The sequence below is a fragment of the Macrosteles quadrilineatus genome, unplaced genomic scaffold, assembly GCF_028750875.1.
Source record: "Macrosteles quadrilineatus isolate MER2022 unplaced genomic scaffold, UCM_ALF_1.0 Scaffold_9__3_contigs__length_116548681, whole genome shotgun sequence".
In the NCBI taxonomy this organism is placed as follows: domain Eukaryota; kingdom Metazoa; phylum Arthropoda; class Insecta; order Hemiptera; family Cicadellidae; genus Macrosteles; species Macrosteles quadrilineatus.
Genome location: NW_026542602.1, coordinates 109982265 through 110225450, shown reverse-complemented (window position 1 = coordinate 110225450; position 243186 = coordinate 109982265). Strand labels below are relative to the sequence as shown.

The 243186-nt window shown below is 34.8% G+C and overlaps 10 protein-coding genes across 15 annotated transcripts; 5 read left to right on the top strand and 5 right to left on the bottom strand.

Annotated features, from left to right (window-relative positions):
* The first annotated feature begins 16141 nt into the window (after nucleotides 1–16141).
* Nucleotides 16142–20393, top strand: LOC129003727 (uncharacterized). Its single transcript, XM_054432022.1, has 3 exons — nucleotides 16142–16598; nucleotides 17635–18926; nucleotides 19098–20393. Exons 1-3 carry the CDS (start codon nucleotides 16142–16144, stop codon nucleotides 20391–20393), a joined length of 3045 nt encoding a protein of 1014 aa, XP_054287997.1.
* An 8987-nt stretch (nucleotides 20394–29380) lies between these two features.
* On the bottom strand, nucleotides 29381–68618 carry LOC129002399 (protein chiffon-like). 4 transcript variants are annotated; one of them, XM_054430176.1, is made up of 8 exons: nucleotides 67939–68618; nucleotides 66137–66249; nucleotides 54426–54599; nucleotides 52168–52281; nucleotides 50902–51116; nucleotides 45130–45333; nucleotides 38583–38742; nucleotides 29381–35869 (listed from the first exon to the last, which is right to left on the bottom strand). In XM_054430176.1, the coding sequence occupies exons 1-8, from the start codon at nucleotides 68015–68017 to the stop codon at nucleotides 33032–33034; spliced, it is 3897 nt and encodes a 1298-aa protein (XP_054286151.1). In that variant the 5' UTR covers nucleotides 68018–68618; the 3' UTR covers nucleotides 29381–33031. The 4 variants fall into 4 exon arrangements, with proteins under 4 accessions (XP_054286151.1, XP_054286153.1, XP_054286152.1 ...); XM_054430178.1 differs by lacking the exons at nucleotides 66137–66249; nucleotides 67939–68618 and adding an exon at nucleotides 57241–57334; XM_054430177.1 differs by lacking the exons at nucleotides 66137–66249; nucleotides 67939–68618 and adding an exon at nucleotides 57245–57334.
* Nucleotides 68619–78329: 9711 nt separating this feature from the next.
* On the bottom strand, nucleotides 78330–82706 carry LOC129002265 (uncharacterized). The gene is made up of 2 exons (XM_054429943.1): nucleotides 82592–82706; nucleotides 78330–78692 (listed from the first exon to the last, which is right to left on the bottom strand). Exons 1-2 carry the CDS (start codon nucleotides 82640–82642, stop codon nucleotides 78372–78374), a joined length of 372 nt encoding a protein of 123 aa, XP_054285918.1. The 5' UTR covers nucleotides 82643–82706; the 3' UTR covers nucleotides 78330–78371.
* A 2642-nt stretch (nucleotides 82707–85348) lies between these two features.
* On the bottom strand, nucleotides 85349–87396 carry LOC129002264 (uncharacterized). The gene is made up of 3 exons (XM_054429942.1): nucleotides 87304–87396; nucleotides 86187–86210; nucleotides 85349–85718 (listed from the first exon to the last, which is right to left on the bottom strand). Exons 1-3 carry the CDS (start codon nucleotides 87352–87354, stop codon nucleotides 85398–85400), a joined length of 396 nt encoding a protein of 131 aa, XP_054285917.1. The 5' UTR covers nucleotides 87355–87396; the 3' UTR covers nucleotides 85349–85397.
* Nucleotides 87397–90539: 3143 nt separating this feature from the next.
* On the top strand, nucleotides 90540–91901 carry LOC129002263 (uncharacterized). The gene is made up of 3 exons (XM_054429941.1): nucleotides 90540–90643; nucleotides 91153–91176; nucleotides 91542–91901. Exons 1-3 carry the CDS (start codon nucleotides 90593–90595, stop codon nucleotides 91860–91862), a joined length of 396 nt encoding a protein of 131 aa, XP_054285916.1. The 5' UTR covers nucleotides 90540–90592; the 3' UTR covers nucleotides 91863–91901.
* Nucleotides 91902–104893: 12992 nt separating this feature from the next.
* Nucleotides 104894–106694, top strand: LOC129002266 (uncharacterized). The gene is made up of 2 exons (XM_054429944.1): nucleotides 104894–105008; nucleotides 106332–106694. The coding sequence occupies exons 1-2, from the start codon at nucleotides 104958–104960 to the stop codon at nucleotides 106650–106652; spliced, it is 372 nt and encodes a 123-aa protein (XP_054285919.1). The 5' UTR covers nucleotides 104894–104957; the 3' UTR covers nucleotides 106653–106694.
* A 5437-nt stretch (nucleotides 106695–112131) lies between these two features.
* Nucleotides 112132–113549, top strand: LOC129003796 (uncharacterized). The gene is made up of 2 exons (XM_054432098.1): nucleotides 112132–112223; nucleotides 113189–113549. The coding sequence occupies exons 1-2, from the start codon at nucleotides 112173–112175 to the stop codon at nucleotides 113507–113509; spliced, it is 372 nt and encodes a 123-aa protein (XP_054288073.1). The 5' UTR covers nucleotides 112132–112172; the 3' UTR covers nucleotides 113510–113549.
* A 1417-nt stretch (nucleotides 113550–114966) lies between these two features.
* On the bottom strand, nucleotides 114967–136361 carry LOC129002968 (succinate-semialdehyde dehydrogenase, mitochondrial-like). 3 transcript variants are annotated; one of them, XM_054431118.1, is made up of 10 exons: nucleotides 136278–136361; nucleotides 127487–127704; nucleotides 127133–127303; nucleotides 125597–125677; nucleotides 123651–123783; nucleotides 122604–122711; nucleotides 122267–122430; nucleotides 121028–121186; nucleotides 120254–120426; nucleotides 114967–115309 (listed from the first exon to the last, which is right to left on the bottom strand). In XM_054431118.1, exons 2-10 carry the CDS (start codon nucleotides 127694–127696, stop codon nucleotides 115045–115047), a joined length of 1464 nt encoding a protein of 487 aa, XP_054287093.1. In that variant the 5' UTR covers nucleotides 127697–127704; nucleotides 136278–136361; the 3' UTR covers nucleotides 114967–115044. The 3 variants fall into 3 exon arrangements, with proteins under 3 accessions (XP_054287093.1, XP_054287095.1, XP_054287092.1); XM_054431120.1 differs by lacking the exon at nucleotides 136278–136361 and adding an exon at nucleotides 128408–128426; XM_054431117.1 differs by lacking the exon at nucleotides 136278–136361 and adding an exon at nucleotides 128022–128098.
* Nucleotides 136362–144218: 7857 nt separating this feature from the next.
* Nucleotides 144219–230419, bottom strand: LOC129002126 (endothelin-converting enzyme 2-like). The gene is made up of 16 exons (XM_054429716.1): nucleotides 229615–230419; nucleotides 177356–177494; nucleotides 176689–176847; nucleotides 175924–176072; nucleotides 171498–171560; nucleotides 170527–170727; nucleotides 169777–169904; nucleotides 169488–169591; nucleotides 168294–168415; nucleotides 167706–167804; nucleotides 167124–167311; nucleotides 164041–164157; nucleotides 162851–163115; nucleotides 148380–148475; nucleotides 147714–147790; nucleotides 144219–147192 (listed from the first exon to the last, which is right to left on the bottom strand). Exons 1-16 carry the CDS (start codon nucleotides 230059–230061, stop codon nucleotides 147090–147092), a joined length of 2457 nt encoding a protein of 818 aa, XP_054285691.1. The 5' UTR covers nucleotides 230062–230419; the 3' UTR covers nucleotides 144219–147089.
* A 3131-nt stretch (nucleotides 230420–233550) lies between these two features.
* LOC129004395 (partner of Y14 and mago-like) lies at nucleotides 233551–240553 on the top strand. The gene is made up of 3 exons (XM_054432964.1): nucleotides 233551–233725; nucleotides 236071–236316; nucleotides 238000–240553. The coding sequence occupies exons 1-3, from the start codon at nucleotides 233689–233691 to the stop codon at nucleotides 238359–238361; spliced, it is 645 nt and encodes a 214-aa protein (XP_054288939.1). The 5' UTR covers nucleotides 233551–233688; the 3' UTR covers nucleotides 238362–240553.
* Nucleotides 240554–243186: the final 2633 nt, after the last annotated feature.

Here is a 243186-nt window from a genome sequence, read left to right as displayed (position 1 = left end):
TTAATCTCGGGTTATGATACTAGAGGACGAGTAACATGTATCGTTCGCTCTATTTTACAAAACTAGTTTGAATATGGTCAAACGAATTGTTAAAGAACAAGCTTAAAACATAATTTTATCACATCAGACGAAAGTCTATACAGAGTGTGACGAAAATCCACATGCAGAACCGGATTATACATACAAAACTAAGATGAAAATCAAGAATAAATTGTTTCCCAAAATCGCTTCGTTAACCAGATATTCGCTATTTTATATTTTTCTCATAAACATGTTTATCTGTGAATTTTTCAACAGATCTTTATGAAACTTTGTATGTAGGTTACGGTACAGTAGACCCATTTTTTTAAATGATCTTTTTACATTATCTATTTGATCCAATAAAAAAATGTTATGGTGGCATTTTTATTTTTTTAAATTAAAATTACTGAAGAATGGCTGATTTTATAAAAAATAAAATTACCGCCATTTTGAAATTTTGTATCAGATAATTATATTTTTTTCTCACATGGGTCTGTTCTACCTTAACTTACATACAAAGTTTCATAAAGATATGTTGGAAAAATCCAAAATGGTGGATATCTGGTTAACAAAGTGATTTAGAGAAAAATGATTTTCTTGAATTTCATCTTATTTTTGTACTAGCAGAGTAGTCGTCCTTCACACGGGGTTGGCGTATAAGTATAAAATGATTCCGGTTCTGCATGGCCCGCTACGGATTTTTGTGACACCCTGTATATTTATTTAATTCCGTTAAGCAAATCGGTCCCCACGAAATATCTGGAGATAGGAAAAAGGGAGCATGGCTGTTGTGAAGGTTCATTTTAAAGCTTAATGTCCAATGGTGGTGGGGAATATTTCAGAAGTTTCAAAAAACAGTGGTGCTCTGCCCCACAGGCCGTTAAAGATGCAGTCAGTTTCTAACAGAAGTACTGCTACAGTGCTTCTATAAGCTGTTCTAAATATACCAGCTAGCTGATGTATGGTTCTATTTTTTGTTTAGTATGGTAATACAGTGTTGAAATGTATCGTGTTAGTAAAATATGTGTGTCAATGCCGATGAAATGGGATTTGGTTATTCGCTTCTAACTAGGAAACGGTACCCTAACCAATGTCAAAGTATTTAGAAATAAATCTATTAGTTTTTAACAGTATGTAACAGTCATTTCCGATCTTTATGTAACAGTATTTTAACGTTAAACAGTAATCACAAACAATTACATTTGTTGCCTTTAGCAGATCTAAAAATCCAAAAGGAATCAAATCTAAAATTAACAACAGAAACCAAGGTAAACAAAGAGATGGCTTTCATTCAAAGGATATGGTATACAGGGATATATATAATGAAACATAGATAAATCCAATTTTAGTTTGTTTTTATATGACAATAATGTGTTTAACATTTAAGATTTTTAGGGACTTCGGCACTGCAAGCTACTAGTAATATTACAATTGCATTATGCTGGTCTGTAAGGGTGATGCAGAACATGGAGTATGCTTACCGATGATAACTGGATTGATAAAAATGATTAATATATATATTTTTTTTATTCGCATACTCATACTGTGTGGGATGTTGACTTTCTTGTTTCTTCACACACACAGTATCCCTAGAGGCCACTGAAACTAACCCTTGCAGTAGCCCTTGTCCGTAAATCAAGATTACCCAATTCGATTTTATGTCTTTCCGAATTCTTTTCAAGAATTTTGTTTCTTCACAAGAATGTTAAAAATCAAGTTGAATGCAAGGAATCGTTTTAAATGTTATTAAAATCAAAACTAAATTATGAGACAATCATGCAATAACTTAAAAACTAATTGCTAACCATATATAAATGTGGTCATCCAGCTTTCCGTTGTATTCTAGTAGACATTCTATTCCGTGTTACAAATTTTCGCCATTCTTTTATTTGTATTAACGTACGTTGTTTAAGTTAGCCACAGACACAATGCTCTGACTAATGTCAATTACCAATTTATATCACCTATGCAGACTTTTAACCAATTCAAACTTAAAGAATGTTTATTGTAAGCTATAGCACAATAACTTCCACTACGTCAAATCAACTATCTCAGTAACACAAATAGCGTAGAAAATAGAATTTTAGAAACTAGCTCAATCTGTGACAGGCTCAGTCAACTACTTGCTTTATTAATAAAACATTGGCCACATCTGGTCCATATATAACAGATGTCCACTTCAGTATACAAAAGTCAATGGTCCCAATCTTGGAAACCTATATTTTCAAATTATTTATTGTGAGGAGTCGTCATCATGAAAACCCCTTAAGCATACATGTAAATTCTTCATTTTAAGATTATCATCTGAAAACTATAATAAACAATTTTGGGTTGGACTAAACATTGAAATCTTCAGGATTCCTAAAGGCCTACCATTGACACTGTTTTGAAAAATCACAGTATTCTTACGGTATTGACCTATTAAACATTTAGATATTCTCCTAATGCTATTCTATATCAAGATGAAAATCCGTTCCTTTCAAGTGAAGAATATAAGGCAATCGCTAGATGTATCAGAGTTGACTGTACATTAGTATGAAAGATTCTACAAGCCGATCTGATCCTGAAAATGACATCCATCCATTCAAAGTCACTCCCTGGATTTGCTATGAAAGTCATAAGTAGAGCGGAGCTAAAAGGTATTTACTGTATCTGTGTGTGACATGTATTATTTAGAGTGACAAATTGTATATCTAATGAATTGGATAGTGTTTATTTTTTAGGTGTTATTTTAATTTATTAAACTTTGTGGATCAAATATTTCAACACAAAGATGTCGTTCAAAAGCAAAAACAACTGTAGAAGCTTTAAATGTTAAAATACAACACGTATTTATGACGAATTATGTGTGAATGCAATTTACAGGGTAATCCTCTAGTTAGTTATTTAAAGTCAATGTGTAGATATAAAGTCGATGGTTATTACTAATAGTTCAGTACAACTTATTACATGCAGATTCAAAATACTTTGGAACTATTAGAACCACTTGAAAGATTACTAATTGTTTTAACGGATTTGTAATTCCGAACTTATTTAGGTTAAATATAATTTTTATATCGAATTACAGAATGTTATTTTAGATTTTTAAGGAAAACCATAATACAAAAAGACCGAATACAAAAAACAATATGCTGTAAAATGTCAAAACAAATTGGTTTGCTAACAAAATAAGTCATAAGAAGGACAAATACTCTTATAATGGAATTATATATTTTATCATTTAAAATTGATACAGTAAGAGTAACAGTGCGTGGTGAATGCAGACATGAGTAAATACGAGAAGTAAAACCATCTGAATAAAATAATGTCATAACTACTAGTACACTACTGAAGATTTATAATTAGTACATTATTCTGAATCCAAACAATTAATTCTTGTGGTATGAATTTATTATAAATAAACCAATAAACCAATAAAAATAACTTTAGGGGAAATAAGATATGACACTTAACTATATTGGTAGTTCCTGTAAATAATGCCGTTTGGGGTAAATACATAGATGTAAAAGGAGAGCAAATAGCAGAGACTTTTCTATTACAGATAGGAAGGGTTCAAATATGACGAATACACAAAAGGAGCTTTTGAATAAGAGGTTACACGGCAAAAGGGTTTTTTAGCTACAGTAATACCATGTTGCCGGGATTTAAAATGTCTACATTCAATATCCTCAAAATCGTGTATACTAATGTTTAATAAATAAAATATTAAAGAAAATGTTAATAATGTACAGAGCCACTATTTTGTATTTTTCAAACATTGCTTTTTTCGATAAGCATGATACTTAAGAAATTTGAAAATAAACCTTATTCCGTTTTCAATTAACATTTCGGAATTGTATTTTCAAATATGCATGGATTACAAACATGTTACATATGCTTGTGTAAATTTAGGTTTCAAAATACTTATTACTGCAGGGTGTTTGTACTAGGCCATAAAGCAATGTTATGAGGATATGAGAGTAATATCATCTCTATAAGCTTGCTCGTCAATGAAACTTACTTAGCCGTTAATAGGCCTCATGATTCAAGCCATTACGAACTTGAATTGCAGTTAGGGCTTCACTGAGTGTGATATGCCAATTACATTTGTTACAAAGATGACTATAATATATTCTTAATTAAATGTTTGAGTATTACACGAAGAATTAGAAAGATATTTATGACGTTTTGTAAAAGGATATCTCCATTACAGATTGAGTAATATATTGACACCATTGACCTATTTTTATACTTGAAAATAAGTTAGCACTTTGATTCTTAACAAGTAACTAATAAATAATTTAGTTGTATGCCTTCTACGTCGCTTTTATACGCCTTCCAACCAATATTGACCGGAATAACTACATAACGTTTATAACTGTTGTTTTTATTAACTCCACTATGTGAAAAAAGATTTTATACTGTGGACAGATTGAAGAAGGAGAAATCGAAATAATCTTTTCAAACATTTCTCAAGGTTTTGTTAATACCGCTATGACTTTTCTATTGGTCTCCTCGTATTTGTATTTGTATTTGTATAACCAACAGTAATAATTAATATGCAGCCCTCTTACTAGTTAACTACTAATTCTTTATTTCAAAGTTACAACGTATTACAAAGTTCAAAACAATATTTTTATATGTTTGAAAACAAAACGAAATGGGGTAAAACTTATACTGTGGTCTTAAAATTGTCCTTGGTCAAAACCTACAGTCCCAAAACTTAACTCAGGTTTAATAGACTGATAAAATAAAATAAAATTAAAACTATAATACAGGCAATAGCACTCTACGGATCTGAAACCTGGACATTGACGAAGAACAACGAAAAGAATTATTGTTTTGAAAACAAAATAATAAGAACTATCTACGGTCCCATCAACGAAAATTGGGTGTGGAGGATCAGAACAAACAAAGAATTAAGGGAAATCCATACAGACCCAGACAAGTCATGTGAAGAGAAGAGAAGAAGATTCTACGCTAAGAATGGTGTCTGAAAATCTCCCTCGAGGAAGACGACCACTAGGACGACCTCAGCTAAGATGGTAGGACCAGGTGCGAAGAGACATAGGGAAGCTAAGAGCAGAGACTAAATGGATGGAAGACAGAGAGAGGTAGCGACTTGTTGTTGGGTGAGGCCAAAAACCTACTGATGTTTGAGTGGCCACATAAGGAAGTAAGTAAATAAATAAAATAAAATAGAGGGTATTCCTCGAATGGAAAAGGGAAGGTAAATCGAAACAATGCAGTTATTGAATAAATAGAATTAGATATAACAATTATTAATACTTAGTTATGTTAACGGTAATTTATTAGTGTCGACATATAGAAGTAATTATGTTTTGAAGTTCAATGTGTTGAATATTCTGAGAATCTAAAATTGAATTACTTTTTTAAATCAAAATTAATCTTTAACACTAACTAAACTTACTGTTTTCTAATCATCTGTTAGGAAACAATTATTAATATTAAACACAGAATGTGAGAAACATTATTAGAGATAGTACTAATACAATGCGCTTCAACGTTACATTAAAATTTCAGAAAAAACGTTAAATGATTTTTTTTACTAATGACGTGAGATGAGTAGTTATGCTACTTTATGTTTTTGTGCAATATGCTGCAACGCTAGTTAAAAATGCTACAACAACTTGTACGGTTTTTAAAAAGTTATTGGCTAGAGATGAATGGCTTCATAACGAAGCGTTATTTATTACTCAGACACAGTTATGACATAGTAAACCATTGGTTTACAACTCTGCAGATTGCGTTTCTGCTACAATATCCAAAGAACTTTTAACTAACACATCTTACAAATAATGTTCTACTAATACTCTTTACCCATTATGTAGTCTATAATGATATTCCTTCATTAAATTGGGTGATGATAAAATTATAAGAATTATAAATATTATAAATGGATTTTTTGTTAACTTTCACAAATAAATGTGATGTTATTGATACTTTCAAAATACGTTATGTAAATTTTAACCTTAAAATTATTGTTGACACATTCACAGGAAGTACAATCATTATTGTTGATCTCCATAAAATACCATTAAATTTTGTATAAATATTTTGTTTCCAGTTAACATAATTGCTCTCTCCTGTGTACTGTGAAATGGATTAAAATATAATGATATAAAACCTTATGAATTATTAACATTAGCGGAATTTTTTGCCAAGATAATTAATTAACGTATTTTTTGTTAATGTACGAATTAATTATATTACTATACAATAGGAATGTTTTAATCGTTAGCATTTTTTTTTCGAATTGATGAGATAAGGGAAGGAACAATTCCGTTCTGGGTAGATGATATATCGAGCACAATCGGGGGATATGACCACTGGCCGTGCGATTGGTCTGATAAGATCACTTCCATGACCGTTCACTTGGCTGCACTTTTTAATTGGTTCTACTCAAAGTTGTATTGTATGATTGATATAGATATAGATATTGAAGTCTGTATACCGTAGGATGGTACACAGACCCACCAGGTACCTGAGTCGGTCCTTTCATCATCTCCCTTCGGCATTCGCAGCCGTTTTCTTGAATCGAAACACATCGTGTTTTATCAATCCTCTTAGAATGTTTAGTACTTTACGTATATTATGTTTATACGGAGGTATTGTGAGAAGGAAAGAGAAATCAGTAATTGTATTGGAAGTGCTAGTTGGCTACTGTTGCGGATCAGTTGCTGAAGGTCTAATTCCCGGAAGGTCTAATTAGACCTTCAACACACATTTTGCAGTTTGTACTTGTTGCTGAGGGTCTAATCTGGCAGTATGTCGAAGGTCTAAGTCCCGGAAGGTCTAAGAGTACAGACAATACAAAAAAACTCATCCACTGATAATATTTTAGACCTTGCGGGATTAGACCTTCAGCAACACTCCCACTGTGGCTACTTGTCTGTGCACCGCCCTACGTATACATACTGTTGGGGGGGCGGGGGTATTCTATGACCCTTACTAAAGCAAACCATATCGTTTTAATAATTACACAATAACGATAGGCATTTCCAGTAAATGTACATAGGTTTCCTTCATTATTAATTGTTTTAACAAAATTGTTTCATAGCAAAAAAAGATTGTTAAATGATATTTTTGGTAATAGAATGAATGTTCTAAGGAACTGTTTAGAGATGATATAAAGTCTTTAGTTAGAATACAAAAATAAGTGTTGAATATATTGTTTTGGATAAATATTAGGATGTAAGATTTCAATCTTGATTAACTAGATGGCACTGGTGAATACAGAACAACAATCTACTGAAGAGCTTTCGTCTCATGTTTCATTGATGACAAAGTTCTTATCTTCTCTCAACGCAGTGCAATATTTAATCTGTTGAACATCGTTGATAACTCAGTAGGTTCAGATTTTGACTGAATATTATATTAATGTATAAGGATTAATAAACATGATAAAGTGCATTACCGAGCAAGATCAATAATAATAAATACAAGATAATTTGAAGAGGTTATTAAAAGTATGTTTACTTTAAAAAATCAAAATTCCCAATTTTTATTACAGCTATCGTATAGAGATTAAAAACAAACATGAAAAAAATATAAGTGTTATTGTAAAATTACAGCTTAAGGAGAAAATTTCTAAAACTGTACATTTAATATTCTCATATTATTCTTCGGGAGGAAAAGTAAACTGTTGCAGTTTGCTTGTTTATTGATATACCTGAGCCTCAGCATTTGTTTAATATTATTAACTGGATCACAACCCTAATTGCTTGTAAAAAAAAACTCTAAAACAAACAGTTTAGTTTAAAATGTGATTATTTTTCAAACAAATTGTGTGACTAAGGCAATATCTAGATACGGAAAATGTTCGTTTTAATCCAAAAGCTATTGGACCCTCCATACACAAAGGTCTATTGTATGAGCTAATAGGATGGTCGTTCTTGTATATAAATCAGCCATTGTATGTTAGACCTGCAAGCGAAAGGTTGTATTAGCCAGGCTTGTTTGTGAGGAACTAAAATTATATCACTGTATAGTCCGGCAAATTTCTGGATCATAAAATGAAATTTATTTATTGCTTGTTAATATGAAAATACCTGCATAGCAATCGTCAAATAAAATAAAGTTACTTATGTCATACAAAGCAAACTATGCATAAACTATTCACCAACATAAAATTATTACTATTATCATTGAGTATTGGATCTGTAATGTAAACATAGAAAACAATCTTTGCGTAGTATTGATAATCCTGTTGTAATGTTCAACCATTTATATTTATTTATAATTAGTTTTTAGATTAACTATGTAATGATATATTCGAAAACATTGGTCATACAAACTCAGTTCTGAAAGGAAACATAACAATTAATTAGGACACGGTTAACATTCTATGGGTGTTGAACCTTTTACTAAGGAGTATAAAATAATACTACAGTACCATAGTACGGTAATTAAAGTTAACCTTTATGTTTTTCCCAGCAGATGGTCAGGCTGGTGTTTACCCTTTGCCACACCAATGTTTTAGCTGTAAGCCCGGGGCTTGGTGAAACACCATTATGCAGAACAGAGCCTCTATTTACAGGTCAATATTGATATTGTGTTGTGGCTCTATTGTCCACACAACATTCTGCTCATGTTATCACTTATTACTCTCTTTCATCTTGCTTTCATTGGATGCAAAATACCAATAGAAATACACCGTTAGTATTTATGTTCCAGTAATCCTACACACAACACGACAGGATGTGTACACAAAATAGGTTCTTTAATACTGGAATAGGATTAAGTTACTGAAATTATTTGTTGCAGTTCTTATATAAGCCTAAACCGTACAAGGATGAAGGAGTCTAAAACTTTGTTGATTTTGGAGACATGATATTTATTGATCTGAGAGACACATGGGCAAAGCCAAACTTATATTAAAAGAAAAATCATTATGGTCTTGAATTACCATACAGCTAAAACATAAAATAGATTCCATTAAAACCTTCTTCTACGCTTTACGTATTTTCTTGACGTATAAAATGTTTAAAAATTTTAAAAACTAAAGTTAGCAAGTTTATTGTTTACTGATATATTTTACATTATTCTTTTTTTAAGAGTAATCTATTTACTTCTTCCTAACTTCAAACAGATGAAGTTTACTCAAATTCAAATGAAAGTCTGAAAATATTGTTATACCAAAATGCTCTTCTAGGTGTGTAGACTTGCAAACTATACATTTTTCAAAAAGTCCCTTGGGCTCTGCCCCATTGGCTTTGAAAGTTCCCATGTTATCCTTATAAAGAACATATCTGTTTACATTATGATCAGCTGGATAACTTAATTGCTGTTTAGTTGCAATTTAAGGAAACGTGTGCTACAAACATTTACTGACTTCGTTGAAATGAAATATTTACTATTTGAATTTAGGTTGGCGTTAATATTACAATGGAAAAAAGCTAGAAAGCCCGGACAATTTTATATACTAAAAAACCTGAATTAATACTGTGCTGCATTTCTTGAGCAACCATTGAAAGAGCCGATTTGCAAACTATGGAAACATAGGAAAGTCATAGAACACCACCAATTAGAAGAAATAGAAATACTGTTTTTTTTATTATTTATAATCGTTATTATGGACAGCCTAATGCGGTTATGAGTGGGAAACATATGTCGAAAACACTAAAAAAACAAGATCAGCTTTTGAAAAATGACAAGATATTTACAAGAAATGTTGATTATATCGAACTGTTATGTACATCGTGAGTATTTCCATAATCTTTGAGTCGACTCTTTTAAAGTCATCGGAAAATATGACTGTTAATTGTGTTAATTGTTTTAAAATAACTCCTGTAATACTTCGCAATTCCTTGAATTCGAGCAACAGGTACTCTAGTAAGGATTTATTTTAACAACTGTAATTACAAAATTGGCAAGATATTTATACTATAATTTACATTCACCTAGGTATTCACTGAAGGTCTTGAGCACCTGAGTAGTGATATCAACTTTACAGGAAACATCATGCATCTATGTTTAAGTCATCTGTCATCACGAATATTGTGAAAGCAATTTTAGGTAAATTTGTCTTATTTCTACAGGTGCTTGAAAGCTTTTTATTCAGATAGGTTGATAATTGGTATGATGTCTTAATGATTAGGATACTGTATGGTCGTCAAAATTTGCATCAACCTTTTGGGTTAAGAAATATATTAAAATGTAAAGAAACGTGAGGATCCTGATGTTTATAGGATGGCAAGTATTGCTCAAATTTCCATTCTATTCATGAATTATATTGCCAACCCGTACTACTCGGTGAATTTGGAATATAAAGAATGAGTCACAAGTTCACAAAAGACTTGTTCCATCGTTGACGACGGTGTACTTTTGTGTGTTTGGCGAGATGGTCGGATCTGGCAAAGCGTTTGCCACACAGGGCGCAGGGGTACGGCTTGTCGCCGCTGTGAGAGCGTCGGTGTCGCGCCAACTCGTCAGATCGTGAGAAGCGCCAGGGACAGTCGCCCCAGCAGCACCTATAGGGCTTCTCACCAGTGTGCCGGCGCAGGTGGGCCTTCAGGTGGGACGACTTGGCGTACACCTTACCACATCCGGGCCACTCACAGACAAAACCCTGGAACAATGCCACACTACCACTACTAAACAGTAATTGAACTACAGTGTAGATACAAGTCTTGACTTTTCATACCTGTTGGAGAGTAATTGTATTTGTTTCATCTATTGTGTATCTTTAAATGTTTAAATTTATGTTGTTAGAAGATAGTTACGTTATCCAAATTTCCAAATAACCACCCATTCATTCAGCTAGGGCAATTAGTCGGCTTCTTAACAGAGCAGTTGAGACCGTCCTTCTGCGTAAGGAATGAATACGGTCATAAATTAACCCATCTCTTCTGTCTTTAAAATTGTTATCTAGGACCCTGAGTAAGGGTGGTCTGTGGGATCGATCGGGACTAATTGTTGTGTCGGTCGATTTACAGTCTTTCGCATAGCATTCACTTTATAGGACGTATGAGGCAGACCCCTCCTTGCTCCTCGTATTTCATTAGTTTTAGTTCACATAGTCAGTTTCGGTTTGGCAAGCAATTCATTCACAGTTCAATCATTAATTGTGCACTATACAGTCCACTCGTAACAAATTCATTCCAGTGTAAATAAACAGTTCTTATTTAAAATACATAAAAGTGTTGTTTTTATTATGCCATAACATTGGTGTACCATTATACGCCGCGACAATACCATTAGACCATTAGACACAACCTCTACAGAATGCACCGGACGGAACTAACAGTAAAATTGTCTTCAGCTGATCCATAAGTATAAGAAATCTACTAAGGAAGTATGTTTTATCTATGGTTGTGTACTATACAAAATTTTTTTCTTGGCACAACTACCAGTTCAAGTTTCAACTTTGTTGGGATTTGCATTACAGTAACGTTATTAGAACAATTTCTCTGGTCCCTCTTTCTCTGTCGTTTTGTTGTTAAGTAAAACAATGTAATTTTCTACAGTATATTGTTTAAAGATCACGAGTCATGAGTTTATATTATTTAAGATATTATTGTTGACCTTATATATTACGGTTAGTAAGAAATCAAGTTTCCACTATGATTTACTAGGAATCTGATCTGTGATCTTTGAAAAAATGTTGTATTTTACTAATGTTGTAATAGAAATCTCTTAGATAATAATAACACTTAATTTTTCAGTTAACCCACATCCAAGGGATTCTCTTGTCTGTGATTAAACTGAGAAATTAAACGAAGCTTGATTGCATTGTTTTTCAAACATATGCTTACTAACTTTTTCTTCTCCGTAGTGATCAATTTGTAGGTGCACAGCTGGATGTTGTAAAGAAGAGTGACAAAAGCTCTCTACGTCAAGCACTGGTAGTGGTGGCTGGTACTGCAGACGTTCTGAACTTTCTTGCAAGACTCTATAACAAAATATTATGGTTAAGAACTTAATTATAGAGTCAAACGCTAAATACCCCAGTAAAACCCCCATTTGACTTAGTGTTATGAAAAGAAATGTTAAATGGTTTTATTCAACTTAAAAATCTGCTACATTTTAGATGAAAAATTGAACAACTTTCATAAGTTCCATATAACCCAAAAGGTGTAAAATAATTTTTTCTTAAGTCGCTGATATCACGTTTGGTCCAAAACTTCTCCTTTGATTAATAATCTAAATCATGATAATTTCCAATATTATTCACTAATTATCACACTTACTTCAACTGAAATTTGTTTGTGTATTGTAGAAAGTGATCTTACACGTAAGATGAGTTAAAATAACACAAACATAAGAGTATGGTATAGTAATTAAGGTTCAACACTAAACTATTACAGTAGAACCCCAGTTAACCCAAATAAAGGGGGGAGGGAGCCATTTCGAATAACCAATTTTTCGGTTAACCCATCATATGCTAAAAATAACCAACGTATTCCCACAGTGTGTAGAAAAGATTAATTTAAGACAATGTCTATATAATTCAGTGTTTTATTTCAGCTACAAAAATGTAACAACTTACAATGGGCTAAAAAATTATTTAAACTAAACGACTTAAGTTAATAAAGCATTTTACAGCCCTGTATGCTATGGAACCATTTTGGTCAACCCTTTGTTTCGTTTAACCTGAATTCGGTTAACAGGGGTTCTACTGTAAAATTGAAAATACAAATTCAATGTCTGAAAAATGCGCACAAAAAATCATTATTAATATAAAATTCTTATTTTTTAGTTTGTTGGAAAATGATTATATTTTCGTAAAACATAAAAGTTGTTTGTGTATTTTTTTTTACTAATAGGAATCATTGTGTTTTTTCCTTCCACCATGAATAGGAATAGTTTTAATCTACTTAGAGCTGGTATAATCTTGCGGATGCTCAAACTACCTGTGGCAGTGGTCTGTACAGAAGGGTGTAACCTCAGGAAGGCATTGACAGTCGAGTGTAAGCGAGCTCATTGTCTGCTCCACACTCTGAGTCAGCAGCTCCTCAAGCTCCTCGTCGAGCTTTCCGCAGCTCGGTAGCGAGAGAGTGAGCTCAGGACCAAGCGAGAGTTCTTCTATTAGTTGCATCTTTTAAAGATATAAAACATATTAAGATAATAGATAATTAAGAGTGTGTTAAGGCGAAGATATTAGATAGGCCTAACCAGTGCCGGATTTACCACTAGGCCGTTGTCTAGGACCGCAAGCAAAATGAGGCCGCAGCGTTTTGTACAAAAACATTTTTTTTATTTTTTTTTTTTTTTAGAACAAAATGGAATGGAATTTTTCAAAATCAATAACTTGCCACGATTGCAGCCGCAATGGGGAATGATGATGTAACCATGATATTAGGAGATGTTAACGATTTCACCACGATAGCGGGAAGTACTAACTTAGGGGCGAGTGCTGCTCATGTTAAATTTGGCCGATTTAACTAATTTAAGTTGTTATAAGGTTGAATGACCAATCAATTATAAACTTACATCACGTCTATTTTATTTCTGTCTTCTCATCGTTTTACAACTTTTATCACTTAAAAGTTTTAAAATAGGTACCGGTACTGTACCTTTAATTTTACAGAATAATTCAAGGTTCATACCTAATTATTTATTACTCTTTCACTACCTGTGGCTGCTTATAAAACATTTAAATTTTTTTTTTATATTCATTCTTCTTTGTTTAAGTGTGTTTTATAAATCATTCATAAAAAGAATTTCTGTATTAAATTATAAATCCTGACAAGAAGAGGATAGAGTTAGTTGGTAACATTATTTGTAAAAAAACACAAACAATAAATTGTTCTCTGGGTCAGAAAACTTTGTATTTTGGAGGAGGAATAATTTAATAAATAATATTTTAAATTGAAATGGTATAAGAAAGTTTGTTCATTATAGTTGCAAATCAACTTTTTTTCCTGTGACAATTCAGAAGCTGGTCTTATTGCATAATGCATTGCTTTCATAAATACTAATCAGGATTAGCCCTCTCTGCAGTGTCGTGGGATTATTAAAGTATAACACAGTTTGTTACGAACCAAGACACATCGCAACTTACATTATTCATCAGTTTCCTAAAACTTACCAAAACAGATTTACTTTAGCCTCTCCACGCACCTTATCATGAGAAAGATTGCTTCCGCTTCCCTTATTGGTATTCCAATCTAAATTGGATTCCCAAACATTTTTCACTTCTGACCTTTGCTGATGGGGAAATCTGATCCAATCAGAGTTTTTTTTATTAAATCTAGACAGGATACAATAAGGATCTAGGCAGGACTGTACAAGTTAAAGTACCGGTAGTTTAAATGTCTCTGATTTAAAACGTTTATAATGTCCACCTACAAGAATTGTATGTGATTTTTAAAGATTTTATACAAATATAGTTTTGTTCGCTCAGTTTATTCAAGGGGCACATGTGCATTATTGGAACTAATGACCCTAGACAATTAAATTGAAGCTATGCTGTAGGTTGTGAGTAAAGGTAGGTGTTAGAAAATGTCCCTTTAAAGTTGTTTCATAAAGTTAGTTATTCATAAGTTGTTTTGTAAAGTTGGTACATTTAAACAAGTTACATTGTTCCGTATTCAAGCGCTACCTAGATATTTCCAGACGTTTCATATCATACAATAACCTTTGTCCTGTCACATGATGTCTGGAAACCCCAATCTCGCCCCAGTTCTCTTGCATTCATGCAACTACTAACATGTCCCCGGCACAATTAACTCCCAATTGCTGCTCTCATCTCTTAACCCCAAAGTATATTTAATTATTATTAGTGACACATATTAAAAGTGAACGATTGAACATTATTTGTGAAGTGAAACTACTACTGCCGGTCCGGGTCTGTGTACGAGCAATACGCAATAGCTGGCCAGCAGAAGAAACTCGTGTACGTCTACCGGCTTCGTCTTCTCAACACTTCAGTTAAAAGGAAGGTACCTCATCAATCTCATTACAGTATTATCTGTTAAATAATTAGTGACAAGTTTTTAATATTGCTCTTTCAACATACAGTCCATTTGAACATTTTTAGGCAAGTTTACCCCCCATCCGCTGGTCCTTCGAGCCGGATGAAAATCATATCATTAATAATATATTGTGCTTTTATTAGCCTAGCTACTGTAACTGTTAAAATTGTACAACAAAACTCTCAAAAGTGTCACTTCTCTAAATAATTAGAGCAGTATTTGTATTCCCCATTACTATTTTTGGTGAATAAATAATATTTTATTCCATTCCCCTGTGCCATCTCAGACGTGAATATTTCATGTTAGTTTCATGTTCATGTCCTCCCACTGCTACATGAATCACGTCATATTTCCTTTCAAATAGTTATTTGAAATCAGGAATTAGTTAGGATATTTAATATTTTCTCTAAGTTTCTCAATCAATTCACCATATCAATTATTGTCATTAACAATAATTTTTGTCTGCACTTTGTTTCGTCCTTAATTTTCTAACATATTTTCACTTATCAGAAAGTCAGCCATTTTATATTTTCTGTCCTTGCGATGCACCTTGGTAGCGAACTTCTCCACTAGAGCGCTCTGCCTACAGTCTGCACGTCGCAAGAACCAACGAGCGTCGAGATTCGTAAAACAAAATAAATCGCCCAATGATATTGCTTCTTCAAATTGATCATATGTAAAACTCAGTTTCAAGCACAGGAAATCAGCTGACTGAATATAAAACACACTCCAGCTACATACAGCTGTGTGAATTGAATCAAAATATAAACGTAACCTTCAAGTTTATTTATTTACATCTTGGAAAATATTGTTTTGTGTGAATATTAAACGAAATATTAGTGGTTGAATCGATTCTTGTCTACATTAAGGATATTGCTCATAATAAATACTTCCCTACTCAATATATTCTGCGAAAATACTGATTCAAATTAAATGACTTGTATTAAATAGACTTTACTTTTATTTACTATAGCTATCCTGGGTCTGATGGTTAAGTGAAATATAATTTTACATTCATTATTTCTTATAGAGTGAATGTAAATGAATTGATTTATTCTGAGCTATTAATTTGCATTATTGTTAGGTCTAAGACTTGGAGTTATTTTGATATTTAGGTGTTGGTGAATATTTACATAGGCCTAAACTTATGATAAACTTAGGCCTATAGCTTACTCTGTTGATTACATAAATGGTCTGTTAAAATGAGATTCTCTACACTAGAGAAAAAGGCAAAACTTGTCAAAAATAGGCTTCAGAAAATAAGCAAGTTTGTGTCAGCCCAAATTACTCTCTCAGAAACTCAATCATTAAATGTTGTTTCCATTCAGCGCTTACACAACTATGATGATGAAGTTAGAGGTTTATTCTCTGATTTTAAAGCTTTATTCGATAAAGTGGTTTATGATGATCCTGGTTCTGATTATGACGAAACTGAAGCATGCTCTATGCAAGATGAAATTTCGGACTTGTACATTTCTCTGATCAGTGACTTGAAAATAGTGTTACCTGCTAAAACTAAAGAAGTAACACCTCCCACCCAACCATCTCTGCTGCCCAAATTTGAGTTGCCCAAATTCAGCGGTAACTACGAAGAATGGGTTAGCTACTACAATATTTTTGAGGCTTCTATTAATAGGAATGAAACTTTGGCCCCTGTGAGTAAGTTCCAATATCTGCTTAGTTCTTTAAGTGGTGAACCCTTAGATTTAGTAAAGAGCTTAAGCATAACTGCAGAAAACTTTGATGTTGCACTTAGGCTGCTTAAGGATCGCTATGATAACAAAAGGCGTGTTGTAACTCAGCTTGTTACAAAAATCATTGATTTGCCATGCATAAGTAGTGGTTCTCTCAAAAGTCTCCAACATTTCCTCACAGTTTATAAAGAGAACACTCAAGTTTTGAAAAATCTCAACCATGACATAACAGCTGAAAATACTCTGCTTGTCCTAACGCTTTTGAAAAAGTTACCTACTGATTTAAGAAAATCTTTTGAGGATTCTCGCATCACAAACAATGACATACCTGCAGTAAATGATTTAATTCAATTCCTTGAAAGAGAATTTAAACGATTAGAAGGAGCTAGTATCGGTCTTGGTCCCTCAGCTAACGCAAGATACCCTTCAGTGCAAAAGACTCAATCTAATAGTTATAGGCCTAAACCTCTTCGAGATAGTAAACCTTACTCCTCTCAAGCTAAAACAGCTTTCGTCACAGTGACTAACACTTGTAAGTTTTGTCAAGCATCCGATCACAATATATACAAGTGTCAAGCCTTTCAGGCTAAAAGTAGAGGTGATAGAGTTGAATTCACTTGTAAAAATAATCTATGCGCCAACTGCCTAGGCCATCTACATGATACTAATAACTGTCCTTCTCATAGAGTGTGTCGAATTTGTTCAAAGCGACATCACACTCTCTTACATGACTCAACTCCCACACAACAGCAGCCAAGTTACCCAACCAAGGTTTTTGAAAAAAAATATGGTAAGCCACCTACAAATAACGCACCCCAAAGCCATGTCACCGCACCAGTGAATAAAAGTGCTCTTGTAGGATTGTCTAGCCAGTTAAACCCAACTAAAACAACAATTTTACTTGGAACATGTTTAGTTCAGGTGTTTTCCAAAGATGGTCAGCAAACTGTACTCCGTGCTGTGCTCGACTCTGCATCTCAACTTACATTGATATCTGAAAGAGCTGTTCAGCTCATCAGTGCCTCCCGTGCTCGAGCACATGATGAAATCCCTTCAAGTCTTAAAGCTAAATACCGTCACCTACGGTCTCAACTGTTCCCCCTTCATTGCGATCAGAACATTACAACAATTGGTCAAAGATGAGGGTCACTCATACCCCAAGGCGTCTGAGATTCTAACTAAATCAATATTTTATGACGACATCATCGCTGGAGCAGAAAGTCTTGATGAAGCTTTGTCTGCACAGAATGAACTCAAGAACTTGCTCTCTAGAGGAGGTTTTGAACTCCGAAAATGGATTAGCAACGCACCCCAACTATTGGACCAAGTCCCAATTGAACACAAAGAGACTCCAGTGGAGTTAACTGAAAATAGTGAAGCCTTCTTCAGTGTCCTAGGTCTAAAATGGACTCCAGAGTCCGACATGCTTTCTTACAAGGTTAAGGATGTTGAAATAAGTGCTATACTTACAAAGAGAAGAATATTATCTACAATCGCTAAACTGTACGATTTACCAGGATTTCTTACACCCGTAATTTTCTGGGCAAAAACACTTATTCAGTATCTCTGGACAACAGGGCTAACTTGGGATGAACCTGTTCAAAATGATGTTAGAACCAAGTGGCATTCATTCTTAGAAGAACTCCCAATAATTCAAGAATTAAGAATTCCACGCTACATTTCTACTTCTCTGCATACGGCTGTGCAACTCCACGGCTTCAGCGATGCTTCAGAGAAAGGCTACGCTGCTGTTGTCTACCTTCGTGTCACTGACTCTCAAGAGAATACAAGGCTCTATCTCATCGTCTCTAAATCAAAAGTCGCTCCTTTGAAAAGAATTTCTCTGCCACGGCTTGAACTTTGTGGCGCTCACTTACTGGGAAAACTTCTTCAATATTCTTCAAACATACTCTCTGCTCATATGAAGATTGAATCAATCTATGCTTGGTGTGACTCCACAATTGTCCTAACCTGGATACGTACTCTTCCATACCGCTTGAAAGTCTTCATTGCCAATCGTATTTCAGAACTCCAAGAATTGGTCTCTCCTCACTCATGGAATTATGTCAAATCTCAAGTCAACCCGGCAGATTGCGCCACTCGTGGTCTTTCACCCTCTCAACTTGTGACTCATCATTTATGGTGGAATGGACCGGAATGGTTACAGTCATCGTCAGATTCTTGGCCTAAGCCAAAATTCACACCTGTTATTGATGATGACACTCTTGAAATAAGGCCAAATCCTCTAAACGTTCTAGCAACCACAGAGAAGATTAAACTCACTGATTTTGATGTACTGGAAAAATATTCATGTTTCAGGAAACTTGTAAATGGCATGGCATATATATTGTGATTCATTCATAATCTACAAGCCAATGATTCCCGCATCGGACGACTTACTTGCCAAGAAACTTCGTCTGCGAAATTAAGAATTTTCAAACTCATACAAAATACATCATTTAAGGATGACATCTCTGCTCTCAAAAAGGGATCTCAATGCAGCTTAAAACTTGCTCGTTTATCCCCATATATTGATGATAGTGGAATAGTGCGAGTAGGCGGCAGGTTGAAACATTCCAACCTTACACAAGATGCGAAACATCCAGTTTTGTTACCTAAATCTCACTGTACTGTCAAACTGTTGATTATGCATTATCACCTAAAGCATCTACACGCAGGCCCTCAATTGCTGCAGTCTATTCTGTCTCAAGAGGTTTGGATATTATCAGCCCGCAGCGTGATAAGATCTGTGATTTTCAAGTGTCAAAGATGTTTCAGACTTAAGCCTGTAAACAAACCTCCACTGATGGGAGATCTTCCTGAAACTCGATTAAAACCTGTAAGGCCATTCTATCACACTGGTATGGACTATAGTGGACATTTTGACATTAAAGTTCATTCAACTAGGAACGCTCAACGGTTAAAATCATACCTCTGCCTCTTTGTATGTTTTGCTACAAAAGCTGTGCACATAGAAATTGTAACAGACCTATCTGTAGACTCCTTCATAGCTGCACTAAAACGTTTTGTTTCTCGTCGTGGATTGTGTGCCCACTTATACTCAGATTGCGGAACTAACTATGTTGGAGCCTCAAAGCAACTCATGAAAACTTTTCAGAATTTCATCAAGGAATCAAACACTAAAGATGCTCTTAACAACTTCGCGTTAGATCACTCAATAAATTTTCACTTTCAACCACCAGCCGCTCCCCACCAAGGAGGCCTATGGGAGAGTGCTATAAAAAGTTCTAAATATCATCTGAAAAGAGTCATAGGCGATAGAGTTCTAACACTAATGGAATTAATAACACTCGCCACACAGGTGGAGGCTGTACTAAACTCGAGACCCTTAACAGCGTTATCCGCTGATCCATCTGACATCTCAGCCCTTACTCCGGGTCATTTTCTTATCGGCACTTCTCTTGTGGCAGTACCGGAACCAAATCTTGAAGAGGTTCCCGAAAATCGTCTCAACCATTGGCAAACTGTACAAGCCCTACATCAACGCTTCTGGCGACGTTGGCATCAAGAATATTTACATCAGCTACAACAAAGAAAGAAATGGGAAAAGCCCAACAAGAATCTAGAAGTGGGTGATCTCGTTATAATTCAGGACCCTAGAACACCACCACTACTCTGGCCTCTTGGACGCATAGTGAAGACTTCGCCTGGATCGGACGGCATCGTCCGAGTTGTCACCATCAAGACTCAGCGGGGAACCTTCTGTCGTCCTGCTACCAAGGTGTACCCGCTCCCCTGATCTCATTATCAGACCAAACAAAATGTTTATTCTATTTTCAAACATATTTCTATTTCAATGTTATGTATATATATTAATTCTATGTTTCTTATATTTCAATGTCAATCTTTATGCATTATGTGTCACTTTGTAACTTTCTCAATGTTTTGAACCATGTATGGTTCAAGGCGGGCGGCATGTTCCGTATTCAAGCGCTACCTAGATATTTCCAGACGTTTCATATCATACAATAACCTTTGTCCTGTCACATGATGTCTGGAAACCCCAATCTCGCCCCAGTTCTCTTGCATTCATGCAACTACTAACATGTCCCCGGCACAATTAACTCCCAATTGCTGCTCTCATCTCTTAACCCCAAAGTATATTTAATTATTATTAGTGACACATATTAAAAGTGAACGATTGAACATTATTTGTGAAGTGAAACTACTACTGCCGGTCCGGGTCTGTGTACGAGCAATACGCAATAGCTGGCCAGCAGAAGAAACTCGTGTACGTCTACCGGCTTCGTCTTCTCAACACTTCAGTTAAAAGGAAGGTACCTCATCAATCTCATTACAGTATTATCTGTTAAATAATTAGTGACAAGTTTTTAATATTGCTCTTTCAACATACAGTCCATTTGAACATTTTTACGCAAGTTTACCCCCCACACATGTTAAAATGCATATCTTTATTTTGATATTTATTTATTTTGAGTTTTGATTTAATTAAGAAAATAAAAAGCTTGTGTTACTTTAAAAGTGGGTTTAATATTTATTTGAGCTATTTAGGGTATGTATACAATAAAACCACCGGGTACCCTTTTGGTACCCTTGGGCAATAGCCGCCATCTTGGAAAATGGTGGAAAACGTAATTTACAGTGTAAGCTTTTACTTAAAACTATCTTATGAAAATACCATGCTACCTACAGCAGTGCAAACGCTTCTAAAATACCGGTACTTACAGTGAAATTCCATACAAGAAAATATCATATTTTAAATATATTTTGTGTGTTTTAAGGCCAGTATTTCGTTTTAAAGTTAGATAAAAATATTAAGGTTAATAATTTAGGAAAAAATATGTTCTACACTATAAAGTTGTAGACATTGAAATTTTGCATCCAATACACCTATCTTAGTTGGATCGAGGATAACGTCACAACAAAGCGTAAAAACACTTTTATTATTTTTTCTATCATAAAGAGGGTTATCTAATAAATGAAAATACTTTATACTAGGTGAATCCGGTGAATCCCGTCGAAATCGACGGTTACTCTTGCGGTTTTACGTAAATTCAGATAACTGTGATGGAAAGAGTGAAGTTATTAAAATCGATAAGCCAACGGCTTTCATTTACGCTAATTAATTCAAATCTTAGGATGTTTAAGCTAGTTATGGGGCCCCCAAAAAAGTCTAATTAAAGCCCCGTATCTTTAGTGATATATATGTTATGTTTTATGTATTGATAAGAAAACAGTCGGTGACGTACTGGCTTTCTTGGAACATAATATTGATTATTGTATTTATTTGTATAGATCATCAATCAATAACAAATTTTTTTTTGTAATAGTTTATTTGTAAATTTTGAATTTTGAATTCATTAGGATATTACGAAATTACGTGTGTATGGAGGTACAACCAAAAAAAACTTTTGTGAAATTTTAATTAGTCAAAAAAGAGCTATAAGAGCCATGTTAAATCTCGAGTTTGATGAATCCGTAAAGGAGCATTTTATTAACCAAAATATATTAACCGTCTTTAGTTTGTTTATCCTTGAGTGTATTATGTATGTCAGAGAATATCAAGCTAATTTTACAACACATGAAGATATACATAACTACAACACCAGAAATATAAAAAATAATCTTACCGTTTCACAATTCTGAGCTATTTAAAAAGAAACCATCCTATTTCTGTATTTGCCAGTTCTGTATTTTTTAAACATATTCCAAAATAAATATTGAATTTAAAAAATCTGAACAAGTTCAAAAGTGAACTCAAATTTTTTTTAAATCAGAAATGCATTTTAGCCTACTCTTTTGAAGAGCTGTACGATTTAACTTACGTGAATGCTGATGCTACGTAACTGTCAATTTCATAACTGAACAATTGAATGCAATGTACTGAGGTAGATTAAGGAACTGTGACGCTATTTTATTGTATTGCTTTACATGAAACAAATGAAGTTTTGAATTTTAATTAAATTTTAATGTTAAACGAGGTGTTAGCCCGTCCTACGTACGGGAATTCAGTAGTCAGTTAAAACCGTGTACAATTCAGACCAGCTAGTTTACACATATAAAGACAACGTTTCTTGCAGTTTCAATGTGAAAAATCATCTTGTAAACAAATGTTGTGTGACCAAATATGTTTTTATTCCATCATAGGCCTATACGATATGCATTTTAAATCCGATAATTTTACAATAAAACAGCAATTCTGCAATTTTTACGATGTGAAAAGCGTTGAAGTGAGATTTGCAGCCGATTCGCACAGACGCACACTGATTATAAGTAGCCTACAGTAGAGAGAGTAATAGTCAATTGAGATTGAGAAGTGTATAGACTACCTGCCTCAATACAACTACTATACACAATTTCCAGTAGGTCTGAATAAAAACGACCTAAAATAAAACGATAATATCCAATAAAATTCACAGTACACATAAATCGTCACACCTATCCTTTATATCAATTTCACTGCATTAATTGCTAAATAAATAAGTGTAAACAAAGAAAAGTAAAAACAATAACAGTTTGTTTTGAAACAGATGTTTGGTTCAAATAACATTCATTTGAAAAAAAAGAACTCACGATTACTAAAAGAACTGGTCACATGTAGCAGGAATATAAAAAGTAAACACGCTAGTAAAGCTAATCACGTAATTGTCAATGTTTATTATCTATACCGTTATCAGTTCTATCCTTAATAATTACCCACCCTCATTGAATAAGTGTACATCGTAATTTCCCATATTAGTTAATTTAAACTACAATATATTCATAGTTGAAATAAAAGTGATATTTTCACGTTTGGGGCGCTGATAGGCACCCCCAAACGTAACCACACTGAACACGATTTCATAAAAGGATGGTTTGTCTAATTGCAGTATCCTAGGTCAATGTTGACGTTGTGTTCAATCTTTGTATAACACTCGGCTGAGGTTGGGGTGGTAATTTAAAATCGTGATTCCTGATTATTCTTGATCTTCTTTTTATGACATCAATATTTCCGGGCCTAATCCAAACAAAGTTAAAGCAGACAAACATTAATTGTAAACAAAAAGCTACCATGAAGAATTAAAACATGTAAACATTGTTATTTTTCTATTCTTTCCTCGAAAAAATAGTAAAATCATTTGCATTTATCCTTTTTCATCAAGACTCGTGTACACCTCGATTTGTACTGTGGTTTAATTAATTTTGGTCTAAACTATTTTAAACTGTGGTCTAATTATCTCTACTAATCTTACTTATTTCCTATAATCAATGACAAAATAAGAGTAAATAAAATAACCTCATAGTTCCATAGTTTATATTTAACCAGCTGTTGGTTAAAACAAATTATATTGCTCTAAAACAAATCGAAGATTAGAAAGATTGCTTTAAAAAATAATTTGAACATTCTAGTATTTTACTATGTATAATTAATCTAATCTGTCGTCCTCTTACAGAAGAATTGAACGCATCAATGATTTGCATTACACATAGTATAAATAAGTCAACTCTAATTATGTCCATGGTGGAAGGAAAAAACATGTTTTTTCCTTCCACCATGAATTATGTCTTTACATTTTTATCCAAATGCTGAATTTGTGACACAAAAGCTGAATGTTTACAGCTGTTATGTTAAGCAAATTATTTTATGCCAAAAGCTAGTTTAGAATCTTAGCGTCGGCTGCTAGACTTTTTAAAAATTAAAACTTAATTTCTAAAAAACTGGGACCCTAAACTAAATTTATGGATTCGACATTCCCTAGTTCTCAAAATTATCTTTCTTTCAACACAAAAATCATGAAAATCCGTCGAGTGGTTGATTCAGAATCGTGAAATAAAAAACACTGTTTTGTTTTAATATTATATACAGAGTGTCACAAAAAAGTGTGATGGGCTATACAGGACCTAATTCTACATGCAAAAATAAGTCAAAAATGAAGAATATTTTTTTTTTATTTCGGCTTAGTTTAGCCGTAATCCGCCATTTTGTTTTTTGGGGGAAATATTTATTATTTCAAAATCCCTTTGAGATATTTTTACGAAACTTGGCAAAATTGTTTACACTATAGTAAGTAACATTTATAAAAAAAAATATTATTTTAACTTTCCAAATTTCAAAATGGCGGCCGTTTGAATTTTTTAATGCCAAATTGCATGAAAACCGGTACCTAAATCAAAATTTTGTAAGACACAAAAGTTTTAGTATTTATCATGACAAATCCAACAAAACAAAAATGAATAAAATCGGTTCATAAATAAAGAAGCTGTGTTTATTTTAGTAATTTAGACTGAAATTATTAATATTAAAATCTATATCTAATATATAAAATTCTCGTGTCACAGTGTTTGTCTGCAAACTCCTCCGGAACGACTTCACCGATCGTTATGAAATTTGGTGTGTAAATTCTGTAGGTATGCGAATCGGACGTAAACTATTTCCCGTTTCGAAATTCTTAAAAGGGCTCCGCCCCAGTGGCTCTGGAGTTTCCCATGTTAACCTTATGAGAAATGGAATTAATGAATCTTAACAGCTGTTTCAATTAAACAAGTTGGTTCTGTTCTATGATGTTCAATAGCATTAAAGTTACAAGGATTACCAACAGGGTGCAGCACTATTATTTCTTTTACATTTATGACAACAGCTAATTTGCAACCAAAAGGTGAGTGAGCGTAGCGAACGAACTTCAACCTGGAGGCGAGTTAGCGTAGCGAACGAGCTAACCTGAAGTCAAGTGAGCGCAGCGAACGAGCTCCAACCTAAAGGTGAGTGAGCGTAGCGAACGAGCTCCAACCCAAAGGTGAGAGAGCGTAGCGAACGAACTTCAACCTGGAGGCGAGTTAGCGTAGCGAACGAGCTAACCTGAAGGCAAGTGAGCGCAGCGAACGAGCTCCAACCTAAAGGTGAGTGAGCGTAGCGAACGAGCTCCAACCCAAAGGTGAGTGAGCGTAGCGAACGAACTTCAACCAGGACGTGATTGAGCGATGCGAACGAGATCATCTTGAAAATTAAACGTAACGGTACTTTCTTTCCATCGGTCTGTCTTAGGGGAAACCTATAACTTAGGCGATACGAAGTTCGCCGGGTCAGCTAGTATATATATAAAATCCAATGTATGTTTGTATGTTTGTATATTTGTATGTTTGTCCTTTATGGACTCGAAAACCGCTCGACAGATTGTAATGAAACTTTCAGGCATTATTAAGCATTATTCAAGGATGGTTTGTGTGAAGTTTGGTGCAGACCCGTCAATAGGGCTCCGCCCCAGTGGCTCTGGAGTTTCCCATGTTAACCTTATGAGTACTCATATTTAAATGGAATTAACGAATCTTAACAGCTGGTGCAACTAAACAATTTGATTCTGTGATGTTCAATAGCATTAAAAAGTTAATAGGTTTACCAACAGGGTGCAGCACTATTATTTTTTTAAATTTATGACAACAGCTAATTTGCAACCAAAAGGTGAGTGAGCGTAGCGAACGAACTTCAACCTCGAGGCGAGTTAGCGTAGCGAACGAGCTAACCTGAAGGCAAGTGAGCGCAGCGAACGAGCTCCAACCTAAAGGTGAGTGAGCGTAGCGAACGAACTTCAACCAGGACGTGATTGAACCATGCGAACGAGCTCATCTTGAATATGAAAATGAACGAGCATGTGACATAAAACCACAATAGGACAGGACGACGTCTGTCGGGCCAGCTAGTGTATTAAATAAATGTAATGTAATAGTTTATGTAACGTATTAAGTAATTTCAGTCTAAATTACTAAAATAAACACAGCTTCTTATTCAAATATTACTTACTATAGTGTAAACAATTTTGCCAAGTTTCGTAAAAATATCTCAAAGGGATTTTGAAATAATAAATATTTTCCACAAAAACAAAATGGCGGATTACGGCTAAACTAAGCCGAAATCCAAAAAATTTTATTCTTCATTTTTGACTTATTTTTGCATGTAGAATCAGGTCCTGTATAGCCCATCACACTTTTTTGTGACACCCTGTAGATGATTTCTAAACCATTACTACCTTATCATTAGAATGGAAAGAATTTATATGTGTACTTAGGGAATAAGTTTTCTCAATTAAAGGACTACAATAACTTCAGGAGGACTTCAAAAACCTAATAGAATCTACTTCATAGGAATACTTTATATAGGTACCTATTCTTCTAGAGGTACTTGCCAAAAAGTTTAGTTAGTTGTCACAAAACACCCCGAAATCAAAATGTCAGGTCCCTTTGTAAACTTTCAATGTCAACTACCTACCTACTAGTGTTAGTTTGCTGCTACTCACCATGTTGCTGTCTGATGGACTCTGACCCGTGCCATCCAGGGTCTAGGTTCCCTAGGGACTCTGGGGCAATGTGGGACTCCTGGTTTCTGCTATCTACTAATTACACTTAACAGATAATATTATAGCTGATCCAAACCAACCTTCTCCATGCCCCAAGGGATCACAAGTGATAAATGCTGAACAGACATCAGGTCTTGGTCTGTTGTGATACTGGCATTTCATTATAGCTTTTTTTGCCAATGCCTTACGAGTATGTATGTTAGATATAAGTGTTCTCCACAAAATATGAACATTTCCAATGGTAAAATACGCCCGCCGCAGCAAACCTGCGGACTATATTCCATTTACCTGGCTGGATTTCTACTAAAATATTCCCTTAAAATTGTCAATTTATTTCCATTTAAAATAACATTGATTTTAAATGAGTACTTAGGTTTGCTGCTACATAGAAGGTATTGAGGTGTGTTTTTTATTAAAATGTTGATAGCTTATTATAAAATAAACAAAATTTCCAAATTTGATTAAAATATATCCATAAATAAGCGAACTACAACCGTTTATTTTTTCTCCATACAAATAACATGGGAATTTTTAATTTGCAATAGAAAATTATCTAATTTTTGATGAAATTTAATGAAAACGTATAAACCTACATTCATCCAAAAGAGTTAGCGAACCAGCATGAATCTAGCAAAAATGAATAAATAGGTTGGATAGGGATTTTCATGAAATTTTGTAGAAATATGTAAACCTAAGTTTATTCGAGTTTACACGAACCAGCATAATTGGATTGTGGGAACTGGGGTTTATGGAGGTTTCATAGGGTAAAAATGGGGTTTTTACCATTTTTTATTCTAAAAAAATATAAAATTTCACAATTTCTTTCCAAACTATTATTTTTGTAGAGCAACCCTTTGAGGTCGAATTTTTTTCCCATTTTACACCGAGTATAGTTTGTCATTTGAGCAGTCGGGGAAAATGACACCCAGCAACTTATACTCGCCATTCAACTGCAAAATTAACTTTTTTAATTTTAGATTTTTTTTTTTTGTGTTGGTTGTTATTTTTGAGCAGTCGGGAAAATGGTGGGCGGCGACCAATACTCGCCACTCGACCGCAAAGGGTAAAAATAACGTTTTGTATATTGAAGCATTGTTGTATGCCTAAGAGTTTCAGTGATAACTCCAAAAATTGTAAATTTAAAATTCTTATTCTTATGGAGAAAATATAAACGGTTGTAGTTTGCTTGCTATCAATATAATTTAATCGAATTTGTAAATTTTGTTTATTTCATACTAGGCTATCAACATTTCAATAAAAAATGTTTGCAATAAACCTTCAAAAACATTAATTCACCATCACCAACAATGAACTTCAAACAAAGGACAGAAGGATTGGACGACATTGGAAAAAACGCACAAGACAAAAAAAGCCCTCAGAAACTTGATAACCAAGGTTCACCTTTTTCAATGTTAAGCTACAGTGAATCTATTTAGTTCTTGTTGGCCCCAAATACCCTAATGCTAATACTGTATAATTGACATTGAACCATTTGAAACAGTTGGTTCAAAGAGAAGAAGACTTCTCTGTGGTTAGTTGGAAGTCTATATTCTCGATTTCAAACCATAGTTGATCTCTAAAAGAAGCTGCAGAAGTTGATTTTATCTGGATATATTTGTTTAAGGTGCCCTACACTTCCCGTGCGGTACCACAGCATAAATAGGATCATAGGATTTCAATTGGTTGACCAAATTTATAATTTGAAATTATGCCAAATCAAAAAATGTGTCCGATTACCCAGTTGAAAATATGAACAAGTAAATTTTGCAAATAAACAAAATTCTGTATGACAACTTACACTAAATAATCCATTCACTATAGTCTGTATGATGGAACCTGGCTCATAACCCTCTGACTACCTGAGACTGGCTCAGTCCTAAAACCATTGGCCAGTCCACGTAGACGGAGGGTCAGGAGACACGTTCCGTCATGCGTAAGTGTTAGCAATGAGGGATAAGTTGTGTGTTCAGGGCAGATAGGAAGAGTTTAATATCAACTGGGCACATTTTCAACAGTCAGTACAGCTCGTGACATCTAAGCTGGCACTTGGCCGATCGCTACTAGTACCTATTTCAAAAACATTATAGTCCGTCATGCGGGTTGCATCAACTGTCCTCGCGACCCATATGAAGGCGCTCAAGTACATAATACAAGGGGAGTCTACCCCGTGAGGCAGCGGAAATGTTTGCAGTCCGGTCTTTTCCCTACCTCCACCCTCCTCCCGCCTACACTGCCCGCGCTAGGCCAAGTGCCAGCTTAGGTGTCACGAGCTGTACTGACTTAAACAGCATGTTGGGCTAATAGGGCTATATCTGTAACGAATATGTATGTGATAAAAACATTGCTTTTATCCTTTCAAAACCAATGACAACACAGAAACCATTTTTTTTAACACAACACCAAAAGGAATTAAGTAACAAAAATATAATTCCGTAGAAATAATTTTTATTTACAATATCTTAACTAAAAGAATGCACAAGACAGACTCTTTGGTTGTAAAAAATTTGCTATTCTATTTATATACTCTACTGTACAATATTATCTATACATTACTCTTTCAAATACTCTATGTCGCATCTATTATAGACACCATTTTATGATAAATGCTACTGTATAAAATGTATGTACAAATAAAAAATATTCCCATAAAACGTGCTGACAAGCCATGGATACTTTGTAACCTAAAAACCTATAAATCACAAAAATGTCCATAGCAAAATTTAAATTAAAATAAAATTTCATAATGCAACAAGTTCAAAATTAATCAAAATCTTCTTTATAAAGAGGGATAAATCGTAAACAATGCATGTGCGCCCTGTGAACATTTATTAATACTGCACTTTGTGTGTAGATGGTTGAAAAAACATGAGGGATTTTATACACCTCAACCTTAAACTTTGGCACGGTAATGTAGTTTTAATATTAAAGATCAAAATACTGTACCCAATTCAATTTTTGTGTAGGTAGTTTCCGTGTGCTTGATTTTATAGCAATGCATTATTAAGAAGTAACAAAGTGAATTTGATAAGGATTATGCTAAACACAAAATCATAAGGATGGCACGGCTACATATAAGAGTTACTTCATCACACTGTATTTGATAATCTAACAATGAATTAAAATAAATAATACTTCAGTCATTTCTTAAACTAAATAATATATTGTGGTAGTAATTTATTTACATTAGTTGTCTTAAGTTAAACAAAACCTTTAAAAAAACTTATAGGCTAACTACATTCTGGTATAATTCATTTCAGTTGCTAAAAATAGTTTTAATTAATTTATGCAATTTTTAAATAATGATAAATTTATTGAAAATACATTTCAGGTAGAGCGTCAGTTAAGAAAAACTTGCTCACTAGGAATTTTTAGTGGTTGATAAATGCAGACTAAAATTTTGTATACAGTGAAAATGTGTTTTGTAGCATCTATCAAGTGTCAGTGATTAATTTAATTTTTAACATGTTATTACCAAAGTTATAAGGGGAGTGAGCTGGGACTGGTGGTGGAGTCCAGGACTTTGGTCCTAAAGGTCCCAGGTTCAAATTACGACAATCACCAATGGATTTATAATAGGTCATAATGCTACAATCTCTAGGCCTAGCTAGAACAAAAAAATCCCAGGCTAGAGCCTAGTTTAAATTCATTACGTGCATAAAAAACTCAATTGAAATCAATTTATCAAAAAACCAACAAAAATTTTATTTAATTTTTCCGGATGTCCAATTAGTCAAAATTGTTTAGCACATCTTTTACTATCAAGAGATACAATCCGATTATTCAAATTATCCCCTTATTCTGAGGATTTTCTAAAGAAAAATTCAACGATCTTTCATTACTTCTTACTTCACACACTTTTGCTGTATAAAACATCACTGGGAATATTACAATCATAATCGTTTTAAATTTCATCACAAAAATGATGCCAAACACCTCTTTTAGCTAGGCTAGAATATTGTTTGGCAATATGGCTTTTAGTTTAAACAAATATAGTTGTGCAAAACCTAACAGATGATAAAAAAAAGTCTTTGAAGCAGCAAGTGCCAAAACAGAATGGTTCCCAAGTTTTGCGTGAATGGAAAAAAATTTCCACTTTACTTCTTTTGATTTTAATGAACACAAACATTTTTTAACCAACGCACAAACACACACGGGTTAACTAGAAAGTAACAGAAAGGTTTAACCAGTAGAAACTTATTTACGTAGACAGTAGAAGACTAATTTAAATACTATAGCAATATTGCAAAATGGAAATTAAATTCTTAGTGACTTAACATAATTTGTTCACTTGTATCGACATGAAAACACTTAATTACACATTGGTTACAATACAATACATATTAACAATAGAGCAATTCAATTTTCTATAGGAACTTTTTAATATTCTACAATCACAAGGCTTATTTTTTAGTCCTGATAATATTAAAGCCAATTGTTACTAGAAAAGTAAATTCAATTGTAGTATACATCAAAGGCAAATATGATAACTTGATTAGCTTGAAATTAGGGATGGATGAACCCCAAAATTTCAAGGAAAAAATATTCCCGATTTTCGGGATTGGATTACATTTGATTCGGGAATTTTTCAGGATGGGATTTGATCCGATCTTTGGCAATTTTGCTGCAACGTGAGTGACGATAACGCCGCTATCGCGAGAGATGTTCATGATAGTTCCGTGAACGCAGTAGCCTAAGTGACCACGAGTCATTTCGGCGATCGCGCCGTGACCGCGGAGTCAATTTGCAACTGCGCCATGACCGCAGAGTCATACTAACGATCACGCTGTGACCATGGAGTCATTTCGACCACTGTCCCATGACTGCGAGTAATTTCGACCATTGCGCTCTGACTGCCAGTCATTTCGAAGATCACGCCGTGATTGCGAGTCATTTCGACGCCGTGACTGCAGAGTCATACCAATGCTAAACACAAGTTTCTATCCTTGTAATTGTTTACCTTGTTTTTTTTTTTTTTTTTTATATAAATCACTGCCACAAACGGTAAAATTTGACTTTGTTTGTCATTTTTAACTGCAATACTCAAGACTTTAAAAACAAACCCTTTTTATGCACAGGAAAAAATCCCGTCCCGCCCCGAAAATCTGGAAGGAAATTAAAATTCCGTGCCGAACTAAAAATTCAATCCCGTCCATCCCTACTTCAAATGTACTAATCTTTTCTAAAGATATTAAAATGGTGCAATATAAAATGAAGACATGTTTATCTTCTTTGCTCCATTTGGTCGGTCTTTTAACGTTCTTATTATCCAATACAATACTAATAAAATCTAGTGAACATGAATTTCCTATAATTTTATGAGTTAGAAACACACAGTTGGAAACATTGAAAACAAATATTTGTAAAATAAAACTTCTATCCACCAGCGAAATGGTTTATGAAGAAAAAAGTGCAATGGCCTTATACAATTATTATTTTTTTTAAGCGATTTAAACATTTCATGTAAAGGATATAACAGGATAAATTGGTGGACACAGGTTAATTTAACTTTTTTATAATTTTTACCTTATTATGTCGTTATTTTACCATACAGCACCTTTTTTGTAGTACATTCAGTTATTTTCTCATTACTGCAAAATCATAAATTTTTCATAGGTTTTCCATTAGATTGAAGAATTATCTATCCATTTTTTAATCTACAAAAATTAGAAACTTTGAAGATTGTTTAGTCCTTTATTTCAAATTTAAGGAATTAGTTCTCAACAGAATGGCAAATCAACTTGTTTAATGTTAGGTCAAATACTATAAACTTGTTCCTTTTTACAAGTATTTAATTTTAAATGTTTCCAAGACATACGTCAAAATATATAACAAAATCGACAATTCAATTTGTATGCAAGGAGCAGATTAGATTCTGAAATAATCACATTACCTTTTTCCAACTATACTTTTGTAACTTTTATCAAATTAAATAAAATGTTTTTGTTATGCTGAAAAAATAAAATAGACAGCTAAAAATAAATTTTGTAAAAAAATAAATTTTTGGCTAGTTTGATATGACAGCTTTGTTTTATTTTGATTTTCTTATATTACTTTCTTTTAATATCTACACTTATTTACAATTCAGATCTCATCTACACCTTCTTAACGATTCTCTACCCAAAATTTTAGCTTGCCTTGAGGACCCTCTTCTAGAGGAGGAGTTAGGACTAGAATCTGAACTTCTTAAATGTCTTGAAAATGACTCAACACAGTTATCTGTCATTTTCTTAACTCTAACACAACAGGACTGTACATCAAAACTCTTGGTTGAAGATGAGTCAATGCTGGGTGTCCTAGAAATACTACTACACGGTTTTGAATCCAATTTCATATCACTTTCTTCATTCGTCTGATCCCTAGTCACACTAAGTTCACAAGGTTCTTTCTTCACATCGTCCTCAGTCTCGTCAGCAACGTCACTCTGGCTATCTTTTGAAGGTTCCACCTGGGAAAATTTGCCTCTTGCTTTGCAGTTTCTTCTCAACACTACTGTGCTCAACTCTTCACCTTTCTTGGGAAATTTCTTCTTAGCTGGCCATCCTGTCATATTTCGCTTTTTTCGTTTTCTCTTCTTGCAGACTCTTCCATCTTCTCCTAAAAAGCTATAATCACAACAAGCGGAGGAGCCCCCGCAGTCAGAACTGTTACAAGATTCAGCTATTAACACTCTTAATGCATCCACAGCGTGAGGATTTAAATGTTCGTAGTCAGCACGCTCCATGCTGGAACATCCTCGGTAAGTGTCAATGAGATTGAGTACATCAACAATTGGGCCTTCTGATAAATTGCTTTCGGGCACGACTTCGTCAAAAACTTCAGGATCAACTGGTAAGCAGGTAGTAACATCAGGAAACTCTTCAGGTTTGTCACGCTTAGAAACAGACTTGTTTTTCCCCTTACCTTTTTTTGGACTGTCTTTAGTAGGGGATGAATCAACTTCTTTCTTTATGGAATAAATTAAATGAGATAAAACATCTTCCTCGTTCTCCATGCACATTTCACTAAACAAGTTATCAATGTCTTCTTCGGCCTTTTTAATTTCTTCTTCGATTTTCTTTTGCTGAGTGGAATAATCAGGCTTTGTGTCTATTCTTATCTCTGGTATTAGAACTGTTTGTCCCGATGACATTTGTGTATCCGAGGGAGCGACAGACGGTGGTTCAATGATTGTACTGCATCTTGACTCTTCGTCTTGGACTATCATCTCACAAGGTGGAAGGGAAATTTCACTCACGGGATCAGATTTTTTCTCAGGGGAGTCTCGTGGTCTTCGCCTCTTCAGGCTTGACATGATTGCCAGTGTCGAAGCGTGACACCTCGGTGACTTTCTCGGTTTATCATCTATTATGAGCTGTTGTAACTTAGCTTCTTTTCTCTTTTTCCTTTTTCCGACCTTTTCTTTAAGAGCATCTACCTTGAACTGTCTTAGAACTGAACTCGGATACTCGTAGGGTAGAAGAATTTTAGGATACTGACTATATCTAGGGTAGTAAATTTCATTACACTCATCTTGTCTTTTGAACACCTGATACCATGATTCATGGGTGGGAACACTTTCGAAAGAGAATTCTAAATCTTCATAACTGGGTTTAGGACCTATATTTTCTTGAGATTTTCCTGTACTAACTGTGCTCTCCGGACCAAAATTACTCTCATCTAGTTTGACTTTTAAAGAACTACCAGGCTTTGTTTCGCTTGTTGGCTCTGTTTTAATACTGATTGGAGTAGATGGGAATAATGCACTCTGAAGCCTCAATCTGGAGCTTGATGACTCTAGTTTGTAGTAATCAATATTATCTTGAATGATACTTTCATCAGCGTTCTTCCTTTTTCTTCTTGAGGAAGTTGAACTACTTGTAATGCTACAACTACCTATGGAACTCTCATCTAAAACTTCTCGTTTTATTTTTGTAACAATCCTATCTTGTTCGTCTGGTTCCATCTTAAGGGAGACTTCATCATCGTCTTCCTCAGAGGAAACGGTAGAAACTGAACTTTCTCTTCTCGAAGGTTCTCCAAACATAAAACTTTCAGCTTCATCACTCAACAATGTTAGTTCAGTTTTCCTAACTTTCTTAAATCTGACAACAACAGGTTCCTTTTCTTCAGATTTTACTTCACTTTTAACGGGCTCTGCACAGTTCTGTATGACACACCCCTCGTTTCCGTTTGCTTTACTCATTTCAAGCTCTCTTTGGCTCTGAGATATATAATACCCTGTAGAACGTAGTTTTGAGTTTAACACTTCCACTTTGTAGTAAGTTCTGTTATCTTCTATTAGCTTTTCTTCAACTGACAGCCTTTTCCTTTGAATCTTTTTCCTTTTATCATTATGATTCAAACTGGCCAGTTCTTGAGGGATTTTCTTTTTAAACTTCTTTTTGGAATTCACCTTTTTTAACTTCATGTTTTCATTATTCTTTGTCTTCTTTTCACTAATATCTTCCTCTTCAGAAGATTCTTGTTGTGATCCTTTACCAACATCATTGTTAAGCATAGGTGATGACTTTGAATGGCTTGTGTCATTTTCTTCTTTAGCTTTGCTTTTCTTCTCACTAGCTTCCTCGGGGGGTAACGATGGTGACTTCATACTCTTTACTGATGTTGGACTTTTCAATGCTTCTGCGACCGGATATTCCCTGTTGGGCCTCAGTCTCGAGTTGTTGAGAGCGTCCTCTGCTGTAGTTCCTAAGAGACTTGTTGGAAGCCAGATTTGTTTCCTAGATCGCAAGTGATGAGTGCTGTCACTTCCAGTAGGAGACAACTGGGAGTATTCTGTATTCGTGGCTGGACAAGACGCAGAGATTGTTCTGGTACGTCGAGAGATCCCCTCCAACTCCAGTCCAAGCTCTCTCCCCAACACACTGTCACTTTTAACAGCAGATCTTGTTAGATGATTATGGTTCACAATGCCATTGCAATGCACCTGTAACAAAAACAAAGATGTCTTATGTCTTTAAAAGTTTTAGGGGAGCTAGTAAAAACATTTCATGAACAAAATATCAAAATTGGTTTTCTTGTGAACCATACCCTAACTGTGGTTTTGATCTACTTGGAAATGCATTGTTTGCAAGTTTTTCAATATTTGTCGCAATACAGGATGCCCAAAAATGTCCTTCATAATTATCATGCAAGTTCCTGCGTACTTCACACATGTTAACAGAAAATTTAATCAAACTGTCTGACTTGCAGCAGTTCAACTCTTGGTGATGAAAAGTGTCCACACACAATTATGTAGAGGCAATTATGTAGCTATAACTGCCATATCAAATAGTTAATGCACAATAAGCTTATTAAAAATAGGAGTCAGTTAAGGTTGGGTTTAAGAATGTGGAATTTTCTATTGGTTTAATCCTTTTGTTTCGATCTTGATCACCTCTGGCAATAAAGGAAATGTCATGATTTACTCTCGTTGACCATTGAGATCATAGAAGTCTTTTGGATCACGGCTATATTGTAACTGTGCCAACATATTGATTTATTCCCATGAAATTAGTGATTTCTTAAACAATCCTTCATTGTGACTGTCTCTACAGATTCATATGGGTGAGTTTTAAATGAGTTCCCCCCCTACTTTTTTCTACATTTCTTAAGATATCAACTCCGGACCACGTCAGATCATTGTAGAGTAGCAAGTAATTCATTTTGACTGGATATAAATTTTCGGCCGCCATCTTGGATCCGCCATATTGGATACAAAGTTTTTTTTTTTTAATGTAAAGGTAGGGTTGTGACCCATTATTTCAAACAAAAAATTTACGCTGATTACAATGCCGCAATTAGTTTTCAAAAATCTTGATCCGTTCTAATGTTATTAGGACTTTTTATAACTTTATTTTTAGCCCATTTTAACATTGGGCATTTACTAACTAAGACCATAATCTCAAAATAGTGCTAGATAAAGATAAGTATACACCACCATTCATTATCGACCTATTTTCACTTGGTTATGACGGATGTATTTTTTTCGGCCGCCATCTTGGATCCGTCATTTTGAAATGTGACAAATTAATTTAAATATGAAGGTGGTGTTGTGACCCATCATTTTCAACTACTCTTTTATGCTGAACCCAATGCCGCAATCCGTTTTTGGTTATCAAGCTTTCTTGATGAACTATTAAAATTATCTTATTTAAGATTTCAATAATTCAAAAACCAAACATGCAAATGAAATACTGATTGCGGCATTGAGTTCAGCATAAAAAAGTACTTCAAAATGATGGGTCACAACACCACCTTCATATTTAGATTTATTTGTCAAATTTCAAAATGGCGGATCCAAGATGGCGACCAAAAAAATACATCCGTCATTACCAAGTGAAAATAGGTCGACAAAGAATAGTGGTGTATACTTATCTTTATCTAGCACTATTTTGAGATTATGGTCTTAGTTTGTAAATGCACAATGTTAAAATGGGCTAAAAATAAAGTTATAAAAAGTCCTAATAACATTAGAACGGATCAAGATTTTTGAAAACTAATTGCGGCATTGTAATAAGCGTAAATTTTTTGTTTGAAATAATGGGTCACAACCCTACCTTTACATTTAAAAAAAAAACTTTGTATCCAATATGGCGGATCCAAGATGGCGGCCGAAAATTTATATCCAGTCAAAATGAATTACTTGCTACTCTACAATGATCTGACGTGGTCCGGAGTTGATATCTTAAGAAATGTAGAAAAAAGTAGGGGGGGAACTCATTTAAAACTCACCCTGTATATACTTTGCTGTCACAGCTTTGTAGCAATATACAAACATTTAAGTGATAATGCAAGCTACGCAGATTTCTTCCACAATCGCAATGATATTAGAATTTTCCTAACATAAAAAATCCCTTTGTTGAATCTTGTCTGAGTGCGGAAATAAAATCTTCAGAATTCTCAGGTTTGGAATACATATCTTCAACAAATTAAAAATGTTTAGATATACATCAGTAGCAGACAAATGGAACGTAATGCACTAAGAGCAAATCCAAGTTTGTTACACTTGTCTTAACATAAAAATAACCAAATAAATCTGATTTACAATTTCAGCCAAATAGTTGAGAGAAAATAAAAATTAGGGGTATTTTAAGCCAGGAGTAGTTAAAATTTAGCTACTTATTAAAAATTACCGGAACGTTGAGATGAGTAAAATTTGAACTTGAAGAAATTAAAGAGCAATAGGGTTAACAAAATATTTTTTTTAAGTTTCAACAAAATTACAGATAAATCGTGTGATAATGAATAAATTTAATTATGAAAAGCAAATAAACATAATCAGTGCAAATTTCAATTGTAAAATTGGGCGAATAAAAGTCGGAAATTTTGTAAGATTATGTAATTACACAAAATATAGATTTCAGATTTATGAGGGACCCAACTGAATTATTGGCGACTTTTCAAGAGATTGAGGATATTCGGGAGTTGTAGACAGCCTGGGGGAAGGATGTCATTGCCTATGTGAAGCCAGTCATAGCTTAAGTGTATTGCTAGCATATTGCTAAGCCTAACCTTAGGTGCGAGTGCGACAGGTCAATCCCCACCATAACCCAAATATTACAGGAATTTAAACTGCTTGATTAAGTGTTTGTGATTCTTCCACACAAAATGTAGGTAGCGTAGACAGTAAAGAAATATATCAAATGATGTAAACAAACCTCAAGAGGCTTCTTGGTGTAAGAGTCATCCAACGAACGTGTGGTGGCTCGGGTGCGAGGCAACAGCTGTCCGTTGGATTGGGAAAGGCTGCTGTTCCGAGAACCCATCACCTTCTCAACGGAGCCCCCGCGTAAACACCTGCGGCCCCCTATACTGGCACTGCAACACACTGTCCATTACTCAGCTGGACAATTAGCGCTCTGGCGACATGTCAATCTACAGAACTTTGTTTTTACCCAAGTGAGAATGGGCCAATTCAGGTTATTGTTTACTCAGGTACCTGTTATTTCTATAGCCGATTACTCGCATAAAAATTAGCATCAGCCCACATTTCAAACAGTTTGATAAATGTATTATATATCTGCTTGAGGGAAAAAAATCAAAACTAAATGTCAGCGATTCCGACACTCAACTTCACAAAACCTTTGATAGAATCTCAATACTTTGTGAATTGATTGTGTAGATTTTATATTTATTTCAGGATTCTCTGTAGTTGCAACAAAATCAATAGGCCTAAATACCGTGATTTTCATTGATCGTCAAATCCAGGAATCTCATATTCAAATCAAAACAGTTGAGTCCTGAAAAGGCAAGAACAGTCGTATTGTTACCAACTCAATATACAACTTAGAAGTTAGAATCTACTTTCCAAATACTGGCTATTATTTAGGCTACTATATGACAGATCAATAATAGTTATTCAAATGTTTCAAGATTGTTTACACCAGAACTGTAGTGTCATGACCATCACCTGCAACCGCAGTGATATCATGACACTTTCCCACAATCCCAGAAACATCGTAATCATTTCTTGCAATCATGGTGGCATCAAGATCATTTCCTGTGATAGCAATTTTCTAAATCGGAAGACTTAGAGGGAACCACCTCTAACTTCATTAATGACCATGATACTCCGACATAGACAACTAGCAATTGTTCAAATATTTAAATTACCAGTACTATACAACATTTCACAATTCACAAATCAATCTCTGGGCATCAAGATTTACATTAAAAGTGTGAACATTTTGTATGGCCTAATAATATATTTTATTTTTATGATTGTCTGATTTTACTTTTTATATTTGGTTTAACGGATATTATATTCAAATAAAATATTTTTTACGGTTCCACCAACATAGGTCTTTGTCGGAGCTATAGAATATAGGGGCTGGCTCACGTCCTTGATGTAGCACTTGCCGACATGGTCCCGCTCCCCTACCTCCTGTGACGTCACCGGGCGGTCAGTCGGGCCTGCTTCCATATCGCGCCAGCAAAAATCTCTCTTTTACACGCTCCCCTACCATTATACGAACATATTTCTCATATGAAACTTATATCGTTTTATTCTGCATTAACTGTAGAATCCAAATATCCAAACAGTTTTTAGTTTTCAACAAGTAAATTGGTTTTATAACAACAAACGTAGAGAAACTACAATAATAAAACTTGAAAAAGTCACTAAGCTAGGAAATATTTTTATTTTCGAGTTAGGCACAAACTCTCAGCGAGAAAACTACAGTCAATCAGTTCTTCCACAGTAATTACTATACAATTCTTAAATACTTTTAACAGTTCATAAATCGTTCTACTTATCTTACCTAGGCAAACATAATGATTAGAACATGAAATTAAAATATATCTTTTAACACCTCTGTAAAATATTTAAATGATTAGATACTTGTATACTTATAGCTGTTAAATTACTACTAAAGTAAACATTTTCCAGGCCTAACAACGCCGTCTGACAAGTGGAAGCTACTTATTCATATGTTTGACAGAAAATTCCACATTCTTCACGGTTACTTCCTTGATAGACAAATTAATGTTTTCAAACGTTTTTAAAACATTTTAAAACAAAAATTCCCCAGTGTGTGTCCACAATCTATTAGGCTCTTTTCAAAACTAAGAACAATCATCCGAATTCGGCATTTGAACAGAACAATCAAAGAAGATAGATGAAAAAATGATCAGAAGATGAGTAAGTGGCTTAAATCAGCAAAAAAGGACCGATACTATTAGAATAAAATTGGAATTAAAACGCTCTTTTACTTATTTTGTATGAATAAACACTTTGTTCTACAAACAATATAAAATTACCTAAACCATTACACATTCCTACCCAACCAAGTGTATTAGAAGTTATGACAAGGAGTACCGGAATATCAAACAAGGTAAATAACATTCTAAGCCTTAAGTCTACACAATTTTTAAAATACAGTTTTATAGCACTAATTACTTGTTTCACTAATACAAACAGTGCAATTGTTTTATCAAGATCATAACGTTTTTAATATCTAAATATATGAAAGGCAAAGCCCTCACTGACTCACTCACTCACTCACTCATCACTAATTCTCCCACTTCCCATTTACCTAGGAGGCTGAAATTCGTTACACCGATTCTTTGGGCATTAAATAGGAAAACTAAGTAGTTTTTATTCTGATCGGGCTTTCGGGCTCCGTCCCGGTGGCTCTGGAGTTTCCCATGTTAACCTTATGATTTTTCATATTTAAAAGGAATTTCTTAACAGCTGTTTCATTTAAACAAGTTGGTTCTGTTCTATGATGTTCAATAGCATTAAAGTTACAAGGATTACGAACAGGGTGCAGCACAATTATTTTTTTTAAATTATGACTACAGCCAATTTGCAACCAAAAGGTGAGTGAGCGTAGCGAACGAACTTCAACCTGGAAGCAAGTTAGCGTAGCGAACGAGCTAACCTGAAGGCAAGTGAGCGGAGCGAACGAGCTCCAACCTAAAGGTGAGTGAGCGTAGCGAACGAACTTCAACCAGGACGTGATTGAGCCATGCGAACGAGCTCATCTTGAAAATTAAGAAGTTAAACGGGGCAAAGCCCGCTGGTACAGCTAGTAATGTTGTTTAATAATAATAATTATTATTATTATTATTATTATTATTATTAATAATTATTTATTATTATAATTATTATTATTATTGTTTAGTATTTAGAAGGAAAAAGGAACTATTAACTTTATATTAATTCAAAAGAAGAATATTTATTTTATTTTAAAAACAAATGGTAATGCCAAACACCAAAGCCACAGAACCCAAGTCCATATTATCTTCAGACAACAATCTTATCGCTCTATTCATGTCATTGTCCTCCTTATCACTTGTCATTCGCCTCAGACAGGTAACCTGGTCATTCTCTCTCTATCCACAGCCCTATGAATATGGTTTAGTACCGGCCACCTCTTTCAACCTCATTGCCATTAACATTAACTAATCAAGTTTGTTTTTAGTTTTCATTTTTATTGTAATTGACATTGTCCAATCTTATTCTGAAGCTATTTTTGTTGTTTTATTGACAAGTAGTATTTTTATTTGTGTTTTATTAACTCACGAATCATGCACCATCAAGTAATCAGTGTCCTGTGCGGTGTCGCGACTTCTGCGTAATTAAAGAGGCCACGAACAATAAAAGACTTAGCGTTACATGCGAACATCAAGCTTTCAAGCAGAAAGAAGAGAGCGAAAATCGTCTCATCCAACATCCAACTACCAAGGGTTCGTCACGGCGCCGACACTAATCTGAAGTTCAAATACGCCATCTTTCCCACTTCCCCCTACGTCTGCACTGGAGTTTGTAAAGGTACATGTTTTCAATGGTCCTTCGTAATTTACCAACAACAAATAATACACTCATGCGTAACAAATGTCATAAACAGTGTGATGCAGACATGTGCAGAACGATGGAATGTGATCACCAAGTTTATGAGGCCTTACTTCCTTAGTTCACAAGTCCTGATAAGCAATAAACAACCCGTTGGTTTTATCAAGAATTTTCAGACTAATTATTGAAATAGAACTATTAATGAATATTTTTCTTACTCAAAGTTTGTTCCTATCCCAAAAATAAAAAAAATCCCCGCTTAGTGATTTTTGAAGTTCACAAGTTTGTAATCCTTATAATTTCCTCCTTTAAACAAATTTTATTGATCATAACTAAAATATTTTTGGACCATCAGATTCGGTAGTTAATGCATATTCAACGATTTAAGTTTCATAAGGACAATTGAACTGTGTAAATTTAGGGAAGCGTTTAAATGAGCGGTTTGTATATGTGCCGCGTGCTAGCTCCATCCGTGGAGTCAGCCCGGTGACGTCACAGCCACACGGCAGTGGGACCACTTTGCTAGTCGATGTGAGCCAGCCCCTTTATTCTATAGCCCTGGGTCTTTTTAGTCTTATAGAAGCAAACTGTTGATATTGTTGCTGTTGTTGTTGTTGTTAGTCTATGATAGCACATGCAGTAATCAACCATTCTTGCTATTTTTTTTTCTTCAGTAAACCACTATAATACGAGGGCTATCCAGAAAGTAGATTACGTTTTTGTCTGTATTCGCTAGGGCGGGGCTAGCGCGACCATCTTGGTGTTAGTTCGTTATGCAGCTCAGTCAGCATCTAGCCGTGCAAGTAAGAAGTTTCTGCTTTACTCTGTCGAGTTACTGTGACAGTTTAAAATGTCTGTGTTAATTAAAAATACCGCGAACTGTAAAGTGCATGCAGTTATAAGGTTTATGACTGCAAAAAACTGTAAACAGATAGAAATCTATCGGCAACTTTGTGAAGTTTGTGAGGAAAATAATGTTACTGAAGGTGGAGTTCGTCAGTGGGAATCAAATTTAAAGATGGCCGAACTTACGTTCACGACAAAGAGGGAAGTAGAAGACCAAGCATTGTGACTGCCGAACTTGTCAAAAAAGTCAATGCCGATATCCGTAAAACTCAAAAGTTCACAATAAAAGAACTCTCTATGGGTTTTCCACAAATTTTGCGAAGTTTGTTGCAGGAGATCATAACCTGAAAAGCTTGGTTACCAAACTGTAACCAAAAATAGTCAATTAATTTTTTTTTTTTTTTTTTTTGCACACACTTCACAGTTTGCGGCATTTTCAATTAACACAGACATTTTAAACTGTCACTGTAACTCAACGGAGTACAGCAGGAACCTCTTAATAGCACGGCTAGATGCCGACTGACCTGCATAACGAACTAACATCAAGATGGTTGCGTTAGCCCCGCCCCTAGCGGACACAGACAAAATGTAATCTACTTTCTGGATAGCCCTCGTACATATGTCAGCATGAATGCAAAATATATGCTTCTTATCGGAAATTTTTTCTTACATATTTTGAATGCACAATATCAATATTTTTGTACAAATTTATCATTGATTTTTTTGAAAATTTTTTCAAAATTTATACTGTAGCCTATGTATGTATAGAGCCTTCGCCTTTTTCTCTTTACTATTTTGAATTTTGTAATTAAGTACCCATTAACTTAATTAACCCGTTAATTTCAATTATCTATGGTTTACATCCAAACTCTCCTCTTCTTGCCTCAAATAATCAAAGATAAATGTACTACTACATTATGATCTTCTCATAGCACAACATTAATAGGTTTAAAGTAGTCTAAGTAAACATTTATGTATGAAATATTTTAATCTACTTAAATATCAGAAATGAAAAGTGCAAATCTGTTTCTTTTCTATCTTTTAATAAAGAAATAATACACAGTACATAGTTTGTATCATCAAGTCTTGAAACATTTTAAACATAAATTGTTTGCAAAATATAAAATATCCTTAGGCTACCTTTAGGTAAGTATTTACAAAATGCATGATTACTGCATTTACAAAAACTGATTCAACAAAAAACTATCTACTTGGTTGGTTAAAAGACAAAATAAATTCAAACAATATCACTGCTGCGCTAGGCACACATACACTGAGCATGTAAGTAAAGCATCTGTAACAGATAAAGTAAAGGGCTTATTTTGGTAAACTACTGTAAGCGAGGTTAGCTATTATCTAACTGACAGTAAAACTATTTAATTTATATTTTTTAATCTTAGAATATGATACCTTTTTACCGATATATGATTTTAAGAAGGAAATGTTGTTTGATAAGTTGAGATAGTTGTTGGTAAGGGAGTTCACGTAGCGAGGCTATCAAGTTTGCACACACTGAATGCCTTTGACAATCATTACACAAGGATGAAATACCAGTGTTGTTATCTTTAAGTTTTTTTTAAGACAAGGAGATTTTTTCATACAATTTAGTAACTTACTAGAGAAAATAAATTGATTGTAGTGACTTATGAACACAAGAGAATGTTAAATGACATAACAATGATTTTTTAACCTAGGTACAAGGACAAAACGTTTATCCTATTTTATGGAACCTTGTGCAGCTATAAGCCCTAGAACTCTTTAATTTCTTGGATAAGCTTGCTAAACTCCGTTCCTTTCCTAAATTATACTTCACATTAAATGGAAATCCTTTTCCCTTGAAATTAATTGCAAAGGCAAAGCATTTAAAAGCAGAATTTCACCCAAACACAAAAAGTTGCATGCTCCATAGTCATTCATAAACAATACTATTACACAAAATACTAAAAGATAACCAAATTCTTGTATGCAACTTTTTATGAAAACCTTTCAACTAACAGTCATAAAAAACCAGCACCAAACTTTATTTGGCAACAAACAAGAAAATAAAAGGATTTCTAAATTACCACATCTGCGAGGTAAGGAAGGAGTCAATTGTCTTGCACTTGATGAGATTGTCGAGCTCGGCATAGTTCTCTGTGTCGTTAACAAACTTGAGATGTCGAGGAGTCAATACGTGAGTCTTGATGTCTGGGTATTCGACGCAGCACATCTCGCAAAAGCCATGGGCCAAACGCTCCGTTCCATCCTTGGTCGCTTTCCGAGTCATTCTGGACAAGAGAACGGTAATATTAAAAAATTTGTAAGGGGAAAAATTTACAACGCCCAACTCACCCTTAACGCACTTCTTGAAGTGTGAAAATGTGTAAAAAGTGATGTGATAGAATGATGTTCTAGAGAATAATAAAACAATTGACCAGACAAAAAAACTAATATAACCATAGTTTCTCCTGAACCTCAATATACACCACAATAAACAACCAAACTACTGAAACTAACAAAGAGAAGCTGCTAGACAAAGAAATCACAAAACAAAAACCACAAGAATCACACGCAATCACCTACAATATCCCTCTGTTTCTGCTGCAATGTCATGATTATGATACCAAAGTAGGGATGGACGGGTCCCGAAATTTAGGGAATTTTTCGGGAAAAAAATATTCCCGATTATCGGGACGGGATTACATTTTACTCGGGAATTTTTCGGGACGGGATTTGGTCCGATCGTCGGTGATTTTTCCGCTTTGCGAGTGCCGATAACGCCGTTATTGCGAGCGATAGGTCCGCGAACGCAGGAGACGAAGTCATTTCGACGATTACGCCGTGACCGCGGAGTCATAACGACGATCACGACGTGACCGCGGAGTCCTACCGACGATCGCGCCGTGACCACGAGTCATACCGACGATCGCGCCGTGACCGCGGAGTCCTACCGACGATCGCGCCGTGACCGCGGAGTCATACTGACGATCATGCCGTGATGGCGGAGTCATGCTGACGATCGAGCCGTGATCGCGAGTCATACCGACGATCGCGCCGTGACCGCAAGTCATACCGACGATCGTGCCGTGACCGCGAGTCATACCGATGATCGCGCCGTGACCGTGGAGTCATACCGACGATAACCCAGTGACCGCAGAGTCATACCGACGATCGCGCCGTGACCGTGAGTCATACAGACGATCACCCCGTGACCCGCGAGTCACAAGTTTCTATAGGTACCTGTAAATTGTTACCCATTTTTTGGTTTTTATAGATCAGTGCCACAAATGGTAAAAATTGATTTCGTATGTCTTTTTTGGTAACTGCAATACAGTACTTTCTTTTTATGCACAGAAAAAAATCCCGTCCCGTCCCGTCCCAAAAATCGGGAAGGAAATAAAAATCCCGCCCCGTCCCGTCCCGAACTAAAAATTCAATCCCGTCCATCCCTATACCAAAGTATTGCGCCATTTGTGTCTCTTCGGTACCGTACAACATTTAGCGGAATAAACACACTGATTAAAAAATAAAACTGTTCTTAACTAACGCAACATGCTGTAAAAGTTGTAAAATGAGTGAAACAATCCTAAACCAACCAAACTCGCTGTATATTTAAAAATCGGTTCTATATTAGTAAAGGCAAGTTGTAATGGGTATATGCGGATTCGTGACTGCATTAAGGTAGGTTACATTAGGTAAGGTTTAGGTTATACGTAACGGTTGTTAAAGGTTGTCAACAATTTTTCCGCAGCCGGGGGTGACAAAAACAATGCTCCCGTGATGGCATATTTTCAAAATTTGGCCGCAATCGCTGATGATTTTTGGCCAAGGGGAGGGGCGCAACCTGCGCTCCCTGGCTGGATCCGCCACTGAAACCAGATGTCATTTGAGCCCCTGAAATCCATAGAGGTACAAGTCACACTTAGCTAATTTTGAGAAACAAAAGTGTTTAGTATATATCTTACCATAAATCATACAATTAATTACAGATTTATAATAAGTATTCATAAATGTATTACTTAATAGTGTATACAGCTTTTTATTTCAGATTTTTTGTATGGGGTGGTCCTGTAGTGGTTAAAATTACATATAGGCTACCACTCTGTCTTGACATTTTCTTGCAAATGCTAGGTAAATTAGTAAAATATGTATAAATTAATACAAAATTTAACTTTTATTGACTTAAAACATAATTAAGTTACATCAACTGTAGGCCTTAAACTTATTAATCTTTGTCCTTTTCATTATCTTCTAAGCCAGATATGGGACGAGCTCCTCTGTTGCAGACTGTGTATCAACAATGTTGTTGTAGAACGCAGTTTGACGGGGGTATGTAGGGCTGAAAATCTAACATATCTTGTTTGTTTTTTTTCTCTGTACTGCCAGAGACTAGCATACAAAGGCTGAAGTGAAATTGTCTTAAAATTTCCTGTAGGCCTATTTCACATTTTCTTTTTACTGATGACAATTTCACAAAATTCCATTTCTTAATTTAGGCATTCTTTATGTAGAATTTTAAGGGGGTTACTCTCACATACCGCAGCCATTGAATCTTGAAATCGTTCTCTTAAATCTCACTGACTGAAGTAAAGTTGTTTGCAGCAATAGTCTTAAAAGTCTGAATTGAACCACTATGGTTACCTAGGATACCAGCTGATTGTTTGGGAGCAAAACAAAAATTCCCTCTGATACCTCTGATGATTGCAATTGACTTATACCACTTTGCCCACAAATATAACCAGCCACAAATAGAACCAGAATATAGTTATCCATTGGTACCAAATACTTGAGTTAACAAAACAAAATGACTTATACAGTAGAGTCCCGCAAACTTGGCATAATGTGGGCTGGAAGGGTGCCGAGTTTGTGAAATGCCGGGTTATCAGGAACTAGGGTTAAAAATAAGAACAATACAATTTTTAAGCTTTTTAACCGCCTTTTTTATTTATGTTTATAGTACAAGTCAGTATTAAGTCATCAGATATAGTACATCAAATCCTTGGTATGAGTTGCGAATGATTTGGCTTGAGTCCATTTTTAACTCGGACTCTAAAAATTACTAATTTTCTGAGCCAAGTGATGGCCGAGTTATCCAGACTGCCGGGTTATCGAGAGCCGAGTTTGCGGGACTCTACTGTACCACTATGGACACAAGGGCTCATTTGTCATTGGGCTATTAATGAACAATGCTATTACCAAAATGGTTGATTTTTTAGAAACAAGACCAAGGTTTGGTACATTCCCTTACAAAAATATTAAAAATGCAGATGAAATATATTGAAAGGAGCAAAATGCCAAAACATTAAATGGATAACATAAAATGCAGGACAACAATTTATCTAACATTTTGCCCTTCCCATAAAATAGCTTAAATATACAGAATGTTTCCAAATCGTCTGGACATATTTTGTGGACTTGTTCCTTGGGCTAAACCAATCATGAAATGCCATATAAGTTATGTTTGTCTTAGCCCAAGGAACAAGTCCACAAAATATGTCCAGACAATTTGGAAACACCCTGTATAATGTATGACGATGCTTAAGAATGGGATTAGAGTGGGAAAAGGTTCAAGAACATACATGCCTAGACATTTATAAAAACAGGAAATGCAAAGCAACTAGTAACAAACAATAGACGACAGATTTACAACAATCAGTCTTGGTAGAATAGAATAGAAAGACATACCACAGCAAGTTATAGTGAAGCCATGCCTGGCATTAAGCCAAGCAGAAAGAGTAAAAAGCAGACCTGAAAGCAACAAACAGTTGAAATATACTAGCTCATTGAAACATTCCACCAGGGGTAAGTCCTCTAGTACTTCTCTAGGCCAAATATTAGCACAAACAGGAAGCCTAACTAATTAGTTTCACTCCTTTCTTAAGGTGAATGACAATTACTTTAAGGTTTGATATACAAATCCATGCAGAAAATAAAATGAAATTTTACTGTTGCAGATCATCAGACTATAAATGGGTTATTATGTAGTAATTAGTACCTAATTAGTAAACAAGTTGTTAACCAGTAATTTTAGATAATAAGGTGTATCCTATTTTTGAGTCAGGAAAAATATATTTTAGACATTTTGCTGGCAATTTTCAATCCTCTCAGGCTGGCTGCCAGAACAGCAGTCAACAATATAGTCATATTGTCATTTTACATAGCCAGTTATAAATATCACCGTTTTCTCATTCAAAGGTTTATCAAATTACCTATAGGAAAAGTTGATGAATAGCACACAAACAGCAAAACTTAAATCAGCAAGCAGATGATGGGAAAGTTTACATAATGGCTCATAAGTAACCTGGTCTAGAAAATAGCAATAACAATGGATTTGATATTTTTCCCCATTGTATCCAGAGCATTGACAAAAAACAATACCAATCGGGACCACTTAGTAAAAAAATCGGAAGCTGTACAAGTGAGGGACCTATGGCACCAATAACAGGATCAGTTACAATCATTATTAAAAATTACACTGTTTATTGCATGCTGAAAAACAATAAATTATTTTCATTCTGATTCATAAAACCAATCACAAATACAAGGGGCTGTTCGTTAAGACAGAGAAGAGTCAAGATCCTTAAAAGCTAAGATACTGATTATCTTCTCAAGGAAAAGAAACTGTATGCTTAGTTAGGACAAGAATTAGCTGACTGGGACATGTAGAAGTAACGCTTCACGGGTCAACCAAACCAGTAAGCCCAGCAATACATGAGCCCGCAGAATCGCCACCCGCCGGAGCCGGCAACAGTTGAAATACACAAGAAGGCATGGTGAAGGACACACTGCACCGGGCCGGCGGACCTGCCCCTGCCACTCTTCCACAAATAATTGATGTCATATAGGCTATAAGTCATGAAGTTGTATTACCTTAATGTTACTGACCAGCATCTCTTGTGGATGGATAGGTACTCATGTTAGTACCTTGTCCCTGTATTTTAACTCTTATCTTGAACAAAAGCTCGTTGAATAAAGTCAGACTTACAGAAATAATTAAAAACTGATTTTGGTCATTCCTGAGCTGAAGAAATAAAGTATGAAATGCTTCATGAAGCTGCCTTTGTTCTAGAATTGGGTGTGTTTGTTCCATGTGTGTTACAAAACGAAAAGTGTTGATATTCACTAAAAATTGGAGGAAATCATACCGTGCTCATGCAAATCACTGACAAGCACAGAGATAAGAATAACTTCCCTCTCAAACCTCCTATTTAAAGAAAACATGTCAATTTATTTTTTTGTTCTCTCTGTCACTGACAACATTTTGAAATTTTAAGGATCTCAAACTTGAATGAATTTTATAGACCAACACTGTTATAAAAGCTGCTATAAATAGCTCTAGTTTCTATGATTTAGAGTTGCTCTGTAATTAAGCTGTCTGAATGTTGAGATAACATAGAACAAAAACAATAATGACATCAAATGGAAGATTCTAAAACTCTAATTGATTCCATACATAGCTCTAGGTCTATAATTTAGAATCTCTCTACAATTTAGATGCTTAGACGATACTTTTGGAACTTTCTACAGCTTGAATCAATTCCATAGATAAATACCTGATTAAAAGTGGCTACACATCGCTCTAAGTGTATGATTCAGAATTTGACTATTGATACCTAGACGCTAAGAGAACATACCACAGACAAAATAGCCACAGATCCATTGGCTCTTAAATAATCAAACATTTGTTCAATTTAGATAGGCCTAGGCTACACTTAATATGTATGGAAGGCTCAATTTCACACATAATTATTGTATTCATAAAGTTGTTGATAGTGCAACCTAATAACCAACACAACTTTATAATGTTTTACACACGACTTAGTTTTTTCAGACCGGCAATGCACAACTGGACTCACCTCTGGGAGCCATCCAAAGGACGAATGAAGGGACTTTCGCCCTGCGCACTGTCTAGGTCAACGTTCGGCCAATGTCGTAGTTCCTTGAACTCCGGTCGTCGGCCAGGGCCTGTCTCTAGCTTCAGATAATGTCCTCTCAGTACCTTGAGTCCTGGTGCAGTGCTATGGCTACTGTGTGATACCTTAGCGCTGATCTTCTCAAGGCGATGCCAAATCTGGGAATCACACATCATTAAAACCCCGTTTGCTAAGCAATATTAAATAATACTAATAAAATGTCAGGGTAGATCCTTGATTAAATGTCAGTCTTAATTAATTAATCACCTTGAATTTTTGCCAATTAATTTTTAAGCACTTTCACTGTGCACTATACTACAATCTCCATTGTGAACATAAGCTGATACAGTAGGAGCCTGCTAATCCAGCGTACGTTTTTAATGCTGTTTTAAGCTATATAAGAGTGTTAGATATTGGTTGCACTAAATTAAATTTGAAGCATTTTATATTGATTATTTTTTGTTTGATTCCTTTTGCATTGCATATGACTACTAAAATAAGAGAAACACAATAAAACAAATAATAATGGAATAATGGCACACTGGCTAAGGTTTTTGTTTTGACGCCCAATTTTTGTTAGTATAGGCTATAACAATGCTTGTTTTCAGAATACGTTCAGAAATCCATAATTTTCGATAATCTAGCACCACCAAAGTTTTTAACAGCAAATTTAGATAGCGTTTGACACTTGACAGGCATTGATTTTCTCGGGATGGTATTTGTTCCAATTGTTAGAGATTTTGCTATTTCATGGGTAACAATGATGACATCTCCATGTGACAACTGCAAATGTTGCAGGTATGAATGTATCAGGTGGTGTGATGTTGCTACAATTGTGTGAGTTGTTTACCATGGTTCCGCAAAACCAGGAGACGATAATGTCTCAGTGATTGTAGGAGATGTTCACTATAGGGAAGCGATCGAAGGAGCTGTTCACAATAATGCCGTGACCGCAAGACATATAATGGAACCTCCGTGAATATGTGACGGTATCTAAGTTAAAAGAGAACAATATTGAATGGCCTTTCTGGACACAAAATATGAAAACAAAAAAAATGTAATTTTACTGTCCATAAACATGATTCTGTAGCTAGGATTGTTTACGATAAACCCACTGATCAAGAATGTATCAAGAACATCTCTTACATCTAAAATAGTTAATTTTAAAAAAAATTCTAAATGTAGGATATATAAGATAGCTCATAGTACCTCCTGGACAGAGTAGATTGGAATGTTCCAGTTGCGAGCGTTGTCTAACGGGTCGATTTTCACAGACTGAGGCTGTAGGCGAACCCTCTCTAGCATAGCCTCAGCACGCGATCTCTGTAAAAACTCACCATTGAAACACTACAAGCAACTTAGAAGTATCACTTAACAAAGTCCTAACACAAAGACTCCCCAAGTCAGATCAACAACTGTCAAAACAGCTACGTGCTAGACCACTGCCTTTATCCTCTTAGTTTAGCTGTCTAAACATGACATTGTCTAAAACCATTTCCAGTGGTCTGGCATAAACTGGCCTCGGCAAGAACAGATAAGTAATGAGGTCGGATATCACGGTAAATGACAAATACTTCTGCTGCAGCAAACCTACAGACTAAGGAAATTCTTAAAATTGTCATATTTATTTCCTTTTTCTATTTAAATAACATTAATTTTATTGATTACCTATTCAAGTTGAATGCTACAGGGAAGATAAATGTGTGTGTGTTTTTTTTTTTTTTTACTGAAATATTATTAGCCTAAAAAATTAGCACATTTGGAAAATGAAATAAAAATAATCCATAAACAAGCAAACTACAACAGTTTATTTTCTCTCTATAAGAATAACATGGGAATTTTTAATTTACAATTTTTTGAATTTTCTCCGTTCTTCTTTGGTATTTCCTTCTTAACCCTTAAGTATAAAACAAGGCTCCAATATAACTTACTAAATTAAAATTGTTAATTTGTTTAAACTCAAACAAATTGTTTAGAAAGACATTGTAAAATATTATGGTTTTAGGGCCAAAAATAGCCCCCGCTCCCATAGTCTGGCCGGTTCGTGAACTCGTTTGAAATAATGTTAGTTGACACTTTCATACCAAATGTCATCAACGGTAATAACTTAACTAATTCTCTAGATGGGAAATTCGCTAAAACAACGTTTGCGCTGGTGCTGTGACCATGGGATAAGATGACGAACACGCTGTGAGCGTTGGACATGTTGACAATTGTGTCATGATCGCAGGAGACGTTCAAGATGGCAAAACTATGTCCACAAGACATGTTTAAGATAGCACCATGACATGTCGACAATGGTGCAGTGTTAGCGGGATATGTTCAAAAATGGCACGGTGACCACCAGACATATTGACGATGACGCCATAACTGTCAGACATGTTGACTAAGGCGCTGTGATCACGGTGTCCGCAAGACAAGTTGACGATGGCTCTATAACTGTCAGACATGTTGACTAAGGTGGTGTGATCGCGGTGACCGCAAGACAAGTTGACGATGGCTCCATAACTGTCAGACATGTTGACTAAGGCGCTGTGATCGCGGTGTCCGCAAGACAAGTTGACGATGGCTCCATAACTGTCAGACATGTTGACTAAGGTGGTGTGATCGCGGTGACCGCAAGACAAGTTGACGATGGCTCCATAACTGTCAGACATGTTGACTAAGGCGCTGTGATCGTGGTGACCGTAAGACAAGTTGACGATGGCTCCATAACGGTGCCGTGATCTTGGGAGGATCTTCGCACTGCCGCTGTGACTGCGGGATGTGTTGACGATCGCGCCACACATGAAGGTCTGATAGTCGAGACTCTACTGTAGCCTACTTGAGTTTCTAAAGAGTGGATAATTCTAGGAGACTAGGAGAGAGTTGTAAAGAAAATGGCTGTTTAAAAGTCAGAAGAATTTAAAAGAAAGACAAGAAGAAAAATCTTGACAGAAAAATTAAAAGAAATTAAAAATGTCTATAGGCATACAAGAAGAAAAATAAATGCAGTAGGCCTATGCTTACAGCCTTTGATGTTTTTAGTTCAGAAAATACCGGTACATAGGCCTAAACATAACAGCCTTTCTAGATATAATGAGTAGTACCCCCGCCACAGTAAACCTGCATATAATAAGTTTAACGAATTTCCATTTTTCTGATTTGATTTTCAATAAATCTATTTAAATGACACTAGGAGTAATAAGTACCTTGGTTTGCTATGACAGGCAGGGTAATAATATTTGTTTTTTAGAAAAATATTATTAGAGGCCTTAGTTTAGTACCACCAATAAAATGAACATGAGCATTTTAAGATTAATTTTTTTTTTCTCCGTAATCATATATAAAAACACTTCAATAGGCCTATACTAAATAATATTATAGAATAATAATATTATTCTATAATATTATAGAAAACGTTAAATTGGAAAAACCAATTTTTACTCCATGTAAAGTTTATCATAATTTTTTATAGGCCTACTCACGGTTTTCTTCTGGCCCAAGCCATCGAGAGGAGACGACACACCCACTGATGGAGAGGGGGAAGGTGAAGGCGAGGCAGGTGTTGAACAACTTGCACTGGGACGGCTTTCCGACAAACTGTCCTTGCGATCAGTCACAACGTAACTCACCTCCTTTACTAGGAACTGTTCTATAGTCTGCAAGAGAATCACACTTTTGTAATCAAACTATGGAACTACCTCGAACTGCAAGCTTACTTACACATTACAGGTAAGTTACTTTTTTAAAGGTTATTTTAACTATCGGAGATAGATACGGTGGAAATTGCTTCTCTTAGTATTAGCTTATAACAAGCTAGTTAGTTGTTTGCGCATCCCTGACAATAATGTCAGCCAGGATTGCGTTGTAAACGTTGCCACCTATTAAACAGCATGCTGCGGCAGTTAGGTTATGGCTTCATAAATATTTGTTTGGTAGCCTAACTTTCAGTATCAATGTAAATTCTTCAAAAACATTAAAACCCTGTTTTGGGGAAGGCCAAGTGAGTTTGTACACATACAATGATGATACATCCACATCATCCCTGCCTTTGGTAAGTACAAAATAACACCTTGTCACAATATCAAGTAATTCACAAGATAAAGAAATAAGAGCCTATTGTTAATGTAAGCTTAGTGCTCGTAATGCTCCGGTAATTTAACAATAACCCTGCTGCACCAAACCTGCCGACTAAGCGAATTATCATTTGCCTGGATTGATTTTCAATAATTAATCTATTAGATTAACATTTATGTTTAACGAGTACCTAGGGTAGCTGCTACAGGGAAACTAATAAAGTGTGTTTTTTATTAATAGAATATCAATAGCTTAGTATGAAATAAATAAATCCGCCGAGATTGATCCAAAAATATCCATAAACTAGCCAACTACAACATCTTACAATATTCTCCTTAAGAATAACATGGGAATTTTAAATTAAATTTGTTTTTAATTTTTTAGGTAGGCTAACCCATCACCGTACAGAAACACCTTGATATACTAAATTATTTTTTTAAGCTCTTCAAAAAGGTCTGGAGAAAAATTGATAGGCTAAATTTTGTTTTTAAGGGTAGAAAATTAGAAAAGCCCATTTTTACCCCATAAAACCCCCCGTTAAACCCTGCTCCCATGGTCCGATCGCTGGTTCCCAACTCATTCAAGTTTATCCCGCCTTACTCCTTCAACCCAAATTTTATCAAAATCGGACAAAAATTAATCAAGTTATCATTTGGATGTATACATATGTATAGATATAGGCCTAGGCCTATACATGTATAAAAATTTGAACGAATGGTGTTTTTGGCCTCTGGGGACATCAAAATGAAAAAGTAAATCGGTTCCGGGCCTAGGTCTTCCCACGAGACCTACGGTAATAGCTACTTCCGCTATAGGTAAATCTGGTAAATTCGCTAAAACATACCTGCGTAAAAAATTAGTCACTTCGATTACAGTTTCACAGAGAACCAACAATGCTTTAACATATTAGCCACCAACTAGGTATAAGTTTTACTCATCCCTCAGTTACAGAGGAGTGTGACAGCCGGTAGGGAACGTGCACAATAAGTAACTTAATTTTAAAAATGCTTGCAAAAAATTTCTAACTTAAAATCTCTAAGTTTGCCTAAGTTAACTAGGCCTACTTAGTGGCCTACCATTGTATTGGACTCATCTTACAAAATCACATAACTTAGGCCTAAGGCAACTTAAAAATATAGGCCTAACTTACTTCACTTAACCTAAATCACAGGTACTCAACATCCAATAATATCCAGTAGCAAACCTTAAACTAGGCCTACCTACCTATACCCTAGCTTTAACATGGCCTAAGTTTGGTTAACTAAACTCTCTATTGAAAGTAAGATAAATAAGTAAATAAGTTCACTGCTAGGCCTAGCTTCTTTACAAAGATAGGAATTGTGTTAGTATTGTGATAGTAAGCAAAATAATTGAATACTTGACAGTTTACATTTAAGAATGTGGAACATGGAATCAGCTGATCAAAAATGTCAAACATGGAATCAGCTGATCAAGGCATTATTGACAAACTCACAGCTGTGTTAATACAATAAATTCATCGTTGGGAATAAGGGCTTCCTAGTCCTGAGTTAACTTAGTCAACTTTATCCGACTCCTAAGTTAGTACAAATTTAGTAGGCTACTTAATACTTAAAATTATTAAGTAAGGGTAAATTAAATTTGGATGGAAATTAATACACAAACCTACACACCTTTGAATAGCATACGAAGCTAACAAATAAAGCTCATGACTCATCTAGTAAAAGAGGTTACTTACGATAGCACACTGACCTTCCTCAACCTAAAATATCATAAGCTTAACTTATTGTAAAAGTAATCACAGACATTGCGTGTAATTCAAACGATGTTCTATGCTATTTATATAACCGAGTCTTTCACAGATCGCAAATAAAAGGTAGCCTGTAAGACGTTTCCAAGCAGCGCAACTCGGATGTCGCTCGAACAAGTCACTAGCCCAGTAAGGCAGTAACAGTAGTAGAACGCCATTATTTACGCACACAACTAAAGAAACTTCATACATAAAACCAAACCTAGTTACACTGATTTGTATCTGTCAAAAATAAATCGAGCCGAAACCAGACGGGCCATTAATTTACTTAATAAACATAATGTTTATGATCATTACCAGAGTTTGTAAACAAAGATAAGTAGAGACCCGCCTTTTCTACCCTCCCAATAAAACTGCATTCCATATCGACGAATTGTGGTTATCCTACTTCAATTTGACGCTTACTGTTTTGTTTTCAAACATAAGTAACTTACTTACAAAATTTCAGTTCGGGAAGTAATGGAGTGATCATAAAAATAACAGCACTTTATAAATAAATCACTAAACGTCACAAAATGGACGGCGGACGCTATTTAGTGAAAACTTACTATCGATAGTACTATCGATAGTATCGATAGTTTGAAAATATCGATAGTGGGTCGATAGTATTATACTATCGATGAGACTATCGATAGTTTTTTTACGTTAAATTAAGTAAAGAAATCATTATCTGGTACACTTACATTTCATTGTTTGTCTGTTAATGCATACCTATAGTTAATATTATAGACTATTTTTTTTTTAATTCATTGTAGAAAAGCTTGGTAGACAAGTAGGCTACCTTCTCAAACATTTGAAAGCTGGGGCATTTGCTAATTCACTACCGGACTTATGGGTACATTTGCCTCGTGGGTTTTAGTACATACATTTGCCTACATTTGCCTCGTGGGGCATAGTAGAGACACCGGTATACGGTATTTTCCTTTGATCTATGGTTTTAGATTGTCATAAAATATATATATATATATATATATATATATATATATATATATATTATTTATGCTATGTGAGTAAAAAAATATTTTTGTAATGAATAATAAAAAGAAAATAGTAAGAGAATTTTTCTTTTTTTATTGTTGTAACCCTTAAAAAAACTTATTGTTATTTTATACAAATGTTGTAATATTTTGGAAAAAAAACATAAAGGGGGCTCCAGGGCGTCACTCATAAATTGTTAAAATTAATAATCTGATACAGCTTTATCTTCGACTAGGTAGAAACCATTATTTAAACTCATGCAGGCAGGATATATACAATATTATATGCATTAAAATTCCATTTGATTGACTATCGATAGTACTATCGATAGTATCGATAGTTTTTAAAAAACCATCGAAAACTATCGATAGTGTGACTATCGATAGTAAGTTTTCACTAACGCTATTGCAATTATTGTGACGCAGCTGCCACTTGAGGGCAATAGTTCGCACAATCGACGCTAGGCGCGCTGATGTCTGACATCGGCAACGTAGGGAGGGAAATGGAAATGGCCGGCGGCGGCATTGACCGGACGCCCCCGACAACTACGAACGAATACAATAGAAGCGAAAGTTCAGTTTCGCTAACGTAGTGCATTTATTCTACCCATTTCATAAAAAATATGTAAATTTAAATTGATTTAAAAACCCAATTCAGTTAAATCTTATTTACCTGCCACGACTGTAAAAGAGTCTCTTTAATGTTCAATAATAAAGTAAAGTTTTAGTATTGTACACTATTCAATATTCGTTACAGTACTTAGGTACTGTACCAGCAAATCTTGAATTCCGACAATATAAAATGTGGATTTTGTGCAATGAAAAAAAACACAATGGATTGACAGATTTTATAATTGTAATTTTTCGTATTTTTCATTAGTGTATTTATTACTTTCTCGCTATGTCATAGTATATGGAGAAAGCCAGTGGCGGTTCCAAGGTGGAGGGCTACTCAGACCCTGGAAAATAAATTTAAAGGTACATTTCATCCTTAAAACACGCAATGTCATAAAACAGACATCAATGTAGTTTTTATTAAACTTAATAAGCAATGGCAGGAGTAGTATTAAGTTTCACATAGATAAACTTTGTGGAAAATAGCACAACAAATAAAACAATATATTACGCTATGGAGAGTTGTACACCGGTTGTACGCATCATCCTATTTTTACAGCAGTCAGCTGTTGAATTTAGGGCAAAGACGAGCGCCGAGCGTGCGAACGAGGACGGGGAAATAGCTGATCATTTCCTGATGTTCCATGCTTAGTTAGTTCAGTTGTCAAATTGTCTGCTAGCCACTAACTTTACACAGGCATCAATCAGCGGTAGCAGTGGTAGCCGGTAGCCTATTACCATTGACTATATAAACACTAGTGTTGAAGTTTATATAGACAATGTTTAATACTGAATTCGATACTATACATATTGTGACAGATCTATGAAATGGAGAAAAACATAGGTTAAAAAACGTGTCTACTTGCTTGCATGACATATAACAGGTGAAATAGAAGGTTTTAGGACAATTGGGCACAGTTCTAGCCTTTAGAGATGGCTTTATAAAGTCACCAAACGGCTTTTAGGACATATATGGCTTCGTTGTCTACAATAGGCCTATGTTTTCAAATTCATGAATTTCGTCATAGTTTAATTTTTGAAATGTCTACTTGCTCATAACAAAGACAAATAAGAGGTGAAATGGGAGGCTTTTGGACAGTTGGACACAGATAGACATTAATAATGGCTTTAGAAAGTCAGTGCAATCCATAGTTGTAATATTAGTATATAGTAATTATTTATAATAATTATAATTATTTATTAGTTATATATATATAGTTTTAAAAATGTCTACTTATCCATGACAAATAAATGGGGAAATATGAGGTTTTACAAACAGTTCTAGATGTTAAAACTGGCTGTAGAAAGTCACCCAACGGTGTTTAGGAGGATATGGCCGTAGTCTACAGTGTGTTTTGAAATTCATTAATGCAATCGTTAAGAATTTAATATTTAAAATGTCCATTTGCTCATGACAAACAACAGGTGAAATGGGAGATAATGGAAAATTGGGCACGGTTTTATGTGTCAAAAATGGCTTTAGAAAGTCACCAAACGGCTTTGAAAATCCCAAATTTTCCTGGACCCCCCTGCCTTATTGGGGGGTGCTCCACAACCCCCCGGTGCCCCCCCCCCCCCCCCCCCCCCGACAAGGTCCTACATATGTCCCCCTCAACATTTTGATGCTGACGATGCCAATGTACAAAAGTGTTAGCCTATATTGAAATAAAGAATTTCATTGTATTACTTTGCTATTTTAACAACATTTTTTAAACATTGAAAACTTGTATACGACTTATAAGTTGGTTATAAACATTGTGATATTAGTTCTTTACTGGATTATTTTCCACAACACTCATCGCTACAACTGTAGCATCATCCACCTCCTTTAGTAAAATATAATTTATTAAATACAGGGTGACACAAAGGAACCGGACGTTTTTTAAACAGCTGTTCCATTGTTGTCGCACGTGGTAGGAAGATTGAAGTTATGTCATTACCTTCAGTGAGGCTTGCCATTTTTGTTGAAATGGCTCAGTGGACCGTAGACCATCGCGTTTTCGCATACGATACTTTGGTCCGAAATGGTGAATCCGTCGTCAAATCCAGCAGGAATTTAGTCGACATTTTGATATTGAAAGCCATGGAACAGTTCCAAGCCGGAACACGCTATAAAGATAGGTTTCAGGGTTCCGAACAACTGGGAATATAACAAACTGGGAAACCACCATCTTAGAACTTCGAGAACACCCGAAAACATCGCCAGAGTGAGAGCAGCATTGAATGAATGTTTCCTAACAAGGTGATCTCGCTTTGGTAACATACCGTGGCCGCCATGATCACGAGGCTTGTCCACTCGTGATTATATCCTTTGGGGGTTTCTTAAGGAGCGTTTTCATGGTCACAAACCACGCACTCTAGAGGATTTGAAGTTTGCAATCACAGAAGATATCAATGGCATTGAACAAGACCTCCTGACCCGAGTTTAAGATGATTTTCAGACCAGAATGAACATTTGTAGATAAGTACATGGCCGCCATATGCATGACGCCATTTTCAAAAAATGACTGTTTTGTAACAAATGGCAAATGTTTACCTCACTATGTACAGTATTAAAACCATTTTATTCCTTTTAACTACTGTGTACTACTTATTTAAAAAACGTCCGGTTCCTTTGTGTCACCCTGTATAACAGTTCACTTAATCTCCATAAGCATTACATGGCAATTTTAGATATAAATTTTGGGGAATTTTCTATGTAACCATTAGGCGCATAGTAACGCTTCAATACACTAAATTATCTGTTTTTTAAAGCTCCACAAAATTGTTTGGAAGAAATTGCTAAATTTTATGTTTTTAGGGTCAAAATTGGGAAAACCTAATTTTTATCTCATAAAACCCTCCCAAAATCCCCATTCTCATAGTCCCATCATTGGTCCCATTGGTTCGCGAACTCGTTCTAATGAATGTAGATTAACTTGTTTATACCAATTTTCATCAAAATCGGATAATTTTTGCTTGATTTATCGTGCTGATACTACTGTATAGACTATACATATATCATACTATATCATACTATCTATCCTACTAATATTATAAATGAGAAAGTTTGGATGTATGGATGTATGGATGTATGGATGTATGTTTGTGACAAGTGAACGCGAAAAATACTGGTCGGATTGGGCTGAAATTTGGCATGATGATAGCTCACATTCCCGATTAACATATAGGCATATTCTTATTTCAAAAATCCTTTCGGGCTCCGCCCCAGTGGCTCTGGAGTTTCCCATGTTAACCTTATGAGAAATGGAATTATTGAATCTTAACAGCTGTTTCAATTAAACAAGTTGGTTCTGTTCTATGATATTCAATAGCATTAAAGTTACAAGGATTACCAACAGGGTGCAGCACTATTATTTCTTTTACATTTACATAATTTATGACAACAGCTAATTTGCAACCAAAAGGTGAGTGAGCGTAGCGAACGAACTTCAACCTGGAGGCGAGTTAGCGTAGCGAACGAGCTAACCTGAAGGCAAGTGAGCGCAGCGAACGAGCTCCAACCTAAAGGTGAGTGAGCGTAGCGAACGAGCTCCAACCTAAAGGTGAGTGAGCATAGCGAACGAGCTCCAACCTAAAGGGGAGTGAGCGTAGCGAACAAACTTCAACCAGGACGTGATTGAGCCATGCGAACGAGATAATCTTGAAAATTAAGAAGTTAAACGGGGCAAAGCCCGCGGGTTACAGCTAGTATATTATATAAATGTGAAATTCCGATCAATGCACATGCCAAACCATAGCACCTAGAAGCATGATATTTCATATATATATTTCTCTCATGGCGTAGGCAGATAATAAGAAGCGATTTTACAAAACTTCCAATGGGCCCTGACCCACAGAGGGTCAAAGCTGGCATGGAGTTTGTATAGGAAGAATTTAATTTCAATTTGTTTTGGTTTTTTGTTTAGATTTGCCTGCAATTAATTTATTCATGTAGTTGAATATTTTTGTACAACTCTTTTCATAGTATGGACACTAAGGTTTTAAATGTTAATGGCGAGTTCGTTCCACACAATATCATTCACATCAGGGAGGTGGTGTGTGTTTATTTATTTCACTCTCATTCATAATTCACCTTACACACATACACACACTAACTGTGCGCAAAGCAATTGTTAAACATGTGTGAGGAACCGGGACTATTTCCCAATCTTATATTATTTCACTTTTGGTGGCAGTGATGGGAATAATTACTTCTCAAAACTTCCGCCCCGGTGGCTCTGGAGTTTCCCATGTTAACCTAATGGGTATTTACATTTACAAGGTTACTAGCTGGCCCGACAGACGTCGTCCTGTCCTAATGGAATGTGGATTTATATCAAATACCCGTTCATTTTCAAGATGAGCTCGTTCGCATCACTCAATTCCGTCCTGGTTGAAGTTTGTTCACTACGCTTACTCACCTTCAGGTTTAGGTCGTTTGCTACGCTCACTCGCCTCCAGGTTTAAGTGAGTGAGCTAATGTAAAGACAATTTTTTTGGAATTTTTAAAACCACATTACTAAATAACGGTTGGATGGATTCTAAATTTCACTCCTTATTCACACACTATCAAAAATCATTTATTAAATTAAAAACATAAACATAACTATAAACAATCCTACTTTGACAGTTCTAATTTTGTATCACACAGATGCTTGGTTAAATTAGCAACTGTTGTCATAAGTTTAGACAATTAATAGTGCTGTTAAGATTCTTTAATTCCGTTTAAATATGAGTACTCATAAGGTTAACATGGGAAACTCCAGAGCCACTGGGGTGGAGCCCTTTTGACAGATCTGCACCAAACTTCACACAAACCATCCTTGAATAATGCCTGAAAGTTTCATTACAATCTGTCAAGTGGTTTCGGAGTTCATAACGTTCAAATATATATACAAACTTCCTCTTTTAAAAATATAGATTAAATAATTTTGTCAGCTGAATCCACCAAACAAGTTGGTTCTATGATATAATAGCATTAAAAACAAAAAATTTATAAGGTTTACCAACATGGTGCAACACCATTATTTTTTGCAATTTTATAATAACAGCTAATTTGAGGTAAGCAGTATCAAAAAGCTGTGATACACTACGAGAACTGTCAAAGTAGGATTGTTTACAGCTATGCCTATGATTACGTTTTTTATTTAATAAATAATTTGTGATATTGTGCGCATGTTTGATAATATACTTTTTTAGCAAATTTCCCATAAGTTATAGTGAATAAGCTATTACCGTAGGTCTCATGGTAAGACTTGGACCGGGGATCGATTTACTTTTTTGTTTTGATGTCCCTAGAAGCCAAAAACACCATCAGTTCAAATTCATATTTATATACATGTCCGTTAGCACAATAACACAAGCAAAAATGATCCGATTTTAATGAAATTTGGTACAAACGTGTGTAAACCTTCGTTACTTCGAACGAGATCAGGAACCAGCATGTTCGGACCATTGGAACGGGGTTTTATGGTAGGATTTATGCGGTAAAAATTAGTTTTTATCGTTTTTGACCCTCAAAACATAATATTTCCCAAATTTTCTATAGACCATTTTGAAGAGCTTAAAAAACTAATAATGTTGTATATTGAAGTGTTTTTGTATGATAATGGGTTACGGAGAAAATTGTAAAATAAAAATTCCCATGTTTTTCTTTTGGAGAATAAGTACAGTTGTATTTTGCTTGTTTATGGATATATTAGGATCAAACTTGGCAAATGTAGGTATTTATTTTATACTAATATATTAATATTTTACTAAAAAATCACGTTACGTAGATAGCAAACCAAGCCTAGATACTCGTTAAACGTAATGTTATTTGAATAGATTTAATTGAAAATCAAATCAGGCAAATGGAAATTAGCTTAGTCCGCAGGCTGCATGTTTGCTGCGGCGGGGGTATTCTATTGTTTAGGTGCAGTGCTAGAACAGTATGGCTGTGGTAGATGTGTAATACTTAGGCCCCGTTTATGCACCAAGAGCGGGAGCGGTAGCGGTTGCGGGAGCGATTTTCAACACCATTGAGTTAAATGGTGCTGTTTATGCACGAAGAGCAATAGCGGTAGCGGTTGACCTCCTGCTGCGGTTTCTATTTCACCGCTGTGTAGTTAGAAATCGCAGCAGTTGCGATAGAGCAGTTTTCAACTACATTGAGTCAAATGAGACTGTTTATGCACGGCGGGAGCGGGAGCGGCTGCAGCCAGGGTTGCCAACTTGACCCACGCCACAGAAAACGTACTACTATAACCCAGAATGCCAACCGCATGGTATAAAGCATTAAGCGTTTTGAGAGAGCTTTGCCTGTCAATCCGTAGGCAGTGCCACCAGCGTCGCCATGCACTCAGCATAGCAACGCTGGTGGCGCTGACTACAAATTGACAGGCAAAGCTCTCTCAAAGCGCTTAATGCTTTTTACCATGCGGTTGGCATTCTGGGTTATAGTAGTACGTTTTCTGTGCCCACGCGCACGTGCACTTTGGACAAATAGTTGTGTTTAAGGATAAACCAACATGGATAAGACACTTTTTTAAATAGGGTATACAAATATGCAAATAATTTTTTTCCGGGATAAAACACAAGATCAATGCTGCTTCCGGTATCATTAAAGATTAGGAAATAAGAGAGCCTAAAAAGGGTGATAAAATTACAACAAATTGTTTTATTCTCGCAATGGTCAAATGCGCCAAACATGCACCGATGAACTTAAATGAAAAAGTTAGTTTTACTTTAACATATAGGCCTAGCTGACCCACTGCACACATTGATTTTGTTCAAATATGTGCTGGCATAATAATCAGATCATTGTCACTTATTTCCTGAGAAAAGTAGGTACTGTAGCTTTTTGATGGTCTGAAGCTGCAACCAGCCTCGGTAAGCTCCTCCATCAGGACCGTTAAGAATTGGCTCTGCCGAACTGTGCGATGCACAGCCTGCTAGGGGTGCCTCCGCACTCGGTAAAGGCAGTGGATCAAGTGCTGGCTGTGTTGTGATTAGACAGCGATAAAGTTGGGGAGCAGATGCCCTAGTACTGGCCCTGGGCGGAGGTGACAGTCACCATTCCAGCCACAGTTCAGACCCAAATATATTAGAGCATTGTACCGACACGAGATCACTGGGCTCAAATCTTTCCTTTAAATAGATATTAATAGATCTCCACCTTGTAATCTAAATCCCATGTTTTAACAGACCAGCTATCGCCATTTTTTTTATAAAAGAAGAACATAGTTGTGTGAGCCAGAATGAGCAAAGGTCTAAAATTCATTTTTTAGGCTACCTTATTTATTAAATTGCTAACCAACTTGATGGGTAGTAACAGTTGATATAGGCCTAGCTTAAAAAGTCATTCCATTAGTTTGACTTGGTGAGACAGTTAGTTAGTGTATTCAACAGAAATTAGTTATTTGAATCAGCACAATCTGTCGGTGGTTCACATCAACTACGATTTTGATTAAAAAACTAGCTACAAATTTAACATGGAGATGGAATGTCTAGTTGTATTTATAGTCAAAGGTAGTACTCTACCCTCTGACATTTGATTCACAGCTAATCTTGTTCACAAATTAATGATTTATGCCAAACCAAATCCTCTTTAGCAGAATTAATGTATTAATTATTTTTTACCAATGGTGTGTGTTACAAAAGGTAAGTTTTACAAAAACCTTCAAGACTGTCATTCAAGATGGCAATGTGCAATAGGAGCTATATTAACTTGAGATTAGTGTAAAAGCATAGTTACTGTACTATTGTAGTGACTTACCGCACCAAGTGATTTGAGTTTAGTTTCCAACTTCGACAGCGCAGCACTGTTTTTAATATCTAGGTAAAACTTTTTTGTCGAAAGCGGTTTATAAACTTTTTGTTTTCTAGTGCCTGAAATATAACAAATATTATTAGATCTTTACCAGACTATAGCCTACTACACCTACTCACATTATGATACCCGTACCTACAAAATTTCAGAAGAAAAAATGTAGGGGTACCCAAACAGACCAATAAACAATAAAACAAGATACACAAATGTGTCCAAGTTACACCCCAACAGCGCAACCAAAATCAAACAATCTGGACTTAGGCCTGGCAAATAGTGATGGGACAAACGACTGATTTCAACCATCCGATGGTTTTTAAAGTAGTGGGGTGGGGAAGCGGCCGTACTGCTTCCGGAGACAGATAAAACTATCTATCACACTAGAGAATGAATGGATAAACCATCAGTTCGCGTGCCTCCCTAGATAGGCTAGTTTTGGTATTTATGGCATTTGGCGTTCCTATCCAGCGTCATGTTTCGGAGAATTTACCCGTAGGCCTACATGAATAAAAATAGATTAATGTTTTGAATGATTAAAGAACTAACATGTAGGTACTGTTCTTAAGTTTACTCTTCTTTGTTATTTTAAGGTTTGTTATTCACTATTTAAGAAGACAATTAATTATTTAATCTTTTAAAGTGTCTTAAATCATGACCACTCGGTAAGTTTAGGCCTATTGGATATTTATAACTCACGTAGGTACCTACCTAACATTTTTACGTCAAAAAGCTATCAAGGCTGATTGTACAAATTAAAAAAGTCTTCATAGCCTAGGCCTAATTTCAACTACTGTACCGGTACGCATATTAACTTAATAGCTGCCCGAATGCATTTTGTGCTGAGCTGAGCATGAGCAGATGAATTACCTGAGAATAGATGAATAAAATACCCTCTGGTAACCCATTTAATACCCCTGTGTTAGATACTTAAATAAGGTAAACAAATTAACTCATCAGGCAAATAAACAAATATTCATTTTACCATTCAATAAAGAACAGTTTCAGATGTAAAATAACTTAGCTATAGGCCTAATCGTAACTTTAGTTTAAAGTAATGAAAATACGACACAGATAGGGCCTAAGTTAGTTTTACAATAGAATGAAAATGTGGAACGGGTGGTTTACAGACAGACGAGATAGGGTAGTTTATTCGGCTGATTCACATGTGATAGAAAGGATGGTGGGTTCAGTTTCTTAATTGGGCTATGCTAATATCAATTAATTGAAACTATCGAATTGAAAATAATGATTAATAGGCTAACCCATATTATTAAATATAGGTAGGCCTATCTATTATAAAATTAAACCTATCATAACCTAACCTAACCAACCAAAACTTGCTGATGGTGAAAAAATCGCATGAAAGTTTACTACATCGGATCTATAGTTTCAATCGGTATTAGGGCCTAGGTAGCATAGCCCAGTTAAGAAACTGTATCTACCCATGGTTAATCAAAATTAAAGTAACCATCGGATGAATCGGTTGGCACGCAACAACCAGATGAATTGTTTGTTTCTATCGGATAACTTAACTTAGTTCCCATCACTACAGCCAGCCTGAAATAAAATTGTTTCGCCCCCTTGAGGCACTCAAAGGGAAAGGTATTTTATTGTTTATTAGGATCGTAGGAATGGTTTAGAAGAAAAGTCCAGAAAGTTCAGAAATACCCAAATAACTTAAGTTAGGCCTAACTAGGCTGTTGTGTAACTTAAGATTACCCCTAATCAAAAACGTTGTGGCCTAAGGTTACCTGTCTTTTCCTTTACTCCAAGCTGGTCATTAGTCTCCCTCCCTTTTTTATCTCTCTTCTTTTTGTAGGGAGATACCATGCCTCAAGATAAATCTAGCCTAGGAAGGAATTATGCTTCTAAATAGGCCTATTGGAATAACAATGTAGATACCACAAAACATCACTGATCACTGATTCAATCGACTCACAAAGGTTCTGAAAGGCTTGGCTTGGTTTGAAGATCGGGCTAGACCTAGTAGGCCTAACTGTCATCCAGAACTAGCCCTAGCCCACCACCACCGGATCTTAGGTCAATGTTTATACGTTTAGCTAAGTTAAAATGTTGTTTATACTAAACACAAAATATTAAGGTCACTAATCACTATTACAGTCCACAATTTTAATCGAAATGAAATCGTAGTGTAGCAAAATTGAATTGAAACTGAAGCTCTTTAAGGTAGAATCCTCCTCTTCTCGAAGTGAACAAACCAAAAACCCATAAGAACAAGAAGTGGGGTTTGTAACGGAGAAAAAAGGCACACAAGTATTAATATTTCTGCTATAAAATTGTGACCGTTGTTGTCCTACAATTTTCAATCGCAAGTTATTGTCCCCAAACAAAAAGTGATACAGATGCAATAATTATAATTAAGAAAGTCCTGAATGTCTACAAAAGTACAAAATCGGAAACAAATGAAAATTTGGCTCCATAGTCCATCTCCATTTTAGTCAGCTCTCTCGACTCTCGCTGCTCGCTCGAGTCTCGCAGAGCAGAGTTTGTTTGTCTGTCCTCTGTCGTCGACATCGTCGTCAGTTCAGTTCAGTCAGTAGCTCTGCTCCGCAACGGCACACGGAAGATTTCTCAGGTGCCGTTTGACGTCACTAACTGCTGACGTCACTTTGAGGGAACACCAATACCGCAACGCCTCGGTGGTGCAGTGGATAGCGTTGCGGGCTGTTAACCCGATTGTTCCGGGTTCGAATCCCGCCGGCGGCACTAAATTTTTATCAACAATTTTTTCATATCAGCAAGTTTGGTTGGTTTGGTTAGGTTATGACAGTTTAATTTTATAATAAAAAAATTATAAAATTGAATTTTAGGCAATTGTAATTTTATTTTATGAACAAAACTATTTTTTAGATTAGTAAACCTTTATTCGATTTTTCCATTGTCAGCACGTTTGGTTAGTTTGGTTAGGTTATGACAGTTTAATTTAATAATAGAAAATTATAAAATTGTCTGTTTCTTCAGATGCAGCAGTTATTGACGTCAGCAGTTAGTGACGTCAAACGGCACCTGAGAAATCTTCCGTGTGCCCCACCGGCTCTGCTCTAGCTCAAGCTCAGTCAACTTCTTACACATACTCCTCTCAATGCGCATGCGCGATTAAACTGTAACATGAAGCTGCGACAAGCGTTCGATCATGTCCAGGAGCTGAGGGGGTTTGAGCATGGATGAAAGTAGTACCATAGACTAACCAACACTTGGGGGGAGTATGTTTTATCTATGGTAGTACGCAATGTTATTGCTGATTATTGTAATATGGACTGTGGTGATCAAAATTACGCATGTCGCCTATTTCAAAAGTGGTTGATAAGGTGGGGGGGGGGAGGGGGCAAACATGGCGGTTTGCGCTATGCGTTAAAACGCTGATATTTCGAAAACGGTAAAAGATCGATAGAACATCGGTTAAAAGTTGTAATTCTAAAAATGTGGACTACAATAATGGTTAATATGTCCGAGGTCGTATCTCTATAAATAAACAAGTTATTGTATAAAATATGTAAAAAAGGACTTTTCAAGTAGTTTTTTTTTTACCGAAAGTAGAATTAATTTGTGAGTGTAGCAAAGAAGTAATGTCAAATATCTTTGCTGATAGTTGTAATATGGACTGTGGTGATAAAAAATACGCATGTCGCCTACTTTTCAGGTGGTCGAGAACTTGGGGGGAGGGGGGCAAAGATGGCGGAACGCGCTATGCATTAAAACGACTGTAGCTCGAAGCTCGATAACGGTACGAGATGGGACATCGGTTAAAACATAGTTTTAATCAAAAAAATATGGCCAATAGAAAAGGTTACCGTATTAGGTAAAAAGTTGTATCTTAACTAATAAAAAAGTTATAACAATAATAAGTTTAACAAAATCTACATTATACAGCTATTTTCTTCAAAAATCATATGGATTGTTGATAAAAATAGTGTAATTACTCGGCTAAATATTAACCAGATGCATTTTCTTATAAGAAAAAAATATATTTTTACAAATACATATGGTTTAAAATGTAAAACACTATTACCACTAAACAGGTTTACTAATTCCTGACACCCTGATCCTAAAAAAAGTAGATTTTTAGGTGTGTGTGGTGCTGATGTACGATGTACCAAATCTTATTGATTTATCTGTTGTCGTTTAGAAAATATTTAACTGTCTTCGGACTTACCCCCCTATATATGTATATATATTTTTTATATAGATTTATGTACTGTATATGTCTGTGAACACGATAACTTGAGTCATTTTTGTCCGATTTTGGTGAAATTTGGTGAAACAAAAATTTGTCCCGAGACTCAAGCCTCAATTCGTACAATCACGCACTTTTTTAGGGAAAATGCAGCCCCGTCAAACTCAATCCTAGGTTATGGGCCTGAAATCTTGCCTAGTGTACGGGAAAATCTGCTAGTAGCCTGCTTGTGTGTGCTATAAATGTGCAATCTATACGTAATAAAATTGCTGAACTTGAAATACTTTGCTGTCAACTGGACATTGATGTGCTTTGTGTGTCTGAGCATTGGTTGTTAGAGGCAGAAACTGCATACTATACTCTAGAATCAATAGCCTTGACCTTGTATCTTGTTTTTGTCAAAAAACCCCTTGGGGGGGGTGTGTCAATTTATATTAATACTAAATGGAACTACTCTTTATTAGACTTAAGAAGTCTAATAAAGACAGAAAGAATTTACAGGTATAATCATCTCTAACTTGAATCTCATTGTTGTCACCATGTATCACTCGCCTAGTGGTAGTTTTGAACGCTTTTTTTTATCTACTTGACATGTGTCTAGTTTATTTAACTTCCCTGGGGTTAGATATTATAATCGGCACAGACCACAATGTGAATATACTCAACCATCCAAGTGAGTCACACCTGGACACCACTCCTACGCAGAAGCCGCTGCAGTGTCATGTGACAAGGGGGGTTTGAAAGCAGAGCAAGTGCAGTTAGTGGGGGTGTAAGTGATGTGAGTGCCCGGTTGTCATCTCTTGCTGAGCATACTAAAAATGCTGTTGTAAATGGCGCTGTTAATAATCTTGTAAATAGTTGTATAAATACCAATGTCCAACAGGTAGATAGTAGTGTAAATTCCAACACTTTAAACTCCCATACCGCCAAAATCACAAACCCAGGATAGTTTGTAATGCACCCAAGAAATACATAACAATATTAAATCAAAATATAAGAGGTTTGATACATAAAATCGAGTCATTGGAAATAATACTTGAAGAAATTGATCCAGCATTTTTGGTATTAACAGAGCACAACTTAAAACATGACGAATTTGATCAAATAAATGTCAATGGATATAAAATGTGTTCTTTTTACTCTAGATATACATCCAATGGTGGGGTGGTGATAATGGCGAATGGCAGTGTGAAGTGGGAAAACCTTAATATACCAAGCATAACAGACTTATGTATAGATAAAATATTTGAATGTTGCTTTGTATCAATTAAAAACGGGAAAGATAAAATTGCACTGATGGGGGTCTACAGATCACCTGCAGCTAGTGATAAGGTGTTTTTGGAAAAACTCAATAATGCTCTAGAAATTATTACTGGGATTTGTCCTTACATAATTATAGCAGGAGATTTTAACATTAATGTCTTAGAGGATGCTAAAGATCAGTTAATGAGAAATGAATTTGTTAATTTACTAAAAAGATTTGGTTGCAAATATTATGTTAATTTTCCCACTAGAGTTACTGAGTCAACAGCTACAGCAATTGATAATTTTGTTTCCAATATTGACAAAAGTAAAATTCATGTTGAAGGTATTATTACAAGTCTCTCAGATCATGATGCCCAATTGTTAATGTTGTCTCGTTTAAACAATACCGATCACAGTAATGTTCAAAAAATTACAATAAGTAAAAGAGCATACACAGATGAAAATATGGCATTATTTAAAAATCATTTGTGCCTAGAAAACTGGTATTCTGTGTACGCAGCTCCAGTTGAGTTAAAATATGACTGTTTTTTCAATCTTTTTACATATTATTTTAATATATCATTTCCAAAAATTAAAACTAGAAAGTATAAGGCTAGAAACATGTGGATATGTAATTCACTAATAGAAGAAAAGAAAGAAATATCAGAGCTGGCGCTAACTTATAGATCAAACAAAAATAAAATGCTAGGTAAAATAATTAAACAAAAAAACATAAACTATCATAAAAATGTCATTAATAACAAAAGAAATTACTACAAGCAGAAAATCCTAAGATCAAAAAATATTAGTAAAGATGTTTGGCAAATAATTCATCAGGAAACCGGCGCATGTAAGTTGAATACAAAAAACATTCATTTAGAAAAAAATAATACCACTGTTACTGATCCTTTACATGTAGCTAATACTTTTAATGATTATTTCATTAATATTACACAGGAATCGTTAAATGGCAATAGTTTTGGTTCTGCCAATGAAAATTGTAATCAAGTAGATAGGAATAATATCAAAAATTCTTTCCGTTTAACACCAGTTGATGAAAAAGAAATACTAACCATTATTCAAAATCTAAAAAACAAACCTGCTAGTGGTTATGATGAAGTGCCTATTAAAGTGATTAAACATGTTGATAAAGCTATTGTTAAGGTCTTAGTTCACTTAATAAACTCATCTTTTGTGTCAGGTATATTTCCATCAAAACTTAAAATTGCCAAAGTTATTCCTATACACAAAAAAGATTGTCCAAAAAACCCATCAAATTACAGGCCACTGTCAATTTTACCCACAATTTCAAAAATTTACGAAAAATCTGTCAATACTAGATTAATGTATTTCCTCGAAAGTAACCGCTTAATTAATGACAACCAACATGGATTTAGGACGGAAAAGTCGACCAAAACAGCAACCGTTCAATTTATCGATTCCATTATTGATGCCATTGATAGGGGTGAAAAATGTATTGGACTATTTATGGACCTAAAAAAGGCATTTGATAGAGTCTGTCATGGTACCATGGTTAAAATTTTAACACAGTTTGGTATTAAAGGCAAAGCACTTGATTGGTTCAGATCATATCTAACCGATAGGCAACAGTTTGTTGAAATAGCTTATACAAATGGCGAAAAACAAACAAAAATAAATTCGAAAACACAATGCATAAAATTTGGAGTCCCACAGGGGTCAATATTAGGCCCATTATTATTCATTATCTACATAAATGGAATTAATGATATATTGGTTGATCAGAATGCCAACAAAGTAGTTTTGTATGCTGATGATTCAAATTTGAAAGTTTCAGGACCAACTGATGTACATATTAAAAGATCTGCAGAAGAAGAGTTAAATAACATAGTTTCATTTTTGACAAATCTAAACTTACAGATAAATTTAAATAAAACAAACTTTATAAATTTTAATACAAATAAGAACCAAAATGGTTTTTCAACAGAAATAAAATTAAATGACAACATTATTTCAGAAGTAACGGATGCTAAATTTTTGGGGTTAACTGTGGATTGCAATTTCAACTGGAATAAACATATTAACAAAGTTAAAGGCAAAATGAATTCAGGAATTTATGTCCTTAGAAGATTATCTAAATTCTGCGATTTAGCCACTTTAAAAGTAATATATTTTAGCTTGATTCATTCACATTTGGCATATAACATTTGTGTATACGGAGCAACAACTCATAAAAACTTAAAAAAGTTATTGAAACTCCAAAAGAAATGTATAAGAATCATGCTAGGTTTGAAGTACAAGGCTCATGTAAAGGATAGGTTTAGTGAACTAGGAATTTTATCAGTATTTAATTTATATGTATATGAATGTGTAATGTATGTGAAACAAAACATGACTAATACCAGTTTTCTTGGCCATAATCATACTTACAACACTAGGCACAAAAATAATTTGAAATTAGAAACACATAAATTAGAATTTTTTAAAAAAAAGACCACATATAAGGGCGCCAAATTCTTTAATAGATTGCCAGAGAGTTTGAAAAGTGAGATTAATATTAAGAAATTCAAAAAAAAATTAAAGGCATTCATGATTGAGAACACTTATTATTCAATTAATGAGTTTTTAAATAACAAAAATGGCGTTGTTGGTTAGATTTAGGTATATTGTATTATACTTGTAAATAGGCTAATTTTAATTTTAATGTACTTATTTTTATTTCTTAGAAATAAGATCTGACACCATTCATTGTACATAAATTGTACATATTATGAATAAAGACATATTTGATTTGATTTGATTTGATTTGAGGCCAGTGATTTCAGGAACATTCTCCGCAGCCATGATATATTCTTCAGTGTCAATGAACCAACCCGTGGTCTATCTCCTTTAGACACTGTTCTTACCAATCTTGATAGCTGGAGATACATGGCCCATGTAAGTGTAGATCAGATATCTGACCACAAACATGTTTTTTTAAAACTAGATCTACCTGAAGGTGTATTCAAACATGGTCTGCAGGAACCTGACTACTTATTCAATGTGTATTGACTGATCTGGCAGTAAAGTGGCTCTCTGAAATAGAATCATTTAATGCTGAACAATCCTTTGACTATTTCTTTGATAAGTTCAGAAAAGTTTTTGATTGTTTTCCCTTAAGAAATAAAACCTGCAGGACTGTGCCTCCAGCCAAGGCAAATGCTGGGTGCAGTGTAAACAACTGGTACACACCTGAACTCTCTGCCTTTAAGGACTTTATCCTTTAGGTATCAGTGACTTATGCAAGAGTAACCCACAATTGCTGCCCTACCTCCGTGATCTCAGGAAGCATTATCGTTTGAAGGTAAGGGAGGCGAAGCAATTTGCTACTGCTACTGCCATTGCTACATCTCCAAATGCATGCAAGGCTGCCTGGAACTACATCAATAGGCATAAAACCCCCACTACTGTTCCTGCTAAAGACTTTTGCACTGCTGATGAGTTTAATTCATATTTTCTTGATTCTGTTGATGAATTATTCCTCTCTTGTAAACCTGATCCATCTGTTCCTTATGATTGCCTTAATTCTGTTCCATTTGTTCCCACTAATTTTTCATGGACACCTGTTACTGTTGATAAGCTGCTTAGAGTAGTCAGTAGCTTTAAATCCTCTAAGAGTCAAGATTTTTATAACATGTCTGTTGAGCTTTTAAAAAGATGTATCTATGTAGTTGCGCCAATCATTGTAGATATTGTAAATAAATCTCTGAGAGAAGGTGTCTTTCCTGAGGCTCTGAAGATTAGTAGGACTGTACCTGTGTACAAAAAGGGACCAAAGGACAGTACTGTAAGTTACAGACCAATATCTATAATCCCCATCTTTGGTAAGGTGCTTGAAGCAGTCATGTTAGAGCAGCTTATACAGCTACTTTGAGAGGCATCGCCTTATTGTGCCCGCTCAATTTGGCTTCCAAAAAGGAAAGTCCACCGTTCAGGCTGTGGACTGTCTTGTTCAAGAAATCTTAAATGGTCTAGAGATTAGAAATTCTACTTCTGTTATAATGTGTGACCTATCCCGCGCTTTTGACTGTGTGTCACATAGTCTCCTGTTGTCAAAGCTCGAAAGGTACGGGGTACGAGGCGATGCTCTCTCATTGATTAAATCTTATCTTGAAGGGAGGTCTCAAGTTGTGACTTGGAATGGTAACTCTTCCAGTCCTCTGATGGTGAACAATGGAGTCCCGCAAGGGTCTATTATGGGTCCCTTCCTTTTTGTAATCTCAATCAATGTCTTGTATCACAGTGTTGCAGGCAATGTCCTGCTATATGCAGATGATACAACTCTCTTTTCTAGTCACTCAGACTTTTCTGTATCTAAAGTTGCTGTGCAGGAATTATTAGATGTAGCTTCTATCTGGTTTCGCAACAATAAATTATGCCTGAACCAAGCCAAAACTCAAAACATCACTTTCAGTCTTTCTAGGGAACTGAGGGAAGAAAGCACTGTAAAGCTGCTGGGCTTCACCCTTGACCCTCAGCTTGATTGGAACGATCATATTGAAATTCTGTGTGGTAAGCTAAGTCGTGTAATCCATTTGCTCAGACGGTTGAAGGCTGACATGCCATTTGAATTTGTTCGACTTGCGTACTTTGCTTTTTTCCATGCTCACATTCTGTATGGCACTAGGCTCTGGGGTCACTCCCCTGGAGTGCAAAAAGTCCTCAAACTACAGAAGAAAGCTGTCAGGGTCTTGTGTGGAGTCCATCAGCTTGAGCATTGTAAACCTCTGTTTGTTCAGCATGCCTGTACACAATGTATTTATTAGCCAATGCCTGTTAGAGATTAAGAACAATGAATCAGCTTTTCCATTGGTTAATAATGTTCATCATTATAGCACTAGGATCAATGAAAATATTTTTAGAGATAGAGTTAGACTAGATTTAACTCTCAACTGCTTTCCTGTTGCAGGAATAAGGTTCTACAATGCCTTACCCATAACTGTCAGACAACTCTTGCTGAACAAGTTTGCGACCACACTAAAAGCTTGGATGCTTGCCAATCCATTTTATTCAATAAAAGAGTTTTGGAATGCACAGCTTGTAACTATTGGGTTGAACCCACAGTAGTCCAGTAGAGGTATTACAAAATTGTAAATTTATTTATTTTTCTCTGCCTTGCATGGCTTGCAGCATGTAGTTTTCATCTTTTTTTTATTTTTAGTTGCATGCATTGCTTTGCATGTTTTATATTGATTGAGATCCTGCATGTGTTTATTTCAGCTTTTAATTTAATTTCGTTAGTCAAGAATGCAAGAATGAAGCTTGGCATGTTATTTATTATTTATTGTATTGTTTGACGTAGCCTATTGTCTTGTATGAACTGAATGGCCAAATAAATCATTTGAATCAAATTTGGTTTGAAGGTGTAAGGCGGGATAAACTTGAATGAGTTTTCATCATTTTTGACCCTAAAAACATAAAATTTCCCAATTTCTCTCTAGGCCATTTTAAAGAGCTTGAAATACAATCAATTTAGTATATCAAAGTGTTTTTGTACGGTTGGTTATTGAGAAAATTCAAAAAGTTTTAAATTTTATGTCCCCCATGTTATTCTTAAAGAGAATATTGTAAAATGTTGTAGTTAGTTTGTTTAGTGATATATTTTGATCAAACTTATTTATTAATTTATTAATTTTTTATTAATAATTTATAATAATTTATTAATTATTTTTTACTAAGCTGCTACTATAAATTTTACTAATAAACAAACTTTTTTTTTTACCCTCCCTGTAGCAGCAAACCTAGGTACTTTTTAAACCTAATGGAATTTAAATTGATTTAATTACAAATCCAATCATAAATAATAGAAATTCGCCTAGTCTGCAGGTTTGCTGTGGCGGGGTAGGATATAATTACAAAGCTCAAATATATTTCTCTAAATTGTAATAGCTATTTACATTACAAGTGTAGTAAGAGCGTTTTTACATCACGCAAGTGAATGTTGTGCAACGAGCGGAAGCGAGTTGCATAATTCTCCTAAGAGATGTAAACACGCTCTTGCGCAACGTGTAACGTACAAGATTTTACCTGACCCGACAATATACATGGGTTTACGTACAATATTTTTCATTATCCATTTCACTCATCGTCTAACAGTAACGTTCTTTTACAAACAAAAGCTAGGTTAGGAAAATACTTTAAAGCATAACAATAACATTCAAGCGCACAGCTGATTTCTAGCGTTGAACGTCGATGCCTCCATAGAGGTATATTTTTTAAGTTAAGCACTCAATGTTATTTAAATGGGGTTCATTACATCACCGAGTGAGTTTTTTTCAACTTTACATCACTCGAGAAGTAAGGAAGTTGTATACATCACGCTTGGGATAGGGAAGTTTAACATGGCGGGTTAGGTAAAGTTTATTAAATTTAGATATAACATCAACTGACATAAGGTTTAAGAATTATTTCTGTAGTTCTGTTGGTTTTTGTTTGAATGATTTCTCTTCAGGAAAAGACAAACATATAATATTAGTATAATCTTTATGACATAGCCTTCTAAACAACTGAATTGCAAAAGAAATCTTTTTCATCTATGGATATTGTAAGGAAATCTTAAAATACCTACGTATCACACGTGGAAATTTAGTATTTGTTAAACTAAATAGGGTTTGTTTAGTATTTGTTAAACTATACATACCGGTAGCTCTGCCAAGTTCTATTGGAATTTAAATTCAAAGGCAGTTTTACTACTTTTTTTGTTATTTAATGATCAATCTCAAACATTTACAAGCATCCACAGGGCTTGGGGGCAGCGACCTTAGCCTCGTAGCTGGTGGAAGCAGAGGAGGTGTTGTCAGAGGCAGACACAGACTTCTTGGTCTTGGTGGCCTGGACCTTGTTGCCGAAAGCATCAGCGTATTTGTAGCTGTCGCTCTTAGCTGAACCTTCCCTGGTGCTGGCAGAAGCGTCTTGCTCAGTGGTGGCCTTCACGTATTTGTTTCCAAAAGCATCAGCCACAGCCAAACTCTCGGCACCTTCAGAAGCTGCAGACTTAGCTGACTTGTACTGAGACTGGTCAGACTTCTTCTCTTGGACCGAAGCAGCCTGAAATATAAATAAAAAGTTTTTGTTAGGTCAACGTTTTACGTTTTTACACCACTACTAGTGTACTCATAGTGTACTCATAGTGTACCATAGTTATGTGGCTCAAAATTGAGCAATTGCAAAGAAGTACAGGAGTTATTTATAAACAAATAACTTGTTTAAAAACTAATAACAGTCATAATTTTCAATGATTTTTAAAAGAGTCAACTAAAACATTATTAACTAATGGAAATACTCACAATTTACATAACAGTCCTATTCCAGTTTAAAGGGTTAATTTTTAACAATCAAACTGTCCATGGACGGGAAAAGGTAAGCTTACAATTTAAGTCAACGTAAAAAGGCTGTCAGCTTTTATGAAGTACCGTACCTTATTTATTTAGCCAATTTGTAGACAATAAAGTGTAGGCTACTTTAAACTATACAGGACAGAGTTAGGCAAAAACTGGCAGAACTCTGAAATGTTGGTTATTTATCATAGGCTTACTCATAGGATGCACTGTGGATGCGATGCTTCCTGGTGTGGATTAACGTCCGCACTAGTGAATACTACGACTATCCGCAGTACTATCCTGATAATTAGACCAATTCGTAAATTACAAGGAAAGAATGTGGTTCGGATTCCACTATAAACTGTAGGTCCCTTAGTTGCCATTAGCTGTATGGGCTATTAATTAACAGCTGTGTCTAAGGAACATGTCGGCCTTAGTCACTAACAAGACTACAAGATCGCGCCACTCATCCTACACTAATCCTTCACTCATATTTGGGTTAAAATACGCACATAGTGGCGTCCCCATCTTAAATAATTGATAATTGATAATTGATAATATTCTAAATCCTTAAAATAAGAATTTAATAACTAATAACTTATATCATCAAACACAAACCAAAATCCAAAACTATACACATTCTTAATACAACATTGATAATTTACACATTGGCTGTTTACAATTAACATATGTTCTTCTTCTCACTATTAATTTTTGCTTCGCAACGGGAAAAATCTGTTTCATAATCATTGGAATAGATTTATAATAAATAATCTATCATAAAGTTTAAGATTAAATAAACCTACTACTTAGTTGTTTTGATTTTTTTTGGATCAGCTGTCTAAAATTGTTAAATAGGCATTTGACAGTTCTGGTTGTTTACATTTAAATGTCAAAGCAAATGTAAACATTGAGCGCGTTCTGGGAACATGCACCGGTGCACCGGTGTTGCCCCGGTGCAAAAAATGTGTCGTTCTGGGAGACCGGTGAGTTAACCTAGCAGACAGCTATTTCCTCTTTTTCCTCCACCGGTGCAAGATTTATGCACCGGAGAAATTGTACGGTGCATAATACACCGGCGGCCTCTGATTGGTCTGTTTCTTGGACAACAGCATGCAGCTACGGCAAGATGGCGGGTCCATCGAATAATGTTCATCAGTTTTATAGGTTACTTTGCGTAATGAGTGAATAATTTATTCTATGAGGGGGTTAAATTACGTATTAAGTGAATAATTTTCAAATAATGTATTCTGTGAGGACAAGTTTGTTTGGTTTAAATATTATAAAGTAAATAATAGGTGAATGTGTAAATTATAATCCGATGTGTACCGTAAACCGGTGAATAACCGTTCTGGGATACCAAGACTCTTGCCCCGGGGCGGTACCGGTGAGTAAGTCACCGGTTAATCTGCACCGGTGCACCGGTACATGTTCCCAGAACGCGCCCATTGTGAATTTTCTCATGCTTCCATTGAGACCAATTATTAATATTTAATTTCTGACAACAGCTGGAGTTTCAAAACAATGTTTGTTTCCCATGTTAATCTTATGGAGAAATACAAGACTTTAAAAGACCCAAGAGCCTCACTCTCTAATAATTTCCTTAAAAAGAAAGTTTCCTGCACAACTTCATGTTACGCTCTTTCCAATGACACCAAAAACATGTCAATCAGTTCAGTAGTTTCGGAGGAGTAATTGTCACAAAAATCCTGCTTGCGTATTAAATAAGTAATAGAATAGATTTCTGCTACGGTGCCTAGAGGGAATTGTCCATAGACAAACCATATATTAACTGCAACTAATAAATGCATTTGTGTCAGCATACATTAAAGAAAGGAATAAATTTGTTGAAGGTAGGCCTACATAGAGTGTTTATACATTTTACATTAGAATAAATACACTGTTTCATCCTTGATCATTTTTCTGAAACCGGATTCTAATAATTACCAGTATCTATTGCATGAAAAATAATTAATTTACAGAAATTTACAGATTGCTCTATTGAGCTTTCATTTTATTTTTTTATACATCCCAAATAGCTAGTATTTTAAAATTTAATGTTTTATTATGTAATATGCAAATTATCACATTAAAATTAAATTTTTTCTACAAAAAAAATTACAGAAATAAATGTCTAATAACGACAATAACATGTTTCTGAGGAAGCAAACTATGAGAAATATCTCATGCTCATAAAAGATACCCATAAAAATGTTTTTTTAGTTTTCAAAGTTGTTAAGTAAAATATTCACCACAATATTTTAAGCTATACCAAATCAAGATTGTATCCTTTTAATTTTTCACTATGTATATTCATTCATGCTAAAAAAAACTCTCTTTTTACAGATATACTCAAACATGCTGCTGTTTGAATTACTTTTACCAAATAACCAATCACTTTTACACTAATATATTTTTATTACGGAAAGTAAATAAAGATACGTCTTATAACACTCAAAACATATATTTACGCTTATACTGTTACTCACAAGACGGTAAATATACAATAGATGGTAAGTGATGATCGATTTCGATTGGACACTCCAATCATCATCAGACCCAATAGGCGATTGACATTCGCCTATTGGGTCTGATGATGAGTGATTGGGTGATTGGAGTGTCCAATCGAAATCGATCACCACTTACCATCTTTTGTATATTTACCGTCTTAAGCGTAAATATATGTTTTAAGTGTTATAAGACGTATCTTTATTTACTTTCCGTAAATTTAATAACACGTACAATGCTGATCAAGAAGTTATTTATATTTTTATTGTAACATCTCCCTTGGAAGATGTCAATAACTAACCATTTAAACCATTTTAGACATCGCAAATTAAGTTTAATTAATTTTAGCGAATTTCCCTATAGGGAAGTAGCTATTACCGTAGGTGGCACGGTAGGACCTAGGCCCGGGACTAATTTACTTTTTCCATTTTGATGTCTCCAGAGGCCAAAAACACCATTCGTTCAAATTTTAATATATATGTATATATAAAATATACACGTCCATGAACGCGAAAACTTGAGTAATTTATGTCCGATTTTGATGAAATTTGGTTCAAAGGTGTAAGGCTGGGTAAACTTGAATGAGTTTGCGAACCAGCATGATCGAATCATGGAAACGGGGTTTTACTGGGTAAGAAATGGTTTTTCTCATTTTTGACCCTCAAAACACAAAATTTCCCAACTTCTCTCTAGACCTTTTTGAAGACCTACCTTTAAAAACAAATAATTTAGTATATCAAAGTGTTTTTGTACAGTTATGGTTACGGAGAAATTTCAAAAAATTGTAAATTTAAAATTCCCATGTTATTCTTGTAGAGAATATTGTAAAATTTTGTAATTTGCTTGTTTATGGATATGTTTTCATCAAACTTGGTAAATTTATTTATTTTATACTAAGATATAAATATTTTACCAACGAATACACTTTTTTAGTTTCCTTGTAGCAGCAAACCTAGGTATTCATTAAACCTAATGTTGTTTAAATAGATTTAATTGAGATTAAGACAAATGGAAATTCGGCAGGTTTACTGAGGCGGGGGTAATATGTTTCCTTTGCATTTTTATTATATTTACAACATTATGTAATTGATCAATTTAAATATATTTTCAATTACTCACCAAGGCAACGGAGAGAAGGGCGAAGAAGGCAACAGCTACGGCAGTCCTCATGTTGAGATGTGTGTAGATTGATGCTGTGGAGATGTTGATGAGGCCTTATATACACCTACTGCACCTGTTCATCAGACCATGGTAATATATAGTCGTTACAATCAAGTAGAAGCGATTAATAGCAATCTCTTATAACCACGTTTAGCCCAGAGCATATTTTAAGGAATTTCCACTGGGTGACAGTGACAGTGGTGCCGGACTTACTGGGAAGGTCATCAGGGGGTGTGGATAACATTAGATAACATTAGAAACATAACATACATTTGTAGATTTTAAGAAAGCTTACGATTCCATTCATAGATTATCATTAGATTCTCAGACATTTCGGACTCCACCCAAAATTAATAAAACTTTTAGAATTTACCTTGACAAATACCTTCAATAAAATTAAATTTAGAGGATAAATACTTTATACTTTCTTATGAAATGGCGACCATACTATGTAGGTATTTTAAGCCAAGTATGAATGGAGATGAGTGTAGGATGAATGGCGCGATCTTGTAGTCTTGTTAGTGACTAAGGCCGACATTCCTTAGACACAGCTGTTAATTAATAGCCCAAACAGCTAATGGCAACTAAGGGACCTACAGTTTATAGTGGAATCCGAACCACATTTTTTCCTTGGTATATACGAATTGGTCTAATTATCAGGATAGTACTGCGGATAGTAGTAGTACTCACTAGTGCGGACGTTAATCCACACCAGGGAGTATCCCATCCACAGTGCATGCCTATAAAATATCCACAATCCGTGACCTCCAAGTAGCTGGATTACAGGACGACGCCACCCGTAAATATCAGAACCTTTCCTGGTCAAAACTGGTTTGAGACAGGGAGATGGCCTTTCACCACTTCTTTTTAACACTGTGCACTTGAATACATTATGAGGGAATGGCTTAAAACAAACCCAAAAAATATTACAGTTGGAACAAAAAAAGATGACATAAAGTTAAACTGTTTAGGATTTGCTGAGGATCTGGCTCTTCTAGCTAATAACATCCAAGAAACCAAGCAACAAATAAAATCACTTCAGGAAATAGCCCAGAGCATAGGTCTAAAAATTTCTTTTGAGAAAACTGAAAAAATGTTAACAAAATCACTATTGGCTAACAAAATCAAAATTGGAGCGCATTGCATCAAAATTGTAGAAAATTTCAAATACTTAGGTGAAGTTATAACATACAATCTTAAAGAAAATCCATCATGGCAAAATAGAATTATTAAATTGATCAGAATGCAACATATTACTAAAAACCACGATTACTAGAAAAATACCGGTATGGATCATAAACATAAACAAATGACGTTTTTGGCCCGAAAATAAATATTATTTAGCATTGCTTAAATGGAACTGCCAAATCGTATGTTCAATGCTATTAGTATAGGATTCGGGCCAACAACGTCATTTTGTTTATGTTTATGATCCATACCGGTATTTTTCTAGTAATCGTGCTAAAAACACATACAACAAAAAATGCCTATCAATAGCAACAAAATTACAAAATTATCAACAAAAAATACAAAACAACAAAATTATCTGTAGCAATAGATAAAATAATGAAAATAGAAAGAAGAATCATCAGAACATGTATAAACAAAAAATATCAAAAAGATGGAGTTTGGAGACTGGCCTCAAATAAAACTGTATATGAGGAAATAGAGCCATTGACAAGTATAATTAAAATGAAAAGAATTTCATTCATTAGACATCTGTTAAGGACATACCGGAAAATAGAATAAGCAAGAAAATAATTGACAAGTCGTGGAATAGCAAGAGTGACTTTAAGCCGAGTGGAACTGTAGATAAATATATGCCGATGCTTGATATGAAATCTGTGCGTGCATACCTTCAATTTGAGACCTCAATCACGAAAATCGGTCGGGTAGAAGAGCCAAACGAACTCGGAAAAGAAAAAACACATTTTTAAAATCATATACTAATTCACAAACCAACTCATCGCTAATGTAGGGGTTACTAAAAATATTACATAAGTTTTCCCCAAGTATTCCTAGAACAAGCCTTCAAACACAACTTCAAATGTTATTTTAGTTGGATCATAGATAAAACTCCCTTAGTAGATTTCCCATCCTTATGAAACAGCTGAAGCCAATTTTATTGTTAGTTCTGTCCGGTGTACTGTAGATGTCGTGTTTTGTTTCACCTCCATTTCATTCAGCGGTTGCCAGAGGCCTCAGCCCTGGGAGGGGATCTGACTTGTAGTCTCAAAAGAATTTTTGTTCTCTTGAAAATTAATTTAACTGGTAATGTGTTGGGGATTTTGATAATTAATATCCTATTGGTTGTAGTGTTTTATTGGTTAAATGTTTTGTCATTTTAATTTCAATTTTTGAGATTTTTCATATAAAAGTTGGAGGATGTTTGTACTATGGGTTGCTCATCTCGAGAATTTGCTTTGGATATAAATTATTCATTAACAACCATGTATAAGGTCTGTATGGACACCCATGTATAATTGTTACTACAGCTTCCTTCTTAGCACCGTACTTGTTGTGGGTCGGCTAATGTCCTGGTTAGCTTCCACAAGATAAGCCTCTTCAACCAGGGGTTTAAGTGTACTTGCTGATACGCACACATACCTCTTGAATAAAATTCTTACTATTCTGGCTTCAGCCTCTTATTGGGCCGATTGTTGCTGACTCTCGAACTAACCGCTAAGCGGTACACAAAGAATGCAAATTTCCACATAATAAAAAGAAAACTTGTTTATTGTTCCATTATTACATAATCAAACATTTACAAGCATCCACAGGGCTTGGGGGCAGCAACCTTAGCCTCGTAGCTGGTGGAAGCAGAGGAGGTGTTGTCAGAGGCAGACACAGACTTCTTGGTCTTGGTGGCCTGGACCTTGTTGCCGAAAGCATCAGCGTATTTGTAGCTGTCGCTCTTAGCTGAACCTTCCCTGGTGCTGGCAGAAGCGTCTTGCTCAGTGGTGGCCTTCACGTATTTGTTTCCATAAGCATCAGCTACAGCCAAACTCTCGGCACCTTCAGAAGCTGCAGACTTAGCTGACTTGTACTGAGACTGGTCAGACTTCTTCTCTTGGACTGCTCCAACCTGAGATAAAGTAATCGATATTGAAAGCTGTTGTTATAGTATAGAGTACATTGCTATCCATTATTTTTTTATTGCAATCTATCTATAGTATAAACTGGACTTGACAGTTGACAATAGGTTGGTAGGCCTATCTCCTACCATGACACAACTCAGTAGGGCCTACTGTAGTACCAGTGTATAAATGTAACAAGTGCAAACAGCAGCAAAACAAGAAGGCCTTTTGAATTCCAAAAGCATTATAGTATATTTACTGTTAACAGTTTTTGTAACCAGTAATTTATACTTGTATCACAAATTTTAACTTTTTATTTTTTTTTTATTTTAGCATGGCCTTACTAACCTGTTGTTTAAAGATATTTTGATTAGGATTTAGGATACCTAAAACCTGGCTTGTGCAGGACTTGGGAGTAATGAATTTGTTCATACACTAACCAGCTAGTATTACCACTATGATAAAACACAACTTACGCAAGCGGCAGAAGCAGGAGCCAACTGTAACAGACAAAAGGTACAATTTTTAAGTCATTACTCAATACATTTCATGTTAACACAGAGAAGTAAGGAATATCGGATACACTTGCCATGGTGTCTAGGACAGAGTCCCCGCACCACCCCCTTTGCCTACATATTCTACAACGCTCAAGCCTTTATGTGCCCTGTGCGATAGGAATTTCCGCACAGCACTTGCCATTCACAAGGGCTCTTACTTCACAAGTATATTTCCACCACCGGCATACCAGAGCTGAAAGCGTCCTGTTGTTCTGTAAGTGTATTTCATCTGTACCTTACTTAAATCTGTGACGTAAATAAATCATTGAATGAAATACATATAGCTAAAACAATAAATTACTGGTACGGGTAGCCTACTTAAATATGTAAATAAAAGTTATATAGATCTTAAAATAATTCTTAGATCCTAAAAATGTTTGAAAGATATACATTAGGGTACCTATAGCTGCAGACACTGGGATGTGATAGTGTTCGCAAATCTTTAAAAGTTCCAAGAGAGTAAGAGATTTTTTTGTTATTTAAGGATTACTGTATAAAGTTTTAAATGTTTAATGTTTCCTAATATACAGGTGTCCCGGAACTCTCTACCAATATTTTAGGGCATTTTTCCTGGGTAAGAAACATACCTAAATATAATATTTAAATTGTCCGGAAGTCCTTAGTTACTCACACAGCCGCCATTTTGTTTTTTTTTAGTTATTAATTTTTTTCTAAAGAATGGTTAAACATACGAAATGGAAACTTCGCACAAACATTTATGACAACTAGACAAAGCTACAAAAAGATTATGACGATTTTTCAAATTCTTAAAACAAAATGGCGGCCATTTAAAGTTTTGTGTCTTAAATAACTCAAAAACCGTTGATTTTACAAGCTTGGTTAAAATATTCATTTTTATATTACTTGAAATTCGCTCTAACCTATTAATCTTTTCAAGTTTAAGGTGTCAATTTACTTACATATCCCAGGAGGTTTATTTATCGAAAATGCATAGGTAAATCTCAAGACTTTTTAAAATTGTGTAAAGTCAGTTCAAGTATATCAATAAATACATTTTTTTAATTTTAGTACGTACCAGAGCGATGGCGAGAAGAGCGAAGGAAGCTACAAGTACGGAGGTCCTCATGTTGAGATGCTGGAACAGATAACTGATGCCTGGTGTATGTTGGTGAGGGTCTTATATACTCAACCACACACACACACAAACAAATGCCACTTGCGCTCATCACGCGTTAATAGTCTTTCTCAGTCATCAACAGCAGTTTTGGTTCTCAACCTTTTCCCGCTTTATTCATCGTGATATTATTTTGTAAAAAGATACTTAAAACTGAAACCATAGTATGCTAGCACCCCTTCTTAAAAAAGCACCTTCTTATTTAAGTTGTGAAATTTCTAATATTTTTCAAATAAAACAGCTGGAATGATACCATATCGGTGAGTGCCAACATCTATATGGCGTCAAACAAGTCTCTTGCGAATCCGCCCCACGGGCCCTCAAAGTTTCAATGTAATCCTTATGGAAGCAGTATTTGACACAAAACAATGGCATAAGATCAGCTGGTGACTTTTGAATGAAGTAGATCAAGAAATAGCTGATCACATTTTTTTACGGATATTAGAACAGAAACTGTATAGATCATAAATAATATAATCAAATGACGAAATTAGCCTGAATTGTATACTAATAGCCTTAAAATCTTGTTTGGACGTTTATTGACAGTTCCATTTTGAGTAATAAAACAAACATGAGTCCATCCAACTAAATTAACAGTTGAAGTTGTGTTTGGAGGCTTAGTTCTAGGCTTACTTGGGGAAACCTTATGTTAACTCCTTATGTTATATTAGCGATGAATTGTTTGTGTGAATTTAATTGTAGTATATGATTTAAAAAATTTGGGTTTTCTTTTCCGAGTTTGTTAGCTCTTCTATCTGACCGATTTTCATGATTGAGGTCTTAAATTGAAAGTATGCACGCACGGATTTCACATCAAGCATCGGTATATATATATCTACAGTCCCACTCGGCTAATACAAAACAAAATTATTTCCCCATATATTTCTTATGGGAGTTGAATTTGGTTTTTCTTTTCCGAGTTTGTTCTCTTCTACTGATCGATCTTCTCTGATATATGATCAATTTTCATGATTGAGTTCTCAAATTGAATGTATGCACGCAAAAATTTCACATCAAGTATCGTCATATTTATCTACTGTATTACTTGACCAAAAAACACATAAATTTGATTTATTTTTGATTTCTTACTTCAATTTAAGATGTATTTCACCATTTATAATTATATAATTTGGTCTAAGAACCTTCAGTGAAATACCGGCTTTTATTTAACGCAAGGTGAACAATCAACATGAAAATTATATTTTATAAGGGTTTTCTATGATTAAAAATCAATAGCTTCAGTATTGTTTATGTTTTTTATATGTATTAGATTAGCCTGTATTAGATTTAAGCCGTCGTGTTTTGGCTGAAATCGCTGTGCTTCCTAGTTGTCCTTGTTGGTCTTGACAAGATGGAACTATTTGGTATGTAGCGGCATTTCAAACACATCCACAATTATTCAAGGAAACCAGCATATGGATGATATGTAAATTTTGTTAACGTGTATGGTTTTCATTCAAACTAAATCATCGCTTTTTTTATAAAAGCTAATATTAAAAATTCTGTTTTTCTCAAGTAAGCCAATCACATAAAAAATCAACTAAGACACTATTATTTACAAAGCCATGTAAATACATAAACTTTGTTCGCATTAAAACACGTGATTCTGTTCTTAAAATATCCCACAAGATTCATATACTAACTAGAGGACCCATGCAGCTTTGCAGTGTTAAAATAAATATCATACCCGAGAAATAATTAAATTTATGATTTTTGATTGAATAATACATTATCTTAAACATAACTAAATCAAACGATCAATAGCTCAAATTAGCCTATAACTTACTGATCATTTTGAGGCTAATACATATAAAAAACATAAACAATACTGAAGCTATTGATTTTTAATCATAGAAAACCCTTATAAAATATAATTTTCATGTTGATTGTTCACCTTGCGTTAAATAATATCCGGTATTTTACTGAAGGTTCTTAGACCAAATTATATAATTATAAATGGCGAAATACATCTTAAATTGAAGTAAGAAATCAAAAATAAATCAAATTTATGTGTTTTTTGGTCAAGTAATACAGTAGATTATGCCAATACTTGATGTGAAATTTTTGCCATACCTTCAATTTGAGAACTCAATCATGAAAATCGATCACGTATCAGAGAAGATGGATCAGTAGAAGAGAACAAACTTGGAAAAGAAAAACCAAATTCAACTCCCATAAGAAATACATGGGGAAATAATTTTGTTTTGTATTAGCCGAGTGGGACTGTAGATATATATACGCCGATGCTTGATGTGAAATCCGTGCGTGTATACTTTCAATTTAAGACCTCAATCATGAAAATCGGTCGGGCAGAAGAGCTAACAAACTCGGAAAAGAAAACCCAAATTTTTTAAATCATATACTACAATTGTAATTCACAAACCAATTCATCGCTAATATAGGAGTTAACATAAGGTTTCCCCAAGTAAGCCTCCAAACATAAAGAAGCCTATAGAACTAAGCCTCCAAACACAACGTCAACTGTTAATTTAGTTGGATGGACTCATTGTTTTATTACTCAAAATGGAACTGTCAATAAACGTCCAAACAAGATTTTAAGGCTATTTGTATACAATTCAGGCTAATTTCGTCATTTGATTATATTATTTATGATCTATACAGTTTCTGTTTTAATATCAGTAAAAAAATGTGATCAGCTATTTCTTGATCTACTTCATCCAAAAGTCACCAGCTGATCTTATGCCTTTGTTTATGTGTCAAATACTGCTTCCATAAGGATTACATTGAAACTTTGAGGGCCCGTGAGGCGGATTCGCAAGAGATTTGTTTGACGCCATATAGATGTTGGCACTCACCGATATGGTATTTGTCACCATGCAAAATTTGAAAACAATTGCTTCAGCCGTCTAGGAGTAGTTTGCGTATAATGAAATGCATAAGAGTCGACGTATAAGAGCTTCGCTCAATAATATGTGAATGAATGTCCTACAGCATGCAGCTAGTATAATTAAAGGGAAATCTATTTAAATTTGGTAAAATTCAATTAGTGTTGCCAAAGATGAGTTGTACCTGAACTGTTTGATTGTTCACAGCTATTAGTCACTGGAAACATTAGCCTGATGATGGTAGATGATCATATGATGAACAGATGGTGTTGTGTGTGTGGTTGAGTATATAAGACCCTCACCAACATACACCAGGCATCAGTTATCTGTTCCAGCATCTCAACATGAGGACCTCCGTACTTGTAGCTTCCTTCGCCCTTCTCGCCATCGCTCTGGTAAGTAAAAAGAATATATTTTATGAACAATAAAACATAAACAAAATTAAATAAACAACTCAGCAAATTGACACATAAAATATCCCACTACTTGTACACTTTTATGAATTTGAATAAGGAAAACTACATAAATTGCAGTAACTTTTGAACTGCTATTTTTACGAGAGTTGGAGGTTGTGCCATTTTGTTAAAGGTTACAAAGGCTCTACATACTAAATTGTAGCCACAATAGTCAGAGCTAATATTGTTTGATTATCTTTGTATCTTTTCACAATAACAGATATTATACGTAAGAGGACACTCCTAGAATGTTTGAATACACCCTAATAACTATAGTAATTATAGTTAACTTTATCTGATATTATATTTTAGAATATGACAATTCTTTAAAATGACCTTAGACTGTTTCTTGAGATATTTAAGATGCTCATGATTGTTTTAGTTATATTTGATTGTTTCACTTTTGAAGTGTATTAACTTACATATTCTGTTCATTTTTTCTGTTACAGTTGGCCCCTGCTTCAGCCGCTTGCGTAAGTTGTGTTTTATTGAGCTGGTTTGTGTACGAATAACTTAATTTTTACAAGTATCATGTATCCTGATCACAATATTTTTACAAGTTTTGAAATATTTATGATTGGATGATCCTTAAATAACACAAGACTTGAAATTGTAGCAAATTATGAAAGTTTAAAAAGTCAACTAAAAAACTTCTAAAATCCACGTTGTAAAAGATAGTTTAATTCAGTGGATATACTACTTTTTTACTTTAATTTCAGACCTGCTTCAGTCTTTCATTCTTCTGGATATGTTTTATTGTATTTTTAAAAATCAGACATTCAACCCTTTTAATGTTATTTGGCAATTCCGAGGCTATAATCTACAATGCCTTTTTTAGGTCGGAGCAGTCCAAGAGAAGAAGTCTGACCAGTCTCAGTACAAGTCAGCTAAGTCTGCAGCTTCTGAAGGTGCCGAGAGTTTGGCTGTGGCTGATGCTTTTGGAAACAAATACGTGAAGGCCACCACTGAGCAAGACGCTTCTGCCAGCACCAGGGAAGGTTCAGCTAAGAGCGACAGCTACAAATACGCTGATGCTTTCGGCAACAAGGTCCAGGCCAGCAAGACCAAGAAGTCTGTGTCTGCCTCTGACAACACCTCCTCTGCTTCCACCAGCTACGAGGCTAAGGTCGCTGCCCCCAAGCCCTGTGGATGCTTGTAAATGTTTGATTATGCAATAAAGGAACAATAAATAAGTCTACTTTTTACTGTGTGGAAATTTAAATCCTTTTTACAGGGCTTTGTGATTAATTTGAGGGTTTTAGCAATGGCAAGAAGCCTATTTTTTTGTGAAAGAATTTTAAATTCTGTTGTAACAACAAATTTTACATTTTGTATTCAAACTGGACACTTTGACAATGTATCATCAACCGCCATTATGAATAATTTTCAATTCATGTTTATAATTATTTGTGATCTGCTGCAATTAAGAATAAGAATGAGAATCCTTTATTGTCATTAGACACAGTTGTGCAATAGACATTGCCAAAGAAAACTATAAACTAAAAAATGTAACAGAGTCATGAACATTATCACAGTAGACCTTATGTAACATACATGTAAAGCTTAGCCTAAATCACAGAAGAGATCACAGTTGTCAATTGAGAATAAATATCATAAAATAAAAATTTGTCAAATAACAATGCATGTTACTTAAAATCTATAAAATCAGTAGCACTCAAATGTAGAAACTCATTACCTAACAGAATAAAGTGGGTGCTTTTTAGAAGACCATTTGTTACGACAGTTTTAAAATTAGCAAAGGATTCAATATTCCTGACATGATGAGGTAGTATATTGTACAGTTTAAGCAATATACCTTTAGAGCTTTTGGCTGCTTCAGTCAATCTACAAAAGGGAATGTCAATTTCATGCTTGAGCCTTTTTGTGTTGTGGCTATGTACATTTAGCCGTTTCAACAAGAATACAGATTGTTTTTTTTACTTCTAATAAAACATACAAAACATATAAACTAAAGACAGTTAACACTTTTTCATGGATAAAAAAAATAGGCCTACAGTGCTCTAAGTAGTCAGTACAGCTGAAGCTAGTATTCTGACACCTTTTTTCTGAACCAGTAAGACATCATGTACTCCAACTGCATTTCCCCATAAACATATGCCATACAGTAAATTACTTTGAAAGAAACTATTGTAAGCAAGCTTGAGATATGACTTGGGGACATTTTTATCCAAAGATCTTAGTAAATATTGTTAATAACAGAAATTATTGTCAATACAACAGAAAATAACTTATATTTATGTAGTCCTACTATCAATTGAAAGTGCATAATCCATGGTTTTTGCCACAGGCCTAGTGACAACATCAAAGTTCATGATGGACTACAAGCAGACTAGTTACACAAAAAAAGTCATCAAGATATTTTCTAAATTTATTCATACAAAATATGCGGTTCACAAAAGACTACAGTAAAACCTCTGTAACTCGACAATTTGTGGACCCAGAGGTTGTTGAGTTTGGAGGTTGTCAAGTTATCCAGAACATTTGAATTTTTTATCTCTTTTATAATGATTTAATACATAACAAACTATTTTTTACAATCAAATGTACAGGGTGATTCAAAAAGGACTTTACAACTTTGAAAATTCATATAAATCTTATTAAACAAGGTACAGAGCTGGTTTTGGTGTTGTTTTAAAGGAAAACACTTTGAGTTTTTTACCTTAAAATATCAAATTTTTACCCTAAAAGGAATTTTAGGTACGAAAAAATATCGAAAACCGTTAAATTTTTAAAAGAAATTTAACAAATTTTGAAAATGTGGCATTTTTTGAAGCTGAAGGAGTGCAATTTTCGATAAACGCCTAAGAGTGTCTTGTAGAAAATTTAATTCCGAACCTACGATTTTTCCTCAAATTGTTTCTAAGTCTTGCCGTTTTCGAGCTATAGCCGTTTAAAAAAAACGTGATTTGTCGTTTTCAGAGGTCCGCCATTTTGGAATTTTGGAGAGGTTAAAATTTCCCCCCCGAAATCACGAATTTCCCCCCCATATTATTCTTATGGGAAATAACATTGAAAAATACCGACTTTCATACGCTCATCTGAACCATTTAGAAACGTGCTAGAGACTTGGAATTTCGTAGTATTGCAGTATGGGATCTTAAATTAACGGTAGAATTTGCAAAAAGTCCCATTTTTAAATGGCGGACCTCTGAAAACGACAAATCACGTTTTTTTAAAACGGCTATAGCTCGAAAACGGTAAGAGCTAGAAACAATTCGAGGGAAAATCGTAGGTTCGGAATTAAATTTTCTACAAGACACTCTTAGGCGTTTATCGAAAATCGCACTCCTTCAGCTTCAAAAAATGCCACATTTTCAAAATTTGTTAAATTTCTTTCAAAATTTTAACCGTTTTCGTAATTTTGTCGTACCTAAAATTCCTTTAAAGGTAAAAATTTGATATTTTAAGGTAAAAAAACTTGAAGTGTTTTTCTTTAAAACAACACCAAAACCAGCTCTGTACCTTGTTTAATAAGATTTATATGAATTTTCAAAGTTGTAAAGTCCTTTTTGAATCACCCTGTATTACTTTTATGAGTACTTATACATACTGAGTTAACAATCTACAAAGAAATGTTGAATATTCAACAATTAAAAATAAATGTTATGAGAAAATTTGCTCTTTTTGCGTGTGCCTTGTCACATGTTGACTGTTGAGTTAGAGAGGATCTAAAAATAATATATACCCCCGCCGCAGCAAACCTGCAGACTAAGCAAATTTCCATTTGCCTGATTGGATTTACACTAAAATATATCACATTTATTCCCTATTTAAATAGAATTAGTTTAACGAGTACTTAGGTTTGCTGCAACAGGGAGGGTAAAAAAGTTTTTTTGTTGTAAAATGTTAATAGTTTAGAAAAAAATTAGTGTATTTTCCAAATTCCATCAAAATATGTTCATTAACAAGCAAACTACAACAGTTGATTTATTCCCTATAAAAATAACATGGGAATTTTAAATTTACAATTTTTTGGAATTTTCTCCGCAACCATTAGGCGCACAATAACGCTTCAATATACAAAATTATTTGTTTTTTTAAGCTCTACAAGATGGTTTGGAAAGAAATTGTGAAATTTTGTGTTTTTAGGGTCGAAAATGGGAAAAACCTATTTTTACCCCATAAAACCCCCCATAAACCCCCGTTCCCATAGTCCGATCATGCTGGTTCGCGAACTCGTTCGAATAAAATGTATAAATGGAATAAATGTAGGTTTACAAGTTTATACCAAATTTCATCAAAATCGGATCATTTTTGCTCGAGTTATCGTGCTAACGGACACATATATATATATATAAATATATATATATATATATATATATATATGAATTTTAACGGATGGTGTTTTTGGTCTCTAGGGACCTCAAAACGAAAAAGTAAATTGGTCCCGGGTCCAGGTCTTACCATGAGTACTACGGTAATAGCTTATTCCCTATATGGGAAATTCGCTAAAAATAAAGGAAACTCAAATTTAATAAGGAATGAACAAGTACTGAGATGATGCTTAAGTTTAAAGCCTGTTCCATTTATCATTTACTAGAACCATTAGGTTTTCTGGAAGTATACTGTCCAGCTATTTAATGAAAATCCAACTCATTTAAAGTGAAATTAAACTAACAAATAGTTTACTACTAGAGTCCGACTCAATAAGTTACTCAAGCAGTTGCACCCTAAACTTAACAAGACTGAAAAATCCCCCCAGTTCTAAAAATCCTAACCCCTATTATTATTATAGAATAACATGTTTTATATAATTAAAGGATTCCCAATTCCGTCAGTTTTATAGAGAGAGTTGACTTTGTCAAAAAGTGCACTAAATTCCAATGGTATTGTACATTTGATTACTGAATGCAATTGTGAATTATTTATAAAATCCACCTATAATTAGTTTTTCCTATTAATTGGCACTTTTTAAAGCAAAATTGTACATTTAAATTGGGTTAAAAGCTTGATTCAAAAGCTTAAATTCCTATAAATTTGCAGAGTGATTTAACACGTTCACTGCTAATGACGCACTTGTGCGTCATAAGTATATTAGCAGATATATAATACATGATGTATATAATTACATAATATATTTTAATCCACAATTTATAGTATGAAATTTATTTAATTAAAGATATATTGTCACTCAATTAACATGATCATGTTAATGTTAATGTTTTTTAGCCATTTATAAAAGTATTACATATCATTAGCAGTGAATGTGTTAAAGAAGTGTCGGGGGACCCCCCCCCCCCCACCAGACCTCCCGGCATGGGTTAAACAACAAATTTGGGGGGATTCTGTGTCGTGAGTTTTGGGGGGGGGGGATGGGCAACCCTGAAGATGGTAAGAATCAACAATATATTTTTCACCACACTATGATGTTTTTGGCTGTATTACATACGTTAATTGGTGGCTGAAAGTTACGTTTTCGTAATTTGGGGACCGAGCAGGTTTTTACAGGCCGGGGCCGCAAAATCAGCTGTCCGCTTACTTACTTAAAACATTAATGCATTTTAAATACACAATCAAAATCCATAGCATTGCAATTAGAATTGTGTTATTGTCACTGTTGCCTAGCAACTAATTATTTTTATTTTTGCTGGTTCCTCAAATTATTTCCTCACGTAACCTTAAAGTTGTAGTTGTGTTGACTATCAGTGTGCATTATTATAGTGGTGAATAGTGGTAATAGGAAATAGTGTGGTGAAAAATAGCGTTCGAACCACGGACCGAAATGGTTTTGCAGCTCTCGATCGATTTAAGTTCTCGACTTCGTCTCGAACTTAAAAACTATCTCGAGCCGGCAAAACCTCATTTTCGGCCCTAGGTACGAAATATACTATTTCAGCTGTAAATCAATCCGACAATGTCATAATTGTCAGATCGATTCAAGAGGGGGAGAGAGTGCAAGTTCAAATGTACAATAACAACAGACAAGTTTGGCAGTTTGGAGTAATAAAGAAGAAGCTAGGAAAAATACATTACATAGTAACACTCGATAGTGGAAGAAATATCAAGAGACACATTAACCAGCTTAGACCAACTCTAGTAATGAAAGAAAAGATGTAACATTTGGACCTAAGCAATCATTCGATGTACCAAGACTTCCAAACCAAACTCCATCTTATCTTGATCAAAGACCCGACCATATTGAACCAGAACCAGACCAACCTACAGAAGTTAACATTCCAGTTCGCTCTCCACGACCAATATGACAACGACGACAGCCACCTTGGTTACGAGACTTTATCGTTCAAAAATAGTTTATGTTCTTCTCAATAAGTGAGGGAGAGTGTCATAATCTTGTTCTATTACTCTATTCTAAATAGTCAGCTGTTGGTAAATATTAAATAGTAAACACTTCTTATTGTTACTTTTTGAAAAACACATTACATTACAAACATCTATGTTGTTAAAATAAAGAGATATAATTTACAATGTGCGTGTATTTCAATAGTACGGTCACAACAGACAATGATCCCAAAACGTCAAAACTGAGTTTTTTCAAGTTACTGAAAAGTTAAGTTAATTTCATTTTAGCGGGATGAGGTTGGTATCAATGTACACAGAACGCTGGATATATAATAATAATGAAATTGAAAAATTAAATGTAAATCCTGTAGTACTTTTTGAAAACCACTATTTTTGTGAAAATTGAGGAATGGCCAACTGATTGATTAGGTCGGTTATAAAATCCATATTATGCGTAGAATATAAAACTGTTACTAATACAGTTATACAGTATGTCATTTTAAAGAACAGAAAACGTAGATTATTTTTGTATTTTGGTTGGCAACAATTGTCACAGAATACATCTGGTAGTGCAGGTGAAATAGGGAATTTTGGCGAGAATTTAATGGTAGGTAATGCCCATACTGCTCATGTATTCTTAATGTATAGTGCCTTTGTCGAGGGCGAGTGTAACTTTTGCGTTGATTTATTGATTGAGTTGGGGGCGGACCTTTATCCTTTGGAGTTTTTTATCAGTACATCATTATATGTTATATTCAACATGTGAAAAGTGTGTGTAAATCACTAATATTCATGCATTGTGTAGATCATGAATATTACTAAAGTATGTGCAAAGAAATAATACGGAAAGTAAATAAATTATTTTAAGTGTTATAAGACGTATCTTTATTTACTTTCCGTAAATTTAATAACACGTACAATGCTGATCAAGAAGTTATTTAAGAAATAATAAACATGCTACATGCTGTCAAAAGATCAAATTATTAGATATTATGTATCTAATAAGACATAGAAAAATAAAATATTTGCCCCATGTGTTAATATGTAGGGAATTGAAATACCTAAATCCCCTAAATAAATAAATTGGTCCTGATAAATTCTGCAAAAAGTTATTTCTTGTAAAATTACAAAATTGTTTTTTTCAGAATTTATGAAAAAAAAACAAAGTGTTACATTTAAGTAGCAAACTATAATTTTTCAACCTAGTTTTATAACTTTTTTAAACTTTAGTTCATTGTCTTCACATGTATATTGTCTAAAAGTATACTTTTCACCACTCTATGATGTTTTTAGCTGTTTTACATACGTTAAGGCCTGCCGCACATTGGAGCAAGGCTATAGGTGCAGGCTAGATGCGGCTGATTCTGTAACACACGTGTTTAAATGGAGCACCGCACATTGAGCAGAGGCTGCGCGCAGCCTCCGCGCAGTACAGCTGCAGCCTCTCTGTCAGGCCTTCGCGGCGTTGTAGTTGGAATACAGTTTTCCTGCACCTCGCTCGCGCCTACGTTGGTTTTCGAGTGTTTTGTGAGTGAAAGATATAGTGATGGAGCATTAAATTCAGATGGCTTGGCTATATGTAGCTGAGCATTGCATTCCTTTCCACTAATACCACTTTCAATCAAGTTATGGATATCATCAAACTGTTGTTTTTTCACACGAAAATATTCCCTAAAAGACCAGTCTGGCAGTTCAGTAGTTAAAACATTGTCTCCACTCCGTAGCTTAATCTTTAAAAATTAATTACGTTTCCAAAAACATTTTTTACATTTTTCTTATAGCGAATAGAGTCAAACGTAATTATTAAATTCACAATCAGAAGGTCCAAAGAATCTTCCTCTACTCGCGACAGTAGGACCAAAGCTAGGAAACCTCTGTCCCGCCTCGCTTCAATGTGCAGTGACACGAAAAAGTCCTCGCTCCCGACTGCATCTAGCCTGCACCTCGCCTCGCTCCAATGTGCGGCGGGCCTAATTGGTGGCTGAAAGTAACGTTTTGCTGGCCATGATATCTGTCATCGTCATTTGGGGACCGAGCAGGTTTTTACATCCCTAGGGCCGCAAAATCAGCTGCCCGCTTACTTTCTTAAAACATGAATGCATATTAAATACACAATCAGTATCCACAGCATTGCAATAGAATTGTATTATTGTCCCCGTTGCCTAGCAACTATTTATTATTTTTTTCAGCGATTGCTTAAATTATTTCTTCACATAACCTTAAAGTTATAGTTGTGTTGACTATCAGTGTGCATTATTATTGTGGTGAATAGTGGTAATAGGGTATAGTGTGGTGAAAAATAGCGTTCGTACCACGGACCGAAATGGTTTTGCAGCTCTCGATCATTTTAAGTCCTCGACTTTGTCTCGAACTTAAAGACTATCTCGAGCCGGCAAAACCTCATTTTCGGCCCTAGGTACTAAATATACTATTTCATCACTCTGTATTAAAAAATAGCCCATTTCTATGCAGCTTAGATCTTCGAAAATCATCTATTTCCATTTCCATGCACCAAAAACAAATAGTGATCAGCTGACTTTTCCTGACATAAACATTACTTTCGGGTTTCGCTACACAAACAATACTTTGCCTGACATTAACAAAGTTACACTTACAACTGAAGTTTCTGGTTAGCTCAAAAGGAACGAGCGCCATTGTGTTTCTATTTAAAATACATGACAAAAAACTGATTCATTTAAAATTTAAATAAAATTTTTATTAACAGAGTTTACACTTTGCATTAATATTGTTACAAGTCAGGAGCCCCGCGCAACAATAGCCAGGCGCCGTCACAAAAGGGTTGTTTGTTTACACGGGTTTCTTAGAACGCACCACTGATAGACAATAGACCTATGTCAACGGACTACCTCAATAGGGGCCCTAGAACCTTCTACTTCTACGCCGGTTTGTAAACAACGGATGCTCGAACTCTCCACTCTAGAATGTTCCACGACAAGCTTATATAAGGGACCGTCTTCCGGCACACGGCAGTTGAGTTGAGTTAAGCCTTCCGAGAATCTCGCAGCAAGCGCCCGTCGGTGACCAGTGCTAGTGCTAGTGAGAGTGAACAGTGTAGTAACGGTGTAGGACAGTGTAGTGACACTAGTGACAGTGTAGTGACAGTGTTGTGACAGAAGTAGTGATAATTGCTGTAAAGGCTAGCTGTAAGTAGAAACATTGTAAATTAGAATAGGCTTTAGCTAGGTTTAGATAGGGTTAGTTAGGTGTTAGGCAATTCTAATATTTGTAAATAGATAATAAATAGTGTAAATAAATAGTTAATATAAAATCGCCAAGTTTTTATTGTAAAGAACCCGTTAAGCCCGCAACAATTGGTGTCAGAAAGCGGCATTATTTTGGCGATTTTAATTGTAAAGTATTGATTTACATTTTAGTTGTATTAAACATTAGTACTGTAATTGGTATCATAAATTTGTTTAAAAAGTAATAGTTAATTTATTGCTTTTGTTAAAATTGCGTTGTCAAAAATAGAAATTATTTATTGTAAAATCAGTTTAATTGTTTGGCATAAAAATGGCTTTCAAAGGTGTGAAACTTGATGAGTTAAAAGTAGTTGATCTTAGGAGAGAATTAGAAGAACGAGATCTAGATACTAGTGGAACTAAATCAGCCCTTCAGGCACGCCTTAAACAAGCTTTAATTGATGCAGGTGAAGACCTAGATAACGTTTTATTTGAAACATCTGATTTTAATAAAATGCTTAAAAACCTAGAAGCAAATATTGAGTCAAAAATGTTAGAAAACAGCAAAGCGTTAGAGTCAAAAATGTCAGAAAATAGCAAAACATTAGAGTCAATGTCAGAAAATAGCAAAGCATTAGATTCAAAAATGTCAAACCTAGAAGCAAATATTGAGTCAAAAATATTAGAAAACAGTAAAGCATTAGAGTCAAAAATGTCAGAAAATAACAAAAACTTAGAAGCTAGCATTGAGTCAAAAATGTCGAATGTAGAATCAAAAATGCTGAACAAGTTAGATGAGTATTCTAGCAAAGTTGATGATTTAGAAAGTAGGATCAATGAAATGGATGAGAAATTTAATTGTATAGAAAAAAATCTAGAAGATAGGTTAGTTAAGCTTAGGCAGGAAATGGCTGCATCAGGGAGCTTCACACCTACGTCATCGGCTAGCACTGGCGAACTTCAGCAGGATAACGCCCTAGAAACGATCTCCAAGCCAGCGCCCACCATTGCTGCCGTTGCCCCTCAGAACATCGTTCCTCACTTCGATGGCAAAACTCCCTGGGAGGACTACATGCTTCTCTTCGAGACAGCGGCTATGGTTCATGGGTGGACCGAGGAGACAAAGGCTTCAGCACTGTGCCTTGCACTACGGGGCGATGCTTTAGCTGTTCTGCATGCTATGCCAATGGCGGAGCGGAAGAACTTCGCAGAATTAGTAAGAAGATTGGACATGCGCTTTGGACATCGACATATGGACCAGCTCTACCGATCACAGCTGCGGAACCGGATCCAGAAGCCCAGCGAGTCACTCCAGGAGTTCGAAGCCGACATTGCTCGCCTGGTGAGAAACGCCTATCCATCTGTCACGGATGATGTCTACGAGAGCTTGGCAGTGGATAATTTCCTAGACGGACTACGTGAACCCGAGACTCAACAGGCAGTGAAGCTCGCCAGACCAAAGACACGGAGTGACGCACTGACACAGGCGCTGGAGTTCGAGGCTGTACGGCAGTCGGTGAGAGGTCAGGCTCGAGTCCGTGTGGCAGACGCAGAACCTACAACTCCACTGGACATCGAGGACCTGGTAGAGAGAGTTCTGGAGGCACTCAAAAATCGTCACCGGCAGGCACGCTGTTGGAACTGCGGAGAGATGGGGCGTCCCCGGACTAAGCCTCAGTCAATCCCTCCAGGATCGAAGCAGGAGTATGACTTCGAGTCAAATCATCGCACTGGGCCGGGCCATAAGAAGGCGGATGCACTCTTCAGAAGACAATGTGGAGACAGTGGCAATCATTGTGCGCGCAAGGAAGACTACAGTGCATCGGTTCGTCGTGTGATCGTCATTAACGACGAAAAGGACGAGAAGAAGCTTTCAGAGGACCGGAAGGGTGACCCAGACCTAAGGCACATTATGCAGTGGAAGATGGGCAATAAAGGAAGATCATCGTGGCAGGATGTGGCTCCCTTGTCAAAGAACGGGAAGATGATGGACGAGAAAGTCCGTCGCAACATATCTGGAGCAAGTGACAGGATGAGGGAGAGGTACGACGTGAAGGCCGAGAAAGGAGGGTTCACACCTGGAGATCACGTGTGGCTACACAATCCCCGAAGGCGTCGTGGATATTCGCCAAATCTCCAGAACTCGTGGGAAGGACCTTATGAAGTTATTTCCCGTCTAAATGACGTCATCTACCGGATTAAGAGGCAACCAGACGGCAAACCCATATTAATCCATTTCAACAGGCTTGCACCCTACAACGGAGATCACGGCAAACAAGAGGAACAACAAGTTCGGAACCTTTCAATAGAGCCAAGAGACATCGTGCCTGAGAGACGTGGAAATGAAGGACCGAGGCTGTTATACAAGGACCTCTTCACTTTGCCAGGTGAATATGCCTTGGCCCACTGCGTAGCAGAAGACCTGAGAGCGTCGCGAGGTATAGCCACAGTCTTCAGGAAAAAGTTTGGAGGGACCGAAGATCTTGAGCGGCAGAGCCCCACCATTGGCACGACCCTTCACCTGAAGCGCAACGGCCAGCATTTGTTCTACCTCGTTACGAAGGAAACGTCAAGTAAGAATCCCTCCTACGAATCGTTGAAGAAAAGCCTGCAAGACCTGCGAGACAAACTTCTTCGGATTGGAATCAAAAAGCTTGCTATTCCCAGGCTGGGATGTGGTTTTGACGGACTGGAATGGAAGACTGTAAGAAATATGGTGCAGGAACTTTTCGAGGACACTGGCATCGACATTGTGGTCTGCGTATTCAACCCGTGGGGGACCGGAGACATTGGTCCAGAAGATCTCAAGCTTCGAGAGAAATCTGTTCTGGGGCAGAACAGTCTTAAGGAGGGGGTAGTGTTACAAGTCAGGAGCCCCGCGCAACAATAGCCAGGCGCCGTCACAAAAGGGTTGTTTGTTTACACGGGTTTCTTAGAACGCACCACTGATAGACAATAGACCTATGTCAACGGACTACCTCAATAGGGGCCCTAGAACCTTCTACTTCTACGCCGGTTTGTAAACAACGGATGCTCGAACTCTCCACTCTAGAATGTTCCACGACAAGCTTATATAAGGGACCGTCTTCCGGCACACGGCAGTTGAGTTGAGTTAAGCCTTCCGAGAATCTCGCAGCAAGCGCCCGTCGGTGACCAGTGCTAGTGCTAGTGAGAGTGAACAGTGTAGTAACGGTGTAGGACAGTGTAGTGACACTAGTGACAGTGTAGTGACAGTGTTGTGACAGAAGTAGTGATAATTGCTGTAAAGGCTAGCTGTAAGTAGAAACATTGTAAATTAGAATAGGCTTTAGCTAGGTTTAGATAGGGTTAGTTAGGTGTTAGGCAATTCTAATATTTGTAAATAGATAATAAATAGTGTAAATAAATAGTTAATATAAAATCGCCAAGTTTTTATTGTAAAGAACCCGTTAAGCCCGCAACAATATCAAATTTAGACTAGATTAAATAGTAAAGAAACATGATTAAATATAACAGAACATAGATTAATGATCACTGAAATTTAGAAATTCAAATGTTTATTTCCTGTGCAGTTATTGAAATTCATTTCAATAAAAAGCTGAATTTTACACTAAAATTAATTGTACAGCTGTATTGTGTTTAGATAAAAAAAAATTAATAGATTACGAAATATCAGATAATTTTTTAAAGTTTAATGAAGGAAAGTTTTTTTTCATAAATAATAAAAAGATAAAAAGTACCGTTCAATACTTATCACGAAAATCCCATTTTGGGGCGAGATAGTGTTTTACAAGCGAGTCAAACGACTTTCGTGACTAGTAGTGAAATATACTCGTATTATTTCGCTACACTACTGTGAAATTACTTGTTTTCGTAACATATTTATCACCTGCGACAATTCATCATTACATTGTTTATTATGGAAAAAGAATGTTTACTATGCTAAAGTAATGTTTACTATCTTTTATGGATTTTGCCGACGTAAACAAACAAAAATTTGTTACTTATTTGCCAACTGTTTTAATTTCCAACAATCAAAACTGTACAACCAATGTAATTATCAACTTTAAAGTGAAGGTATAACCTAAAAAATGCTATGAGTATAGTAATATTCGTAACGAAATATAAAGAAATATGCAATTTTTGTTTTAGTTAAAAAAATAATTAATAGTTAATAGTCTTTGAAGTGTGTAGCAAAAAGTAACGGTCAAAACACGAGTGAAAGTGGGCCTATACATATTCTCGACCATATGCTCGATAAATAAATCTCGCACATAAATAAATTACTCACTCGAGTAATTACTTCACTCTTTGTTATGAAATTTACTAATCTTACCTGACTGTGTTTAGTTTTTGGAATTTTGTGAAGTATTTACGTGTCTAAAACAATTTCTTTTTACATATTCAGATTCCCCTGGATTTTCTGAATAAAACGAGTTTGCATATTGATATGTTCAAACCATAATTTAACTTGATATGGTTCAAAAAGAAAATGTGAAAAATGGCAATTTGGCTTTTCCACTATGGAAAAAACCACTCGGACGGATAACTTTTGCCAACTATTACTTAACTGACTTTATTTTACTGTTACAGTTATGAATGGAAAACATTTTAGAAAGCGTAGGTGTTCCTCATAATAACTTTGAATTATTTTTTTTAAGGTTGTTTTGAGTTTTGAGAGATTACTTCTAATTAATTACTGGTACTTGATTGTAACAGCTGTACATTACCATGGTCTGATGAACAGGTGCAGTAGGTGTATATAAGACCTCATCAACATCTCCACAGCATCAATCTACACACATCTCAACATGAGGACTGCCGTAGCTGTTGCCTTCTTTGCCCTTCTCTCCGTTGCCTTGGTAAGCTATTAAAAAGATAGTTAAAACATACACTGTAAAAAAAAAACTAGTTTAAAACATAGCAAAAAAAAACAACAAACATAACAGTAACTAAATTAGGTATAAAATGAGTTGCTCGTAATTTGGTGAATAAAATATCACATAATGGCAGGTTTTTTTTTTGTTTTTACGATGTAGATCATGAAAGATACTTAAAAATGTATAATAAAATCTAAGATAATATTATTATAAAATAGTAAAAACCAGTGCTCGATTTGTGGGGGAACAATAAAACGCCTCTTTCGTAGAGATAAAAATATTTGGTATGAATAGGTACTAATCACATTAAATAGGTTACAGTTATGGCACCTCAGTTTTTAAAATCGAGCACTGGTAAAAACAATCCTTATTTACAGACAGAACATTTAAGCTGGAAAGGGGAATGAATTTAAGAGAGTTGATGTATTTGAAGAAAAAAATGAAATGGACTAAAAATATTTGAGTAAAATTAAAATCTCCATAGACATTTTGATTTGATTAGACAAACTGAACAGGGTCAACAAACCACATGGTATATTTTTTGGCAAAGATGAGTAAAAGATGAGAGTTGAATGGATGAAATGATAGCTTTATTATGATACGATCAGCTGGTATTATAACCAGTAACATTTATTAATACCTCCGCCACAGCAAACCTACAGACTAAGCGAATTTCAATTGGCCTGATTGAATTTACACTAAAATGTCTCCTTATAAATATCACATTTATTCCCCAAATAGAACTTAGGTTTTCTGCAACATACCTAAAACATACTTTTTTGGAGGGTAAAAATTTTTTTTGACAAACGTTAATAGAGTAAGAAATAAATGCATCTTCCAAATTTGACCAAAATTTGTTCATAAACAGGCAAACTACAACAGGTTTCATAAGAATTACATGGTAATTTTAAATTAAAATTTTTTGGAATTTGCTCTAGCTGTAACCATAAGGTGCATAACAACGATTCAATATACTAAATTATTTTTTATTTTAAGCTCTACAAAATAGTTTTTAAAAAATTTGCAAAATTGTTTGTTTTTAAGGTCAAATATGGGAAAACTCCATTTTTACCACATACAACTCCCCGTTCCCATAGTCCGATCATGCTGGTTAGCAAACTCGTTCGAATAAATGTAGGTTTACACGTTTATACCAAATTTCATCAAAATCGGATAATTTTTGCTTAAGTTATCGTGCTAACGACACATATCTTGTTTTTACACACACTCTTGTTTTTACTATCACATTTCTGACTATAAAAGAAATTATTTTACAGGCAGATTATACATTTTTATTTATTTCAGGCCGCTTCGGTCCAAGAGAAGAAGTCTGACCAGTCTCAGTACAAGTCAGCTAAGTCTGCAGCTTCTGAAGGTGCCGAGAGTTTGGCTGTGGCTGATGCTTTTGGAAACAAATACGTGAAGGCCACCACTGAGCAAGACGCTTCTGCCAGCACCAGGGAAGGTTCAGCTAAGAGCGACAGCTACAAATACGCTGATGCTTTCGGCAACAAGGTCCAGGCCAGCAAGACCAAGAAGTCTGTGTCTGCCTCTGACAACACCTCCTCTGCTTCCACCAGCTACGAGGCTAAGGTCGCTGCCCCCAAGCCCTGCGGATGCTTGTAAATGTTTGAGATTGATCATTAAATAACAAAAAAGTACTAAAAAGTGGCTTTTTTATTTATCTTCCTCTATAGATCCTTGCATATTTAGATAGACAATATTTTATTCTTTTAAATACCAGTTTTTCACCAGTTGCCAAACAATACATACCTTGATGAATGTACGACTGTAGTAAAAGCAGTTGGGTTGTAGAACTGTAACTGTACTGTACCCAACGTGTTACATGTTGTGATGTTTTCTGTATAACCACAGCAAAAGCAAATCTTCTGAAATAGAACCATGACCCCTTCTTGATAGAGAAATGTAGTTCTAAACTGCAAGCTTTTTCAGTTCCTAGCCAACCCAGTATCAGACCCAAGGCAGATTTTTTTTATGTCCCAAAAGGCTAAAAACTACATATTTTCAAATACATATGATATCCATATATCTTAGTTCAGAAAATGTATATCTATAAAAGAGGAACTATGTATGTAGGGTACTAGCAGAGTACCCGTCCTTCGTACAGGGTTGGCAAATAAGTATAAAATGCTTATTGCAGTTATACCCGATCTTTGCGTTTGCGATGTGAGAAAACACGGTTTGAGAAAATTTGCTTCCTCAAATGTACGGTATGCTATAGTATTACACATCTACCATAGCCATAATGTTCTACTACTTCACCTACACAACAGAGAAAGATAGATTATTAAAAATTCACAAAATATCATAAATTATTCATTAAATTAAAAACATAACTGTAAACAATCCTACTTTGACAGTTCTCATTGTGTATCACAGTTTTTTGTTGCTGCTTAGTTCAAATTAGCTGTTTTCATAAATAATGAAAAAAATAATTGTGCTGCACCCCGTTAAGTAAATCTTATAAATTTTTAATGCTTTTGCATATCATAGAACCAACTCTTTTAGTTGAAACAGCTGGCTAAATTCTTAAATTCCCTTTAAATATGAATACTCATAAGGTTAACATGGGGAACTGCAGAGCCACTGGGGCGGAGCTTAAAAGGATTTTTGAGATAAGAATATGCTTATATGTTAATCGGGAATGTGAGCTGGTATCATGCCAAAATTTCAGCCCAATCCGACCAGTATTTTTTTGTGTTTACTTGTCACAAACATACATACATTTAACTTTCTCATTTATAATATTAGTAGGAAGTAGGATAAATGTGTGTGTGTATATACGTTATGGACCCCAAAACCGCTCGACAGATTGTAATGAAACTTTCAGGCATTATTAAGCATCTTTCAAGGATGGTTCGAATGAAGTTTGGTGCAGATCCGTCAAAAGGGCTCTGCCCCAGAGGGTTTTAAGTGGGCCAATGTCAGACTTTTTGATTTACTATGTTTACAAATAAATATAATTTAAAAGCAGATGTTTACTTTCACCAACTGTTTTGTAGGTTTGAATAATCCCAACATTCTGTATTAGCATTAGTCATGATTTGAAATAGTGCCACAGTGTTTCTACAGAGTGGAGCACAGAAAACCATTTTACTTTTGAATAAGTCCAAATGTATTAAACTCCAATCGCAGCACACCTGTGCACTCAACAACGTTTAAATTATCCAATGTTAAATATTAAAAACATAAATCCTTTATCAAAGTCTAAACAATAAAAGGGATGACAATGCCTTAATATTTTTATCTTTCGTTCTATACCCGCACAATCTAACATAGATTATTGAGTGAATAATAATCGTGCGTGCTATCTCGGGTATTCAAATGCCTCTCAATTTGTCATCAACCCACCGCATTACTGTCATTAAAAGAAGGAACTCCAACAATACTAATGCGAAACTTAAGCATAGAAATTTAAGTGATATAGAAATTTAACCTTAGTGTTTATTGGGTATAATTTGATTTTTTTTTTATGTACACCCAGTGGCGGTTATGCCCAAAAAGTACTTCATAACATGCCATAAATATGTGCCGAGTTTAGTTTTTCTAGTATGGGTTGTTAAAAAAATAACAGGGGGTCTCCACACTTTTTACTAACCCTGTATAAATAGTGATATAGAAATTTAACCTTAGTGTTTATTGGGTATAATTTGATTTTTATAATTTTTGACCATAAATACATTAAATTTAAAAATTTCTTTTTTTAACCCATTCACTTCCGCCATAGTACTAAATTTTTCATTCATATGGACCAGTGACAGCCGGTGTCTAACCATAGACTGGTTACATCAAAATAGACTGAAGTCGCATATTTGTGTCAGTGTCCCAATGGATGGTCCCAATGTTATTAAAAAGCTTATCTTCCTAACAGTCTATTTGAAGGCCCTGAATTCTCTGCAGTGGTCTACAGTTGTCTGTTATTCATGATATTGATTTATAATGTCTGTCGCAAATGTGCGTCACTTGGTCTATGGATATAATGATTAGTAACGTCGTTTGATAGTTGGCGAAACTATTTTTTACTTTCCTGTATCACTGGCCTGTGGTCTGTGTGTACTGCTTACCAAGTGACACCATATCTATGTGTAATATTAAAATGTATACCTCAGTCGGTGGCAATGACCGCAGCGTCGCATAATGTGACGATTAGCAGCGAACGTTCTAAACCATTCAATAACCTTCTATTAACCTTGCATCTCATATACTACAGCAACTTTGTCATTTTTAAATGCACAAATAAGCACCAACATGGGCCCCTGCAAGAATTTTCTTCTCAGAGGGCCCAGTATTTTTTCTAAGGATCAGATGAAAGTATGCTCCTCCACCAACAAGTTATATAATGTATAACATAAAATTGTTTAATGAGTGACATGATTGTAGGCCTTAACCTTCTTTGAGTCTCATAAAGGCTAATTACACAAGATGCCTACACAACTTTCAACTTTTTACCTACGATCGTTTGTTAATAAGGTTTGTAAAACATCATAAGCTATAATTTTTCTGCATAGGCATAGGTTTATTTTTTTCAGGGAATTGGTAGGCTACTGTTAGCAGCATTCTTACTCTAAGTACCTTTTCAGGCACAAATGGGCAAATATTACATTTTTTGTATTAATGAATGTACGGTATTGGCATAGTTTGCCTACAGTACATCATTAAAATTCAAATAAACAGAATTAAAGTATCTCTTAACATATTACTATCATAAGTGAAGGATACTCAATAAAAAACGTTGCACACATACTATTTTCTCGTAACGTTTCTTTGATTAACGTGGTAAAGATTATTACAAACCGTTTAAGCCCTTATCTATGTTGTCTATTTCACTAGAACTTACTATCTGACATTTTCAAAAAAACCTTTCAGGAACTATTAGTTCGCAAATCATTTAGTTCAATTTTTAGGGAAGAATATGTGTGTTCCCACTTCCAGCTCAAGCTATACCATTCTGTGTATAGTCAATGGCTATACCATTGAATTTATCGTTGTCACCTGGTAAGTTGGCGATGGCGATTGAAGCATTACAACTTTACTTTTTTCTTAATACTTGAACCTCATTGGTCTGTTGACTATAATAGCAGTGCTGTAAAGTAAAACAACAATGCGGTAAAGTAAGTAAACTAGGATTGCTTTCACAGCAGTGAAAGACGGTTGAGCGGAGCAATCACATTTCATGGTTTTTAATAAAGCAATAAATAAATAAAATGATTATAGATATAATACAAAATACAACTATTTCATAAATTTAACTTATTATTTTTGCTCAGAACAATCAACATCCACAACAAGTTTAATTAGTAAAGATGTGGACATTACATACATACGGTATCCTTTGTTTTTCATGTGTTTGCTTGCTAATGTCATCTGGTGAACCCACAGTTCTGGTTGAACCCGACCTTGAACCTAAACCAATCAATATTTTCTTAATCTTGGCCAGATTTTGCAGTTTAGGCAGAAATAATCCTGCATGGATCCATACGATTTAGCAGATGTAACTTTTTAAAGACTAGCCTGCTTTGAGAGAATTGCACAAATAGTTGTTACCATACCTTATGAGGTTTGTTTTCTTAAATTGTGTACATTTAACAATATTATGAAAAAGCATTGTTTTCAAGCAAGTGTCCTACATTCAACTATCTCAAAACATTGCCAGAAGTAGTTGTTTGTGTGTTTCAGGCGTTTATTGCTTGTCTTCATTTTCTACAAATATCAGGCAGTTTCTGAGAAAGAATTCTGAAATTTTCCTTAATATGGCACTCTTATGTGAATTAGATATTTTCTTGTAAAACAAAAACACAAAAAAATACTTTATCCTTCTGGGGCAATAATATACCCCAAGTCGTTGCCAAAACAATAACAATCAACAGGCAACAAGTGTGTGTGACAACGTTGATATAATAAAAAATATTTCAAAGTAAATAATAGCCTATTTAGATAAAAATATTGTTCCCACACTCCGGATTGCTCGCCTTTACTACTTCCTTCATCACTTCCTACGTCTTGGACCTGTTTCCTTCCCTTCCTATAGCATTTTAGTATTTTAGATACAATTATCTAATTGCCAAAAACCGTTCCCACACTCCGCACTGCTCGCCTTTACTACTTCCTTCACCACTTCCTACATTGTGGACCTGTTTAAGTTTGCCATTTATGAGATGGATCCTTGAATGTGATTCACCAACGAATTGTTTAAGATAAATGTTATTTGCTATAAGTAACCTCATTTAGCTAAGTAAATCAAATCTGTAAAATTCTGTAGCCTACCTATTCAATCAGTAATCGTTTACAAATCACGACTTAAATGTAAACCGACTTTTTCTGTATTATTTGATCAATGGTCATCATCCGAACTTTTTTCCCTTTGCACTGTGTTTAGGTCGTGGCTTGATTTTAAAATATGCTTTGTTTTGTTTACATTTACATATTTATTTTGTAACCATCATGGCAACCCATAAGGCCCATGTTAAAATTTAAAAACTTTGAGTTACTTTTAAATTATATACTGTAGGCATTATCAAAAATTTTAATTGGTTTGATCTAAACCATCCAAACATTTGAGAAAACAACCTTGGTAAGCTTGGCTGAAAAATGTTCAGCCGTTATTGAGTTTATGTGTTAGAAAATTTGCATTCAAGTTGATCCCAAAGAGCTTCGATTTGCTCCGCTTAACAATGCGGTAAAGTGAATCTTTTCAATTCTAAGAACTAAATTGAAAAGGCTACTTTAAAAACGGCCGTAGGTAAACCTATTTTACCAAATTTCTATAGCATATTCATGCTCTCCCTACAATAAATTTAGGTTTAACGGACATGGATTTTTAACATACAGTTTTTGTTGCCTTCTAAGGACATCAAACCAAACAGTAAATCAGTTCTAGGTCTAGGCTTACCATGGCACCTATGGTAATAGCTTAAACTTCCCTATAAGAAAATTTGTTAAAATTCTGTGGTAATTTGTTGCCCACCCAAAAGAATTCAGGTGAATTAGTGAGAACACCTGTTTCAGCCGGCTACTTAGGAACTGATTGTAACAACTGTACATTACCATGGTCTGATGAACAGGTGCAGTAGGTGTATATAAGACCTCATCAACATCTCCAAAGCATCAATCTACACACATCCCAACATGAGGACTGCCGTAGCTGTTGCCTTCTTTGCCCTTCTCTCCGTTGCCTTGGTGAGTTATTGAAAATATAGGGCTATTGTAAAAGTAATGAAAACACATTGAATAAGGTATAAAATTCGTTGAAAATGTAAAATAATTTTGAAAACCTAATAAAACATTGCTAACTCAACCACAGCATATTTTTAAAACTAATGAAAGCATTGCAGATGTGATTTAAAACATATTGAAAATGTGATTAAAACGTAAGTAAAGTCCCAACAATCCAAAATAAAGGAAGAGAGGCTATTTTGGAAAAACTATTTTTTGGTCAATCAATGGTTGAAATTTAAAGGATATTTCATCTTTTATATTTTATCTGTTTATCAATATCTACAACTACTCAGCTCCCGCTATTTGAATAACTATCACCTTAAAATCTAAAACCATATAAACAAAAATCTATTTTATTAAAATGAATGCCATTTGCCAACTGGACCCCAAACTGTTCTCTTTGCCTTGCTGATTTCCCAGTTAATTGGAATTGTTTAAATGGGGAGTGGTTGAAAAGGAAAGGTTTTACTAAAAGACATGTGTTAGTAAACATACTTTAAAAAATTAAAAAAATCATATTTTATATATTTAAAAAGATTCAATATGTATCAAAGCTGTAATTGACATCAGAAATGTTAGGTAGGAGGTCCTAACGGTTTATTTAAAATTTGTTAAACCTGTTATATAGAAGATAAAAAGGCAGCCATGATAATATTTGAAACTTTTTATTAGTATAAACAAATCTTCTCTGAAAAACACAGATAGAATCAAAAGTATTTTCTCGTAGATATTTCAATTTGCTACTTAACATTTTTTGTCGAGAGTTGTAAAATAAATTAACATTGTACATGATCACACAATACATTTTCAAGGTACATACATTTTCTACATTTTTTTATACATTTTCTAGGTATTTCTTCCCAGTACCAGAACAGAAATAGGTGCCAAAGAAACGTTATCTAAAGCAAACTTTACTTGGATTTCAGGCCACTTCAGTCCAAGAGAAGAAGTCTGACCAGTCTCAGTACAAGTCAGCTAAGTCTGCAGCTTCTGAAGGTGCCGAGAGTTTGGCTGTGGCTGATGCTTTTGGAAACAAATACGTGAAGGCCACCACTGAGCAAGACGCTTCTGCCAGCACCAGGGAAGGTTCAGCTAAGAGCGACAGCTACAAATACGCTGATGCTTTCGGCAACAAGGTCCAGGCCAGCAAGACCAAGAAGTCTGTGTCTGCCTCTGACAACACCTCCTCTGCTTCCACCAGCTACGAGGCTAAGGTCGCTGCCCCCAAGCCCTGTGGATGCTTGTAAATGTCTGAGATTGATCATTAAATAAAAAAGATAAAAACAAGTTGTATTCATTGCATTGTAACATATATCTCTTTCTAAGTAGATCAGCGTTACGAAAACACCATATTAAGAATGTGTATTGTGAAATAGTCATAGTCTATATCCATTTTAGATAAATCAAATTGTATTTAGGTTCAAACATTTACTGATACGATTTAAAAAATAAACTAATAACAATAACTCACAATTTGAGAATTTACAATTATACTACAGGGAAAGGTAGATTTACTTCAAGCAAGACTAAGTAAATCAAGCAACAGCAATTGGTACAAGCAGAATATTTTTTCCGGTTAATTTTTAGTCTCCACAAGAGCTTTAAAGTAGACATTATTCCTGATCAATCATGACTTATTTCATAAAATAATTTTCCTCCTCTAAAGAATCAACAAGATTTTACTTTGAGAACAATAGGCCTATCTAGTAGGTCAGCTACATTTTTGTGGATGTTCCTATTACTGTGGTCTAGGTAAGACCTAGTCCCGGGACCGATTTACTTTTCCATTTTGATGTCCACCAGAGGTCAAAAACACAATTAGTTTGAATTTTGATACAATATGTATTTGATTTACTTATTTATATATTAGGCCTACACAGAGTGTCTCATAAGTAACAAAATTCAGAAATAATTTTAATGGGTAAAAATAAAACAAAAATTGATAAATAAGATTTTCAACAAATTACAAAAAAGGCAGATTTTACATAAAAGAACTTATTTAGCATTTGAAATTCAACATCAAAGGACACCAAGTTCAAAAAGATTGATTAATAGCTGATTAATCACGATTATTAATTGTGGATGCCAGGCAAAATAAAGCCATCAATAGGGGTTTGCCTCAGGTAGGGTGGCTTGAATGAGTTCGCGAACCAGATGGGGTAATAATAGGAAAACCTTATGTGGTTTTGAGATTTTAAAAAGTTTTTTTCTAATTTTTTCCCTTTAAAAAATTCCTAATTTTAATTGCAGCCATTGTGTAGAGCTGAAAAAACAAACAGTAATGTATATTGAAGCATTGTTGTACAGTTGGTTACAAGAAAATATAAAAAACTGTACATTCTAATTTCTTATGTTATTTTTATATGTCTTTTTGATTTGTGATAAATTTATGGGAATGCGAGAGAAGGTACACCACTTTCTGTGTGTTTGTATCCTTCAATCACTTAGTCTGCAGGTTTTTTGGAACTCAGAAATTCTAACAGTTAATTATTAACAGTGTCAAAGATTTAAAGTGTTTTCTCTGTTCCATTTTTTTTTAAGTTAATTTATGTTTTAGCTTGTATAACATTATCCTTTTTGACTCTGAAGGTGACATAGCATTCTGTAACAAACAAATTGTGACTAAAAAAATCATACATACTTACTGTTAAAATTTAAATGAAATCTCCAGGTTTGAGAAGGATTTATATAAAGTAAAACGTACTTGATTTACAACAACATTTATCACAGATCAAGTTTAAATAATCGACCATGAGCTCCGACCACCAGACCGCGGCTGATGTCAGGCGTTGCCGAAACATAGAGATTTGATGTAAGTGAACTCTTCAATGCCGTGGTGTGAACCTTCTCGTCCTAGACCAGACTCTTTGATTCCTCCGAAGGCGATTTCTGCTGATGAAATCAATGACTCGTTGATTCCCACCATCCCCACCTCCAAGTTCTTGGCTACTCTCCACGCTTGCGAGACATCGTTTGTAAAGAAGTATCCTGCAAGACCTCGGGAAGTATTGTTGGCTTGTTGCACAGCTTCTCCTTCAGTGGAAAACCTGGTAATTCGTCACCGTTTTAAGGTAAAGCACGGTGAAAATTATAGAATAATGATATATCAAACGTTTAAAATGGTTATAAGAGATGAAAGTAAAATGGTAAACACTAAATAGTGAATCAAATTTGTAGAATTAAGTATATTGCGTTTTTTTTTTAGGGATTATGGGAAACATTTTCTCCAATGCGACTAAAACCAAATTTAAACATCAAAGGATACCTTTTGTTGTTTGTACTCTTGTTCAAGATGTAGAATGAAATAGCTATTATAATTATAGAAAAAATAAAAACTCTTACAAATCCTAGATCCATCAATTGAGAAGAGGTCTTATGCCTTTGAACTTTCAAGAGGAAAGCTATTGTGAATTATCAAGAGTGAGTTGTGACACTATAATATACAGAGTGATTGATATAAGTGTGCCAGCTGTTTAGTTGCAAAGTTATAAGATACTAGCTGTTGTACCCGTGCTTTGCAACGGGAAGAGAACACGAAATAGAAACATTTTGATCTTTACATCTGTTGATAAAATAGTTACACATAAGCCTTTTAAAAACAAAATTTTACCTTTATGGCCTTAATAAGATATCTGTTGTCATAAATGTAAAAAAATAATAGTACTGCACCCTGTTGGTAAACCTTTTAACTTTTTAATGCTATTCAATATCATAGAACCAACTTGTGTAGTTGAAACAGCTGACAAAATTCTTTTATTCCTTTTAAATACGATTACTCATAAGGTTAACATGGGAAATTCCAGAGCCACTGGGGCGGAGCCCGAAAGGACTTTTAAGATAAGAATGTGTCTATATGTTAATCGGGAATGTGAGCTATCATCATACCAAATTTCAGCCCAATCCGACCAGTATTTTTTGCGTTTACTTGTCACAAACATACATCAATCCATCCATACATCCAAACTTTCTCATTTATAATATTACTAGCTGTACCCGTGGGCCTTGCCCCGTTTTACTTCATAAGTGAGCTCGTTCGCATGGCTCAATCACGTCCTGGTTGAAGTTCGTTCGCTATGCTCACTCACCTTTAGAATGGAGCTCGTTCGCTGCGCTCACTTGCCTTCAGGTTAACTCGTTCGCTACGCTAACTCGCCTCCAGGATGAAGTTCGTTCGCTACGCTCACTCACCTTTTGGTTGCAAATTAGCTGTTATCATAGATTAAAAAAAAATAATAGTGCTGCACCCTGTTGGTAATCCTTGTATGTTTTTAATGCTTTTGCATATCATAGAATCAACTTTTTAGTTGAAACAGCTAGGGGTCTGCGGGTCAGACTTTTTTGGTTCGGGTCGGGTCGGGTCGGGCCGATAATTTTGGTCCTCGGGTTTCGGGCCAAAATCGGGTCGGGCCAAAAATTATTAATTACTGGATTTTTTATATTTTTTTAACTCCTATCTGTGTTTTTAATATTACTTGAAAATAATATATGGGAAAAAAATGTATTTATGTATATTATTTCATGTTCATAACTTATTTACAGCTTAGAAGTTGCCTCAACTGCAAGAAAGAAGAAAATAATTTTTTTTATCAAGCCATTCTTTCCCATTTTCATAACTGTTGAAATATCTAAACAGCTATATTTCAACAAGTTTGTAATGGAACTTAATATAAAAGGATCATAAACAAATCAATTAACCTTATCACAAGTTTAGGGCCTGTGCACTGGCTTCAAGACTGCAAGCAAGAAGAAAATAAAAATTCTACGTTTCCACCATGCAATATGAATCATTCATTCCCTGCCTCCTAACCTCCTAAGTACAAAAACCTCACACTTACAATAGCATTATTAGTTACATCATCATAAATAACGAATTATCTATTATTGGCATTAGTAGGCCTACAGCTTTACATAGGAATTATTTTTTATAGGGCCTAAAATAGTAATAGACTAAGCAACATGACAAGTGGAGAACTCATTGAAGAAAAGATATTGTGTAAACTAATTTACTATAAAACTCTAAAACAGTAAAAATAGCACACATACATTGTTTATGGTACAGTAGAATCCCGCAAACTCGGCACTCGATAACCCGGCAGTCTGGAAAACTCGGCCATCACCTGGCTAAGATAATTAGTGATTTGTTGTGTCCGAGTTAAACATTGACTCAAGCCAGGTCAAGTCATATAATTCACAACTCTGTACCAAGGATTTGTTGTTCTATATCTGATCACTTAATACTGGCTTTTTATATAAAAAAGGCGGTTAAAAAGCTTTAAAATTGTATTGATCTTATTTTTAACCCTAGTTCCCAATAATCCGGCATTTCACAAACTTGGCAACCTTCCAATCCACATTACGCCGAGTTTGCAAGACTCTACTGTATAGTTATAGTAAAGACTGTAAAAATTGCATATCATGTCATAGGTACACAGTTATAGATACACAGTTATAGGCACAGTTATAGGTATTGCAAGAGATCCTAAAACAACTGATTTTAGCTAATAAATGAAAAGAATTAAAAATCCATAAACTCAAGTCAAACAATATCACAATTATTAGGTACCCAAAAAGGAACTCTTAATATATAGAAAATTATATTAAATCAAGAGAAAAGAAAGTTAAATGCTAATTTGGCAACATAAGCAGACAGCAGAGACATTATAGTGCCCTAATTAGCAACACAACTCAATGTTTTTATACTGTAAGTCAATGTTTTTGAAACTGTAGGGTCTTTTTCTCGGTAGGAAGGGTAGTAGAATGTAAACAAAAAACCATGAATCACTCTCACAGCCGGGCCCGGGGACACTCAAGGTTACAGACCCTCCCCCTCCCCTCCCCAACCCCTCTTACACAACCCGAGCCAGGCCCGGGGACACTCAAGGTCATAGACCCTCCCCCTCCCCCGCCCCTATTACACCACCTGGTTCTGGTTGTTCCAATTGCTGACAAAATGCAAGTAACGAAACAAGGAAGTAGAGACAAAAAGATATATTTTCTTTATTCAAAAATATAAAACTGTTACAGATAATTTATAAAGAAATTAATTCATGGTAGTTTGTGTCTTGTAAATATTGTATTGGATCTTAGAAATATCTTTTTTGAAACTCTATCTAACCTAAGAAAAAAATAATTTTACTGATGAAAACTTTCATAAAATAAAATTATAAAATATTTAGGCCTAACCTCTTTGTAGACTTGCTGATACTTGATACTTTAAAAAAAAAAATGAAATAGTGACCATACAATGCCTAACCAGACGATCAGAAGTGTTGTTTTGTTTTGTTACTGAATGACAAAAAGGACAATAGGAAAATAAAAGAACAAGATACAGATCTGTACACTATATCAGATATTTCTTTTGTTTATAATTTATTATGTAAATAAAATATTAAAATATATTTTAAACTAGGTATGGAATAAACAATAAATAATTAAAATGGGACCTCTGGATAAATAGTCTTTCTTTTGACTTCGTTTTCTTTGCACTCAGTGTTTCCATTCGCGGGATTATTATCCCGAAAACGGGATTTTCAGACCTTGAGCGGGATTAAAACGGGATGCGGGATAAAACGAGATTTTCGGCTGTGATGACTATTTTCATTTTTCTCTACTTAATTTAAGAGAAAAATTAACTTTAATTGATTAAAAACTGTAGCAGAATATAATCGTGATGTTTAAACAACTTTATAAACATGATACGTCAAGTATAATACTAGGTATTATACAAAAGAATTCATGCGGGATAAAACGGGATTTTTCACAATTTAAAAGCGGGATAAAACGGGATTTCTCGACCCCGTAAGCGGGATTATTTTTTTGGTCGTGTGGAAACACTGTTTGCACTGTTGTTTTGTCAGTAGACGACTGGCTCTGGCTTGGCTAGTGACAGTAAGGCAATTGCTCTGTTGTGTCTTTGTTCTTAAACGTGAGCAAACTTAATATTTAATTCTAATTTTAACATTTTAATTCCTCTGTAATAATATATATAAGAGTGTTTCTTTGAAAATTACTTATTATAACTTTGAAAATAATAATAATTTTTTTTGGCCTGACCCGATCTTGGCCCGAACAAATCTCTGACCCGACCCGGTCTCTCGGGCCTTCCGCTGGCCCGACCCGACCCGAAAAAATCGGGGACCCGCAGACCCCTAGAAACAGCTGACTAAATTATTTAATTCCCTTTTAATATGAATACTCATAAGGTTAACATGGGGAATTATAGAGCCACTGGGGCGGAGCCCGAAAGGATTTTTGAGATAAGAATATGCCTATATGTTAATCGGGAATGTGAGCTATCGTCATGCCAAATTTCAGCAAAATCCGTCCAGTGGTTAATGCGTTCACTAGAATATATATCATATATATAGTAGGATATCTAAAAATACGCTAAAAATTTTAAATTTTAACTGCCTTGGATTTTTTGTTTAACACATTTTGGTCAATTTGAAAAGTCTTTTTAGCCGCTATCTTTCAATATCGCTGACAAATTTGATTTTTCTTATGGAAAACCCTATATTGTATGAATTTTTAGAATTTAAATGCCATTTAAAAACAAAAACGTTTGTATTCTTGACATTTTTTCTCTAAAGCTACTCATTTAGGAGTTACAGCGTGTTATAACTAAGAAAAAATTACTTGTGGTGAACATTCTGCGCCATGTGGCCCATATACGAGTAAGTTTAGAGAGAAAATGCTAGGAGTAAATAAGTCTTAAAATTGCATCTACATTCTTAAAACCCCATAAAATACATAGTTTTATTATTTTAACATTTTCTACTATTTTGGAAAATGGCGGCCATTTTTGAAACAATGGAGTCAATTTTTTTATAGCCTTTTTTAGAATTTTAGTTATAAAATTTGGGATTACACTATACATTTTTGTTGGTTTCTAAAAATTAACCAAAATATTGTACATTTTTCTGGGGGGGGGGAGATATTCAGGAGCTGTAGACACCTTGAGTAACAGAAAAAATAAGAAAAAAAACACTAACCTCATACACACAACGACAGGACCAAAGATTTCTTCTTTTGTACATAGCATATCTGAGGTAACGTTGGTCAGTAACGTTGGGTGGAAGAATTTGTCACCAACCTCAAGAGCACGCTTACCCCCACAGTGAACTTTGGCTCCTTTGGCTATAGCATCATCCACGATGCGGGTAACCTTGAAACAGACAGTAAAGATATTGATATTACAATTTGAATTTGTTTACTTTAAGATCTTTAAGTAAGAAAAATATAACACATGTGTTATTGTGTTGGGCTGATAAGCTAGATTGTACTGGATCGCCAACACTATCTTATCACAGCAGTTACAACTTGCTTGTCTATGTGACTTATACTGTACTGTAACGGTACTTAACTTTGTAGTCTATCGTTTTGGTTTAAGAAAATGTAAAATGATCAAAACAGTGAGGAGAATAAGCTGAACTGAATCAGAGCAGAAAAGCAAGAGTAAGATAGTTGTTTAGTTTCAGTAAGAAGAATGGGGGAACATTCCTAGGAAATAAGAGTCTGCGGTGAAAGAGAGAAGACCTACATAAGGAAAAGACAATATTTTACACACAGGGCTTTATCTTACAAAATCTCAATACAGTAAAATTTGTATGGGCTTCCATGTTTTCTATTAGTGTATAATTGATTATTAAAGGATCTAAAACGTTTCCCTGTGTAACGGTAGTTGAAAAGTGGCTGATTAAAACCAACTTGTTAAGTATCACCAAGTTACATAAAGTAAAAGTGCAATGTTGAATACTAGACTTTACCTTAGCAACTTGAGCATCATTGATCAAAGGTCCAGTAGTGGTGTTGGGGTCGAACCCATCACCCAGCTTAATGTCTGTATGAATTCTTTTTACCATCTTCTCAACAAATGATTCAAACACATCATTATGAATGAAAAATCGGTTTGGACTGATACAAGCCTGTAAAAATACAATTAAAATGAGTATATTTTCATGTCAGTGAGTGTTACTGTTATGGACTGTGTAAGTATTTAATGTTTTATTACTTTGAAAATATATTGAAATTTTACCCAATTTGGGTTTAAAACCCTTCTCAAAAGAGTAAATAACTACCATGTCAAAGGTAAATGAAGATCTAACAATGAAAATACAATTTTGTTAGAACTTGAGGTGTGCCAGCCTGATATTTTAATCAAGCCAAACTAGAGGTAATAGTGTGATCATTTGCCGTCGTGTTCGACTTTTGGGATTACTGCGAAATCCGGAATATCTTCCCTAGTCACGGAAATATCACCACTATCTGTCCAGACGCGGCAAAATCCTGAATATCAACAGAATTGCCATCATCGTCTCCAACAGTCATGTGGACATTATCATCGTCTCCCGCAATGGCGGCAAAATTATGATACCTCCTACGGCCGTGTAGCCATCATCCCGCGATCACGAAAACGTGATCGTCGTCAAGCGCAATGGCAGCAAAATCATGAACATCTTCCGCGGCCATGTAAACATAATTATCGTCTCCCACAGTCACGATAACAAGATCGACATCAAGTGCTATCGCGGCCAAATCATTATCATCTTCCTCGGCCGTGTAGACATCATCATCGTCTCCCGCGGTCACGAAAACGTGATCGTCATCTAGCACGAAAAAGTGATTGTCATCTTGCACAATTGCGGCAAAATAATGATAATTCCCGACTTTGATATCAAAATAAAGACTAAATCCCGACTTTTCAAGACCATTTTGAAATTCAATACTAATTCCCGATTTTCCCGACTACTAGACACCCCTATATTTTGAAATTTATTTATTTTACACTACGCTATTAATATTTTAATCAAATGATTCAAGTTTTTATTTATTTAGTTATTGAAGCACAATTATTTAGTTTTTCAATTTGATTATTGTTCTTATTTCATTGTTGTTTCCTACAATTATTGAAAGAAATGTATGGTATTTTTATCAGGACACGAGCTTATAAACTTGTTACACTAACAAATCATTTTTACAAGCAAGTAAATCTTCCACTACTATACCTGACCACAGTTCCTAAACTTGGCGGCCATCGCACACTCCACGGCTCTCTCAATGTCGGCAGTGTTGAACACTATGAACGGAGCGTTGCCTCCAAGCTCCAGACTAACGCGCTTGACTCCTACAGCACACTGATTGTACAACAGCTTACCTACCTCCGTGGACCCTAGGGCAACAGGAAGTAAACAGTAGTATAAAAATCCAGGGTTTGGATCATTCCCTTACAAAAGTGATATTGCAACAATAAAAGATAAAATAAAATTATAGGTTGAAATAATGTGTTTGTTGTTTTGTTGTTTTAATGTAAACTCAAATAACTTGAATCTTTATTACACCAACCTGTGAATGAGAGGCCAGCAACGGAAGGACTTTGACATAAGACTCTCCCAATCTCGGCAGCGTTGGCTCTGGTGCAGGTTACAACATTGAAAACTCCTTTTGGAAACCCTGAAACAATCACCAGTTCACTTTCATTTTCTACATTCATTCATTTTCTACATTGATTCCATAAAACGTAAGCACTATCATGCAACAGAGATGAGTCAATCCTTCACTTCTTTACCCTACCCAAATTAAATTTGAATTCTATTAAAAAATTACAAGAATGTTTTAAATTTTCACCATTTCTATTCACCGCAGAATTTAACCGAACACCGTGACAGGAAAGTCACAGACTCCTGTCACAACACAAATTTCATTCCAGTATTGTACAGATATTGCCCAACAACTCATTTGGTAAAGTCAAAAGGTCGCTGAAGGTATCCCACTTGATTCAATGAATGGTTTTCGATTTGCTTACAAAATGTGACTGGAAATGTAGCAGTATTTGTAAACAACATTCAATGTAAACAGATCAGTGACAGCTAGAAGTGAGAATCTTAAACCAAACAGCTGTTAGCTATTTCATAAATGATGTATGTAATAAACATTGGGAGAAAACTTGATAAAAATCGCACAATATAGGGGTTTTGATGGTTGGTTATTTTATTTCCAAAGTAGCGAGGCCATATTGTAATAGCCAAAGACACTCTCACCAATTCAGTGAATACAGAAAAAAATTTGAATCTTGATTGGTACTCTAATTATCTCGGAATAGGCCGCGTAAATTGACATTTTGGCGTCACAGACAGAATGACAGAGAGACTGACAGACATACAGAGAGAAAAACAGACAGACGGACAGAAATTGAGATAAGACTATTCCGGCTTTCTTAGGCTATTAAACATTAAAATAACCAACAACTGCATGATTCTACGCAATGTACAGACAAATTGTAATTTTATTTATGTAGACTTGACCATTCTTTGATAAACTTTTAGGTTAGTGCCAGTAATCCAATTCTATGCATCAGCCTATATTTGTTTTCATAGTCAACAGCTTAGTTACCAGCGAGCTGTACAGTGTAGGCGAGTGCTAACGCAGTGAGAGGTGTGTCTTCTGCAGGTTTGATCACGCACGTACACCCGGCCGCAAGTGCTGCCGCTGCTTTACGAGTGATCATAGCATGAGGGAAGTTCCACTGTCAATCATAAAATCGTGTATGACCTTTTGTTGATCAAATTGATTTTGAAAAGCCATAGCACAAGAGATTGTGTGCCTTGTATTATATGTAATGTTAATTATTTTTAAGCCTACATTATTATAGTATTTAGCGAATTTTCTATTAGTACAGTAAAAATAAGCGAAAAATTCCATAAAACTAAAAAGAAAATGGCACAAGTAAGGAATTTGGTTGGGTGTACCTTCCTTTTGAACATACTAAAAAGTCCCCTAAAATTGAAGCGGCTATATTTCTGTATTTTTTGCTATAGGCCTAGTGGCTTTATTATTAGAGATACAGGAAAAATCTAAATGTACAAAATGTAGTCCATCTAAAAATACACATTTTTTGCATTTGTGTTGTATTTTTTGTATTTGTTGTATTTATAATTTTTTTTCTAAACTCAACTGTTTTTGAGTTATTTGTGATTAAGTATATTTAGTTTTTTTTATTTATCAAAAATAGGCGAAACCCATTGAAATTGACGTTTACTTTCAAGGTTTACGAAAATTCATCCCATTAGTGTGATACTATAAAATCTTAAAATTAAATTTATTTAATGAGTAAAATAACTCCACCACATCAAACCTGCAGACTCAGCAAATTTCCAGTTGACTGATTAGATGTTTTATTAAATTTATATAAATAAAATTATGTTTATCGAGTACCTAGGTTTGCTGCTACAGAGAGATTAATATAGTATAGTGTGTTTTTTTAGTAAATGCCAATAAATATAATATAAACTAATTTTCCAAGTTTGATTTAAATAAATCTATAAACAAGTAAACTACAACAGTTTACTTATTCTTATTCATAAGAATAGCATGAGAATTGAATTAACACATTTGTGTTTACTAAAAAGATGGCGGTTCACCGTCACGATTTGAATACTAACCAAAGGGGTTTTCAAATGGAGAAGGAACAAGATATTTAAGGAATATTAACTCGTACCAAGTACCGGAAATATTGTATGTAGTGAGGTAAACAAACACATTTTGTAAAGTACGCAATAGTCATATTAATATTTTATCCTCATTTGTACCCATTAAATAAAGTTACATTTTAATATTTTGATGGTACTACCACACTAACTAACACAAGTAGACTTGACATCTCATTGTAAATTTGGAAGGTTGTTTTTTGTGTCTAGTTCATGTTGGTGATAAAGAAATTTTGTTTCTATTATTTTAGGGATAATTTTGTGATTTGTACTTTACTGTTTGGTTATATAATTAGGTGACCAGTTATTGTTTACGATTAGATTGTTTTATTTGGTTTAACGAGGTTTTCAATGACTGAAATAACTAGAAACAAATTGCAAACAAAACACAACCTCTATTCCACTGGCCGGAACTAACAAAAAAATTCTTTGGCTGATCCATAAGGATGAGAAATCTATGGGAGAATGTTTTAACCATGATATCAATCTGTTTTACTTATCTCCTTTTGAAAACCCCTTCGGTTAGTATTCCTAGTCTGATAGCTAGCCCACAAGCTACAGGTCACATTATACTATCTAATGTTTTGTCCAAATGACTTCTTCAGTTCATTAAAGAAAAAATGTCAGTTAATAAAATATCCCTGCCGCAGCAAACCTGCAGACTTCTCTTTCTGCAGGGTCCAGTTCTTACCATGAGACCTACGGTAATAGCTTATTATCTATTTAGGAAATTCGCCAACAGTTAGGATCTTAAATTTTACAAAGAGCAACTAATATTATTTGAGTGAATTTCAAAAGTGTTACTAAGTCTACAATTTAGTTACGGTATAGGTTCACAATTAAGTTACTCACAGGTGTTATGAGGGATACAACTCCTATTGGCTGTTTAATGAACACTAACTGTTTGTTGGCTGGACTAGGCACAACTTCTCCCTGTAATCAGATGGATTTTTTTAGAATTAAAAAAACATTCCTAAATACACTTTTGAGTTACATTTCTTTTGAGTAGTTTGGTTACATTTCTATTTTAACTTTCGATATAAACAAAATATATTACTGAGGTGGTGGGTAACCTGAAATCTGAAGGGCAGGGTTGATAAAAGGTGTTTTTCTATTCTGCTGAGAAGCCAAAAAATTTATACATTAGATAGGTAAATGACATTTAATAAAAATTGTATTATTGTTTATGATTAAATTTTGAATTTACATTATTTTAAATGGTGAAAAGTTATTTAGGCCTACCCCCCCCCCCCCCTCAACACAGTAGACCCCCCCTTATTAAACCTCGCATTAACCGACAATCAGATCATCTGCCCTCGCTCGTAAAATATTACAGTTAACTTTAACTGTCTTTGTTTTGAGAGCAGTTCGGTTTAACCACCGCTTTCCAGAAATCTCGGCATTTCTGCTCCAAAGCTCGGCAATGGGAACAATACACTAAACTCTACAGTATATTACCGGCTATAAATAAACATCCTGTCTCGTAACAAAATGTTTGCTTGCATCTGCTTGTTCCGTTTAGGTCAGTTAAGCCCCTCTTAAGTGACCCTAACGGGACCGTAGCTGGTTCGGACAGCTCAAAAGGTCGGTTCAAACAAGCCATCCCCAAAAACCTAAAAAAATGAATTGCTATTAAATTGAAATTAATCATTATTCATTATTCTGAAGCTGTGCGTTCATTATTTAAAAAACAAAGTCCACTGTATTTCCAATACTTTAAATGTTTAAACCAGTATTTAAGATCCAAAATGTTTAAAATCTTTTGAGCTAGTTTTCTTAAAATCCTATTTTGAAACGTAATTCATTAACTAACTAAAAATTTAAGTTAAGGAATGAATACCAGTAAAAATAAAATTATTATTACCCTGTGTATTTGTTGAAGCACTAACTACCGAACAAAAGATTGATGTACAGTACTGTAACTATTAAACATACCTTTGTCTATTAATACAACTAGACATTCCATCCCCATATTATATTTGTAGCCAGATTTTTATGAAAATTGTCATAGTTGATTTGAGCCCCCGACAGATTGTGCTGATCTAAATTACTAAATTCTGTCAAATACACTTAAACTTTTTTATCAAGGCAAACTCAGGGAATGGCTCATGGTGAGCTATAGCAACTGTTATGACCCATCAACCTGGTCAGCAACAAAAAAAGGTATAAAATAGAATTTTAGACACTAGCACATTTTGTGACTGGCTCACACAACTACCTTCTTTTTTAATAAAAAATTGGCAACAGCTGGTCCATATAGATCTGGGATGTATACTTCAGTATCCAATAGTCAATGTTATTACATAATGAAAAAGTGATAAACATCTGGCTAAATATTGAATCAATATTTTGCGTTAAGCCCAAGTCCTGTGATCATATTACACTTACATTTATTCTCCTCGCTTCTTCAGAAAACCATTCAACAAATGAGTTTCCGTAAGCCACTTCTCCCATCGCCTCGTTGAGTGGTTTACCAGACTCGGCTGTCATTATGTGAGCGAGATCTTTGCTGTGATCGTCCAACACATTGTACCATCTCCTCAGCATCATAGCTCGCTCCTACAAACATACAATTGTTTTGAACACTTTCCTTTGTTATACCTATTTTATTTATCATCTTACGTGCTTAACATACAATTTTTTTATGAACAGACACACACAGTGTTCACAGGATGAGTAAAAAGAAAATAAATTCCTAATTTGAGTTTAAATTCAAAGAGAATTGACCCGTTTGATAAATACCTTAGCAGTGAGGGACGACCAGCTTTTGAAGGCGTTGTCAGCCGCAGCTATTGCCAGCTCACAGTCCACAGCCACCATGTCTGGTACACTCGTCAATACTTCACCCGTGGAGGGAGAAGATACGGTGAAGGTGTGGCCTGACAATGCATCTACCCACTCTCCGTTGACAAACCCCTTGGAATGTGGCAGTAGCGACGTTATCAGCTTCATGTTAGAACCTGTAGGGATAATAAAAAATAAATCATCACAGCTACAGAAACCCCAGTTAGTAACAAAGCTCCACAAAGTATCTAAGACACCCCACACCCACCTTTATTTTCATTATATTTTATTCATACAATACAAACCATTTTTCAAAAAAATACAAAAAAAAGATGTTGACATACAAAATGTTGGTTTGGAATTTAAAAAATAAACGATAATGAATGCGTAGCTCTCTCTCTTTGCTTAGTTGGAGACAGAACCTATATTGTTTGTTCTTGGTTGAACATGAGGTTGAAATTCGATAACTGAAAATGACAGGAAATAGGCCTACCTTTCATTAAGATTATCTTCTATGTGCAAATAATAGATAGATACGGGTTCAGTGTTACAAGGAATCTTGAATCCCACTAAAAAAAACGGTGGAGTTCCAATAAATTTTAATAGTGTTGATATGAGTACAATTTATTTAGACTAATTATTTTAAGCATTGAGATATAAAAACCTGAAATTGAAAATGTAGACTCAAAATTGAAACATTGCATTAGGTTACATGAAAATACAATTATCATTTACATAACGTCATACAACATTCAGTTGTTTAAAAACTATTTAATATACCTATATAATTTTTGGAGATTGATTTAGGTGTTAATCTCATTGCTACAATTAAAAGCAAAAATATAAAGAGATATGTAGAAGTAATTGTTGTTATGTTACCTTTACTTAATATCTAGCTGTAAGTTGATCTTTCAATAATTGTAGCCTAAGTAAGGTCATACAACAAGACCCTAGTTCATAAATGACAGGCTTATCTGTAATGTGTATTGGTGGTGTTATCAGCATACAGGGGCCATTTTGTGATTGAAATCAACTTGCAATACTGTAGGTTAAGTTATAACTTTTACATTTCCATAACAATTAAGTCATGTACATTTCCATAATCAACATAACTTAACCTCTTTAAAATTTAACTTTAAATAACATTTGTCATATTGATTTATCATTTTTTTTCACAGAGACATTTCTTGGACAAAATATTAACTGGATTTTAACTTAATCCTTCAATATTAGCCTATTTGTTGTTTTGTCTCTATGGGACTAACTTTTATTTGGGTTTATACCAGTTTCCCCCACCATTAATTAATTAACTTTTAAACTTAACTTGGGCTATATGTGATGTGTTTACTGCCCCAAGTAACTTAGATGTAGAGCTAAGTTAATACATTAAACCATAAGTAATCCGCTAACTACAAACCAATATGATTACTATGAAACAGTATTTTAGTCTCCCACAAGAAAATTTTGAGATTAGCCTAAGTAAGTTAGGAATTTTGGCATTTTTGTCATAAAGTACAGACATTAAAAAAACTCTAGCCTTTGTTTAATTTACATTGCATATTGGCAACTGGTTCTAATTTTAGTCAGTTTAATTATTTTGAGTGATAGATTTAGAGTATTATTTCAGAGCGGCTTCAGTTTAAATTGTTGTTTAAGAATCCTACAGTAGCCTATTAACAAACCAGGTTATGGTTCTCAAGATTTATGTAGGATTGCCATATCCCCGGATTTTCCCGAAGATTACCGGATTTTGACATTCAAAATTTAGCTCCCTAGGGGATTTCTGCAAAAAGTAAAAAATCTCCACTTTTTTACTCTCTATTTAAATAGGCCTACATTATAAAATGACACTTTTGGAATAAAATGAATGATTGTGTTTGCAAATATCGTTATCCAATGACTGAAAAATACAACTCTTGTACTCTCTACTACGTTTCTTTTTCCTTGGTTTCACTGTGGCCAGCAACGTCTTTATATTTATATTATTTTTTATATTTATCGTCTGTTTCATTGCTCCCAGTCCTTCAATTTGCTTCTGCTTGCCAGTCCGAAGGTATCTGTGTTCACTACCAAAGCCTATCAGACAGAGAGCGATAATTCGGTTATTCGTTATTTTTAGTTACATGTGACATGCAATGAAACATTTTAAATATTTTCGCGTACTGTTTGAATATTTACACAGAATATAGGCCTAGCACGAATATTGAACAGAAACGGTATGGACTAATAAATATAAACAAATTAAACCGCTGGCCCAAATGTCTAAGTATAGGCTAATAACGGTAACAACTGGTTTGGATGTTTATTGACAGTTCCATTTAAATAATAATAAAAACGTTTTTAAGTTAGCCTACTTTTGGGCCAGTGACATAATTTTGTTTATGTTTAAGTTTATGTCCCATACAGTTTCTGTCATAATATTTTTGCTATAGGGTATGTAAGTTACTAGCCTACCTATACAATTTTGCTAGCCCATTAAATTTATCCACAATAATAGTAGGGGCCGCTAGCTAAAATCTCCTCTTTTTAGCGAATTTCCCATATAGGGAATAAGCTATTACCGTAGTACTCATGGTAAGACCTGGACGCGGGACCGATTTTTTTTTCGTTTTGAGGTCCCTAGAGGCCAAAAACACCATCCGTTCAAATTCATATATATATATATATGTGTCCGTCAGCACGATAACTCGAGCAAAAATGATCCGATTTTGCTGAAATTTGGTACAAACGTGTAAACGTACGTTTATTCGAACGAGTTCGCGTTCCAGCATGATCGGACCATGGGAACGGGGGTTTACGGGGGGTTTTATGGGGTAAAAATAGGTTTTTCCCATTTTTGACCAAAAAAACATAAAATTTAGCAATTTCTTTCCAAACCATTTTGTAGAGCTTAAAAAAAAACAAATAATTTAGTATATTGAAGCGTTAGTATGCGCCTAATGGTTACGGAGGAAATTCCAAAAAAATTGTAAATTTAAAATTCCCATGTTATTCTTATGGAGAATAAGTAAACTGTTGTAGTTTGCTTGTTTGTGAACATATTTTGATCAAATTTGGAAAATGTTTTTATTTCTTACTAACTATTCACATTTTACAAAAAAAACAGTTTTACCCTCCCTGATGCAGCAAACCTAAGTACTTTTTAAACTAATTCTATTTAAATCGAGAATAAATGTTATATTTTTAAGTAGAGATTTCAGTGTAAATCCAACCAGTCAAATGGAAATTCGCTTAGTCTGCAGGTTTGCTGCGGCGGGGGTATTTACACATATTATCATATGGCAAACTTAGATTTATGAGGCAAAAGTTAGCAGAACAGTTACGCTAAGCCTATTACGATGGTCAAATAGTTTAGGAAGTTTTGTATTGAATTGCATTGAGAGGGAATCAAGCTATTTTATTTAACTTACTTAACGTGTGGCCATAAGCCTAACATAAGCTGTTATAGCTGATCCATTAAAATGTTTACAGTATTATGCTGCATCCTACTGCTGTGTCTGATGTTCTGTGTAAATATTGTCTTCAACTTGAAGGTTCAATCATTTGAATAAAAAAATCTCTCTATAGACCTAACATCATTGGGTCTAATGTTGGGGCCCATACTCAGACAGAAGAAAGGGATTGCAAGCAACAAACTTCAGTATGATGATACTTAACAACACGTTCACGATTGGAAATAATTTTTAAAAGAATAAGTAGGTAACTTAAGTTAACTTGACTTTGACTTAAGTTATATAAAGAACTAACTTAAACTTTTCTCACAGGCTAGACAGATTAAATTGGCCAAATCACAGTTAGTTAGTTGACACTAGCAAATGTTTGTACAACTGGAAACAATTATGAGAGGCAACCTTTACGCCACTGCAAAATTTCCAAAGCTATCTAAGTTAATGTAGCTTAAGCCTAATTTGGTTTCTTGCCATTAAGTTAACAAAGTCTTAAGTGTCATTAAAATTGTTTTAATTTTGATGTTACTACCAATTAATTTTGTTGACATATCAGTTAAGTATTCGATTATTATTCATTTGTATTCGATCCCTTTGTCATTCATTGGTGTGGCCTATAGTGTGGGAAATAATAAGCTTAATAATATTTTAAGTTATATAATAATAATACAATACAATAATACAATCAGTTAAGTATTTGATTATTATTAATTTGTATTCGATCCCTTTGTCATTCATTGGTGTGGCCTATAGGCCTAGTTTGGGAAATAATAAGCTTGGTTTAAACATTTCTATCAGCTATCTAAGTATGGCATCGCTGGAGAGGCCCGTAGAACTTTAGCCGATTACCTTCACAACAGGAGACAATTTGTGTCATTACAAAGAGCCTCCTCTCAAATCAAAGACCTTCACCATGGTGTGCCTCAAGGATCTGTGCTAGGACCCATCCTGTTTGTCATCATGATAAATGACCTATCTTTCAACAGACGCACACTTCTTTTTGCAGACGACACTACGCTGTTAACGAGGCACAGTAACCTTACTGACCTGAAGGCTGAGGCATCCTACTTGCTTGAGGAAACCAAGGAGTGGTTTGCAAGAAACCGGCTAAAACTCAATGAATGAGAAAACCCAAGCCATCACCTGCACTCTCAAGAAAGGTAATGGGCGATGAGGCAGTAAAACTTCTTGGCTTTTGGATTGACTCAAAGATCAATTGGAGTCAGCATATTGAGAAGGTATGCGTTAGATTAAGCAGAATTCTATTCCTTGTACGAAAACTAAAGTACCAGATCACTCGTCCCTATCTGCTAATGGTCTATCACTCTCTCTTCCATAGCCACATAAACTATGGCCTGGCTGTGTGGGGACATAGCCCCGCTACCCAAAGTCTGCTGCTACTTCAAAAGAAGGCCGTACGTATAATAACATCGTCAAGTTCAACTGACCATTGTCGGCCTATTTTCAAGGAGCTTGGCATCCTGACCGTTCACAGCCAATACGTGCTTTTACCTTTTTTACCTTTTACCTCTTCTTTCTTCACCACAATCCTCAGATCGGGGAGTCGTCAAAATTTCTCCTTCTTCATCTTCTTGGCAGCCTTTCAGCTAGCCCAGTGCAGGTGTGTATAAGTGTGTTCTTGTATGTATTCCTTTGTTGAGTAATATGGTTTGTTTATAAGGTAGTTTTTTAGTGTCTTTAGAAATGTGGTATGATTTGAAATGTTTTTAATTTTTTCTGGCAGAAGATTTATGTATTTAGATCCTGTGTATGTTGGGGTGTTGCTGAATTTTTTTAGTCTGTGTTGTGGCAGGTTTATATTGTTTTTGTGTCTGGTGTTGTGATTATGATAATGTGACCGGAGTGTTGGATTGGATTTTTTTGCTAGGAGAATGGTTTCTAGGATGTATTGTGAGAAAACGGTGGGGATTTTGAGCTGGATGAATAGGGGTCTACAATGTTCCAGATAGTGTGTCCTGCATATCGTCCGTAGTACTTTCTTTTGTAGGATAAGTAGTTTGTCCATATTGTTTGCAGATGATGATCCCCATGTTGCAATTCCGTAACTCAGGTGAGAAGCAAAAAGCGAGAAGTAGGCTATTCTGGAGGTTTCTTCGTCGGTTATGGTGCGAATTCGTTTGATGCCATAGTGTGCAGAGGCCAGTTTTTTACACAGATGTTCGATGTGTTGCTGCCAGGATAAATTTTTATCAACAATTATTCCCAGGAATTTAGTTGTTTCTTGCGTTGTGATACTGATGTTGGTCCAGTCGCTTTGATCTTCTAGGTTGTTGCTTGGTTTGAAATTAATGTGTGTAGTTTTACTGGTATTAAGTTTTAGATTTAGGTTGTTGCATATTGTTGTTGCTTGTTCTACTGCTGTGGTTATGAGTTGTTGGTTATTTTTATTTCTATCTGTAGGTATTATTATGGTGGTATCATCTGCAAATAGAATACATTTGAATTCTTTTGATAATTTTTCCGGTACATCATTAATATATATCAGGAAGAAAAGTGGGCCAAGTATGGAGCCTTGAGGAATGCCTTTTGTATTCTGTTTAAGTGGTGATTTGGTTGTTATAATTATGTTGTTCACTTGCTGATCGGTTTCAACATATTGGTACCTATGGTCAAGATAGTTTTTTATTAGTGCCAATGCTTCTCCTTCAATATGTACTTTTTTTAGCTTTTGTAGAAGTATATCCCAATCCAATGAGTCGAACGCTTTTTGAAGGTCTAAGAAAAGTCCCGATGCATTTTTTCTGTCTTCCCAAATACTTGTTATGTCTTCGCAGAGTTCTGCAATTGCGGTATTTGTTCCTCGTTTCTTCCGGAAGCCATGTTGACAGTTTGTGAGTAGGTTGTTTGTTTCTAGGTGATTAATGATTTGCTCGTATATTTCTCTTTCTAATAGTTTGGATATTGTTGGTAAGTTGGATATGGGCCTATAATTTCCAGGATTTTCTTTGTCTCCTTTTTTAAATTTTGGGTAAATCTTAGATATTTTTAAGTTTTTAGGTATTTGATTTTTGTTGAGTGAGGTGTTGATTATATGGAGTAAAGGTTCCGTTACTTCTTCTCTGCAGTACCTAAGCAGCTTTCCCGTGATTTCATCGTAGCCCGCAGCATTGTTGGACTTGATATGGGTAAAAAGTTTCTTTAGTTTATCTTCTGATATGCATTTAAATTTTGAAAGAGATGGTGTATTGGTTGTGTTTTCGATTTGTTCAATATCTGTAGTGCAGTTTACTTTGTTATGATTTAGTTCTTCTATTGGGTTTATAAAGAAATCATTTAAAATACTTGTAACTTCAGTTGGGTTTGTGATTTTCCTGTTGTCATGTAGTAGGGTTATGTTGGTTTGGTTTCTAACAGTCTTCACCCTTTCTGCGTTTATGGTTCTCCATATTTCCTTGGTTTTGTTGTCTGATTTTTCAATTTTATTTATTGTATGTTTTGTGCGCTGTGATCTAATGAGTTGGTCGTATTCTTTTTTTATCTTATAATAATTTTCTTTATCTTGAGTACAGCCACTCTGTTCATATCTGTTCTGCGCAGATTGCAGTTGTTTTCTTTTTGAGATAGTGTCTTCGTTCCAGAATATGGTGTTTTTCCTGTATTGTATTTTTCTGACGGTCTTGGGGATAGCTTGGTCAAGGTTAATTAGCAGGGTTTTTAGGAATTCATTGTATTTGTTGTCAATTTGGTTTTGGGTATAAACGGGTGTCCAGTCGATCTGTTTTAGTAGGTTCTTCATTTCCTCCAGATTATGGTCGGTGTATTTTCTACTACTTTTGTACAGGGGGCCTTGAATTGATATTTTATCTAATATATCGCATACAATTGTGTGGTGATCTGATATTGGGTTTTTGAGAGCTGAAACTTTTATTCTATTTTGTTCTAAATTTGTATAGCAGCCGTCTATGCTGGTGGATGTTGTAGCTGTGGTTCTTGTTTGCGGTATGTTGTAAATATAGCATCCATGTTCACTGAGGAGGTTCGAAAGATCAATTATTTCTGGATTTTGAGTTTTAGTTATATCAAGATTTGTATCCCCTATGATTAGTATGTTTGTTTTCCTTTTTATGAGCTGCTGCAAAGAGTAATCAAGTTTTTCCAGAAAGTCTGCGGTTTTTGTGCTAGGTGATCTGTAGGTTGTCAGAAGTAGGATGTTGTCTGTCTTTAGTTTAATGTTAATTACTATTGTTTCAAATAGACATTCTTCAGGCTTGCTTAATCCATTAAGTTTGATTTCATTTATTTGAGTTTGTATTTTTGTGTCTAAAAAAATTGCGATTCCGCCCCATAAATGGATTTTCCGGCAGAAGTAGGTATTTAAAATATAGCCTTCAATGTGAGTTTGCAGTAGATTTTCTTCCTTTAGTCCATGTTCAGATAATATCAATATGTGGGGTTTGAGTTTTTGAATTTCAATTTGTAATTTATCTAATTTGTTTTGTAGGCCTCTCTGTATATTTAGGTGGAGTATTCTAAGTGGTTGGGCTTGGTTGTTTTTAGGGGATTGGCTTTTTGCTAGTTCGTTGGAGGGTTTGAGGCTGTTTCGGAGTTTGGGGTCGTTTGGTTCCCATTGCTTGACTTTGGCGTTGCATTTATCTTGAATACAGATGCTTAACATCCTAGCCCTCCTGAAAGATAATGAACCATCCTTCATAACTAGAAGTGTACAGCATGATTATGGGACGCGCAGAGCATGTGATCTTGACCTGCCCCGCTGCCGACTCAGTCACACTCTTAACTCCTACCCATCGCTTGCTATTCGGCTTTTTAATACACTGCCGATAGGAGTTCGTGCTCTAGACAAAAAGAGATTTAAGCTGACGCTACGCCAGAGTTTGCTAAGTAGACCACTTTACTCCTGGCAAGAAATCTTTGACGAGCCTCTGGTTTTTGTAAATAATACCGCCATTGTTGCTTAGTTGTATATATATGTTTTGTGTTTAAATGTTTTTAATGTAAATAAGACGCAATCTATCCAACTTTGTTGGTCAAAAATGAAGTAACCAAGTTAGGATAGCACTCAGGTGAATTTTGTTAATTTACATTATTTAATTAATTATGACAGTTCGGATCATACAACACTGATAAGTCCAACCTTATTTGATAAAATTAATATAAGTTAAGCTAACTTAGCTTAAGTACACTTAAGTTAGGCCTATTAATGCTAAGGGTTAGGTCTATATTTTATTTGACAGTAATGCCCTATATTCATTTACTAGTAAAATGGACACTACATTTTCTGAATTAAAGAGTGACATAAAATTACAATAGTACATAATATTTACCTTAATTTTAGCTTCAACTTCAGCTTATAATAAATCAATCAGTCCCAGAACATAGCATAACCTATCATGCCACTTTTACTCACGAAAACAAGCTGAATGAAATTGTCAAATGACAAAAAAATTGATACACTGAATAACAGATGATTGATTTTGATTTTTTTCCCTCTAGTTTGCTAAGCAGGCTTCGGTTTAATAGACCAGGCAACCTCGATGTACACTGAGTTGTGGTTGCTTCGAGACGTAGGAATTGGCTAACTCAGGAACTCGCTAACTCGGTCGTGTGGCGGAACTGGCTAACTCTGGAACTGGCTAACCGTCTCAGTCAGGAATTGGCTAACTCCGGAACCCGCTAACTCGATTTTGTCTCGCGGCGGAATTCGCTAACTCTGGAAGTCGCTAACCCGGCCGCGCCCACTGCTCGGAGCGGTGCCAACCTTGTACGACAAAATAATCGTACACTGCCGTATTTCAAAATGTCAGTGTCTATAAAGATACAGTAAATGTTATTGTTTTTTGTTATCAATTCCACTTTTAACAGATAACTAGCCCAAAGTAATTAAAAGACAATTAAAACATCATGAAAAAATGTTTTTTTATTAAACTGTACAATGGCCAGTTAAATGTTTATGATTTCGATCTTAAATATAAATGCCATCAGTATAAAAGAAAATAATAGAATATGAAAAATATTCAAAATTTAGTTTAATTGGTAATAAATAATTAAACCTCTACGAAATTAAGCTAAAATACACGCAAGTTCTTAAACACGGAAAACAGATTTAATTGTAATGTCGTAATAAACCAAAACCATTAATTAATACAGTCATCAACCATCGTAACTTTCATAATTAATTCATAGATTTTAAATTTAATGTTCGTCTTTGAACCGTCCAACTTACGTGTACACATATGATGACATAGACTAAGTTATTATCTAGGCCTAATAGTTTGAACCAAAGCATTGTAGGCCTACTAGTAAATAGTTGCCTAATTCTAAAATGTGTTGAATTTTTTAGCAATAATGTTACATGTTTTAAAACAGTTTTTAGATTGTACACCTAAGCACCACTAGTAAAAAATAGGAGAAGATATAATATTCATATAACAAAACGTGACAGGGTTATTTTAATTCACGATTTTTAATAAACTAATTGACGGATTTTCCTGATTTGAGTGTTGGGTTTCCTTTATATTGCTTTCACAAACGATATAAACTATAGCAAGCCATTGCTCGGTTCACTGTTCCCCAGTACTGAGCTACACAATAGACAATAGCTTTGTTTTTGGATAAGATAGAACCAGCCTGGAAAAAAAACTCCAGACTTTTAAAAAGTAAGCCTACTGAAAGACGTAAAATTAATATTAATTCAACAAAATTAAGAGGATGACCCGGGTTCTACACTAATAGCCTACGATAAAAGAAATTTACAAGTTGTATTTATGCATAGACCAACTTTTAATGCAATCCATGAATACATTAGGCCTACCACTTTATAATGTATTAATAAATATTTATTTAAATTCAATAGCTCTATTTAAAAATACGTAACCACTACAATGTAATTCTGTAATGACGTTTAACGTGTAAATTTTATTATGATTTATGATTTAAGGTTACTACAAGCCCAGTATATAAAATACGAACTCAAAAATTTTATTTGCAGAAGTTCACAAAATGGTATTTATTTGAATAAAAGAAACAAATGGCGGACTACGAAAATAGATATTTCATAACATGTAATAGATCCAAATTAAATGTGCATTTTTATCTTTTTCATACCAATAAGCTACTATTTAAGTAAGAAACCCACATATAAAACATACTCCCTTATATTAGTACATTTCTAATCCTTATGGATCATCTGAAGACAGTTGTATTGTTAGTTCTGTCCGGTGCACTGTCTTTAGAGGTCGTGTTTTGTTTACAATTGTTTCTTGTTTTCAGTAATTTAAAACCTCGTTTAACCAAATAAAACGTTCTAATCACAACTAATAACACGTCCCCTAGTTATATAACCAAACAGTAAGGAACAAATCATGAAGTTAACTATAAAATGATAGAAACACAATTTTGTCGACACTAGCGATCAGTGTCACCGGACATGAACTAGACACGAAAAACGAGCTTCAAAGTTTACAAAGGGATGTAAAGTTTACTTGTGTTGGTTAGTCTATGGTAAGACTATAATGCATTTTCCACCCTAATAACCATAAGAATAATGTTAAACATACTTCCAAATATATTTATTTTATCGACTACGTTGTTCTTACTCCTAATTAATCGTAGGATACGACATTATGGTACCGATACGATATAGGTAGTACACTTTCGGCAACACTGGCCAAAAATATTCGTGCTTGGCTCCCATTGGACGGCCCGCGAGGCTTCTGATTGGGAGTTAGCGAGTTCCGCCGAGGGACCGAGTTAGCGACTTCCGTACGAGGACGGAATTCGCTAACCCGGCTTTAGAGCGGGTTAGCGGGTTCCGGAGTTAGCCAATTCCGAAACCGAACAAGTTAGCGAGTTCCTCTCATCGACCAAATTTGAAGATAGGGCATTTAACATGGGGTTAGCGAGTTCCAGAGTTAGCCAATTCCGCGGACCCGTTGCTTCCAATTAATTCATCCTGGCAATTAAGGTTGATTTTGATTTTTGTCATTGACAACTGATATCAATGTGCCCAGCATGCAAAACGAAAAGAATGAAGTGTTTAATCGGTTTAAGGTTTAATCGCGGCCACATCTGGCCTAGCCGTGGTTTAATCCCGAACAGGAGAACCAAATAGGCTAGTTAACAATAAGACTAGGCCTATCTCTTTGTGTGTTATGCAGCAGAATATACAGTGCCTAAGTAATAAACTAAATGAAATAGAAGTAATTGTAGAGAACTCTGATTTCAATCTATATATATAAAGCTCAAATACCACTGACTCATTCATTCACTCACTCATCACGAAATCTCAGAAACCATAAGACCTAGGAACCTGAAACTTGGCAGGCATCTTCCTTTTGGGTAGGAGACGCTCACTAAGAAAGGATTTTACCCTCCGACCTCTGGGCTCCGCCCCAGTGGCTCTGGAGTTTCCCATGTTAACCTTATGAGTACTCATATTTAAATGGAATTAATGAATCTTAACAGCTGTTTCAATTAAACAAGTTGGTTCTGTTCTGTTCAATAGCATTAAAGTTACAAGGATTACCAATTACCAACAGGGTGCAGCACTATTATTTCTTTTACATATTTATGACAACAGCTAAACACAGGGGCGGACTGGCCCGCCGGCCCACCGGCCGGTGGGCCGATACGCCTTCTCAACATTCCAATATTTGCGCCCTCGTTAAAGGAAAAATTCATAAAAATTTTTAAAAAATGAGTCGAGATGTGTTTTTAGAAATCAAGATGAAAAACTTAGAGTAAAAGTTTCAGCAGTGAATAGCAAAACATAAAGTCGGGTGTGAGACCTGAATAGACACTGTCGACAAGCGAGAGCAAAGCAGCTCTTCTCTCTCGTACGTGTAGGCCTACTCCGAGTTGAAGGCACTTTAACTCTGTGGTCTGAGGTACTTAAAAACAGCTGTCCTCTTCCCGCGTCATTTTACGCCGAACCCGAAAAAAAACTGCACTGCGACTGCATCCGACATCGGTCGGTGTCACGATGTCGTCTGTGGTAAACAACTAATGAAGATAATTGAATATTATTCATATTTGTTATAATATTTAATTATTGCTCACACTATAACTATTTCAGTTTAAGTCACATTTAATTTTTATCAATGTCAACTCAACTCTCTTGTAAAATGGCGTTTGCCGTGTATGTAATAAATAAATAAAGAGTGTGAGCTGCCAATTAAAATGTGTCTCTCTTTAGTGAGTGTCTGATTTGTGTCTCTGTGTCGAAAGCTTCAATTTATTTTTATATTATTTACCTACACAGGAAACATGAACGAAAGCAGTATTGTAGAATCACTACTTTTACAAAATTTAAATTAGATTTAGTGACAGTGTATTTGTTAACTTAACCATTACACAGTTAAGGTTAAACAGTAAACATTATTTTAATACCGTATGTGGCTACCGCCTATTAATTAATTATTTCAATATGCACTATGGCACTAATTTGGTCAACTTTCCTATTTTACTTACAGATAGCCAGCTCAAAATACCTTCATAGTTCTCTCCAGGCTATTTCGTTTGTAGAAATAGGTTAGGTAGGCACAGGCCCACTTTTATAAACGGGCAGACTGGGCATATGCCCAAGGGCGCCGGTGGTTGGGGGGCGCCCGAGGGGTGCAATGAATCACCGTCCGCACTAGGAAAAAATAGGTTTTATCAGCCAGGATTTCAAAAATAAAATGGGTGATTTCAACTTGTAGTTAAGTGATTTTCCCTTATTGCAAAAGTAAATAAATACAACAAAATTGAAAATACTCGACCTTCAGGTTATACCTCGTGTAGTCAGGAAAAGGCAGGCAGCTGTGTGAACCGGGCCACTCACTATACTGTCAGAGGCAGTGAGGCCTGCATGGTGGGAGAAAAATACATAGGTGTGCTATTCCCATCATATGCTGACGTCACTCAGATTGCAAACACCATTTTACCATTTAGAAAAATTGTAAAACAATAACAATCAAATCAAAACAAATATATACTTATATGGCAATACATCAGCTGATTTTTGTTTGCAATTTGGGTGACGTCAGCAAATTACGGGAATAGCATGTAGGGATGTAGGCCAGCTGTAGTCTACAGGCCTACGGTTGACGTGCCCCTCCTCTCCCTCTCAGTCCCACCCTCATCCACACAAGTCACAACTACCAACTACCGCGCGGCGCCAGTCCTCCAGTACAGTTAGTACTCCTCCCTAGCTCAGTAGTCAGTAGATTGTGTTCGTGTTGTGCCTGCTGCACAGTCGTCAAATCAGTCACAACACAACCTAAACTGTTACAGTCACTAGTCAGTGTTGACACTCACACTGCAGTTAGTGAACCAGTAATAAATAAATAGAGAAGTGTTGATACAAGTAAGTAGGCCTATAAACAGTGAAAAATGCATAAAAAAACCTAGTGCAGCCAAGAGCCGCATGCGGTTGGCTCAAAGAAAACAAACTCAAGAAGCAGTTTTAAAGAAAGTGAAATGTATTAACCAGTATTTCCACTGATACGGAATTGAAACAAAACTGGTAAAACAACACGCTCATGTATAAATATATATATATGCATAGGCCTATAGTAGAACCATGGATAAAACATACTCCCTTAGTAGAATCTTGTTCAATACGTGTGTAATGAACTGCACACTGTACTGTACTGAACAGTAATCAAATCACTGCGTAGTGCATTAAGCTAGTTCATTGCACTCACCCCAACCCCCAACCCACCTGTTGTCGTCAAAACCTTTATAGTTATATATATATAGGGGGGGGGGGCGTTGCTTTTGAGTTTGCCCAGGGCGCCACTGACCCTTAACGCGGCCCTGGGTAGGCCTACTTTAGGGTTACAGTTCTGACTTAATGTAATGCTAAAAAAGTTTAAGTCAATAAATTGGTTTTGTTCACAGTGAAAGCATATTGTTTGTGTTAAAATAATTTCATAGAAATCTAAAATATATAACTTCTGTTATTTACAGTGCCAAAAAATACAACAGTTGCAAGTTCAGGTTGTAAACAGGAAGCAAATGATTTATATTGTATGCATGCAGCCAAGTCATGCAAGGGAAAATAAAGAAAATACACAAATATAATACGAAAGAACCTAAGAAAATCATTTGTATTTTTATTTTTGTTAGGATATTTACTGTCAGAATAGCACCAAGTCGTGTGGGTAAATATTCTAAATTTTGTAAACCAAACATTGACCAATAGTGTCAGTTATCAGATTTCTGATTTTCCACTGTTAATGCCTCTAGATTGCCTAAAAATGCGAGTTTACAGGTATAATTTTTAAACAATTTCCCGGGGGAGGGCCCCCGGACCCCCCTCTTTACAGGGGGGTATTCCATACCCCCCAGACCCCCCGGTTGGCGCCTTCGGGCTGGTCAAGGTTTACGCCCTAATAGAGTACCCAGTCCGCCCCTGGCTAAACAGCTTCAACCTGGAGGCGTGTTAGCGTAGCGAACGAGCTAACCTGAAGGCAAGCGAGCGCAGCGAACGAGCTCCAACCTAAAGGTGAGTGAGCGTAGCGAACGAGCTCCAACCTAAAGGTGAGTGAGCGTAGCAAACGAACTTCAACCAGGACGTGATTGAGCCATGCGAACGAGATCATCTTGAAAATTAAGAAGTTAAACGGGGCAAAGCCCGCGGGTTACAGCTAGTCTGTCTAAATCTATTTCAAAGATTACACATTGTGTAATCTTTGCTTGAAAATCTAATGGAGTCTGTCTGTATGTTTATTACTAATTGGCGCATAAACTACTGAACTGGCAACCGACTGGTCTAAAATTTTACAAAAATATAGCTACTATACCAAGTATGGTAAATAATAGCATAGCATAGATAAAACATAGAGGAGTATGTTTTATCTATGGTAATACTGTAGGACTATTCACATTCGATTTGTGACCTTGGGTAGCCCCTTTGCCTTTTGCCCCTTTGGCTTTAAGAGGTGGTTCACGAGTCACGGTTTATCCTAATTCCGAGCGCAAAATCCAGTTATAACCACAGTTATATGCGCCACGGCTTAGAAATCGGGTTCACGAGAACGAGGTTATCCGCTTTTGGGCGCAGACAGATAAACTTCACCCAATTAGAGAAAACCCCTGGACAAAAATATAAACTTGTCGGATTCACGAGTCATGGTCTAGCGCAATCGGACGAAAATAACAATGGTTTTGGACTTGAACTAACTTAAACCTGCTGTGGGGGGGGGGGGGGCAGGGTTAAGTTGACATCATGTCGGGATTATCTTATTTGCTCGTTATTTATTGTTTTTTTGTTAGCAATTGATATATTTTCTATTCTTCCTTTTCCACAAAATCAGATTTTAAATAGATAAAGATAATGAGGTTATGTAACATATGACATAATTGTGGAGGCATCTATATCAACCGTAGTTGATCCGTTGATCCGCCGCCCGGTCGAGGTTTTTAAATATATACAATACATGTAACGAACTCGACGTACTGAAAAAAACTGGACCTCGCTGCTAATATAAGAAGTATACTATAGACATTGACAAATGACAATGAAATACATAATTTAGAATGACACATAATAAGCTACTTTGCCATTCAAGGAATCCTTTGTTTTCCATTTTGAAAATTCAATTGGGTAAGTGTTGTGTTCCATCTATGTTCCTAATAGTTAATTAAGATACTGATACTAGAGGGCACATGCTGCTCCCAATGTTGAAATAAATATCATATCCGAGAAATAATCAAAATTATGATTTTTGATTGAGTAATACAGTGTCTTGAACTTGACTCATTCAAACTATCAATAGCTCAAATGAAAGCCTATAATTTGCTGATTATTTGAGTCTAAAATATATATTTAAAAACAATTAATATTGAAGCTATTGATGTTTAATCATAGAAAAACCTTTAAAAAATGATTTTTATGTTGGTCGTTCACCTTGCGTTTGCTTGAAACTTGTTCAATTTTAATAACTAATAGCTTAAATGAAAGTCGGTATTTCACTGAAGGTTCTTAGACCAAAATATATGGGATTATATAATTATAACTGGTGAAATACATCTTAATCCAAAGTAAGAATTCAAAAATAAAACAAATATATGTTTTTTGGCTAAGTAATACAGTAGATAAATATATGCCGATGCTTGATGTGAAATCTGTGCTTGCATACCTTCAATTTGAGATATCAATCATGAAAATAAAAAATGGGTAGAAAAGCCAAACTCTGAAAAGAAAACCAACTTTTTTTAAACATATAAGATATGAAAAGGATAAATAAAGCTGGGTAACAAATACTCTTCAAATAGTTTGTTTACAAAATGATTTAATTGAAAAAATTGTTTCTCACTACCTTCTATAAATACTGAGAAATTAAAACTAAATAGTAAAAAGATCTATTTACTGACTTATGATGTGCTTGATCTAAAAATTGTGTTTAACTCTGACAATATTTGCTACGGTACACTAAACTAAAGATAAAACATTTTTTACACAAATTAATATAACTTTCAACTTACAATTGAGTGTTACCGGTATTTTAGAAGATAAAACACATTTGAACAAATTCAAGCTATACTCTGTTTGATGGAACCTGTATAAGGCCCGGGCTAGTCACTGGTTCCCAGGTAGACGGTGGGTCAGGAGACAGCTTCCATCATACAGACAGACTATAAGATAGTTGGTGAAAAAATAGTTATGATAATTGGAGATAGGCTAATATTACATAATGGTTTTATTCAGATTCTCAAATGTGGACTTCCTTTCCAAATAAAATAAAGATACAGACACACACAAAGCGGTTTGGAATGAACTAGGAAGATTTATTAAATTATCACCGAACAGTTATGAAACACAGAATATATCATTTGTTCATTAAGTAGACACTATAATAGTCATCTATTAGTCCATACTTTAATTTAATTTTTAATGGGGATGTTTGAAACCAAAATCTTCAAAAAAACTTGTTGAGTAGTTATCATTCCTTTTTTTTTAACATGATTTAAATAATTTTGTTGATTAAGTCTCAACTTTACACAGTGTTATCGCAATCACCAAAGACGAGCAAGATAAATGAAATCAAAAATCATTCAGCGTAGATGAACATGCTGAGGTCATTAGGGAGATTCTAAAATCAGTTTTAAATCAAGTCACAAAAATTCCTGGATACTATAAAGGTGTTGAGGAATTAAGAATCAGAATCAGCCCATCCCTAACAACACAGTAACACTATACTAAATTTGTCCGACATATAAGAAATTCTAAGTACAATGACATAAACTTACAAACTAACTATCTCTGTAATATAGACAAGGAACAATAAAAAACCTTTTCTTAAAAACTAAGATCCGAGAGATAATCTTATTCTTTAATCCTTATATACTATACAATAATGCAGACTTGAGTAAAATATATATACAAACAGTCATACAAGTAAATGGAACAGTGACTAAAAATCTAGAAACAAAACATTTCTAAAATAGGTATAATAAATAAATAAAGTTTTTTACATAAAATTTCTCTTTAAAATTTGTAATGAAATACACAAAGTTAATATATATATATACAAATATTCTAAAATTTTACAATTTTGAACACATATCACAAAACGTGAAGGCAATCTCAAATTTGTATTTACAAAATAAAAATAAAAATTTGTACAAACAATATGATAATCAGTACATATAATCGAGAAAACTTAGAAATTTAGCTTATAGATTAAAACCAGTGTTCAAAATTTTTATTCAAAACAATTTAAGTTTAGGAGAAGGAGTAGGCCTATTCAATGTTACAGTTAGTAATGATAACAATTCCTAATTATATAACACAGTATCCTTTCCTTATTCCTTATAAAAACCAGTACAAAAGACAAATGCGTCCCTTAATACAATAAAATCACAATAGTCTGAATTGTGTAGACTTTTTGCACACAGAGTTAAGTATTAAAACCATAATATATTGCTAGAGATTAAAATAGTTTTAAATTGTTCACAGTAACAATCATGAATTTAAAATATTTATAATTTTGAAGTATACGTAATTAACTACTATTTACTTACAGTTTAGAATGTTTTATAACATTTATTACCAAATATAGGACAAGGTAAAAGAGGAATCCAATTATTTTGATGATGTTAACTTAAAGCACACACAATTACATCCTGTTAATCAACGGAACATACAAATAAAGATGTGGTTTGTTTAAATACAGTAAACAAATAAACCATTTTTATAGGTACTTTAATTTGTTATTTCAGATCAAATATTTTTTGCCATGGAATAAACCATAATTCTTGTCAGTTGGGCAGTAACTAAATTTATCCATTGAACTGATTGATTAGTTAAGGTTTTAGAAAAATCACAGTAAAACTAACCAAGATTAACATAAATGTACAGTTAATTAATATTGATCCACTATTGACTGGAACTAGAAAAAAACGTAACCAAAAATATTTCAAAACCCAATTTTTACTTTTTCCAGTTGGTGCTAAGTTCAAGACAAGACTGTTGAAATATTTTACTAGATTGCTGAAAAAAACCCATAGGCTACAATATAGTTGTAAATTTTGTAACTGCTAAGGTGGGCAATGTCCAATGGATTCAATGTGAATACTAAGAGATATAAACATCTTTAGGTGTATTCTCTTTGTGATGAGATCTACTGATTATTCCATAGTATAGAATAGATTATCAGATTTTTAAATAGATTTAGAAAAAACTATTTTTAGTCTAACTATGAATTAATTTTTTTCTACACTAAACAAACACAAAATCCAATACTTACTTACCGAAGAGGAATTGTTATTTTTAAAGTGATAAAGTAACCATAATTGATCATAAATTTAATTGATCTTACTTAATATATATTTAGTTTAAGTATTTATGAAATCAAATTTCATAATTTATCTGTTGAGATTCAATTATACATCAACTCATGACCCATGTTCAGGAACATCAGAAAGGTTTAAGGGTGGCATTAATAAAATTATTTTCTATCAAAAATGTGATTAGGTAAATGGGATGAAAATCAATTATAGAATGGAATGGTTAATTAACTAAGCTTAGATTTCAACTGATATCCACTCTAGTTACGGGAGAATCACCCAAAAGCTTTCCATTTCCTATACAGCCTTGAACATGTTTCATAGTTTGTTTTCTTCCTCTTCTTGCTGGCGTTTAACAAAACCTAGATGACGTCTTCACAAGGGATCTCAGAGTAGAGTACGTTAGCAGCCGTACAAGAGAACAACTTAGCAAAGTCCTTTACTTGGGACAAAACCACGGACAACCTAAAAAAGTTTGACCAGTTAGTGAAAAAACAACTTGTTCAACATACCAAGGCAGCAACACAGTTATTGATGTGAAATCAGAAGATGTTCAAGATTTCACTGTGATATGGGAGGAGATCGTGTGCAATATTGCATAGCCCAATTGTAGGGTTACGATTTTCAACGCAACCCAATTTTGACCAAACTCGTCTCACTCCGAAATTAAAGTCTGCTAGAAATCTATATTTTAAAGTAACCCATAATCAGGGTTGTCACCCAATTTTCTCAGTTTGTGTGATAGTTTAGTAAAGTAATATTTTGTATTAGCATTAACTCAAACAAACCAATTAAATTGACATTTTCTCGATCGTCACACCATGCATTGACAATTAGCTTCCAAATGATCTCCATTTCTCTTTAATTTTTTTTTAAGATTTTCTACACAATTGAACTATATTATGTTTACACAATAACTTAACATGTAGATAAAACCATTAGAATGAAATTGAATGACCGTGTTTATTGAGTAAAAATCCACTCACATTGATTTATCATCCAGAATGTTGTCCACAGTTTCATCAAGATCTTTTTGTTCTGGCGAGGTTACTGAGCACACAGACTGAAACAAAATAAAAATAAAATAAAACTAATCATTTAAATTCTTAGAACTAATACACCGATCATTAAAAAAAACATTGACAAGAATAGGTGAGTCAGTGGCTCAGCCACTTAAATGTATTGGTTTACCCTTGTAGTATACAACAGGCTACCCTTGCTCTGTTGGATACGCTCCACTTACTGTATGAGGCCTATAAGGACGAGCAAATGTAAGGTTATGAGAGGCTGCCAACCTTTTTAAAAGAAACATTAATAAATAAAAGATAATAAGTAGAAAGTTAGAAAGTAAATTTTATATCTTTTAGTCACCTCAAGACAAAAAAATTAAAACTATCATAAGCTAGTAAAAAAATAAATGAATATAACACTTGCTACGTTTGTACAAGCTGAACAGCACTAGACGAAAGGTTGCCGCTTGTTCATATAGCTATGGTCAAAGTGGCACATAGGAATAAATGGCCGCCTGAACCATACAAAGTCCAAATTAATCTGATATAAAAGAGACAAAGTGTACTCTAGTTTTATGACCAGTACATTTAATGCCAGATTAGGATGGTAATTTATAGACTGTTTAGCCAAATTCCACTGACCTGGGCGAAGGTAATGAAGAAGAGATGACCGTCGTCATAACTTTCTAGAGCAGGTTGGTGTGTGTGAGGGAGATGAGCCAGGTGAGCTTGCATAGTCTGCACACAACAAACACAGATAAGCACACACACACACACAAGCAACACATCTTCACCACACATTGTGGAAACATTTAGAGCGAAAAAAGGCTTTGTAGTTATTCAAGTTTTGAGTTTGAATTCAGTTGATTTGATTTTGTTTGAGCCACTACAACTTAACTCCAAAGTGTCTAAACCTTACACACTGTCATATAAAAATCTGAAGTTTTTCGGGGAACTCCAAAGACCCTGACAAGCTACTTTTCCAGACGTGATCTATGTTTAAAATTACGTATATGCTACAGCTGCTAATTTGGTGACATTTACCTATGTCACAGTAAAAGATAAAATTACTAACACATTACAAAGAACATATCACTTTCAATAGTTGCAATACCTTGTTTTGTTAACATTTATTTAGCACATCACAGTCCTCAGTAAAATGAAATTGGGAGTGGTGCACGACGTCCAAGTGCCACGACGTCCAATAATATTTTTCCAGTGCCACGACGTCCAAAACATAATTTTTGAGTTGTTGCACGACGTCCAAGTGCCACGACGTCCAAAAGTACAGTAACTGCCAAAAATATAGTCTTTCTACAAGCTTTGGACGTCGTGGCACTTGGACGTCGTGAAACAGCGCACTATATAATTGTAAAGACGTATCATTTGCACCACGTCCAAAGCCTCTGCCAGTTGCACGACGTCCAAGTGCCACGACGTCCAATCAATATTTGACTGTTGCACGACGTCCAAGTGCCACGACGTCCAAAGTGCCTGCACACTGTGAACACTGTTTGCCGATCTCAGTGCATACAGTTCGCATTGCAATTATTGAAGGCAACTAGTCCTAGTCAACTGTTTGAAAGTTGTCAACCGCTTCGTCTTCGATTAATGTTTAAATTATTCAATATTTAATGGTTCTAATTGAACTAATTATTGCATTAGCTTAAATTTTTTATATGTAAAATAAATACTATGTCACCGTAAAATGTAATGATGCAGTATTTCGGTTGTTATGATTGCATAATTGATTTCTACAAAATAGAGCTATGTCATAGAAACGAAATAAATAAATGACTACCTACACTATTCACTATATTGTATGATTAATACAATAAATTAATCACTAGCCCAAAAGTAAATATGGTTGGTTTAATGTGAGTAGTGGTAGAATTCTAAGTACTGCAGTAGAATAGAATTGTCATACTATATCAATTGGTAGCGAATTGACTCGTAAGATAAAATGTATGCACAGTTTTATAACAGCTGTAAGACTTCCCATTTAAGTACCGGTATCATTGAAATTGTATAACTTCCATTGAACAGAAATGAGATAAGTAGATATTGATACACAGATATATGAATTTTCATACACTTATAATATGACGAATTCAAAAAAGTTTTATCCGTCAAATGTGCTAAATATTATGTAAACTATCAACTTTTTAAGCTATAGTGATGTTACTACAATAGTTAAAAATGTTTCCTGTGAAACAGTGGGAATAATTCGTTTTAAAAGAAATCATTCATCATGGATATAGGAAATAATTAAGATTCTATAATGATTGCCCTATCAACCTAGGCCCTTTTCCTGAGTGTTATGAGGTTTATGTTTTGATTTATTTTTGTGTAAACCGTAATATAATCCCCCTGCCACAGCAAATCTGTAGACTGAATTTCCATTTGCCTGATTATATCATTTCACTAAAATATGTTAGAAAATTACCCTTTTTCCATATTTATTTATATTTTCCTATTTTTCCTATTTGTCGGTATGGAACTATTGTGATAGCTTTTTGTTTACAGTGCAAACCATGGATGTATGGATGGATGGATGGATGTTTGTGACAAGCAAACGCGAAAAATACTAAACCGACAAGGTTGAAATTTGGTATGATGATAGATGACATCCCCGATTAACATATTCTTACCTCAAAAATTCTTTCAGTCTCCGCCCCGGTGGCTCTGGCTCTGGACTTTCTCTAGTTAACCTTATGAGAATTCATATTTAAAAAAATTAAAGAATTTTGTCAGCCGTTTCAACTGTACAAGTTGGTTCTATGATATTAAACAGCATTAAAAAGTTATAAGGCTTGCCAAACAGGGTGCAGCACTATTATGTTGTTTGTTTGCATTAATGACCACAGCTAATTTGAACCAACTAGCAAAGAAAAGGTGTGGTACACAATGAGAACTTTACTTTTTCCATGGTCTAGGTGCAAGAACATCAGGACTATGGTAGATGTGTGCTACACAATAGGATACCGTATAAATTAAGAGACCAGTTTTTTTTTTTTTTTTTTAATCGTGTCCTCTTCCATAACTGCAATAAGCATTTATACTTATATGTCAACCCCGTACGAAGGACGGGTACTCTGCTAGTAACACAATAATACAAATACAGTATACTAATACAATAATACTGTAGGTTTTCGTAGTCTGTGGCCATAGGTTCGTCTGAACTGTCAATTAATTCTGAGAAATTCACAGTTCTAAATTCTTACTAGTCTTTTTCTAAGTTCACGTCGCACTCGCAATTAGTTCGCATGTTTTATGTAGGAAAACAGGTATGCCCTAAGTCATAGCATTTGTAGGTTAAGTATAATAATAACAAACATGCTTATCGTAGGTTTGTAGGCATACTTGTTCAAGAATATGCCGTGGTAGGTTTTGTTTATAAATTTTATGTTTTAATTCTTGTCTAATGACGATATTGATATGATTAGTGCGAAAATGTTAATTTATTTGTCAAGGGCATGAGCGGCCCTCTAGTCTATGTATGTTACATGAAGCACAACATGAAAAAGAATAAATTAAAGGAAGGTAAAAAACGGATCAGTTGCTGAAGGTCTAAATCTCGGAAGGTCTAATCAGACCTTCGACACACATTTTGCAGTTTGTACTTGATGCTGAGGATCCCATGAATCCTGTACAAAATAAAAAAAATGTTTCATTCAAACTACAATTTTATTACTTTTCCGAGAACCAGCCTTTATCAGGACTTCCGCTCCCACGCTAGTTGGCAACGTCAACTGTGCTATATGAAAACAATAAATCTTGAGTAAATATACTGTAATGTCGAATTTTGAGGTTGTGGTGTTCCTTCGTAAACACATTCAATTATAATCTAGGAATATGTAAATTTATTGTTATACGTTAACTTTATTGATATTCGATTCGCTACAGTACTATTAAACCTATAACATTTTCAATTCATGTGCGTTGTATTTTAGAGTTGGGGAAACAAAAGAACCCTGTGTGCAACTTATTTATATGATACTAGCTGTGTGCCCGTTCTACGCACGGGGATCTTAAAGTAGTCAGTTGAAACCTTCTTATATTAAGAAAAGCAGTTGGTTTGCATATTTTCAGATATGCTGGCAAAACTATTATATATAAACCTTCGCAAATACAGTATCTGACAGTTTCAAGCCAAAACAAATCTATGAGGCATAGCCCTAAGGCCTATAGTTGAAAGTTACTTCCCACAATGGTTAAAGGCATTTAAAGTACTACCTCAACCTTACCATTTAACACTTTATTCGGGTTGACATTTTCATTATCAAGGTGCTCTTGTCCTTTTCGTGACACTGAGAAATAAGGACATAAATGCGTTACCAACAGACATACACACAAAAATACAGAACTTAATTAGGGAATTTGCTACGTTTTAAGCATAACAAAGTACATATAAAATTAGAATTTGAAATCTTTGTCAATGTCATCAAATTTTATCATAACAATTTATATTTGCTTGGACCGAAGATGACCCGAAATGCTGTCGAAATGACGGCTTACTTTATAAAATGAAGTACTATAGACAATTTAGATTGGTAATGGTAATTTAACCTATAATACAAATTACCAAAATAGGCCACGAACTATTGATACATAAACAACGTAAATCGTAAACAATTCATGATGGTTTGCTAATCAAATGTTTTTCTTAAATGGGTTATCATTTTCTTAGCATAAACTAACATTTTGGAATCCAGACAGAAAAAGCAAAACTTATTCAGTTAAGACATCAATTAAATTGAATAAGGCTGTAATACCACTGTATAAATAAGGTGCAACACCAACGATAACTAATTTGTAAATTACAGTGATGTGTTGGTACGTAAAAATGATTCTTGCTGCTACCAACGGTTCTAAGGAAAAAAAAACCAGTACCAAAAACCAACGTTTACAGTTAAGAATTACGTCCGACAAATTAAATGCGTTAATCAAGTCCCAAGGTTATTGATTTCTTGGTTTTGGATTTTCTCGTGAAAAGTTATCGGCAATCAAAATTATTTCCCATTAATTGCTTTATTCGTAAACAACTTTTAATGTAAACTTATTCAGTTTGAAAAACAAAAACAACCTTATAAAAACAACTGTTTGTTATTTTTTAATAGATTACGCAGGCCTATTCTCTAAACAATGATTGGTATTTCTTTTAACATTAGAATGAAATGTAACAAAAATCACGCAATGCTGGGTTTTTGGACGTTTGTAATTTTATTTCTTAAGTAGGGAGGCCGTGTATTCTAGGGAAAAGTACCGGTAACAAGGATCGTCGTCGAAAAGGTTGTTATGAATAATTGGGTAGGCGTAAGTACCCAAGAGATGGGCTATGGGTCTATTGGCTGTATGGCCCAGCGATTGCATCATACGGTGAGTAGGAACAGAAAGTGACACATTGGAAAAGCGAGTTTAGCATCATCCATAAACCGTAAACCTCTGTTACAATCACCCACTGCAGTTGTGATTTTTTACTTTACACTTTACACAACCACCATTGAAGCGCCGTCAATGAGTTAGTAAGGTATTGGCGACGATCATTAATAAATTCAAGTTTCCCAGCCCTATGCAACACTGATTCAAGGTTATCAAAACTCAAGAACAATTTTATACACAAAGAATCTCTGGTTCCTAACCTGGATGATGTTATTAAATTTCATTTACGGTTACACTATATTATTCCACTTGCGATTAATTAAATCCGTTATGCAAGACAACGATTTTAATCTCACTTGGATAAATGGGCTTTGCCTTCAAAACGTGATCGGAAATGGTTGTGGTATTTGTAAACATATCAGTGACAGCGAGAAAAAATAATCTTGATCCGAACAGCTGTTCGTTGTTTCATAGATCATTATGTGATAAAAATTGGACGAAAATTTGACAAAAATCGCACAAAACTGCATTTTTTAATGTCCGTAATATTATTTACTAAGTAGTGAGGCCATATTTTAATGGCTAAAGACACTCTCGCCAATCCAGTGAATACATTAAAATGACTTGGATCTTGATAGGTACTCTCGTTTTCCTGGAGAAGATTGCGTAAAATGCCATCTTGAGTGTTACAGAAAGACAGAAAGACAGACAGACAGAAATTTAGATGAGACTTGTTTCGGCTTCTTAGCTACGCGCGCACTACGGCGGCACGGCACGGACGGGCGGTACGGCACGGACGGCATTTTTAAAGCAGGAAACCCACTAGTCCGACGCTCTCCGACACGACACTTTCCGTCAAGTCTCCGACACCTTCCGACGCCTTCCGCAATTTTAAGGCATTAACCCATTGGTCCGACGGGTTCCGACAGTAGGCCTCCGACGAGAAATACACCACCACTCTACAGTGCTAGTTGCAATGGAACATATGATCACATACTGTTCACAAGCAGTAAAAAAAGATCGCCATAACATTTATGACGATCTCTGTTAGTATGAGAGATTACAATGGTCAAGGACCTTCCTAGACCCACCTTGATAATTCCGGTTACAATTACTTTACTATAGGGAAATTAGCAAAAAGTACAATACAAAACATAAACAATACCCCCGCCGCAGCAAACCTGCCGACTAAGCGAATTTGTATTTGCCTGAAATAATTTTCAATTTAATTTATTTAATTAACATTAGGTTTTATGAGTACCTAGGCTTGCTGCTACAAGGAGGGTAAAAAAGTGTGGTCTTTAGTAAACTATTAATAACTTAAAATATAAAAAATACCAAGTTTGATCAACATATATCCATCAGAAAGCATACTACCATATTTTGCAATATTCATTATAAGAATAACATGAGAATTTTAAAAGAACAATTTTTTTTCCGTAACCAATAATTGTACAAAAACATCACACACTTGTGATCGCATGTTCCATATCTGTTCCACATATTGTGATCACACACAAAGCTAGACAGTGACTAAATCTAGGCCTGGTGCACGCAGAGTGGAGAAATGACGGATCCGACATCCGACAAGAATGCCCCAGAGAGCAATGTTGTCGTGACGTGTCGGATCGGAAGGTGTCGTGTCTGACTAGTGGGTTACAGTCCATTTAAATTCATGCAAAGTTATTTTGTCGGAAGGTGTTGGAGACTTGACGGAAGGTGTCGTGTCGGAGAGTGTCGGGCCAGTGGGTTTCCTGCTTAAGAGGGGGTGCGCGCACTACGGCGGCACGGCACGGACGGACGGGACGGGACATCCGCAATTTAGGACAGATGACAGTCTGCGAGCTAAAAATTGTGAGTTAAGATGGATGTAGATAAAGTGGTGATAGTAGGTTTAATTTCAGCAGAGGAAGAGGTGACAAGAAGGTGCAAGCAAAGATTTTAGATACACCACATAAACAGGAAAAGACAAAGTTTTGGAGAGTTCCACACCTTGTTTCCTGATCTTGTAGAAGGATTATGTGTAAAACTTACCTGATTGTTTCATAATAGGTCATATTTCTGCCCATATATTGTCACGCCGGACGTTATTAAAATATTCCGGATGTCGCATGTTGTACAGTTTGGGGGTTTTCTCAACGAGAAAAATCCACTTATTAACATCTGTGTTTACAACACACTGCTACTTTGACAGAGATCAGTTGAGAATGGCGGATGTCCCGTGCCGCCCGCCCGGTCGGTGTGCAGTGCTCCCGGTCGGTACGGGCGGTACGGGCGTCACGGCAGCTCGGAAATGTCCTAGAGTTCTGTCTCCCGGACTTTTTAACAAACGGCGGAAGCTGCCGAACGTCCGTTGCCGGCCGTACCGCCGTAGTGCGCGCACTCATATTACATTCAATGTTATTAACTTTTAAAAATTGCCGTGCCGCCCGCCCGTCTGTGCCGTGCCGCCGTAGTGCGCGCGCAGCATTTAATGTATAAAGCTACGCGCGCACTACGGCGGCACGGCACGGACGGGCGGTACGGCACGGACGGCATTTTTAAGAGGGGGTGCGCGCACTACGGCGGCACGGCACGGACGGACGGGACGGGACATCCGCACATCCGCAATTTAGGACAGTTGACAGTCTGCGAGCTAAAATTTGTGAGTAAAGATGGATGTAGATAAAGTGGTGATAGTAGGTTTAATTTTAGCAGAGGAAGAGGTGACAAGAAGGTGCAAGCAAAGATTTTAGATACACCACATAAACAGGAAAAGACTAAGTTTTGGAGAGTTCCACACCTTGTTTCCTGATCTTGTAGAAGGATTATGTGTAAAACTTACCTGATTGTTTCATAAAAGATCATATTTCTGCCCATATACTGTCACGCCGGACGTTATTAAAATATTCCGGATGTCGCATGTTGTACAGTTTGGGGTTTTTCTCAACGAGAAAAATCAACTTACTAACATCTATGTTTACAACACACGAAAACACTGCTACTTTGACAGAGATCAGTTGAGAATGGCGGATATCCCGTGCCGCCCGCCCGGTCGGTGTGCAGTGCTCCCGGTCGGTACGGGCGGTACGGGCGTCACGGCAGCTCGGAAATGTCCTGGAGTTCTGTCTCCCGGACTTTTTAACAAACGGCGGAAGCTGCCGAACGTCCGTTGCCGGCCGTACCGCCGTAGTGGGCGCACTCATATGACATTCAATGTTATTAACTTTTAAAAATTGCCGTGCCGCCCGCCCGTCCGTGCCGTGCCGCCGTAGTGCGCGCGCAGCTTAACACGTAAAAATAACCTACAAATGAATGATTCTGAGCAATGTACAGACAAAACTCCAATTTTATTTATATATATACATTCTCATTGGTTGCAATTTAATAAGTGGTGTAGCAAAACACAAACACAAAATTTATTGAAATGAAATTAAGTCAATGTAAAGTGAATACTATTAATAAACATATTATTTGCGAAAAAAGACATTTAATTAAAGCCTAAAAAACAGTTCGAAAAAGGCATTCTATTCTTTATACTAGTAAAAATTAAAATGAGGGGAAAAAAATAGTTTTCAAAGATCATGTTGATCAATGTAAGTCTTGAAAAAATAAGTATTTAAAAGCTTACTCCAAACATAATGAAGTTGATCGGTTGTTAACAAAATGTCATCATTTTTCAAACCATGTAAACCTTATAGTTTTCCAACTGTTGCCTTGTTTATTTTTTCTTTTTATGTTTTTTTTTACTTTATGATGTTTCAATTAATGGTTCAAATATTCATAGTATATATATTTCTGAACAAGAACATATACCCATGTATATATAACTAATAAACGTTCCATAAGCATTTTACACGAGAGAACACTATTCGCCAAATAGCCGGTCATCGTAACCGGTCATCATAAAGGAGCTTGGACGTCGTGCAACAGCGCTGAGCTATATTGGACGTCGTGCAACAGTCAAATATTTATTGGACGTCGTGGCACTTGGACGTCGTGCAACTGGCAGCGACTTTAGACGTCTTGCAACACTCCCGCAAATTTAACTTTTTTACAATTCTATAGTGCGCTGTTTCACGACGTCCAAGTGTCACGACGTCCAAAGCTTGTAGAAAGACTATATTTTTGGCAGTTACTGTACTTTTGGACGTCGTGGCACTTGGACGTCGTGCAACAACTCAAAAATTATGTTTTGGACGTCGTGGCACTGAATAAATATTATTGGACGTCGTGGCACTTGGACGTCGTGCAATGCATCCATGAAATTAGCTACAGCAGAACTTCGAAACACCTCTCTTATTGTACTTGGAATCGGAAAAGTAAATTGGTGAACACACACAGGTATTATACTCCATTATTTAAAGTATGCCTAGTCATCTGCTGTGTTTTTCTTTGGTTTTACAATTTTGTTCATTAAAATAAAGTTACAAGTTTGTGTTAATATGTATTGAGTTTGTTAAGTTGTTGAGTTGTTAATATGTATTGAGTAAGAACTGAGCTTTCAACAGTTATCAAAATCACATCGTATGCTCGAGCTATAGCGCTAACGGACACTTAGACCTATAATTTACATATATCTATAGCCTATATATACAGGGTTAGTAAAAAGTGTGGAGACCCCCTGTTATTTTTTTAACGGCCCATACTAGAAAAACTAAACTCAGCACACCTTTATGGCATGTTATGAAGTACTTTTTGGGCATAACCGTCACTTGGTGTACATACCCAAAATGGGGGATTTTGGGGGAAACTCAAAAATTTCAAATACAAAGACCTATCGAGTGACCCCTCATTTTGGAGGTCCTGGTAAAAGAAAACCAAAAACGCAAACTAGAGGTCTTTATCTCAATCCAATAAAAAATGGCAGCCAATTGAAATTCTCAGAAGTTGAATTTAACTTGCGGCTTTCCAAGTCTGGAGACCCCCTGTAAATTTTGTAGCGGCTCACACTAGGAAAACTAAACTCTACACACCTTTTTGGCATGTTATGAAGTACTTTTTAAGCCTAATAGCCACTTGCTTACCAAACCCAAAATGGGGGATTTTGGGGGAAACTCAACAGTTTTAAATTAAAAGCCCTATCAAGTGACCCCTCATTTTGAAGGTCCTGGTAAAAGAAAACAAACAACACAAACTAGAGGTTTCTATCTCAATCCAGTAAAAAATGGAAGCTGATTGAAATCTTTAGAAATCAGAAATAACTTGCAATTTTATATTCAATTGGCTGCCATATTTTACTGTGTTAAGATAGAGACCTATAGTTTGCGTTGTTAGTTTTCTTTTATTATGACATTCAAAATGAGGGGTCACTCAATGGGGCTTATCATTTAAAATTTTTGAGTTTCCCCAAAAATCCCCCATTTTGGGTTTGGGAACTTATGAGAATTTCAATTGGCTGCCATTTTGTACTGAACAGATATCCTCTAGTTTGCGTTGTTGGTTTTCTTTTACCAGGACCTTCAAAATAAGGGGTCACTCGATGGGTCTTTGCGTTTGAAATTTTTTAGTTTCCCCCTAAATCCCCCATTTTGGGGATGAACACCAAGTGGCGGTTATGCCCAAAAAGTAGGGGTCTGCGGGTCCCCGATTTTTTCGGGTCGGGTCGGGCCAGCGGAAGGCCCGAGAGACCGGGTCGGGTCAGAGATTTGTTCAGGCCAAGATCGGTCGGGCCAAAAAAAATAATTATTACTATTAGGCTATTTTTAAAGTTATAATAAGTAATTTTCAAAGAAACACTCTTATATACATTATTACAGAGGAATTAAAATGTTAAAATTAGAATTAAATATTAAGTTTGCTCTCGTTTAAGAACAAAGACACAACAGAGCAATTATTGCCTTACTGTCACTAGCCAGAGCCAGTCGTCTACTGACAAAACAAAAGCCGTGACGCAACAGTGCAAAGAAAACGAAGTCAAAAGAAAGACTATTTATCCAGAGGTACCAGTTTAATTATTTATTGTTTATTCCATACCTAGTTTAAATTATATTTTAGTATTTTATTTACATAATAAATTATAAACAAAAGAAATATCTGATATAGTGTGCAGATCTGTATCTTGTTCTTTTATTTTCCTATTGTCCTTTTTGTCATTCAGTAACAAAACAAAACAACATTTCTGATCGTCTGGTTCGGCATTTTATGGTCACCATTTAATTTTTTTTTTTAAGTATCAAGTATCAACAAGTCTACAAAGAGGTTAGGCCTAAATATTTTATAATTTTATGAAAGTTTTCATCAGTAAAATTATTTTTTTCCTAAGTTAGATTGAGTTTCAAAAAAGATATTTCTAAGATCCAATACAATATTTACAAGACACAAACTACCATGAATTAATTTCTTTGGAAATTATCTGTAACAGTTTTATATTTTTGAATAAAGAAAATATATCTTTTTGTCTCTACTTCCTAGTTTTGTTACTTGTATTTTGTCAGCAATTGGAACAACCAGGTGGTGTAATAGGGGCGGGGGAGGGGGAGGGTCTATGACCTTGAGTGTCCCCGGGTTGTGTAAGATGGGAGGGGAGGGGAGGGGGAGGGTCTGTAACCTTGGGCCCGGCTGTGAGAGTGATTCATGGTTTTTTGTTTACATTCTACTACCCTTCCTTCCGAGAAAAAGACCCTACAGTTTCAAAAACATTGACTTACAGTATAAAAACATTGAGTTGTGTTGCTAATTAGGGCATAATGTCTCTGCTGTCTGCTTATGTTGCCAAATTAGCATTTAACTTTCTTTTCTCTTGATTTAATATAATTTTCTATATATTAAGAGTTCCTTTTCGGGTACCTAATAGTTGTGATATTGTTTGACTTGAGTTTATGGATTTTTAATTCTTTTCATTTATTAGCTAAAATCAGTTGTTTTAGGATTTTAATCTCTTGCAATACCTATAACTGTGTATCTATAACTGTGTATGACATGATATGCAATTTTTACAGTCTTTACTATAACTATACCATAAACAATGTATGTGTGTTATTTATTGTTTTAGAGTTTTATAGTAAATTAGTTTACACAATATCTTTTCTTCAATGAGTTCTCCACTTGTCATGTTGCTTAGTCTATTACTATTTTAGGCCCTATAAAAAATAATTCCTATGTAAAGCTGTAGGCCTAGTAATGCCAATAATAGATAATTCTTTATTTATGATGATGTAACTAATAATGCTATTGTAAGTGTGAGAGGAGGTTAGGAGGCAGGGAATGAATGATTCATATTGCATGGTGGAAACATAGAATTTTTATTTTCTTCTTGCTTGCAGTCTTGAAGCCACAGGCCCTAAACTTGTGATAAGGTTAATTGATTTGTTTATGATCCATTTATATTAAGTTCCATTACAAACTTGTTGTAATATAGCTGTTTAGATATTTCAACAGTTATGAAAATGGGAAAGAATGGCTTGATAAAAAAAATTATTTTCTTCTTTCTTGCAGTTGAGGCAACTCCTAAGCTATGTAAATAAGTTATGAACATGAAATAATATACATAAATACAATCTTTTTCCATATGTTATTTTCAAGTAATATTATAAACACAGATAGGAGTTAAAAAATCAAAAAAATCCGGTAATTAATAATTTTTGGCCCGACCCGATTTTGGCCCGAAACCCGAGGACCAAAATTATTGGCCCGACCCGACCCGACCCGAACCAAAAAAGTCTGACCCGCAGGCCCCTACCAAAAAGTACTTCATAACATGCCATAATGGTGTGCTGAGTTTTGTTTAGTGAAGTACTTTTTGGGCATAACCGCCACTTGGTGTTCATCCCCAAAATGGGGGATTTAGGGGGAAACTAAAAAATTTCAAACGCAAAGACCCATCGAGTGACCCCTTATTTTGAAGGTCCTGGTAAAAGAAAACCAACAACGCAAACTAGAGGTCTCTATATCTGTTCAGTACAAAATGGCAGCCAATTGAAATTCTCATAAGTTCCCAAACCCAAAATGGGGGATTTTTGGGGAAACTCAAAAATTTTAATGATAAGCCCCATTGAGTGACCCCTCATTTTGAATGTCATAATAAAAGAAAACTAACAACGCAAACTATAGGTCTCTATCTTAACACAGTAAAATATGGCAGCCAATTGAATATAAAATTGCAAGTTATTTCTGATTTCTAAAGATTTCAATCAGCTTCCATTTTTTACTGGATTGAGATAGAAACCTCTAGTTTGTGTTGTTTGTTTTCTTTTACCAGGACCTTCAAAATGAGGGGTCACTTGATGGGGCTTTTAATTTAAAACTTTTGAGTTTCCCCCAAAATCCCCCATTTTGGGTTTGGTAAGCAAGTGGCTATTAGGCTTAAAAAGTACTTCATAACATGCCAAAAAGGTGTGTAGAGTTTACTTTTCCTAGTGTGAGCCGCTACAAAATTTACAGGGGGTCTCCAGACTTGGAAAGCCGCAAGTTAAATTCAACTTCTGAGAATTTCAATTGGCTGCCATTTTTTACTGGATTGAGATAAAGACCTCTAGTTTGCGTTTTTGGTTTTCTTTTACCAGGACCTCCAAAATGAGGGGTCACTCGATAGGTCTTTGTATTTGAAATTTTTGAGTTTCCCCCAAAATCCCCCATTTTGGGGATGTACACCAAGTGACGGTTATGCCCAAAAAGTACTTCATAACATGCCATAAAGGTGTGCTGAGTTTAGTTTTTCTAGTATGGGCTGTTAAAAAAATAACAGGGGGTCTCCACACTTTTTACTAACCCTGTATATGAATGTGAACAAATTGTGTTTTTGGCTTCTGGGGACCTCAAAATGAAAAAGTAAATTGGTCCCCAGCCAAGGTCTTACCATGAAACCAACGATAATTCGCTAAAACCTGAATCTATGCATTAAAATCAGGAGTCGATTAGCCTGTAGTGAGGATTTAAATTCTAAAACCTTATTGCAAAACTACAAATTGAGACGAATCTTTTGCTTTTGACCCATCAAACGTTGAAATTGGTCCACAAATAAGGGAGGAGTAGTGTTTACAAAAAACGGCTTCACATATTATATATAAAAAATAGATCCTGCAAGGTTTGCGTCTGACAAAATCAGCTGATTTTTTGTTTACATTTTATTGAGTTTTTGTTTTATCGTGAATTTATCAATTACTTGTTTTTTTTTGTTTTTTTTTACATCCCCAATTATAATAATCTTTTGTAAATGTTTTAAGTTTTAACCAAGGAACAAATAAATTGTCTGAACTTTAAGATATTTTCATGCTGATCTGTTATGTTTTTTATGTGAAAAATCAGCAGGTTTGTGTGTTCACCAATGTACTTTTTCAATTTTAATTGTGGCGATCTTAAGTAGAAGATGTCATCTGTAGACAAAAGGATGGCACTGATTCGGCCATTATTTATTTTGAAAACTGATTATTATAATAAACTTTGCCTATTAGACACAGTAACAATAAACTTAAATTTATGATATAAATAATAAGTAATTTAGATTAATAATGTTGTCCATATAAATGATTTTGAATTATTTTACATGATCCTTTTAACACTTTTATTACTATTTCATTTTTTAATTTTGATGGAAGATTATATTTTTTTTCTTTCGTCAAAAATTTTGTAATAGCCCCTCTTAAACTAGAAGCTTAATAGAATTCAACGATTACCACAAGTAGATGTTCAAGCAATTCCCAATTACTCTGTATAGTTTAATAAGTTAATAGATATATATATATATATTAGATTTCAATTAATACAAACTGATTTTCTCTTTCAGGTTAACACTGACCATACACACTCCTTACCTTTAGAGCAATGTTGACTCCAGATAGTTTGATGAGAGCGTTGTAAGTGGCCATCTCGGATGCTTGAGACGACGCAAACCCTTCCTTCCCCCACCACTGCCGGAGGCATGAGGTTGGGTGGAAAAACGAGCGACCTGATTGGTCGACAGCTGGGTGCATTCTGTCAATCAACGTTCCGTCGTCTGCATACAGCACGTTCCACGGAGTAATGGCTTCTACCACTGCAGAACTTATCTCCACGCCCAGTCCACCAAACAGTACGGCTCTGCAGTAAGTTTAGTTGTTAAATAAATGAAGAAGACCCTTTAAACTAAACAATTTATAAGAAAATAAAATATGTAGGCTACTAATAAAATAAAGCAATAGATAGTGGATAGTTAAACTGGGTGACTGAGTCATTATTTATAATGCTTGCCTTATAATCAGAAGGTTACCAGTTCAATCATGAGAAAAGTCGGTAGGCCTTGGCTATTTGATGGTTTGTAACTGGGCCTAGCAGTCATTGCAGATCATTGGGCGTTTAATAAATGATCCTGGCTAAATTAACAACTGGTCTTAGCCACGAACACATCTCACACTCATCACTATCTGGGTTAAAATCCGCCCAGATGAGTTTCAATTCAATCTTAGTTGGCAATATGAGGCAGAATCAGAAAAAGAATTTTATATAAAGAAGTTATGTAGCTAACTATAAAATAAACATAAAATTGATTTCTAAACTCAAATAGTAAATGAGGGAGCATTTTATGATTTCAATAACTAACCATACAACATCAAATACTTAAGGTTGAGCTGTCTATTGCAAATATTAATGTCAACAGAAAATAAGTAAAGTACCGGTACCGGTAACTCTACTATAAATAAAAAAATCATATTTTATAGCTGACCAATGCCTCATAAAAGCTTATGTGATCAGATATCAAGTCAGAAAATTGAGTAACTTAAAGTTTTTGAGTAGGCTTGAGGCTCGATTGAAAATCTGAGGCTCGCAATCGTCAACCGCGATAGTTTATGTCTTTGTTTCCCCTAAAGAAAGACATTTCAAAAAAGATTACTAAGCTTTACTAAAACATAACATTCAAATTATGGAATTTTTCATAGACTACACACTATAAATCCAGTTTTTGTTTTAATTGGTGTTTGAAAAACAAGTTTAAATTTATTTTATCAAAGAATTGCATATTACTCACAACGGGTAGTCAGGATGAAAGTAAGGTTCTCTCAATAGAGCCTGGGGCACAACCACCTTGTTAGCAGCTGCGACGTAGCGGACTCTTAGATCATGGCTGGACGCTGCGTCTACCCACCTTGAGACAAACATAACACCTTATAAACATCTAAATCGTGAACACATTCAACACATCCAAGTGGTAATCTCAATCAGTGGCGGTTCCAAGGGGGGGGGGGGCTACAGAGGCTAAAGCCCCCCCCTTGGACCCTGGAAAAATAGATTTAAACGTACATCTCGTCCTTAAAACACGCAATGTCATAAAACAGACATCGATGTAGTTTTTGTTAAACTTAATAAGCGATGGCAGGAGAAGTATTAAGTTCCACATAGATAAACTTTGTGGACAATAGCACAACGAATAAAACAATATTACGGCTATGGGAAGTTGTACGCATCATCCAATTTTTACAGCAGTCAGCTGTTGACATGATAGGGCAAAGGCGAGCGACGAGTGCACGAGCGAGGACTGAGAAACAGCTGATTTCCTAAATAGTTAGTTGTCAAATTGTCTGCTAGCCACTAACTTTACACAGGCATCAATCAGAAATCAGCGGTAGCACCAGTAGCCTATTACCATTGACTAAATAAACACTAGTGTTAAAGTTTTTATAGTCAATTCTATTACTGAATTCGACATATTGTGACAGATCTATGAAACGGAGAAAAATGTAAGGTTAAAAACGTGTCTACTTGCTTACATGACATATAACAGTTGAAATGGAAGGTTTTAGGACAATTGGGCACAGTTCTAGCCATTAGAAATGGCTTTTAAAGTCACCAAACGGCTTTTAGGAGACATGGTTTCGTAGTCTACAGTAGGCCTATGTTTTGAAATTCATGAATGCAAGTTCGCCATAGTTTGATTTTGTAAATGTCTACTTGCTCATGACAAAGACAAATATCAGGTGAAATGGGAGGTTTTTGGACAGTTGGACACAGTGATATAGACATAAATAATGGCTTTAGAAAGTCAGTAAACAGCTTTTATGAGGATACGGCCGTAGCCTACAATATGTTTTGAGATTTATGCAATCGTCATAGTTAGTTTTAAAAATGTCTACTAATTCATGACAAATAAGTGGGGAAATGGGAGGTTTTGCACACAGTTCTAGACGTTAAAACTGACTGTAGTAAGTCACCCAACGGCTTTTAGGAGGATACAGTGTGTTTTGAAATTCATTAATGCAATCGTCATAGTTTAATTTTTAAAATGTCTATTTGTTTATGACAAACAACAGGTGAAATGGGAGTTTATGGAAAATTGGGCACGGTTTTGTGTGTTAAATGGCTTAAGAAAGTCACCAAACGGCTTTGAAAATTCCAAATAAGCCCCCCGGTAGCCCCCCCCCTTGACAAGGTCCTAGAACCGCCACTGATCTCAATTTGATAAAATGGTAAAAACCCAAAGTGGTTGGGGGCCTTTTTTATTCTTGAACTTTTCCTTTCACATAGGCATCAAGCGCAAGGCCAGTATGTATAGGGCATCAAGCTGATCAGCGAGTGAGCAGTTACAGTAAAAGAATGAGCTGCACTGATAAAACTTAGTGGAGGTACTGGGACACAAACCAAAGCCATTGCCACCTTCTTTCATAATCTGTCATCTTACTGACTGATCTGTCAAGTTACCCATCAACCCATCTATAATATTAATATTACATAACATATTAATATTACATAATGAGAGAAACATAACTATTTGAAGGAGAATACAGTACGAGTGTAGCAATGTTCTAAAAGATAATATTTAGCAGTATTAAACCACTGTTGTAAAAAAATATCAAACCAACACTGCTTCTGTATTTGTTTGACTATTTTTGGTGGTATACTATCAAAATGGTATATGCAGGGAGAATTAAAGGAATGGTGAGGATAGAGAAGATATACTGTAGTTACCGCTAGATTTTAGTTCAGGTTTCACAAATTCTCAAAATAATGCATTGTACACACTCACTCGCCACACAAATAAAACCCAAACTTCTCACGATTACTGAGATTTCAGACATACATTTAAAACAACTGACTTTTAAAGCAGAATACAATCAGGGGAAAGCAACATCATACAAATCAAAATTATTAACCAATCATAGAATAGAAAAGTCATTTTTGATAGGAATGTGAATGTAGATGTGCACAGGAAAAAAAACATCTTGAGGACATTAAAACAGTAAAATCCTTTTGATTATTTTAGTATTTTTACAAAAAACTATGATTAAACTTCAAATTCCATAAGATACAAAAGAAAGTAAAATAATTTGCTACATCCAAACCCAAAATATTTAAATGCTAGCAGACGTTTAATGTTAGAAACTTACCATTACTTGTCTGGTTATGTCAGCAGAAAAGGAAAAAAAATTAGTTCAAATATAATTTTGACTCATAGTCGACAGTCAATGTATAAGAAAAGAATGGTGACAGTATTTTTGATACTTGTTAATCAAACTAGCTATAACTTATGAACTTAACTGTATGTAACAGATTTGTATTCAAAATATTATCTCGTTATTAATAGCAATGTAATTAAAGAAACACAGGTATCAATGTTAAAAAAAATAATTGTACACTGATTTAAATCAATAATTCAATTTTTCTTAGGATTTTCTATTTTTCTTTAGGACAAAGTCTAAACAATCCAAACCCTAATTTAGTAAGTCTCAACTTTCAAACCCAGGAACAAAATAGAGAATTGTACAGTAATTTCTTTAAATGTCAGGAGTCTATACAGTACAAAATAGTATTATTTTTTAACAACTTCCAGGTAGTCAGACTGGAAGAATAGGTAATCCCAAACTCAAACATTTTGTGGTTGAAAATACTGCAGTGAGATTTACTAATTTTTGAGTGTTTGGGAATTTGGATACTTCTAATATCAGATTGAAATCGTTCCCATTCTAAGACTGATATCTTTACAAAATTCTTTATAATAATTCTAACATGTCGGTAAAACAGTAAAATTTTGAAATAATGCAAATATGACAAAAAATTACATTATGCCATCAGCACAATCAATGAACATTAAAGTATTTGTTTGAAGGCTTAATCTACCTGTATATGCCATCAAACTTGCTCAATCTGAGTTGCTGCTGCTTCTGAAGATAAGCTATCCCATATTTGACGTTCTGGAAGAAATCCCTATTGATGACAAACAACTGTCGGTAAACTTCTTCCAAGTTGGTGTCGGACAAAAATGTACCTCCGGTCGGCAATCCTACTTCCACCACCATTGACATCAGCTGTGAAAACATCGATGTGCTAGATTAGGAGTTCCCTTAACTGTATTGTTTGAAAATATTGTACATTAGACATTCTACTATGGATGGATGCAGAAATGTAATTCCTATGTTGCATTTGTTGCCAATTTTATAATGGAAATGGATATTCTTGAATAATTGAACCACTGTGTAATGATGTAACTTTTAACTAATTTTAACTAAAAAGGATAACTTATTGTGAATTAAAAATTTATTTTATGTTACATCAAATGACAGGACCAAAAACTAAAGGAGGAAATAGAATGTTGACAGCAGCACACATTGTGAGTCGCTCATTCAGCAATGTTCTATTTGACTACATCTGGTTCAGACAGACAGAATGTCTACTTCAGTATAATCAAACTGTATATATCACCTTGCTGTTCATATGTTCCTGTAGTTCCTGAGGCAGCCAGCCTGCGTTACGTACAGACCTCTTCACCTCTCTCATCACGTCTCGGAAAATTTCCTCCACCTGATTCACACAACAAGTTGTCACAGATTAATACATTTTTTCAATTACAACTAATACATACAATATTTTCGTTCAAAAAATGTTAGAAAACAGCCCAGACCCTTTTTTTGTGGGTTACACTTTTGGAGCTTTTTATGTTTTTCTTTTAGGGAATGGTATAAACTCTGGTTTTGTTGACAGCATCGGCCTTTTGTAGTATTATTAATTGACAGCCCAAAGACAAATGGAGCTGGAGCCCTAGCTGGAAACCGAGCTTGATCAAGGCTCTTTGCTCCGACTAGGAGCAACAGAATTTAATTTGAGTTAAACAAAATCAGCTACTGAGTTTAAGGCAAATGGCTAACAAATCACCACAAATAGTCTAGGCAATTTAATCTTCAATAATAAAAGTTTTTGCTATTGGCTCTGGCTGAGTACCCTATAAAGAAAAAAACTACCAAAATCAAGGAGACAGAACATGAAAATCTGGGAAAACACATTTAAACTTACAACTAGAGTAACTTTTTGGAAGTCTTCGGCGTGGTTTTGTAAGAGGACAGCGAGTCCAAAACCCATGAACTTCTGCATTGTCTTAATGCACATCTCCCACCTTGGTAGTTGTTGATGTTCTCCTGTTGATAAAATATACGGCTCATTTGAAAAAGTAGACGAGCACAAAGTAAGCATAAGGAAAACATAGTGAACAGCCTGACAATAGACGCAACTCATTAGAAACCTGCTTGAATGGGACAGATTTGTCCACTGTAATTGTAGTAATTGGAACTTGCTTATGAGGTTTTTTACAACATTTATTTCATACAGCCATCATCATACAACAAATATCAAAATATGTAGATGTTATAAAGCAATAAGTGAACCTATAGTAGGCCTATTAGGTTTTACAAATTTAAAAAGAATAATATCCTCTATATTTTTTTTATCTTTTTGGAGTTGTTTCAAGAATATCCACATGGTTTTCATATAATTAGTACCAGGAGACTGAGCTTTGCTCGGATTGAATAAATTAATTAGAGCAATTATTTAGCTAAATTAAAGATATTTATTATGTACTTTAATCAATATGAACAAATTTTAGATGATACTAAGAAAACATTTTTACCTAACCCGCCATGTTAAACTTCCCTATCCCAAGCGTGATGTATATAACTTCGTTACTTCTCGAGTGATGTAAAGTTGAAAAAACTCACTCGGTGATGTAATGAAACCCATTTAAATAACATTGAGTGCTTAACTTAAAAAATATACCTCTATGGAGCCAACGACGCTCAACGCTAGAAATCAGCTGTGCGCTTGAATTTTATTGTTATGTTTTGAAGAATTTTGAACATTCACCTGCGTGATGTAAAAACGCTCTTACTACACTTGTAAGGTAAATAGCTATAATACAACTTTATGAATACATAGATTTCTATAAAATTTACCTGTATCAGCTGTGTTATTAACTGTAGCTACAAAAAGATATTGACAATAACATGGGTACTTAAAAAGGCTGTAGGGCGGAAACTGGATTTTTCCAAGCCTTGTGACCAACACCAATCGATTTCTCGTGGCCAAATACACCATAATAAAAAAAAAAAAATTAAAAATCCTCGGACAGAAATAAAAATGTATCTGTACACACGCTCTTTTTTTAGATTATATAATATAGCCCATCAGATTTGCTTGAACGATGAAGGTAGTTACCAAACAGTTCTCTCCTGTAGCCAGCGACGGTGTTCCTGAATTTCTCACTGAGGTAAGGTAGGAAGGAATCAGTCAGTCTCCACATCATATAGTTGTTCAGGGCTCTACAAACATATAATAACATTAGTAGTTGACATAACAACTGAAACAAGAGATTACTAAATTTGGTTACTCATAATGTTCCAAAATACTTTGCACTGCCTACAACTGATTTTTTTTTACTCTTAAGTTCAATTTCAGAAATTATTAAAATTTCTAAAGCACAAAACCATTTATTTGCTTCACTCACGTTCTGTCAGTTGTGGAAATTAGGTTGGATATGTTGCGCAGATAGTCAGGGAATGGTACCAAGATCTGTGTGTGATCGTCAATGTTGGCTTCTGGGAACTTCCTCAATAACACGTCGTAAAACGGCACCTGTACAACAAACCTATGATTGAAAACCATTCAACTTGCATCAAACTATGCTTGTAAAGTCAAACATGTTTACTGCAATAGGTGCAACAAGGCTTTTCCGAAAGAGTAATTGTACAGTTGCCACATTTGTTGGATGTGATTATATACCTGAACCATAAGAGCATTTAAGAAAACGGTGAATGAGATAACTCAAGTTGGCTGCATGAAGTATTTTCACATCTTGTCTTGCTATATTATAGTAATAACTCAGGGCTGAAAAATACAGACTAAATTATAGCCTTTAATCCCTAAGTAATCTTAAACACTTATATTAATTTTCTTTTATTCCATTCAAAATAAAAATACACAGGTATCTTGGTCACAGATAATAATAGTTCATATTGAGTTAACTACTGTATTACCATGTCATCAATTTTCAATATACACTACAAAAACAAAGATGGTACACAGTAGCTCAGTGGGCTGATAAGACATTGCTGGTTCTAGACCAGTTAGCCACCTGAATCTTATCATTGTGGTCACCTCAGCTTGCCCAGGTGATTTAAATAAAAGGCACATAACTGTGCCGCACAGTTAGTTGTCTATGCTTATTAACAGTTGAGGTTAACCAATGTTAACTCACAGAAGGTGCCACATTCTTCAGCTCACTGACGTTCATCCTGAGAGCTGCTTGGAAGGGTCGCAGGTCTTGCGAGTCAGGGGTCACCTCGGCCAGACGTCTCTCAAAGAAAAACATGTCCTCACTGAATGTGGCCGCGTCACTGCTGGTGGCACCTAGTAGTTGGGCCACGTCCTTCAGGTACCGCTTATACGTCTCCAGAGGCTGTCGAGAGTAAGCAAAAAATAAATAATAAATAAACATTCAACAATTGATTGACAATGTAATTAAATAGTTTAACCAAAGGAAGAACAAGACCCTGACTCAATTGCGCTCTCAGTGAATGCCGAGTCATATCTGAAATAAATGTTTACGATTACATCGTCTTTATTGACGTAGTTCCTAATTTTATGACAGATATGGTTCAATCAGGAACATTTAATCCAAGTTACAATAATGTATATTTGTTAAATTGACCAACCTGTTGATATTTCTTTCAAATTTTTTAAAGCTTTATCCGTTTGTTTTGCTGCAAAAAAAGCCATTTAGCGAGTTTTTTTGGCAATACAGTTACGCACTAATTACCATGTCTCATTAAAATCTAAGTTCTTCTGAGGGGGATTGTTATTTAAGATTAGATTATGATTTTGATTCTAAAAATTGCTGTGACTAAAGTGTAGAAGAATTGGTCTTTTATTACAGAAAAACTTTAACAGCCTGTGAAGTACCTTAAATCCAAACATAAACCATGAATTGAACATGAATCTCAGCAATTATATTCTACATAATTATTATAAAGATAATATTTTGTTTTCAAGTAAACAATATTGTGAAGTTTCGGAAAATATTAGGTTTTTGGTTTCCTATAGTTTTAAAGTTTGTTTGAGAGAGACCCCTGAGACTAGTCTAGGAAAAAAATGCCCGTCCTGGTATTATTTAAAGTGCTCTTGTATGTGTGATTAGTATTCACTCCAAAATAACTAAAAGGACATTACCTTTGAGTTGAAACTCCTGTAGTAATAGCTCTTATGTGGCATGCCCAAGTCAGAGGGTAAAATCTGAAAAATATTTAAAATTTGAAATTTACATAACCAATAAACTGTAGTTTAGGAAAATGTAACAATGTTTAACAAGAGTTAGAATGAAAACAATTTATATGCTGAATAACATTACTCTTTGAGCAACATAATCTTATATATTAAAAAAACTTTGTTTTTGTCCGACTACGTTTGGCTCTTCTACCCGACCAATTTTCTTGATTGAGGTCTCAATTTGAAGGTATGCACGCACAGATTTGCCATCCAACATCAGCATATAATTATCTATAGTATCACTCGCTTTATACGTAAGCAAAATTTGCTCCCCATGTATTTCTTATGGGAGTTAAATTTGGTTTCTCTTTGCCGAGTTCGTTTGGCTCTTCTACCCGACCGATATTCATGGTTAAGGTCTCAAATTGAAGGTATCCACGCCACAGATTAGCCATCAAGCATCGGCATATATTTATCTATAATCCCACTCGGCATATACGTACACGAAATTTGCTCCCCATGTATTTCTTATAGAAGATAAATTTGGTTTTTCAAGGATTTAACATCAAGCTTGGCCAGTGGCATTCGTCTGCTCGGGTTCGATTCCCGTCCTGTGTGGCAAATAATTGGTGACCGATGTACTGTACCTGATATACTGTTTGTAGCGATATACTAAAATCACTGGGGCATAGTGAGGTGTTCATAATCCTTGGTTTAGACATACACCTCGAAATCATGGGATTGGGCGAATCTTTTAGCTAAGTGGTTGTTAGTGTATCCTATGAACATGCAGGTCACCAATGGCCGTTTTGCTACTTTTTGTTAAAATAACCTTCCTCTCTATATCCCTTAGAGATCTTTTAAAACAATGATATATCGTTTGCACAGCACTGAAAGGGTTAACACAAGTGTAATTTTCAAATTCCCTTGAATTTATTGTACCCCATATAACAATACTGTATGTTAGGTACTGCAAACCTTGATAAGAAGTCAACCTTGATTTTATTTATGAACAGAACTATTTTTTTTAAATTAGTACCCTTCATTTGATTTTTATCTTAGGCCTATATATTTTTTTAAATTTTGGTTGGTTAGGTTAGGTTATTACAGTTAAATTTTATAATTAAAAATTTTTAAATTATTTTTAAAATAAAAAGTTTTAAAATTAGTTTTAAAGTTAAAAATTTAAAAATTAATTTTATAGATTAAAAATTTTAAAATTAATTTTATAATTAAAAAGTTAATTTTACACTTTATAAAAACTATTAAATTTAAAGATTTTCTTAAATCTACGTGAGGGGCTCTCCCACAATCCCCCACTCCTTCGCAGAAAAGGTTCTCATCAGTTCCTGGAAGAGGAAAATGAAACGCTATAGTTCGGCAGCTTAGAAAGCGACCGAACTATAGTAAGATTCATCATTTTTGGACCATTTTATTAAACAGAATTCGTTACCATGGATACGTAAGACTTCATTGCTTAAATTGTCTTTGGATGGAACAAATTATTATTTAAATTGAATACGTTTATTTTGCCCTGTGAAAATGAATTGGCTCAAACGCATTATTCCAAATTTGGCTGTGGCACTAACAACTGCTGAGACTACTCGCCGCCAGTACTATAAGGTCCAAAAGGAACTGAAATTTTACAGACGAATCCATAAAATTCTCAAACAAACCCAAAGTGAAGACGAACCCCCTACTGATCCTGCTCCCTAAAATTATAAACAAACTTCCAAGATGACAAAATTCATGTGAAAATAGAAATTAAGAGTAAAAATAATTTTATTCGATACAATCAAAATTAATGAAGATAGCCTGAATCCTACTAGTGATGATAGCTGCACCCTACTAGAGACGATAGCTGAACCCTACTAGAGACCATAGCTGAACCCTACCAGTGACGATAGCTGCACCCTACTAGAGACCATAGCTGAACCCTACCAGTGACGATAGCTGCACCCTACTAGAGACGATAGCTGCACCCTACCAGTGACGATAGCTGCACCCTACTAGAGACCATAGCTGAACCCTACTAGAGACGATAGCTGCACCCTACTAGAGACCATAGCTGAACCCTACCAGTGACGATAGCTGCACCCTACTAGAGACGATAGCTGAACCCTACCAGTGACGATAGCTGCACCCTACTAGAGACGATAGCTGCACCCTACCAGTGACGATAGCTGCACCCTACTAGAGACGATAGCTGCACCCTACCAGAGACGATAGCTGAACCATATATGAGATGCTAACCATCCTTACCATGTCTGAGAAGGAATTGCTCCCTGAATGTTTCAACAATACAACGGAAAACAATGTTTTCTTATCTTAAAATATTGTAACCAACCAATTATTTTTAAAATTAAAAATTATTTATCTCTTTGTTTAAAGGTGTATTAATAATTTTATTATGTCAAAAATTTTCAAATTCAGCTAATCACAGTGTGTGTTAACCAAGCATTATAAATGAAAATAGAGGCTTGAATAAACCATGTTCTGATATTCTCAACAACATCAAGGATGAAAGTGGTTCAAGTATTGGTGATACAAAAGTGGTTTCTAATATGTTTAAATCGATTTTTTGTGTAATAGGCAGTGGAGCAAGAAAGAGGTAGTAGAAATAATCAGGACCTTGAAAACAAAACCATCATCAGCTGTGATAGTATGTCATCAAAGCATCTGAAGATCTGTTGTGAATTTATGGTAGATCCTTTGTAGAGCGGAGGCTGGTGCTATACCCCCCTCCCCCTCCCAGGTGGGAATTTTTTAAATATTCATTTTTGTGCTCGTATTGACATGTACTTTAAGGTTTTAGATGTTTGCCACTTGTGAATTACATCATGTTCCGGAAAAATACAAAAATATCACGATATTTAGAATATATATATTTAAAAAATGGTTTTTCTTTTCCGAGTTCGTTTGGCTCTTCTACCCGACCGATTTTCATGATTGAGGTCTCAAATTGAAGTTATTAACGCACAGATTTCACATTAAGCATCGTCATATATTTGTCTACAGTCCCACTCAGCTTATACATAAACAAAATTTTTTCCCCATGTATTTCTTATGGGAGTTAAATTTGGTTTTTCTTTTAATAGTTTTTTTAGCACTTCTACCTGGCCGATTGTCATTATTGGAGGTCTCAAATTGTAGGTATGCACGCACAGATTTCACATTAAGCATCGGTATATATTTATTTACATTCCCACTCGGCTTAATGTAAACAAAATTTTCTCCCCATGTATATCTTAAGGGAGTTAAATTTGGTCAATTTTCTTTTAGGATTTTGTTTGGCTCTTCCTCCGACCGATTTTCATGATTGGTGTCTCAAATTGATAGTATGCACGCATTGATTTCACATCAAGCATCAGCATATATTTTATCTACTGTATTACTCGACCGAAAAACAGATTTGATAAATTTTTTAATTCTTACTTCAATTTAAGTTGTATTTCATCATTTAGCCTATAATTATAGAATCCCATATATTTTGGTCTAGAAGAACCTTCAGTGAAATACTGGCTTGCATTTAAGCTACTGTATTAGTTATTCAAACTGGACGATTTTCAAGCAAACATAAAAAACAACAGTGAACATCCAACATAAAAAATATTTTGATAAGGTTTTCAATGATTGAAAATAAATAGCTCCAGTATATTGTTTATGTTTTTTATATGTTTTAGACTCAAAATAATTAGTAAATTAAAGACTTTAATTTGAGCTATTGATTGTTTGAATCAATTAAGTTTAAGATACTGTATTACACAATCAAAAAATCATAAATTTGATTATTTTTCGGATATGATATTTATTTTAACGCTGCGGAGCAGCATGGGTTCTCTAGTTTGTATAAAAATATTCTTATTTACAAAAAGTGATGCTTTTTAATTTAGAAGTACAATGCTCAGCTAGAGTAAATCAATGTACCGTAATACGGCAAGGTGTAGTCAAGGGAGAAAATGAGTGCAATTTGCAATATGATTTATTCCGTACAAATGATATATTTACAAAAGCCAAGACAGTAAGGGAAACAGCCGTTTACTCAAGGAGTTATTTGTAGATGTAGCATTGGCATCACTTTTTGTTTATTTCAACTGTTTACTTGGACCATTTGTTCTTCTAAATAAAGGGCTCTTCTCTAAAATACTGCTAAAATCCCTTTCGCTTGCTGCAATGAAAAACTTCTTCAGGCCTTTTTTAAGTATAAAAAAAGGTAAAGAAAGATTAGGGTGTAACATAATAAAACCCCGATTTCCGGAAACTCGCAAACAGCTTACAGTAGTTATTCAGTGTAAAAAAGCCTTTACACTTCAGTGCAGATTTTCAAACTATATGATCATGCAAACACTCCTGTTAAATATAATTCAGAACTGTAACACAGACGTATTACCTGAATGATAAAGTCTTGTTCACTGTAAGGATCAGGGACAACGTCAACTTTGAAGAAAAGAGGAACACCAAAGTCAGCTTGAAGTCTGGTGAAAGTGTCTCGTAAGTCGAAACTGTGCACTTGGAACTCCCTCAATACATTCCATCCTCCTGTAAACAAGACGTAAAAATAAAAATAAATTACCAAGTATTTAAATTTTTCATCAGACTTGGACTTTTTTTTGGGTGTACTTTTTTGAACAGACTTCTCAACCATTATGAAATCTGAAGCCTGGGTGATGGATTTCATAAATAGTAACACACGCTTATCTAAACTAGAAATAGGGTAATTTTATATAGCTATATCGTTTAAAATTAGTAAATAATAACAATAAACAAATTAGTTAGGTTTATGCCTACATTAAAATGCCACTGGACCTAAACATCCTCAGAGATTTGTCACCTGATACATACAAATCTATCGAGGAATATGTTGCTTGAGAGACTACTGCAGATATTTCCCATCGACATTAGCAAACAAAGTAATAGGTTTTTATTAAGTTTCTAGATCTGAAATCTGGATCCTGTCAAATGAAAAATAATCTAAAACATAACAAGACAGTACAGAATCACACAACTGGAAAATCACACTTACTTTCTCACCAGAAGGTGGGATCAGATTCCAGATCCCGAAATGTTGTAAAAACTCAACTTTTTAATTAATTGTTAATGTAAAAAACAACCAAAAATGAACTTGAAACAAAGACTGATGGAGTACTGTACTAACCAAGAGAGTTGATCTGGGTGGACAGCATTACATCCTTGGCAGTCTCTATGTTGTCCAGTGCCATGCAGCTCTCATAGAAGTACTTGGTCTTCCAGGCGAAGGTGCTGGCAGAGGTGGGGTGAGGCTGAGTCACAATCAGTTGTCTCAGTCTGTCCCTGACTGTCAATCAAACAACTCACTTTTAGTGTCAATTGATATGTCACTCGAAATAGTTTAAATGCACAGCCTAAAAAATCTGTGACATTTCTCCTTGATAGGATTTTAATAAATTTAGACGTTTTTTTCTAACAAAAAACAGAAGAAATTTAAGTACTGTAATTGCAATAGTTCTGCGAAGTTTACGCGATTTTGGAAAATCCAAAAGGCACAATCTTGCTCCAATTGTGGGAGATTGCCACTGTTACTAAAAAACCCAGTAGATCACAATTTTGCCACGATCCCAGGCTATTCTATATTCTGTTTCAAATACAAAGTCACAAAGTGTCGATGAATATATTTGAGCAATTAAGAACTACAACTGGCCCATCTCTATTTTTAAAGTTTACTGCAAGATTCATTGCTCAAGTTTGACACTTGATAATATTCATGCATCATACTCTGTTTAAAGATTTTCACAGTTAAAAGTGGATACTCTTAAATTGAAAGAAGATAAGAGATGTAAACTCACTATTGTGCTCCAGCTGTCTGTGTAGACTCCAGTCTGAATGATCAGGGGGAGGGTGGGGGTGAGTCTGTAGCCAACCTCCGCAAGCATACTGACGGAAATCATCACATGGAGACACGTTGAAGTTCATACGAGGCAGGATCTGTCAAACATAACATGCAGTTTCATCAGTAGATGCTTCATAAGATAAATATATTTCACTTTAAGACTTATTTTATCATTGTTTGTTTTTACAGGAGTTCTCTAGTACAGATCAAATTCTCTTCAACTAAGAGATATAATTTTTGTTTTCTGAATGACGGGTTCAAGAGCTTCATGGACTCTGAAAAACCAACACCAAGTTGAAGAGTTATTATATTGCTAAAAGTAACTGAAGGGATTTTTAACCAGGCCTCAATAAGAGAATAAATTATACCACATTTAAAAATTTAAAAGATATTTTTTTATTTATTTTTTTTTGTCCTAGGACCCTAGGCACAAGCCTGGAATTGTTTTTCACGTTATCATCATATTTCATCATTCATCATATTTGCTTATTGTTCTATTTTTGTTGAACAGATTGTAAATTAACCCTCCGAGTGTTATTTGTCGAAGCTTCGACACAAAACACATTTGTCGAAGCTTCGACACATAACACACTTTGTGTAGTGTTTTGTGTCGAAGCTTCGACTCACAAACACTGTTTACGGCGAAGGCTCTATGACTGACAAAATCGGATTGAACTGGATCGAGTTAGGTACTGTATCGTTTTATTTGGTACATTCTAAGCTTTCTCCCTAGGTCTGTCTCTAAGCGCTTTTTTTCTCGAGCCGATCATAGTTGTAGCAGACAGATGACGTGCGTATTTGTAAACAGCTTGGTTAACCTCGCACCGATGACTGATGTGTTTTATTACGTTTATCATTGTTTTAGTGTTAAAAATCAAAAGTAGTGATATACGTGGTGCATTATAAGAAGATTTAAGTGATTTTGAAGGGCTGGTTGATGATCCTGAAGAAGTAGGTAGTGATATTGATGTAAATTATCAGCCAGATTCCTAGCTATGGTAAGGCTATGCATTCTTAGCTAAACGCTATGTACCGAAATCTGTTTTTTGCCCATAACTTATTTATTTGCAAATCTACTTCCTTATATTATCATATTTTTGGAATCCTCATAAAATTTAGAACAAAGTGGCTATACAAGACCTTTTATAATCTTTGTATGCTAAGAAGTTATTTGGTTTTTTGCCATTAAGTGTATAACATGTACCTTCAGCCTACAAGACAAGACTTTTCCCAGGATTCACATTTGGAATGTTTGGTGTGCACATCAAATAGAAACACAGTTAGGCGCTAGCATTTTCTACGTGAAAAATTAGAGGACATACAAAGAGAGATACTTATACATTTTATAAGAGTACTTATACATTTTTTCAGGATTTGACTATTTCCTGAGCTCCACATAAAAAAACATATCCTGGACAACTCTGCGGGTAGAGATGCGTTCTCGACCACCACATATTCCCTGACCACAAAAGAGAGCACTATTTATTCTGTGCTAAGATTCACTCATCAAAAGTCAACAATCGCCCAGAAACCCAGCCAGCAGTCAAAATCGGGACAAAAAGCAGGGAGTGGGTTGTTGTGGTAACTCAACTCTGCGTGGCGGCGCGGCGCGGTCCGAGTGTCCGGAACAATAGCGTATCATGTCGTCGCGCGCACTTCTCGTATATCGCGCTACTGCCACAACCGACCTGCTTGAAAAATATAGTCTCGTAATTACAGCGGAAAATTAAATTAATTTTATATTTTACAGTGGTGGTGCTAACGATTAAAGGTTCCCGATAAAAATATACGGCCCCAACATAAGCACAGAAAACGTACTACTAAGCTATGCTTGCGGCGACAATAAATCACAGGTCTTCTAATCTTACTGTATTTTATTACGACAACTAAATACGGTTTAATGATTACGCCGATGTAGTTTACGACGTTATAAAATTTGAGCTTAAGTCTCGGCCCCTGGGTGATCCATGACCCATTATGATCGCCGAGTACTATAGATCACTATAGTTATACAGTTAGTTGTCTGAACGTTAAACGTTTCTCCCTACATGAAATGTGGTCGGACAAACACTATGAAATTTGCATGACGTTTCGGCACTCAGGGACGGCCATTCTTTAATGAGCACGAGCAAAAACAACAAACAAATCCACTGTCAATAACATTTTAGAGATAAAAATTACTATTTACGAACGAACGGCGATACGTAAAATAGCTAACATTAAGTGTTTAATTCTATCATAATTTACGCGCAAAAAATATAGCAGGATGTATAAATTAGTTTTAAGTAAAAAGGATTCAAAGAAATTTAACTTAATATCTATTCTTATCTACAATGTCTATCGTTCCCGATATGCATATAAGGGCGGAGACATAAAATAACTAATATCGCATCTTATAATTTACGCGTTAAAAAGATGACGCATGACGCAAAGCGTAGATCCAAATAAAAGGGATGCAGGAAATTGATCAATCATCACATCCGTTCTCGTAAATATTGTATAAAACGTTATTTTCTCGGTTTAGTTTCTAATTCAAATAGTAGGTCGAATAAACCGAATGGAGAGCGAGTTGTTCTGTAAAAACAACCGATCTGTTTACACAACAGGTTATTTAAACTGGTTATCTATTTGGTGATAACAGTCCTGGGACCGACCTCCCATGGGCTTCTCAGCTAGCCAAGGCGTAGATTAAACATCCTCCCTTATACTTGCCATCCTTGGTTCAGCTTTAGACAATTTAAGTATGTTTGCACGGAGCGATTGAGTGCGTTAATGTATTCCATTTGTCCTAGGTCCTAGGGATACACGGTGAAAATTATTGCCGAAAATCAGATTGTTCAATATATGCAGTGAATACAAAATTTTTTTAAAAATATTGCGCAATCTTACTAATAATATATTGAATCGTGTATGGGTGATATTGAACAATATCCTTTCAGTCTGCCAAAATGCATCTTCTCAAAACTGACGACTTGACTCAACAGTAGGTTGCACAATATTATTGAACTGTATTATTGAGCTTATGGTCGCTCTTCAATAAGATTGCGCAATATATTGCACAATAAATATTGACCGTGTATGGGCCCCTGGTTAACATTATTAGGCCTAAGTCCAGATAGAACGATCGATTGGTTAACTAATAGTATATTTCGTACCTAGGGCCGAAAATGAGGTTTTGCCGGCTCGAGATAGCTTTTAAGTTCGAGACGAAGTCGAGAACTTAAATCGATCGAGAGCTGCAAAAACATTTCGGTCCGTGGTACGAACGCTATTTTTCACCAAACTATCTATTACCACTATTCACCACTATAATAATGCACACTGATAGTCAACACAACTACAACTTTAAGGTTATGTGAAGAAATAATTTGAGGAATCAGGAAAAATAAAAATAAATAGTTGCTAGGCAACGGTGATAATAACACAATAATTCTATTGCAATGCTATGGATTTTGATTGTGTATTTAAAATGCATTCATGCTTTAAGTAAGTAAGCGGACAGCTGATTTTGCGGCCCCGGCCTGTAAAAACCTGCTCGGTCCCCAAATTACGATGACAGCTGGCATGGCCAGCAAAACGTAACTTTCAGCCACCAATTAACGTATGTAATACAGCCAAAAACATCATAGTGTGGTGAAAAATTAGTAATCTGATATGACAAAATGTAAACACAGAGAAAAATTAATTTACATAAACATTCAGTTTTAATTACCGCACTTAAAGTGACTAGGTTATCGCCACACTCAAAGGTAAACTGGTCATAAGAAAAAACCTGGATTAAATTGCAATACGATGAGAAATCCACTATCGGTACCTGAAGTCAATGATTCCATTTATTAAACTCTAGCACGCTTGAATAAATATATGTACTTTCTAGTTTGTTGAAATAGACTTCGTAAAATATTTTACAATGTTCCAATATCCATGAATGCAAGAAGTTAGGGCGTGTTTTATCTACAAACTACATTATACAGTTTAAAACCCGTAGTTCCAATAGAAATTCTTTCCTTTAAAATCGTAAATGTAAATAGTGAAAATACACAAAAAATTAAAACATTATCACACAGTGTTGATAAATTGCTTATTCAATTCATTTCAAAAGCCTTCGATTCTGGAGGACAGCACTGTGGTAAATTTTGGTTCTGCCTCCAACCATAAAATCGCTTTCCGCTCTCAACCATAACACACCATTACCACTGGTAGCGTTCCGCCCGAGTACCACGGTCAACGATCAACGATTGTCAAAATGACCGGGATATCAGTAGTTGTTGTCGATTAATCGATCAAACTGTAAGTTTCTTACTTAAAGTTGTGTGAAAATATAGTACAAAGCTAGAAAATGCAATTTATAGAGTCTTTGTGTGTGCTGGCTGCTACTCTGACATTTTGTTTCGAATTTAAAGGACTATAACATACTAAATGATTATGAAAATCGTTCGGGTCATTTTCGAGAAAATCCGATTTTTCCTTTAGTTTATGGGGTTTTATAGGAAAATTCCCATAAAAAAATAAAAATTTTAAAAATTAAAAAAACACCTGGAGATACCGTGGATTAGTACCTACATGCCAAATTTCATCAAAATCGGACCACAGGCGTGGTCTGTAGCTCTGTCCACATCCACACATACAGACACACACACATACATCACTTCGAAAACCAATTTTTTGGGCTCAGGGGGGCCAAAAATTGATATGTCCACTCAAAACTCAAACTCGGAAATTTTGACGAAAACAATACTTTCTCCATATACTATATAGGGGGAGAAAGTAAAAAAAAACTATTTAAAATCTATATAATTAAGATATTTCTTGTTCTCGGGTGCTTTACACGAAGAGTAAAAATCACACTGTGGCATTTACACTTAAATAAAAGAAAATCGCGCATTAGTCGACATCAGCGCACTAAAATTTTATCTAAATATACAAACCCATAGAAAATGTCAATATATTTTACATTATAGTGTATATATTTTTTATGCCAATGTATTTATTGCGTGAAAACTAACTATTGCCATGGATAAAACTTGGCTAGTCTATGCTATTACATAAATATATAGGCGGCGGCCTCGAACTTAATGACGTTTTAAACTAGTTTGACGTTGCAAAAAGTATTTTTCCTAAGGATAGTACAATAAATAAGTTTTTTTTTTCTTTTGACATATCATTTGGTACACCTGATTGAACTTAAGAGATTTACGGTTTGGGAATAGTTAGAAGACAAGAGATTTACTTTTGGAATTTTAACAAATTACAGGTGCAGATTAAAACCACTCTTAGAGCTAAGGGTTTTACTTTTGAGATTTTGACACGATGTAGGTTCGAAAAGACCACACCTGGAGAGGAAAGTTTTGACGACACACCTGATTTGACAAAGCGATGGTTCAGCAGCAACGAGATAACATCAGCCACCAGTCAGCGTTCTACGGCGGCGGCGTCTGGTCAGCGATGATTTACAAGAGAAGCCGTCTCGGAAATAGAATACAATACAACTGACGGCTGGACACAGCTGGTATGGCGGTCAGGTGGAGATAACACACATTTGATATACAGTAATAGCACCTATGTCTATAGTTAATGTACTACTGTGAAGGAGACACGCTCATGAGGTTCTTTCAAGAGGTTGGCAGTCAATTAGCTCTTTAACCTATGCTTGATGTATGAGGAACGTATCAAGCAATGCAGAGATGAGCCGACAGCTGATACAATACAATAAACAGTGCTGGACCGGGACGTGAACCCGTGAACCCAAGTCACCGCGTTCAGTCTGTCAAGACCGACAGAACCACCGATTCACCTAACTGTCGCCAGTTGAAGAGTAAAAAAATAGTGTTCTTGATTTGGGATACTTTAAATAGAATTCTCATCATTTATGATAAAATCTGAAATTTTAATACAGTATTATTTGTATGAAAAAGTTTGAATGATTTGAGTAGGACCAGGACAAGCAGCGGTTTTCGATCGGTTTATTTGGTCGTTATAATTTCTGGGCGTATTTTAACACAAATATGAATAGAAGTGAGTGTAGAGTGACAGTCTTGTTTAGCTTTGTTCCTTGGCCAGTGAGAGCTCGCTACTACAGAACTTTCTATGAATCGAACCAGCGACCATTTACTACGCAAGGGCTATAACTACTCAGCTACCCTGATTGGGTCTGAGACCGGACCTCCAGAACAGAATCCTGTGCTCTAAACACTATACAAGACGCACTCAATTTAAAGCTGCAAGTAGTTTCATTTCCAACAAATTTTGACCGCGAGCAAATATATTGCTTGAAGCTTGAAGATATCTGGATCATATGTATCCACTGAGCTCCAGGCCGTTCCGCCCGGTGCCTCCACATGTGCTTGTCGTTAGCCTCCCCATTGTTCTCAGGTCATGTCTGCGCTTCCACCTTTACCAAGTGATCGCGTCTATTAGACAACTTTGTAACCATTCCACATCATTCCAGATCCGACACAAATATTACACGGGATAGTTTAACATTTTTAAATAAAGGGCGTGCGGTTGTCAAGAAAATAACACAATTTTCTATAAATATTGGAATTAGACTTTTCACATAATGATAAACAAGATTGTAAACCTCGTGAGTGCATTATTGATGTAGTTAAACATTTCCTCGGTAACATTTACAACCGTATTGTAAGTTACATTGTACACAGTGCGTGCTTCACTCTACGATTATCATACCAAAAGTACAAGAAATAGTTCAGATTACTAATACATCAATTTACTTGGTCGCAATAACTTAAAAGAGTAAATAACCGATAAATAAAAAGGAAACTTCAACTAACGAAGCTAGCTATACAGGATATAACGATACCGGTACAATAAAACTGTCTTTAACAATATACAAGGATGATTAATATGTGGGAGTAATATTAATCTCAGAATAAATAGAGTCCAGCATAATGATGGAGAGGTATATGACATTTTATTCTGAGGGTTTCATTCAGGATAATACCTAGAAAAAAATCTCCGTTATTTTATTCCGAGGGTTTCATACAGGATAATACCACAGAAAACATACTAAGTACGGTATGTTTTCTGTGATAATACATAGAAATAATCTTCATCAAAATGAAGCTATAAAACAAGGCCAAAGCTCGATAGTACGACTAGGATTCGAAACTTAAACATTCTTTAGACTATATGCAGTAACTGTACAAAATGATTAACTAATATTATACTATTTAAAATCACAATTTGAGCTAGTTAGCATATCGAGAGGAGCACTATTAGAGGGGAAAGTGGAAGTTAAGTCATCGACACAATCGGCCTAACTTCCGCGCCAAATGATACCATTATCAACATTTATCCGTATGTATGACTGTCATATTGCTGCAATAATTTGCATTAATGCTGTAGGTAAAGACCTTAGTATTTTTATCGCAATATTTTCTTATGATTAAATCTTTTTGTAATACCATACCATTGAGTTACTACAAACCATTCGGAGCATACAACCACACCCGTAAAGGAACCATTGACAGAAGGGTCCTCGTATTTATTAAACATTTTCTATAAGCTGCAAATTAAATGTATATAACTGTGAATGATCTAAGTTCATCTGTGGTTATATTGTGCAACTAAACAATACGCTACCAAAATAACTCTTACCAACACGATGGCCTACTTATATTTATTGTACTGAATATTTAAATTTTTATAGCATAAGATCAATATACTCGCACATGGATCGACGGAAGGCAGTTAAGGGGGTTTCAGTCCGGTTAATTTAGCTGACGAGGGAGTTTTTTGTTTACTATTTGTTTCTTGTTTTCATTTGCCAATTAGAATAAAAGGTACAACGATATAATAGCACTCAAACATGACCAGGCACGAAACAACACAAACCAGGACCATTTAAGGTTTAAAATTCTACTCCAGTATTAACATCATTGCTTACACTCAGAGAGTTTGAAAATAAGCGAGGTAGTTGTACTCTGCAAAAGTCGCCAACCGTGTTATTCTTACTTAGCATTAGTTCGCAAGTTTTTCTACAGGAAGTACTGTAACGTTACTTGTTGTCGGTTGAGGCCGGCACCGGACATGCAAGAGCAGTTTAGTCCAGTAAATCTGTCAGAAAATATGGGGTTGCTGTGCAAAAGGTCGGGTAGTTCTGATTTTTGGATATGTTGTTAGTATTGGGCCCATAACATAAAATCCAAGTTATCCACCTCGAGATGCTGCCGCTCGCCGCGGGGCGCGCCACTTGTTATCGAAATATCAAAAATATGGCAATTCCTATTGTTTTTCACTGAATCTCGCGAACCGCTCATTTTACCGAAAATGTTATATTATTACATTAAAGAAGAATAAATTTGTGACAGTTTAAGCCCAACAGCAAGTATGTAGCGTAAATATATTTTCCAAAGACCAATAACAATTGTGGTTTTTTCAATATTTCCACAATATAGTTGTTTGAAGCAAACACCGTATTGATTTAGAGGGTATGCCAGTTTATTTGCTATTAATAGAAAATAAATTAAAGTATGAATAAAAATACCCCCACCTCAGCAAACCTGCAGACTAAGCGAATTTCCATTTGCTTGATTTGATTTTCACAAACCTATTTAAATAACATTAGGTTTAACTGGTGCCTAGGTTTTGCTGCTACAGGGAGGGTAATATAGTATATCAAATAATAATAGCATGATAAGAAACAAATAAATTTACCCAATTTTATAAAAATGTGTCTAAACATAAGGAAAAAAACAATAAATAAAAATCTTCGCGATTGGAATAACTTGAGGTTTTTTTATTTACATTTTTTTATTTTCTCCGTAACCAATAACTGTAAAAAAACATTTTAATGTGCTAAATTATTTGTTTTTAAGCTCTACAAAATTATTTAATGATACAATTGTAAAATTGTATGTTTTGAGGGTTAAAAATGAAAAAAAAAAATTCTTACCGGCAAAATACCTATAAAGCAACCGTTCCTATGGCCTTATCATGCCGATCATGCTTTGCGACTTCGTTTTAATAAATAAATGTACGTGTGCATGATTCAATGATTTATATAGGCCATTAAGCAAAAGCAATAGGCTAAGTCACTTACAATATAAAGTAAATATGATAAATAGTCCATCTCTTGATTCACAAATAAAAGTAATGTTTGTACCAAATTCCACTAAATCGGATGATTTTTGGGAATCATTTTGCTAACGGACGATAATAACTTTTTTGGATACAGTTTAGTAAAATCTTTAGTTTTTTTTTTTTTTGGATACAGGGTCTCCAAAAAACTTACCTAGTTTGAATTTTTTTTTATATATTGTACTAGATACAAACTACTGTTCAACGACTGATACCATAGAGAAGGCTATGCTGATACATTAAATGAAAGGTAATAAAATAAAAGTTATTTTAACACTATCACACCTCAATATGCGAACCATTTGTAGCCCTGCAGACATGTAAGCTATTTTTACTAATTTTTATCATTAATATTTTATTATTTGTATTATAATTTATTACCAAAACTATGTTCAAGGTCAAATAGGTGTACGCAACTCATTGCCAACGTACAAAACTAAAACTTTGAAGTATACTCTACACAGCACGAAATGATTATTACTCATTTATTTGAACAAGAGTATCGTGAGTTTTGTTTAAAACTATGGAGTCTTTTTCGGACACCCGGTATATATTATTTGTATATGTTATAACAATTTGAACCAACAGTATTTTTGGCCTCTTGGAATACCAGAATGAAAAAGTAAATCGGTCCCGGGTCTAGGTCTTACCATGAGACCTACTGTAATAGCGTATTCCCTATAAGGGGAATTTGCTAATAATCAGCATATCATTTATATTGAATGGTGTGTTTTGAGGAAACCACTATTGCATCTTTTCATCAATTTCGTTGTCTCGAGCAATGCGAGAATTGCGCACGTCAACATGTTGCTCACTGTTAATGTTCAACTGACGTAATTTTTTATAATATTTCTCAACTTCCTACAGATTTGATTAGGACGGATCATCCCAAGCGCCCATCAAGTTACAACATTTTGTCTGTTATCCCTCGTCCCCGAGTCAATCCACCAGAGCTTTTCATTGTCTTTATGAGGGCCTGTTCGATGGCCTAATCAGACCAAATTCCACACCAGAACTTGTCTGTACGTCTTGTAGTGAAATTTGAAAAAAATGATCATTGAAGTATAGGACAAAACTTAGGAAATTAATTTATGTTTTTAGAAACGTACGCGAAATTCTTAACATTAATGAAATAAAAATGTTATAAAATGCATTTGTCCAATCGGTACTTCAATATGGAATTATAGTATGGGGAGGAGCTAGTAGCAATATTTTAAAGCCACTGTTTGTCATACAAAAACTAATTATTAAAATAGCTTTTTAATTCAACAGGCGTTTCCCTACAAATTTATTATTAAAAAACACTCAATTACTTTCGTTGCGTCAACTTTTTATCAAAACTTTACTTGTACCTACTCCAATCAAGATTTGATAGTGACGCCAATCACACATAACTATCCCACCACAAAAGCTGTAAATGTAGGTATGCAGGTACCCCGAGTTTTCAAGTCTGCAAACCTTACCAATTCTTTTTAAATTGCGAATTTTTTGTATATGAATATACCATCAGAGATTAGAGATCTACAGGTATCTCTTCCAGTTTATAAACGTTCGGTAAGCAGTTGGCTGTCGGAGATTGGGTTCGATCAGTCTGAGACACTTATCAGTTCAGTATACAATACATAACAATAATAAATACACAAGTACACCAAACAATATTTAGCGTACAGACATTAGTAACTGCAACTCCATTCACTCGACTACCTTTTACTTAACATTAACTGTTCCTGTAGCTGTCTCATAGCTTAGTTGTAAATAGTATTTGGATTAATTTAGTTTTAACTTTTAAGAATATTTCTAATTTGATTTGTAATAGAGCTCGTCCTGCGTACAGGTCTTTTACGGCCTATGCGGGACTATTGTTCGTATTTTGTATATGTATATATTGTAAAAAAATTTTGGAAATAAAACAGATTTTGATTTGATTTGATCAGGCCATGGGAACGGTTGGTTTATGGGGTTTTTTGTTAAGAACGGGTTTTTCGTATTTTTGACCCTTAAAACATACAATTTTACAACGTATCTCTAGACCATTTTGTAGAGCTTAAAAACAAATAATTTAGTACATTAAAATGTTTTTTTTTACAGATATTGGTTACGGAGAAAATTAAAAATGTAAATTAAAAAAACCTCAAGTTATTCCAAAAGCGTAGATTTTTTAATTATTGTTTTTTCCTTATTTATATACACATTTTTATAAAATTGGGTAATTTTTTTTTCTTATCATACTATTATTATTTTATATACTATATTACCCTCCCTGTAGCAGCAAAACCTATGCACCAGTTAAACCTAATGTTGAAAATCAAATCAAGCAAATGGAAATTCGCTTAGTCTGTAGGTTTGCTGAGGTGGGGGTATTTTTATTCATACTTAAATTTATTTTCTATTAATAGCAAACAAACTGGCATACTCTCTAAATCAATACGGTGTTTGCTTCAAACAACTATATTGTGGAAATATTGAAAAAACCACAATTTTTATTGGTTTTTGGAAAATATATTTATTTTGATGGTCTGTATTTTGACCATTATTTACGCTACAAACTTGCTGTTGGGCTTAAACTGTCACAAATTTATTCTTCTTTAATGTAATAATATAAAATTTTCGGTAAAATGAGCGGTTCGCGAGATTCAGTGAAAAACAATAGGAATTGCCATATTTTTGATATTTCGATAACAAGTGGCGCGCCCCGCGGCGAGCGGCAGCATCTCGAGGTGGATAACTTGGATTTTATGTTATGGGCCCAATACTAACAACATATCCAAAAATCAGAACTACCCGACCTTTTGCATACCAAAATGTCTTATTTTACTGGACTAGTTGTTAGTTGTTTGCTAGGTCCGGCAGATGTCTCTGACCATGAGGATGGATCGCCGTCACCGATCACCTGGCGTCGGGCGTCGCGGATAATCAGCTGTTCAGTCAGAGATCAGCTGGATGTGTTGTTATGATGAACCTGCCACCCGTCTTTCACTATACCTGCAGCCTACCTTCACTCTTGTAACAGCTGACCACGGAGAAAACATTTACTGAGGGCCTTCTTTAAAGCCCTAGTTGTAAAGGATCACCACGATCAAATTCATTGCAGTGGTTCTGCACTGATAAAAGTTTAGATTTTATAAAAAATTTAGAATATCCCACAAATATTTCAAAATTGAACAATATGACACACCTTTGTGAGAGACGAGATCTATGCTACTACTACCTTTAACGAAATTTAAGTAACATAATCAAATAATGTAGTAGGGTTTAGGTTAATTCACAAATAATACAATTACCCAAAATTATTATTAAAAATTATCAAACATAACGCAACTGTGCCAGTGAAGCGTGTGATTCGCACGGAAGCAGCGGCGGTTGCCGACCAGACGCTCGTCTGCCGCGGAGAATGCCGCCAGACCGCTTTCCTTTCACTCCCACACACCTCGGCAGGCCAGTGGGGCGGAGACCCGACACTCGGACTGTCTGAATCTGAATCAACAACAGCTGTACCAGACCAGCCAAGGTCGAGGGTCCAAGAACGGCTACTGTATTAGCGTGATGAGGGACGAGGGTATGCTTAACCAGGCGCAGGACATGAAGGTAGGAGGAGTCAGGACCACAGTAGTCCTGAGAGGGAGTAGCAGTAGACTGCTGTAATTTGGTGGATTATAAAGACAAAAAATATCACGTTCTTCTGAATCCCTCCAAATACGAAGGACTAATACATACGGTACTCCATACTAATCCATACAGTAACATTTGTTGTTTAGTCACGAATATTGTAAACACAATTAAATCTTGTAAACACTACTGATAAAGCTTAGGAAACATGTACGTCTACATAAATTTACGCAACCTTAAAATAAAATGTATACAGTCGCTTTCTCTTGAATATCACAAAGTTCAATTATATTTCATATAGGTACTCAATTATATTTCATATACTCTATGGATTTGGTAAGAACATTTTTGTCGATACTGTACAACTATTTACCAAAATTTTTAATCTGGCGAGTGTGAAAAAATCATACTTCACTCCATGGCAATTTGACTGAACCAGTTTATTCAAAAGGCTACTCATCTAAATTTGCCATCTCTCAGGTACGACCACACCCTCAATAAAGACCTACCCGGGGTCAAAGAAAGGTGTGACTCGGGTAAAAAAACACAACTCAGACAGTAAATCAGATCGGCGTCGTCGAGCGGACAAAAACTCCAACCAAACACGCCCATGTGTTTTGTTTGGGGTATTGTGTAAAACGGGTGGTGGAGCGATAGACCCTCGTAGTGACTTTCCAGACGTTTACAGGCTTCAGACATCTAAATTATCACTACATTTCTTTGCGGAATCGGCTGCAAATCAGTCGAATGTATGATTTGTGTGTGTTCCAGTCAGTGATTTGTTGCCTGATTAATCACGCAATTCTGAGCCAAGCCCAATAAACTACTAATACGTTCATAGACAATTTAAGTAAGTCCGAGTACAGATATTGGACCAGTTTGGGAATACACAATATAGTTATATTAAATTGTACCTAGAAAAATAATGTTTTAATTCTCAAACGTTTTAGTATCAACGAACAATAAAGGGCAATTTATCGTAAACTATAGCCTACTTTACGTTATAATTATCTTTTTAGCACGAAAAAATAATATAGAAAAAAGTTTAATAGTTCCACAATCTATTAAGAACTGAAGCAACTAATGTCTCTTTGAACGAAAACCTTTTAATCACTTCAGTTAGGCACAGACTATAGAATACTGACCATGTTTACTCTTAGGTCTGTGTACGAATTTCAGGTGAATTTATTAAATTCATTTATTATTGAATTTATTATAAGGCTGGACTAGATTATTTTCTGTAACTTTGTTTCCGACTGATATCAGCTGTTTGTAGAAAGGAATTTATTAAAAGCTCAGTGAACGAGTAGGTTGGGTACAGTTTCGAATGATCAAAAGCCTACCTTTCTGAGGATCAAAAGGGGGACTTTCTGATCATCACACGAGTACGGGCCACTCCGCTACCTATTACCAGAAAGTAAGTCTTATACCCTCGCCTGTGCTATTAATGGCTGTAAACTTCAGTTTTCAAAGTTAATGTTTAAAATCGAAGTGTCTTTTACAAAGCTACAACATCACACTGGAATATGAGTCAAGGAGCTATACCGTTGTGCGGTGGGAATATTACAGGCGTGAATTAAATTCCTAGGAAGCGGCGCCTTATAAGGAAACTAGACCTAGATAGAGAGTGCTTACTATAGACCAACAACCTACAACTCAGGTCAGTGCTGGACAGACGATAGAAATCATACTTCTTATTTCGTCGTCAACTTTTTCAAACTTTTGTTGAGTTTAAAATAAATTCATAATTTTAGTTTTAATTGTATTACGCCTGTGTATCGCTGTTTGACCGTAGACTCCAATCAGTTTCAATTGGCAACCGGCCACAAGAGACGGCTTAGATACAAATTCGCTTGTCAAGACAAGACTCCAAGTTCACTCATGTTTATGAAATTTCTCGGATGCGCGTGTTATTTTCTCGGTTATTTTCCCAATTAATGCAGCCTAATTATTGCCCCACTTCCCGGGGTTATCTGAACCACAAGGAGCTCAGTGTTGGAATCTTAACCACCGCGGCTCGTCTATCAATTGATTCTGATTGGTCGGAGATTAATCTTCATCTGGGACCACTCTTGAGTTCCAGGCTTAATTAATTATACAGAAGCCACAAATCCAGCCTTAGGCACGAGGGGAGGCGAGTCTTGAGGAATTATACAGTACTTCCATAAAAACATACTCCCTAACTGATACGTCATCCTTATGTTGACAGTTTTAAGGCATATTTCACTCCCGTATGTTTTAACAAAATGAGTAGGCTACCTACGATATACTATCAATATTTGAGAATTTAATTTATCGACATGGTAAACTGATCGGATGAAATACCATGTGACGCGACGTCTGACCAACAGATGTGTCCTGTGTGGTGCTGTGTTGACACCAGACACAAACACAACTGCCACAGTCAGGACATGATAATATTTGCTGTACGTGTCACATCCAAACGATCCACACTCGCCGCATTGTCAATATCGCCCACGTCGGCACACTCGTGCTTTATTTTTCTTATGATATGCGTTATTTTCCTCAATAATACACCGAAGGAAAGAATTGAGTGCACTGAAGAACAGTATTGTTTCTAACAAAGGTTAACCGGATTTTTGGCCGCGTTACTTCAATTAGGATTCAGTAATTTGCGAAATTGTCCACTGTCTGACAGAGTGTTTAACATTCTTTAGACACTAGAAATTTTAATTGTATTGTGCTCCGAACCAGTTGGTTGGTAAAACGGGATTCGTTCACGAAAACCCAGTAATAATTAAGTTAAAGTTGTTCTTCATATTAATATATTTATAACATGATTCTAGTTTTGACTATCGTTGTTGGCCATTGAATCACACGCTTATTTAACCGATTTCAATGTTACACAATATTATAATTGGTCAATAACCCATTCAATAATTTATGTCTTGTGCACGTGACGCTTTCGGAAGAAACGTTTACCATACAACGGGCAGGGTTATCAACAGCGTGTGATAGGCCTAAAGTTCAGAAAATCGTTTGAAAAATGTGGGTGTACGAAAACACTAACAATAATACCAATTCCTTATGAAAAAATATCAGGCCCCCCTAAAAATATTAAGTTGAATTCTAAAAAAAATTAAAATGCCTGTTAGTATATGGGACTATCCCCAGGTTGCATGCGACTGTATGTTTATTGTCATATTTTCCTGGATACCAGAACTTTAAAATCTGTTTTAGCACTGATGTAGCCTACACATATAAGATGGGGAAACACGATTCACGTGAACTTAAGCCAACGATCACATAATGTATTCGTTTACGTAAACGGTCAGCAGATTTTAAAAGACGCGAGCCCGGCGGAAGAGTCTAGCTTGCAACTAATCAACTATCTACTGATACTGATCGTTATACCGTGTATCGTGATCCCGTGTTGTGTATATGTGCATGTACATCAAGGACGCTCGTCCTTAGAAGTTGACAATGAACTAAACAAACATGTCCGCGTATAGCCCAACCTTTATGCTGAAACTAATAACCAAATGTAATCTGAAGATTACCATGCGAATATAGTACAGTAGCGCCATTTTTGATATTTACCGGCAATCTGAAGGTTATACCATAAAATTAATGTAACAGCTTTTGTTTTGAACAGTATGACGCAGTGGTATACTGAAATTGTAAAAGAACGTTTGGCAACGGTAACAATGAATTCCTATTGCAACAGGATGGATTTGGTGTCACTGCTGATTACGGAACCGTTGCATTTCCGTAGCGAAGAAACAGGTTTACCGTCATTGGGTACAAGTACTGCACCGGTGCAGTTCAACAATGATAATTTGTATTCACGATGGTAAAAATATGCAGCATTCATAAAGTAAAGACTTGCAACTACAGAGAGCTCAAGAAAATGCATCTCACTGAAAACTTGTTTGCTTTCATAACAAGCAAAGAGTCCTCATAGGTGATAAAGTCATGTTGCTTATTTTCCTTCAGCGACCAAACAGTAAACAAACACTAACACGTTTCTGAAATTGTGATTGTAGCCTTTTGAAACATACGTAACAGAATATTTAGCCACTTTTATTTTGTCCCTGGTGTTTGTATGTCAACACCTCCGGAATTTCTTATATTTTATTTTATTACGGGAACGGCCTAAACCCCTAGTAATTTTACTATTTAACGTCAACCTTTTGTCAGATATCATTACTTGACAGGCCAATAGCAAATGACATATGGGTCCACGACAATCCATCTCAATTTGTATCTAACGGGCGACCTACAGATTTGATGGCAAGCATTACATAAGCACATTAGATACGCATTATTTAAATGTGGGAGGTTAGGGCGGAGGAGATTTTTTATACCGGTGCAGTTCTTCTCACATAAGTGCTAATTTACTGTTTTAAGTAAACAAGCTTAGAGACTTTTTAGTGGTCTGAGCCACTGGGACATGGATTCACCACCTGGATTTACAACCGGCGAAATTCTAAAACCTAACTCAATACATTTAACTCAACTGGGAACCAAACAGCTTAAAGGTTATATTACAAATACTACTTATGTGTTCCATAATATGAGATAACACAACATGAGACCCCGTTACTAGCAGTAGTTGTGTAAATAGCATCCTCTAGAAAATGATCATGTTTATAAAGAACAGCTTGTGATATACACTGACATGCAGTTTGCTGATAACACTCATGACATAAACATACAGCTCTCCAACTCACACATCTGATAACAAGTGGAGCTTAGGGGGTTTTATAGTTTTTACTTTCTCCCCCTATACCATAGTATATGGAGAAAGTATTGTTTTCGTCAAAATTTTCGAGTTTGAGTTTGGAGTGGATATATTCGTTTTGGGTCCCCCTGGACCTAAAAAAGTGGTTTTCGAAGTGATGTCTGTGTGTGTGTGTGTGTGTGTCTGTGTGTCTGGATGTGTACAGAGCTAGAGACCACACCTGTGGTCCGATTTCGATGAAATTTGGTATGTAGGTTCTAATCCATGGTATCTCCAGGCGTTTTTTTCATTTTTTTGAAATTTTGATTTTTAATGGGGATTTTTCCATAAAAACCCATAAAAAACGGGAAAAATCGAATTTTCTCAAAAACGGCCCGAACGATTTTGATAAAAATTTTGTATGTTGTAGCCCTTTATATTCTGAACAAAATGGTACAAATCCCATTTTTCTAAAAATTACGGTTCAAAAGTTATGGTAAATTATGTTATTTTCCCATAAAAACCCCATAAAATGATGAAAAATAGGATTTTAGAAAAGAATTCGGTTTTTATTTAACATAGTATGTTATGGTCATTACAATTTTGACACTTTTTTTCAATTTTTTTGAAATTTAGATTTTTAATGGGCATTTCCCCATAAAACCCCATAAAATAACGGAAAAATGGGATTTTCCCAAAAACGGCAAAGACCGAACGATTTTGATAAAAATTTAGTATGTTATAGTCCTTTATATTCTAAACAAAATGGTACAAATCCCATTTCTTTAAAAATTACGGTTCAAAAGTTATTGTAAATTATGTTATTTTCCCATAAAAACCCCATAAAGTAACGGAAAGTCGGATTTTCACAAAAAATGGCCCGAACGATTTTGATAAAAATTTAGTACGTTATAGTCCTTTAAATTCTGATCAAAATTGTACTAATCCCATTTCCGGATATTTACTCTCACCGCTTACACATAATAAAGGCTGTTGACAAACTTATGGGAGAAAGTATGTGTCAGAATGCTGATACCGTTTATTTTCTAGTGGGGCCTTGGTTTAACCCCCATACACCTCTGGGGACATCAAAACAAAGAATTAAAGGTTCTGTGTCTAGGTCTTACTATGATATACATTAATTGACTATAATAATGGTACTATACCTCGTCAAGTAATCCAAATGTTGTTTGAGGTTAACAACCTACATGTTTCGCCATAAATACGGCATCGTCAGGGTTACAAAAACGAATACATCGATGTCACACGCACACAATAAATCCACGAATTAATTGTTTATTCCCTATGAGGAGAAAATACATTACTTTCACATTAATTTTATTGCTTTCATTTGAAAAAGTCACTAGTTAGGTGAACTTAAAAAAACTATGCTGATGATTAAACTACAACATGAGCAAACATATTTATGAAGCAAAATATTACCTGTCCGTCAATGATCCTATTGTAGTCTTAGGCGACCGGTTTCGGGATTAAAATCCCATCATCAGGCGGTTAAAATGTCATATCACTAACCACCTGATGATGGGATTTTAATCCCGAAACCGGTTGCCTAAGACTACAATAAACCATTTTAAACCATTTTATTCAATAAGTGATCCTGGACCACTAAGCATAATCAAATCACGTGGACGTACTTGTAAAGGGAGAATGTTATCTTGGATTTCTTTGAGCTATCTGTAACTTACTTGTTTATAAGTGCAATAGAATTCACAAAAATACATGTAGGGTAGGAGCTTTATTTTCTGTTTCGTATATTTAAGACATTTGCTCTTTCCCCATTTTATTGTTACTAATGGGTATTGAAATGTGTGTTTTTTCAACAACTACAAGCTTTTCATTGATAAAGATAAAGGTAACCATAAACTCACCCAAACCCAATGATGGAGTTTGATAATTGATAAGTGTTTTGGAGGAGCAGATGACTAACTAATGTGGACACAAATGTTATAACTTTAATATTTGGTACCGGTAACTGAAAATAAACTACTTGCTCGTACTATTATGCAGTAAAACTAAACCGTTTGTTATGCTTATTATGTACATCTTTTGCTTTGTTTGAGTGCGCTGATCTTGACTAAATTATTGTTTTTCGGTTATTTCAGGTGAAATTGCATTTAAACAGTACTCTTTACCATTTTGCAATGGTTAATAGATACTCTTATAATTTATGATCAATTGTTTTATCGGTTAAACTAAATTTTCAGGGAAATGAAGTAAATAAAAGTTAAGACGTGCACTCTACTTATACCTTACAGAAATATACAGTGAAATTGTCTTCAGCTCTACAAGAATTACAGACGATGTTTAATCAAGGAGTGTTTAATCTGTGGTTTATGTTTGATGGTCACTAAACTGGTGATCCATCATTTATGTTAGGGAGTTAAGGGTTATTTATCAGTCTACAAGGCTGTCTAATACATTTACTCCTCCAAGAGGAGATATGTTTAAGTAGACACCTAGCACGGAAGTTACTTTACTGCTTACTTCCTCAGTAAGAAATTTAACATAGAATGAACCTGGAGATTCTTGGAAACTTTTTAGAATTTAAGTTTTAAAAGTAAACAATAAAACTATTGACTTTGAGTTATTGATGCATAATAACAAAATATATTTTATAACAATGGCTAGATACCTTTTTGACCCTCGATAATTTTCTTAAAACTGTAGCTCATGTTGAAAAGAGTTATTTAGGTCCTAGACATCAATCATATTACATTAGGCTGTTCAAAGAAAAAAAACAATAATAGAGCCAGTCGCAATAAAACCTAATCGAGCGACCTTCACTGGCCAGCTGGAAGCAGAGATGTTCGAGTGGCTACCCAGAGTATAAATACTGCAATACGGATATGGAAAATGATAACACAAGTAGGATGAGGATCTCCACGTGCAACCTCTACAGTTGAAATATAACGTGGGGTCTGGTTTTACACTGTTTCAATATTTGTTCCAAGCCAACATCAATAATTTTCTTTAAACTAGTTTTTCAACTGCAACAGGAAGAAGTTTTTTTTAAAGGGCCTGGCGTTTTTAAAACCTCCTTGTCTCTTGGTTTAGGACTTTAGGAGTTGGGTAAAAGGCACAATTTCCCCACAAACAATTTTAGTAGAAAACACCTTTTAAGCCTTAATATTTTCTGGGCTGTCTAAAGGCTAGGATTCTTTTCTAAAAAAAATTTCCAATATATTAAAAAAGTTTGTCCATTGAATCTTTATGTAGTTTTAAACGTAGATAGGTAGACCCTACCTAGTTGATAAAAACAACATATAAAATATATAAAAATAAAACGATTGTTTGACACCTTTTAAGTAGAACTTTTTATTTATTGATGTTACTGTAACTGTTTTTCTTTGTGCAAAGTGTAACACACTTTAGATTATTATTAAAACAGTATACCTAAATTACTTAGATTAGTGATTTATACATGGAGCTGACTAACACTTCGCAAAGCTTTGTCAATTTGTTTACCTATTTTATTTCTGTGGCTTAGTAAGATCTGTAAATAGCTTTAAAAATCATCAACAGAAAAATCTAGTGTTAAAATAAATATAGGCACCAAAATTCTGGAATTCTGAGAAGATAAAAGCAAGATTATTATACAGATTAATTTTTAAATTCGAAGAATGATGACATGATATTAGCAGGTGGTTTTCAATACATGGTGGCAAAAAAGCAACAAAAAGAACTCTTCTGTCTTGAATACCAGCATCGAACATGTCAAAGCAAACACTAACTTTGCAGTAAAAGCCGAGTCAAACGCAAATGGAACATTACACTTTCGAACATCAATATGTATGACATAAAATCTCTGGCTGGATTCTAAAATAGTTTATGGCTCTGGTTATTTTTAAGAAACTGTAAAAAGACATGCTATGTAAGTGGAAACAGAGACATTGAAAAATTAATAATAATTACTTAATTTTAAATCTTTTTATTTTTAGGTCTTAGAATGGTTTTTATTTTATTTACAAAATCATAGTTCAACTTTTGGTTTTTTTATTTGTATATGTGTGTTTTGTTTGAAATAAAATGATTCTTTCAAAGAGAAAAATTGAATTTAAACTGATTATATTACGGTAAATGTTTAATCCCCAGTCATTGACTGTGATAGGCAAACCCAACACACTTCAAGGAACGTGATCAACCATCCAATGGTTTTAAAATATTCAAATTTTTCTTCATTATCTTACACATTGTGAATGTTCAGTTTATGAAGGAATTATTTCCCTTTTAAAGCCTGTGGTTTTAATAGCTTGACAATGATAAAAATATCTAATTATCTAAAAGATCTAATCTATAAGAACTATTATTGTTATATACCGTACTCAAATCAAATTTATTATTGTTTACATTGTAACGCTTAGATTTGTTTTGTTGTAACTATTTTTGTTTTTTTCACTCGTTTTAATGCTTGCCGCTGTCTTTTTGCCATCTTGTTGCCGTTTCGCTTTTTTTTGTTTTTTTATTAATTCTTTGTTTTTCACTCAACATTATTGTATTTTAACTAGTCTTGTTTGTTATTGCACTGAATTGTACCAAATATCAAAATGGAGCTGTCCGTTGGAATGTAAAATAAAAAAATAAATACAGTAAATAAGAAACAGTTTTTATCCTGAAAGAGAAAATAATTGCATAAGATAATTATGGCAACAAATATGGCAATTTATTTGAGCAATGTTACTACTGTAACGCTTACCATGTCCGAAGTTTATTGACCAAAATAGACATTTTAAATTGATTATTATTAATTAACATTTTGTAGGCTACTATCAAACTCTACAAAATCACAGTGATTCTTTTACAATTAGGGTATATCTTTTCTAGTGAAGTGTCCGTACCAAAATGTATGGATTCTCGATACTGATATCATTGTTTATAGTTTTACATGGTTTTACTTAATTTTCTAAATCGATTAAATAATATTAGTACTACTCCAACCCATGTATATTTTGTTCATGTCCTTCTATAAAGTATTTTGGAAGTAATGGCGTGTTTTTCAAGTGAAGAAACAAATTATGCAGCAAAGTAAAATTCTAACTAGCCAATTATTAAGTTTAAACCCTTCTAAGCTCATTAAATAACCACCAAATTGAAGATAAATGAAGATCTAACTACAAAAATCAAAACAAAAATTTTACTAACTATAGAGCTGCCAGTCTGACATTTTCAGTCAAGCCAAACTCGAAGTAATATCATGATCATCCTCAGCGGTCGTGGAGACATAATCGTCGTCTTCTGATATGACTGCAAAATCCTTCTCGCTCAGCGGTAACAGTAACACTATCATCGTCCCGCGCGGTCCCGAAAATGTTATCATCATCCCGCGATCACAGCAAAATCACGAACATCTTCTTCGGTCTTATAGGCTATCATCGTCTCTGAATTCTGATCATTTCCCGCGGTCTTGTAGAGTATGATAAATAGGTTAACATACCTTATAAATCCGACATATAGCTCAACTTTTTAGAAGGTCATACCATAAAAAATGATTTTTTTTGTGTGTTTATCAAAATGTGACAAGGATTTCACCATCCAACTGCGATGTTTTGACAATGGCGGATACAAGTCGAAACATGTAAACGACCTTCTTCAAAATTAAGCTGTATGTTGGATTTATAAGGTATGTAAACCTATTTATCATATTGAATATAACAGCTCAGGAGCTAGAATGGAAATGAATTTGAAGTAGGGCCTATTTTAGAAATCATCATCGTCTCCCTCGGTCATGTGTATATCGTCATTGTTTTCCGCAATTCGCGGTAAGTTCTCATAATCTCCTTCGGCCGTGTGATCAACATCACAACACAGCATACGGTACACCCTATGGCATGCAGAGTCAGGCGAAACCAGCTGCCACGTAAACACTAAATCATGTTGTTACAGTTCAGATGTCACTCTAGCAGACACGGTGGACAAATCAAATTAGCAGATGTCATAGTGCAAAAAGAAAAATAGTTCTGTACCCTGTTGGTAAACATTACAACTTTATAATGCTATTGCATATCAAAGAAACAATCTTGTTTAGTAGAAACAGCTGACTAAATTCTTTAATTCCTTTTAAATATGAACACTCATTTAAGGTTAACATGGGGAAGTACAGAGCCATCTAGCCAGAGTTCAAAAGGGTTTTTGAGATAAGAATATGCCTATAATATGTTAATTGGGAATGTGAGCTATCATCATGCCAAATTTTAGCCCAACCCGTTCAGTAGTTAATGCGTGATTGAGCTTTAAACAAACTTTCACATCTATAATATTTAGTAAGATCATAGATCAATAATTACAAATAAATTGTTAGGATAATGTAAATTAGTAACTTAGGTAGTTTTATCCACCTAATAATTGTCTTATGGATACAAACATGATCTTTGAGAGTTAAAAAGGCATTGCATTATTCGTTTTGTAACGGAAACAAGATTTGAACCAGGCTATTAAAATGTGCAATTTGCGCACGGCTTTCTTTGTAGATAGGCGAATGAATTAAATTAATTGGCTTTGAAAGGGTCTAAATCAATTGCCCACCTACCGGTACTCAAGTAGGCCTAATGGGTGTTTGTTTTGATTGTTTTGAAGCTCTTTTTTAAATAATAACAAAGTGACGCAACGAGGCAATAAAAGTTAAAATCTGCTCTGCTCTAGACCATGAAGAATGCTATTTATAAAACTAAATACCCTCGCCGCAGCAAACCTGCAGACTAAGCGAATTTCCATTAACCTGATTGGATTTACACTAAAATGCCTCCATAAAAATAGCACATTTCTTTCCTATTTAAATGGAATTAGTTTAACGAGTACTTAGGTTTGCTGCAACAGGGAGGGTAAAAAAGATTTTTTTTATAAAATGATAATAGCCTAGTTTAGTAAGAAATAAAAGTATTTTCAAAAATTGATCAAAATATGTCAATAGTTAAACAAGCAAACTACGGACGCGTTGCAGAAAGTCAACAGTCCCGGAAGGTCAAATAATTTAAACCTGTGCCGCTAGGTCAAAAACTACAATGTTTGCAGTGTCTGTAGATCAAAAATCCCAGAAAGTCAAATAGTACAGTCCGGGCTAAAAGTTTAGGGACGCGTTGCAGAAAGTCAACAGTCCCGGAAGGTCAAATAATTTATACCTGTGCCACTAGGTCAAAAACTACAATGTTTGCAGTGTCTGTAGATCAAAAATCCCAGTAAGTCAAATAGTACAGTCCGAGCTAAAAACGTGGTATATGTTAAAGCAATTGACTTATTGGGAATTTGACCTAATGCAACAGCAGTTTTAATATAACGAAATAAGATAAAATATAAGTTCAGTTTCGCTGAGTCAACAGTGCCGGAAGGTCAAAAGTATAATCTGTTAAAAACAACGATAGTCCTCTCGACGCATGACTTCAATAATTTCGCGTTTTGGTGTACTTAAAGTTGTGCTAAAATTTTGAAAATTGGCACAGAGCTTCTTGGTTAGTCCTACTCGATGACTATTTTGTTGAAACTTTAAACTATTTACCGATCTAATTAATACAAATTGATATGTATGGTGAAATAGTTTTTAAATCGTGATTTCTAACATGAAAAAGTTAGCATGCGAGATTTTTTGTTTGTTTTTGGGTTAGAGAGGATTTGTCTGTGGCAAATTTGTAGCCAAAAGTGTGTTGCGTAAAATATATTTTTTTGAATTTTTTACAATTAGTGGTTCAATAGATAACTTGGGTTGAAGAGGACGGCAAATTTAGCATTTCGCAACGCATGGAAAGAACTACATCGGACGATGCGACTGCTGATTGGACTTTTAATTTACAGTTCTAAGAACAAGAAAAAGATGAATATACAGATCACCAGTACATTCATATTATTTATAAAACATCTTTCTGTATTACCAGCTTACATTTTTCACTTAAAAGAATACATCATAAACAGGGTGTTATAAAAATAAGCGAGGAGATACTTTACCTAGTAATTCCTTGGGTCAAAATAAACAGAAAATCAAGGATAACATTTTTTCCAAAATCGTTTCGTTAACCAGATATCCACCATTTTGTATTTTTTACATACAAATATTTATCTTTGCACTTTTCCAACCGATGTTTATGAAACTTGGTATGTATGTTAAAATAGGAGAGACCCATGTTATAAAAAAAGATTCATCTCGATTCACCCTAAAATTTCAAAATTTAACACTTAACTACAATATAATATACTTTACTACACCACAATATCTACGTATCACCATAAATCTTTAACAAAATAAAACGTTAACATTTTTTAAATCCAAAGTAAATCAATATAATCTTTCTTTTTTGAAAAATATATTTAAAAAAAGGCGATGGTAAAATAACGACAGGCGAGTTTCGATCTGGGTGTTTCAGGTTTGAATCTAGGAGGATTTAACATTAATTAGGTAACATTAATGTTTAATCCTCCTAGGTTTGAACTGATTGAGAGGAATACATGAAACCGAATGGGGGAGGTAGCAACAAGTGCACTAGTATTTACTAGTGTCCAATTACAATTTCATGGATTTAACCAAAACCTTTTCTATTTCACTTATTTTCAGCTGTTAAATTTTAAACGATACGTTTTAGCAACATCATTAACGTTATTATCATCATCATCGTTTGAGTTTGGGTTTGCGGCAATGTATTTTTATGAATAAAACCTTTAATTTGATACCAAACTTGACCTCTGCTGCTATTAATTGACTGTATGCACTATTAATTAACAGCTGTGTCTAAGGATTATGTCGGCCTTAGTCACAAACAGGACAACAAGATCGCTCCACTCATCCCACACTCATCTCCATTCATACTTGGCTTAAAATGCATACATTTGTATGGTCGCCATTTCAAAGCAACATGGCTACATTATCAATGACAAACGTGGAAAACCTTATACGAGTGTGAGTAAGTCCGAAAACAGAGTAAGTCCGAAAACAACTCTAAAAAACAATAAGCAATAAATTGCAAGAACCGTTGCTTATATCATTGGGTATACAACTGACGTGTATACTCAATGCTTATATCGAACGAATGTACATCGTGAGAATTTCCATTAGTTGTTCCATTTAGTTGTGTGTCCATTAGTATAATAGTTTAGTTGACTCTTTTAAAGTCAGCGGAAATTGTGATAATTTAATCCATTTTACCAAACAATAAAAATTAATGGGCAAAGTACTGTATTTCATGAGCAATCATTGAAAGGGCCGATTGAAGTCCTCATCAACCAAAAGAATGCCTACTAAAGCAAATAAAATTGAGACGAACATGTAATGCACGAAATCAGGTGGTTCTTAAGTATGTGAAAAAATGTATCGCTATTCAAAAACAGACGGAAAACTTTTAAACATATTCGTGATAATGGGTGTAACATGGCTACATCATCAATGACAAACGTGGACAACCTTAATACGAGTGTGAGTAAGTCCGAAAACAACTCTAAAAAACAATAAGCAATAAATTGCAAGAACCGTTGCATATATCATTGGGTATACACTATCTACTGACGTGTATACTCAATGCTTATATGTATCGAACTGTTATATGTACATCGTGAGTATTTCCATTAGTTGTTCCATTTAGTTGTGTGTCCATTAGTATAATATTTAAGTTGACTCTTTTAAAGTCAGCGGAAATTGTAACTGTTGAAATAATGTTTGTGTAGTACTTTGCAATCCTACCAATGCTTATAGAATCATACGGTTACAATTTTCTGGTTAGAATATGTCGCATAGAGTGGTGACTACTGTATCTAGTTTTTTGAAATTCAGCCGCCATTTTCCAAAATGGCGGCCAAATTTGAAATTTCTTATGGAACACCCTATATTTTATCATGTTTTCGGATAGAATAGGCAATTTAAAACTTTTTTACCCTTGACATTTTTTCGATAAACCCACTCGTTTAGGAGTTACAGCCTATGGAAAAATGACTTCCGGTATACATTTTACATCATGTAGCTCATAAACAAGTAAGTTTATAGCAAAAATGCGAATAGTAAAAAAGTCTAACAATTGCATCCACATTCCAAAAAGACCATAAAATTCATTAAAAATATGAATCATATTATTTAAAAAATGGCGGCAAACTTGAAAAGTGGAAAACGTTTTATTTTATAGTCTTTAAGGAATGTAGATGCAATTCTAACACTAATTTACTTTTTGCAATTTTGCTCTAAACTTACTCGTTTAGGAGCTACATGATGTAAAATGTCAAATCAAATCAAATCATTTATTGTCCATAAACATATATATACAATGCATAGACAAAAGTCACCAATGTCAAAACAAAAGAAAAAAGAATACAATTTCAATGTATATAAAACAATATTACCTCTTAGTGTACAAACCTGGGCTCAACTTAGATCACTCAAAATGTAGTTTTCCAAATTGTTATGCCGAATCGGTTAGATCTGAAATTTTTGATGAATACGGTCTTTTTTTAACTAGCCAATTCTTCAGAGCAATTTTGAATTTAGTGCCTTCTAATTCCTTTATATTGTTTGGTAGGAGGTTGAAATAAATTGACCCCATCACAAAAGGACTTCGGCCAGTTTTGTTGAAATTCCTCCTCACACGGTGAAAATCATCCTTCCGTCTCGTGTCGTACCTGTGGATTTGACTATTTTTATTTGTGTGCTTTACATCATTTTTCACAAGCATAATTAATTGATAAATGTAAAGTCCATACAAAGTGAGGAGATTTAAATTAACAAAAATATCTTTACAAGACCTTTTGTACCATACTTTGGCTATCAGTCTGATTGCTCTTTTCTGGAGAACAAAAATTGTATGTAAATTACAGTCGGGAGAACTTCCCCAGAAAATAAGGCCATAAGACAAGAAAGGAAATATGACACCAAAATAAATTCTTCTTAACGTATCTGTATCTAAATAAAAAGATATTCTTCTGAGGAGGCTGATTCCACTTAAAAGTCTAGATCTTACATGAGATATATGATTCTTAAAAGTTAAGGTCTGATCTATATATAGTCCCAAAAACTTACAGCACTCTTTACTTTCAAAGATCACATCATCCTTAACTAAATCTATCAGAGGAATGCCCGTACTACTCAATCCGAAAACTACAATTTCTGTCTTATCTAGGTTGACTTTGAAATTAATATTTTCAAAATATGAGCTGGCTTTATGTACAAATTCGGCCATGCCCTGCTTGAGTTCATCAAAAGACTGAGCCCAGCATACACCTGACGTGTCGTCAGCATACATACTAATTTCAACCTTATTTATAGCAGGAAAATTACTAACATAGATATTATACAGATAAGGGCCCAAAATGGACCCTTGTGGGACTCCTGAAACAACATTTTTTTTTTTTTTTTTTTTTTGTACACCGCAAGTCTTTTTTCCATTGGCTGTTTTTAATTAATCTGCCATCCTCGTACCGAAGAATTAAATGTATCAATGGTCAGCATTACACATAGTATAAATAAGCCAACCATAAGTATGTATTTGAATTTTCTTCCAAATGCTGAATTTGTGTCACAAATGCTGAATGTTACAGCTGTTATGTTAAGCAAATTATATTGTACTAAAAGCTAGCTAGAAGCATTGACTTATTGGAGAAGGTTAGCATCGGCTGCTAGACGTTTTAAAAACTAAAACTTAATTTATAAAAAAACTGGGACACTAATTTTAAATTATGGCTTTGAAATTCCCTAGTTCTCAAAATTGTCTTTCTTTCAACACAAAACTAATGAAAATCCATCGTCTGGTTGATTCAGAATCGTGAAAAAATCCCATTTACGTTTTAATAGTATATATGATAGTTTGGACAGGTTTCAACCCTTCCGAGGCGTAATACATTTACACAGTTTATATGTAGACTACATTATAACTCATAAAATAGTTCTACAATTCAATGGATCTCCTTTTACAAACGTATATAATAACCAGAAATTTTCAGATCGTCCTTGCGGGTATTTTATGCCACAAATTTTGACGAAAGGCTATACCTATTTACAGTGTTGACCAAACAGTTGGCAAGAAGCATTAATAGATAAGCTATGTACCAAATATGATAATTTTAGCTCTATTCTAATTATGACAAAACACGAAGTAACTAAAAGCGAGTTTTGTTGGTGTAGTAAGCGTTGCAAGAGGTCTACTTTACACTGAATCGACGTTCACTTTTATTGCTTTTGATCTTCCGGCACTGTTGACTCAGCGAAACTGAACTTGTATTTTACCGTATTTCGTTATATTAAAACTGCTGTTGCATTAGGTCAAATTCCCAATAAGTCAATTGCTTTAACATAGACCTCGTTTTTAGCTCGGACTGTATTATTTGACTTACTGGGACTTTTGATCTACAGACACTGCAAACATTGTAGTTTTTGACCTAGCGGCACAGGTATAAATTATTTGATCTTCCGGGACTGTTGACTTCCAGCAACATTCCCAAAGTTTAGGGACGCGTTGCAGAAAGTCAACAGTCCCGGAAGGTCAAATAATTTATACCTGTTCCGCTAGGTCAAAAACTACAATGTTTGCAGTGTCTGTAGATAAAAAATCCCAGTAAGTCAAATAGTACAGTCCGAGCTAAAAACGTGGTCTATGTTAAAGCAATTGACTTATTGGGAATTTGACCTAATGCAACAGCAGTTTTAATATAACGAAATAAGATAAAATATAAGTTCAGTTTCGCTGAGTCAACAGTGCCGGAAGGTCAAAAGTATAATCTGTTAAAAACAGCGATAGTCCTCTCGACGCATGACTTCAATAATTTCGTGTTTTGGTGTACTTAAAGTTGTGCTAAAATTTTGAAAATTGGCACAGAGCTTCTTGGTTAGTCCTACTCGATGACTATTTTATTGGAACTTTAAACTATTTACCGATCTAATTATTAAAAATTGATATGTATGGTGAAATAGTTTTAAATCGTGATTTCTAGCATGAAAAAGTTAGCATGCGAGATTTTTTTTGTTTTTGGGTTAAGGAGGTTTTGTCTGTGGCAAAGTTGTAGCCAAAAGTGTGATGCGTAAAATATATTTTTTTTTTATTTTTTTACAATCAGTGGTTCAATAGATAACTTGGGTTGAAGAGGACGGCAAATTTAACATTTCGCAACGCATGGAAAGAACTACATCGTACGATGCGACTGCTGAGTGGACTTTTAATTTACAGTTCTAAGAACAAGAAAAAGATGAATATACAGATCACCAGTACATTCATATTATTTATAAAACATCTTTCTGTATTACCAGCTTACATTTTTCACTTATAAGAATACATCATAAACAGGGTGTTAAAAATAAGCGGGGAGATACTTTACCTAGTAATTCCTTGGGTCAAAATAAACAGAAAATGAAGGATAACATTTTTTCCAAAATCGTTTCGTTAACCAGATATCCGCCATTTTGTATTTTTTACATACAAATATTTATCTTTACACTTTTCCAACCGATGTTTATGAAACTTGGTATGTATCCAACTTGGTATGTAGGTAGGAGAGACCCATGTTATAAAAAAGTTTCATCTCGATTCACCCTAAAATTTCAAAATTTAACACTTAACTACAATATAATATACTTTACTACACCACAATATTTACGTATCACCATAAATCTTTAATAAAATAAAACGTTCACATTTTTAAAATCCAAAGTAAATCTATATAATCATATAATCAATATAAAAAAGTGCACATGTACTTACTAGTGTCCAATAACAATTTGATGGATTTAACCAAAACCTTTTCTATTTAACTTATTTTCAGCTGTTAAATTTCAAACGATACGTTTTAGCTACATCATTAACATTATTATCATCATCATCGTTTGAGTTTGGGTTTGCGGCAATGTATTTTTATAATTAAAACCTTTAATTTGATACCTACCAAACTTAACCTCTGTTGCTATTAATTGACTGTATGGACTATTAATTAACAGCTGTGTCTAAGGATTACGTCGGCCTTAGTCACTAACAGGACAACAAGATCGCTCCACTCATCACACACTCAACTCCATTCATACTTGGCTTAAAATGCATACATTTGTATGGTCGCCATTTCAAAAACAGGTAAAATAGTATTAAAATTATATACGAATTTTGTCTTAGTCTTTGTGGTCCATCCCCCTTAAGGGATTAAACAGTGATAATAGCTTAAGACAGTAGATATTTATGGCTATTATATTATTGATTTACCAAGTCTCACTACTTTATCTATATTGTTAAAAAAATATAGCCAATCCAGGACTTTTCAACCATACTGTATAACGCCAACACGAAATTTTTCCGTTGAACTCCTCCGAATTTCTTAGGTGATTTTGACCATTCATGTCTCATTAGAAAGAGCGTGTCACGTACATTTGCAAACCAACCTTACATTTTTAAATCCCTTGGGCTCAGCCCCAGCGGCTCATGTTATGAACCCATGTTATGCCTATGAAGAACATATTGATTTATTTATATTAGGATCAGCCCAGTTAATTGCTGTTATGCAATTCAAGGAAATAATGTAGGTTACATTATTAACATGTTACTGATTTGTTTCAAATACTATATTTACTATTTCTATTTGGGTTTGCAGGATAATTTAATCCATTTTACCAAACAATAAAATTAATGGACAAAGTACTATATTTCATGAGCTATCATTGAAAGGACCGATTGAAGTCCTCATCAACCAAAATAATGCCTACTAAAGCAATTAAAATTGAGACGAACATGTAATGCACGAAATCAGGTGGTTCTTAAGTATGTGAAAAAATGTATCGCTATTCAAAAACAGACGGAAAACTTGTAACCATATTCTTGACAACGGGTGTAACCATGTAACATGGCTACATTATCAATGACAAACGTGGACAACCTTATACGAGTGTGAGTACGTCCGAAAACAGAGTAAGTCCGAAAACAACTCTAAAAAACAATAAGCAATAAATTGCAAGAACCGTTGCTTATATCATTGGGGACGGTATACACGTATCCACTGACGTGTATACTCAATGCTTATATCGAACTGTTATATGTACATCGTGAGTTGTTCCATTAGTTGTTTCATTTAGTTGTGTGTCCATTAGTATAGTAGTTTAGTTGACTCTTTTAAAGTCGGCGGAAATTGTGACTGTTATTACCCTTGAAATAATGTTTGTGAAGTACTTTGCAATCCTATCAATGCTTATAGAATCATACGATTACAATTTTCTGGTTAGAATATGTCGCATAGAGTGGTGACTAATGTATCTTTTTGGTTTGCTTGTAAAACAGGATCAACAGAGATTTTCCATCGACTTAAACAATACGATACTCCCAAATTGTTCATTGCAATAACAAAATGTCACACAGTTTGATGAATATTTGTGTGTAAACCACATACAGTACACCTTTATTCTATCTATTTTACCTTTTATTTTTCCAAGACTTTATAGAAAATCACGCATTACGTGATCAGTGAAGAAAAGGCTGTATCCCATGTGTTTTATAGGTAAAGAAGACAAGGGCGCTCCTAGACATATATTTTGGGGGGGGGGTCACCGGGGGCCTGGGGGGTATGGAATACCCCCCCCAAAAAGGAGGGGGTCTTGGGGTTCCCCCCAGGAAAAATATATAAATAAATAAATATAGGCTATACAGGGTGATCAACTCAAGGAGGCCACCATTGGGATATCGGAAACGGTAAAAATTAGAGAAAACTTAAAATGGAAGACATTCCTTTATTTTTTGTGGCAGTTTTAAAATATGATTTTAGTCGTTTGAAATTCAGCCGCCATTTTCCAAAATGGTGGCCAAATTTGAAATTTCTTATAGAACACCCTATATTTTATCATGTTTTCGGACATAATAGGCAATTTTAAAACTTTTTTATCCTTGACATTTTTTCGATAAACCCACTCGTTTAGGAGTTATAGCCTATGGAAAAATGACCTCCGGTGTACATATTAAATCATGTAGCTCCTAAACAAGTAAGTTTAAAGCAAAAATACGAGGAGTAAAAAAGTCTTACAATTGCATCCACATTCCAAAAAGACCATAAAATTAATTAAAAATATAAATTATATTATTTAAAAAAATGGCGGCAAACTTGAAAAGTGGAAAACTTTTTATTTTATAGTCTTTAAGAAATGAAGATGCAATTCTAAGACTAATTTACTTCTTGCAATTTTGCTCTAAACTTACTCGTTTAGGAGCTACATGATGTAAAATGTACACCGGAAGTCATTTTTCCATAGGCTGTACTCCTAAACGAGTGGGTTTATCGAAAAAGTGTCAAGGCTAAAAAAGTTTTTAAATTGCATATTCTATCCGAAAACATGATAAAATACCCCCGCCACAGCAAACCTGCAGACTAAGCGAATTTCCATTTGCCTGATTGGATTTACACTAAAATGTCTCCTTTAAAATATCACATTTATTCCCTATTTAAATAGAATGAGTTAAAACACATACTTAGGTTTGCTGCAACAGGGAGGGTAAAAGTGTTTTTTTTAATGTAAAATGTTAATAGTTAGTAAGAAATAAAAACATTTTCCAAATTTGGGCAAAATATGTTAATAAACAAGCAAACTACAACAGTTTACTTATTCTCCATAAGAATAACATAGGAATTTTAAATTTAAAATTTTTTGTAATTTTCTCCATAACCATTAGGCGCATTATAACGCTTCAATATACTAAATTATTTGTTATTTTAAGCTCTACAAAATAGTCTGGAAAGAAATTGCTAAATTCTGTGTTTTTTGGGTCAAAAATGGGAAAAACCCATTTTTACCCCATAAAAGCCCCCATAAGCCCCCGTTCCCATGGTCCGATCATGCTGGTTCGCGAACTCGTTCGAATAAACATAGGTTTACACGTTTGTACCAAATTTCATCAAAATCGGATCATTTTTGCTCAAGTTATCGCGCTAACGGACACATATATAAATATATATATATATATATGTATATATATATATGAATTTGAACGGATGGTGTTTTTGGCCTCTAGGGACCTCAAAACGAAAAAAAAAATCGGTCCCGGGTCCAGGTCTCACCATGAGTACTACGGTAATAGCTTATTCCCTATATGGGAAATTCGCTAAAAACTAAAATCATATTTTTAACTGCCACAAAAAATAAAGGAATGTCCCCCATTTAATGTTTTCTCTAATTCTTACCGTTTCCGACTTCCCAATGGTGGCCTCCTTGAGTTGATCACCCTGTATATATGAATTTGAACGGATGGTGTTTTTGGCCTCTAGGGACCTCAAAACGAAAAATTAAATCGGTCCCGGGTCCAGGTGTTACCATAAGTACTACGGTAATAGCTTATTCCCTATATGGGAAATTCGCCAAAAACCTAATAGTTATATAGAACAATATTACATTCAACCAGCTGTTAGTTAAAACAAATTATATGGGACTAAAACAAATCGATGATTACAAAGATTCCTTTAAAAAATAATTTGAACATCCTACTATTTTTCTATGCAAATTTTAATAATCTGCCATCCTCATACCTAGGAATTGAATGTATCAATGGTCAGCATTACACATAGTATAAATAAGTCAACTCTAAATATGTCTTTAAATTTGTTTCCAAATGCTGAATTTGTGTCACAAATGCTGAATGTTTACAGCTGTTATGCTAAGCAAATTATATTGTACTAAAAGCTGGCTTAGAAGGTTAGCGTTGGCTGCTAGACTTTAAAAAAATTAAAACTTAATTTCTAAAAAACTGGGGCTCTTAATTATAATTATGATGGCTTTGACATTCCCTAGTTCTCAAAATTATCTTTCTTTCAACACAAAAATAATGAAAATCCGTCGACTGGTTGATTCAGAATGTGAAAAAACCATATTTAAGTTTTAATAATATATATATGATAGTTTGGACAGGTTTCAACCCTTCCGAGGCGTAATAAATTTACACAGTTTATGTGTAGACTACATTATAACTTATAAAATAGTTCTAAAATTAAATGGATCTCCTTTTACAAACGTATATAATAACCAGAAATTTTCAGATCGTCCTTGCGTGTATTTTATGCCACAAATTTTGACGAAAGGCTTTTCATTACATAAACTATACCTATTTACAGTGTTGACCAAACAGTTGGCAAGAAGCATTAATAGATAAGCTGTACCAAATTTCAATACCAAATTAGATATGTACCAAATATGATAATTTTAGCTCTATTCTAATTATGACAAAACACGAAGTAACTAAAAGCAAGTTTTGTTGGTGTAGTAAGCGTTGCAGGAGGTCTACTTTACACTGAATCGACGTTCACTTTTATTGCTTTTGATCTTCCGGCACTGTTGACTCAGCGAAACTGAACTTGTATTTTACCGTATTTCGTTATATTAAAACTGCTGTTGCATTAGGTCAAATTCCCAATAAGTCAATTGCTTTAACATAGACCACGTTTTTAGCTCGGACTGTACTATTTGACTTACTGGGATTTTTGATCTACAGACACTGCAAACATTGTAGTTTTTTACCTAGCGGCACAGGTATAAATTATTTGATCTTCCGGGACTGTTGACTTTCAGCAACATTCCCAAAGTTTAGTCTATTTTAAAGCAATTGACTTATTGGGAATTTGACTTAATGCAACAGCAGTTTTAATATAACGAAATAAGATAAAATATAAGTTCAGTTTCGCTGAGTCAACAGTGCCGGAAGGTCAAAAGTATAATCTGTTAAAAACAACGATAGTCCTCTCGACGCATGTCTTCAATAATTTCGTGTTTTGGTGTTCTTAAAGTTGTGCTAAAATTTTGAAATTTGGCACAGAGCTTCTTGGTTAGTCCTACTCGATGACTATTTTGTTGGAACTTTAAACTATTTACCGATCTAATTAATAAAAAATGATTTGTATGGTGAAATAGTTTTAAATCGTGATTTCTAACATGAAAAAGTTAGCATGCGAGATTTTTTTTTGTTTTTGGGTTAGAGAGGTTTTGTCTGTGGCAAAGTTGTAGCCAAAAGTGTAATGCGTAAAATATATTTTTTTGAATTTTTTACAATCAGTGGTTCAGTAGATAACTTGGGTTGAAGAGGACGGCAAATGTAGCATTTCGCAACGCATGGAAAGAACTACATCGTACGATGCGACTGCTGAGTGGACTTTTAATTTATCTAATTTAATTTATCTAAGGACAAGAAAAAGGTGAATATACAGATCACCAGTACATTCATATTATTTATAAAACATCTTTCTTTATTACCAGCTAACATTTTTCACTTATAAGAATACATCATAAACAGGGTGTTAAAATAAGCGGGGAGATACTTTACCTAGTAATTCCTTGGGTCAAAATAAACAGAAAATCAAGGATAACATTTTTTCCAAAATAATTTCGTTAACCAGATATCCGCCATTTTGTATTTTTTACATACAAATATTTATCTTTGCACTTTTCCAACCGATGTTTATCAAACTTGTTATGTATGTTAAGGTAGGAGAGACCCATGTTATAAACAAAGATTCATCTCGATTCACCCTAAAATTTCAAAATTTAACACTTAACTACAATATAATATACTCTACTACACCACAATATTTACGTATCACCATAAATCTTTAACAAAATAAAACGTTAACATTTTTAAAAACCAAAGTAAATCAATATAATATTTCTTTTTTGAAAAATATATTTAAAAAACAGGCGATGGTAAAATAACGACAGGCGAGTTTCGATCTGGGTGTTTCAGGTTTGAATCTAGGAGGATTTAACATTAATTAACATTAATGTTTAATCCTCCTAGGTTTGAACTGATTGAGAGAAATACATGAAACCGAAGGGGGGAGGTAGCAACAAGTGCACTAGTATTTACTAGTGTCCAATTACAATTTGATGGATTTAACCAAAACCTTTTCTATTTCACTTATTTTCAGCTGTTAAATTTCAAACGATACGTTTTAGCGACATCATTAACGTTATTATCATCATCCTCGTTTGAGTTTGGGTTTGCAGCAATGTATTTTTATGAATAAAACCTTTAATTTGATACCAAACTTGACCTCTGCTGCTATTAATTGACTGTATGCACTATTAATTAACAGCTGTGTCTAAGGATTATGTCGGCCTTAGTCACAAACAGGACAACAAGATCGCTCCACTCATCCCACACTCATCTCCATTCATACTTGGCTTAAAATGCATACATTTTGTATGGTCGCCATTTCAAAGCAACATGGCTACATTATCAATGACAAACGTGGAAAACCTTATACGAGTGTGAGTAAGTCCGAAAACAACTCTAAAAAACAATAAGCAATAAATTGCAAGAACCGTTGCTTATATCATTGGGTATACACGTATGTACTGACGTGTATACTCAATGCTTATATCGAACAAATGTACATCGTGAGAATTTCCATTAGTTGTTCCATTTAGTTGTGTGTCCATTAGTATAATAGTTTAGTTGACTCTTTTAAAGTCAGCGGAAATTGTGACTGTTATTACCCTTGAAATAATGTTTGTGTAGTACTTTGCAATCCTACCAATGCTTATAGAATCATACGATTACAATTTTCTGGCTAGAATATGTCGCATAGAGTGGTGACTACTGTATCTTTTTGGTTTGCTTGTAAAACAGGATCAACAGAGATTTTCCATCGACTTAAACAATACGATACTCTCAAACTGTTCATTGCTATAACAAACTATCACACAGTTTGAAGAATATTTGTGTGTAAACCACATACAGTACACCTGTAGTCTATCTATTTTTCCTTTTATTTTTCCAAGACTTTATAGAAAATCACGCATTACGTGATCAGTGAAGAAAGGTGTCAACCTTGTTTTATAGGTAAAGAAGAACACTGCTTCATGTCAGAGCATTCAGTTATCTTTCAGTTATCATTCAGTTTACCAAATATTTGGTGAGAATTGTAAATGCTAGTCGACCTGTACCTACCCTTCTAGATCTGTACGTAAAAAGAAATGTACTGTACACTGTTTAAGCTCGTCAATTGTACTCTGAATGAATGGGCAAGAGATAAGAGGGGCCCAATCAGCTGTTTGATAACGGTATTCGTGCGGTTTACTATTTGAGTTTCCTCGTTCATAATTCTACTATAGGCTTTATTTCTGCATAATACAACCGACTTGCTTGCCCGTAAAATATTTGGGATTGAAACTGTTTAATAGTAATAGTATTCATTAACGTATTATTATTAAATTTCTTGTTGTCCTATTATTCAACAGCGACTCGAAAACCCTTGTTTCTCTGTAGTACAGCAATATTGTTACGCACAAGTATTAAGATTGTTTAATACTGACATTGCATTATTATATTTTAATTTGAGCCTAATTACGACGGTCTACGTACACGTTATTAGTGATATAGTAACATTGTTTATTATCATATTGTTGTATTACACGAAAGACATTAATTTACGACGATCCTTCGGCTTACATATTATTGGATCATTTGTTTACGTATCACGATTGTAAACGTTGATTGTTGGGGTATAATTTTAGCGATTTAAATATTATACAGAGCACCTACGGTTAGGAACAAACTCCTACAACAGTTTTATTGTTATTTAACATACTAATCAACAATAACGTTTGCCGCCAATTGTATTAAATCTAATATGGGTCCTTGGAACCTATTTTTGTTAGTTTGGATGTACTATCTCTTCCCGATGGTGTAAGTGCTGACTGAGCCAGAAGACAGGCAAAAAACAGCCTTGCAAGAACAACGACTCATCCGTGCCTACCACGACCACTCCCGCCGTTATCACCGTGACACTGGCGTACTACACCCAAGGCAATAGTTTTAGCATAGATTTATCATTAACTTTAGATACTGCAAGTAGAGATTTCATTTAAGAGAAACAGATAAAGCATTGACTTTGGATACTACAAGTAGTCATCCCATTTATGAGAAACAATTATACAATTGACTTAGTGGACTTGTAGGAGACATCTCAATTACGTGAACTATATTTAGCATTGACTTTGCAAAAGTATTGGATTACAGTACTATGATAGCTCCGCTCAAAATTGCAAGCAGACAACTGCATTGTACACCTAGTACATATTAGTACACGCAAAATAATGCAAGGGACCTTGAAAGAAATATTGGCAATGAATTTTTCATAATGGCAGAAAATAATTACAGTACAAAGCACTGTGGTGCATAATCAACACAGTAAATCAATGAAAAAAGAAAAAAGTTCAAAATCTACACATTTCTTTCTACATCTATTATTTCTTACTTTACAAAATCACCGAAACCACGCTCTCCTCGTGTAAGTATAGATATATTGTGGGAACTACATCTGCCCTAGGTTGAATTAGCATAATAGCGCAAGTTTAAATGAGAACAATTGTATGACTAAAACTAGTAAAAATAATTGATTTGGTAACTGATGACGTTGTTTAGACCTATCAGGAAACTACACTCCTTTACCACGTAAATATCTAACATAGTTTGTACCTCTGTGATTTCGTCTAATCATATTCAGTGATTCATTATTTACATAGTTTGACTTTTTCGTAGGCCTGGTTGTAATATAGCTTATGTCTGGTTTTTCATAGGTGTTGTCGTTGGTTATACAGTAGTACTTGCACATATTCGCGCCTTTTTTAATCCCGCGCTTTTATCGAGTGCGTTGACATTGACTAGTTATTCCAACTATTGTCATCAGTTTCTTGTTCTGTAACACACATTCTAATCCTGATGTATCCCTCACTACATTTCCGCCTTGAACTGCATTATTTGACGAGCGTCTGGTTTAAATACATTAATCGATTTACAAGCTACATTATGAAATATTCATAATGTACCTTGCAAATCGATTAATAGATAGTCTACTAACTAATTTACTCCCTACAAATAATTAGGTAATACATTATTTAATACAGTGATATCAATGACAAATGTATATGATACTTTTACTAATACAATATTCTTAAATTTATTACACCTATTTGCAAATGTTTCAGCTACCTTGTCCACAGTAACATTTACATTCGTGTAGTTCTTGACAGAAGACTTTAATACAAAACTAGATGTATGTCTCTTGGACTTGACATAATTTCAAAAAGAAGTGATATTGTATACAACTCACAACAAAAATCAAATAGTTAGTATACGCTGTCCTAATTGTTATTTTTACTTCCGATTTTATAGTTGTAAACAAGGCAATAATGGTGGTTGGAAAACTTAAGTTTTTCGCATACTTGTCTTAATTTACAGATTCGGTTGCATCCTTTGTTAACCAAAAAGGATATTTACATTTATTGACAAAATAAAACATAGACTGATCGATGATTATAAATTCGATGACAACTGCATTTACATCACCATACTTATGCAAATAGGTCCAAAATAAATCTCTCATAGACAATATAACTTATAAAGACCGGCCTCTGCAGTAATATGGTTTACCGTACTTATTAATTGCGTACTTATTAATTTACCTTACTTATTAAAAAATAGCAAAGTGCCGAAAATTACCAATTTGTGGGTAAACCAAAGTAATCCAACCTAGCTTACTCTAACCTAACCTAACCTAACCCATGCTTAGATCAGCAAAGTGCCGAAAATTACCGATTTTGGGTAAACCCAGCTTAGGTTAGGGCTGAGGAGCTCAGCTAAAGGTTATTTTAGGGAGTCCTTGGAGGCTAGTGGCCATTTTGGATAATTTCAAACAGCTGCTGAAGAGCGATTTATCGTCCAAAAATATTTTTTCAAACACCAAAGTGATTATAATTTAACATCGAGTATAGTGTGAGATTAGAAATGTTCTTTGTAGTTTTTTATTGTTCTCCAGTGGAGTCAATGAAAGCTAACAGCCATCTTGGATTTGTCCCCCATAAGAGCGATGTTAATTACGTTAATTTCAGACAGCAGCTGGAGATTTATTTACAGTCCAAAAATATTTTTTCAAACATCAGAGTGATTGTAATTTAAATATCTAGTATATTGTTAAATTATAAATTGTCTTTGTAGTTCTTACATTGTTTTATGAGTTACAACGTCTAGGCTCCAAGGACTCTTTTACACTCTTTTATTGACACTTACCAGTCAAATGTGGCGATATTAATGATTTATAACGCTTTTAACGATTTTCAAACGTGTTTTTCGTGGTGAAATATGTGTTTGCTGAAAAAGTGCAAGAGGAAAAGAAGTTTGAAATGACTCGAATAATAAAAAATAGGCTTCCATTAAAAGAAAAAAAGATCTTTCAAGCGCTTATAATCGCCGATTTCTAAAGCTTTTCTCGATTTCCAAACGTGATTTTCAGGGTGAAATAGTCGTTTCCCCCTAAAGTGCCAAAGGAAAATAGCATAATTTTGGTAGATAAGGTAAAAAATGCGATAAAACATAAGTAGTGCAAGTTCAGTATTGCCTCCTGGATTTCACCAATCACGTATTCAGACCCTAATTCCAAAATTTAGTTAACCTTGCGCTGGATTTTGAGATAAATATTGCAAACCCACAACGGACCTTTCCAGTTCTTGCTTATCTTTACCGCATATCTCTCTTATCTCCAAGACTACAGACTGCGCAATGAAGGAGGGTCTCGTGCCTATGCCTAATCTGACGAAGAATGAGCAAGAGCAATCGTACATTTGTTTTTTTAATTGTGGTGTAAAACTTTTTAATTTATGTTTAGATGTTATTTAATTTCTTGTTATGTGAGTTTGAATTTAGTATGGTAGCCATTTCAGAAGAAAGTATTAAAGTAATTTGAGATGTTAAGATTATGAAGAAATGTCATTTCTTTAACAGAAATACTAAGATAACTTCTCAAAATGACTTCTAAATTGTTATTTATTTTGCTAATGCAAACAAGCATCTGTTTAGTAAATATAATTAAATTATTTCGTTTATTACGATTGTGTTAGTGTATATTACTATCGATATATCGAACTATTTACAAGAATGCCACATTTAGCTACCCCATTCAGTTTTTCATATTTAAAAATCATATCTTACAAACAGAACTTTCCAAATTAAACATCAAAATTATTTAACTGACCTTTACCCTATAGAATAAGGAATCCCCAAAGGAAGCGTACTTGAACCATACTTGTATATTCCCTTTACATCGGACCTACCAGAAATTGTAAATACTATCGTTGCCACATTTGCGGATGATATGACCATTTTATCTGTCCACGACAAACCGGTTCAAACTACAGCAAATTTACAGTTAAACTTGGATGAAATTTCACATTGGTTTAAAACATGGAGGTTCAAAATTAGTGAAAATAAATTAGAAAACATTACTTTTACCCTAAATCTGGCTACATGTCCTCCAGTATCCATGAACAATATTTACCACCCTAAAGTAACAGAAATAAAATACTTGGGCATGCACTTAGATGCAAAGCTTAATTGGAAGGCACATATCTGGACTAAAAGACAATATCTAAATTTTAAAATAACTAAGCTTAATTGTCTTCTTGGATCTAAATCAAAACTTAGTACACAAAATAATGTTACTTTGCAGAAAAGTTATAAAACCAATTTGGACTTATGGGATCCAACTTTGGGGATCATCAAGTACACCAAACATTGAAATTTTTCAACGATACCAATCAAAATTGCTACGTAAAATTGTCAACGCACCTTGGTTTGTTACTAACAGAACACTTCATAATAATCTTAGAATTTGAAAAGTCAAAGAAGAAATTACAAAATCTAGTGAAAAAAGATAATCAAATTGGAAAATCATTCAAAATCGTCTTATACAAAACAACTTTTGCAAAACTTATGACAGCTAGCCTGACCATACTACTGGAACGAATTACACGCGGTTGGTACCAAATGAAAGATATTTTCCTGTAGATATGATGAATCCCTTTATAAATAAAAAATAGGCTCAAAAATAAACACAAGAAACGAATTTAAAATTTTAAAAATAACTTGGGCCGTATGGGTTGCCATGTAGGTAACGAAATAACAACTAAATGTAAACAGAAAATAAAACCAAATAGAAGAAATTCCATTTACATGTCTTATTTATAGCATAGGGTAAATATAGATAAGTTGGAAAAATACATACTTTTGGTCAAGTTTCTGACCACAAGGCGAGCTCTCAACTTGCACTAAATTTATTGGACAATCACAACACCATTTACGACAATAAACCTCCCATTCAGATTCGGCTGTGTTATCAAAATTATCTTTGTCAGCTAGTGTTGAGAGTGGTAAATCACTATACTTTTAACGTTGTATTATTGTTAATGTATTTGCTTATTTTTCTACTTTTGAAACAGACTGTAAATTAAATAAAGTTGAAACCCGATTAAGCTACAACCCATTTAATAGTATATTTCGTACCTAGGGCCAAAAATAAGGTTTTGCCGGCTCGAGATAGTTCGACTTCGTCTCGATCGAGAGCTGCAAAACCATTTCGGTCCGTGGTACGAACGCTATTTTGCACCACACTATACCCTATTGCCACTATTCACCTCTATAATAATGCACACTGATGGTTAGCACAACTACAACTTTAAGGTTATGTGAAGAAATAATTCGAGGCATCAGCAAAAATAAAAATAAATTGTTGCTAGGCAACGGTGACAATAAAATAATTCTATGGATACTGATTGTGTATTTAATATGCATTCATGTTTTAAGTAAGTAAGCGGGCAGCTAATTTTGCGGCCCTAGGGACCAGCGACCACAGAATTAAAATTAAAATTTTAATTCTGTGGTCGCTGCTAGGGACCTGCTCGGTCCCCGAATAACGATGACAGCTGGCATGGCCAGCAAAACGTAACTTTCAGCCACCAATTAACGTATGTAAAACCACTAAAACATCATAGTGTGGTGAAAAAAATTATACATACTTTCGATACATGCGATTGCATACAATCGAAGCTCACAACTGAGTTTAAATCAGCTGATTTTCACTTCCTAGGGAGAAAATAGTGAAAAGACCTACTTTAAGCTCTTTAAATACGGCTGTTTTTGCTGCAGTATGACTCAGCGTTTGCAGTATGCTTCAGTGTTTTAATAAATATTTGATAGTTAATTTGTCGATAGTGTAATGCAGGTTAATCTTATATAATTCATTACAATGATCAACCACCAAAACACATACTTCAGATTCAGTTAAGCCTAAAATTATTCAAAGATCCCGTGGGTGATAACATAGGTACCAAAAAGATATTTTTTAGATTTTAAGATGAAAAATTAACTGATGAAGAAGCGGATGAAGCAACAGTCTGATCTAGAGTTAAGTTCACAAGAACAGTGGGAATGAAGCTAGTAATTAAGTCTAGTAATTAACGGTAGTATACAAAATACGAAACGTGACATTGGATTGGGCCGTTGAGTATTTTGAATACAATAGGGGTACTCGTCAAACAGTTAAATATTATTATTTCTATGAATTTAATGGGTAACTTTAAAAGATTAGGTGGAATTTCTAACAATACTTCACCGTAATCAGCAGCAAACATACATAAGGAATTCCAGTTATTACAACAGACGCTCTGACAGCCCATCAACATAAGACCTGCAGACGGGTCAACGAATATGCTGAAAAAAATAACGAGATAAGTGAGTGTTAAAGTGACTATTTATATCCGGTCGTCATACGCCACGAGACATTCCGTCAGTGAATGGGAGGCCCACACAAGGGTGAAGATCGATAACGCGCTGCATTTGGAATGGAATAAATTGCACAGGTCCTCGAAAAGTACTAAATTCTCGAGTCCCGAAAAAGTCAAGTCCCCAAAATGTCTTATACACTTACATATATATGAATTTGAACGGATGGTGTTTTTGGCCTCTAGGGACTCAAAACGAAAAATTACATCGGTCCCGGGTCCAGGTGTTCCCATGAGTTATACGGTAATAGCTTATTCCCTATATGCGAAATTCGCTAAAAACCTAATAATTCTATAGAATAACAAGCTGTACCCGCTGGCTTTGCCCCGTTAAACTAATTAATTTTCAAGATTAGCTCGTTCGCATGGCTCAATCAAGTCCTGGTTGAAGTTCGTTCGCTACGCTCTCTCACCTTTAGGTTGGAGCTCGTTCGCTGAGCTCACTTGCCTTGGGGTTAACTCACCTCCAGGTTGAAGTTCGTTCGAAACGCTCACTCAGCTTTTGGTTGCAAATTAGCTGTTGTCATAAATTGTTAAATTGACACAGCTGTTATGATTAAATTCCTTTTAAATATGAAAAATCATAAGGTTAAGATGGGAAACTCCAGAGCCACTGGGGCGGAGCCCGAATGCCCGATCATAATAAAAACTACTTAGTTTTCCTATTTAATGCCCAAAGAATCGGTGTATCGAATTTCAGCCTCCTAGGTAAATGGGAAGTGGGAGAATTAGTGATGATGCGTGAGTGAGAGTGAGTGTGTCAGTGAGGGCTTTGCCTTTTATAAGTATACATAGCACATTAAACCAGCTGTTAGTTAAAACAAATTATATTGGACTAAAACAAATCGATGATTACAAAGAATACTTTAAAAAATAATTTGAACATCCTACTACTGTATTTTACTATGCACATTTAATTAAACTGCCATCCTCGTACCGAAGAATTAATTGTATCAATGGTCAGCATTACACATACATAGTATAAATAAGTCAACCATAAGTATGTATTTGAATTTTCTTCCAAATGCTGAATTTGTGTCAAAATACTGAATGTTACAGCTGTTATGTTAAGCAAATTATAATGTACTAAAAGCTAGCTAGAAGCATTGACTTATTGGAGAAGGTTAGCATCGGCTGCTAGACTTTTTAAAAACTAAAACTTAATTTATAAAAAACTGGGACATTAATTTTAAATTATGGCTTTGAAATTATCTAGTTCTCAAAATTGTCTTTCTTTCAACACAAAACTAATGAAAATCCATCGACTGGTTGATTCAGAATCGTGAAAAAACCCCATTTACGTTATAATAATATATATGATAGTTTGGACAGGTTTCAACCCTTCCGTGGCGTAATACATTACACAGTTTATATGTAGACTACATTATAACTCATAAAATAGTTCTACAATTAAATGGATCTCCTTTTACAAACGTATATAATAACCAGAAATGTTCAGATCGTCCTTGCGTGTATTTTATGCCACAAATTTTGACGAAAGGCTTTTCATTACATAAACTATACCTATTTACAGTGTTGACCAAACAGTTGGCAAGAAGCATTAATAAATAAGCTATGTACCAAATATGATAATTTTAGCTCTATTCTAATTATGACAAAACACGAAGTAACTAAAAGCGAGTTTTGTTGGTGTAGTAAGCGTTGCAGGAGGTCTACTTTACACTGAATCGACGTTCATTTTTATTGCTTTTGATCTTCCGACACTTTTGACTCAGCGAAACTGAACTTGTATTTTACCGTATTTCGTTATATTAATCCTGCTGTTGCATTAGGTCAAATTCCCAATAAGTCAATTGCTTTAACATAGACTAAACTTTTAGCCCGGACTGTACTATTTGACTTTCTGGGATTTTTGATCTACAGACACTGCAAACATTGTAGTTTTTGACATAGCGGCACAGGTATAAATTATTTGATCTTCCGGGACTGTTGACTTTCAGCAACATTCCCGCAAACTACAACAGTTGACTTATTCTCCATAAGAATAACATGGGAATTTTAAAATTACAATTTTTTTGAATTTTCTCCGCAACAATTAGGCGCATAATAACGCTTCAATATACTAAATTATTTGTTTTTTTAAGCTCTACAAAATGGTTTAAAAATAAATTGTGAAATTTTGTGTTTTTAGGGACAAAAATGGGAAAAACCTATTTTTACCCCATAAAAACCCCCATAAACCCCCGTTTCCATAGTCCGATCATGCTGGTTCGCGAACTCATTCAAGTTTATCGCGCCTTACACCTTCAAACCAAATTTTATCCAAATCGGACAAAAATTACTCAAGTTATCGTGCGGATGGACACACATATATATATATATATATAAAATTTTAAAAATATTATAAAAATTTTAACGAATGGTGTTTTTGGCCTCTGGGGACATCAAAATGAAAAAGTAAATCGGTCCCGAGCTTAGGTCTTACCATGAGACCTACGGTAATAGCTACTTCCCTATAGGGAAATTCGCTAAAAGTGTTATATGGGCAAAACAAAACACTACAGAAACAGCAAGAGAATATATAAAATAAAAGTGTTTTGTGGCTAACAAATGCAGTACTACGTTTCTCCTTTTTATAGGAAAATAGAAACCCAAACCAGAACTAAAACAGAGAAACAAATTGTCACGTTGCATGTTAACTTAAAAATTAAAGGATAGGCCTACTCAATATTGTAAGAAAAATGAAAAAAGAAAGAATTCTTCATTAATTAAAATGACAGAATGATTAAAATATTTTTGATTTTGAAGTGCTTATAGTGAACTTGTAAGAAGCTTAAGATACCGAAGTTAAAGCCAAACACACTTTGTTAACTGAACGAGTAAGATTTAAAAAAAAAGAACCTTGTGGGAAGACAATACCACTACAACGCCCGGAGAGGTTCAACCGTAACGACACACTCATCAATAACCAGTGAAGCGTTCATACTACCAGGCCTGTCGGATGCTTTATTATTCCTGGTTGGTCCTAGTAATAAACCAGAGCCATTTTAAGCACAACTTCTGCTACCTACCTAACTTACTTGAATGTTTTGGTGTAGGAAAACATGTATACTATGTATGTGTGTGGTTGATTGTAGACTACTCATGTGTATTTTTACAAATATACAAAAAGTGGATTTTTTACAGCGTTGGACATGCTTTAGTAAAATAAATTAACCCCCCCTACAGCAAACCTGCAGACTAAGCGAATTTCCATTTATCCGATTGAATTTTGACAAAAGTGTTTTCATTAACATGACATATTTATTCACCATTTAATTACAAGTTAACTTTAGATATAATGAGTCCTAGTCTTTGACAGTTTGGGGTAGCTAGGAATGTAGGCAATTGTCGACTGAGTCAGATTGATAATTGATATATCTTGTAGAAGTATAAGCTAAAGCTGGGCGGACACTGATCCAGAGCTTCACCTGAAGCAAAATATTGAACAACAATTTGCTTCAAGCGTTTTGCTTCTTGCTCTTCCTCGAAAGTGTGCTGAAGGTTCAAGCATGACGCAGCATTTTTTTTTAAACAACAGAAAATCATATTATTTGAATTGGTCTTACAGTAGTGCCTTTAAAACATGTTTGACGAGAAAGTCTGTATGGCAGGTTTTGCAAAGCTGGACCCAAAAGGAAGAAAACATTATGTTCACCCGATCACAGAAAACATACTACTATAACCCAGGATGCCAACCGCATGGTAAAAAGCATTAAGTGTTTTGAGAGAGCTTTGCCTGTCAATTCGTAGGCAGCGCCACCAGCGTTGCTATGCTGAGTGTATGGCTGCCTACGAATTGACAGGCAAAGCTCTCTCAAAACACTTAATCCTTTTTACCATGCGGTTGGCATTCTGGGTTATAGTAGTATGTTCTCTGTGACCCGATCAATCAGAGGACAGACATGAGGTCTTATCTTCTCAGAAATGAATTCAGATCCAGGAAAACCTTACAATTATTTTGAAATAATAGTGGGTGGTGAGAATGAACGTTCAATATAATAATGTGTGATGTGTGAAATGAGTGTGAATGTTAATGACATTTCATACCTATCATAGTTTGTAGTGTAAATGCTATAACTTATTGTTATAATTGTTATAAATTATTATTAGATAATAGGCTATCAAGATGTTAATAAATAAGGAACTTAGTTACATTTAATACCGTCATGCGGGGTGACTATGGTCAAAAAACACACATTTTCATTTGTAACTTTGTTAATTCTCAACGTAAGTTACCGTAATTCTATGTTCATAGTATATTATACCCCTAATCTTGTTGCCTATTGGGAGTTATAGAAAAAAAATTAATCTGAAAGGAGATTGGAGAATTTTTTTTTTGCTGACCATTGTCACCCCGTGAGTGGGGTGACTCTGGTCACACATATTAGGTAGGTACTACTGCTTAGGCCTACACTCTCTTCACTGATATGGGGCTACAATGGTCAGAAAGAGCAGACTTTTGGCTACCGTCAAGCGGGGTAATTCTGACCTCCCAGGGGTAACATTGACCCCTGGGTCAATTATTTTTATTATATTCTTTTTCTTAGTAGGTTATAAATAAATTGAAAATAAAAATATGATAAATTACAGTAGATTGGCAGCAATTTGAAAACAAATAATATTTAGCAGAAATTATTTTTATAACAATAAAAAAAATTATAATACAATCATCTACAAAACAGTATAATTTCATAACAAAAAACTTTTTCAGCCCAGCAAAAACTGTTGGTTCTGGCACTGTCAGGATTTTATATGTTAAAATTATATGTTTTTAGGAATATTTGAGCACTTATTACAAGCAAATAAAGAAAATTTAATAAATTAATAATTGTTTTTTAAGGCCTTGTAACATTGACCACTTATTTTTTTTGCCTTCGGATAACTTTGACCCCTTGTTATAATTCCAAGTTACTAATAATTACACATCATTTTTATTGATTCTGGTATAGGCCTATTTAATTCAATTGATATATGTTTATAATGTGATAGACCTACTAAAAAAGTTGATTTATAATTGTTTTATTTTTATCTATGAAGTTGAGGTAAAAGCAATCTGTGGAAAGCGAGGAAAACAACACTTTAACCAGGTCTTTGCCTGTTAAGTTAAAAAAACTAACAGTTTGTTGAAGTAATGTGACTTAATTCTGTTGACACTAACTATGGGGACAAATTTACACCCAAAAGAAAATTATGTGTTTTCTATTCTGCCCCATCTGTAGATCTGATTGGTAAGTTGCCGGGAACTCTGGAATCTGATGGGCGCAAAATTTTCTATAACTTTTTTGGGAGGGTTTGAGTAAAGAAAATTTTATGATTTTAGTCTCTAATAACTTGTAGTTTTGATGTTTTACCTTGGTGTTACATCCGTTACATCCTAATCATGTGATTTAAAAAAAAAAATGCTAATTCGATTTATTCCATCATTATAACCTAGGTGTGTTCATAAAAAAATTTGTTATGTTCACTCCTTGATGTTGTTACCACTCTATTGTTCATAAGTAAAATTTGACCCCTTTTACAGGGGTCAAAGTTTCATTGTAAACTAGTAACATTGACCCCAGTGCTTTATTATGTATAATTTTAATAAATTAATGTAGGGGGTCAATGTCACCCCAAGACACGGGGTAACATTGACCCCTTTTATTATTTTTTTTATAACTAACATATGATCATAAAAAACAAAATAATTACTGGAAGGTATTCACACAGTACCTGTCTATAACTTAAAAAAATATATTGTGAATATTAATCAATATAGCCTAAACAAAAATTAATCAACAAAAACATCAAAAAAGGGGTTAATCTAACGCCGGTTGACAATACAATTTGGTACAATGTTTTTTCAAAAATGTTACTCCTAAGTAAAAAAAAATTGAGATTTAAATAAAATGGGCACTTAAGATAAATTATACATAGTTTGATAGGAAAAATATCATTAACACGTTCACTGCGGGCTTATCCGATCGGATACGGGCCGAGCGCTGTTCAGGTGCTGCTGTAACCGATCGGATACGCTCGGCAATGCGTTTTGTATATCATCGTTTTTGCTCTAGCGTCGGTCGAAGTCAGACCTATTCCACATTAGCGTGTAGTGGGTGACTTGCTTTTTGTTGTGTTGTAGGTTGGTAGTAAAATTTCCCCATAAAATCCCCGTCTGGCAAACTTAAAAATCAACTTGTTGTCCCATCTTTCTCCCTCCAATTGGCAATACGATGGGACCGGCTACGTTCCAAGCAGTGCTGCTATCTGTGAGTGTTTAGCAAACTACGTCGACTCTTGTTATAAAACAGGACATCACCGCACGTTATTTGCTATTCGTCATACCGAAATATGAGAGCCAATCACCCGGCAATCGGGTTTGTTCGACGCTGCGGGCTGCGCCGCACTGGGGCTACGCCTGCCATTTGATGGCCCGCAGCGAACGTGTTAAAAGTTATAAGTTTTGGATAAAAAGTTATAACCTTTGGAAAATTATCATGAATTTTTCGGTGATGAAAAACCGCACAACTTTGAGTCTGTTGAAGTCCTAGACACGCTTTAAACTACCGGTAACCACTTTTATAGATTAATGTACACAGTTTATTATGAAAAAATATCACAAAGTTCTATAAAATGGCTGTAGGCCTAATAATTTTTTTCTTGGCTAATATTGCCATAGTGGGCTTTGAAAGTCCGCACAACATTGAGTGTGTTAAAAAATCAGGATTTTAGAACTAAAATAGGCCTAATAGAAATCATAACATATAAGTACTACACACTTTAAACTGATCACTTTTAGGCATAGCCTATGGATTAAAAAAATTAAATTCTGAATTTGCACTCAGTCTTAAATTGTCTGTACGGTACGGTACCGCTACAATGTTTATAGGCCTAACCGTACCGTACCGTAGTAGGTTCTTATTGTACTGTACATTGAAGGTATCAAATTTGATTTTGAAAATCACTTTCCCCCCCCCCCTCCTAGTTGGGGCTGGTACAGGGAGAATAGCAATGATGTCATATTCTTCCTACTAACGAAATATCTTCTTTCTCTGGCCATGCAAAATGTAAGCCACTTTTCCTAAGGTACTTGACGACGTACTCGTAATATTGAACACCAGCCTAGTGGTACGGTATGTGTTTTGGCTTCAATTCCCTGCCCATCCACAACAACATGGGTTTGAACCGCTTTCCTTATTAAGTAAGTTAGTGTTTGAGCACGCTTCAATAAGTTAAATACCCCCTGTAAAAATTCCATTGGCAAAGACATGAAAAAAGATAGCTCAGAATAAGTAGCCAATTTATATTAAGTACTCACATGTGATGAAGAACGAAGACAAGCTGATCTTCGACAAATGGGAAATCTTAATTCATGTGGAACAGTTGGCCAGAGTATTCCCATAATGAGGAGGGTAATCAAACATATAAGGAATAGTATTAAAATAATAGCTGCCACAGCCAACCCTACATTTGACAGTCCAGTTTTTTCGGACAAATACTTCATTGCAGTGACGAAGGAGCTCTTTATTGTTACCCACACTGACACTCTTGGTTTTGTATTTATCTTAGCCCTTCTTTTGTTTTGCTTCATCATTTCTGTATCCAGATGTTTGCTGTCCAAAGTGTCAGTCATATCCATTTCTTTTTTCTCTGACAAGTTAGTAGGTAAACAAGGTTCCTGTTCACTGGTGTTACCACTGTCTTCACTGTCATTTGAAATCCCATTTTCAATTGGTTTCTTTTCCGATTTCGGAGAATCTCCCATTTTGGTAATGTTTTAAGACATTGATTGTAAAATTGCCAAGTGTTTAGATCTGTGATTTCAGTTAAATAACTTAAGCGCACCAAACACAGAATAACAGTTAACACAACAAATATGCTAGAAATCTTTCAGTAAGCTAACAAATGAAACTTGGTTAAATGATTACTGAAAATTTGAATAGGCCTACTCGGTTAGACGATATTCAACCAAATGAGCTATTAAAATTTACACTCACACCACTTATATAAAAATGTGAATTTTGCATTAACAGTAATATCTTTGCACAAACACAATTTCATTTCACACCATAAGCCGAAACAAAACTTTCAAATTTGTCAACATAACCGCAGTCATGCGCTATGCCCGGTAGCTCGAAACATAATGAATGACGTTTTTTTTCGTCTCAGTGTCCAGTCCACCAGTATTGTGCTCTTTTCTGATTGGTTGGTCTGCTTAACAAGAAGTTCATGATGGCGCCATAAGGAGCAGCACAGTCCGAATTTTGCCAAACCCAAATACATAGAGTTTATCAATACTATAAAAAGTAAAATAATTCTTGTATAATAATTTTTAACAAATAACTTTTATTTTTATGTAGCTAGAAGGATAAAATGAAGGCATTGGGTAAAGGTAAATTGGGGAATAAAGACCTTTATTATTGGTATTATTATTATTGCGAAAACCTTCAACAAATCTTCAACTTTTCAACTTAGCATGAGATATGTAACCACCAAAATGCATTGCCTATGAATTATTAGAGGGTCGAAAGGGAGTATGTTTTATCATAGACTAATCAACGTTTTATCATGTTTTATCTATGGTTTTATCTATGCTATGAATAACAGAAAATGTGCCACTATCACTTTCTCAAGGGGCATGGCATAAAATAACCGTCTGTAATTGCATATTACACAATACCAAACTTGAGAGAAAAGTGACAATAAAGGATCTTGGAGTGATTTTGACACCTAAGTCGGACACTAAGTCCAGATCTGCACATTGACTCAGTTTGTACTAGATCATCGAAGGTATTGGGTTTCATCATCCGTACGTCGAAAGATAGTATGAACACCCCATTGTAGGAGTCTCAAATGATGTCGTCTCAGAATCCTACGGGTTTCAGCCATTACAAGAAAGAAGACGAGTAGCAGGTGTGCCCTTCCTCTTCAAGCTCCTCAACAGTAAGGTATTCTGCCTTTACCTCATGGAGAAGATCAATTCCAGGGTGCCCACCAGGACTAAGGGAATAGCATTTATTTGAGCTGGAGCAATCAGGAAGAAGTTACCTCCGGAACAGTCCTCCAAGGCTTATACACTATAATACTGTGGTTTCCATATTGTCTGTCTGTGCTTGTGTTCCGGCAACAACATATCTGCGTCAGTGGAGCTCTTCCATGACAGCCTAGCAGCCATCAGACGTACTGTAGCCGCATCCTGGTCTCCTGCCACCGAAGCCTAGTCTGTCCAATTGTTATTTGTTATTTATTATTTTTAACATATCTATTTCGGTTTTTGTCAATTTTGCTATGTTAATGTTCCTGTATTGGGCGGGTGAAAGCAGAGTATGGGGATAGTTTGCTGTGTTCATTTATTTATAAATTTGTTTTTCCACAATTGCAGCATGCCCTCTTATCCTAGTTTCATTATTTAAGTCATAATTTTATTCTCCAATCATTGTTAAACCATTACCCCATTGATTGTTATGTTGTTGAGTTTTTTTGTTTGTTTTTTATTATAATTTATATTTATTTGCTCTGTTGAGTTTTCTATTTGTGTTTGATATTCCTGGATCAAACCATGTACAGTGGTTAATTGTGAATGTCTCCACCAAGGGGCGAAAATAATGGATAATGGCCCCCCTTGAAATAATGGATATGCAGACAAATATAGGTACCATAATATGAATTATTTATTATGAATCATGCTCGAAGTGGCAGACAGTGAGTGATAGTTTGTGAGATTTCGTGTTGATTCAGTCTCTACAACAACTATTTGTGTGTATGTATATATACCGCCTGGATGGATATATAATTGATTACACCTCTAAATGTAATAGCCTATATTTTAAATTTTAAATGATCAAGTAAATTTTCATATTCACCTTTCAGTGAATTCCCGATATAGGGAATAAGCTATTGTAGTACTCATGGTAAGACCTGGACCCGCGGGACCGATTTACATTTTCGTTTTGAAGTCCCTAGAGGCCCAAAACACCATCCATTCAAATTCATATATATATATATAATTTTTTACAAGATTTTTGCATTATCAGCAAGTTTGGTTAGGTTATGACAGTTTAATTTTAAATAACTTCCTTGATCAGCATTTGTATGTGTTATTAAATTTACGGAAAGTAAATTAAAGATACGTCTTGTAACACGTAGAACATATATTTACGCTTATACTGTTACTCATAAGACGGTAAATATACAAAAAAGATGGTAAGTGGTGATCGATTTCGATTGGACACTCCAATCATCATCAGACCCAATAGGCGAATGTGCCATAGGGCGCATATATATATGTTTTATGTATATAATCAAAAACAAAACAAATACATACTAATTTGACAGTTACAATCAGGTGATCTTTTATTTGCCATCCAAGTGACGTCAGATCAAAGTGACTATTCGCAGGTCAAAATGGCGTCACATTCCGTTCTCGTTGCAGTTCCAGTATTACAAAATAATGCAAAAGGAACATTTTTTTCCACAATTCTATTGGCTCTCGAACACCATTACCGCAACGAGCCATCGGCCTCGGTGTGGTCTAGTGGATAACGTGACGAGCTAAGAATCTGGTGGTACCAGGTTCGAATCCCATCGAGGGCACAATTTTTTTGTCTTAAATTTTTACATTATCAGCAAGTTTGGTTAGCTTTGTTAGGTTATGACAGTTTAATTTTATAATTAAAACCTTATAAAATTGGATTTGAGCTATTTATAGTTTTATTTTATTAACAGAACTTATTTTTTTAATTAGTAAACATGCATTCAATTTTTTTCATTATCATTAAGTTTGATTAGGTTATGACAGTTTAATTTTATGATTAAAAAATTATAAAATTGAATTTGAGGCATTTATAGTTTTATTTTATGAACAGAACTATTTTTTTTATCAGTAAACCTTCATTCAATTTTTCATTATCAGCTAGTTTGGTTAGTTAGGTTAGGTTATGACAGATTAATTTTATAACTAAAAAATTAATTTTATATTTTTGTATTTTTATATTTTTTTTTTATTTCTAATTTTTAAACTCTCATTTTGTCCGTATTAAAAAACTGCAGCTGAAATAAAAATTGTGCTGAGCTGCTAGTCTGACTAAAGTCGAACTGAAGCAGAGGCTGGAGTGGAGGAGATTGAGATTGGAGACTGGAGTGGAGGGCATCATCATTTCATTATTTCATTCACTCACTCGGATGCAGATCAGGATCAGAACAGAACAGAACGAAGAACGAACAGAATAGAATAACAGAACAAGAACAACAGCAACAGCGGCAACAGCAACAGCAACAGCACAGCACACAACAACACACTACAGCGTGAGCGTAGCGACAACATTGTTTTGGGATTTTATTCATGGAATTTTACATTTTGTACTAAGTCAAATAATGATTTAAAGCCTTTAAAATGGCAATGGCCAGAACTGTCGAAGTAACCGATCAAGGTACGGATTCACTTTGTATCCTAGGCTAGGATCATTATTATGAACATACCTAACCTACAATTATTTGAGCATTTTAACTTTAGGTGGTAAGTTACCGTACTTAATTTTGGCCTATTGATAAAAAAAAAAACTTGTAATCGAATTATTTTTTGAATTTGTTTAAGAGGTTGGCAAGACATTCTTAGGCTTATAAAACCTATGTAGGCTGCTATTATTAAGTTATAGACCTAACTAAGTATTTGGACTGTTTTATTGTGGTGATTAAACCTAGCCAGCCAAGCCTAATGCACTTTCCCACTGCCTTCTCGCATCCCTCTTTTTGCTTCAACTTTCCACAATATTAAAGGTTTTTTTTAAACATTGGCTCTTTTTGCTTCAACTTTCCACAATATTGAAGGTTTTTTTTAAACATTGGCAGTGGGCCATAACTTATCACAAGTTATCAAAACTAAACTAGGCCCAATTACGTTTAGGTAAGGATGTGGGCCGGGTAAATACTTAGTGGGTAATCATTGTAAGGAAGTAGGCAACTTACTGTAAATTTAGCCTATTTTTATCCAGTTTCTAACTTGCAGTGGTAGTTGACAATGAAAGTCTTACTATAATAAGTTAACCAGAGAATGTCATTGATATTATAATTTTAGTTACAGGCACATCACTAGGCCTTAACTTAATCAAATCAAATCAAATCAAAGCTTTATTTTCCAATAAACATTACAAATGCATGTGGAATAGTCAATGAAGGTATTATGTTGGTAAACATTTGTCAAGGAAGAGTACAATAGATGTAGAGTACAAGGTCAAATCAAAATATACAAAGATAATAAAAAATACCCCCGCCGCAGCAAACCTGCAGACTAAGCGAATTTCCATTAACCTGATTGGATTTACACTAAAATGCCTCCATAAAAATAGCACATTTATTTCCTATTTAAATAGAATAAGTTTAACGAGTACTTAGGTTTGCTGCAACAGGGAGGATGAAAAAGATTTTTTTTATAAATTGATAATAGTTTAGTAAGAAATAAAAGTATTTTCCAAAATCGATCAAAATATGTTCATAAACAAGCAAACTACAACAGTTGACTTAATCTCCATAAGAATAACATGGGAATTTCAAAATTAAAATTTTTTTGAATTTTCTCCGTAACAAATAGGCGTATAATAACGCTTCAATATACTAAATTATTGGTTTTTTTAAGCTCTACAAAATGGTTTAAAAAGAAATTGTGAAATTTCGTGTTTTTAGGGTCAAAAATGAGAAAAACCTATTTTTACCCCATAAAACCCCCCATAAACCCCCGTTCCCATAGTCCTATCATGCTGGTTCGCGAACTCATTCAAGTTTATCCCGCCTTAAACCTTCAAACAAAATTTTATCAAAATCGGACAAAAATTACTCAAGTTATCGTGCGGATGGACACACATATATATATATAGATATATAAAAATTTAAACGAATGGTGTTTTTGGCCTCTGGGGACATCAAAATGAAAAAGTAAATCGGTCCCGGGCTTAGGTCTTACCATGAGACCTACGGTAATAGCTACTTCCCTATAGGGAAATTCGTTAATACATACAGATGAGGATAACTATGAGAGAAAAAAAAAGTACAATCATTACTCAATATGTAATGGTTTAGGAAATTCTAAAAAATCGTTAAGTTTGTAGAACGGGTTCTTTACTAGCCACATATGAATTTTAGCTTTAAAAACTTTGTAAGGAAGTGATAGCAATTTATTGGGCAATTTATTTAGACATTTTAGGCCCAGAATTTTATGACTTTTCTTTGTTTTGCTCAGTCTAACATGGGGTATATCAAATTGATGTCTGTTTCTAGTTTGAAAATCACTCCTTTCTATTAACATTCAATCTATTAACAAGATCATAATGCCAACAATCTATTAACATTCATCTCCAGTTAGATACATTCATTCATAAAAATATGGGGCAGGCCCAACTACACTACCAGTAGGCCTATTTGGAAAAATTGTAGAAGTTATTGAACATTGACAAGTCAAGAACATTGAGGATAACATTCCCCTTTTTTGTACCTTATAACCCACATACATTAACATAACTTAGGCCTTTAAAACAGTTTTTACGATTAGGGGTTTTTTTTTAAACTGAAGTGATAATGTTGTAGGCATTGCCACTGACAGTATAAAGTAAAATTAGATGAGTTCATATGACTTATTCTGTCAAGAATAAGTTAAATTTACTTGAACGGCAAGTTGTTTTAAGTTAAAAGCTCAGTTTTTATTTTGTTTTAACAGCTCTGCATTCTTAATTGGAATCTAAAGTTGTCTTACCCTACTTAAAAAACAAGTCATTTTTGTTTTTAGGATCATTCATACCAGCTTCTCAACGACCCGATGGTAGTTGGCGGAAACCTCGCAGAGTAAAGGAAGGCTACGTTCCACAAGAGGAAGTCCCTCTGTACGAGAGCAAAGGAAAGCAATGGGCCAACAACCAGAACCGACAGTATCCCGTGGGTTTGGACCCAGCCATCATCAAAGCACGAGAAGAAGCAAAAGCAGCAGCTGCTAAAATCAAGTCTCCCATTCCAGGACTTGTAATTGAGAATGATGGTAAGTTTCAATTGACTATTCTACATTCTTCTGAAAAGCTTTTGAGGTACCTATTATATTTGGAATAAAAAAAATATATATATAGGTCGGTACCTATCCTTTAACCCTCCGAGTGTTATTTGTCGCTGCAGCGACACATAACACACTTTGTGTCGCTGCATCGACTCACAAACACTGTTTACGGCGAAGGCTCTATGACTGACAAAATCGGATTGAACTGGATCGAGTTAGGTATCGTTTTATTTGTCAGATTCAGAGCTTGTTCCGGAGGTCTGTCTCTAAGTGCTTTTCATTTTAGTTCCGAAAATAGTGTAGCAGACAGCTGACGTGCGTATTTGTAAACAGCTTGGTTAACCTCGCACCGATGACTGATGTGTTTTATTACGTTCATCATTGTTTTAGTGTTAAAAATCAAAAGTAGTGATATACGTGGTGCATTATAAGAAGATTTAAGTGATTTTGAAGGGCTGGTTGATGATCCTGAAGAAGTAGGTAGTGATATTGATGTAAATTATCAGCCAGATTCCTAGCTATGGTTAGGCTATGCATTCTTAGCTAAACGCTATGTACTGAAATCTGTTTTTTGCCCATAACTTATTTATTTGCAAATCTACTTCCTTATTATATATTTGTAATCGTCATAAAATTTAGATTAAAGTGGCTATTTTCAAATATTTATAGGCCTATAATTTATACAATTTCATTGAGCGCAAACTTATTTTTTTTTAATTTTCCAAAATATTTTTTTTTACCTAAAAATTTTTTTTGAAACAAATGTTCCTTATGTTTTATGTATAATATTGAAGCCCATGATTTTCCAAACAAAATGGTATATAGAACAGTATAATTAACATTGTTTTCAAGCTTCTCAGATCCGTTTTAATAATACCTTGCTAATGAGCAAAAAATAGGCAGACATTAAGGCCAAAACAAGGGACACTCGGAGGGTTAAAGTAGGCCTATATAGCTGTTGCAAAACATTTCAAAGACTATTTATGGAAATTAGTCAAATTCTCTAAATTGGCCTGTTATTTAATAAAAGCTTATGACTAAGACTGAATTTAGTACGCTAAAATCCAATCAGGCAAGGAAATTTGCTTAGTCAGGAGGTTTGCTGCAGTAGGGGTATTAAAGATTGAAATCATACAAGTTGTTTAGCCTTAAAGTTACAAAGTGAATACTAACAACTTAAATGTAACACTATGGAGTTAATGAATCATAGGACGAGGGATGTCCGTATATCAACTTATCAAGGTATTCATCATATCCAATAAGGTAGATCAAAACTGCCACTGATGACATGTTCTTTACTTCATTCTAGTTGATCACCACCTCTATGCAGCCCTCAGTAAGCCTAACTTTATTGTGGTGGCTATTAATAATGTCAGAGCAAATGGACGCTAATGCAAATTTTGAATGTTGTTCTGTGATTGGATTATAATGATCAGCCCCCATTTAGTAATTCTTAGAGTCAGGGAATTTTTTTTATAGTTGTAAACTTATAGGCTACCTTAATTTACTGACAACTTTTGACAACCTAAAATTGTATGTAACTTCCAATTCAAGTTAAATAAATTCAATAACCTATTTTAATATTTATCTATTCAATTAAATCAGGTTTACACACAAAAACAAATAGCTATTGATCCAGTAATTAAATAATATCCAATGATAATCTTTTAGGTAAAAAGAAAAAGAAAAAAAAGAAGACTGGGGAAAATGACACTAGCGAACATGTGCCAGAGAAAAGTACCAATATTACAACTAAATCTTCTGACCCAAGTGATGAGTGGAAAACGGTCCCGTCTAAAAGTGCAAAAGCTTCAAAATCTGAACCAGTTGCTCAAAATGCAGTTCCGGCTGCAGCTGATCCTGCCAAGAGATTGAAAAATCTAAAGAAAAAACTCAGAGAAATTGAAACAATCGAGGCAAAAATTTCAGCTGGCGAGATCAAGAAGCCAGACAAAGATCAACTTGAGAAAGTCAATAGGAAATCTGAGGTGTTGAGTGAAATTTTTGCCTTGGAGATGAGTTTGGATGATTGAAGAAAACTTGAGTCACAATACTAGCAATTGTTTTAATGTTTTTTATTACCAAACGCTACTATGTCGAGAAGTAGGTGTTTATGGTACGAACATGATAGTTCCCCTGCGGGGCTTGTCGGGCACGACAATTCATGTGAGTACTGTTATCATCTTCCTGGATGAGTCTCTTATAACATTAATTTGCCATACTGCCGTCAACAAGTTTTCACATACCGGTACACTCTTTTGCTAATTCAGACATGTAAAACATACATAAAATCATTGTTAACTTCACTAATATTTCTATGATTGAGCCACTTTTAAAACATGGAAAACTTTGTGCGGGAGTGGTTGCTTTGTTTAATACCTAATACAAAACTGGCTGGCAAATTTACCGAGCTTCAGCTGACTTACCGGTCCCTATTTAGCGAATTTCCTTTTAGGGAAGTAGCTAAAAATTACCTTAGGTGGCACAGTAAGACGTAGGTCCAGGACCGATTTACTTTTTATTTTTATGTCCCTAGAGGCCAAAAACACCATTTGTTCAAATTTTTATGTAGGCCTATTTAAAAGTTAAATAAAAAATGAATTTTAGGGTACTCTGGTTTTTATTATTTCACGTATTTATTGAAAAAGTAGCCCTAAAAAGTGAACAGAACTATTAAAAAAATATATATATATACTGGTAGGCCTATAGGCTATGTGTCCGTGAACGCAATAACTTGTAGTTGTAGTAGTAATTTCTGATAGATTTTGATTAAATTTGGCTTGGAGGTGTAAGGCAGGATAAACCAGCATGATCGCACCATGGGAACGGGGTTTTACAGCAGGTCTTATGAGGTAAAAATTAGTTTTCCACATTTTTGACCCTCAAAACACAAAGTTTCCAAATATTTCTCTTGACCTTTTAAAAGAGCTTTAAAAACAAATAATGTAGTATATCTAAGTGTTTTTTTGTTTTTAGCGAATTTCCCTATAGGGAAGTAGCTATTACCGTAGGTGGCACGGTAAGACCTAGACCCGGGACCGATTTACTTTTTCATTTTGATGTCCCCAGAGGCCAAAAACACCATTCGTTCAAATTTGTGTGTGTATATATATATATATATACGTTCGTGAACGCGATAACTTGAGTAATTTTTGTCCGATTTTGATGAAATTTGGTTTAAAGGTGTAAAGCGGGATAAACTTGAATGAGTTCGCGAACCAGCACGGTCGGACCATGGGAACGGGGCTTTACGGGGGGTTTTATGGGGTAAAATTGGTTTTTCTCACTTTTGACCCTCAAAACACAAAATTTCCCGATTTCTCTTTAGACCTTTTTAAAGAGCTTAAAAAAACAAATAATTTAGTATATAAAAGTATTTTTGTTCGATTATTAGTAACGGAGAAAATTAAAAAAAATTAAAATATAAAATTCCCATGTTATTCTTATGGAGAATATTGTCAAATGTTGTAGTTTGTTTGCTTATGGATATATTTTGATCAAACTTGGCAAATTTATTTATTTTGTACTAAGCTATCAATATTTTACTCAAAAACACACTTTATTAGTTTCCTTGTAGCAGCAAACCTAGGTACCCGTTAAACCTAATGTTATTAAAATATATTTAACTGAAAATCAATTCAGACAAATGGAAATTTGCTTAGTCAGCAGGTTTGCTGCGGCGGGGGTATTTTATATAGTTATTGGCAACAGAGAAAATTCAAAAAATTTTAAGTTACAAATTCCCATATTATTTATATGGATAAGATTGTAAAATGTTTTAGTTTGCTTATGGATATATTCTGATCAAACTTGGTAAATTATTTACTTTAAATACTGAGCTATTAATATTTGACAAAAAACCACACTTTTATTAGTTTCCCTCTAGCAACGAACCTAGGTACTTGTTAAACCTAATGTTAATTTAAACTTAATTGAAAATCAATTCAGGCAGATTGAAATTTGCTTAGTCAGCAAGTTTGCTGCGGTGGGGTATTGTTCTACTTTCCGGTATGGAGTAAACCAGTTTTTTACTAGGTAGTGTGGCAAAACATTATTATTTAGGTGTTCTGTAAATAACAAACCATAGATTTGACATAATTGTATATAATTCACATCAATCATTTAGGAATTTAAATTTTGTATTTTATAATTTTTCATGGTTTTAAACTATATAATAGGATGTTCAAGGGTTGAAATAGACATAATATATAACATCTCAATATAATGTATCTTTTATTTTCCTTCCAACCAACAGAAAGTTACATTTTAGCCTGTTAGTAAATTGTGTGACAGGGATAGTACGGAAGCTATTTCCAGTGTTTGTAAAACAAAAGACTGCAATGATGGGCTTTTTCTGCACCTCTTGAAATATGCCTGGTGCAATCTAGATTTCAAATTTTAAAGATCAATCATTGAAAACTGTTTAACACAGATCTTGTTTACAAAGGTTTTACTGTGCCCATTGGTTAATTATATCATTGACTATTACTGAAGTAGACCTATCTATATGGACCATTTCCTAAGTTTGACTTCGTAAAAAACATTGTGTATTCAACAGAATTTAGTAATTTAGATCCGCGCAACCTGTCGGTATTTCACACCAACTACGATTATTATAAAAATTCTGGCTAAAAATTTAACATGGGGATGGAATGTCATATGCAGTACTACACTACAGATGTAAGACTAAATAAATGTATTTACTGGGTTTAAGTAAAGGAACGAGTTCAGGGCAATGTATGTCTTAAGAATTCCTTATTGACGGTAAGAAATGGTCCCAAAAAGAACAATGTTGGTTCTCTGTATGTGTTAAATCCAAAACTACCGTAGATAAAAATCACCCAACCGACCTTTCACTGTTGATTGATAGAACCAGGATCCAAAGTAGCGCTACTAAACTTGCTTGTTGTTACAGGAATATCTGTGGTCAGAAGTTTATACTTTTTATTACTGGTACTGTAATTCAAGAGAAATTTCTGAAAAAAAACTTTGTTTTATGGAGATTTTCGCTACTCTACTAAGAACCTTTAGCGAAGTAGCTATTACCGTAGGTAGCACTGTAAGACCTAGGCATGGGACCGATTTACTTTTTCATTTTGATGTCTCCAGTGGCCAAAAAACACCATTCGTTAAAATTTATATATATACTAGCAGTTACCTGGCGCAAGTTGCTACGCTAACAACTATTATTTTCAATGGTAATTTGTTCTTTACGATAAATAGTCCCATTGGCGTTAGTTTTAACTCTAAACAAAACGGTACATCTCTTATTGCTGTACAAGTTACAGTTCAAAAGTGATTGTCATTGTTGTTCAAAGGTTTATTGCGGACATTTTCCATCACGAATGTAAAAAAACAATACACAACGTTTCGGGATCTGGAATCTGATCCCGTCTTCAGGTGAAAAAACTTAACTAACACATTACAACTAACAATACACAAACGCCCAACCTAAGTTGGAATACACTACAGAGGGTAGTAGTCAAAAAATATGCACTGTATAGCAGTCAAGTCATGATACAACATGCAATTAATAACAAATCACAAAACACTATAATCATAATCTATAAAAGGTTTAACGTAAAAAACTCACACAATGGAACACTAAAAGCGATTGGTCAGCCATGTTGGTTCAGTCTCATTGGTGGAGTCATAGCGTACGGTGCTTTTAGTGTTCCATTGTGTGAGTTTTTTACGTTAAACCTTTTATAGATTATAGTGTTTTGTGATTTGTTATTAATTGCATGTTGTATCATGACTTGACTGCTATACAGTGCATATTTTTTGACTACTACCCTCTGTAGTGTATTCCAACTTAGGTTGGGCGTTTGTGTATTGTTAGTTGTAATGTGTTAGTTAAGTTTTTTCACCTGAAGACGGGATCAGATTCCAGATCCCGAAACGTTGTGCAGGGGTGCCCACAAGGGGGGGCTGTGACGCAAACTGCGTCATTGAAATTTTTGGGGGGGGGGTTGCAAAAATTCAAATGGGGGGGTGGCTAAAGTTAATTGCAACAGTGTTCAACGTGACGACAATCAAAAATATTTTACAAGTCACCAGATAGAAAGTGGATTAATTAACGTCAATAGTTATATTATTGAATTCAATTAGTTAAAATGGGATTTTAGGATAGTTTAGGATTCGTGTAGGAAGTTATTATTCAAGTTAGGCAGACGTGAGATCTAAGAGGGAGGGCACGGAATAGCTCAACTGCTGAGATAGATAAAGATAACGTGTGGTACAGACACGTCCAGCTACACCGCGACTCAGCACAGAACGCTTTGTTGACATAAAGCTCATTAAAATACAATCAAGTAGCATAGGCTACAATACTTTACACTATTGTGTAGATACTCGATTACCTGACCTAGTAGGGGGCGGGGGAGAGAATGAAAAATACAGTTAATCCCATATAGTATAAAAACAGATGACAAACCAAACAAAACTAAAAACCAGCCATTAACGTCATGATTTGCATTTTTATAAACGAAATTCAATATTGAACAATCATTATTATTGTGCAATTATGACATTTCAAATTATTTATCTTGGTTCAGTTGCACAAACGGCAACGTTTAAAATTATAGCTAACTCAAACTCAACTAATAACTAGCCAAACACTGCATTGCTATAAATAACTTAAATATTAAACCTTAGAAAGTGTTATAAGCTACTGCTCATGATAGACAGATAGGCTACCGGTAGGTGCTGTATCACAACATAGGAATTGATAGATAAGTAATGAAAAAGTGTAAAATTATATTTAGAAATAGTAAAAATACGAGAACAATCTTGTTATTCTTTTTCTTTGTTCTTCTGTCATTTATTAGGTTTCTCTTCAATTCATACACAAAACTC

Excerpts from the sequence above, each read along its gene's own strand:
- LOC129004395 (XM_054432964.1), top strand. The coding sequence starts at position 233,689 with ATGGCAATGGCCAGAACTGTCGAAGTAACCGATCAAG. Across the intron at positions 233,726-236,070 it reads TGTCGAAGTAACCGATCAAG|GATCATTCATACCAGCTTCT; the intron begins GTACGGATTCAC and ends TTTTGTTTTTAG. Across the intron at positions 236,317-237,999 it reads ACTTGTAATTGAGAATGATG|GTAAAAAGAAAAAGAAAAAA; the intron begins GTAAGTTTCAAT and ends ATAATCTTTTAG.
- LOC129002968 (XM_054431117.1), bottom strand. Across the intron at positions 127,304-127,486 it reads GGTCGTCCCTCACTGCTAAG|GAGCGAGCTATGATGCTGAG; the intron begins GTATTTATCAAA and ends GTATGTTTGTAG. Across the intron at positions 125,678-127,132 it reads AAGAAGCGAGGAGAATAAAT|GGAGAAGTTGTGCCTAGTCC; the intron begins GTAAGTGTAATA and ends ATCTGATTACAG.
- LOC129002266 (XM_054429944.1), top strand. The coding sequence starts at position 104,958 with ATGAGGACTGCCGTAGCTGTTGCCTTCTTTGCCCTTCTCTCCGTTGCC. Across the intron at positions 105,009-106,331 it reads CCCTTCTCTCCGTTGCCTTG|GCCGCTTCGGTCCAAGAGAA; the intron begins GTAAGCTATTAA and ends TATTTATTTCAG.
- LOC129002126 (XM_054429716.1), bottom strand. The coding sequence starts at position 230,061 with ATGGGAGATTCTCCGAAATCGGAAAAGAAACCAATTGAAAATGGGATT. Across the intron at positions 169,592-169,776 it reads ATTTCCACAACTGACAGAAC|AGCCCTGAACAACTATATGA; the intron begins GTGAGTGAAGCA and ends ATATGTTTGTAG. Across the intron at positions 147,193-147,713 it reads ATTCTGGATGATAAATCAAT|GTTGTCCGTGGTTTTGTCCC; the intron begins GTGAGTGGATTT and ends AAACTTTTTTAG.
- LOC129002264 (XM_054429942.1), bottom strand. The coding sequence starts at position 87,354 with ATGAGGACCTCCGTACTTGTAGCTTCCTTCGCTCTTCTCGCCATCGCT. Across the intron at positions 86,211-87,303 it reads CTCTTCTCGCCATCGCTCTG|TTGGCTCCTGCTTCTGCCGC; the intron begins GTACGTACTAAA and ends TGTCTGTTACAG. Across the intron at positions 85,719-86,186 it reads CTCCTGCTTCTGCCGCTTGC|GTTGGAGCAGTCCAAGAGAA; the intron begins GTAAGTTGTGTT and ends ACTTTATCTCAG.
- LOC129003727 (XM_054432022.1), top strand. The coding sequence starts at position 16,142 with ATGAGATTCTCTACACTAGAGAAAAAGGCAAAACTTGTCAAAAATAGG. Across the intron at positions 16,599-17,634 it reads TGAAACTTTGGCCCCTGTGA|AGCTGTTCAGCTCATCAGTG; the intron begins GTAAGTTCCAAT and ends GATATCTGAAAG. Across the intron at positions 18,927-19,097 it reads TTAAACTCACTGATTTTGAT|GATGACATCTCTGCTCTCAA; the intron begins GTACTGGAAAAA and ends ACATCATTTAAG.
- LOC129002263 (XM_054429941.1), top strand. The coding sequence starts at position 90,593 with ATGAGGACCTCCGTACTTGTAGCTTCCTTCGCCCTTCTCGCCATCGCT. Across the intron at positions 90,644-91,152 it reads CCCTTCTCGCCATCGCTCTG|TTGGCCCCTGCTTCAGCCGC; the intron begins GTAAGTAAAAAG and ends TTTCTGTTACAG. Across the intron at positions 91,177-91,541 it reads CCCCTGCTTCAGCCGCTTGC|GTCGGAGCAGTCCAAGAGAA; the intron begins GTAAGTTGTGTT and ends TGCCTTTTTTAG.
- LOC129002265 (XM_054429943.1), bottom strand. The coding sequence starts at position 82,642 with ATGAGGACTGCCGTAGCTGTTGCCTTCTTCGCCCTTCTCTCCGTTGCC. Across the intron at positions 78,693-82,591 it reads CCCTTCTCTCCGTTGCCTTG|GCTGCTTCGGTCCAAGAGAA; the intron begins GTGAGTAATTGA and ends TTTATATTTCAG.
- LOC129003796 (XM_054432098.1), top strand. The coding sequence starts at position 112,173 with ATGAGGACTGCCGTAGCTGTTGCCTTCTTTGCCCTTCTCTCCGTTGCC. Across the intron at positions 112,224-113,188 it reads CCCTTCTCTCCGTTGCCTTG|GCCACTTCAGTCCAAGAGAA; the intron begins GTGAGTTATTGA and ends CTTGGATTTCAG.
- LOC129002399 (XM_054430176.1), bottom strand. The coding sequence starts at position 68,017 with ATGGTATCTCCCTACAAAAAGAAGAGAGATAAAAAAGGGAGGGAGACT. Across the intron at positions 66,250-67,938 it reads TGGAGTAAAGGAAAAGACAG|GCACTAGAAAACAAAAAGTT; the intron begins GTAACCTTAGGC and ends GTTATATTTCAG. Across the intron at positions 38,743-45,129 it reads TTCCTTACCTCGCAGATGTG|TGCCAGTATAGGGGGCCGCA; the intron begins GTAATTTAGAAA and ends AGTGTGTTGCAG.